General features: G+C 43.7%; 1 protein-coding gene across 5 annotated transcripts; it reads right to left on the bottom strand.

Moving 5' to 3' along the window:
• Positions 1–39,606: 39,606 nt before the first annotated feature.
• On the bottom strand, positions 39,607–190,054 carry R3HCC1L (R3H domain and coiled-coil containing 1 like). Of its 5 annotated transcripts, none has more exons than XM_030202905.1 (10): positions 189,975–190,054; positions 139,438–139,489; positions 135,811–135,915; positions 132,196–132,454; positions 95,459–97,270; positions 81,860–82,035; positions 77,486–77,556; positions 61,877–61,972; positions 44,286–44,426; positions 39,607–40,412 (listed from the first exon to the last, which is right to left on the bottom strand). In XM_030202905.1, the coding sequence occupies exons 4-10, from the start codon at positions 132,220–132,222 to the stop codon at positions 40,360–40,362; spliced, it is 2,376 nt and encodes a 791-aa protein (XP_030058765.1). In that variant the 5' UTR covers positions 132,223–132,454; positions 135,811–135,915; positions 139,438–139,489; positions 189,975–190,054; the 3' UTR covers positions 39,607–40,359. The 5 variants fall into 5 exon arrangements, with proteins under 5 accessions (XP_030058765.1, XP_030058764.1, XP_030058767.1 ...); XM_030202904.1 differs by lacking the exon at positions 135,811–135,915 and adding an exon at positions 161,426–161,753 and having other exon boundaries at positions 189,975–190,040; XM_030202907.1 differs by lacking the exon at positions 135,811–135,915 and having other exon boundaries at positions 95,459–97,275.
• Positions 190,055–281,832: the final 91,778 nt, after the last annotated feature.

Here is a 281,832-nt window from a genome sequence, read left to right as displayed (position 1 = left end):
TTTGTACTTTTGGAACGAGTAAAAAATCGATCCACATGCTGAGCTAACCCCAGGTATTCAATGCCGAAAAATGCGTGGCTCCCCAGCATTGAATCTGGGTATGATCACTGACCTGGAAGTTAACCAGGCACCAAACTAGAATCAGACCATTGCCTGGTTAATTTGTGCAGTTACTTAACCAGTTAGCTGACTGGCTAAGCTGATGCTCCACCCATGCTCTGCCCACAGCCTGCGCCTAACGTAGCTGGTTAGAGGATGGCCAGTTAATGGGAATAGTCAGCTGCATTACCGGGTTTGGTGCCACTGAAGATCCAGAACTGGCTAGCTCAGTGGAGTTTAACCAGGCAGGACCCTCGCCTGCCTAGTTACACCCTTTTGAACATTGACCGTTCTGTGTGTAAACATAGTTAGTATTACATAGAATTGAATAAGGGAGGTCTATCAGAAAAACTTATTGTGCCATTACAACTACAAGTATTTCAATTGTCTCCATGGGCCGTTAGTTTTCCATTACAGCTCTTTCCCAAATTTGTGCAGAACTTGTGCTGCTCAAACTAGTGCTTACTTACAACAGTCTTAACACATTAAGAGGCCCTTGTACAGAGTGGCGGTAAGCCCAATGCAGGCTTACCGCTCGCTCTTTTGGGACTGCCGCTGGTGGTAGTCCTGCCCCGAGCCTGTGCCATTTTCGGGGGAAAAAGAAAACACCCAGAAATGGCTTACATGGTCGTAACCTGGCGGTAATTGGGCATCGCCACACGCGGCCTGGTTACTGCTGGGTTAGCGCAGGAGCCCTTATCGCCACCTCAGTGGGTGGCAGTAAGGGCTCCCAGTCATAAGAGTTGTTACCCCATGGCCATGTTTGCTGTGGGCTTTTTTATCCACTGCGTTAAAAAGGGCCCTGGTGTGCGGGGAAAAATGGCCCCTGCCACCAGCGCAGGGCCCTTTTTCCCCGCAGCTTGGTAAAACGTCTCCTAGGGTCCTTAATTTAGAAGCTCTAGTCGTGTTTTGATGTCTGAAAACCAGGTTTAGACCTCCACATTGCTTGGATGTGCAAATCCCTGTTTTATAAAGCCTGAATATGAACCTCGAAAACAGCAGTATGTCTGTATCACAAGGGGACATGGTCTGGGTTTGTTTTGGGCAGGACTAGGGAGGGGCCAAAATATGGACTTCCAACTCCAACAGGGGAAGGGACATCCATATGCAAAAAGATGGATGTCTGTATCTAGACCCGGTACTTGGCAACTCCAGGTTACAGAAAGGTGGTCGAATTGAGCAGTTCTCTACTGGAGACAGTAAGAGAAGTCAGAGTAGGTATTTTCCTGTCCCTGGAGGGTCACATTAAAAAGAAGGTAAAATTATGTATAATCATACCTGATAATTTTCTTTCCATTAATCATAGCTGATCAATCCATAGACTGGTGGGTTGTGTCCATCTACCAGCAGGTGGAGATAGAGAGCAAACTTTTGCCTCCCTATATGTGGTCATGTGCTGCCGGAAACTCCTCAGTATGTCGATATCAAAGCTCCATCCGCAGGACTCAGCACTTAGAGAATTACACCCACGAAGGGACACTCTGCCCAGCTCACCACCGCCGAAACGGGGGAGGGGAATTAACCCAGCTCATCCCCACACAAGTGGGGGAGGGGAATCCGTCCAGCTCATCCCCGCGGAGCGGGGGAGGGACACCACACCCGCCGATGCGGGGGGATCTGGCTTATCCTGCAACCGCAACCGCGGGAGGAGCTGACTGACCCTAACACCGCCGAAGCGGGAGGGGTACAAAGCTGCCCTACAGCCGCACGAAGCGGGAGGGAGTGCCGGCAGAATTTATGTCTCAATCCAGCCCCGTAAAACGGGGGGGAGAGGAATGCAGCAGCTCACTGTAACACAAACTCGTCTCAACTCTTGAAGAATCCAAGTGAAAAAACTTGAACACGAAGTCTTTCTGAAGTAACTGAAGACTAAACTTGAACCTGAAATGCAACCAGAATAAAAACAGTACAGATATCTGGGAGGGGCTATGGATTGATCAGCTATGATTAATGGAAAGAAAATTATCAGGTATGATTATACATAATTTTACCTTCCATATCATCAAGCTGATCAATCCATAGACTGGTGGGATGTACCGAAGCAGTACTCACCCAGGGCGGGACATTGAAATCCCTGACCTCAACACTGAAGCTCCAAACCGGGCCTCCGCCCGTGCAGCCACCGTCAAACGGTAATGCTTGGAGAATGTATGAGCCGAAGCCCAAGTTGCCGCCTTGCATATCTCTTCCAAGGAGACGGATCCGGCCTCTGCCATCGAGGCCGCCTGAGCTCTCGTGGAGTGAACCTTCAGCTGGATAGGCGGCACCTTCCTTGCGGCCACATAAGCCGCTGCAATGGCTTCCTTGACCCATCTTGCCACTGTAGGCTTAGCAGCCTGCAGACCCTTACGAGGACCTGCAAACAGGACAAACAGATGATCCGATTTCCGGAAATCATTGGTCACTTCCAAGTATCTGATGATGACTCGCCTCACATCCAGAAACTTAAGAGCAGAGTACTCCTCTGGGTAGTCCTCCCTACGAAAGGAAGGGAGACAGAGCTGCTGATTCACATGGAAGCGAGAAACAATCTTGGGCAGAAAGGAAGGCACTGTGCGAATAGTCACTCCTGCCTCAGTGAACTGCAGAAAAGGCTCTCGACATGAGAGCGCCTGGAGCTCGGAAACTCTTCTGGCTGAAGTGATAGCCACCAAAAAGACTGCTTTCCACGTCAGGTCTTTCAGAGATGCCCTTGACAAGGGTTCAAAAGGCGGCTTCTGCAATGCTCTTAGCACCAGGTTGAGATTCCACGCAGGCACCACTGAGTGCAGAGGAGGGCGCAGGTGATTAACTCCCTTGAGAAAGCGCACCACATCTGGCTGCGAAGCCAGGGAAGCACCCTTCAGGCGGCCCCTGAAGCAAGCCAGAGCCGCTACCTGGACTTTAAGGGAACTGAGCGACAGGCCTTTCTCCAGACCTTCTTGCAGGAACGCCAACACTGAAGAAATTGGAGCAGTGAAGGGAGAAAGTGAGCCTGCTTCACACCACGCTGCAAAGATACGCCAAACCCTGGCGTAAGCAGTAGAAGTAGAGCGCTTCCTCGCTCTTAGCATAGTGGCGATGACCTTGTCTGAGAAGCCCTTCTTCCTCAGACGCTGCCGCTCAATAGCCAGGCCGTAAGACCAAAGGGGGAGGAATCCTCCATCACCACGGGACCCTGATGTAACAGGCCCTGCTCCACTGACAGCCGCAGAGGATCGTCGACTGAGAGCCTGATCAAGTCCGCATACCAGGGACGTCTGGGCCAATCCGGACCCACCAGGATTACCCTGCCGGGATGCTTTGCCACCCGGTCTAGCACCCTGCCCAACATGGGCCAGGGCGGGAACACATAGAGGAGCTCTTGTGTCGGCCACTGTTGGAGAAGAGCATCTACTCCCAGGGATCGAGGGTCCCGTCCTCTGCTGAAAAAGCGCGGCACTTGGCAATTGGCCGATGACGCCATCAGATCTAGGCTCGGCTGGCCCCAGCGCTTCGTGATGTCCAAGAACGCCTGAGCAGATAGTTGCCACTCTCCGGGCTCCAAGGTATGGCGACTGAGAAAGACCGCCTTGACATTCATGACTCCGGCAATGTGGGCCGCTGAAAGCTGCTCCAGGTTCGCTTCCGCCCACTGGCAAAGATTCATAGCCTCCTTGGCTAGAGGGGCGCTCTTGGTACCTCCCTGGCGGTTGACATAGGCCACAGCCGTGGCATTGTCTGACAGGACCCGTACAGGCTTCAACACCAGTACCGGGATGAACTCCAAAAGCGCCAACCGAATGGCTCTGAGTTCCAGGAGGTTGATAGACCACTTTGCCTCTGCAGGAGACCAGAGCCCCTGCGCTGTCTTTCCCAAGCAGTGGGCTCCCCAGCCCGACAAAGAGGCGTCCGTCGTGACGACAATCCACTCTGGGGTCACCAGAGGCATTCCCGCAGACAACTTGTCTGTCTGCATCCACCAGCTCAGCGCCTTGCGCACTGCTGGGTCCAAGGGAAGGCGCACAGCATAATCCTCCGATATCGGAGTCCAGCGCCGCAGCAAAGATTGTTGAAGTGGTCTCATATGAGCCCTGGCCCAGGGCACTACTTCCATCGTGGCCGTCATAGAGCCCAACAGCTGCACATAGTCCCAAGCCCGAGGAGGAGAGGCTACTAGGAACTGGTCCACTTGAGCCTGAAGTTTGACAATCCGATTGTCTGGCAGGAACACTCTGCCCACTTGGGTGTCGAATCGAACTCCCAGGTACTCCAGGGACTGAGTCGGGCGCAGCTGGCTCTTCTCCCAGTTGATGATCCATCCCAGGGAGTTCAAAAGAGCAACTACCCGGTTCACAGCTTTGCCGCACTCTGCATAAGAGGGGGCTCGGATCAACCAGTCGTCCAGATAAGGATGGACTTGTACTCCTTCCTTTCGCAGGAAGGCCGCTATGACCACCATTACTTTGGAAAAGGTCCGCGGAGCAGTAGCCAACCCGAAAGGGAGGGCTCTGAACTGGAAGTGTCGTCCCAGGACTGCAAAACGCAGAAAGCGTTGATGAGGAGGCCAGATGGGAATATGCAGGTACGCTTCCTTGATGTCCAAGGATGCCAGGAACTCTCCTGCCTTCACTGCCGCTATAACAGAGCGGAGAGTCTCCATGCGAAAGTGCCGCACTTTCAAGGCCCGATTGACCCCTTTGAGGTCGAGGATAGGCCGGACAGAACCTCCTTTCTTTGGTACCACAAAGTAAATGGAGTAACGTCCCTTGCCAAGCTGACTTTCTGGCACCGGAACGACCGCGCCCAGGCGGATCAGATTGTCCAAGGTCTGCTGCACTGCCACAGCTTTGACCGGAGACTTGCAGGGAGAGAGTACTAACCCGTCTTTTAAGGGTCGGCAGAACTCTAGCTTGTAGCCGTCTCTGATGACTTCCAGCACCCACGCGTCTGAAGTTATTGTGGTCCACTCGCCCAGAAACGAGGACAGCCGTCCTCCAATCTGCACTGGGGCGTGGACCAAGGCCCCGTCATTGGGTACGAGACCCTGGGGGAGGACCGGAGGGAGCACCTCCGGGACGGCGGTCTCTGCGAAAGGAATGCTGCTTGGGGGAGAAATTCCTCTTGAAGGAAGAAGGGGCAGAGGAGCCCGACTTGCCCGGGCGGTACCGACGGGCTTCCTGCAACCGTCCTCTGAAGGTACCGGGACGAGTACTAGCCCGAGCCCTGACCTCTGGTAATTTCTTGCCCTTAGACGTGCCGAGATCGGTCACGATTTTGTCCAGCTCGACCCCAAAGAGCAGCTTGCCTTTAAAAGGCAATCTAGCCAGGCGGGATTTAGAGGCGTGGTCAGCAGACCAATGTTTCAGCCAAAGCCACCGCCGCGCAGAGATTGTCTGAGCCATGCCTTTAGCTGAGGCCCTCAAGACATCATACAGCAAGTCTGCCAAATAGGCTAAGCCCGATTCCAGGGCCGGCCAATCAGCCCTCAAGGAATGATCCGAGAGGGAAGCCCGCTGCACCATAGTCAGGCACGCCCTGGCCACATAGGAGCCGCAAACTGAGGCCTGCAAACTTAAAGCAGCCGCCTCAAAGGACGACCTTAAGGCCGCCTCCAATCTTCTGTCTTGGGCGTCCTTCAGGGCCGTGCCACCTTCCACCGGCAAAGCCGTTTTCTTAGTCACCGCAGTGATTAAAGAATCCACGGTAGGCCACAGATAGGCCTCACGTTCACTCACAGCCAAAGGATAGAGGCGGGACATAGCCCTAGCCACTTTAAGGCTCGCTTCCGGGACATCCCATTGAGCCAAAATTAAGGTGTGCATGGCATCATGCACGTGGAAGGTTCTAGGCGGGCGCTTCGTCCCCAGCATAATGGCAGAGCCAACAGGGGCTGAGGGAGAGACGTCCTCCGGAGAGGAAATCTTCAAAGTGTCCATGGCCTGTAACAACAGGTTGGGCAAATCCTCTGGGCTAAAAAGCCGCGCTGCAGAGGGGTCATCCGCTCCATCCGAGCGGGGATCTATCTCCTCCAAGGAATCCGCAAAGGACCGTTGGGAGACCTCAGACACGCTGCCCTCATCTACATCGGAGGAGACAAAGTCCTCCAAGGCCTGGGAATCAACCCGAGGGCGTTACCTCTGGGAACCTCAACCTCTTTACCAGACGAGGGAGCAGGGGCAGCATTTTGCATGAGGAAAGCCTGATGCAGCAGCAAAACAAACTCGGGGGAGAAACCCCCCAGACTGTGCACTTCCGCAGCCTGGGCAACAGCCCTAGACGCACCCTCAACCGGCGCTCGCAAGAGCGGGGGAGAGACATGCTGCGCATCCAAAATGGCGTCCGGCGCGACACTCCGCGAAGGAGCCGCGCGGGAAGAACGGCGCTTAACTTTAGCCGCTTTTGTGCCGTCGCCCAAATTAAGGGCGTTCATGGCATTAATGTCTCCAACCTCAAGGGCGGCCCACGAAGAAGCCGGCCAAGATGGCGGAGGCGAGGAGCGGGGGATGGGCGTTTATGGCGGGAAAAACCGCCACGCTGGAGGAAGGACCGGGACATTCATCGGTCACTAAACTGTCACCCATCAAGGGCGAATCAGGCTGTAAAACCCCCGCATCCCCTCTAGAAGCGCTCCAGCGATCCGGGGAGCGACCCTTTGCGCCCTCGCCCTCCGACGCCATATGCCACGAGGAGAAGAATCGGGGAACCCCCTGCCCGCTATAAAAAGGTAAAATTACCTGCTTGCCGCTCCGAGCTGTAACGAACTGGTGTCCCAGTGAGTAGCTGCAATGAACGTTTAAATAAACGTCGAAATAAACGCCTTTAAGGACATTTAAAATTTTTAACGGAGCCAGCGGGAGGGGGGAGAAAAGGAGGGACCTGGCACCACCAGGTTTGCACTTGCTCAAAAGAGCCCTCAACCCCAGGCCTCAACAAAACCTAAGGATTAGGCTTGGAGGCCTAGCCAGAGCTGCTGCTGTGTGTGACCACCACCTGCTGAGATAGAGAACATACTGGGGAGTTTCCGGCAGCACATGACCACATATAGGGAGGCAAAAGTTTGCTCTCTATCTCCACCTGCTGGTAGATGGACACAACCCACCAGTCTATGGATTGATCAGCTTGATGATATGGAAAAGAACATTACAAAGAGCCACAGTGGGATTTGAATCAGTTTCCTCTGGTTCTCTGTGCTGGTTCTCAGTCAGCTGCTCTAACCACTAGGCTATTTCTCCACATGGATGTCTATGTGACTATATACAGATGTTCCTTTGCTCCCACAAAATCATCTATGTCCATTGTTGTGCCCTGTTCATAGTTTGGACATTTCGGTTTGTAAAAGAAATGTTCATTATGAACATAGCCAGCATTTGGATGTCTATTTCTCATGTATCCTGTTCCAAAATACATGAGAAATGGACATCCATATCTGTTGTTCAGACTTGTATGTCCGTATTCTGAGCTGGATGCTCTTTCTAAAATGCCCACTCTGAATCCTTCTAATGGGTGAAAAATAACTGTGATACAAATGTAAGTCTTATTTCCAGCTGCAAATTGCATTTTTAAACAAAATATAAAGCCCTTTAGTATGTTACTGATCTTAGGGGGTCTTTTATTTATTTATTTTAGTTACATTTGTACCCCCGCACTTTCCCACTCATGGCAAGCTCAATGCGGCTTACATATTGTATACAGGTACTTATTTGTACCTGGGGCAATGGAGGGTTAAGTGACTTGCCCAGAGTCACAAGGAGCTGCCTGTTCCTGAAGTGGGAATTAAACCCAGTTCCCCAGGACCAAAGTCCACCACCCTAACCACTAGACCACTCCTCCCAACGCAACGCGGGCTTACCACTCGCTAATCCAGAACCAATACCAGATTACCGCAGCAGCCTGGTGGTAGTTCCCACCCCCAGCATGCGCCATCTCCAGTGCTACAAAAATATTTTTTTATTTTTGTAGCGCCGGTGTTTACCCGGTGGTAAATGGGCAGTGCTGCGTGTTGCCCAGTTACTGCCAGGTTAGTGCAGAAGCCCTTACCACCATTTCAATGGGTGGCAATAAATGCTACCCCCTGAAATGTCCAAGTGGCAAGTGGTTCACTTACCGCATTGCCATTTAAAAAAAAAAGCCTTTTACCCGCTGCAATAAAAGGGGGCCTCAGCACATGTCAAAAACATATGATGTCAGCGTAGGCCAGTGGTGTACCAAGGGGGGGGGGGGGTGCCGCGGAGCACGCCTGCTCCGAATTCTCTAAACTTCGTTGCTTGTTCGCTGCAGCTCCCTCTGCCCTGGAACAGGTTACTTCCTGTTCCGGGGCAGAGGGAGCTGCAGCGAAGCAGAGTTTAGCGAACTCGGAGCAGGCGCGTGCCGCAGCACCCCCCCCCCCCAGCGGCGTGCACCCGGGGGGGGTGTCATTTTGCTGGGGGGGGGGGGGGAAGGTGTCATTTAGCCACTGGCGCAGGCCCCCTTTTACTGCAGCTTAGTAAAAGGGGGCCTTAAAGCGTTGTCTCCATAATACTCCTTGGGCCTCCCCCATAAACTCTCCATGCTGAATTTCGTAAGTTAACTACATCAGGGGTTCAAATGTATTATTTAATTGATGGTGCCAGTGCAGTCTGTCTCTAGAAATCATTGGCTACAATTAATTTGGTAATAAATCTTTTACAAAAGTTATTGCTGGAGGGCAAAGGCTAGTTGCATGTAAGTGGGGGATGGGGTAGCATAACTGAAAAGTTAATATGATTTCAAGAAACAAAATACTGACAAAACATTGTATCAAAAATAGTCACACACATTTGATATGACTGAACATTTCATAACCTAAAGTCTGTGCTTTTTCTTAACATTTTCTGTTTCTAAAGCTGATCAATCATAAATTATGACTGACACAGGCTTGAGTGAAAATAATTGGATGTTGCAGAAAAACATATTATGCAAATCAAAAATTAATGAAAATAAAACCTATACATTAGAAAACTGCTAAAAAAATAAATCCTGTTTGACGTAAACTATTATGGTAATGAAACTACCATGAAATCTATATTTTTTTCCTATAACTTCTGAACATTTCATAAATAAGTTATTTTTTTCTTTACTACATTGAATACTTGTATCCCTTGGGCATAACTATAAAGTTACAAATACACATGGCAGAATTTTTCATGGTTGGCACACATATGTTGACATATACAAGGTGTGTAACCTAGCTGTCCATCTAATTCTTCTCTTGCTTAACCTTGGACACATCCAGCATCTAAGCAATTGTTCAATGTATTCCTAAATGATCTAGATAAAGGAGCAAAGAGTGAAGTGTTCAAATTTGCAGATGACACAAAATTATTTAAAATCATCAAGAAGGCAGAAGATTGTGAATAATTATGGAATGATCTTGTGAGACTGGGCGACTGGGCACGTAAACGGCAGGTGAAATGTAATGTGGACAAGTGCAAAATGAGGCACACAGGAAAATACAATCAACAAGATGTACAAAATGCTGGGAGGCAAGTTAAGACTCACCAACTAAGGGAAAGATCTGAGTCATTGTGGATATGTTGAAATGTTCAGCCCAGTGTGCTGTGGCTGCAGAAAAAGTAAACAAAATGTTAGGGATTATTCAAAAGTAATAGGGAACAAAACAGAGAACATCATTATGCCATTTGCTTAAATCCATGGTGCACAGAAGCAAAAGGGCAGGAGAATCCTTCCACAGCAGTCAAATAAACAGCAAACAGGGTGGAGGGATGTTCCAAGAAATGAACAGAAGACAAGTTTCTTCCAAAAGGTTTATTCTCCACAAAAAGTCAAATGTATCACCTTGGCCCAACACAGTCCATGTTTCGGCTTTATGCCTTCTTCAGGGGTCACCGCTGCTGTGATTTACTGCCTCTAAGGATTATGCCAACATGTTTTGTCTTTGATGATGTGCTTTCTCCAAGTATCCATGGTCACATATTTTGAGCTGTGATCCCTGAAGAAGGCATAGTGCTGAAACACGAACTGTGTTGGGTCCAGGCGATACATGTGACCTTTTGTGGAGAATAAACCTTTTGGAAGAAACTTGTCTTCTGTTTATTCCTTGGAACATTCCTAAATCCATGGTGCAGCTGCAGAGTACTGTATTCAGTTCTGATTGCCCATAGAAAAAGTTCAGAGAATAGTAACCAGAATGATAAAAGGGATGGAAACCTCTCTTACAAAGAAAGACAGGCAGAGAAAGAGTAGTCTAATGGTTAATGCAGTGGGCTGAGAACCAGGGGCACTTGGTTTGATTCCCACTATGGCTTCTCGTGACACCAGGAAAGTGATTTAACTCTTCAATACCCCAGGAAAAAAGACTTAGATTATGAGCCCAGCAGGAAAAGAGAAAATACCTGTATGTTTTATGTAAACCACTTTGGTTGTATCACAGAAAAGTGGGATATCAAGAATTTAATCTAAAGGCTAAATATCTTAAGTTACTATCAGGCCCACACTGGGGACCAGAAGCCACAACCCATGCCAGATTCCATACTCCTAGGTACTGAAGCTAGGGCAAGATGAGGATAGACAGGGAGGGTAGAAGGAAATGTGCAAAGAAGGGGAAAGTGACCAGGGAAGGAGGGAGAGGAGGAGCTATGTTACCTTTGGCCCAGAGCCAGGACTTGGTCATTTTCTTAAATGGCCTTTTAACTCCTTCTTTCCTCCATATGCTCTGTCATTTCTGCTGCAGAAGTCAACATAGCACAGCTGTGTGAATGAGGAGTGCATCCTCTGCTTCTAGGGCCACAATGCTAGCATCTGTGCCCAGATAGAAAGGTTGGCTATGGGGCTATGAGGCCAACAAAGGGTGGTTTAAATGGACAGCATATCTGACTGCTGCATCTGGGATAAGACCTATAGGAGTCACAGATACAACTGCAAAAGGCCAACTGGGACTGCATTTGCTGTGGCCTCATTTGAGCTGGGATACTCCTAGGTGGCATGTGAAGCAGATGTGCCACCACTGGATAATTTATTTTATTTATTTTTATTTATTACATTTGAATCCCGCACAATTCCCACTCATCGCAAGCTCTATGCGGCTTACATAGTAACAAATCACAAAATCATTAACAAAATCTCAAAATTATGAAGTTAATAAAATCATGAAGTTAACAATGATTTAAAGTATTATATAAAAATAAAACTAAATTAGACTAAGGTAGGTAATAAGGAGTGGAGAGATAGTGAGGCAGGGAAGAAGAGGGGAGAGAAGCAGGGAAAAGGGGAGGAGGGAGGGGAGTAGGAAAGGGTACAGGGAAGAAGGAAGGGAAAAGAAAAGTAGGAAAATGGTATGGAATCAGCATTTGCCAACACTAACCCGGATCAGCATGGCTATAGAACAGCCCTTCCAAGCTCAACACTACCAGCAGTAAGACTGTTGTTCATCAGTTCTGACCAGTGGCATAGCAAAGGGTGGGCCTGGGTGGGCTCAGGCCCACCCAGTAACAGTATACCTATGATGTGGCTGGCAGGGATCCCCAAGCCCCACCAGCCGAAAACTCCTGTCCCTTCTACATACCTTGTAAATAGCAGATTTTCATCAGCAGTGAGCAGTGACTGATACATACTGCTTGCACTGACCCCACAGCCTTTCCTTTGATGTATTCCCGCCTATGCAGAAACAGGAAGTTGCATCAGAGGGAAGGCTGTGGGGCCAACATGAGCAGCATGTAGTTGCTGCTCGCTGACGGTGAAAATCTGCTATTTAAAAGGTATGTGTGTTTGGTGGGAGGGGGGATATTTGAGAGACAATATAGCATACAGGCAAGAAAGGGAGAGACCAAATCACTTGTGGGACAAGGCGGACTTCTTCTGTCCACCAATCTTGGGCCCAGGCCCATCCAAAATTGGGTGTCGGGCTACGCCCCTGGTTCTGACAGGGTGCAATAACTTGTGTAGCTGAAGGAGGATTGGTCATTTCCAGGCTTTCAATAGTATCCATGGCTTTCATGGGCAACGCTGGTAGTCCCTAAGGCAATAAGAGTTATGCTGTGTATGCCTCAGTGGTGCAGTTCATCTTTAGAGGTTTCAAGCCTGACAAGAATTACAGCACCAACTTCTTCATTGGCTCTGCAGCAAAAGATTTTTTAAGACTCAATTTCAATGTTTATCTAGTGATTCCCACAGTTTGTTTTTATAAATAACTTTTTTAGTAGAAAATATATTTAATACTCACCTAGGTATTATATCACTTCCAGGCTGGGGGCAGAATCTGACATGATTCATGTTTCGCTCAGAGAGCTGTTTCAAGGAAGTCCCCTACAGAGAGAGGGAAGTCAATAAAAACTTTATGCACTGCCCTAACTCACTTGTTCTCCATATGCATAAGTTATCGTGCAAGAATCGTGCAATTTCAGCACCAGCTTCACCGGTCAGTACTTTCCACTTGTGAAAATGGTGGTAGCTTTTTAAATCTAATTCGCTGTATACTGGCATGGATTAGGAAAACACACAAAGTGGGGGTGACACGAAAGATGATGCAGAAATAAATCCCAACGGACTGAAACAGTTCACATCAGAGACTTTATTCACTGTAAAACGGACTCGACACAAAATCGTGTTTCGGCCACAAGGCCTGCCTCAGGAGAACCATGCACAAATCAAAAAATATCATAATGCTTAAAAAATTATAAAAACGTACATACAATAAAAAAATTATTGATAAAAAGGTTAGAATATAAAACAAAAAATGTGTATATATATTCTGCTCCATTGGTTACACACTGGTATGACTTTAATCACACCATCGATGACATTAAGAGGGTCTTTTACTAAGGCATGCTCACGTTTTTGGCGCGTGCTAAAATTGTAGGTGTGCTAAATATTACAGACGCCAATGCATTCCTATAGGTGTCTCTAAAATATAGTGCATCCACAACTTTTGCGCGCACTAAAAATGTGAGCGTGCCTTAGTTAAAGATGCCCTTAGTTTTTAGTACTCAAACAAGTGCATCCAAAATGATGATGAGGGGATTTATTTCTGCATCATTTTTCGTGTCAGGCCCCCCCCCCCCCGCTCTGTGTGTTTTCCTGTGACTTTGCTACTACTACTACTATTTAGCATTTCTATAGCACTACAAGGCGCACGCAGCGCTGCACAAACATAGAAGAAAGACAGTCCCTGCTCAAAGAGCTTACAATCTAATAGACAAGAAATAAAGTAAGCAAATCAAATCAATTAATGTGTACAGGAAGGAGGAGAGGAGGGTAGGTGGAGGCGAGTGGTTACGAGTCAAAAGCAATGTTAAAGAGGTGGGCTTTGCTGCAGAGGATCTTTGTTCTTCTGTGTTTGGTATTGATTATCCAGTGTTAAGTCAGCCTGTAGCTGGAAGCAACTTGTTTATTTGGATTTTGCTACAACTTGTAAGCTGCTCACTGCCTTGGGTTAAATGTCAATCCTGAATGGCATACAATTTTTAAATAGGGTATAGTTGTCTAGCCTTTCATTCAAAACTTTAATCCAGATGGTATCTCATGAAACTAACAATGAGTACAATGAACACAAATCTTACAAAGTATTTTATTCATGCACCAAACAATGTAGCTTTAAAAGCTGTTGCCGGAGGATTTGGTCATGACTAACACAGAAGGGTTCAAAGGAAGTTTTGACAAATTCCTGGAGGAAAAGCTTATACATAATTAACCAGGTAGATCTTGGAAAGCCTGCTTATCCCTGAAAATGAGCTATAAGAAACTGATCTACTTTTTGGAATCTGTGGGTAACATGTGACCCAAACTGGCCACTGTCAGAGAAAGGTTGCTGGGCTCAATGGACCTTGCTGCATCTTGGCATGGCTCATTTTTATGCTATTATACTTGTTTGGCACATTCACAAATAGAAAAAAAAAAAAGCAACTTCCCTTTGAAACATTTCTCATCTCACCTCTTAGTTCTCACTGCCTTAATTCAAGTGTTGTGAACTGAATACAAAACCTGAATGATTATCAGCAGTAAGCATTCAGCAATGTTGTCTAGTAGAAAGGAGTAGAGGGAAGCAACATTATTTCCCATGGTTTTATTCTTTTTTTCTATTAATCCATTTTTATTGATTTTAAATACTACATCTTCTGGGAGTGAGCAAGGGGCAGGTGTTACTGTAGGTATTATGCCAGAATTCAGTACTGTTTATGAGGTGAGTGAATGGTGCTATGAAAAGAGTTAAATCTTTAACAACTGCATTACGTTGCGCCCAAGCCAACCTTTTTTTTTCTGTGTACTGTCCTCTCTCCAACATTATTTTTTAGGAACTAGAAAGTTCAAGGTTCTGAATCACTCTGTAAGCTGCAATATTATACAATGTTTGTATATTTTTATTGTTGTAATAAATTTGCTACATAAAGTGGTTGGTTGGACTAAATTGGGATACACCCACACCATTACAGTAATCCACTGATCAAAACAATGTTAACTAAGTTGATTTAATAAACATCATAGAAAATTCTCTGAGATTCCATTATTATGAAAATACCCAAATGTTACATAAAAATTTGTTAAGTTGGCATGACCCTAATTATGGCAGGACATAATTCAAGATCTCTAAATAGGTTCACTGTCTTTTTTTTGTTGGGCTAGTGTTTAGTCAAAGGCCTAAAGCTGTTGATGTTTTACGTTATGTTAATGTTTGGTCACATACATTTTTGTTGGTGATTCATTAACCTTTGAAATGAAGTGTTATGATGCAAACATGGATTTGGATACCAAAATACATTTATGTACTGCTCAGAAATATTGTTTTAAGTGTATGTGGCCATCAAGACATTCATTTTATTTGTAAGTATAAAAATACTTACTGCACCTCTAGCTACCAGTGATAGTTATTATTCAGCAAATGCAAATAATCCAAAATAGAAAGTATTTAATTTCTAATGGTTAGGTCATTTTCATCTTGAACGTTACTTGGAACTTCTGTAAATAGGCCGTATGCTGCTCAGCAAAATTGAAGTCCTCTGAGACTGCACAGTGACCTGCTTCAGAAAAGAATCTGCTTCAGAAGAGAATTTTATCATGAGACCGGTTATAAGTGAAGCTCTCCCACCCCACCCAAATCACTTCCCACATCACACAAACCAAGAAAATGAATGGAACGTTAAGAAGCCCAGCACCTCCTCAAGTTTGCATACTGACCTGAAGAACAGAACAACGACTATGTTGTTCTAGGCAGCTGCTCATTTTCAATTTTGGTACAAATGGGAGGGGCAGACATGGAACATGACTTCCTTGGCAAAAATAGGAGAATAAACAAGGTGCAAGCATAACAGCCTGAACAGTGAAAGATTTTCATCGAGTTCCCGAATTTTTTAAATGACCAACATTCCTGAAATATTATACAAGCCAGAGAAAAACAGCATGAAAAAGCTTTTACAGGAATTCTTCATAACAAATTTTTTTTAATTTAATTCCAGGACCACATTAAATTGCAAAACTATTACTGGATTTATAGTAAGAATTTCAGAATAATAAAGACATCTGAGATTGGGGAAGAGGCCTAGAAGTTACTTTTTGAATAAACAACATGGAAAATTTAAATTCTAGGTCCCATTAAACGTTTTCACTTTCAAAGGGCTTTTCAAGAGTAACGGTTTTTGTATTTGTCTAGTGGTAAGAGCTATGTCTAAGACAAAAGAGCATCTAACATTTTGGGAATACTATTTACAGAAATACAGGCATTTAGTAGAACTTTTACTGCAGTGGCTCACTGATTAAAAAGTCCCAGGTCCCTCATACAGTATTGCTGACAGGTCAGACCAAGAAAGAATGGACAGTTAGCTCAGGATGCTTCCTTATCAGAAATCTAACTTGTAGCCATTAGATCAATTTTCAGCCAATGGCGCTCAGCAGTGTTTTAAAGGCAGGCAAAATGAGGCCCAGATATTCAATGCCAGGCCACGTCCAGGTACAGTCATTGAATATCTGGGTCTGACATAGGTCCCTGCCAATATTCAGGCGGGACCCACAGAAGACATGTAGAAGCTGGTTGAATATCAGCTGGGATTCACATAAGAGTATTTGAACAGTTCACCTCCTTTTCCCTCCCCCCTGATTCTGCCCAGATGATAAGGAATCGATCCAAAAAGAACTCCCCAAAACCTATCTTTAATAGCCCTGGTGGTATAAAGGTTCTAAGGGCAGGAGCAATGTCCACTCATGGATCTACCCTCAAAATGGCTGCCACAAGCTCTGCCAGCAGTCTTGTGGCTGCTGCTAGAGGTTATGGTGGCCATTTTGAGGCCAGAGCCATGATGGGCAGAAGCAAGTGGGCATGGCTCCTAAACCACCAAGAGGGGGGGGGGCCTACATGCACTGCAGGGTGGGTTTCTTTTTGGACTATTCTTTCTCTTCAGGGGAGCGGGGTGGTGTCAGTATCTGGGGGCTTGGACATTGCTCGGGCAGAGGGTGTTATTGTTAGGGAGGGGGGAACAAATGATTCTTCACACCACCACCCAGAAGATATCCAGGCACTGGCTGATACTCAGTGTCAATGCCCGGATAGCTAAACAGACAAAGATAGAACTACATAAAAAACAGTCCTATTTGCCCAATTAGTTATGTAGCCAACTGCATTGAACATCCCTGGCGACTGGATGAATGCTGAAAATACCCAGACTCTGCCCTTGGAACACCCCTCCATTGCCCAGAATCAGGTAATGTGGTTAGTGCTGATATTCAGTAGCACTATCCAGCTAGTGTTGCTGAATACCAGTGGATAGCCCAACACAGTCAATTTAAATGGACAGGTGGCTTTCCTGCCCAAGTAAATCGCTCTGCATATTGACCCCTAAGTTTAAGAATAACCTTTGTTTTTTCATTCCTTTCAGCTATTGAAAACTTTGAAATAGTTTCAATTTTATTTCATGCTTCATACATTAAAACCCAAAGAGTTACAGGAATCAAAACGTAATACAATAAATAAATATACATCCACTCGCCAATCAACTAACACTCACTTAAAAGATGTCTCAGATCTTTTTCTTAAGTATAGGGGGTGAAGTGCTTCAGTGTACGAAGGAAGAGCGGGACCTACTACTACTACTGTCTGATGACTGATGACCTTAAAGCTTCCAAACAGGTAGAAAAAGCGATGGTCAAAGCCAGAAGGATGCTTGGATGCATAAAGAGAGGCATGACCAGCAGGAAAAAGGAGGTGATAGTGCCGTTGTATGTCTCTAGTGAGGCCCCATTTGGAGTACTGCGTGCAGTTCTGAAGACCGCACCTACGGAAAGATATAAACAGGATGGAGTCGGTCCAGAGGGCAGCTACGAAATTAGTAAGCGGTCTTGAATGCAAAAATTATAGGGACAGGCTTATGAACCTCAACATGTATACGCTGGAAGAGAGGAGGGAGAGAGGAGACATGATAGAAACGTTTAAATATCTCAAGGGCATTTATGTACAGGAAGAGAGTCTTTTTCAAGTGAAGGACAGCTCTGGAATGAGGGTGCATACGACAAAGTTAAGAGGGAATAGGTTTAGGAGTAACCTAAGGAAGTATTATTTCACAGAAAGGGTGGTGGAGGCGTGGAATGGCCTCCTGGTGGAGGTGGTGGAGTCTAGGACTGTTCCAGAATTTAAAAAGGAATGGGATAAGCAGGTGTGATCACTTAGGAACAGGAAGAATTAGGGGTTACAGAGGATGCGTAGACTGGATGGGTCATATGGCCTTTATCTGCCGTCATGTTTCTATGTTTCTAAATAATTTTTGGGAGCATAAAATACAAAAGCCCTTTGTCTAGTAATGGACAATCTATTCTGATGTGTGATAGAAACAGCTGATTGGAAGAATGAAGAGTTCTGCTCTTCATAAAAGAATGCATCAGATACCTGGTTCCTATTGAATTGAGATTCTTAACCAATGGGGCCTGCAAGAAGAGGTCAAATGAGGCATGGAGAAGAGTCTTGTAGCATTTTATTCAGCACTACTTCATACAATTTATGTAGAAGTGTAGATTTAAGTTTGACTTCTTTGGTAGTATAACTGTACTAGTGTAATTTTAGTGATGTGTTAGCCACCAACTGTCAATAGTCACTAGTGGACACATGGCTTAGGAAGAGGGTGCAAAGGTTTCTTGGATCAGTTAAAGGGGTACGGGAATCAGAAAAGGTTAAAACCCCCTGTAGTAGTTTAATAGTTAAAAAATTCTTGATATACCACCTTTCTCACACAATCAAAGTGTTTTACAATACATACAAGAAGCAAAAAGGAAAAACGACCTTTGCACAAGCAAAAGCAGCACACAAACAGCAAAGGTGACAACAAAAGTCCCAAAACAATGGTGTGGTGCAGAATTTTATTATTGGGTTAATTCAGACCAGCATTTATAGAATAGTGCATGGTGCGCATTTTTTCATTTACTGAATCTGGTCCTAAAATGATAAAAACAGCAAAAATTGCTGGTTCACTACTATTTTTATACTAGCCAGTATTCGATAGCATTTAACCGGCTAAGCGCTAATATTCAGTGTGAGATAGCCAGTTATCTCTTCAAAATATTAGTGATTAGCACGTACCCCAGGTTTCTATATAGCGTGACTTCAGTTGCATGCGCAAATCCGGTCATATTCTAGATTTGGTGTGCAACTTAATTAGTTAAGAAGCCAATCAGCGCTGATAATTGCTGATTAACAAGCAATTTACACTAATTGGCATTCATTAGAATTAACACACATTACAGAATATGCACAGACAGTTGTGTGTATAAATTCGAAATCACATAGTTGAAAAGGGGGTGTAGCCATGTGCGTGGAATGGGCGGGTCGTGAGCATTTCTAAAATCTATGCGCCTGGTTTAGAATACACCCTGTCCATGTCTAATTTAGGTGTTTGTCTGTGACTAAATTTAGTTGTGTGGATGGGCGCTCAGCATATTCCATAAACCATGCAGAAATTTAGGCTTACTTTATAGAATACACCTACGCTAACCAGCTATATCACTTGATGTAGCCAGCTAGCTGTGAATATTCAGTGCAACACCGGCTAAGTTTGTCGGCCAAATCAGGCCACCTAGTCACTGGTCGCTATAAACGTAACCAGCTAGTGCTGAATATTGACTTGGCCAGTTAAGTTTAAACTGGCCCCCCCAAAAAAAGGATATCCAATACCAGACACCGGAAACAGCCTGGCATTGACTATCTGGGTTCATTAACGATCGTGGGATTTAGCTGGCCTGCTTCCCGCAGGCTGAATATCGGCTGGATGGTGCCCAGGAGGAGTTAGGGTGCAGCATGGGCAGTAGTGCCTAGATATATGTATTGCAACAGTATTCAGCTACTCTATGTACATCCTACATGGTTAATTTAGACCTACTTTAGTTGCCTGTGGTCAGCACATTACATGTATATTCAGCGCTGCTGAAGATAATTATTTTTTAAAAAGTGTCTCCAAAGGATTAAAAAAAAAAAACAACAACCCACTGCTAACCTGGAATGACCCGACAGTTTTGCTTTTATTTTTTCTGCAAAACCCTGTGGGTTGACACGGTTGGCATTTTGATTATTGCTCCCTGAGTGAACAAATTCCTCCTTGTTTCTCTAGAAGGAGAAATTTGATAATTTGATGGAAGCAGCAGTTAACTAGCTAGTCACACACAGAAGGACTAACACTGACTGCACTTAAGACACATGCACCTTTGCGGACTCCGTGTGCATTTTTCCTTAGGTTAGTCACCTTATCTTCTATCTAAACTCCCGATGCTCTATCTTATCTATTTGTTCCATCTCTGCTTACCCCCTGTCCTATCTATTAAGATGTTTTATGTATGTTGTGTTGACATTGGATGTAAAATGCTATGTTATAGTGTGTACTGTTATTTGAATGTTTTTTTTTTTTTTACTGATGTATTTGCCTTATTGCCTCTGTCCAGGTTATTCTATCTGTAAATCGCCTTTGGTGAATTTCTTCATAAAGATTGTAAATAAATCCTGATAAATAAATAATACTATGCTTTCTGCAGAGTAGAATGCATCTACTCAACCATTTAGTTTTGGTGAGAAGTACTGAGGAGCCTAAGCATTCCATTCTCAAATACTTTACCATAAAGATTCAAGGTTCTGTGGAATGATCCTTTGGCTTTTCCATCTTTCAGTGTGCATTCATCTACTATGGATTAGTGCAGTAATTGGGGCTTGTTGAATTCAGAGCCTCTTGGACATGGTACCCCACATTTTTCTTACACAGAGGAAGCACAAAGTGGGGTATGTCACATATGTAGATGAATCTCCTGGAGGTGTTCTTTCTTTTCAGAAACGCTGAGGGGTCCTTTTACTAAGGTGCACTGAAAACTGGGCTGTGTAGGCACGTGTTTTGGGCATGCGCAGGTTCATTTTTCAGCGTGCCTGTAAAAAAGGCCTTTTTAAACATTTTTGCCGAAAATGGACGTGCGGCAAAATAAAAATTGGTGCGTGTCTATTTTGAGTCTGAGACCTTACCGTCACCCGTTGACTTAGTGGTAAGGTCTCACACAGTAACCGTGCGGTAATCATCTACGCATGTAGGGTGATGATTACTGCCCAGTTTCTGCCAATTATTTTCCGGTGCGCGTAGCGGATGCGCATAAAAAATGAAATTACCACCCAGACCACACAGTAGCCATGTGGCAATTCCAAATTGACGCATGTTGGGCGCATGTAGCCGCTTACACAGCTTAGTAAAAGGGCCCCTGGCGAGGAAACAACCAGAGTCTGCACTGCCAGCAACCCTACAGCCTGCTTCTCTCTCAGTGCCTGCTCTAATCTTACCCCGAGACATAGATTTGTTTTCTTCTTCTGTGTCTTCCCCCCCTTGCCTTTCCTTCACAATACCATCTTCTTAATTCCTAGCAACCAATGCTGTAGCTCCATACAAATCATTAAGGTAATGTGGGGGCAAAACAGATTGCAGTGGGAATGGTGCAATTAGGAAAGAGAACTCTTAGTATAAATTAGCACTCTGGGATTTAGAAAAACAATTATACGTTCCTTTACCTATGGATCCATGTCCACAGCCCCAATTATACTGACAGGTAACTGACACAAGGCCCAGATATTATATAAATAGAAAGCTTGTTCATTTAATTAGCAGTAGATAAAATAATATAAATAGGAGAATAATGCACAAACGCTAAATTACTTAGGGAAAAGCAATAAGTATCTATCAGATAGCTAAAAGAGAAAGCACACCTTATACCCTAGGCCCAATAATTATTTGCACTACCTATCTTCACTGGTACTACAAAAGCATTTACAATTACAACCTGGCCAGTACAGCATGGTCCTTCCTCAGATGCTGGAATAGGATTGCTGATAGAGGAGCTGGCAGGAGAGCTGTGCAGTGCGGCTTTCTCTCGGGACCTGGACATGCAGCAGGTGCAGATAAGCTGGCATGCTGTGAAGGGCCCTTCTCAGGGAACATGCAGGGCAGTGTCCTGGTTTTATGAGCTATGTAGATCTCTGAAGCATAGGCAGCTCAGATCTGGGAGTCCAGTTGTCATCTGGTCACCAGATTGACACCTCTCTAGATAACCTCTGGGGTCACTTTCTCACCCAAGAACTGAATCTAAGAAGACTCTTGGAAAGAAAGAGGTTATCACAACAGTCTTGGTTGTTTCAGAGGTTATGACTTGAAGACTCACAAGTCTGTCCCTTTTATATCATTCTGGAGGCTCCACTTGTTCCAATAAACAATATGCAGATGTTGGCACAACTGCCCACCTATTGCATCAGTCAAGTTTGCAGGGGACTTTCCTGCAGACCTTGACAACATCCTGCTAAGTCATTCTGACTCTTTCTAGGAAGTTCTAATTAAAGCCAGACTCTGTATTTTAGTTCTATATAGTGCTATGTAGGGGTGTTATCCGTAAAGTAAGATTCTGTTAGGGGTTCATTTAAGTTATGGTCAGGAAGCACCCTACCTCTTTTCTCTCGTTCTTTTTACAGCTCTGTGGGTGGTTGAGCACCCCCAGTGTTTTCTTCTATACTTCCCTAAATTTGGAGCTAAGAGATGCATGCTGTTGAGCTGCAGGGGAAGGAAGGAAGGCTTGTGTCTCCTATCCAGTGCTTCTCAACCCAGTCCTCGAGTCAGGGCAAACCTATTTATTTAGATTTTGCTCACACCTTTTTCAGTAGTAGCTCAAGGTGAGTTACATTCAAGTACACTGGATATTTCTCTGTCCCAGAAGGGCTCACAATCTACCTGAGGCAATGGAGGGTTAAGTGACTTGCCCAAGATCACAAGGAGCAGCAGTGGGATTTGAACTGGCCACCTCTGGATTGCAAGACCGGTGCTCTAGGCCACTCCTCCACTCCAAACCTAGTCAGGCATGCAGTGGCTCCTTGGTATGCAAACCTATTCATGCATATTCATTGTGGAAATCTTGAAAACCCAACTAGCTGGGTGAATCCCAAGGACTAGGTTGAGAACATGGAGGTTAGATTGAGACAGGAGACAGCACGAGCCTATCTAGCCCATTATGTGGGCTGAATCCAGTAGGCAGAGTTCACTCAAAACAATAACAAACACTATTGAAAACAATAGCAAAAGTTTATTAGTAACAATGGACTGTATATGGGTGGTCCATCTGTAAAAGCAAGATGGCCGCACAATCCGGCAAACGTGGAGTGGCCGGTTCGGCCGCCGTGAAGAAAAAAGAGGAGGAGGAGCAGCAGCTGCCGCTACAGGCTGTGCTCATCGCCGACAGCTTCAACCAGCGCTTCTTCCCCATCTCCAAGGACCAACCGCGGCTGTTTATCGTGGAAGATGTCAGGGAGCGAGCGGGTCGTTGTGCCAGATGCCATGGGAGCAGGAGTTGGCAGATAAAGGAGCGGATTTCAACTCCATTTCCATCATGCAAGGTCATCTTGGTGTGTCCGGTCCATTTACATCTCTTCCAGCCTAAAGAGGTTCAGCCTACTTCAAGGATTCAATATATAACCTGAAGTCCTTCCTAACCATTTTAGACTCTTATCCTTTCCCTATTTTGTTTTTTTTAAAAACTTATTTCCCTGTTTCTTCTATTCTATCTAATTGAATTGTAACCGTATCACCACTGATCTGGCGATAGCCTATCAGTTGTTGTAAGCCACTTTGAGCCTGCAAAACTGTGGGGAAAATGTGGGGTATAAATGTGCAAAATAAATAAATAAAAAGAATAAGTTGTTCCAGTTGGATAGGCAGTGCCTTAAATGGTGGTGGATACTAAAACAGCTTAAAAATTATTGCAGCTGGTAGAACAGAAGTAATAAACTTGCATTTTGTGCTCATTTTTCTACACGGTTCTATAAAGTACAGCAAATTTAAGTGATACGTTCATCTTAACTGTTGTTGTAATCTGCCTTTGGAACCCTGGTGTTATAAGGATGAAAAATATTGTAATTAAATGGAAGTAAAATTAAACTGTCCTTTCATTGGAGCACATGGAATCATACCTTCACCTCATCTGTTTTGTAGACGTTTACATTTTAGATACACAAATTGGTTATTCTGTTTTGAGCATGTTTCAGAGACAAGTGGTTTTATAAGTCAAAATAATAAAAATAAATATTTTGTTTCATGCAGATCTCTCATTTAAACATAACTAAAAGGGCTATAAGCCCCTAATACAGTCCACTGGTTTTTGTTCTTGTGGTGACTTATACTGTGCCAAAACTGAAAACTCTCATCTCCAGCTGGTCAATAATAAAAGGAGCTCATTGTGAACATTATCCACCCTAAAAGGTTGTTTTGTGGCTGTAAATGAGGAATTGTGATATTGAATAAATAAGTGTATGTTTGCGTTCCTAGTCATGCATCCACAGGATATATAGAGGTATATTTTCAAAGTATTTAGATTTACAAAGTTACAATCCTTTCAAGAAAGCCAGTTAATCGTTTAACTTATTAGTGGAACATAACCACAAATGCATAGTCGCATTTTCAATATGAGTCAGTCTTCAAACTTGCTCTCCTTGTGCCATCACCATCCAAGCTAGATAGGCAGTGTCTTAAAAGGTGAAGGATAAAGGATTTTATTTTTTGACATTTACCAAAAGTAAACAACCTCTAAGTACATTCAAAACAATTTGTATTTCCTCATTTCCATCTTCCAAAATTCTAGACAGCAGATGTACTTATCAGTACGACCCAAAGTAGTCCAAACCAAGTAAAGTTAGAAACAACACAATTTATACTTGATTGTTCAACCCAGTGGCATAGCTAGGGTAGTTGACACCCGGGGCCGGTCATTTTTTAACCCCCCCCCCCCACACACACACACACAAATCCAGTACTAGGCATACCGAGAATACAAAACACTCAGGGCCTATATATAGAGCAATTCTGCCATACTACCATGGCTGCCATTTTTTCTTGAGATGTAGAAGATATTATAGAAATGCTAGCCTCTTCCCTGACGAAGTGTAACGAAACCTGGCCATGTCGGCAGAGGTTTGAGCTGGAGGAAATCGCTGCTGCTATTTTCTACAAGATAAGTTAATTATAAGCATATAAGCATAAAGTTTGAATAAAACAAAAATTTTTTTTAGAAAAATAGAAAAAGCTAATGCAAGTAAAAGATATAATGAAAAATTGAAGGGTTGATCCATGAGGATACAAAGGACACCATTTACATTTTGTGGCAAAGTCCCATATGGTGGAAACTTTCGAACTGGAAATATTGGCACATTGAGACAGACTCTGGACAGAACTTCTGCCTGAAGGAAGCTCGTCCCTCGTTATTCAATAACTCTGTGAAATAGTAGTAATAAAAAAATACAAAAAGCAAGTGCATTTTTATAATATACCACTACATTCCACAGAACAAATGGAGCAAGTTCCCACATACTATCATTTTCTTTTGATGTACGCACAGGAAAAAAAAAGATATTAAATGCTCCCAAGTTTCAACCTAATTAATGTTTAAAAAATACCCTTGTACTTATAAATACTAACTCTGATTGTTGAGCACATGATTCTCATAACATGACTGCTTTTGTGTCCCTTTACTACAACCAGTCCCTACAAATAACACGATTACAATTTAGACCTAATTACTACTCTAACTGATGAAACCAATACTTCCTCTGTGTACATCTGTATGCTGCACAAGCCATCATGTTTGAAAATATAAGTGAAATCAAATAAAAATGCTACCAACAATAAAGAATGACAATATGGATGCAGCAGCTCATAGGTTTGTTTGCTTTGTTTTGGGTGTACAGGGATGATGGCTGCATGGGGGAGAAGGAAGGAGAGATTATCCTCCTTGGCTTCAGCTTTTTGACATTATGCTATCTCCTTTCTCAATCTGACCTCCTTAGTCTACTCTAGGTCCTAGAGTAGATTACTTCTTCCATCAACCCCTGCAGCCTATTAGCTGGCTAAGGAATATCTAACCAATGCAATGAGCTGCAGAAGTGGCAGAAAGTGGCTTCTACATTTTGCTCTGTCCTCAAGATGGAGAAGGGCAGAGGACTATTATTGTCAATGTGCAGTTTTTCATGTCCCAATTGGGCTACTTTTGAGTGCTGGCTGTGGGAAATTGTTTTGCCATTGTGGGTTTTTGGGCTCCTTTTTTGCATTGTCTGCATTTTTTTTTGGAGGTTGGTATTCCCTATTCAACTAATTGCATCAGTGGCATAGCCAGAAGGCAGTTTTTGGGTGGGCCAGTGGGCAGGTTGGCTGGACATGCATTTCCTCTTCCCTTCCCCCCTCCCCCAACCATGAACTTTAAAAAAATGAAATACTTTAGCTGGTGAAGATCTCTAGCCCACAGACCCCTGTTTAGAAAAGCACAGCAGTCAAAGGCACTACTCCATGCTAGTGACACTGGCTTCGGCACCATAGGCATACTCAGTTCTCATGCATGACATATTCCAATCATTAAATAGAAAATAACATTTTTTTCTACCTTTGTTGTCTGGTCATGCTATTTTTCTAATCATGTTGTCTCATTCTCTGGTTTCTGCATTCCTCTGTCTTCTCTTAACTTTTTTTCCAATATCCTCTGTCCATTTGACCTTTCTTCTCTCTCCATGTCCACCATCCATCTCCCTTCTGTGTCCATGTCTTTATCCTCCCCCATGTCCAGCACCTCACCTTTGTGACCCTGCTCTTATCCTTCCCTGTGGCCATAATCTCCCCCTATTCCTTACCTCATGTCCAACATGTCCTGCATCCTGTCCTTCCTTGTGTTCAGATTCTTCTCCCATTCTTTGACTCATGTCCATCAACCCCTCTCTGTGTCCAGTCCTTCCCTGCATCCATTCTTCCCCCCGCCGCCGTTCCTTCCCTCATTCCTTCACTTATCCAGCAACCCTTGTGAGCATTCATTCTAGGTATCCAAAATCTTCCACCATTCTTCCTTCATAACCAGTATGCCCTCTCTATGTCCTGTTCCTCCCTGTGTCCACCCCCCCATTCCTTCTCTTGTAAGCAGCATTCCTTCCCTATATCCCCGACCCCCAATTCAGCATCTCCTCTATTTTCTGTCCTCTTCTGTGTCCTTTTTCCTCACCCCCAATCCAGCATGTCTTCTATTTTTCAGTCCTCCTCGTGTCCTTCCTTATGCCCAATTTCCCCCCTTCTTGTCCTGCCCTCGCAGAAACAGGAAGTCCGTGTCGGGCGCTGCAGAGCCATCAGCGTAACGTGACTGGGAGCCTCGAAGATTTTTTTTTATTTCCAAACTAGTCCAGACTCGAGACGCGGTGACAGTTGTGTGTAGGATCATTTTTTTCTTCTCCTTTACAGTCCGTTTGTGAATAGTGCAGAATCGAATTTCCAACATAGCTAAAGCGTTTAATGGAATTGCCTTGTGGCTTTTCTGTCTTCCCGTTGTGCTTCTGCCCTCGGGAGTTTACTATTGGTGAGGTGAGGGGGGGGGGCATGCCGTTTTGATCTGGGAGGTCTGCCAAGCTGTTGGAGGTCCCGCGCTGCCTTCCACGGACTACATCATTGCCGCAGGCCCTCGCAGCTACATGGATACCATTCTTTTGCAGCGATCCTCTCCCACCCCTGCCGCAGCGCTTGCATTGCACTTTGTAGACGGCGCAGCGTCCTGCTCCAGAGCCCTCCCTCCGCCACACTGATGCAACTTCCTGTTTACACAGGGACACGGCAGAGAGAAAGCCCCAGAGCAGGAGTCTGGAATGGGTGACAGTTCATAGCAGCCACCGGCTCTGACCACCAGAGGGTGAGGTGAGCACAGACAAGGAAACAGTCACCATCGTGACAAAGAGGTACCAGATTCCACTGGAGATCCCAAATTGATCGACTATCCTAGAATTCCACTAGAAATGGCACATATGTGTCCATTGAGCCTTGAGCTGCAGATGGCATAAAGTTATTCTTGATCTTCCACTTCCCCATCATATATGGAACAAAGCCAATACTTAGTTTGCAAACAAGCTGCAAGACTCCAGTGGAAACCATATAAAATCATCCACAACTTAAGAAAACCCCTCTCTCTCCTTCCCCTCATTCCCTTTCCTCCTTTCCTGAAGTTACTATTGAGGAAACTACACTTCTCCTTTCTTCCTCAAAATGTACCACCTGTTCCTCTGATCCCATTCCCACCCACCTTCTTAATGCCATCTCTCCTACTCTTATTCCTTTTATCTGTCACATTCTCAACCTCTCACTTTCCACTGCGACTGTCCCTGCTGCCTTTAAACATGCTGTGGTCACACCTCTCCTTAAGAAGCCTTCACTTGACCCTACTTGTCCCTCTAATTACCGACCCATCTCCCTCCTTCCTTTTCTCTCCAAATTACTTGAGCGTGCTGTTCACCGCCGCTGCCTTGATTTTCTCTCCTCACATGCTATTCTTGACCCATTACAATCTGGTTTTCGCCCTCTCCACTCAACCGAAATCGCGCTTACTAAAGTCTCCAATGACCTATTACTGGCTAAATCCAGAGGTCAATATTCCATCCTCATTCTTCTTGATCTTTCCGCTGCTTTTGACACTGTCGATCACAGCATACTTCTCGATACCCTGTCCTCACTTGGATTCCAGGGCTCTGTCCTTTCCTGGTTCTCTTCCTACCTCTCCCTCCGCACCTTTAGTGTTCACTCTGGTGGATCCTCTTCTACTTCTATCCCTCTGCCTGTCGGCGTACCCCAGGGTTCTGTTCTTGGTCCCCTCCTCTTTTCTATCTACACTTCTTCCCTTGGTTCATTAATCTCATCCCATGGCTTTTCCTACCACCTCTATGCTGATGACTCCCAAATCTACCTTTCTACCCCTGATATCTCACCTTGCATCCAAACCAAGGTTTCAGCGTGCTTGTCTGACATTGCTGCCTGGATGTCTCAACGCCACCTGAAATTAAATATGACCAAAACCGAGCTTCTCATTTTCCCCCCCAAACCCACCTCCCCGCTCCCCCCGTTTTCTATTTCTGTTGATGGCTCTCTCATTCTCCCTGTCTCCTCAGCTCGAAACCTTGGGGTCATCTTTGACTCTTCTCTCTCCTTCTCTGCTCATATCCAGCAGACCGCCAAGACCTGTCGTTTCTTTCTTTACAACATCCGTAAAATCCGCCCCTTTCTTTCCGAGCACTCTACCAAAACCCTCATCCACACCCTTGTCACCTCTCGTTTAGACTACTGCAATCTGCTTCTTGCTGGCCTCCCACTTAGTCACCTCTCCCCTCTCCAGTCAGTTCAAAACTCTGCTGCCCGTCTCATCTTCCGCCAGGGTCGCTTTACTCATACTACCCCTCTCCTCAAGACCCTTCACTGGCTTCCTATCCGTTTTCGCATCCTGTTCAAACTTCTTCTACTAACCTATAAATGTACTCACTCTGCTGCTCCCCAGTATCTCTCCACACTCGTCCTTCCCTACACCCCTTCCCGTGCACTCCGCTCCATGGATAAATCCTTCTTATCTGTTCCCTTCTCCACTACTGCCAACTCCAGACTTCGCGCCTTCTGTCTCGCTGCACCCTACGCCTGGAATAAACTTCCTGAGCCCCTACGTCTTGCCCCATCCTTGACCACCTTTAAATCTAGACTGAAAACCCACCTCTTTAACATTGCTTTTGACTCGTAACCACTTGTAACCACTCGCCTCCACCTACCCTCCTCTCTTCCTTCCCGTTCACATTAATTGATTTGATTTGCTTACTTTATTTATTTTTTGTCTATTAGATTGTAAGCTCTTTGAGCAGGGACTGTCTTTCTTCTATGTTTGTACAGCTATAGAAATGCTAAATAGTAGTAGTAATGGTTCCAAAGGGGCAAGGGGTATACCCCCTCCCTCATATCTTCAAATGTCTCTGGTACAGATCGCTGGCAGTAGCAGGGCTTCATACCTGCCGCCTGCCCCAAAGCCTTCCCTTTGATGCATCCAGCCCATGTGGAAACAAGAAGTTGCATCACAAGAAGGTGGGTTTTATCAAGAAGGAAGGCCCCTGGGCAGGTCACAGGTGTGAACCCCTACTGCTGCTGGCAACCTTTACCAGAAAAATGTGAAAGTAGATGCGAGGGGCAAGGGGCTGAGAGAGATGACAGGTAGATATGGGAAGGGGTGGGGTGACTGTAGGCATTACATTTATTAAAAATCTTGATATACTGCCTGGACTGATGAACAGGTCACAGCAGTGAACATGGTAAAATTAATATAAAATATAGAAAGGAAGTCCAATAAATTAAAGATCAGATGGCCCTTACTATTTGGATAGCCCTGGCCATTTTTGCTAGGCTTGCTGAATGGGAGCTATATTCCCAGCCTACATTATGAGTTTATCTTGTTGGGCAGACTGGATGAACTGTAATCATCTATGTTACTGTGCACAAAGTACAAAGCCTCTGTCCTGTTGGGGGTATTCCTGGCATGTTCCCATACCGTTACTCAACAGAAAATTACCTGAAGTTCACAGTAAGGGTACTTACAGACAGCATGTATGAACTTACCTCCTCCTACAGCACAGTTCATACCCATTTCTGCCCCATAATATTGATATGCAGTTACTGTGTGAATTAGTGTATGGTGTCATGTCAGCATGGTAATAATTACTACTAGCGTGAGCTAGCTACCATGTGCTAATTCATACGTGTACTGCTTAGCACGCTTTAATGTAAGGCCCCATAACATTTTATTATGCATACTATGATTTGCTTAGAATCCAAGTGATATACTTGATAGTGCTGGTTTTGTTTTTAGCATTACAATTGGCAATCAAAACATTTTAAAGCTTGAGATTATGAATGAAAATATTCAGATTTTAGCATTGCAAAATTATAAAGTGTGCCAAAATGCAGCATACTGAGTGTGAATTCTATCATGGCATCTGGGTGTCCATTATCTTATACTGTCTAAGTCGTAAGAATAGAAAAGTAGCCATACTGGGTCAAATCAATGGTCCATCAAACCCAGTACCCTGTTTCCAACAATGGCCAAGCTAGGGCACAAGTACCTGGAAGAAACCCAAATCGTGGCAACACTCCATACTACAAATCCCAGGACTTTCCATATCTGTCTCAATAACAGACTATGGACTCTTGCTCTAGGAACTTGTCCAAACCTTTTTTTAAACCCAGATACGCTAACCGCTGTTACCACATTCTCCAGCAAAGAGTTGCAGCGCTTAACTATTCATTGAGTGAAAAAATATTTCCTCTGATTTGTTTTAAAAGTATTTCCATGTAACTTCTTCAAGTGTCCCCTAGTCTTTGTACTGCAACTCATAATGGCTTGCCACAGGACGTGCACAAGTGTCTTGAACTAATGTCCAAATCTGTGTGCAGTAACCACACACGAAAACATATTTAAAAATGTTTCTTGGAGGGGGCATATCTATGAAGATTTATACAGCGCCACAATATATGGGACACTGTTCCCAGATGGGATTTTCTGCTATTTATTCTGATGATACCCGTAAATATATAAAAAGAGAGTAAAAAAAAGAGAAAAATGTTAAGGTTGTCAGCTTGGACTGTATGAGATATATAATTTGTGAGTGTTTGGGATTACACGGATGGTTCAATCTTCTTAGTGGCCATGTGCCAATAGGAACATAAAAGCAAGGCCATTAATTAAAAAAAAAAAAAAAAAGGAAAATTAGCCACTTTTCTGCTACTTTAAAAATGGCTTTACAATACGCTAAGGCCACTTTTTACCATAGCTTAGTAAAAATCCTTTAATGTCTGACTACATTTCAATGACTGTAGGCAAGAAATATTTTATACAATATTCCTTTTTCACTAAAACGCAAGCCTAAAAATATTAGGCATGATCAGAGAGGCTTTCAAAAATAATATAAAGTTTGTTCACTACTAAATTTAAGGTAGTTGAGGTTGAGAATATTTAACTGTACAATATGCTGCTAATTTTCAAAGTAGACAGACATCTCAAAATGGCCAAACACGCATACATCTGCCAAAAACATCTAAAATCATGGTTTTCAAAAAAGCAGAATTTATAAGTTTACCACTGAGTTCGTCCAAATAACAAGGGTGTGTGTCGTGGGCGGGACTGGGGTGGGCCCAAAATTAAGACATCTTTCAGCAATACAGGAAGACACATCCAAGTCTAAAAAGAAGTACATTTTTATTTAAACTAGTTTCAATCATATCCAAGCTTTTAAAAAATACTCTGAAACACCAGATAAAGCTTTGACCCCTCCTTAATCCTCCAGTGGATGCTGTCCCCCCCCTTCACCCCCTAATAAGTGAAACTGAAAGGGGATACCAAGCTGACAGAATCAATTATGGACATACACAAAAGAGCAGTAAACAAGCCCCAGAAGTAGCCAAATGGTCAGTGCAGTGGACTGTGAACAGATGATCCAAGTCCTACGCTACCTGGTACAATTGTGGTGGAAATTCTGAGCCCTCCAAAACTACCAAATTACCTACTGTTCCTAAAGATAGGAGATACCTGCAGGGTGGAAGGAAATTGTAATGGTGTACAGTTAGGTACAGTAGGTTTTATTTTGTTCCTGGAGGGCTCAGAATACAAAATAAAGTAGTTTTAATGGGAATTGTATCTGGGTGCCATTGTTTAAAGTCCACTGACCTCTAGGCTGCCATGCTGATCTGCAGGGATATCTGCATGGCCATTTCTCTCAAAATGATGCCAGACATTCTAGTGCCTAGTTTTTTGGCATTCATAAGTTGGACACGTCACTTTGGAAAATGGCTCTTCTTTTTAGACATCTTCTGTGCAAATACGTCCATCTTAAAGCCATTTTTGAAAAGGAAACCCAGCTTCTTGAGTTCTGAGCATATCTGACAGAGCCTCACTCTAAACTTTTGGGGATCTAGGTATGTGCCTAGTTTGCCTATGCCTTAATCCGGCCTTGAAGTCCAATAAACCTATATGTCAAGGTTAAGATATAAAAATCTAGAGAAACGCAACAGACTTCTTCCCAAATTTTAATCAAAACAGTGTGCACAAAGAAAAAAAAATATGACAGTGAGTTATTAATCCTGCTTTCCCTCTCACAATCTTGGGACTGTGGTTCAGAACATGTAAGCCAGAGTAGACCTTTGGGGGGAATTCTGATGAAATTGTTGATAATGGTTGGGGAAGGGCTGACTTGTTTCTTCAAATTATAGTTAACAGAAAGTTTCTGCCAAGTACAAGAAATGTTACTACAATCTGCTTATATGCGGAATCATATAGCAGATGATCACATTTTAAATAAACCACACAAATTATCTTCTGCACCTTAAGAAGCTATAGGTGCTCAATTTCAAAGCAGACGGATGTCTCAAAAGGGCCAAAAAAGGTCCATATGCCAAAAATGTCAAAATAGCGATTTTGGAAAGCCAGAATTTAGACGTTTTACACTGCAGTGTGTTCAAATAGTAAAGGAGCATGTTGGAGGTGTGCTTGGGCAGGACTAGAGCAGGTCCACAATTAGGATATCTTTCGGCGATAATAGAATGGGAAGAAATGATCAAGTTGAAAAAGAAGGCCCCCATTTTTTTATCTAGACCCATTTCAATCACATCCAAGGTACAAAAAGGTGCTCTGATTGAGCAGCTGACCACTAGAGGGATTAAAGCATGACCCCTTAATGAATCCCCTAGTGGTTGCTGTCCCCTTCCCTGTCAGTGAAACTGAAAGAGGATACCAGGGATCTATGACATCAGGGATTATGGGCATTCTGAGCAGGGCAGAAAGTAGGTCTGAGGAGTAGCCTAGTAGTCAGTGTAGTGGACTCTAAACCAGGGGATCCAGGTTCAATTCCCACATCAGCTGTCTTTTTTAACTTTAAACTGTGAGCTCTCCTGAAACAGACATATACTTACTGTACCTAAATATTTATGACACCTGCACACCTGAAGGCTTTTAAGATGGTGCACCGTCAGATACAGTAGGTATTTCCCTGTTCCTGGAGGGATCACCATTTAAAATAACAGAGTTAGAGTGCCCTGGCTTAAAGCCCACCATACTGACCACTAGGTTACCCCTCTGTTCTGCAGGGACATCTGTGTGGCCACTTTCATACAAATGCTGCCAGACAGATGTCCTTGTACCTAGCTTTTTTGGTGTTCATAATTTGGATATTTTGGAAAATGGGCATTCATTTTGGACATTGTCATGTATTTTCAAACAGGAAATCCTGACATTTTTCCTGTTCAATAATGGCTGAGAGATGAACTTTTTTTGACACTTAGATATCATTTTGAAAATGCCCCTCAGTCACCCGGTAAATATTTTTCACTCTATAAATAACACAAAGTAAATATCTATTTGAGAAAAACACACAACCCTGAAATCATTTAGGGGGTATATTTCTAAGCCATGGTAGCGTTTTTAGCATGTGCTAAATGATTAGCACGCACTAAATGCTAGGGACGCCCATAGAAATATATGGGTTCTCTAGCGTTTAGCACACACTTATTTTCAGTGTGCGCAAAAACGCTACTGCAGCTTAGTAAAAGGCCTACTTAATGAATACCTTATCCAGAGAAGATATTAAAGAATCTTCAATGAAAGGAAGACAATATACATGACAGGGAAACTACAAATAGCGATGGTATAATCCCTGAAGATAGGATGGAGATTTTTGGCTTAAAGATTAAGATGCAAGATAAATATGAAATTGATATAGTCTATAACATTAATTAACCCAAGACAGTATCACATTAAGGGGCCTATTTACTTAGCTCCGTTTAGGCTTTTTTTTTAAACTTTATTTTATAGGCAAAATAAACTTACATGACAAATTTCAAGGTACCCAACATTAAAACGTAACAATTCCTAAATGAATAAAACCACAAACCAAAATTTAACACATCTTTCCCCTCCTCAGATACCCCTTCCACCCACCAATAACAATTCACAACAAGGATAGAGGTCACCTTCCTTCTTGGTGTTAAGTTTATTAATTGCGAAACAGTTTGCGGTAGCTGCAAAACCTTCATATTAACTGCTGTGGATGCTCCTGGCACTTGGAGAATGGTAAATGTGATAAGGACGCAGGGTAAAGCGAAGATACTTACCTGTAGCAGGTATTCTCCGAGGACAGCAGGCTGGTTGTTCTCACTGATGGGTCGGCGTCCACGGCGGCCCGGAACCGGCAATTTTTCTCAGTAAAATTAGGCAAAACTTTGCCAGATCCTTCCAGAACGCGGGGCACGCGCAGCATGCACGAGTCCCCACTCAGTTATGTCAAAAAGCAAAGAGAAGAAAACAACTCCAAAGGGGAGGAGGGCGGGTTTGTGAGAACAATCAGCCTGCTGTCCTCAGAGAATACCTGCTACAGGTAAGTATCTTCGCTTTCTCCGAGGCCAAGCAGGCTGCTTGTTCTCACTGATGGGGTATCCCTAGCACCCCAGGCTCACTCAAAACAAAAAAGGTCAACTGGGCCTCGCAACGGCGAGGACATAACAAAGATTGACCTACGAAGTAAACATCTAACTGAGAGTGCAGCCTGGAACAGAACAAAATTAGGTCTAGGGGGGTGGAGTTGGATTCTAAACCCCGAACAGATTCTGCAGCACCGACTGCCCAAACCGACTGTCGCGTCGGGAATCCTGTTGAAGGCAGTAATGAGATGTGAATGTGTGGACTGATGACCACGTCGCAGCCTTGCAAATCTCTTCTATGGTGGCTGACTTCAAGTGGGCCACCGACGCTGCCATGGCTCTAACACTATGAGCCGTGACATAACCCTCAAGAGTCAGCCCACCTTGGGCATAAGTGAAGGAAATGCAATCTGCTAGCCAATTAGAAATGGTGCGTTTCCCAACAGCAACTCCCCTTCTGTTGGGATCGAAAGAAACAAACATTTGGGCGGACTGTCTGAAGGGGCTTGTCCGCTCCACATAAAAGGCCAATGCTCTCTTGCAGTCCAATGTATGCAACTGACGTTCAGCAGGGCAGGTATGAGGACGGGGAACAAATGTTGGCAAGACAATTGACTGGTTCAGATGGAACTCCGACACCACCTTCGGCAAGAACCTAGGGTGAGTGCGGAGGACTACTCTGTTGTGATGAAACTTGAGATAAGGAGCAAGCACTACCAAGGCTTGAAGCTCACTGACTCTATGAGCTGAAGTAACAGCCACCAAGAAAATGACCTTCCAAGTCAAATACTTCAGATGGCAGGAATTAAGTGGCTCAAAAGGAGGTTTCATTAGTTGGGTGAGAACAACGTTGAGATCCCATGACATTGGAGGAGGTCTGACAGGGGGCTTTGACAAAAGCAAACCTCTCATGAATCGAACAACTAAAGGCAGTCCAGAGATAGGCTTACCCTCTACACGATAATGATAAGCACCAATTGCATTAAGATGCACAAAGCAACATCTGGACGGCTTCCCGACACAGGGGGCAAGATCTGGTGCCCCCTGCTTGTTGATGTAGTACATGGCAACCTGATTGTCTATCTGAATTTGAATAATTTGATTGGACAGCCGATCTCTGAAAGCCATTAGAGTGTTCCAGACCGCTCGCAACTCCAGGAGATTGATCTGAAGACCTGATTCCTGAAGGGACCAAGCTCCTTGAGTGTGAAGCCCATCTACATGCGCTCCCCACCCCAGGAGGGATGCATCCATTGTCAGCACTTTTTGAGGCTGAGGAATTTGGAAGGGACGTCCCAAGGTCAAATTGGATCGAATTGTCCACCACCGAAGGGAATTGTGAAAATCGGTGGACAGCAGGATTGCATTCTCTAGATTCCCTGCAGCCTGATAACACTGGGAAGCTAGGGTCCATTGAGCAGATCTCATTTAAAGGCAGGCCATGGGCGTCACAAGAACTGTGGAGGCCATATGGCCCAGAAGTCTCAACATCTGCCGAGCTGTGATCTGCTGAGACGCTCTGGCCAAGGAAACTAGGGACAGAAGATTGTCTGCCCTCGCTTCGGGAAGATAGACGCGAGCCATCTGTGAATCCAGCAGAGCTCCAATAAATTCCAGTTTTTAAACAGGGAAAAGATGGGAATTGGGGTAATATATAACAAACCCGAGTAGCTGCAGTAGTTGAATAGTCATCTGGATGGACTGTAAAGCTCCTGCCTCCGAGGTGTTCTTCACCAGCCAATCGTTGAGATAAGGGAACTACTGCCAGGCATTTTGTAAAGACCCTGGGCACAGACGCGAGACCAAAAGGCAGCACACAATACTGGAAGTGCTGTGTTCCCAGACGGAATCGAAGATACTTACTGTGAGCTGGAAGTATCAGGATGTTTGTATAAGCACCCTTTAAGTTCAGAAAGCATAGCCAATCGTTTTTCTGAATCATGGGAAGAAGGGTGCCCAGGGAAACCATCCTGAACTTTTCTCGGACCAGATATTTGTTCAGGGCCCTTAGGTCTAGGATGGGACGCATCCCCCCTGTTTTCTTTTGCACAAGGAAGTACCTGGAATAGAATCCCAGCCCTTCTTGCCCTGGTGGAACGGGCTCGACCGCATTGGCGCTGAGAAGGGCGGAGAGTTCCTCTGCAAGTACCTGCCTGTGCTGGAAGCTGAAGGACTGAGCTCCCGGTGGCCAATTTGGAGGTCTGGAGATCCAATTGAGGGAGTATCCTAACCGGACTATTTGAAGAACCCACCAATCGGAGGTTATGAGAGGCCACCTTTGGTGAAAAAATTTTAACCTCCCTCCGACCAGTAGATCGTCCGGCATGGACACTTTTATAGCGGCTATGCTCAGCTGGAGCCATCAAAAGCCCGTCCCTTGCTTTTGCTGGGGAGCTGCAGGGGCCTGTCTGGGCGCACATGTTGACAAGAACGAGTGCGCTGGGGCTGAGCCTGAGAAGGCTGTCAGGAAGGAGGATTGTACCTACGCTTATTGTAGGCATAGGGAGCATTCCTCCTTCCCCAGAAAAATCGTCTACCTGGTGACGTAGAAGCTGAAGGCGCCAGGCGGGAGAGATTATCCATAGCGGTTTCCCGCTGGTGGACCTCGACTTTCTCGCCAAAAATATTATCCCCCCCCCCCCCCCGGGAAGGGACATCCGCAATTCGCTGCTGGTCTCGACTGTCCAGGTCATAGGCACATAGCCATGAGAGTCTGAGCATCACTATATCCTGAGCAGCGGCTCTGGATGCAACATCAAAAGAGTCGTAAGCGCCCCTGGACAGGAATTTACGACACGCCTTCAGCTGCCTGGCCACCTCCTGAAAAGGCCTGGCGTGCTCCGGAGGGAGCTTATCCACCAAGTCTGCCAGTTGCTTCACGTTGTTCCGCATGTGTAGAGCTGGTATGACTGAATCTTGGATACGAGCATAGAGGACTGATAGGCCTTTCTCCCAAAAGAGTCCAGGGTCCTAGATTCTCTGCCTGGGGGCGCCGAGGCATAGTACTCTTGGCCCTTTTAAGAGCGGAGTCCACCACCATGGAATTGTGAGGTAGCTGAGACTTCATCAACCCAGGTTCCCCATGGATCCGATATTGGGATTCAGTTCTCTTTGGGATCACGGGGTTAGACAGAGGGAACGACCAGTTTCGCATAAGGACTTCCTTGAGTACATTATGCAAAGGAGCCGTTGCAGCCTCTCTAGGTGGAGAAGGATAATCCAGGACCTCGAGCATCTCAGCCCTGGGCTCATCTTCAACCTCCATAGGGAAGGGAATAGCCACAGCCCTTTCCCAGAAAAATGTGGTAAAGTATAGACTCTCCGGTGGAGACAGTCTCCTTTCTGGTGGAGGGGAATGTTCAGAAGGAATCCCAAGAGACTCGTCAGAAGAAAAGTACCTGGGATACTCCTCTTCCTCCCATAAGCACTCATCTTCAGTATCGGACAAGACATCTCTTAAAACAGTCCGAAACTGAGGCTGTCTTGACGCCGAGGAACGACGTCCTCCATGGCGATGCCGAGAAGTTGACGCCCACCTGGACTCTGGTGAAGCTTCCTCCACCAACATCGGAGACTCGACCTCGGTGGCAGCCGACATCGATGTCGCAGGCGGCACCAAGGTCGGGGACCTCACCACAGGCGAACGGCCAGAGACTGCTGTAGCCGAAGGTACAGAAGGCGCGAGCACCCCCGAAACCGACGCAGCCTGGCACAATAACCCTTCCAGAAACTCTGGAAGCACGGCCCTCGTACGCTCGTCGAGAGCCGCCGTCGGACAAGGCTGCAGGGTCGGAAAAGGAGCCGGTGGCAGAATCTGTCGAGGCTCGGGAGCAGGTACCGGGCTGCTAGACCGACGCATCAGCACCTCCTCAATAGAGGGGGAGTGATCCTCTCGGCACTGACGCTTCTCGGGTGCCGAATCCCTCGATGTCCCGGAGCTCCTGGCACCGTGTGTCGAAGGAGAACGATGACGGTGCTTCTTCGCCTTCGCTCGACGCCTGTCATCGAGACTCCTCGGTACCGATGAGGAAGACGTGGAATCCTCACGTCTACTTGGGGCTGGGTCCGACAAAGGTTGGGGTCCCGGGGGGCCTGAATAACAGGAGGCCTCGAGGCAGGTGGAGACCCACTCGATGTCTCACTGCTCCCAGTACGAGTTGGTCATTCTGCAGCTATTACCTTAGCTCCCGATGTCAATGCTGCCGACCTCGGTACCGATGTCGAAGGACCAGACTGAGCCTCAAAAAGCTTTTCTCGTTGGGCCTCTAGAGATGCTTGGGTCTGTTTCTTCATGCAAAGACACAGACTACAAGCGGCTGGGCTGTGGTCGGGCCCAAGGCACTGGATACACCAAGCATGGGTATTGGTACCCGAGATAGTCCGGTTGCACCGAGTACAACGTTTGAAGCCGCTGGGTGTCTTCGATGACATGGATGAAAAAACCGGCTTCGGCGAAATCAAAAGACGCGATTGTGCCTGAAGGGCACGAAGAAAAAAGGGCACGAAAAGAAGGGAGCAAGCCAGCTGCGTCAAAAAATAAAGGAAATTTAAAAAGGGGCAAAAAAGTAAAGAAAAACTACGGGAGTTTTTTTTTTCTTTTTAAAACTGTAAATTCTAATAAACAAGAAAGAAAAAAAAAAAAAAAAGACAACCAGAAAACTCTTTTCCGGGCCTGAGAGGAGTGGTGAAAACTCGACCGCACCTCACAGCGGAGAAAAAATAACTGAGCAGGAACACTCACGTGACGGGAAGACGGCCGTGCATGCGCGGTGCGCGCTAGAAGACTCTGGAAATGTTTTAAAATATTTTGCTGGCAAAATCGCCGGTTTCCCGAGCTGACGCGGACGTCGACCCACATGTGAGAACAAGCAGCCTGCTTGTCCTTTGAGAAAACCCATATCAAACACCTAATACAATTTAGTAGATAAGCCCCTAAATGTATATGCCAGAGCAGCATTTACAGTTGACCCAAGCTCTCACTTTGGCTAAGTACTGCAGAACTATTACTTTTACAACACAATTTATTTTGTTATTTCTTCTGCCTCTCTGCAGAAACCTGTGCACCAAAAAAAAGGAGTTAGGAAAAATAGGTTCCAAAGATTATTTCGTTTGGTATCATTAAAAATGCAGTCTCTGATCTTTTAAAACAAAATCAAACAGAGGCACATCTCTGTTTATGCAGTTAAAAAATGGAAAAAAAAAGTTAAAAGTCTTTGGAAGCAACCCTGCATCAATTATCATTTTATTAAAATAAAACTGCCAACTCACCAACTACAATTTTTAAAATCTTCTTAACTCACCACTTTAAAACCTCAAACCCTAAACAATTTTTTTTTTGGTGGGGGGCAGTAGAAGAAAAGGATGAGGGAAAAATGCTAGGCACATTTATTGTTCACTGTAAGTGAGGGGTGGTGCTCTTCCTCCATTTCCTCAGTTTTAATTATCTGCATAAGTGATAAGAGTTGGCTCCTCCAAATCCACAGTCAGGGTTGCAGAGCTGTCCAGCAAGGTCATAAATTCCTATGCAACTTTCTGTTCTTGCTGCTGAATTCAAAAGGCTGTTGTCATGTCACCTTCCTTCCCAGGCATCTTCACGCTGTTTGGCTTCCATGCGTCTTTTTTCTAGAAGGAATTGAAATATATCCTGTTATCACTGCATAGGTTTCTATACGGAAAATGACGCAACAACGAAATTGTACTTTTAACTCCTGTCACTACAGTAAACAGGATTATACCATTACAAAGGTTAACAAAGGTGTGTACGTTTATGCAATATTAAATACAATTTACCAGAGTTTAGCATACAGATCTTTAAACCCTTCTCTTATATGCTACAAGTAACTATGCTTCTTGTTTTATGAGCGCCACCTAGTGACAAATAAAATGAACAGCTGGCTAATACCACTGCTTCAGTATTACTATCAATTAGTGTAACCAGCAGCAAATATATAGTATAGAGCTTCCTAAACTGGGGGTAGTGACCCCAAATGGATTCAGGAAACCCACATTTGGGTCACAATCTGAGCAGACCAGCTACAGAGATATCAGCCTGGACCTCTAGGGTCTGCAACCACTTTCTATTCAAGGCCCAATTTAAAAGCTTTCCTTTTCCCTTTTTAGGTTCTGCATGGAATGGGTCCTGGATATTTGGCGTCCAAAGTAACTGTAAATGTTCCTTCTCATTCAGTTACACATCCCTTCTTCTAAAGATCACTACTTAGGGCCTGTTATCCAGCCGCACTAGCGGCTCCCGGTGCAGTAATGCCGACAAAGCCCCATTCACTTTGAATGGGCTCAGTCGGCATTGCCACACAGGAAGTGCTAGCGCGGCTTGATAAGAGGCCCTTAATTTGTGCCTATGTGAATTTTCTCATTCTGTTCTTTTTTTATGGAATCCACTGTCAAGGGATCTTGAGCTTGAAGATGACTATCTACGATTCAGACATTGCTTGAAAACAATATACTTTTTAAAGCTGACTTTTTGATAGATTTATGTGTTTCAGTACATAAGTATTGCCATACTGGGAAAGACCAAAGGTCCATCAAGCCCAGCATCCTGTTTCCAACAGTGGCCAATCCAGATCCCAAAAAAGTATAAAACATTTTATACTGCATATCCCCAGAAATAGTGGATTTTCCCTTAGTCCATTTAATAATGGTCTATGGACTTTTCCTTTAGGAAGCTATCCAAACCTTTTTAAAACTCCACTAAACTGCCTTTACCACATTCTCTGGCAACAAATTCCAGAGTTTAATTACACGCTGAGGGAAGAAAAATTTTCTCAGATTCGTTTTAAATTTACTACATTGTAGCTTCATCGCATGCCCCCTAGTCCTAGTATTTTTGGAAAGCGTAAACAGATGCTTCACATCTACCCGTTCAACTCCAATCATTATTTTATAGACCTCTATCATAGCTCCCCTCAGCCACCTTTTCTCCAAGCTGAAGAGCCCTAGCCCCTTTAGCTTTTCCTCATTGGCAAGTCGTCCCATCCCCTTTATCATTTTCGTCGCCCTTCTCTGCACCTTTTCTAATTCCACTATATCTTTTTTGAGATGCGGTGACCAGAATTGAACACAATATTCAAGCTAATATGAAATCCGATCATATTATCATCACTGTTATCAAGCGGCTCCAGCACCATTACCTCCCTAATCAGATCATGCACTCCACTAAGGACTAGGTCTAGAATTTTTCCTTCTCTCGTCGGTTCCTGTACCAGCTGCTCCATAAAGCTGTCTTTGATTTCAAGGAATTTTACCTCTCTAGCGTGCCCCGATGTTACATTTATAGGTTGCTGCTAATGTTATTATTTGACATTTATTATAATTTTATTTTAGAGTTTATTAATAGAATAGCCATTTACTTTACTGTATTTTGGATTTTATATGAACTGTGTTGAACATTGTCTCGCGTTCCAGTTTGGCGATTCATAAATTTAGAGCCTGCCAAAAATTTAATAAATCTAAAGAATTACTGTATATTATAGCAAAAACATCTAAAAGTCTGAGAGGCCAGGAATCATCTCAGTCTTCTGCTATCGGTTATTTTTTCACCTTCAGTACACACAGCAGACCTACCAAATTTCACCCCAAAGATAGATAATTTACAGCTTTAGTTGGCTCAGTGAGTCTATTTCATTTAGAAAATGTTTCACACCGCAAACAATATTAATCTCAAAAGACTTATACTATGGAACAATACTAAACATTAACTCTTGATATTTATTTTGTATTTATTGACTGTAAAATCACCCTCTTTAAGTTTATTGTTTAGAGTCTTAATGGGAAGCTACTGGGCTTAATTTCCAAAGAGAAAAACGTCCAAAAAGTGGCATAAATCTGCATTTGGACGTTTTTCTCACAAATACGTCCAAATTGGTATTTTCAAAACCAATTTTTAGACGTTTTTCTATGAAGTCCACCAGAAGTGCATTCAAATCACAAGGGGGCGTGTTAGGGGCGTGTTAAGGGTGGGCTTTGGGCATTCCTAACACTTAAGACGTTTTCCAGCCATAATAGAACAGAACAAAACCATCCAAGACTAACACTAAGATGTTTTTGAGCTAGACCTGTTTTATAATGAATACGGCACAAAAAGGTGCCCTAAATGACCAGATGACCACTGAAGGGAATTAGGGGTGACTTCCCCTTACTCCCTCAGTGGTCACTAACTCCCTCCCACCCCCAAAAAATGTGATTAAAAACATTACTTGCCAACCTCAGATGTCATACTCAGGTCCATTGGAACAGCATGCAGGTCCCTGGAATAGTCTAGTGGTGGGTGCAGTACACTGCAGACAGGTGGACCCAGGCCCATACCTTTCCCTACCTGTTACACTTGTGGAGGAAACTGTGAGCCCTCCAAAACTCACCAGAAACCCACTGTACCCACATATAGGTGCCCCCTTCACCCGTAAGGGCTATGGTAGTGGTGTTCATTTGGGGGGGGGGGGGGGGGGGTTGGGGGGCTCAGTAGACAAGATAAGGGAACAATGATGAGATGTGTATCGGGTGCATTTTATGAAGTCCACTGCAATGCTCCTAGGGTGCCCTACTGCTTTCCTGGGATGTCAGGGGGACCCAGTCTACTAAAAATGCTGGCTCCTCCTACATCTCGATGGCTTGATTTTGTGGGTTTTGCACTCGGGACGTTTTTTTGTTTGAAAATGGACCGAAAAACCAAACGTCCAAATCAGAAAACCTTGTATTTTTGAAAACAAAAGATAGACGTTTTTCTTTTTTGAAAATGACCTTCTTTCCTATTCAGATTTTGGACGTTCGGACTTAGGTGTCATATCGAAAATGCCCCTCCATGTGTAGCATATATTACCTTGTCATTCTGCCTATCTTCCCATCTCTCAAATTGCCACTTCATATACAGTTTTATCACCTCAGAAGCCTGTAGAGGCCAAGAGGAGAGTACCCCCTATTGAGACATCTTCAGCACTCTTTTGAGCAGGGACTGTCTCTCTTCGTGTTTGACTGTACAGCGCTGCGTAAGTCTGGTAGCGCTTTAGAAATGTTGAGTAGTAGTAGTAGTAGTTTATGCATTCACAACATATTAATATGCCAACATCCAGACTATATATTCTACTTTTCCCCTCTCCTAGTCTGGAACCAGACAGGTCACTCTACAGTACAAGATTCAGCAAACAGACGACAGGACTATTTTTCAAAAGTGAAGGAGAAAAGCTTTTAAAGTCCATGTCCATTTTATGTCTAGAAAAGTGGCAAATAAAGCTCTAGGTTGCAAGTGTGCTTCCTCTCTTTGATTTGGGTAACAGCCTTGTATAAAGATAGTTGAGGACATACACACATTAATTTCACCCATGGCATTTTATTGTCCGTTATTCTGGTAAAGGAAGTAACCAGAAATATATCCCCTGTTCCAACTTAGACTTTTCCCAGTTTGTCTACCAAACCCATACTGAAAAATTACTAACCAACATGAAGGGCTCTTGAAAAGGTCAGCTTAGGAGAAACACTTCTTACCTTTGGCTTCCTGCAGCTTTTTTCGTTCTGCCTCTCTCTCAGCTTTAGTCTGGTTACTTCGCACACCCAGCGCACCAATCACCAGCCTCCTTGCTAAAGCTGCAGATGTTTCTGGACGTTCTTTTGTTGGCTGAAGAAAATCTAAAAAAAAAAAAAAAAGTTCAGAACAGAGTTTGGTTCAATGTACCAGCATCTTATATTACAGAATAGTCCAAATTCTTATACTGGACTATTCTGTAAACTGCTTTGGGTTGAATTGGTTTAAGGAAAGAAGTATAAGAACAACCTAAAAAGATCATCTTTACTATTTCAACCAGGGCTGAAAAGATAGCATCACGCCCACCATGAGGCTACTGTTTCACTACTACTAGGCTCAATTCAAGAAGTTTGCGACCACTGTCTGGGACATTTCTGTACCTGTTCCTGCAGTCATCAATACATGCAGTGTATTAATGCACCCACCCTGAGGCAAACCATCTAAGGGGTGTGTAATACCCCTTACTGTGCCCCTTTGTGGGCCTCTGAATGGGCTCCTGAGAGGGCTATTTTAGAAATTTTTATCTTTGCTATTAGCGAGGTCAAATCCTTTTTATTTCCTAATGATGCATAGGTTATTTCTTTGCATTTTTCATATTTTAGGTTGAGTAAATCCTACTAATCCAGTTTTTTCTATTTCTGGACATGGCTCTGGTGTTGGGATCCTGAATGCTAATCTGTTATACGGTTCTGTCTAGGAATCTGGAGTAAAGTTCAGGAAAGGTTTGTGGAGTTTCTGCCTCTTCAATTACCTTTATTCACTTCTGTGGTATTAATGGAGTAAGTCAATTTGCATTTACAGGATAGCAGTGATTCTGATTTATATAGTTTAATACTATTCTAAATTCCCTGTGCTTATCAATATATTCGACTCACCCATTGCATTGAAAGGGCTACTGCCTGGTCTTCTTGGCTTCTACCCTTGATTCTACTTCTTGTACTTATTTTTTAGTCTGATGATACTTGGAAACCAGTTATATGGTTACATTTTCTGTCTGAATTTACGTTTTCCCTCAAGAATGTCTCGACTAGTTCCTATTCTCTTCCGTAATTTACAAGGAAGAGAATTATTGCTCACGACTTTTAGAATATTGTTTTATCTCTATTACCTTCAGCTTCTTCGAATCCACTTGATGTTCTTACCATGACTATGAATACTTTAGCACCGTTGGTTAGAAAAGAAATACCTTCTAATCACAATATAGGGTATGATACATACCTGTAGCAGGTGTTCTCCGAGGACAGCAGGCTGATTGTTCTCACGACTGGGTGACGTCCGCGGCAGCCCCCACCAACCGGAAAAAAGCTTCGCGGGACGGTCGGGACGCAGGGCACGCCCACCGCGCATGCGCGGCCGTCTTCCCGCCCGTGCGCGACCGCTCCCGCCAGTTGAATAACTAGCAAAAGATGAAACACACAACTCCAAAGGGGAGGAGGGAGGGTAGGTGAGAACAATCAGCCTGCTGTCCTCGGAGAACACCTGCTACAGGTATGTATCATACCCTTTCTCCGAGGACAAGCAGGCTGCTTGTTCTCACGACTGGGGTATCCCTAGCTCTCAGGCTCACTCAAAACAAGAACCCAGGTCAATGGAACCTCGCAACGGCGAGGAAACAACAGAAATTGACCTACGAAGAACAACTAACTGAGAGTGCAGCCTGACCAGAATAAATTCGGGTCCTGGAGGGTGGAGTTGGATTTACACCCCAAACAGATTCTGCAGCACCGACTGCCCGAACCGACTGTCGCGTCGGGTATCCTGCTGGAGGCAGTAATGTGATGTGAATGTGTGGACAGATGACCACGTCGCAGCCTTGCAAATCTCTTCAATAGTGGCTGACTTCAAGTGGGCCACTGACGCTGCCATGGCTCTAACACTATGAGCCGTGACATGACCCTCAAGAGTCAGCCCAGCCTGGGCGTAAGTGAAGGAAATGCAATCTGCTAGCCAATTAGAGATGGTGCGTTTCCCGACAGCGACCCCTAGCCTGTTAGGGTCGAAAGAAATAAACAATTGGGCGGACTGTCTGTTGGGCTGTGTCCGCTCCAAGTAGAAGGCCAATGCTCTCTTGCAGTCCAATGTGTGCAACTGACGTTCAGCAGGGCGGGTATGCGGCCTGGGGAAGAATGTTGGCAAGACAATTGACTGGTTAAGATGGAACTCCGACACCACCTTCGGCAGGAACTTTGGGTGGGTGCGGAGCACTACTCTGTTGTGATGAAATTTGGTATATGGAACATGAGCTACTAGGGCTTGAAGCTCACTGACCCTACGAGCTGAAGTAACTGCCACCAAGAAAATGACCTTCCAGGTCAAGTACTTCAGATGGCAGGTATTCAGTGGCTCAAAAGGAGGCTTCATCAGCTGGGTGAGGACGACGTTGAGATCCCATGACACTGTAGGAGGCTTGATAGGGGGCTTTGACAAGAGCAAGCCTCTCATGAATCGAACTACTAAAGGCTCTCCAGAGATGGCTTTACCTTCCACACGATAATGGTAAGCACTAATCGCACTAAGGTGATTCCTTACTGAGTTGGTCTTGAGGCCAGACTCTGATAAGTGCAGAAGGTATTCAAGCAGGTTCTGTGCAGGGCAAGAACGAGGTTCTAGGGCCTTGCTCTCACACCACACGACAAACCTCCTCCACTTGAAAAAGTAACTCTTCTTAGTGGAATCCTTCCTAGAGGCAAGTAAGACCCGGGAGACACCCTCAGACAGACCCAACGCAGTGAAGTCTACGCCCTCAACATCCAGGCCGTGAGAGCCAGAGACTGAAGGTTGGGGTGCAGCAACGCTCCGTCGTTCTGCGAAATGAGAGTCGGAAAACACTCCAATCTCCACGGTTCTTCGGAGGACAACTCCAGAAGAAGAGGGAACCAGATCTGACGGGGCCAAAAGGGCGCGATCAGAATCATGGTGCCGCGGTCTTGCTTGAGCTTCAGTAAGGTCTTCCCCACCAAAGGTATGGGAGGATAAGCATACAGGAGGCCGGTCCCCCAATGGAGGAGAAAGGCATCCGACGCTAGCCTGCCGTGTGCCTGAAGTCTGGAACAGAACAGAGGCAGCTTGTGGTTGGTCTGAGAGGCGAAAAGGTCCACCGAGGGGGTGCCCCACGCTCGGAAGATCTTGCGTACCACTCTGGCATGGAGCGACCACTCGTGCGGTTGCATGACTCTGCTCAGTCTGTCGGCCAGACTGTTGTTTACGCCTGCCAGGTACGTGGCTTGGAGGAGCATGCCGAACCGACACGCCCAACGCCACATCCCGACGGCCTCCTGGCACAGGGGGCGAGATCCGGTGCCCCCCTGCTTGTTGACGTAATACATTGCAACCTGATTGTCTGTCCGAATTTGGATAATTTGGCAGGACAGCCGATCTCTGAAAGCCTTCAGTGCGTTCCAGATCGCTCGGAGCTCCAGGAGGTTGATCTGCAGATCCTTTTCTTGGAGGGACCACAGACCCTGGGTGTGAAGCCCATCGACATGGGCTCCCCACCCCAGGCGAGATGCATCCGTCGTCAGCACTTTCGTGGGCTGCGGAATTTGGAATGGACGTCCCAGGGTCAAATTGGTCTGGATGGTCCACCAGAGCAGTGAAGTGCGGCAACTGGTGGAGAGGCGGATGACATCTTCTAGATTCCCGGTGGCTTGGAACCACTGGGAAGCTAGGGTCCATTGAGCAGATCTCATGTGAAGACGAGCCATGGGAGTCACATGAACTGTGGAGGCCATATGACCCAGAAGTCTCAACATCTGCCGAGCTGTGATCTGCTGAGACGCTCTGGTCTGCGAAGCCAGGGCCAAGAGATTGGTGGCCCTCGCTTCGGGAAGGTAGGCCTGAGCCGTCTGGGAATTCAGCAGCACTCCTATGAATTCCAGAGACTGAGTTGGCTGGAGATGGGACTTTGGGTAATTTATCACAAACCCCAGCAGCTCCAGAAGGTGAATAGTGCACTGCATGGACCGGAGGGCTCCTGCCTCCGAGGTGTTCTTGACCAGCCAATCGTCGAGATATGGGAACACGTGCACTCCCAGCTTGCGTAGGTAGGCCGCTACCACCACGAGGCACTTGGTAAACACTCGTGGGGCAGAGGCGAGCCCAAATGGCAGCACACAATACTGAAAGTGGCGTGCGCCCAGGCGGAATCTGAGATACTGTCTGTGAGCTGGCAGTATCGGTATGTGAGTATATGCGTCCTTTAAATCCAGGGAACATAGCCAATCGTTTTTCTGAATCATTGGCAGAAGGGTGCCCAAGGAAAGCATCCTGAACTTTTCTTTGACCAGGAATTTGTTCAGGCCTCTCAGGTCTAGGATGGGACGCATCCCCCCTGTTTTCTTTTCCACAAGGAAGTACCTGGAATAGAATCCCTGCCCTTCCTGCCCGGGTGGTACGGGCTCGACCGCATTGGCGCTGAGAAGGGCGGAGAGTTCCTCTGCAAGTACCTGCTTGTGATGGGAGCTGAAAGACTGAGCTCCCGGAGGACAATTTGGAGGCAGGGAGGCCAAATTCAGGGCGTATCCGCACCGCACTATTTGGAGAACCCACTGGTCGGAGGTTATGAGAGGCCACCTTTGGTGAAAAAATTTTAACCTCCCTCCGACCGGCAGATCGTCCGGTACGGACACTTGTAGGGCGGCTATGCCCGTGGATCCAGTCAAAAGCCCGTCCCCGGCTTTTGCTGTGGAGGCGCAGGGGGCTGCTTAGGCGCACGCTGTTGACGAGAACGAGCGCGCTGGGGCTGTCCCTGTGCCTGACGAGGCCTTCGGGCCGGCTGGTTGTACCTACGCTTCGCAAAAGAATAGGGTGCAGCCTGCCGGGCCCGGGAAAAACGTCCACCTGTGGAGGTGGATGCTGAAGGCGCCCGGTGGGAGAGCTTGTCGAGAGCGGTTTCCCGCTGATGCAGTTGGTCCACCATCTGCTCGACCTTCTCACCAAAAATGTTATCCCCCCGGCAAGGGGGCGTCGGCCAGTCTCTGCTGGGTACGGTTGTCCAGGTCAGAGGCACGCAGCCATGAGAGCCTGCGCATCACTATACCTTGGGCCGCAGCACGAGATGCCACGTCACAGGTGTCAAAAATACCCCTGGACAGGAACTTTCTGCACGCCTTCAGCTGCCTGACCACCTCCTGATAAGGCCTGGACTGCTCCGGCGGGAGCTTATCGACCAGGTCCGCCAGCTGTTGCACATTGGTCCGCATGTGGATGCTCATATAGAGCAGGTATGACTGGATGCGGGTCACGAGCATGGAGGATTGGTAGGCCTTCCTCCCAAATGAGTCCAGAGTGCGAGACTCCCGCCCCGGGGGCGCCGAGGCGGTATCCCTCGAACTCCGTGCCCTCTTGAGAGCAGAATCCACGACCGCTGAGTCATGGGGCAATTGGGGCCGCATGAGCTCTGGGTCAGAGTGGATCCTGTACTGGGACTCTGCTTTCTTGGGAATGGTGGGGTCAGTTAATGGTCGCACCCAGTTCCGAAGCAGCGTCTCTTTTAGGACATTGTGCAGCGGCACCGTGGAGGACTCTCTAGGTGGTGATGGATAGTCGAGGACCTCGAGCATCTCGGCCCTCGGCTCTTCCACAGAGACCACGGGGAAGGGAATGCTGATAGACATATCCCGCACAAAGGAGGCAAAAGAGAGACTCTCAGGAGGTGAGAGCTTCCTCTCCGGTGAAGGCGTGGGGTCCGAGGGAAGGCCCGTAGACTCCTCTGAGGAGAAATATCTAGGGTCCTCCTCTTCCCCCCACGAGTCCTCATCCTCGGTATCGGACATTAGCTCATGTAGCTGAGTCCTGAACCGGGCCCGGCTCGACGTCGAGGCACCGAGGTCTCGGTGTCGTCGAGCGGTGGACTCCCGCGCCGGCGGGGACGGAGCTCCCTCCATCGACGGGGACTCCACCTGCATGGCGGTCGAGACCGGCGCCGCAAGCGGCGGCGGTGTCGACGGCCCCGGCGCCGGGCTAGAGCTCGCCGGCGCCACAGTCATCGGCGCCGGGGGCCAATGCACCCGGCGGCACAGCCTGGCGCATCAGCCCTTCCAGGATCCCCGGAAGGATGGCTCTGAGGCACTCGTCCAGGCCCGCTGCCGGGAAAGGCGGTGGGGCCGGTAAGGGTGTCGGTGCCGGAAGCTGCTGGGGGCCAGGAGACGGCACCGAGGTGCCGGAACCCCGACGCGTCGGTACCTCCACAACCGACGGAGACCTCTCCTCTCGACGATGACGCTTCGGCGTCACCTCCTCTCCGACATCCGGATGCACCGAGGGTGACCGGTGACGGCGCTTCTTATCTTTCTTCCGATGCCCGTCACCGGCGCCGGAAGGCATGGAGGAGGAGGAGGTCGATCCCCCTCGGTCTCGAGGTACCGGGTCAGACAGGGTTCGGTCCCTTGGCCCACGAGCTGAGGGAGTGACCGGGGCCGATTGCCCACGCGGCCTCTCACCCCCACTCTCACCGGCGGACCGGCGGGCCGACGGGACCTGTTCTCCTGGGGTCGCTGCCATCGGTGCCGATGTCTCGGGCATCGATACCGGTACCGAAGGACCAGCCGTCGATACCGATGCCGTCGAGGTCGACGTCGAGGGGCCGGCGCAAGTTCCAAAAAGACGGTCCCGCAGAACTTGCCTCGCAACCTGAGTCCGTTTCCGGAGACCTAGACACAAAGAACACGACTTGAGATTGTGCTCCGGCCCGAGGCACTGGAGGCACCAAGCGTGGGTGTCGGTCTGCGAGATCGGCCGGCCGCAGCGACCACACTTTTTAAATCCACTCGGGACCTTCGAGGACATCGACGGAAAAATCGCGTCGGCGAAGTCAAAGTCGTCAATGGTGGCTGGAATCACACCACGAAAAAAGAAACGACCGAGCGACCACTAGGCCGCAACGTGGCGTCCCCGCTAGAAGCGAGGGAAAAGGGGAGCGCGTGCTCCACACGCGCAGGTTTTTTTTTTTTGTTTTGTTTTGAAACAAAAGGGAAACCGTACGGTAACCAGAAGCAAAGCGACGATCCGCGTAAACGCGATCGAGAAAATCCGGCGGCTGAAAACAGAGAGAGTGGCAAAAGCACAACTCTCTCCAGTCGCGGAAAAAAAGGAACTGGCGGGAGCGGTCGCGCACGGGCGGGAAGACGGCCGCGCATGCACGGTGGGCGTGCCCTGCGTCCCGACCGTCCCGCGAAGCTTTTTTCCGGTTGGTGGGGGCTGCCGCGGACGTCACCCAGTCGTGAGAACAAGCAGCCTGCTTGTCCTCGGAGAATAAATGATACACTAAGGAACTAGCACAACTTAAATCCAGGTGTCGCTGGCTTGAACACCACTGGAGCAGATCACAAGATTCTTCATTGAAATCTGCTTGGAAAAATGCTTTATAAAAACTTAAAAAACAGCAATCTGTGATGCTAAAAAGTCTTATTTCACTGCCTATATAGTTATCTTCGCCTTCTAAGCAACTTTTCAATATTTTTAACAATTTAAAATCTGTACCTAATAAATTTGATAATGATAGTTTTCCATCTGCTTCTGATTTGGCAACTTATTTTTCAGAAAATAGTGAAAATAAGGGGCCTTGTTCCACTAAAACTGGAGCTAGCAGTAGATTTGTCTAACTCGTTATCTCCATCTGATCTTCTTAGTATTCCTACTGATTGACTTTGACAGTCTATTTTTTTTTATGTGCAGAGTTAAAATAGAGACTTTATTACTCAGACTTTCCTCTTCATCTTGTTTACTGGATAGTTGTCCCTCTTATCTAATGAAGGATGCTCTACCTGTTATAATTGATTGGATCACATCATTGATAAATATATTCTTGAACTCAGGTCAATATTCATCAAAAATTGGAGGCATTATTCTTACTCCCATTCATAAGCATTCTTCTCTGGGCTCTAGTTTATCTTCTAATTTTAGACCAGTTGCCAGTATTCCCGTTTTTTCAAAGATTTCAGAAGCAATTGCAGAAGAGCAATTATCCAACTATTGAAATATTCATCGTTTTAGCTCATTACAATTCCGACCCTTTCATAGTACGGAGTCTGCTTTATTGGCACTTGTTTCTGATGCTCATTTACCATTGGCAAAAGGAAGAATTCTTACTTCAATTCAACCTTATGGTAGCCTTTGATACAGTGGATTTTGACATTCTCTTGTTTAAACTAAGCGCTATTGGAATTGCAGGAAATGTCTTCTCTTGGCTTAATCAGTTTCTTCGTAATAGAAGTTATATTGTTAAGATGAAAGATACTTTTTCAAGGATATGGACGTCACCTTGAGGGGTCCCCCAAGTTTCCCCACTCTCACCCATTTTATTTAACATTTATATGTCGGGTGCAGACTCTGGATGTTCTCCAATTGGGCTTAATTTTTACTCATAAGCAGACGCTATGCTCCTGTTGTTGCAAGCTAGTGAGCATTCAACTATAGTATTACTATATCTCAAACTAAAACATGCATTTTCATGGTTGAGTACTTTAGTTCTTCTCATGGGTTTAAACTAAATGTAGACAAAACTATGCTGCTTTAGCTCAAACATGATACCAGCCTGATTCCAGATTTATTAACTCTCTAGTCTGGGCTCTCTTTAAAGGCTGACTGAACCCTCCAAGGTTCTTGGGTTCATTTTAGACACCACACTCATTTGAACCACACATAAACCATATTGTTAAATCAGGTTTTTAAAAACTTTGTCAATTACATAATATCTGACACTATTTTGACAAAACAGACTTTACTACTTTAGCTCAGGCCTATGTCCGGTCTCATTTAAATTACTGTAACAGTCTTTATCTTTCTCTTTCAGTTAGACTATGAACTAGGCTTCAGCTTATTCAAAATACTCAAGCTAAACTTATATGGCAGCTGAGAAAATTTGATAGTGTTACTCCTGAGTTAATATCTCTTCATTGGCTTCTTGTATAAGTTCATGTTTCGTTTAAATTGGCCTGTATGCTTGTTAGGTTGTTTGATGGTTCTTCCCTAGATTACTTTTTAAAGTTGGTATCTTTTCCTTTAGATCGTGGACTCATTAGATCTAGAGATTCCTTTTGATTAATTCTTCCTTCTTTCTCAGAAATACGGTTTAGAGGACTTTAGCAGATTCAATTAACAAGCCGTGCATTTCTGGCTTTCATTACCTTTGGAGTTACGTGTTTCTCCATCCTATCTTACATTCCGTAAGGTTCTGAAAATGTATTCAAAAAATTCCCAACAAAAGATCTTAATTGGTAGAATTATTCACAGTTTACTTGTTCTGTATTAATCTATTGTTATCCGCTTTGAATCTTTATTTTATTGGGAGTTGGCAGGATACAAGAACCATATTGCATTACAGAGTTTGATAGCATGTATCTGGCACAGCACAAAAAACAGGCTTGTGGCACAGCACAAAAAACAGGCTTGTGTGACAGCTGAGATTTGAGTCTTAAAGCATAGATTTGGATCAACATAGCAACCCTGTATTTTCAGAGAAGAAACCAGAAAAATTGTATGAGCTAAAATGGTGGGAACCAAAGTTGGCTGAGAAGGCTTATTGCTGATTCATATTGCTTCATATAAGGATTTAACTTCAATTTGTCCTCATTATCAATGAGACAAAAATTTATCATAGTTAAATTAGAGTTGCAAGGTTCCATGCCCAGGAAAAGCTGGATGTCAATAGCAAAATAATAACCCAGTAGTTTATGGGATTGGATCAGAGTTGCTTAGGCTGAAAGCTGAGGAAAGCCTAAATAAATGCTGGGCAAGAACTGACCCATAGTGAATGCCACAGTCCAGAGGAAGAAAAGTGAGAACCACTGACTACTTGACAAGTCTAATCAGATAAAAATGAGGTAAGTTAGACTATGTCCCTACCATCAACTTAGGCAAGGTAGCCAAGTAGAAGGTGATAAACAACATCAAACACACTTCTTGCTTTGGACAAGGATGATTTAACATAGATCATTCAACACAGCAACAAGAATCATCTCTGTGCTGTGTCCACGATGATGCCCTGTTTACATATGGTGAAGGACCAAAAACTTGGTCGAGAAAATAATAAGTTGCACAGCTACCACTTTTTCCACAATGTTCAAAAGATATTTGAGACTGGGCAATCAGTCACTACAGCTAATGGGTCCAGAGGGCTCTTTCTGAGATTATACTGAATTGCAGCTTGTTTCCAAATGGATGACATATGATCAGAGGAAAGATCAGTATGAACCACAGCCAAATATGAGATGTGATAAACACCACAGCACAAATTTGAACAGCAATGGGTCAAGGTCTCAAGTGGCTGCAGGCATAGTTAAAATTGTTTCTCAAGTCCTAAACATGAAGGCCTAAATGACTTCCAGGAATGAGAATGTTCTACTGTTGAAAATCTGCCTCTCAAAACAAGACAGTCAGGGTCAGGGATAGATGTGTTTAAAGGGTCAGGGATAGATGTGTTTAAAAAAGTGTTATCATATATCCTTGATTTTGACATTAAAGGATCTGTAGTACTCAACTCCCTGCTATAATCTTAGAAGAGAAATAAGTAGCCATTGCATCTGCAGATGGAGTTTGGGAAAGTAAACTGGTAGCTCTATGTTGTACACATGATAGATTAAAGAGTATTTTTAAAACAATTGTGACTTGCGTGAAGTAAAAAAGAAAAAGTAGATTAGTGAGATCCAATGCAGGTATCATAGAAGTTAGAATGTATATTTCCATGTAAACCAACTATGTCAGATTTTCATACGGCAGATATAGAACATGTAACCCCAACAGCATGGCATCTTTTATAACAGGTCACTTAGATGTAAAGGCTATGTTTATTTTATGAATTCACATAGGCACCTGTGTGTCTTTAAAAAATACTAGCACAAATCCTACAGAAATAGCAGCTAGATTGAAGCTACAGACATTTATACTCAGGAACAGGCATAAGTGTTAATGTATGAAGTATATGCATATTTCATAAAATAAACACACCAACGGTGACTCCACCCATACTCCACTCAAACTTCTCCCTTGAACATGCCTACTTTAAAGCTGTGTACATATTTAATTCCATTCCATATTCTTTTATATGTGAGGTAATTTATAGCAGGTCTTTCACATGCATACACTGGCATATATTTGTGTAAAAATCCTTTATACAATTTTCTCCTATATGTGTAGTTGGGGGCATTTCTGGGGTGTATTTGAAAACAGTCTCCGACCGATATTCAAAATGATTTAACTGGCCAGAAACAGCCGCTGACCGGTTAAAAATGCTTGCGGTTAACCGTTCATTTTCAATGGATAACTGGTCACCTTTGCTGAAAATGACCAGTTAGCACTAAACTCAAAAGTTGCTAAGTAGTGGGTGTTCCAGGGGCAGAGTGGGGTTAAGTGCCAATAATTCAGCCCCTCACTGCATAAGTAAACCAATAAATAAATCGCTTAAATTGGGTCATATAAATAGAAGTCCTATCTTTAAGTGGTTTGGAATATGTGGTAAAGGGATGAATATTGACAAAGCCAAATATGTGTTAGCCAGCTCAAAAAAAGAAAAAAAAAAAAGAAACCACATATTCCATGGCAAAGCTTGGACAGGGCCCGGAAATGAATATCTGGGAAAAATGCAGACGGCGAGCAGCAGAACGTTCAATACCACTGGCTGAATATGGGGGGGGGGGGGGGGGGGGGGAGGGGGGGGGAGGGGGGGTGTCTGTGTATAGCAAACAATAATGGGTGATTTCAATTACCCCGAAATTGACTGGGTTAATGTAACATCGGGGCACGCTAGGGAGGTAAAATTCCTTGATGAAATTTTAGTTATAAATGACCTAGAGATGGGAGTAACTAGTGAGGTAATTAAATTTGCTGATGACACAAAGTTATTCAAAGTCGTTAAATCACAGCACGATTGTGAAAAATTACAAGAGGACCTTACGAGATTGGGAGACCGGGCATCTAAATGGCAGATGACGTTTATTTGTTACATTTGTATCCCACATTTTCCCACCTACTTGCAGGCTCAATGTGGCTTACATAGTACCGTAAAGGCAATCGCCAATTCCGGTATGAACAAATACAAAGTGATGTTGTGGTAGAATAAATATCATATGTAACAGACACATTAGAGAATCGCAGGGAGGAAGAGTTAAGTTATGTCGAGATTGGGTGGCAGAGCCGGTGGTGGGAGGCGGGGCTGGTGGTTGGGAGGCGGGGATAATGCTGGGCAGACTTATACGGTCTGTGCCAGAGCCGGTGGTGGGAGGTGGGACTGGTGGTTGGGAGGCGGGGATAGTGCTGGGCAGACTTATACGGTCTGTGCCCTGAAGAGGACAGGTACAAATCAAAGTAGGGTATACACAAAAAGTAGCACATATGAGTTTACCTTGTTGGGCAGACTGGATGGACCGTGCAGGTCTTTTTCTGCCGCCATCTACTATGTTACTATGTCTAGTACAAGCTTAGGTTTCGTTGTGCTGCATGGTTCAGTCATTTAAGTTGGATTGGTGGGGTATGCCTTTTTGAACAGGTTAGTTTTTAGTGATTTCCAGAAGTTTAGGTGATCATATGTTGTTTTCACGACGTTTGGTAATGCGTTCCATAGTTGTGTGCTTATATTGGAGAAGCTGGATGCATAAGTTGATTTGTATTTTTTTTTTTTTAATTTCTTTATTTATACTTTTAAATTACAATATTCAAGGATAACCTTGTGCAGAAATACAGGAGGAAATAAAATAATATCCAGTCAATCACATTTATCCAGCATTATGATTACTTATAAACACATTTGCATATACACGTATACATATACATATACATATATATACATACTTATATACTTAGACTGGTTAATTATCTTTAGGAACTATATAACTAATAAACCTTTCTTAGACCCCAATTTAAATGAGGGGGGAAAAGAGTAAGAGAAGTATTTACAAACTTATATTCAAATTAAGGAAAAAGCTGCTTTTTCTCCAGAAAAAAAACAATTTCATTTCACTTGTTTCAATTCTACAAATGATTTAAGTTGTTCCGGTGAAAAGAAGATATATTTAGTTTGACCCAATTTAACTACACACTTACACGGGTAAGCAAGAAAAAAGGAAGCACCAATATCTATTGTCTTTTGTTTTAAAGCAAGAAATAATTTCCTTTTTTGTTGGGTGGACTTGGTGACGTCTGGGTATATCCACACTTTTGAGCCATAGAATTGAGCTTTCAAATTTCTAAAATAAAGTCTTAGAATAGCATTGTAGTCCTGCTCAAAAACCATAGATACAATCAATGTAGCTCTGTTCATTATAAAGTCCGAGGATTGTTCCAAAATATCAGAAATATTTTGTAAGTCAGGAATACTTTTCTCAGAGCCTTGCACTCCTTCTCTAGTTTTAGGAATATAATATATTTTATTTAATGGGGGTATTGTCTCAGCAGAAAAATTCAAAATTTCTATCAGGTATTTCTTAAAGGTATCTATCAAAGTTACCCCCGCAATTATAGGAAAATTCAAGAGACGGAGATTTAGGCGTCTGTTAAAGTTCTCAATCTGTTCAATCTTACGTCTAAGGTCTGTAGAGTCCTTAGTGGAAACATTTTTAAAGGCTTTTAAAGTATCTACCTCTTGTTGTAAAGATTGGACTTTTGTTGTTAAATCATTTTTAACAGAGTCTACGGTGTTTTTCAAATCTTCAAACTTAGTATTAAGATTAAGCACATCACCTGAAGTCTTCTGCAACATGGTAGCAATCCGGTCTAACATCACCTTTAGTGTTTGTAGAGTCACCTCTGAGGTCTGCGTTACAGAAGACATGCTTCCTCCATCTCCCCGGGTCGTAGCCTGCATACCTGGGTCCTCACTGGAAGCCTCTATCGACACATCGTCAGAGTCGATGGGGTTTCCCTCCAGGGCTGCTCTCGACGCCGGGCTGAGAGGGATCTGTGAAAGAGATGGTGGAGACAGGGAGACTTCCTCTCCCGGCAGGAGGGCTGCTTCTCCAGTCCTTCCCGCAATGGGATCCTCTCCCCGTGTAATTCTGGGGGCACCGGAAAGGAAACGGTCCAGCGATATTTGAGCCGAGAAGGGGGTCGAGGTAGGTGGAGGCACTAGTCTCAACACTCCCTTACGTTTAGTATGAGGCATTTTACCGAGGAAAAAAGAATAAGTTCAGCTCATAACATCCAGAGCGTTTCAACAATCGTCCGGTGCGGCAGCCATCTTGAATTCCCCCCCAAACCCAGTTGATTTGTATTTGAGTGCTTTGCAGCTTGGGTAGTGAAGATTTAGATATGTTTGTGTTGATCTTGTTATGTTTCTGGTTGGTAGGTCTATGAGGTCTGTCATGTACCCCGGGGCTTCGCCGTAGATAATTTTGTGAACCAGGGTGCAGATTTTGAACGCAATGCGTTCTTTTATTGGAAGCCAGTGCAGTTTTTCTCATGGGGGTTTGGCACTTTCAAATCGTGTTTTTCCAAATATAAGCCTGGCTGCCGTATTTTGAGCAGTTTGAAGTTTCTTTATGATTTGTTCTTTGCATCCCGCATAGATTCCATTGAAGTAGTCTACATGGCTTAGTACCATTGATTGTAAGTTGCGAAATATTTCCCTCGGGAACAAAGGTTTCACTCGTTTGAGTTTCCACATTGCGTGGAACATTTTTTGTTGTTGTAGATTTCACTTGGCTCTCTAGCGTGAGGTTATGGTCGATTGTAACTCTGAGAATTTTCAGGCTGTCTGAGACAGGGAGGGTGTAGTCTGGGGTGTTTATATTGGTGGGTTTGTTCATGTTGTATTGGGATGAGAGGATGAGACAGTGTGTTTTTTCTGTTTTGAGTTTTAGTTGAAATGCATTTGCCCATGAGTTCATGATGTTCAAGCTGAGTTTGATTTCGTTGGTGATTTCTGTTGATCATGTTTGTAGGGGATGTATATTATTTATTTATTTGTTACATTTGTACCCCACATTTTCCCACCTATTTGCAGGCTCAATGTGGCTTACATAGCGCTGTGGGGCGAAAGCCTCCTCCGATTATAAACAAATATAGAGTGCTGTTATTAAATGAAATAGATATGTACAGACAAATTAGGAAACATAGAGTAAGGTTATGTACAGTTCATTAAGTTCATATCACATTTGGGTCTATTTGAGTTGTTGGATTCAGGTATTTAAGTTGGATCATTAGGATATGCTTTTTCGAACAGGAAAGTCTTTAGTGATTTCCGGAAGTTGTGGTGGTCATACATAGTTTTTACAGCCTTTGGGAGTGCATTCCAGAGTTGTGTACATATATATGAAAAGCTGGATCCATGAACTGATTTGTATTTGAGTCCTTTACAACTAGGGTGGCGGAGATTTAAAAAAGAACGTGATGATCTGATTGTGTTTCTCATCGCTAGGTCTATGAGGTCAGACATATGACGACATTGCCTGCATAAATGAAAGGGTTAAGGCCTTGGCTGGATAAGGACTTGGCTAGTGGGGTCATCATTAGGTTGAAAAGGATCGGTGATAGTGGTGACCCTTGAGGTACTCCACAGTCTGCTTTCCATGGTGGTGATATGTTCGAGTTTGATTTCACTTGATATGTTCTAGTGGTTAGGAAACCCTTGATCCAACTAAGTATGCTTCCACCAATCCTGAAATACTCTAGATTTAGTAGTATTTCATGGTTTACCATGTCGAATGCACTAGACATGTCGAATTGGAGGAGGAGTATACTTTTTCCTGTTGCTATTTCTTGTTTGAATTTGGCTAGGAGTAGCATTGTTTCAGTGCTGTGGATGGGGCGAAATCCTGACTGTGATTCATGTAGTATTGAGAATTTGTTCATGTGAGCAAGTGCAAAGTGATGCATGTGGGAAAGAGGAACCCGAATTAAAGCTACATGATGCAAGGTTCCACGTTAGGAGTCACAGACCAAGCAAGGGATCTAGGTGTTGTCGTTGATGATACATTGAAACCTTCTGCTCAGTGTGCTGCTGCGGCTAGGAAAATAAATAGAATATTAGGTATTATTAGGAAAGGGATGGAAAACAAAAATGAGGATGTTATAATGCCTTTGTATCACTCCATGGTGCGACCGCACCTCGAATATTATGTTCAATTCTGGTCGCCGCATCTCAAAAAAGATATAGTGGAATTAGAAAAGGTGCAGAGAAGGGTGATGAAAATGATAAAGGGGATGGGACGACTTCCCTATGAGGAAAGGCTAAAGCGGCTAGGGCTCTTCAGCTTGGAGAAAAGGCGGCTGAGGGGAGATATGATAGAGGTCTATAAAATAATGAGTGAAGTTGAACGGGTAGATGTGAAGGGTCTGTTCACGCTTTCCAAAAATACTAGGACTAGGGGGCATGCGATGAAGCCACAATGTAGTAAATTTAAAACGAATTGGAGAAAATTTTTCTTCACTCAACGTGTAATTAAACTCTGTAATTCGTTGCCAGAGAATGTGGTAAAGGTTAGCTTAGCGGAGTTCAAAAAAGGTTTGGACGGCTTCCTAAAGGAAAAGTCCATAGACCATTATTAAATGGACTTGGGGAAAATCCACTATTTCTGGGATAAGCAGTATAAAATGTTTTGTACATTTTTGGGATCTTGCCGGGTATTTGTGACCTGGATTGGCCACTGTTGGAAACAGGATGCTGGGCTCGATTGACCTTTGGTCTTGCCCAGTATGGCGATACTTATGTACTAGTTTTTGACGCCATCATATTAGGTGCCAAAACGCTAAGACTGTGATTAAAAAACCCCCCAAAATGTTGGCTGCTACGGGTCCGTTAATAACGAGGCTGGCAGGGAAAATAGCTTAAGCGTCCATGCCAGTTAGCGTCGTGTGCCGCTCTGGATTATTCTTTCTAATGTGCATCACCTATAACCACATGTTTATGCCTACTCCCCAAAAAGTCTCATTATATTTCTGTGGTAGATCAATTGCAACAGCTAAATCCGTTGACACACTTTAATTTAATTTATCCTTCCAACCCAACAGAATGTTAGAAATATACAAATAAAAATATACTTAGGGGCTCAAAATGGTCAGATATACCTACCCACAATCCCCCCTCCCAACATACACACACACATGTACATACTCACACATATAGACAGGAAGAGGAGTTAAAAAGAATTCCATGAGACATGGCCTGCATGTTTTCCCCACCTGTTTAGAACAAATTTTATTGCAGAGGTCCCTATGAGGCATAGTTTCAAAGCGCTTAGACTTATAAAATTGCTTTGAAACCCATGGAACTTTGTAAGTCTAAGTGCTTTGAAAATGAGCTCCTATGTGTTTTAAAAACAGCCAATGCTTTGCTGAAAATTATGATCTCCTTGTAACTCATTCAACTTACTGTGCATACATTTTCTTTGCATAAGCAAATCCTTTGAGTCGATATTGATCTCAGGATCTATTTGATCCTGTTTGATTTCCTTTGATTTTTAGTAGAGAGGTGTGGTAGCCGTGTTAGTCCACTTTTAAAGGTAATCAATAGAAATAAAACAAAATAAAACATTGGAAAAGAAAATAAGATGATATCTTTGTTTTATTTCTATTGATTACCTTTGATTTTTAGAGATACCATTTGAAGGGGGATCTCAGAACTCACCAGCACATGCTCTGGCTTTGGTCTTGCTGGCCCTTGTAGCCTGTGACAGAGGACGAACTTTCACCATCGGATGTTTAGTTTTCAGTGCATCCTGAGCTGCAATAAGGGAAAAGTCACAAGGCAGTTTAATCATAGAAATGAAGCTGCCATTTCCAGCTGTTAAACACAGCTCCTTTAACAGCTGGAAATGCATCCACGGTAAATCAGAACTTCACTCTCATCAATGCCCTGATTCTTAGAAACTATAAGTCTTAGACAGAAAAGACCTATAACATGTCAATGATATGTTCAATTTCTTTGTTGATTTAAGAAAAAGACTTTTCAATTCAAGATTAAAATATTTCCTGACCCAAACATCTTGGATTTGATAGCGTTTTCTTAAAAAGGCCAAACATTTGTGGAATGCACAAATGAAGGAACAGCATATATAAAAACTGGAATTTACCAAATTCTTGGTAAGTCTAAGCTGATCATTCTAATCCACCTTTCCCACAGAATGAGGATTTATTCCATTTGTTTTTATCCTTTGCAACCAAATGGAACATTCAAAAGAAATTGTACATTAGAAGTAAGAAGTAAAAAAAACAAACAAACAAACAAACAAAAAAAGTCTGTTAGGGGGCAAAATAACCCTCCAAAAATGTAACACAACACGACCAATTTGGCATGGAGGTAAAAACCAGTAAAGACAAATGGAGATCAATAATGAGTCAGATCAGACTGAGGGTTCCAGTGAGATAAAGCCCCCCCCCCCCCCCAATTGGTTCAATGCATTTTTTAAAAACTTATATCGCTTGATATACCTCCATTCTAATCATATATAATTAAAGCAGTTTACAAATGATCCACTGTACAAATACCAAATCTTTCATAAAATTCATTATACAATGTACTGCTATGGATTTATAGCCTGTCTCACTGACACAGACTACTCAATAATTACTGTGGATTCTTTTGGATTCGTATTAGGTAAATGAGACCTTAATTAGAGGTGCTGAAATCTACAATGATTAAGATATATATACAATGATTAAATCATCTAACTAAAAGAAAGCTATAAGACAGATATATACATATTATACATACAACATCACTGGTCAGGATTTCAGGCTCTTATCTCATCAGCTGGGAGGCCCGTTGCAGTGAAAGCCCGAGTCTCTTTATGACCAGGAACAAGTCCTCTGCGCGATACGTCTACTCACAGATGAGCCTCAAAACTCTGCTGCAACAAGCCCCCCGTTTTATAAGACTTAGAACTCATATTCAGAGCTAAAGAAAATTACAGAATGCTTCTCTGTTTAGGTAAACAAGCCATACTGTGGGAACATGGTCACATGTTTTCCAAGTCCAGGTGGCTGTTGAACTCCAAAAACAAGCACCATCCTCCTCTTCACATACCAAATTAATTAGAGCTGTGTCTTATCTTCTGCAATCCAACTTATTTTCACACAATCAAAGTTAAACAATCATTTTTAAACAGAATTACTTCTAAACAACAATACAGACCCCGAGTGCACTAGTCGGTCAAGACAGAGTTGAAAAACAATCTTTGAAATTCACTTTTATTACATACAACTAAATAAAATTACAAAAAATAGATCTTGCATAAACTTGTACCATACAACCATTTCTATAGGAGAAACAGTTCCAGCAGTTGCACATACAGACATTGCTTTTTTTCTGACACAGTGATTAGGGAATTGCACCTTTCATCTCCTCTTTCAGTCAAAAATACAGGAGAGGGCCAATTCAGCACCAGAACCCGGAACTAAGGGACGGCACCACCAATATGCCCCTCCATGCTCTCCAACCTCCCCCCCCCCCCCCAAAAAAAAATAAAACCCTATATAGCCCCTATTATCCTTTGACTCTCATCCCTCTTCTGTTCTCCATTCATATCCCTTCCAATTCATTTACATTCCATATCCCCTCCCACAAGCAATGAAGAGCACCCCCTTCAAACCCCTTAATCTCTCCCCTTTTCACATAGTAACATAGTAGATGACGGCAGAAAAAGACCTGCTCAGTCCATCCAGTCTGCCCAACAAGACAACTCATGTGTGCTACTTTTGTGTATACCCTACTTTGATTTGTACCTGTGCTCTTCAGGGCACAGACCGTATAAGTCTGCCCAGCACTAGCCCCGCCTCCCAACCACCAGCCCCGCCTCCCAACCACCGGCTCTGGCACAGACCGTATAAGTCTGCCCAGCACTATCCCCGCCTCCCACCACCGGCTCTGGCACAGACCATATAAGTCTGCCCAGCGCTATCCCTGCCTCCCAACCTCCAGTCCCGCCTCCCACCACTGGCTCTGGCACAGACCGTAAAAGTCTGCCCCGCACTATCCCCGCCTCCCAACCTCCAGCCCCGCCTCCCACTACCGGCTCTGCTATCCAATCTCGGTTAAGCTCCTGAGGATCCTTTCCTTCTGAACAGGATTCCTTTATGTTTATCCCACGCATGTTTGAATTCCGTTACCGTTTTCCTCTCCACCACCTCCCGCGGGAGGGCATTCCAAGCATCCACCACTCTCTCCGTGAAGAAATACTTCCTGACATTTTTCTTGAGTCTGCCCCCCTTCAATCTCATTTCATGTCCTCTCATTCTACCGCCTTCGTATCTCCGGAAAAGATTCGTTTGCGGATTAATACCTTTCAAATATTTGAACGTCTGTATCATATCACCCGTTTCTCCTTTCCTCCAGGGTATACATGTTCAGGTCAGCAAGTCTCTCCTCATACGTCTTGTTACGCAAATCCCATACCATTCTCGTAGCTTTTCTTTGCACCGCTTCGATTCTTTTTATATCCTTAGCAAGATACGGCCTCCAAAACTGAACACAATACTCCAGATGGGGCCTCACCAACGACTTATACAGGGGCATCAACACTCCCCTTTCTTCTGCTGGTCACACCTCTCTCTATATAGCCCAACAACCTTCTAGATACAGCCACCGCCTTGTCACACTGTTTCGTCGCCTTCAAATCCTCAGATACTATCACCCCAAGGTCCCTCTCCCCGTCCGTACCTATCAGACTCTCGCCACCTAATACATACGTCTCCCGTGGATTTCTATTCCCTAAGTGCATCACTTTGCATTTCTTCGCATTGAATTTTAATTGCCAGACCTTAGACCATTGTTCTAGCTTCTTCAGATCCTTTTTCATGTTTTCCACTCCCTCTGGGGTGTCCACTCTTTTCCTGATACCCCAAGCCCTTCCAATCCCCTCACTCACTTTTTGCTCCCTATGTATCTTCTAATCCCCTCACTCCCCTTCAGCTGCTTTCTCCCTTCACCCCTTAACTCTTCCTTCATGTCATTTGCTCCCCTCACACTCCCCCAAGCCTGCAACCTCATCATTCGCTCTCCTTCCCATGATATCTTACTGGAGGTCTGCTTCACCCTCTCCTAAGCAAGGCAAATTTCAAACCTCCTCTTTCAGACTTAATCCTGAGTCACATTGATTACAGAAATGTCTCTTCCACGAACTCTCTGTGTCCTTGAAGAGGCTTCAATAAATACATAATACAGCAAGTTTTGGGTCCAAGTGACATCTGGCCTTCCTTTTTGTGATGCCCACCCTCTGAAAGTCTACAGTGCAACTAAGAACTTGAATCTAACTATAAAATGTTCAAGTTAGGTTTAAAAGCCTATTTTTAAAAAAAAGCCTATTATAATTCATGCTAACACTATATCAGAACGATGGGCTTAACTGTTCGCTCAGTATGGGGTAAACGTTAAAGATTTTGAAATATTGGGCTTTTCCTGTATTTCTCTGATTGCACCTCTTCTCTCTTTGTGTAACCTTGTCTTATTTTCCTTTAGTTGCAGCAGATGAATCCAGAAACTGGTGGGTTGTACCCATCTACCAACAGGTGGAAATAGAGAACACAGTACTTAAGACAGTGATACCAGACGGCCAGCCCCATCAGTAAGTATATGTCTCATCACAAAACAGAACCAGAAGCAAACACCCTGGAAGCCTTCCTCATAAACACAGAATCCTCATCAAACAGGACAGGAACAAAATCGAGTCCCCGTGTCCCCTTTTTTCATTTTTTTGCAACTAAATCTGAAAAAAACACATACAACAGAGACCCCTGTCAAAGACCAGAACAAAACACAGATGAACGTGTGGGATCGGATTCATCTGCTGCAACTAAAGGATTAGCCTCTGCAGATGAAGAATCCAGGAACTGGTGAGATGTAAAAAGCAATCCCTAAACAGGGTAGGAAGCTGCCGCTCCCCTAGACAGCACTGCAGCACTAAAACTGGCATCTGCTCGTGTGGCCACATCCAATCTGTAATGCTTCAAAAAAGTATGCAAGGAGGCCCAAGTAGCTGCCCGACAAATTTCCTCCAAAGAAAGAACACATTTCCACCTATGCTCGCATGGAATGGGCCTGCAACGTCAGCGGTGGAGCCCAGCCCTTCAAAACATAGGCCCAGGAAACTACTTCTTTGATCCAAGTTTAATCGTCACCTTTGATGCTGCATTGCCCCACCGGGGTCCCAACAAGAGCACAAACAGATGATCCGAACACCAGAAATCATTAGACATCTGCAAACAATAGAGAAGCACCCTCCGAACATCCAAAAATCAAAGACTCGCAAAATCCTCCGGACAGTCCTCCCTCTTAAACGAAGAGAGAAAGAGAGGCTGACTGAGATGAAATGCCTGAGAGGACCTTTGGCAAAAAGGAAGGGAACGTACATAACGTAACTCCAGATTCTGAAAATTTAAGAAATGAATCCTGACACAACTTGTCAAGGCCATAGCCACCAAAAACACTGCCTTCAGAGTAGATCCTTGTCTGAAGCCTTGCGCAACAGTTCAAACAGTGCCCACTGTAGAGCTTTGAGCACCAGATTCAGGTTCCTGGTCAGGCATAGCCGGTGAAGCAGAGGACGTAGGTGTAGAGTTCCTCAAAAAAACAAACCACATCCGAATGAGATGCCAAAGAAGTACCTGACATGTGCCCCCGGTAACAGGCAAGCACTGTCACCTGAATCCATAGGGAATTATATGCCAAACCCTTCTGCAGACTCACCTGAAAAAAGGTTAACAACTATGGCACAGTCGCCAGAAATGGTGGCCAGGAGCGGGCCACACACCATTCCTCAAATGTATGCCAAACCCTAGCAAATGCTGTCGTAGTGGATTGCTTCCTGGACCTAACTGCATCTAAATACCTCTTCTTCCTCAGTCTCGACCTCTCAAGAGCCAGGTCATAAGACCTCCATCTGAACTGGACCCTGATGCAAACAGATCGGGAGAGCATGAAAGCCGAAGGATTGTAAACACTAGAAGATGGATCAAGTCCACATACCAAGGACATCATGGCCAATCTGGGATCACCAGAATGACTGCCCTCCCCCCAGTGATGTCCAATCCTGTGCAAGACTTCCCTATCAAGGGCCACAGTGGAAAGATATAGAGGAGTGCCAACTCCAGCCAGGGCTGCAGCAGTGCATCTAGCCCCATGGATCAGAACTCCCACCTTCTGCTGAAGAATCGGTCTACCTTGATGTTCAATCGTGTCACTATGAGATTGAACTCCAGCTTTCCTCAAGGCTGGTGTATCTGGAGAAATGCCTTCAGAAAATGGTTTACCTTCCTGAGGTGAAAAACAGAGCAGTAAGAGCCCCCTTTCCTGGGGACGAAGAAGTAAATGGAATACTGGCCATGTCATGCTTTGTAGAGGGGCACCAGCACCACTGTCCCCAGGTCCAGTAGGGACTGCAAAGTGGCATGGACCACTAATTTTTTGAATCTCGTGGTGCACCGCAACTCCAAGAAAAAATCAGCGATGAGAGATGAGAATTTGAGCCGCTAACCATCTCTGATAATATACATGGTGATCTTGGTCCACTCCTTGTAAAAGAGTTAGCCGACCCCCTAACTGGAGTACCGAAGGGTGGAGCGCCCTGAATTCCCCTGACGAGGCATGGGGCCCAAGGCCTGCTTTTCACCCAAAAGGAAGAGCGTTGCTGGAATCAAGGACCCTGGAAAGCTGTGGTTGCATGGCCCAGATGGCACCATCTCATATCTCAAAACAGAGGACCGCAAAGCAGATTTCAGCTTATTCTGCGGGAGCCACCAACATTTTGAATCAACCAAATTCTTCACCAGCTTTTCTAAATCCTCCCCAAAAGGTAGTTTGCCATGAAAAGGTAATTTAGCGAGTTGCTATTAGATGCCATATCAGCCGCCCAATGACGCAGCTACAACAGAGAGCGGGAAGTGACCGCCAAAGCCATTTCCTTGGCAGGCACGCACCAAATCATGCAGGAAGTCTGCTAAATATGCCAGCCCCAACTCCATCGGGGGTATAACGGCAGCCAAGGCAGAAGGAGAGTCCTGGATCATGCTCCAGCGCCTGCTGCAACAAGCTAAGGCACACTCTATCTGTGTAAGAACTACAGATAGAAGTCTTAAGGGCAAGAGCAGACATATCAAAAGAGCACTTCAAAGGAAGCCTCCAGCCGCCTATCCTGCATGTCCTTCAACGCCACTTCACCTTCCACTGGGACAGTGGTTTTCTTAGTGACTGCTGCTACCAAGGAGTCCACCTTAGGAAGTGAAAACTTATCCTCCAGACCGACATGATAGAGGCGAGACATAGCCTTTGCCATCTTCAACCCTCCATTGGGAGCAGTCCACTGAGCCATAAGCAGCTCCTGGATGGCCTCATGCACAGGAAATGCCCTGGATGGTGTCCGTGTGCTTGCTATCTTAATTATTCACCATAGCTGCGGCCTGCGCCTCTGGATCACAAATAATCAGCGCAAAACTCCTCTCTATGGAAAATACAGACAGTCGTGGGATCATCAGTTTCCTCCTGATGAATTTTCACCTTCTCCAATTCATCGAGCTGAGAGGGGCCTAAAGACTCCCCCGACGAAGCTACCAGGGAAGAGAGGGGGCAACGGAGTTCAACGAACTCACCTCAGATATGGAGGGCAGCAAGACTACGTTTTTTCGCTGGGTCCCCCAACAAAGGCTGCGAGGACTGTCCCAAGTCCCCCATAGGGCCAAACCCTACCTGAGCTGGCTGAGACAGTGGCAGGGCCCATTTTAACAAATCGGTCTGGTGTAAGAGCAGCATAAATTCAGGTGAAAAAAAATTCTCCAGAACTCAGAAGACCAGAAACAACAACTGGAGCTCCCACCATCGCAGAAATGGAAACAACAAAAGAGGAACTACCAAAGCCCAAGTCTGGAAGCGCTCCAGATCACAAAGGCTCCATATTCAGACAACCCCAGTATCGACTGCCCACTGGAAAGAGTGTTGGCGGGAGAAAACAAAATGGCGCGTGCACCTGATTAATAGAAAAATAGCTCCTGCATCTTACCCTAGCCAATAAAATCAAGATAAATACCTAGTCTGACCATGCCCCAGTGTAATTTGAGATGGCTGGGGGGGGGGGGGGGGGTACAGATGGCATCAAGACAGGAGGATAATAAAATTTGCACCCAGATTGAAGAGACCTTATAGCTAGTTTGGAAAAATAGCATTAAAAAGCAATAGGAAAAGGTTGGCGCTTAAGAGAGCTGGAAAAGGCATGGCTAGACCTAAAAGATCCTGAATTGGAGGCTATCTGGCCAATATTCAAAGTGATTTAAGCGGGCAGAAGAGGCTCCTGCCCACTTAAATCTCCTGGGGCCACCTCACTCCCGACATTCAATGATACTAAACCGGGCAATGTCTCTGAATATCGCCTCTGACTGCTGCCAAACAAAAATGGGTAAGTCAGGGGGCTGCGTTGGAAGAAGCCGGGGTTATGCATGTACTGGCAATATTTAGTGCTGGCACCCACATAGTTAAATGGATTACTTTAAGACCTGGCACTGATTACTGATGGGGACCCGCATAAAATTTAAACAAATCATTTTCCTCCAATCCACCCTTCCCCCCCCCCTCCCATGTTCTGCAGGCCCCTCTCATCCTCGTCAATGTGCTGCATAGCCCCCTCAACAACCCCCTCCCACAGATTTCCCCCCTAGCTCCTGCCCCTAGCGGTAGCTTCCTGAAAATGGCTGCCATGACATACTTCACTCTGGCAACCTGGTTTGCAGATAGGACAGAGTTGTTTCCCTATCTAATTTTGGCAGTTTTGTTGCTGAGATTGGATTCAGTTTACAAGAGATGGGCAGACAAAGGGATAAAGTATTCAGGGCAATTAGTGGAGGGTGACAGGACTGTGGAGTTTGGGGATTTGCAGGAGTATGAGCTAAAGGGAAGGGATGTTTTTCAGTATTATCAAGTCAAACACATCGGTGGTACGAAAAAAATATAGTCACTGCCAATTTACAGGGGCGTAAGCTGACCTGCCATTTTGGGTGGGCCCAGAGTTAACCTGGGTGGGCCCTTCCCACCCCAACTCCTACCCCTGTACATACAGTGGTGGAAATAAGTATTTGATCCCTTGCTGATTTTGTAAGTTTGCCCACTGACAAAGACATGAGCAGCCCATAATTGAAGGGTAGGTTATTGGTAACAGTGAGAGATAGCACATCACAAATTAAATCCGGAAAATCACATTGTGGAAAGTATATGAATTTATTTGCATTCTGCAGAGGGAAATAAGTATTTGATCCCCCACCAACCAGTAAGAGATCTGGCCCCTACAGACCAGGTAGATGCTCCAAATCAACTCGTTACCTGCATGACAGACAGCTGTCGGCAATGGTCACCTGTATGAAAGACACCTGTCCACAGACTCAGTGAATCAGTCAGACTCTAATCTCTACAAAATGGCCAAGAGCAAGGAGCTGTCTAAGGATGTCAGGGACAAGATCATACACCTGCACAAGGCTGGAATGGGCTACAAAACCATCAGTAAGACGCTGGGCGAGAAGGAGACAACTGTTGGTGCCATAGTAAGAAAATGGAAGAAGTACAAAATGACTGTCAATCGACAAAGATCTGGGGCTCCACGCAAAATCTCACCTCGTGGGGTATCCTTGATCATGAGGAAGGTTAGAAATCAGCCTACAACTACAAGGGGGGAACTTGTCAATGATCTCAAGGCAGCTGGGACCACTGTCACCACGAAAACCATTGGTAACACATTACGACATAACGGATTGCAATCCTGCAGTGCCCGCAAGGTCCCCCTGCTCCGGAAGGCACATGTGACGGCCCGTCTGAAGTTTGCCAGTGAACACCTGGATGATGCCGAGAGTGATTGGGAGAAGGTGCTGTGGTCAGATGAGACAAAAATTGAGCTCTTTGGCATGAACTCAACTCGCCGTGTTTGGAGGAAGAGAAATGCTGCCTATGACCCAAAGAACACCGTCCCCACTGTCAAGCATGGAGGTGGAAATGTTATGTTTTGGGGGTGTTTCTCTGCTAAGGGCACAGGACTACTTCACCGCATCAATGGGAGAATGGATGGGGCCATGTACCGTACAATTCTGAGTGACAACCTCCTTCCCTCCGCCAGGGCCTTAAAAATGGGTCGTGGCTGGGTCTTCCAGCACGACAATGACCCAAAACATACAGCCAAGGCAACAAAGGAGTGGCTCAGGAAGAAGCACATTAGGGTCATGGAGTGGCCTAGCCAGTCACCAGACCTTAATCCCATTGAAAACTTATGGAGGGAGCTGAAGCTGCGAGTTGCCAAGCGACAGCCCAGATCTCTTAATGATTTAGAGATGATCTGCAAAGAGGAGTGGACCAAAATTCCTCCTGACATGTGTGCAAACCTCATCATCAACTACAGAAGACGTCTGACCGCTGTGCTTGCCAACAAGGGTTTTGCCACCAAGTATTAGGTCTTGTTTGCCAGAGGGATTAAATACTTATTTCCCTCTGCAGAATGCAAATAAATTCATATACTTTCCACAATGTGATTTTCCGGATTTAATTTGTGATGTGCTATCTCTCACTGTTACCAATAACCTACCCTTCAATTATGGGCTGCTCATGTCTTTGTCAGTGGGCAAACTTACAAAATCAGCAAGGGATCAAATACTTATTTCCACCACTGTACATACAATATAGTTTTTTTTAATGAGCCAACATCTGCCCGTTTCTCTCTGAACCCCCTCCTCTGGTCCTAACTCAGAGCCGTTGACTGTTGCAATTCCTATAGGCAACCTGCACTGGCTCTGAAGTCTTCTCTCTACTACATTCCTGCCAAAGAAACAAAACGTGGCATCATTGAGGGCAGAACATGATAGAGAGAAGCCGAAGGAAAATATAGTTAACTTTCTAGAATCCAACAGGTTGCAAGATAAGAGGCCGGCAAACACAGAAGAAAGCGGACCTCTGCAATGGAAAAACCAAGAAAAGAACACAGCGGTGACAAGATGGATGACGCCAAGCAAACTTCTACTGGACTCAGAAAAAAGTTTACAGCAAGAGTTTATTCTTAAAAAACTGGACTCGACACGAGTCGTGTTTCGGCCATTCAGGCCTGCCTCAGGAGTCCCTGTATGGCAAAGTGCTATTGGTTCTCATAAGGAGAGTCTTGTGCAAACACTGGATTTCTCTAACAACACCTTAGGAGAATGGAGAAAGAAAACTTCTGAGCTTCTTGATGAGAGTGGCGCTCACACTCTCATCAAGAAGCTCAGAAGTTTTCTTTCTCCATTCTCCTAAGGTGTTGTTAGAGAAATCCAGTGTTTGCACAAGACTCTCCTTATGAGAACCAATAGCACTTTGCCATACAGGGACTACTGAGGCAGGCCTGAACGGCCGAAACACGACTCGTGTCAAGTCCAGTTTTTTAAGAATAAACTCTTGCTGTGAACGTTTTTCTGAGTCCAGTAGAAGTTTGTTTGGCTTCATCCATCTTGTCACCTTCGCTGTGTTCTTTTCTTGCAAGATAAGAGGCAACATAGACTGACCAAAGCAAAATTCTTGTCAAACGAATCTGATTGATTTCTTTGACTGGATGTGCAAAGAGCTGGATAAACGACATGTACTTGATGTAATCTACTTAAATTTCAGCAAAGCCTTTGATACGGTTTATCACAGAAGACTCATAAATAACCTGTAAGGGCTGGACTTAGGACTCAAAGTGGTGAACTTGATTGGAAACTGGTTGACTGACAAGCAACAGAGGGTGGTGGTAAATGGAATTCGCTTGGAGAAAGGAAGGTAAGTAGTGGAGTGCCTCAGGAGTCAGTACTGGTGCCGATTCTGTTAATTTGCGAGAGACATTGTTGAAGGGATAGAAGGAAAAGTTTGCAGATGACACGAAGATAGCCAGTAGTGTGGATATCCCAGAGGAAGTAGAAAGCATAAGAAGAGATCTCCAAAAAATAAAAGAATGGTTAAAGGTCTGGCAGTTAAAATGTAATGTGAAAAAGTGCAGAATGATGCACTTGGGGTGCAGATTTCCAAAGGAGATATATCAGATAGGAGGCGAGAGATTGCTAAGCACAGCTCAGGAGAGTGATGATGTCTGAGGATCTCAAGGTGACGAAACAACAAGCCAGTGGCCAAGGTTAGAAGAATGCTGGGGTGCACTGAGTGGGGTATAACCAGAAGAATAAAAGAGGTATTGACGTCCTTGTACAAGTCGTTGGTGAGGCCCCCCTTGAAGTGCTGTGTTCAGTTTTGGAGGCTGCATCTTGCTAAGGATGTAAAAAGACGAAGCAGTTCAGAGAAAAGTGATGAAAATGGTATGGGGTTTGCGCCACAAGATGTACAAGGATAGACTTGAGGACCTGAAGATGTATATCCTGGAGGAAAGGAGATACAGGGTGATATGATACAGACATTCAAATATTTGAAAGGTATTAATCTACAAACAATATATTTTCCAGATATGGAAAGGTGATAGAACTACAGGACATAAATTAAGGTTGGGTGGGGAGGGGGCAACTCAGGAATAATGTCAAGAAGTACTTTTTCATGGAGAGAGTGGTAGATGCCTGGAATACCCTCCACAGGAAGTGGTAGAGATCAAAATGGTAATGGAATTCAAAAATGCATGGAATAAACACAAAGGAATCCTATTAGGAAGGAATGGAATCAAACAAGCTTAGCAGTGATTAGATGGCAACACCAGGAATTGAGAAGCAAAGCCAGTGCTAGGCAGACTTCTACGGTCTGTGCCCCGATTGTGGTTGGACAGATTTGGGTGGGCTGGAGTAAGGTTTCAATGACAACTTCAGTGGTTGGATAACAAGACCAGTGTCAGGCAGACTTCTACAGTCTGTACATTGGAAGTGGCAGGGGCAGATCAGGGTAAAGTATGAGTTTATCTTGTTGGGCAGACTGGATGCACCATGCAGGTCTTTATCTCTGTCATCTACTATGTTACTTGTTGAGGAGCAGAGCTTTGCCAGACTTAGGTAAAGAAGAGTTACCAACAGAAAAAGTCCTAAGCATGGACCCACGAAAGGGGATTCTACATAAAGAGCTGCGTGGACCAGGGAAGCAGATTTCAAAATTCAGGCAGAGATGAGAAGATGTAGGCAGAATATTTCAAGATAAAGAATGGGAAACAACAACTGAGAGATTAACTAAAGTAGGCATTATGAGTAATTTGACTGAACATGGTTTTTAAAATGTTATACTGATGATATTACACATCTGTTAATTGAGATGAATATTTGGGGCAGTGACTATAGAAGTTGGAGGAAACAGACAGGTAGGGACATTTCAACATATAAAATATGAAAGTTCTGGGGCGAGATTATGGAGGCGGGGAGAATATTACTGAAAATAAATTTTGACCTGTGGATGGAAGAAGTGCTGCTGAACAGGCCAGGTAAAAACATGCATGGGGATAATAAGCAGATACTTGCATACTTGCTATGTGGATAACAGTGGCAGAGTATTGGAAACAAGAGAAAGTTCCAAAGATGGGCAGAGTTTTAAGAAGACTGGACCATATATACTTAATGCTGAAACTTACAGTCATCTGCAAGAAAAACCTGTACAATTTCTGACAGGTGTGGGAACCATTTAGAACAAGGAGGCAGCTGCAAAGATAAAAAAAAGTGTTGGCCCCTAGTGGGTGGAGAGAGTCCACTGACTGATAGGACTGAATTAGTTGAGAACCTGAGAACGGAGTGGAAGGGGGAATGAGAAAAGGGGTAGGAGGTGAGATGTTTATGGAATGATGTAATTGAAAGGCTTTATTTATTTATTTATAGCATTTGTATCCCACATTTTCCCACCAATTTGCAGGCTCAATGTGGCTTACATTTGCCGTAATGGCGATTGCCATTTCCGGGTAACAGAATTACAAATGGTACTGCGTTAAGGTGCATACATACATGGTAACATGCATGGAATGTAACATACATGGAATAGAGCATGGTATATATATATACCATGTGCATACATACATGGTAATGGAGATATCAGCTACATTGACTAGACCTAACATAATTAGTGTGCATTGAGTATATTGTATTATGTTTATGTTGTGGTTTGAAAACGGAATACAACACATTTTTAAAAAATTCACAGTCCTGAAAATTTTATACTATGGCCAACTAACACCTCTAAGATGTCAAAATTGGTACATATGAACAAAGAATTTATCACATTAAGGACAGTACCAGAAAAGGAAAATTGTAAACCACTTCGGTCTAGGCGGTACCTAAATATATCACTTGGAGGTGAATAAGGTTATTGTTCATTGTTTATAGACAATTTACTATAGTGCCTAATTTGGGAACCAAGTTTAGGCGGTGTACAACACTCAAATACTAACCAACTTATTTTCGAAAGAGAAAGACGCTCATATTTCGACCCAAATCGGGAGATGGGCGTCCATTTCCCATGGGCACCCAAAATCGATATAATTGAAACCCGATTTTTGGCGTCCTCAACTGCAGTCCGTCACAGAGACGAACAAAGATCACGGGGGCGTGTCGGAGGCGTGGCGAAGACGGGACTGGGGCTTGGTTATCGGCCGAGGAGAGATGGGCATCTTTAGCTGATAATCGAAACAAGGGCGTTTTTGACGAGAATTTGGTCAGTTTTATTTGGACCATTTTATTTCAGGTCCAAGTCCCAAAAATGTGCCCCAACTGACCAGATGACCACCGGAGGGAATCGGGGATGACCTTCCCTGGATTCCCCCAGTGGTCACTAACCCCCTCCCACCAAAAAAACCCCACTTTACAAACTTTTTCTCCCCAGCCTGTATGCCAACCTCAAATGCCGTACCCACCTCCATGACAGCAGAATGTGTTCTATCCTCTGACAGCCTTTTCCTGGTTCTGATGTGGGTCTTGGGTGAGTGTGACACCTTTTCTGTTAAGGGCACTGCAGAGTCACATCAGCAATGCATTGTGGTGGGTGTAGGGTATTGGGCTCCGTGATTCCACTAGCTTGTGTTAAATGCTCACGATGTTGGTAGTTGGTAGGCTCTACTCCCATGGTGCTTTTCCCTCTGCTTACTGGGTCAGAGTGTGCCCTGTTTTGTTTCCGGTAATCCATGAGGTAGTGACCATTTGTGTAAGACACTTTTAGATCCCTTTCATGTGTTAGCCACGTTACAGCACTTAGTTCTTACCTTGAATGTTACTGAAAGAGGGCATTGTACACCATACTGCCAGCTCGGACCTACTGCTAATCTCAGTACCAGCGAGACTCGTTGCCAGTGGGGCACAACCTCTGATCTGCAGTTAACTGTGAGTAAAGGTGCTTATTCAAATAAAGGACGTTTTCAGCGAGATTAGTCTTCAGGTGTGAACTGCTGTGCCAAGGTTATACACCAGCAACAAGTCCTGTCCCTGGAGCACTTTTAGTGGGTACTGCAGTGCACTTCAGGCAGGCAGACCCAGGCCCATCCCCCCCCACACCCGTAACACTTGTGTTGGTAAATGGGAGGCCTCTAAAACCCACTGTACCCACATGTAGTTGCCCTCTTCACCCCTACGAGCTATGGTAGTGTTGTACATTTGTCCCTCCCACGACCAAATGGCTTGGATTGGGACGTTTCTGAGCTGGGCGTTTTTAGTTTCCATTATCGCTAAAAAAAAAAAAACGCCCATCTCAGAAGGGACCAAATCCATGGCATTCGGTCCATCCAAACCGTATTTTCGAAATGAAAGATGGACACCCATCTTTTTCGATAATACGGTCTGTCCCGCCTCTTCACATACCTGTTTTCGGACATAGACGCCCATGGAGATGGGCGTTCTTAAGTTCTACATCTATCTCATGGTTCAGTGCAAATTCCAATTAATAATATTACAATATAAATTAACATGCTAAAATTTTGTTAAAAATAAAAGCTTTTAAAAGTTTACAAAATAGTACATAATTTCTCAAAATCCGAAGTTCCACAATTGAGCTGCCAAATAAGCAAAACTTTGACAAAAAACAAAACACAAATACCTTTTGGATTAGGAAATTGTAGCATAAAAATTTTGTAACTGATCCAGTCTCGTTCTTCCTTAAGAGGCCTGTCGAAGATGTCAGATATTGAGGTGACTAACAATGAATAATATTAAAAATGAAAGTACACAATTTAAAGTAAACCCGAGCCTCCACTGGTAGCCAATGCAATCTTATAAAGAGGATACACTAGCTTTAATATAGAAAAGAAAAGGAACTCATAGACAGGCACATTCAAGCAAGATTTTAATACTTAACACACACTCTACAGGGATAAATGTGTACCTGCTATGTGACTGGAGAACAATCCAAGAGCATGTGTATCATCTACCCATTTAATGTCAAATCCTTTCTTCCTGCAAAGAAAGAGTTAAACATATACATTTAATAGAAAAAATCAACAATTTTAAGACAAGAAAAATTATGCCAATAAAATGCAGTTGGTCATAACTACCTGACAGTAGGAACTGATTCAATACAGTGATGCTGAGAAAGGCCTAGCAATGGCCCCAACTCTGTCTGGACACTGTCATACAGGTAGTTTTTTTTTCCATAGCCACAGTCAAACAAGCAGATAAACTCAGATAAAATCAGTTTGTGTCTTTCGCCTACAGCTTTTCAATTCATATGATTCATTGTCAAGTATGGAATTTTCTTTGCCCAACTATGTCTATTTGTTGAACCATTTAGACATTTTTGGTCCATGAGTCTACCTTCTTGTTTGCATACGAATACCAATTAGACTTTGAATGGATTTGTATTGCTCTTAACTTCCCTTACTGTAGCTTAGCTACAGAAAACATGGCTTGTGATATATATTTTTTAAAATTTATATATTTCTTGATTCTCTATTCGATGCCTTTTGTTTGTATTTACATTTTTGAAGGGGGGGGGGGTGGGGGAGAATAACATCTGACTGAGTTTAGTTTAAATATCTAATCTAATAATTTGCTCCTCCAACGTTCCAGTGAGGCTACCTGCGTTCGTAACCATCTCCTGACATCAGTCGCCCACAGTAGAAGCCTGCGTGCCTGATGTCAGGAGATATTACTGTGGTCGCCTCTGTCTCGCTGTCTTCGGACTCTGCATCGCTGCTGCACGTCCCTTTCGTTTCCCGCTCAGGTATCGGTGCCAGTCGTTTTATCTTCACTTACCAAGTCAGGCTTACGGCGGCCGCCAGCAGCGGTAAAAGGCATGCCGCCTAGGCCCTTTTCTCTCTCTCAGCTGTGGTCCCGCCCTTGCGGAAACAGGAAATGAGGGCGGGACCACAGCTGAGAGAGAGAAAAGGGCCGAGCCTGCACGCCTTTTACCGCTGCTGGCGGCCGCCGTAACCCCAACGGGGTAAGTCAAGATGACTTTCAAACTTCTTAGGGAGGGGGGCCTGGAACTGGAAGGGAGGGACAACGACACTGGAACTGGGAGAGAGGAGGGAGGGAGGGGACGACGCTGGAACTCGAAGGGAGGGGGGTGGCACACACTCTCAATCTCACACACACACTCTCTCTCTCACAGACACACTCGCACCCAGTCTCACTCTCTCTCTGTCACACACAATCACACATTCACTCTCTCGCTCTCTCACACAGTCACTCTCATACATACTCCGAAGAAAACCTTGCTAGCGCCCGTTTCATTTCTTTCAGGAATGGGCCTTTTTTACTAGTACAATAATAATGTAATCAATTCCCTAAATCATCATAAGAGGTAAATATATTAATGATGGAAAAAAAAGGAAGGAAAGTGAGGCTGCAGGTTATGTGCTACCTTCAGAGCTGAAACTTTCATCACTGGCATAAAAATACCTTCCTTACACAAATCTTTAATGTCCATCAAACAATCCAAAAAAAAGTGTGATTGCTTCAATTTTTATCTAATGTTCCAAATAACACTTATAGCAGTCTTCTCTCATTGGAAACAGAGCCTCATGCATATCTCTGGTTCCACCATGGCAACCAACGATAACCAGCATTTCGCTATGCTGCTTTAGGGTATCACCAACTGGGACTAAAAATAAAAATATGTATGAGACTCTAGCACAACTACATACCAAAGTTTCAAGAAAAACAGTATTGCACACTTCTTAATTGTGCAAATACTGATTGAAAATGGCTCTCGTGGGACTGCAACCATGGTTCCTCTTCTTTATACCATGATGTAAGACGCCCAGATCATCAACATCCAAATCAGATGCCACAAAAGGATAAAACTCATCTTAACCATCTCGTCAAAAAAAGTGACACTATTCAATCCGCACATTTAAACTGAGCGGTTCCAGAGTTTTCAATCGAAAAATCCATTTTTGATCTTGTTGTAATGATATCTTCCTTCTGTCACTGCCTCTCCTCGGTGGTGCAATCCATTGTAAAACAAGACAACGCAAAGATTCAAATTCATGGGTAAACTAAACACAATGAGCTGCAAGAGGTAAAACAGTTTACCGCTAACAATTGTACTTTTATGCTCGGTCAGCCACATGGAAAGTTTGCGAGTCATTTGCCCAACATATAATTTTCCACGAGGGCAGATCAAACAACGGATCACATGATTTGTTCCACATGTATTGGATCTGAAGACGAAATTCTTTTTACTAACAGGATCTTGAAACACTGTACAACGTTTATGTCCTTTAATTGCACTTGGATTCCCCATTAATACTTCCTCATGTGTAGGCAGACATGAAGGGCTAAATACCTCCTTAAGGTTTTTGCCGCATCTGAAGGTACGATTAAGAAGCATGCAATACTGCTTTTCTTGAAACTTTGTTATATAGTTGCGCTAGAGTACAATACATATTTTTATTTGTACTCCCAGTTGGCGATACCCTGAAGCTGCATAGCGAAACGCTGGCCATCGCTAGTTACCGTGGTGGGACCAGAGATATGCATGAGGCTCTGTTTCCAGTTAGAGAAGACTGCTATAAGATAAGTGTTATCTGGAACATTAATTAAAAATTGAAGAAATCACACTTTTTTTGGATTGTGTAAAGAAGGTTTTTTTTATGCCAATGATGAAAGCTTCAGCTCTGAAGGTAGCACATAACCTGGAGCTCTTTGAGGCTTTTTTTCCTTCCTTTTTTCCATCATTAATACACTTACTTCTTATGATGTTTGAAGGAATTGATTAGGCTATTACTGTATATTTGTTTACACACTCCCTGCACTCCAAATATTGTTATAGTGAGTTTAGTTTAATACAGGATCTTATAGCCCACCACTTTTGGCCAAAGCTCAGACACAGTGAATTACAATGTACAATTTCCCTAAACAATCCTTAAAAATAAATACCATAATAGTCTTTAAAAATCTGAATTTTTATTTATAAAATACATATTCTTTAAGTCAAAGCTACACAATAGACCAATCCCCCCAAATCTCACAACTTTTTTCCCATCAGTCATTTAATCAGTTTCAAAGCAAAGAAAAAAGGCACAAAACTGCTTGCACAAAAGCATAAACAAACAGAAAAGCAGAACAAGGTCAAAAAGGTTTATTGGAACAATGCCCGACGTGGCCACGTTTCGCCCTCAGGCTGTGTCAGGGGTAAAACTATCAAAGGTGTATATAAATATATTATACACACTTATGGTAAAACCAAAAATTGTTCAAAAACCAAGTTCCAATCAATACCTTCTTCTTACTCCAACAAAACTGATCCTGGGATGTACTGGGCGGGGCGCCGCCATTTTGCGGCGTCGAAGGAACAGGAGGGAGGCAGGCTGCGTCCCTCCTCTAACTAAGGTAGGGGGGCCGGGAGGGGGTTCGGGGTTATTTTTACCAGGGATTCGGCGGCAGACAACTCTAGGAGTTGAGGTGGGCTGGAGGTCCGCCCACCCCTGTCGCTAGCTGGGAGGGAGAGGGTTGACCGGCGGCCACTGGACCAACAGGGAGTCTTTTTCTGCGGGTTTGGGGGGGCTGAAGACCCACTGGATCTCCAGCCCTTCCTGAACCTGGGGGGGTGGGATCGTCGGTAGCATTTGCATGCTACTTGGGCTAAGAGCCCTCGAGTGCGTTGTTTCACGTGCTCAAGAGCTTTAATCATGGGGCGGTAGCAAACTCCGGTGCTAGTATGCCGCTAACAGCCTCTAGCGCTGGCGTTTGCTTTTGATCATGAGGGAATCGGTGAGACAGGTACTTGTAAGAAAAAAAATTCACTAATACTGGCAGGGCTCAAGGATGAAAAATTTGGAAATCTTACCCGTTAACTATCTCTTTTCTTGTACACAATAAAACTAAATTATTTAACGAGACTTACAACAAGAATCCTTCATAAAAGACTCACTATTACATCTGTATTGAACTAATCAACATTGAATTCTTAATTTGGCTACTTAATCATACTATTATTTAACTCTATACTCTACCTTACATTTTGCATATCCGATAGGTATTATCTCTTTTATTTCTAATTTTCTTGATACCTAAAGTACCTTAATTGTAACAATACTTTGTTCTTCTCATACCATTTATGACGATTGTCATTGCAGAATAATGTAAGCCACATTGAGCCTGCAAAGAGGTGGGAAAATGTGGGATACAAATGCAACAAATAAATAAAATAATATTCTTAAAGATATAAGTAGCTGCAAATGTGTATCTTCTCAAGAAAAAAAATAAAGCACATTAATATTGTCTGATTTAATTATTTAACTCACATACTTACTGATAGCTAGAAAACGCTCGCAGCAAATCCTCAGTCTTAAATTCTGGAGGAAAATCATATATCTCTATGACATGTGGGAGGAAAGAATCACTCAGATCCAGCTCAGCTGGTTCATAGTTGTAATAATTGAACTGGGGTTCTTGAAAGTTTTTCTTGGTCTTTCGTCTATCTGTTAGCTAGAAAAATATGACACCAGTTATCAATAATATCTGGTATTTCTAACCAAGGTTATATTTTAAAGAGTTCATACTGTTTTGCACTTGTACAATATGTTGAAAAAATACACAAGGGAAAGTCTGTAATGGCAGTCACTTAACTTCTCTGTGCTTTTCCTTTTCTTTGAAAGAATGGCCGTTTTACCAGAGCTTATACAATGATTTCTAAATCTGTCCTCAAGACCCTTAAAGTAGGTTTAGTTTCCATTTACTGGGAAATTCATGAAATATATGTATATATTTGGTATAAGAATCAGACTAATTTGCATATTTTGGCTATCAAGTTTCAAGTTTATTGTAAACCTACTACCTCGCTTATCAACAACGCCAGCTAAGCATCTTACAGACTAAAAATAGATGAGAGAGAAAAAGAAGGGACAATACAGATTAGATGGGGAAGGGGAGAGAAATACAATAATTGTGATAGGAAAGAGGGAAAAAGGGAAACACATCAGGTGGGGGAGTCATTTAGAAGCCCATGGTGCAAGAAACTAGGGGTGAGATAACTGGGAGTGGAAGGCTTCTTCAAAGAGATGAGTTTTGAGGTCTGCCTTAAACCGTTCCAGTGAGGCTTGGGATCAGAGATGTTCCTGAAACTGGTTCCAGAGCTCTGGGCCATGTACTGAAAACACAAAACGTCAAACCCTAGCATGAATAACGGCTTTAACCATAGCAACAACCAAACGATGCTGAATGGCAGAATGCAGACATCGTGTTGGGACGTACTGAGAGAGCAAACAAGTAAGAAATGATGGATCTCTTAGTTATACCTTAAGAAATATGTAAAGATTTTCCTTAATTTTATCACTTTCTTTTCAAGAGGTTGTACTTGATTATAAATATTGTAAATTAATAAAAAATACAATAAAAAAAAAAAGAAATGATGGATCTCCTGTGGAGCTTATTCTAAAGACAAGCAAGATTTTATAGGTAACTAGATCTAGTTGCGTGTTTCACAGAAGTTTGAGAATCACTACTTTTGTATACTAGAGAATAGCAGTAAATGTTTCATATAATCACACCATTTTACTAGTTAGAATGTAAAACTAAGTTACTCAACTGTAGCGGGTTTTCTCCAAGGAAACTGAGCCATGACATGACCCTCTAGAATCAGTCCAGCCTGGATATAGTGACAAAATTGCAGTCTGCCAGCCAATTGGACAAATTGCATTTACTGATGGCTGCCCCGTCCCCTTCAGATAGAAGGCAAAGGCTCACTGGCAAGGTGTGCAGTGCATTTTAGCCAGGATGGCCATGAGATTTTGGGAAGAATGTTGGCAGGTTGACTAAGATGGAACTCCAACACCACTTAGGAAGGAACTTAGGGTGTACATGCAGAACTACTCTGCCATGATGAAACCTTGTACTACTAGAGTCTAAAGCTCACTAACCCTGTGTATTGAAGTGACCACCACCAAAAATAGTACCTTCCAGGTCAGGTACTTCAGATAACAGGAGTCAAGTAGTTCAAAGGGAGCTTTCATCAGCTGAGTGAGGACAACATTGAGGTCCCATGACACAGCTGGAGGCTTAGAACATAAGAATAGCCATACTGGATCAGACCAATCGTCCATCTAACCCAGAATCCTGCTTCCAACAGTGGCCAATCCAGGTCACAAGTAACTGGCAGAAACCCAATTAGTACCTCTATTCCATGCTACCAATCTCAGGGCAAGCAGTGGCTTCCCCCAGGTCCCTTCTCAATAACAGACTATGGACTTTTTCTCCAGGAACTTGTCCAAACCTTTTTTTTAAACCTAGATATGCTAATCGCCATTACCACAACCTCCAGCAACAAGTTCCAGAGCTTAACTATTCTTCGAGTGAAAAAATATTTCCTCCTATTTGTTTTAAAAGTATTTCCACGCAATTTCATTGAGTGTCCCCTGGTCTTTGTACATTTTGAATGAGTGACAAATCGATTCACTTACACCTGTTCCACACCATTCAGGATTTTGTAGACCTCAATCACATCCTCCATAAGCTGTTTCTTATCCAAGCTGCAGAGCCCTAACTTCTTTAGCCCTTCCTCACATGGGAAAGTTCCATCTCCACTATCATTTTGTTCACTCGTTTGAACCTTTTCTAATTCCACTATATCTTTTTGGGATATGGCGACCAGAACATTTTGGGCAAGTCGTTAAATCGCGGGAGGATTGCGAAAAATTACAAGAGGACTTTACAAGACTGGGAGTCTAAATGGCGGATGATGTTTAATGTGAGCAAGTGCAAAGTAATGCATGTGGGAAAGAGGAACCCGAATTATAGCTACGTTATGCAAGGTTCCACGTTAGGAGTTACGGACCAAGAAAGGGATCTAGGTGTCGTCATTGACAATACGTTCGAACCTTCTGCTCAGTGTGCTGCTGCGGCTAAGAAAGCAAATAGAATGTTAGATATTATTAGGAAAGGAATGGAAAACAAAAATGATGTTATAATGCCTTTGTATCACTCCATGGTGCGACCGCACCTCGAATATTGTGTTCAATTCTGGTCGCAGCATCTCAAAAAGGTATAGTGAAATTAGAAAAGGTGCAGAGAAGGGCGACAAAAATGATAAAGGGGATGGGGTGACTTCCCTATGAGGAAAGGCTAAAGCAGCTAGGGCACTTCAGCTTGGAGAAAAGGCGGTTGAGGGGAGATATGATAGAGGTCTATAAAATAATGAGTGGAGTTGAACAGGTAGATGTGAAGCGTCTGTTTACGCTTTCCAAAAATACTAGGACTAGGGGGCATGTGATGAAGCTACAATGTAGTAAATTTAAAACAAATCGGAGAAAATATTTCTTCACTCAACGTGTAATTAAACTCTGGAATTCATTGCCAGAGAATGTGGTAAAGGCAGTTAGCAGAGTTTAAAAAAAGGTTTGGACGGCTTCCTAAAGGAAAGTCCATAGACCATTATTAAATGGACTTGGGGAAAATCCACTATTTCTGGGATAATTAGTATAAAATGCTTTGTTCTTTTTGGGGGGGATCTTGCCAGGTATTTGTGACCTGGATTGGCCATTGTTGGAAACAGGATGCTGGGCTTGATGGACCTTTGGTCTTTCCCAGTATGGCAATACTTATGTACTCATGGTATTAGAGAAGGTACAGGGACAATCAAAATGATAAAGAGGAAGGAACAACTCCCCTATGAGGAAAGGCTAAAAAGACTATGATTCTTCAGCTTGAAGAAGAGATGGCTAAGGGAAATATTATACAAGTCTATAAAATCATGAGTGCAGGGGAATGGGTAGACATAAATCACTTGTTTACTCTTTCCAAAAGTACAAGGATTAGGGACACACACTGAAGTTACTAAGTAGTACATTTAAAATAAATCAGAGAAAATATTTCTTCATTCAACATGCAAGTAAGGTCTGGAATTCGTTGCCAGCGGATGTGGTAAATGCAGTTTGTGTAGCAGGGTTTAAAAAAAGGTTTGGCCAAGTTTCTAAAAGAAAAGTCCACAAACCATTAATAAGGTAGACTTGGGAGATCCATTGCTTATTTCTGGGATATGGAACATTAAAATCTATTTTACTCTTTTGGGATCTTGCCAGGCAGTGGTGACCTGGATTGGCCACTATTAAAAACAGGAAGCTGGGCTTGATGGACCTCTGGTTTGCCCCAGTATGGCAATGCTTTTGTAGCTATGTCCTAATGCAACTCCTAGTTATGTGGGACATATTGTGTGCTTGATCAATTCTGTCATCGAAGGAAAACAGCTGTTAACAGGTGAGAAAATATTTTCTCTGTTGACAAGCAGGATTGAGTCAGACACCCAAGTGGATTACTCCCCAAACTCAGAGCCATTCAATTTTATAGAAGGCTGTCCATTGTGGAGGAATAGCGCAATCTCAGCTACAGGTACAAAAGTTGCTAATTTTCTCAAGCACATGTTGGTCAGCATAGTTCAACCAAATGCACCGTCTCCAAATGAAAACTGGTTCCAGCAATATTAGGTATGAGGACAAAGCAGTTGCTTTTCATATGCTGTCCAATAAAACAGATTTCAGGAGAGCTGCATCTAATGATGTTTGAACTTACTGGCTAGAGGAATACAGACTATTTGTAACAGAATTGGTACATGATGTTAGTCAATTGACTAAGGTACATTTAATTACAGGAACACCAACTGCACTGGGATCAAAGGAGACAATTACAACTGATTGAGTCAGTTCCTTTAAGATAGTAGATGAAAGCCTTTCTGCAGTCTAGAAAAGGGGCATCAAATAGCAAACCTAGAGGAATGCAAACCAATCAGGATTTTAGGATATCCCTAAGAATATTCATTAGAGAATTTACATGCACTGCATCTACTATACACAAGTATATCTCATGCATATTCATTAGAAAAATCCTGAAAACCATACTGGTATACAGTCCTCCAGGACTGCACTGGAGTATGGAGGGACTTTTCATGCAGATGCTTGTGTGGTTTAAGTTAAAATATATGAAGCACTATTTCTTCATTGACATGGAAATATGTGACCACTTTTGGTAACTTAGGATAAATATGTAGAATGACTTTGTTATGATGAAATTGAGTATGCAGTTCATAGGTGACCAAGGCTTGAAGTCTGCTTGTCCTTCTAGCTGAAGAAACTACAACTAGAAAAGGCATTTGCCAAGCGAGATGCCTAAGTGATGCAAATTCCATGGGCTCAAAAGGTGGTTTCATAAGAAATGTTGGGTCCCACTGCACAGGCCACTTCTGAACTGGTGGTCTGACAAAAAGTTTTTATTCATCCTCACACATTATTTGAGGCAGTGAGTAATCAAGTATAATAAAATAAGTTCTTTCACAAATTTGAAAATGACTGCAAACTGTGAAAGCTGGAAAACTGTTAATGGTGACATGATAGGCTGAGAGTGTGCTAAGATGTGTTTTGATGGATGATTTTTGCAGGCTTAAGCAACGAAGACAGCAAAGGTAGTGGAGTATGGTTTTTGGAGGACACCAAATAAAGTTGTAGCTATGTGTGAAACACCAGATCGAAAATAACTTCCATGTAAAGGCATTGTATGACTGGTACAAGATTTTCCTTCTGTAAACAACATATCTTGAATTGGTATTGGTAGGCCAAGGCAGAAACTAAATGTGGTTCAGTTGCCAGGGTTAGCAATTAGAGATGTGGATGCAAAAGAGAGCTCTTGTTCTGTGTCACCAGAAATGGAAAAAACTGACACCTGCATGGAGGAAGAACTGAGAGTCTGTAGAGAAGAGGAAACCAATCGTGATGAGGCTAGTACTGTGCTATAAAAATCATCATGTCAGGCCTCTTTAGAAACTTGTATAAGGTTTTTGCTATGAAAGGGATTTTGCACTGAAAAATAGAGGGGTAGTTTTGAACTTTCATTGTTAGCAAACAAGTTTATTTAAATGAGTGCCCTGGGTCCAAAATTGTTTTGTAGAGCTTAACAGTCAAGAAACCACTAGTGAGACTGAAGAACTCTTCAGAGTCAGTTAGCTCTCTGGTTCTGAATGCCCAGGATTAAGTGGTCTAAATTTACGTATGACTGAAAATCATAAAGACCCATATTTGTCCTGCTTTCTGCATAAATGAAGGAATCCTATTCCTTTTTGCTCATTAACATAAAACATGGAAACTTGATTAAATTAATAATGAATGATGCTAAAAATGATGTGCAGACTATCAGAGGGAGTAAAATATTTCTCAGAGCGCCAGATCACTGATGTGGAGCAGTTCAGCTTGTGACAAGTTCCCTGAATAAGTTGACAGCTGAAGTGGGCTTCCTGACCAGTGTTGGAAGCATCTGTGATGAGAAGTAAAATTCTAGTAAGCCAAACACAATTAGGCAGGTTGAATTTTGATGCCTACCGCTGTTCTAGGACATTAAATGGTGAAGGACTAGCATAAAAAATGAGGTTGGGTGCACTGATTCCATTGTAATGAGGTCTTCTCATTTGTAGGTGGGCAAAATGAACAATGTGGATTGCAATGGCCAAATAGTCTAACATTTGGCCATGATTATCGTGGAACCTTTTAAGCATGATGAAAAATCTCATTTGTAGTTTGAAGATTTGACCTCTAGGTTGGTGATAACCCTAGATCCTGAAGGAGATGGGAAAACTAGGTTCTTACCTTGGTAATTTTCTTTCCTCTAGTCACAGCAGATGGGTTGTATCCGCCTACCAGCAGGTGGAGATAGAGAACACTGAAAGACCATAGTGCCTCTAGGACGGCTAGCCCCAACTGCCTTCAGTATTTGAGATTTCCAAAGCAGAGTGTATCATAAAGGTATAGTAACATAAACTTTCCTCACAGTGAACAAACGTCCCAGAACAGGAGCAACAAAGGAGGGACGATCTCAACCTCCTGTAGTAGCACATCATGTAGAAATTCTGATAACTGTTTTCCAACTTCTCCCAATGAGATTTATATCTGCATGAAAGATCTGAACAAAAAACGAAGTCAGACAGGGAGGGATCATGGATTCATCTGCTGTGACTAAAGGAAAGAAAATTACCAAGGTAAGAACCTAACTTTCCCTTCCTTGTCATCAGCAGCAGATGAATCCATTAACTGATGGGATGTACAAAAGCAATCCCTACTTAGGGTGGGAATAGGCCACACCACGAGCCAACACTTGAGCTCCAAAAATAGCATCTTGCTTCGCTGCAACATCCAGCCTGTAATGCCGGGCAAAAGAGAGCTGAGAAGCCCAAGTAGCCGCACTGCATATCTGTTGAAGAGAGCGGGCACCCGTTTCAGCCCACAAGGAGGAAATCGCTCTTGTACAATGCGCCTTAGACATTTCAGGCGGAGACCGACCTGAAAGCAGATAAGCAGAATAAATGACTTCCTTGAGCCAACGAGCTATAGTGGCCTTAGATGCTGGACCTCCATGCCGAGGACCCGACAACAGAACAAAAAGGTGATCAGAAGTCCTGAAGTCATCTGAAGATACTGCAACAGCGCACTGCGGACATCCAAAAGATGTAACTGCCCAAAGGAGTCCGGGAACTCTTCCCTAGAAAAGGAAGGAAAGAAAATAGGCTGGTTCAGGTGAAACGCTGAAACCACTTTAGGCAGGAAGGAACGCACTGTACGTACCGTCACTCCGGACTCCGAGAATTGCAGCAAAGGGTCCCCACAGGACAGCGCCTGCAGCTCAGACACACGACTAGTTGATGTGATGACCACCAAAAAGACTGTCTTAAGAGTCACATCCTTCTCAGAAGCTCGCCTAAGTGGCTTGAAGGGCGAACACTGACGAGCCTTCAACACTAGCCCCAGGTTCCAGGCCAAACAGGGCAACCAGACAGGAGGATGGAGCCTAAGCACCCCTCTGAGAAATCTGCCAATGTCCGGATGAGCAGCAAGGAACAAGCCAGCGACCTTCCCTCAATAGCATAATAATGCTGCCACTTGCACCTGCAGGGAATTGTAAGCCAGGCCTTTTTGTAAGCCCTCCTCCAAAAAGTCCAGCACAGTTGAGACTGTAGCTCGCGTGGGTGTGATCACCTTTGAAACACCCCACGCCTCCAATTTGCGCCAGATCTGAGCATAAGCTGCCGAGGAAGACTGCTTGCGGGCCTGCAAGAGAATGGAGATGACCTTATTAGAGTAGCCCTTGTCTCTCAATTGCGCCCTCTCAATAGCCAGGCCGTAAGACCAAATCGGCAGCGATCCTCCATAGTCACCGGACCCTGAACCAACAGGTTCGGCACCAGGGGCAAATGCACCAGTGCATCCACCAACATCCGGCGGAAATCCGCATACCACGGACATCTTGGCCAATCTGGACCTATGAGAATCACCAGACCTCGGTGCTGTCGAATCCGCAGTAGGAACACATACAGGAGGCCCGAGGGCCAGGGTTGAGCCAGAGCATCCAACCCCGCTGAGTGAGGATCTCTCCTTCTGCTGAAAAAGCGAGGTACTTTGGCGTTTGCACTTGACACCATTAGATCCATTCTGGGAGTCCCCCATTTGGCACAAATCTGAAGAAAAACTTCTTCTGCCAGTTCCCACTCCGCTGGGTCGATTTGATGCCTGCTGAGAAAATCAGCTTGCACGTTGCTCTGACCTGCTATGTGAGCTGCTGACAGAAGCTGCAGGTGGAGCTCGGCCCAGTGGCAAATCTGAGCAGCCTCCGCAGCCAGGGCCCTGAACTGAGTGCCGGCCTAGCAATTTATGTATGCCACCGCTGTCGTGTTGTCTGACAGAACCTGGACAGCAAGCCCCTTCAGAGTCTTTTGAAAGGCCATAAGAGCCTGGAATATCTCTCTCAGTTCCAAGCGATTGATGGACCACCCCGCTTCCACAAGTGTCCAGAGACCCTGAGCATAGCTTCCTTGGCAATGCGCTCCCCAGCCTAAAAGGCTGGCATCTGTTATCACCAGGCACCAGGAAGGAAGCGCCAGAGGCATTCCTTGGCGCAGTATCCTGTCGGAGAGCCACCACTCCAAACTGAGCCAGGCTGCAGGGAGCAACGTTAGTCTGCGTTGATATTCCTGGGACATCGGAGACCATTGTTGAAGCAGAGCAATCTGCAGAGGCCTCATATGTGCTCTCGCCCAAGGCACTACCTCCAAGATGGCCAACCCCAGCAGCTGGACAAAGTCCCAAGCTTGCGGGAGAGGCATCTGCAGGAGCAGACGGACCTGATTCTGAAGCTTGCACCGCCTTGGTCGGGGAGAAAGACCAACCCCACCGCCGTGTCGAACCAGACCCCCAAATACTTGAGAGACTGAGAGGGGGTCAGGTGACTTTTGGGTACATTGACCACCCAGCCTAGTGCCTGCAGGACCGCCACCACTCTGGCTGTGGCAAGACGACTCTCGGTTGCCGAGTCCGCTCTGATGAGCCAGTCGTCGAGATAAGGGTGAACTCTGATACCCTCTCGCCTGAGACAGGCAGCTACTACCACCATTACCTTGGAAAAGGTACGGGGAGATGTGTCTAGGCTGAAAGGCAAGGCCTGAAACTGGAAATGCTTTCCCAACACTGCAAAGCGGAGGAACCGCTGGTGTGGAGGCCAGATAGGAATGTGAAAATAAGCTTCTTTTAGGTCCAGAGACGTGAGAAACTCTCCTGGCTGAACCACTGCAATGACGGAGCGCAGGGTTTCCATGCGAAAATGTCATACTCTGAGAGCCTTGTTTACTCTTCGTGAGTCAAGGATCGGCCTGAAAGACCTGCCTTTTCGAGGCACGACAAAATTAATCGAATAGCGGCCACAGCCGCATTCGGCGGCAGGCACCGGGATCACCGCTCCGAGGTGCAGCAAGACTTGTAAGGTATCCTCTACCACCGCCCGTTTTACGGCAGTACCGCATCGGGACTCCACAAACACGTCTCTCACCGGGGCACCAAATTCCAGTCGGTAACCTTCTCTGATCAGGTTCAGGACCCATTGATCTGCAGTAATCTTGGTCCACTCCTCTAGAAAGAGGGAAAGATGTCCTCCTATTGCAGGCAAGGAGGAGTGGACCGGCATCCCATCATTGTGGAGGATGCCCCTGAACTCCTTGCCTTGAACCGGCCCCTGCGGAACGTTTGTCAGAGCGAAAGGAGTTCCTCTGCTGAAAACGGACACGTTGAGAAAACCCAGCAGAGCGCCCCGGGCGATACCTTTGAGCTTCACGGAAGCGAGGTCTGAAAGAGGAGGGAAACACAGAACCCTTGGAAGAAGGCCTCGGCCTATCCTCAGGTAACCTCTGGTGTTTAGATTCCCCCAGGTCTTTCACAATCTCTCCAAATAACAGAAGGCCCCGAAAGGGAAGCCTCACCAGTCTTTGCTTAGAAGCCATGTCAGCCGCCCAATGCCGCAGCCAAGGAAGGCAGCAGGCGGACACCGCCACAGACATCTGTTTAGCTAAAGCTCTGACCAGATCATACAGGGCATCAGCCAAAAATGACAGGGCTGACTCCATCCGCGGGGCAACCTGAAAAAGGGGGCCCGCACCATCGGCGGGCTGTTCCACCACCTGCTGTAGCCAGGAAAGACATGCCTGGGCTGCATAGGAACTGCAAATAGACGCCCTCAAGGCAAGGCCCGCAATTTCAAAGGGCCGCTTCAGTGTGGACTCAAGCCACCGGTTCTGCATGTCTTTCAAAGTGACTCCTCCTTCTACTGGGAAAGTGGTCTTTTTTGTCACTGCCGTGACCAGTGCATCCACTTTAGGCATCCCCAAAGGGGCCAAGTGCTCCTCACACAGAGGGTACAGCTGACCCATAGCCCTGGCCACTTTCAAAGGCCCATCGGGGTCAGACCATGTAGCAGAAATAAGCTCTTGGATGGAGTCATGCACAGGAAAGGCCCGAGTAGGCTTCTTAGTACTCGCCATCCTAAGATTAACAGAGGAGGCTTCGCCTTCAGCAGGATCATCAATCGAGAGGGCCTGCAAGGTGTCAGTAATGAGAGCTGGCAGCTCATCGCGGTGGAAAATCCGGACCGCATTGGGATCATCCAAATCCAGTGGCAAACAGGCACCCTCCTCCGGATCATCCGTCCCTGAGGGCCTGACAGATCCCTCAGATTCTCCACAGCCCGACCATGGGGGGGGGGGGGGGGGGGGGGGGGGGAGGATATGCGCCACTCTCAGACGGGAAATTTACCCGTCTATGCTTAGCGTATTTCCAACGCTCGGGGGAGGAAATAACCTCTGAAGTCATCCCCGGGGCATCAACACCCGGAGGGAAGCCAGGAGGCAACGCAGTGTCAGACACCTGCGGCAGAGCTCTTTTCAGCATAAAAGCCTTATGCATTAAAAGCACAAACTCAGGGGAGAAAAACTCACCCTGACCCTCGAAACGGATGTAGGAGCTCCTCTGGCAGCCTCTAAATGAGGCATCCCCTTGCACTCAGATTCCTCCACAATCGCGAGGGTCGAGGCATGCGGCGCTTCCAAAATGGCGCCCAATGCTAGCTCCATCGAGCGGGAAGAAACATTGCTCAGCATGCTCAAACTAGCGTGAGCGTCTAAGGAGCACGTTTTACACAGCCCCGCTGCTGATCTGCGTTTACCACAACGGGAGCAGTGCTTAACTCCTTCAGCAGCCATCGTCCATTTTTTTCACAGGACGGGAATATAGCAATAAAATGGCGGCTTCATGCCAAAACTTATCCCAATCGGAACGGCGTCCGCAGGTCCTCCCCGGAGGAGCTGGGCACCACTCTCACCTCAGGAGAACGAGTCAACGAGCTCCAGTCAAGCTGCACAGAACCAGGATCACTGGAAAAAACCTCAGAACAGCCACGCAGAAAAAGCGCGCTCTTTTTTTTTTTTTAATACTGTGAGGAAAGTTGGAGGCAGGCAGCAACATAGGGACTCCGGGAGGCGGGGGGGGGGGGGGGGGGGGGGGGGAAATGGGTAAGGCAGGGAAAGGGCGAACTTATATGCATTTAAAGTGGGCACCACCAGCCACAACACCCCTGCTCAACTGGCAAAGCACAGGAGCCACCCCAGGCAGTCTGAAATCCAGGAGCTGATCAAGCTATGTCCACACCTGCTGGGAGATAGAGAAATGCTGAAGGCAGTTGGGGCCAGCCGTCCTAGAGGCACTATGGTCTTTCAGTGTTCTCTATCTCCACTTGCTGGTAGGCGGATACAACCCATCAGTTAATGGATTCATCTGCTGCTGATGACAAGGAATTATTATTTTGTCTAAAGGAGAGAGCCAGATTTCATCATCATCAACTTTGAAATTCTGCAAAACCAACCCCCCCCCCCCCCCAAAAAAAAAAAAAAACTCTGTGGTTTACAGGATCAAAGAGAAAAAAAAGCATTAAATAAAGCTAAATTAAAAGACTTTGACTAGGGACCACAAAAAGGTTAAAGTTACAATTTATTCTAATGTGCTGTATTAGCAAAATGTGTATGGTTTTTTTTTTTTTTTGGGGGGGGGGGGGGGGGAGGGGTTGTAAATAAATGAGATCTGTGCCACAGTGGGGGTTGAGAAAGATGAAGATTGTGCCCAGAAAGGGTGTAGGCATAAAGAATGATTATGCTGGGGTGAAAGAGATGGTGATCATGAATGGTGCCAGGGAACTGGCACAGACAGATTCACCACGTGCCATGTACCCCTCAAATTCAGCCCTAAATGCTGGCAAGCCTTCAAAGGCTGATGCATAGATATGCTCTCAACTAAAATCTTGAAGTAGCATTCTGTGAAGACAGCAGCAATCTTTCCCTATTTGAAATTAGTCGAAGACTGGGTGGAAAGGTCCACTATAGGAGAAGGAAACGGAGCAGAACATACAGTGATGCAGCTTCTAGTTTGAAGAAGTTGCTCTTAAATTACAGAAGTCATGGCTGCAATGGAGTGTAATAGAATTTATTTTACCACTGTACAGATAAAGGTTTCTTAACCCTGAGAGTATGAGAGTACATGAGCCACAGGTAGGAGAGGTATGCCTTGGCATTCCCCTTCCCCCATCACTAATACACACTCTTCTGAGGGCACCAAAAGCAGTAGTGTAGAAGATGTGTTTGCTGCAGAATACAGGCAGTGTGTGCAGGGGGAGGAGCTGTTCTAGACACCTCTACCACCATTTTGTGCTTCCAAGTCCCTGCTGTCACTTCGCACCTGTCCTCTACTGCTACTGAAGTTATTGCTAGTCTTTCCTGCTGCTAATGAAGGCACAACTGACCTGCTTGGGAGACCCTCTCTGCTGAAGCCATCTGTCCCTTTCCTTGGTGTGCTTGGAAGGTATTTGTAGATAGGAAAAAAATATGAGGTATTCTTTATGTCAAGCAGCAACAGAGAGAAGTGATGGAGTAGTAGGCTGGGTATGGGGAACACGAAAAAAGGATAAACAAAAGATATGGTTGCTGGGTAGGGAGCATGGGAAGGGGAAAAAAAGATGGAATTCAAAGGAAGATGTTGGCTACAGTGTGCAGGGGAAAGAGGAACCCGGGGGGTGGGGGGGCTATAGTACTGGTAGGAGGCAGGAAGGTAAGAGGGAGAAGTGGGAGAAAGGGCAGTGGTCGACAGGAGGAAAGTGGAAGGCAGCAGGGAAAGGTGATGAAGAAAGAAATGGAATCTGTTGGGCACAGTGTGCAGTTTTGTAGAGGCTGGGGCAGAGTTTGGGGAGACAGTTCTGAAAAATCAGTGCTAACCCAGAAGAATTAGCTAGATAAAATCAAAAAATCAATCAATCTAGCCAGTTCAAATTTAGATTGAAGAAAATTTTCAGCTGTAAACCTAATTGCTTAGGTCCAGCTGAAAATTCATCTAAAAGATAACTGATTTTAGCCACTCAGCAGCTACTTGAAAATTACTCTTTGTGGATTTTTGGTCTCGCTGCACTTTAATATATTATATTCAGTGTGACATCAGAAAAATTATTTGTTCCTTTCCAATCAATATTTTAGTGGTTTTGAAAGATTTGGAGGTTTATTTTTCTGTAATTTAAAAAGTACCTCATTTAGAAGGTGCGGATCTAGGCAGTCCCCATCATCATTGAATAAAGAATCCCAGCTCTCCTCTACATCAGTGCTGCTTTCACGGCAGGTACTCTCATCGGGGCAGAATGCATCAGGCAGATGCTTGGGTTCTGCACAACTCTCTGAGCAGACTGTGCCAAATTCTTTTCTATAAGAGTCTTCTCCAGTAACTGATAAATGCTCACTACCATTTATACATTCTAATCTGTTTGCCATATTGCCTGAATGCTTGGATGTGGAGTCAATTACTTCACTGGCATATTTAAATTCACTGTCTCTGCTTTTGCTTTCGCACACAGACAGATTGTTTGGGACACAATCTAACACTCCATCCAAGATGTCACTTTTGGGGTCCAATACATTGTTGGTAATCGTGTTCAGTTGTCCAGATGTGATGCCCATTTTCTGACACATGTGCTCCAACATGCTGTTGGTCATGTAGGCATGATCATACATGGTGTCCATGATTCTGTCTCCATTGTCTGACTCACTGCTAGTGGAAAGATCTGTGCTATTTAATGAGCTATATATGCACCTATCCACATTCTCAGAATTACTGTTTATGAACTCTTCAGAACTCTGGGAGTTACTGCTAATTTCTTCATTATATTCACAGTTATTCAAATGTTCTACTAAATTGTCCCTTTTATATGAAGGCTCTGATGCTGATACATACCCGGTAGCCTCAGCTGTACCTTGTAGCACACCATCTGAAACTGTGCCTGCATTTATGAACAGATTGTCCATGATCCTATGTGGCAGAAATGATGTTCTACCCTTGACTTGATCTTTCAGTCCTGAAAAGTCAAATATTCTCTCCTCAGCAGTGCCCTGCATATTGCTTATTACATCCTCACTGCTGTCTGTGACCTCATCCATATGCACTGATGCACTGTCCAAAATGCTCTCTGAACATTCTAAAGTTTCATCCGTTAATGTATTTGTCTTCTTGGAAAAACTGCTTAACTGTACAGAAGAGATTGTGTACTGTGGCTTTGTTACACCACACAACCAATCACACATTGGGTCAAGCTCACAATAGAAGTCTTCACCCATGCCAACTCCTGAACTTGCATCAGAGTACACAGTTCTTTCAGTCACTTTATCAAGTCTTGGCCTCCATGGCTTAACTATTTTCAGCTCACTTTCTTCAAGTTCAGTTGCTGCTATTCCTGCTGCCATTTCGGTTGCTGAATTTCCTGGGGCCTCCACATCGGATTGTATAAGTTCATGAACCTCACTGATGTTTTGAATTCCTGACTCCAAGTGTTTCGCATTATTTGGCTTTTGTTTGTTTTCTAGAGACATGTCTGTAATACAGGGGTAATAATCAAATGTTTGACTATAGGTTTCCCATAATTCTCTTTCCTGTTTCTTGCTCACTGTATTACTGCAAATTTGCTGACCACAGTCCTCAGGTACAAGTTCCTCACCCACCCTCTGTTTATGATGAACTCTCTTCTGTGTCTGGGGCTCCTGCATTTCTTCCTGTTTAGCCTTGCATCCATGAACCTTAAAATTAGGGCTTGGTTTTCTACCATCAGAAATGCCTTTGAAGACACTCTTCTTAAGCTGAAAAGAGCTTCCCTCACTTCTCCTGTGCTCCGATTGTACCCCGACGCTGAAGCATGGAAACTGGTTTGAGGAATCTCCTGATTCTGCATTTCCTTCTATTCTTCTTGCCATTGCTTCCCTCCGAGCTTTGGGCACATACAGGACCATATCAGGCCTCCGGTTTCGAGGCCTACATTTGTCTGCCTCATGTTGCATCGTAGTTCCTTGTTCCCTCTATTCTGTAGAAAATTAAAAAGAGAAATAATGCACGTTATGGACAAAACCATAATTATAGTGAACTTCTATTTTGTCATATTTCTGTACACATCTCAGCACAGTACTTGAAGCAGGCTACAAATTCCATAATGTTATACATTAAAAATTTCTCCACCTCTGTCCATGGGGCAATAGAATGGTTTCAATACCCCCTTAGTAAACTTTGGATTGTGACAGAACAAGCTTTGGATGGCCTTGTCCCACTAAGCTAGCTTATGTGGTTGCCTGAAAGGTATCGGTCCTTGGGTGATGATGTGTGCCTGACCATGCAGCATAAAGCTACGGGTTTGGGACACTATCAGGCTCATTTTTGAAAGAGAAGGACGCCCATTGTTCGACACAAATCGGAAGATGGGCGTCCTTCTCCCAGGGTAGTCCAAATCGGTATAATCGAAAGCTGATTTTGGACATTCCCAACTGCTTTCCGTCGCAGGGACGGCCAAAGTTCAAGGGGGCGTATCGGAGGCGTAGCCAAGGCGGGACTTGGGTGTGCCTAACACATGGACGTCCTCGAGCCATAATGGAAAAAAAAGGGCATCCCTGACAAGCACTTGGAGGACTTTACCTGGTCCTGTTTTCTTACGACCAAGGCACAAAAAGGTGCCCGAACTGACCAGATGACCACCGGAGAGAAGCAGAGATGGCCTCCCCTTACTCCCCCAGTGGTCACTAATCCCCTCCCACCCACAAAAAATATCTTTAAAAATATTTTGTGCCAGCCTCTATTCCAGCCTCAAATGTCATACTCAGCTCCATCACAGCAGTATGCAGGTCCCAGTAGCAGTTTTAGTGGGTGCAGTGTACTTCAGGCAGGCGGACCCATGCCCATCCCCCCCCCCCCCCCCCCCCCCGTTACACTTGTGGTGGTAAATGTGAGCCTTCCAAAACCCACCACAAACCCATTGTACCCACATCTATGTGCCTCCCTTCAGTTGTGGGTAATTGGTTTTTTTTGGGGAGGGGGGGGGTTGGGGGGGCTCAACACACAAGGTAAGGGAGCTATGTACCTGAGAGCAATTTCTGAAGTCCACTACAATGCCCTCTAGGGTGCGTGGTTGGTATCCTGGCATGTCAGGGGGACCAGTGCACTATGAATGCTGGCTCCTCCAGTGACCAAAGGGCTTGCATTTGGTCGTTTCTGAGATGGGCGTCCTTGGTTTCCATTATCGCTGAAAATCAGAAACGACCAAGTCTAGGGACGACCATCTCTAAGGATGAGCTAAATTTCAAGATTTGGGCGTCCCCAACCGCATTATCGTAATGAAAGATGGAAGTCCATCTTGTTTTGATAATACAGGTTTCCCTGCCCCTCCATCGGGATTGTTTTGCGAGGACGTCCTCAGCAAAACTTGGGCGTCACTTTCGATTATGCCCCTCAATGAGTTCATCTCCAGATTTTCAGCTCTCAAAGCATACTCTATTAGAGACAACTCAATGTTTTTTGTTTTATTTGGTTTTTAACCAGGTCTAGTCTCTTCTGCACATCAATAATGAAAGGCCTCAGACTTTGCTAGGTGGGGCAGGTGGTGGAAGAATCCAGACTTCTTAATTCTGTAAACCACACAGAATTTGGTGGTTATTGCGGACTATAAGAATAAACTGTAAACTTTAAACTCTGTCCTTCTCCCATTTGAAGATCTAGTGAGTGATTATCACCCATCCAGGTTCCAGGTAGAACATTAAAACTCATTTGAGAAGTGAAGCTACTACACTAGAAGCTATCTATGATGATTTTATCTTCACTAAACACTCGGTAGCGGCCCTGTATAAATACTTACCATGCAGGTCTATCTGCCGACATGTACTATGCTAATCATGGGACTAGAGGACACCAGAGATGAAAGATAGGCAAAGATGGGAACAAGACCTTGGCCTTTGTTATGAAATGCCTGAACGAGAAGCCATGGAATTTGTCTTAGCTCACACTAGCTGTCCCCACTGGCGTTGCTCAGTGATAGGTTAGTACTTTGTAATTGAGAAAAGGTTTATTTGTGTGTTAATAACACTGTATAAGTATGTATTTTTAACTCATTTATGATGGTTGTTACATTTTGCTTGATGTCTTTAATGCAAGAAATGAAACAAAGAATAGGTATAGATATATGTACATAGATATTTTTATTTGTACAAATAGAAATAGAACACACAGGAGTAGGGGTGTTTTGGTTTTGCTGACGGGTGTGCGAGAACGGATGAGTGTGAGTGAGGGTGTACTGCTAAGGGGTGAGTGTGTGTGGAGGTGTGCTACTCTGGGGTGTGTGAGAACGGTTGAATGACAATGGGGGTGTGGTACTGAGGGCTGAGTGTGAGTGGGGTGTGCTATTCTGGGGTGTGTGATTGGGGGTGTTTTGCTGAGGGGTGTGTGAGAACGGGTGAGTGTGAGTGGGGTGTTCTGCTGAGTGCTGTAATAGAATGGGTGTGAGTGGGGGGGGGGGTTGAGAATGGCTGAGTGTGACTGGGGTGTTTTGCTGAGGGGTGTGTAAGAAAGGGCAACATTGATACTGAATTTAATACTCCCTTAAATTAGAAAATGTGGAGACTGGATCCCTATCTAGAACTAACTTTTCTTTTCCGATCAATCGTTTAGGTTATTGCCATACTGGGACAGACCAAAGGTCCATGAAGCCCAGTATCCTGTTTCCAACAGTGGCCAATCCAGGTCACAAATACTTGGCAAGATCCCAAAAAAGTATAAAACATTTTATGCTGATCCGAGAAATATTTTCTCCAAGTCCAATTTAATAATGATCTATGGACTTTTCCTTTAGGAAGCCATCCAAACCTTTTTTAAACTCTGCTAAGCTAACCACATTTACCACATTTTCTGGCAACGAATTCTAGAGTTGAATTACACGTTGAGAGAAGAAACGTTTTCTCTGATTCATTTTAAATTTACTACTTTGTAGCTTCATCGCATGCCCCCTAGTCCTAGTGTTTTTGGAAAGCGTAAATAGACGCTTCACGTCTACCTGTTCCACTCCACTCATTACTTTATAGACCTCTATCATATCTCCCCTCAGCCGTCTTTTCTCCAAGCTGAAGAGCCCCAGCCACTTTAGCTTTTCCCCATTGTTTTTTTCAATCTAGCAAGTGCCTGCCATTTGGCTTTCACCATTTTCCTGTCAAAACACAGCCTTCTTTACAAGGGCATATTGAAATTCAGTTTCCCGCCCTTTTCAAGGAGTGTTCCCCTGGAGGGGTAGTGAATTCATGCACACACTCTTCCCAATACTTTTTGCCCACCCTGCTCCCAGAGTCTCTGAACCCCCCTTATACTGAAATTGTTAGTGAAGGGGGTATTAGAGAATGAGAGAGGAACAACTGCACAGCTGCTGGCCGTGTTTCTCCTCACCAGTCTCTGAGCCCTCACCCTGTCCCAAGCTGTCTCCGTCAGTGATGCCAGATGGCGAAAATTTTTCCAACACAAAAGTAGCCCCAAAATAGCACAATATTAATATAAATACTAATAATGTCAATATGAAATTTAATAAGGTCAATATGAGTATTAATAAGGTAATTGTAATTAGAATCATCAAAATCATAATCAGCAGAATTATCATTTGAATCATAATCAGCATCAGCATAATTAGCACAAATTCATAATCCATCCATCCATAAACGAAAGGAGCAAGTTTCCACCACAATCTCTCTTTTGATCTACGCACAGGCAAAAAAGATTTTACATGCTTCCAGGTTTGAACCTAAATCATGTTTAATGTGGGATATAAATGCTATAAATAAGTAAATTAATAGATAGAAACTCTGAATGTTGAGCACCTGATTCCCATAACATAACGTCTGTTTTAGTGGCCCTTTAACAGGAGAAAAAAATCTCTTCATGATACAATGCGCGCTAGGTGCCCCATAACCAGCATCTCCAAATTATAACCAGAGCCAACACCATCCCAACTGACATCCGTCTCCTGCCTCCCTCGCAGTCGCCTCTCGTCTCTGGCTGAGCACGGCTGCCGGGCGGAGGCCAAGAGAGAAAAACAAAAAAGGTTCGTAGTGTGCGTGGGCAGCATTTTAAACAGGGCCAGATCCTGCCTCCTATTGGTCCAATTAGGACCAATCGGAAGGCGAGCAGTAAAGGGGCAGCTAACCCAAGGGCCGCAGCAATTAACAACAAAAAAAAAAAGCAAAACAATTGCCCAGACCAGAGGAAAAATAGCCCGAAAAACTGCGGACTGCAGGTGTTCACAAAAACCCACGGAGAAGAGTGGGGAAAAGCCCAATTATGCGGTTTTACCATGGAATTAGCAACCTTGGTCTCTGTCACAGTCTCACAACCCCTCAGTTTGTCACTTAGTAGTCTGTCTCATCTCTTGGACTTGGGAGGGGGTAGTGAATTCATGAACAAACACACACTTCCCAGCCTGACCCCAATACTTTCTCCCTACCCTGTTCCCACCAGTCTCTGAACCTCCCTTGTACTGAAATTGTTAGGGAAGAGGGTATTAGAGAATAAGTGAGAGACAACTGCACAGCTGCTGTCCCTGTTTCTCCCCACCAGTATCTGAGCCCTCACCCTGTCCCAAGCAGTTTGTCGCTTAGCAACAGCAAGAAACAACTTTCTGACCTGCAGCCTATTCATTTAATGGCTGGAGGTATTGCTCTCCCTCCCGAATGACCCCCATGAACCGTATTGCTCTCCCTCCCGAATGCCCCCCATGAACCGAATTGCTTCAAACTAAACAATAACCTCAGCAACGGCAGGTAGAGTCTGCAGGCCGGTTTTGTGGCCATAGCTCTTCAGGGGCTGGAGGAGTTCGGACACTGACAAACACCCGCATCTGCTTTAGCAGCTATTGCTATTTTACAGAGAACATTGTCAAAATAATATACCGCTGGTATCTTAGCCCAGACAGGCTATCACTGGCTTTTGCAAGCTTCCTCAGCTTGCAGGAAGCAATGTGGGGCCTGGGGTACAAAATAAGGCACATTTGGTGGCTCTGCCCTAAGGCTAAAGCATTTTGGAAGAGAATAGTTTCAAGTTGACTGGTTTTCAGGTCCCTTGGGATCCAGGAATCTTTTTATTGAATAGAGATACCTGGGTTGACGGTTTCACAAACTGCCTTAGTTCGACATTGCTTGCATATGGCTGTTGACCTGTGTAGTGGCTTGGAAGAAGTGGGAATTCCCTCAGTTCAAAAACGGAGATCTCAACTAAGCTAAATATACCAAATGGAGAGATTAACTCCTATTAGGAGGAAATCAGAAGCAAAGTGAAAGAAAGTCTGGGGACCCCTATGGGATACAACTTTTGTATAGTATTCCACTCTTATCTACTACCCTAGGCAGAATACAAAAACATACACAATCATTTAAAACACACAATTTAAGAAATAAAACAACATTCATAACCTTACATAAGAAAATAAAAATAGCCACACTAGGTGAGACAAATGGTCCATCTAGCCCAGTATCCTGCTTCCAACAGTGGCCAATCCAGGTCACAAGTATCTGACACAAACCCAAATAGTAGCAACATTCCATGCTACCAATCCCAGGGCAAGCAATGGACAGACTATGGACTTTTCCTCCAGGAACTTGTCCAAAGCTTTTTTAAACCCAGATACGCTAACCACCGTTACCACATCCTCCAGCAACAAGTTCAAGAGCTTAACTATTTTTTTGAGTGAAAAAATATCTCCTCCTACTTGTTTTAAAAGTATTTCCATGTAATTTCATTGAGTGTCACCTGGTCTTTGTACCTTCTCAAGGAGTGAAAAATCGATTCACTTTTACTCGTTCTACACCACTCGATTTTGTAGACAAAAAAAAAAAAATCAAATCATAGCACAGATTTAAAAGACAAGATCTAAAAATTACTGTTCCTCTCCAAAGGCACACTGAAACAAGGTGGTCTTCAAGCCCATTTTAAATTCTTCTACCTTTCTCAATACTCTAAGTTGTAATGGCAAAGCATCCCACAGTATAGGTCCAGCTATGTAAAAAATTGATGACCTATATTTGTCTAAGTACACAGACCAAAAAGAGATAGAACATCCAACAAATTAATTGCACCTGTGTTTCTCTGAGTGTGTGTGTGTTGGGGTGGGAGGGGGTTTGGGGGACGGTTGGGCTTTTCCTTTTCTCTTCATTTGGGGGGGGGGGGGCATGCGTGTGTGTTATGATATTTTTTAAGCTTCTGTAACAATAGGAGGTTATTTTGTATGATTACGTGATCAGTGTTTATATGGGATGTTGTGGATACTGTATTGTTCATCTTTGCTTCTAATAAAAGCTCATGAATCTAAAGCCCCAAATAAAGTGAAGTTACTCACCTGTAGCAAGTGTTCTCAGAGGACAGCAAACCAAGTATTCTCACAGCTGGGTGACGTCATCTGACGGAGCCTGGTGCGGATGCTGGCTAGCAGTATTAAGAGGACTTTCTAGTAGTGTCCCACCGCACACGCGCTGGTGCCTTCCTGCCCAACACATGAGCACTGGTCTCGCAGTCATTTCAAAAAGCTAAAGAGCGCAACTCCAAGGGGAGGTGGGAGAGTATGTGAGAATACTTTCCTGCTGTCCTCGGAGATCACCTGCTACAGGTGAGTAACTACTTATAGTAACATGGTAGGTGACGGCAGAAAAAGACCTGTACGGTCCATCCAGTCTGCCCAACAAGATAAACTCATATGCGCTACTTTATATGTATACCTGACCTTGATTTGTATCTACCATTTTCAGGGCACAGACTGTAGACGTCTGCCCAGTACTAGCCCCGCCTCCCAACCACTGGGTGCTGCCACCCAGTCTCCGCTAAGTTTCTGAGGATCCATCCTTCTGAACAGGATTCCTTTATGATTATCCCATGCATTTTTGAATTCCGTTACCGTTTTCATCTCCAAAACCTCCCGCGGGAGGGCATTCCAAGTATCCGCCACTCTCTCCGTGAAAAAATATTTTCTGACATTTTCTTGAGTCTGCCCCCCCTTCAACCTCATTTCATGTCCTCTAGTTCTACCGCCTTCCCATCTCCGGAACAGGTTCGTATGCGGATTAATACCTTTCAAATATTTGAACATCTGGAAGCAACTACAAAGAAAATACAAATATACTATCAGACAAACTAAAAGGACCTATTACAAAACCAAAATAGGACTAAATTACAAGGATACACACAAACTCTTCACACTCGTAAACAATCTTCTAAATACTACCACGGTCACCTCCAACAACTCAGATACCCCATCAGCAACCAACCTTGCAAAATACTTCAATGAAAAAATCAGAAAGCTCCGACTTATGATACCCACCAACACAACGGGCTACACAAGTATCCTTGAATGTCTAGACCCAAAACCCGAAGAATGCCCAGCAGATCAATCTTTGACCGACTTTGACACGATCACATTAAATTAAATTTCACATTGGCTCGGAAAATACGCCAAATCGCAGTGCAAATTAGACATCTGTCCTAACAATCTAATAAGATCTGCACCCAAACAATTCAAAATAGACCTCACGAACCATATTAATCACAGACTTCAAAATGGACTCTTCCCCACGGACAAAGGAAACATCCTACTCACCCCACTGCCGAAAGATGCTAAGAAAAGCACAATGGACCTAACCAACTATTGCCCAGTAGCATCTATTTCACTCATGACCAAACTCATGGAAGGCACAGTGACGAAACAACTCATGGAATACCTAAATAAGCATTCAATTCTGCATGAGTCTCAATCAGGATTTCAGTCGAACCATAGCACCGAAACTGTCCTAGTGTCCGCAATGAACTCATTCAAACAGGCAATTGCGACTGGCAACAACATTCTCCTCCTACAATTCGATATGTCCAGTGCCTTTGACATGGTCAATTAAGATATACTAATACATATACTAGAATACTTCGGAGTAGGAGGCACCGTGCTCAAATGGTTCAAAGGATTCCTGACCACAAGATCATACCAAGTCACAACAAACGAGGACAGATCACCCCCATGGATACCTGAATGTGGAGTTCCCCAAGGATCCCCCCTCTCACCAACCATATTCAACCTAATGATGATACCTCTAGCCAAACTACTAGCCAATCAAAACCTCAACCCCTACATATATGCAGATGACGTCACAATCTCCATCCCGTTCAAACAGGATTTAAACGAAATCACTAACGAGATCAACCAAAGCCTCCAAATAATGCACACTTGGGCAGATGCATTCCAACTAAAACTTAACGCAGAAAAAACAAAGTACATTGTACTCACCTCACAACATAACACAAAGAACTTCTCCACCATAATCACACCATACTGTTCCCTTCCTGTCTCACAAAACCTGAAAATCCTTGGAGTCACCATTGATCAAAATCTCACTCTTGATACCCACGTGAAAAACATGACGAAAAAGATGTTTCATGCCATGTGGAAACTCAAACGAGTAAAACATTTCTTCCCGAAACACATCTTCCGTACCCTGGTACAGTCAATGGTAATAAGTCACATGGATTACTGCAATGCACTGTACGCCGGATGCAAAGAACAGACAATCAAAAAACTCCAAACTGCCCAGAATACAGCCGCTAGACTCATCTTTAGGAAACCTAAATTTGAAAGTGCAAAACCCCTAAGAGAGAAACTTAATTGGCTACCACTTAAGGAACACATTGAGTTCAAGATATGCACGATTTGTTCACAAAATCATTTGCGCAGACGCCCCAATATACATGTTAAACCTGGTGGACCTACCTCCCAGAAACGCCACAAGATTATCCCGCAAATTTCTCAACCTGCATTATCCCAGCTGCAAAGGACTTAAATACAAGCAGATGCATGCCTCCACCTTCTCTTACATGGGCATGCAGATATGGAATGCATTGCCTAAAGACTTAAAAACAATCAACGAAACAAAAAAACTTTTGAAAATCTTTGAAAACATTTTTCTTCAACAAGGCTTACAATGAGAACCAATAGCCTTACCGAACTACCTCATCAATCCACACAATTATGAACTCCCACCTTACATAACTACCCTAACCACTCCCTTCTTTCCTTTACTTAATCGCCACACATCACTAACTGTACTCGTCAAACTGAAATGACAATGTTATTAAATCTATGCAAGCCACTAATCACACCCTTCTTTCCTTTCTATTCCTTTACCTAATCGCCACACATCACTAACTGTACTCGACAAACTGAAATAACAATGACATTAAAACTATGTAAGCCCCTAAGTAATCTAACAAAACTATGTAAGCCACATTGAGCCTGCAAATAGGTGGGAAAACGTGGGATACAAATGCAATAAATATAAATATAAGTATATATCACCCCTGTTTCTCCTTTCATCCAGGGTATACATGTTCAGGTCAGCAAGTTTCTCCTCATACGTTTTGAAACACAAATCCCATACCATTCTCGTAGCTTTTCTTTGCACCGCTTCAATTTTTTTTTACACCCTTAGCAAGATACGGCCTCCAAAACTGAACACAATACTCCAGGTGGAGCCTCACCAACAACTTGTACAGGGGCATCAACACCTGCTGGTCACACCTCTCTCTATACAGCCTAGCAATCTTCTGGGTAAGAATAGGGTGCAATGGTGCAGTGACCCGCTCCTTAGGAGGAGACTCGTAGTCTAGGGTATTCAATATCTCTGCCCTGGGCTCTTCCTCCGTTTCCAACTTAAATGGGATAACAGAAGCCATTTCCTTCATAAAACTGGTGAAAGATAGGCTCTTAGGTGGAGATTTTTGTCTCTCTTGAGGTGGTGAGAGATCAGAAAGTATCCAATAAGATCCCTCCTCCGAGAAGTAATGTGGGCCTTATCTGAATCCAATCAGCGGTCTCATTCAGACTATTCAGCATACTCAGGTTGTACTGAATGAGTCTGGCCAGTCTCGACTCATTGGATCTATGTTCATGCCTCAAAGAGTGTTGAGGTACAGCCCTACTCTCAGACTCCAAGGAAGCTTCCTCCCCCGATGTTGAGAGCAGTACTGTATGCGTCGAGGTCGACACAATGTGAGGTACCGGCATCAAGGATCTCTGCACTGGCATGAAAAGAGCCTCAGGAAGAATCTGGGCTAGATCCACAGTTGGTGCAAGTGCCCTCGAAGCCTGAGGATTTGCAACTGCAACATCTGAGCCAACTCTTCCATGAGTATGACTCTTAACTGTTCAAAGGAACGCATAGGCAAAGGCAGGGAAGCCAGCTGAGAGGCAGCCTAAGGCGATGTCACCATCAAACTGGTAGTGGTGCCCTGGCTGATAGGACACTCATGCACTGGCACCTCTTCCAAAGAGGGGGAGCACTCCTCCTGGTACCGGCAGTTCTTGGGTACTGGTTATGCCGATGCTCCAGCACGCAGCACCTTACATCAAGGAAGACTGATGCTTATGCTTCTCGGGCTTCCCCGATGTACATCATTGTGGTCCTTCAGTGTCCACAAGGACGTTGTTGAAGCCATACGTGCCCTCTGTGTCAGGTTGATGCTGATTGGGCGCTGAGAGTAGGCCTCAGGACCAATGTTGAGGGAGGTGGAGACCTCCTCGATGCTGGTGCACTACCTATGGATGCTGAAGTCTTGGCAGCCATCAAGGTTGATGCTTCGGGTGCCAGTGTCGATCTACCGGCCTTCAAGGAGCCAAAGCTTTTCCTGTTGAACCTGCTGTGTCTTCTGAGTACTCGGCTACATCTGCAAACAGAAAGAACAAGAGTTAGGCTCATGGTCAGGTCCAAGGCACCCAATGCACCAATTGTGCGAGTCCGTCACAGAAATCACCCGATTACATTGGGTATACCTTTTTAAGTCACTGGGGGTCTTCTTGGACATCAAAAAAAGGATCACGACCAAATTAAACGCCTCTATTTTGAACTGGAAAAGAGGGCAGTCCTAGCGACACCGAAAAATGAAGGAAATTTTAAGACACGAAAAACAAAAAGAAATTAAAAGCCCCAAGTAACAAGAAAAAAAAGGGTAAAATTAAAGGAAATAATGGTCCGAGGGGACTGAAAACCTGCATGAGAAGGCACAAGAGAAAAATATACTCACTTGAGAACACGAAGATGCAGCCTCTCTGCTCCACGGAAAAACAAATACAGAGACCCGTGCTCACACTTGAGGTGGGAAGGCTCCAGCGCATGTGCGGTGGAACGCTGCTAGAAAGTACTCTGCTAATACTGCTAGTCAGTGTCCGCACCGGGCTCTGTCGGATGATATCACCCAGCTGTGAGACTATGACGGCCTGCTTGTCCTCTGAGAAAGAACTTTCCTAAATTTAAAAAAAAAAAATCTCCACCCTTCCCAAAGTCTTTCTACCCGTGCTATACATCTTCTTGCTCTTCAGCCTACAGGGCCTGGGAAACCCTGCAAGCTTTTCTATTTTTACTGACATGGTGTACAGAGAAAAAAAAACATAATGTTCCTCTGTAGACTAAATCCAGCCAAGGGAATGGACAGTATAGCAGGGCTGGACAAACAAACTCCTTGGGCCTTAGTTCAGGGGCCCATGATTCAAAGGGGCCAATATTCAGAGTGATTTAAGCAGGCTAGAGAGGCTCTGGTCCGCTTAAATCACCTATCTCCGCCCAACCACCGATATTCAGCGGCACTAAACCAGGCAGTGAGACTGCATATCGCCTCTGACCAGCCCCCCTCCCCCCCCCCCCCAAAAAAAGTGGGCCGGTCAGGGGGCATGTTAGGAAGGAGCCGGGGCTTATGTGGGTGCCTGTGATATTCAGCTGAGGTCCGCATAAGATTAAGCGGGTGAATTCAGGAAAGCTTATAAGTTGTCCCCAGATCCCCCACTCCTTGGAGGCTCCAATGCTGTCTCACCAACTGGGGCTACCGACTAGCTGGGTGCCTGCCCCCCCCCCCCCCCCCACCAAAGTTGAGGCCATCGCAGCAGGCCTCCCTTGCTCCCAACCCCCAGGCAGGCTTCAGAGAGCTGGCAGTAGTAGTGGAGAAATCGAGCTCAGTGATGCGTCACTGGCCAGTAGCGAAGCAGTCTCCATGCCACCTTCCACAGTGGGAGTGCCAAAACTGGTTGAGATGCTGCTATACACTGTTCAATGGTACATTGCCCCACATATGTCAAGGGCAGCATCGAAGTCAGAGGGGGATTCTGCACTCTTCCCCGTCTCTTGGGCATCAGAATTAGGTAAAGGATCCGTAGGAAAAAAGCTAATAGGAGAGATACTCAGAGAGCAGTCACAGCTTGTCAGGGTAAACAGACCTATACATTTTTTAAATAAACAAACAAGTGATTACCTTTGTGCTATGTATACAAAAAGAAAAGATCACATATCAAGAGTTAATCAGAGACCAACTATATTATTAAGCGCCACTAGCTTGATCAAAAAAAGCTTCTAAGCACACCTTGACACGTTGCCTGTGTATATTATAGCTTAGGAATTTTAGAAGTTCTCTTCAGCACAATGTAAATAGCAGTAAGAGTGATTCAAATCACATCCATCATAGCATGGCTTAAGAGAAAGGTTAATTTCTGTCATGCTACATGGAAAAGTATATTCATTTTGAGACAAAGGTATTATATGAATAATTTTATCTGAATATTACCTTTATTTTAACTAGCCAAGGGGAGCTCAGTATAAGTCTATATGCAAATATATAAACATAACAGAGTTACAAATGTGGATCTTATCACTGCACTCCCCCAGCCAGAAGTGATGCTTTCTGGCACATTCTGAGCCAGCTTCTCTCAGGCTGAGTGTGTATAGCCAACAGGACATTGGCTACATAACCAATAGTATTTCCTGAGAGTAGTATCTCCCATGGCATCACATTACAATTTTACAGAAGACTAAAGAAAGTGACAGTCCAGTCTTCACTGTAAGTTCAAGGCAGAAGAGCTCTTCTCAGAGTAACTAGGAACTGCATACTGCTGGCTGCAGCAGTCAGGATCTTACCTTCATGTTAATTCAAGAACTTGCAAGGGCTTGAGGAGAGAATTCTCAATAGGCAGTAAGGTGTCCTTTGGAGTGATTTGGAGAAATGAGAGGTTACCTTCTAGTTACATAGTAACATAGTACATGACGGTAGAAAAAGACCTGCACGGTCCATCCAGTCTGCCCAACAGGTGCTACTTTCATCTTGTGTGTAAGAAGAGCTGGGTAAATGCAGGTTATGAGTAGTGGGGGGGGGGGGGGGGGGGGTTGTTTTTTTTTTTTAAGTTGAGACAGTGCCCTAGAGTTATCATGGAGTGCTGGAATTTTTACTGTATTTTTAATACTGGATTCTTATGTTGTCATTTTTATTATTTTATTTGCTATTGGATGACATTATCAATTGTTGAACAAAAATAGAAATAATGAAATTATAGTTATAGAAATATGTGTATGTGTAGTTGTGATGTTTATATTTTTATTGTAATTCACAGATGATAAATAAGTTAGATTTGCAGAATAAAGGTCTTGAATAAATAAATAAATAAATAAAATAGTTAATTGAAATCCAATTTGCTATACTAATGTGATTTCTAGTTAATTCACATTTTCTGCTTTTAAAATATGCCCCTTACATAATTTTATTCATTATTGTAAGAAATTCTTTCTAAAGGGAAAGGGAGGGAAATGGGACTTGATATACTGCCTTTCTGTGGTATTTTGCAACTACATTCAAAGCGGTTTACATATATACAGGTACTTATTTTGTACCTAAACAATGCTTGCTGTCCATCTGCTGGGAAAGCAAGTCAAGTCAAATACTTAGATCATTTTACCATGAGGAAAATTTGTATTTCATTTATAACAAATAATGTCCACACAGTTTTATAGCCTACAAAAATGTACAATCTCTTCATTGAGAGAAATATCAGCCATTTTGGCACGCAGAAACAAAAAATTTTAAAATTAATATTCAGTTTGTTTCCCCTTCACACTTATAAAGATTTATTGTTTGTACACTTTGGCAAAAAAAAAAAAGACAGCCATGCTGTCAGGCTCCATGTGCCTGTAAATATGAATCACGGAATCTTTAAGGAGACAGATGGTTTGGGGGTATCCCCTTGCTGAGCTCTGGCCACTACTGCTCAAATTAATCACTGCCCACTCTGGTAGGGGTACAGCCAGGAAGAAGTGGATTCATCATTGAACAGTGTGAAGTAAATCACTGGAAAACACTTCTTCAGTAATTAATGTGAAGTGACAGATGAATGGCCCCTGGGCGCATTAATCTGCAAGATCACTAGGCTGCTGAGATTATGAATGTCAGGATGCGTAAACTGTTGGTGGATCAATACACAAAGAATAAATCCAAGTTTCTCATTTCCGAGGCATCTGCACACATCTCCGGTCCATTAAACTGTATATATTGTATCACTCTTTTCCCTCTACTTTATTTTTTCACTTGCTCCGTCTATTTCAAACAGCCCTTTTGGAATCTGTACTTGGATTTATTTACTTATTTACCTATAAAGCTCAATCCACCCTACGGAAGTCCACAATCCTTTACTTTATTTGGATTTCTAGACCGCTTATACCAAAAAGTTCAAAGCGGTTTACAAAGTTTTAAGAGGTAACAACCGGGACAGTCCCTCTGGAATTACAAGCAATTACATATACAGCTCAAACTGGTCAAACAGAAGTAAAATTTCACAGTAGGAACACATAATCACTAAACAGAGAGAGCATTACTTACATAGAAATCTTTTGAATAGAGTTATCTTGAGTTGTTTTCTGAATAATTGCGCAGATGATCCAAGCTTAATGCCAGATCTTTCCATACTCTAGGGGCTTGATAAGCCAGTAATTGAGCACAGATACTAATTCTTTTATCTCTCTGGGTGACGGGAATACAAAAGGGGAATAGTTGTTTGTCCTTCTTAGCCTGGTGTTGGAATTATACGCCATATGTGAAATTAGGTAGCTTGGACATTCCCCTGTTAATATTTTAAACAGGATACAGGTGAGTTTAAATAAGGCCCTTGCCTCTATTGGCAGCCAGTATAGTTTTACATATAGGTGTGTCATGCAATCATGTTTATGTAATGAAAAAATTAAACAGATTGCCATGTTTTGGGCAGATTGCAGTTTTCATAACTGGTTTCTTGGAGCCCCAAGTAACAAGAGATTACAATAATCCAATTTTGATAATAATAATGCCTGTACGAGCAGTCTAAACTAAATAATCTCGAAAAATGTCTAATTTGTCATAATTTTCTCAACAGTGATAGAGCTTTTTACCAATTTTGATACATGCAGATTAAATGACAGTGTCTGGTCTAAATATACTCCCAGTAATTTGGTTGATGCCTGTAATGAAAATTGAGCAATCCCAGTTGTAATCCGACTATCTAGAGGATCTGGCTTATAATCAAAGAGTAAAAATTTAGGCACCTGTTTACAACGCCATGCTAGCAGCTGCAGATGCGGTAACACCATCACAGCCTATTCACTTTGAATGGGCTGTGTCGACAGTGCTGCGCGGATCTGTAAACACGGGGGTTAGTTTCTGAGTTGAACTTTAATTTATGACTCTTCATCCAAGAACTTATACAGTTCAAACAGTTTTCTACCAGGCTGACACCTATGATAGGGAAGAGAAAACAGGTATAACCAGGGCTTTTTTTGAGGGGGTACTAAGTACCGGTACCTTTTCCATTGTCTGATAAAATTGGTCCATGATCCCCAAGTTTTAATGAACGAGCTCAGGCTGTACACACCAATTCTGACTTGTCATAGATTCTGTGACTGGTTGCAGAGGGCCTGGCTACTGTGGGGTGGGTCTATCAGTGATCACCCCTGAAGGGTGGTCTGGCATTTGAGTACCAGCATCTTTTTTGCTAGAAAAAATGCACTGGGTATAACAACTGAGATGTCTGTAGAACTATATATAGAAAAGACTTCTTGGGAAAGTTCCATCCCCAATGTGCAAAGAAAGATATTGAATAGCGTTGGGGAAAGGAGTGATCCTTGAGGGACTCCACATGGGTTGCTCCAGCTCCCAGATAGGATTCTACCACAACAAATATAAACCTTTCCATTTATCAAGGTCCAACTGAACTTGAGTTAAGATGTTCCCATAGTTTGGACGATACAAAGATGATAACTGCCTTGGTAAACCTCCCCAAATACCTAATCCCCTCTTTAGCTCAAAGGGGAAGGACTCCTGAGACACTCTTCCTGATTCCTATCCAAAGTAACCCCCATTAATTCCGATTTACCAAACTTTACTTTAAAGCCAGTCACTTGACCATATTTCTGCAGTTCATGATTTTGCACTTAGCATGCAAATTGCGTGTAGAAGTCATGGTAATTGGAATTTTATAACCAATAATTGGCTTTAATTGGTGTTAACAGGTGCTACTTTGCATTAATTTGCATAACTGCAAGGGAAGGGGAGTGTGAGCCTGGGAGGAGTATGGATGGTCAGGAACATGCCTAGCACTTACATGTGTGTGTACCAGAATTAACAATTAGGCATAAGCATTTACACCAGCTACTGAACTAGCATAAGTACTCAAGCGTAAAATTAGAAGCATGTCTTACAACAGTATTCTATAATGACAATTATGCATGTAATTGCCAATAAAGAATTCATACTCACAGCAGATTATCCTGGTATCTACTTTTTTTTCAACTCTAAATTTTTATTAACAAATTATTTTGTTGGTGTTCCAACCATAAACAACAATACAAACAGCAATACCATAATGAGAACAAAATAGAAAATAAACAGAAATTACCCCTCTTCCCCACCTCCCCCCACCCCCCTCAGCCATGAAGCATAGACAAGTCATAAAGTCCACCAGCAGGGACTCTTCAGCAAAGGCCTGTTTCCAAAACCTGAGAGGAGAGGACAAAAGAAAGAACCCCCCCACCACCATCTCTCTTGTCCCATCAGAAAAAAAAACCCCACACAAGAAGCCATCAAATACTAGAAAACATAAAAGTCAGGTGTGCCCACTCTTTTTGATCTGGGGGAAAATGACCATGGGAACGATCTGTCAATTGTTCCAAATCTTGAAGAATCCACACTTGAGCTGCCCAGGTACAAAGTGTGGGTCTCAGTGTTTGTTTCCAGTATGCAGCTATGTCACACTTTGCAGCAACAAGACAAATACGTTTAAAGCAAGTCTGCCACTTATGTCCTGTAGAATTACCCAATCCCAGCAAGCTTAGGTTCACAGGGGAATTGTCGCCCCAGGGCCCATGAAATCACACTGGTGATTGCCTTCCAAAAGAATTGCAGAGAATCACAGGTCCACCAAATATGAAAGGAAGTGCCTTGTCCCTGAAAACAGCACCAACAAAGATCAGTAGTAAGGGTCAGGTTCATTTGCTTCAGTCTCACTGGTGTATAATACCACCTAGTGGCAACTTTATAAGCATTTTCTTTAATCAAGACATGCAAAGAGGCTTTCTTAACTTCATAAAACTCTCTCTTCCAAGTACACAATTCCATGGTCTCTCGCCAAGGTCCTGCTCCCAATCCAACATACACTTATACTTCTTAAAGGACTTCCCCAGAACAAATTTATAAAGGATGGAAATAGGACCGTTGAGTTTACTCAGTGCTGCCCACAAATTTTCCAAGTGCTCCATATACTCGGGATCTGCTCTCAACCAATTTTGAAAAATAACATAACATTTAACCTACAGATGAAAAAGATCCCTGGAAGGAAGATGGTATAGGCCCCAAAGATCCAGAAATGGAATAATTTACCCAAAACTCAATAACTGCCTAAAGCAAACCAATCTCGCTCGATCTCAATCAGTAAAAATGGAATATCCCCCTACCTGCCACAAAAAACAGTTTGTATAAGAATGGGGCTAAAGAAGAAACCCTAGCCCCTCCCCCATAACGTTTGCGCACCTTCTGCCAAATGCTCAATAAAAAGCTCATATAAAGATTAAGAATACGGGTACAAAGAAATTGCCTTCCATTAGAAATCTAAACAAGATGTCTTAAGGGAAAATCAGTGAAATGAGCTTGTTCCAACATAACTCCTGCTTTAGCAAGTCTAATTTCCCAGTCTAAAAGTTGGCAGAGCTGTGCTGTCCAATAAAAAAACCAAGAGATTAGGAACAATCCGTCCTCCCAACTACACTCATTGTCACAAGAGATTTCTGGGTAGTCAGGGGTTTAGGGATATCTAACCCCCCCTCCCCCCCCCCCCAAAAAAAAAGTTAGCAATAGCCCAATGAAGCTGATGTGATTTGTATGCAGGGACATCGATAGGCAAAGCCTGAAATAAAAAAAATTAATCTGGGCAAAACGTTCATTTTAACCACTGCAATACGGCCCCACCAGGACAAACACAAACCTTTCCATTTACCAACATCTGACTGAACTTGAGTGAAGATGTTCTCATAGATCTGACGACTCAAAGAAGATAACTGCCTTGATAAAACACCCCCAAATATCTAATCCCCTCTTTAGCCCACTTAAAGGGGAAGGACTCCTGAAGACACTCCTCCTGCATGCATTACAGAATGCGCTTAGTGAGTTGTGCACGCAAATTCTAATTATTGCCAATTAGTGCTCATTGTGGAGTGGAGGAGTAGCCTGGTGGTTTGTGCAACGGACTTCATCCTGGGCAGCACAGCCCTGCAGCTCCTTGTAACTCTGGGCAAGTCACTTAACCCTCCATTGCCCCAGGTACAAATAAGTATCTGTATATACTATCTAAACCGTTTTGAATGTAGTTGCAAAAACCACAGAAAGGCGGTATATCAAGTCCCATTCCCTTTCCCATTACTGCTTAAGAGCTGTTATCAAGGCTGATTAGCTTGTTAAGCCAATTAAGTTATGAACTTTGTTATAGACTACACTTGAATTTCGGCACACTATATAGAATCCAGGGGAAAACGGGCAACTCTATAGCCGGCAAATTGGTTTCAATCGCCTTATCCATCTCCCCCTTGACCCGCAGCATAAAGGGTCTGAAAAAAAATAGAGAAAGACCTCACTAATTTCTTGATCACTATAATATAAGCAATCCTTCGGCCCCTTGATTTTCTGAATTGTCTGAGATATCCTTCTATCTTGCAATTTCTGAGCTAAAATAGTACTTGATTTATTACCATATTCAAAAACATTTTGCTTAAGTTTCTGATGAATAAAATTTATCTGCTCAATTTGCAACCCACTCAAAGCTGCCCCAACTTGCTGTAACGCTTGCAATAGCCCTGGGGCTAACCTTTATGTTGCTTCTTCAAGTAACAAAGCTGCTCCTGCAAGAGCAGGCAGTCCTTAGCATAGCTACATTTTTTATGCGCCATCCCCCTCCCACATTTGATAAGATGACCCTTCACCACCGCTTTGAGTGTGTTCCATAAATAACTATCATTCACTGAGCCAGTATCATTATCCTACAAATTCTGTTGAATAACCCATCAAATATTGCCACAAACAATACTATCGCTAAGCAATGTTTCATTAAGTCTCCAAAAGTGACTAACGGGGATGCCTGCTCCTAAAGCAGCCTCCAGCCAAATGAGAGCATGATCATAAATTTGTATTGATTCGATATGACCATCATTCTATATCTCCCAAGCATTGTGATGTCACCACAACTGATTAATACGTGTATAAATATCCTTGGAATAAGAGAAAAAAAATTTGAGTGGGATGCAGAAGTCGCCATACATCAATTCAAGACTCTGAGTAAGGACCATCAAATCTTTTCTATGTGGAGTGGAGGAGTGGCCTAGTGGTTAGGGTGGTGGACTTTGGTCCTGGGGAACTAAGGAACTGAGTTCGATTCCCACTTCAGGCACAGGCAGCTCCTTGTGACTCTGGGCAAGTCACTTAACCCTCCATTGCCCCATGTAAGCCGCATTGAGCCTGCCATGAGTGGGAAAGTGCGGGGTACAAATGTAACAACAACATGGAATGTTGCTACTATTGGAGATTCTACATGGAATGTTGCTATTCCACTAGCAACATTCCATGTAGAAGGCTGCGCAGGCTTCTGTTTCTGTGAGTCTGACGTCCTCAGACTCACAGAACCAGAAGCCTGCGCGGCCACATTGATGATCTGCAAGGGCCAGGCACAGGCAGCTCCTTGTGACTCTGGGCAAGTCACTTAACCCTCCATTGCCCCATGTAAGCCGCATTGAGCCTGCCAAGAGTGGGAAAGCGTGGGGTACAAATGTAACAAAAAATAAAAAAAAATATGCCCCATATCTCCCCCACAATGATCCAAATCTACAACTTGGACCATATTAAAATCCCCACCCCCAGGAACACCACCCCATGGCAAAATTCAGCTAAAGGATGGAGACTGTTAAAAGAATGCACCCTGACCATTATTTGGGCCATAGGCTGCATATAGTGCAGCAAGATATGTTTATCCAGTCCTACCCTAGCTGAGATAATATTTAACCATTTCTCTGACCTCATGTGCAACTTTCTTTAAATCAATCACCTTACTTTCTAACTCCTCCTACTTTCTTACCCTTCTATATACTACATCTTTGCTTTACCTTTCGCTATCAATTATAATGTTCTATTACGTATTGTGTTGACATTGTAAGTAGTATACCATGCCATACTTTGTATTGTTTTTGAATATTTTTACTGCTGTAATTGTCTATTGCTCATATTTGATCTATTCTTACTGTACACCGCCTTGAGTGAATTCCTTCAAAAAGGTGGTAAATAAATCCTAATAAATAAATAAATAAATACTTGTCCCTTCAGAAGACCTTTAACTGTAAAACAACGGCTCAGCTCATCTACTTACGTATCCTGCAATACAAAAGAACACTTATTCCATATCAAAATAGCTAGCCCTACCACCCTGTCTACTAGAATAGACTCCCAAAGTCACATAATGTTATGGCTAAACAAATGTTGATCACTGGGGCGCAAATGCACTTCCTGAAGCAAGATAATATCCTATTGTGACTTAACTCTCAGAACACAATACTGCACTTACCCCCATCATCAAGACCATTCACATTCCAGGATCTCACCAACAGGCAATCCATCCCCCTTCTATATTCCCTGGGACACCTAATTCCCCTGCCAACCCCCTCCACTCCAGCTCCCTTTCTTCCCCAACCCCCCAATCTCCCCTCCCCCCCCATGCTGCTGGCTACCACTAGATCCCTTATCAAAAAATGGAGAAAAAAGACCTCATCAGTCCCAGCATGACGATGATATTATTCAATTTCTCAATCGATTTAATCGTCTGCTTGTTCTAGGACTCCATTATAATCCTCGGTCTTAAAAAACTCTACCTCTCTTTTAATGCTAATAAAGTTATTCAATTTCAATGCTCAATTTCAATATTATAATCGTGATTCTTTTCAACAACGAATTCAACACTAATGTTACTTAGCTTTTTACTCTGCCCTACGGGGCTCTCCGTTTCACTATATATTATGTTATGTGCTTCATCAGGGGGCCAAGTAACGAATGGCAAATCACAATTCACGATATCTATAATCAAACAAAAGGATATCACATCAATTTTCATATAAAAAGACTAGATGTTATACTTTTAAACAGATACAATATCTAACTACCAACCTTAGAACATGGCGTCTCCTACTCATATGACACCGGTAGTGAAAACTCTACCCGGAAGGAGTTGCTCTCATTTATAGTCTTGATTGACTTCAATCTAACCCTAATTGGGTCCATAATAACTCATTTCCCAATCTATTTACCTCAAAATTAGGATTTACAAAAATGTTTCAAAATTTGTTTCAAAGAATATCAAAAGATTCAAAGTGTATTTCAAAAAATTCAAAAAAATGCAGACCATTCTATTTGTGAATTCAACCCTCTTGGTTCTAAAGATTGTAGAATATATATCCACTTCTGTTCCCTTCTAATAAGTGTTTTGTTCCTATATCCTCCACATGAATTATATGGAACATGATCTAACACAAAACATCTCAGCGAATCAAAAGTATGTCCTTTTTCTTGACAGTGTCCTGTGCCCCTTCAATAGCCAATCTATTTATGGCACGGTATGAAGATAAGTGGCTCAAAGATTCTCCCTTTAAACAACATATAGTTTTGTGGAAACGCTTTATTGATGATGTTTTCCTAATATGGAAAGGAGATCAAGCAACACTGAGGCAATTTATAATATGGCTTAATTCGTGTCATCATAGTATTAAATTCACGTTCGAATGTTCAGCTGAAAATGTGCATTATTTAGATATTGACATTCATATAATTAATCAGAAATTCAATACTAAGATTTACAAAAAATCTACAGATAGAAATACATTTCTCCAATATCAAAGTTGTCACCCTAAAAAACTGAAAGACAGTCTTCCTCTGTCTCAGTTTTTAAGATTCAAGAGGGTGTGTAAAAATCATGATGATTTTAAAAGGTGCGCAAAGGTTTTTCAGGGAGACCTTAGAGATAGAGGTTACCCTGATAAAGTGATTAAAACCACATATAAAAGAGCGAAATACAACAATAGGGAGTTATTGTTATCTAACTCAATAAAACCACAAGTAGAAGATATAAATACCTTTGTGATACGATTCTTTAAGGGGGGAGACAGTATGAGGAATATAATACATCGGAATTGGTCTATAATGCAATCACATCCAATTTTACATAACCAGCAGATTAGAATTGCGTTTTCAAGAACACGTAACCTTAAAGAAATTGTGAGCCCTGCTAATTTACCTTCATTGGAACAAGATAACAAAATAGGTGAACATAAAAAATGTTTACAATGTAAAACTTGTAGTATTACAGAAGAACTAACTGAATTTAGGAATCCTGTGGACGGTAAAGTCTACAAATTACGGTTTCAGACTAATTGCCAATCGACATATGTCATATACATTTTGAAATGCCCTTGTCAAAAGATTTACGTTGGGAAAACGAAGCGTCGATTACACCAACGCATTACAGAACATCGTTCATGTATTAAATAAAAAAGGCGATCCATTAGTAGGACACTGTCAAGAAAAAGGACATACTTTTGATTCGCTGAGATGTTTTGTGTTAGATCATGTTCCATATAATTCATGTGGAGGAGATAGGAACAAAACACTTATTAGAAGGGAACAGAAGTGGATATATATTCTACAATCTTTAGAACCAAGAGGGTTGAATTCACAAATAGAATGGTCTGCATTTTTTTGAATTTTTTGAAATACACTTTGAATCTTTTGATATTCTTTGAAACAAATTTTGAAACATTTTTGTAAATCCTAATTTTGAGGTAAATAGATTGGGAAATGAGTTATTATGGACCCAATTAGGGTTAGATTGAAGTCAATCAAGACTATAAATGAGAGCAACTCCTTCCGGGTAGAGTTTTCACTACCGGTGTCATATGAGTAGGAGACGCCATGTTCTAAGGTTGGTAGTTAGATATTGTATCTGTTTAAAAGTATAACATCTAGTCTTTTTATATGAAAATTGATGTGATATCCTTTTGTTTGATTATAGATATCGTGAATTGTGATTTGCCATTCGTTACTTGGCCCCCTGATGAAGCACATGACATAATATATAGCGAAACGGAGAGCCCCGTAGGGCAGAGTAAAAAGCTAAGTAACATTAGTGTTGAATTCGTTGTTGAAAAGAATCACGATTATAATATTGAAATTGAGCATTGAAATTGAATAACTTTATTAGCATTAAAAGAGAGGTGGAGTTTTTTAAGACCGAGGATTATAATGGAGTCCTAGAACAAGCAGACGATTAAATCGATTGAGAAATTGAATAATATCATCGTCATGCTGGGACTGATGAGGTCTTTTTTCTCCATTTTTTGAAAAGAAAATAAAAATAAAAAATCAAATAAAAAATTAAGGAAAATAAGATATCGCATTATACATATATACAAGTCTACATATAGTTTATGAGTATTCAGCTTGTTATTTGACTATACAGTTTAGTTTTGTTGAAATCGAGTCCAGAGTTTTTTTGTACCACTAGATCCCGCCAGCCCCCAATACAAGAGAAAGGATCCCATCAGGGAGATAATACCCAGCTGATTTTAATAAACCATTCTCCCCCCCCCCCCCCCCCTTTATAAGCCATTAAAAAAAGAATCTCTTTCTGCAATTTAGGGAAAAGCAGAATATGCTCTAAAAATAAAAGAAGAGATTCTATCCCATAAATAATCCCTCACCCAAAGTCCCCCACCAAGGAGCAACAAACTCTACCCTCCATAAAGGGCTACAGAGAGCAAAAACATGTATCAAAAGCAAGCCGTATGAAATAAAATCTGATAGGATTTAAAACAGCCCACAGAAAATAAATTGTGTCGCTGTTGTAAAACGCTGCGAGCGACAGTCTGCTGCTCCTGGATCTCACCCTCCATGTTCTCTACATGCTCCTCCACGTGCTCCAAATGACTGCTCAGCTCCTTAACTTTGTTGCAAACCTCCACTTTCACAGCCTGTATCTCCTCCTTTAGCACTGTAAACCAGCACACCAAATCCTGTTTATTCACTATGTTGTCACCCATGAATGTTATCGAACAATTGAAGATTAAAAAAAAAGGAGTGAATCACGTTCACATATCATTTAGAATTGCAACGGATCCATAGTTAACACTATCAACAGCAACTGGAGCACTTACAGTCACTGGAAGGTTTACAGTCAAGTCATTCCAAGCTAAGTAATAAAATATTTGTCTGTGATCTTGGATTGAGTTTGTAATCAGAACGATGGAATGTAGGCAGGGACTGTAGTGCAATGATACTTGACGGGTGCTATCACAAACAGATGAATATGGCCGGTGTAATGCATCGAGACTGAGCATTATACACAATCATTTGCATATTAAAATTTTTTTTAAAATGTAATAGTAAATTGAAAGAATTATTAAAATTAAAAGGTTTCTAAAGGATGAAGTTGCATTAAATTTTAACTGCCAGACCCTCGACCATTCTTCTAGCTTTTGGAGATCCCTTCTCATTGTTTCTACTCCTTCCAGGGTATCCACTCTATTGGCTATCTTCGTGTCATCCGCAAAAAGGTGAACCTTTCCTTCCAACCCTTCTGCAATATCTCTCACAAATATATTAAACAGAATAGGTCCCAGCACTGATCCCTGAGAAACTCCACTGTTCACCTTTCTTTCCTCCGAGTGGATTCCATTTATCACCACCCTCTGTCACCTGTCAGCCAACCAGTTTCCTATCCACTTCACCACTTTTTGTCCTAAGTTCAGACCTTTCAGCTTATTTACGAGTCTTCTGTGGGGGACCGTATCAAAGACTTTGCTGAAATCCAAGTAGATTACATCTAGCGCATGTCCTTCATCCAGTTCTTTGGTCACCCAGTCAAAGAAGTAAATAAGATTCGTTTGGCAGGATTTTCCCTTGGGTCCTGTAACCCATTGGCTTCTAGAAAGTTAACTATCCTTTCTTTCAGCAGCGACTCCATTATTTTTCTACCACTGACTTGAGACTTACCGGTCTGTAATTTCCCACTTCTTCCCTAACTCCACTTTTGCAAAGAGGGACCACATCCGTTCATCTCCATAGCTCAAAACTATTTGAAATTCAAGCTCCTTACAGTTTCATCAATCACCTGCCTCCACAGCTTTAAACTGTAGTAAGATTACATCATTCACTTCACTATAAGATGTAGTGCAAACATAAAATAAGGCACAATAGCGACTACTTAGCTTAACCACTCCTGTGGACACAGTGCTTTAAAATTCATCAAAAGCTCCCAACAAAAAAATACTTCCTCCTATTTGTTTTAAAAGTATTTCCATGCAATTTCATTGCATGTTCCCTGATCTTACTTTTTGAATGAGTGAAAATTCACCTCCACCCACTTCATACCACTCAGGATTCTGCCGACTTCAATCAAATCCCCCCTCAGCCATCTCTTATGGGAGCAGTTCCATTTTGGTCGCTTGAGATACGGTGACCAGAACAGAATGCAATACTCAATGGAGTGATACAGAGGCATTATAATATCCTTGGCCTTATTTATCATCCGTTTCCTAATAATTCCTAGCATCCTGTTTGATTTTTTTTTTGGCTGCCACTGCTCACTAGGCAGAAGCTTTCAGCATATTGTCTACAATGACACTTAGATCTTTTTTCTTGGGTGCTAACTCCTAAGGTGGACCCTAGCATTAGGTAACCATTGGATTATTCTTCCCAATGGGCATTTCTTAGTGTTTGTCCACATTAAATTTTGTCTGCCATTTGGATGCCCACTCTTCCAGTTTCCTAAGGTCTTCTTGCAATTTTTAACAACTTTGAATAGCTTTGTGTCATCTGCAAATGTAATCATTTCACTTGTCCTTGTGATTTCCATACTACTGTGCTTTGTCTCTGCCCACAGATTCACACCTTTTTCTCTGCTTACAGATTTACACTTCTGCCTTCTTCCATTATCTTCTTGCTCTGCTTACTCATTTATATTTCATTTCACATATACTTTTTTTTCCCTTTACAGAAAGCAAGTGCTCTATACGCACTTCTTCACACTGAGGTGCATTTCTTTAAGTTTCATTGTTTCTTTATTACTTACATTCACATCTATGATAATACAAGCATGTTTTCAGTTTGGTAACATAACTTTTTTTCTTTTGTTTTCTTTTTAAGTGACTCTTTTGTATGCCATATTTCATATGTTCATACTTACTCTGTGTGTATCTTGTGTTTTTACATATTTTATGATCATACACATATTTTTTGATAACATGCCGGTTTTTCTTTTTTCAAGTGACTGTTATATACCATATATGTTCATACCTAATGTATGTATATTTTTGTTTCTTTATATTTATGCGTTGTTACATTATGCGTTTTTTACCTTGTATTTTTTATCTTATTCTATGTCTTACATTTGTATAAATTTATTCGATCATATTTATGTATCTAAGCATTTTTATGTTATTTATTCATTTAATTGTCTTACATTGGTTTTTTTTAAATTTACTTTAGGCCCCTGAGGCAGGCACTTGGCCGAAACATAGTGTCGTGTCGGGCATTATAAATAAAGGGTTTTTTTCCACTGTTATTTCGTCTTCCTGTTGTTATTGGAGGTGCCTTGCTGGTCACACTACTCCTTTGTTTAGTGAATTTTACTCAAGAGACACTACATTGAAAAAATGAACGATGCCTTTTCAGAGGGTTGGGTGCTCCCTTGCGGGATCCCGCAGGGTTCTCCACTGTTTCTCTACTCTCACCCATTCTGCTTAAATGTTCAATATGTCTTTTTTTGATTTGGGATTCTATGCATTAGGAGTGAATTTTTATTCTTATGTGGGATGACATGCTCTTGTGGATTCCATTAAGTGATGATCAATCCGTTACCTCATCTAAATGTCACCTGCATCTCTATGATTAAGCATTATCGCTCAATACACAGGTTTAAACTCATAGACTATTCATCTCTTACAGTTAGGCTACGCAGCAAGCTTCAGATCCTTCAGAACACTGCTGCTAAACAAAAGTTTGATAAAGTCACTCCTGTACTGATTTCTCTTCACTGGCTCCCTATACAGGGCCTGTATTCTCTTTAGTCTGTATAGTATTTAAGATGTTTGATGGGTCTACTCCAGAATATCTTCTTAGACTGTTTTCATTCCCCTCTACTCGTAGGACCTTCTAGGGCTAGAGATCCATATCTTAATTTTTCCATCTTCTTTGTAAAAATATGAAAACTTATTTATTCAAACAAATTTCTTGTTTAGCCACTTGTTGGAACTGCTTTTCTTTTCCCAATTTTTTTGTTATCCACTTTGAACCACTATTTTGTAGGAGTTAGCAGGTTATTCGCTGGTAGCTTTGCCCCTAACATTCACCCCCCCGTGTTATCCCATGTTCCAACCCTCCTGTCACAATCCGTAACCTGTGCCACCTCTGTACTGAATTGTATCCTCATGAATTAATGTAAGCCACATTGCGCCTGCTCTTGTGGGAAAATGTGGGGTAAAAATGCACCAAAATAAATACAAGAACCATATTACATTACATAACAATGTAGGAAGATTAAAGAGGGGGACTACTCTTCAACTATGGAGAACTTGTTTTTCTCATCTGTTCAGCAGAGGAAAAAAAGAAAAACTGGTGGTTCCTGAGATCACTTCATGTGGGTAGGGCTGCTCATGCTCAGAACCTTATAATAGTTCTGAGTTCTGGGAAAGCTGATCCGTTTTGGCACAGTGCAAGAATGTCATCAGTTTTGTGCATTTGACTGTATCCTGCTTGTCAATGAAATGCTGTATCCCTACAACGTATGCAAAGCACGAACGGAAATGAAGACCCCATAGCATGTTCAATGAAAAGTTGTTTAAGTTTTCCTATTAGGCGGGGTTCTTACTTTTTCAGTTGTATTTCTTATCCTTGAAGAACAGAGTACCCTTTTCCATATACGAATTAAAGGGGTCAATATTCAAAAACACTTATCCAGACAACAGCACCCGTTATCAGAATAAGTGCTGCTAACCAGAATATTCAAGAGGCACAATCTGGACAGTGCCTCTGAATATCCTTACAGCGTGCTTCTACATTATGTGAACACTGCCAACCACCAGGCAGAGCGAGGGCACTCCCAGAACTTCTCCAGATAGTGGCAATATTCAGTCAGCTATCTGGATAACAGGACAGAAGGCTGTCCTAAGTTATCCAGATAGCAGACTGAATACTTCTACTATCCAAGTAGTTTCAATACTGACTTCCTTACCCAGCTATTCAACGCCAGACACTATCCAGAGAGTGGTGATGCATGTCTGAAAATTTTGCTGTATCCAGCATTAAAACAACAAAACAAGGGAGGAAGTGACGTCACCGTCAGAGATGGCTGCTTGAAGTTTGAGCTCCGTCGGGGCAGCAGTGAAAACAGCGATTTTCCCCCAGCGAAACCGCGATCGCGAATTTAGGCGGTCTGAGTCCGGAGATCGATGGCGACCCGAAAGCGCCTGGAGAAATTTAAATATAGCGCTGATCAGCGGGACGGAGCGGCAACATCGAGCCGCACCCCGCGCAAGGCGCGAGACAAAATGGCGGACGCGGACTCGGGCTCGGATATGGAGGGGCTAATGGAGCAGCAGGAGAGCGATACTGAACTCACGAAGCAGGAGGTAACGCGCTGGTTTAAAGCGCTTAAAGCTGAAATGGCGGCAGTGAGGAAAACAATCAAGGATGCAGTGGTGGACATTCAGAAAGAGGTGAGGGAAATTGGCACCAGGGTGGAACAAGCTGAGGAAGCACTGGAGCACGTGGAGGGAGACATCTTGGAATTGAAAACAGAGATTGGCTCCCTGCGTGCAGAGAAAGATAAAATGCAGTTGGATCTTGAGGACTTAGAAAATAGATCCAGAAGAAATAATTTAAGATTCAAAGGGGTCCTAGAAACGGATCAAAATATGGACTGCACTAAGGTGGTGAAAGCAATTTGTGCCTTTATCCTGGCATCTGAAGGAGATGAACACATGCTTGGAGATGGGACTGAGATACAATTTGATAGGGTACACAGAAGCCTGGGACCCCGAAGAGATAAACAGCCCAGGGATATAGTGGCATGCTTTAAGGATTATAAGACTAAAGATCTGGTCTGGAATAAGGCACGATTGATGGGTGAAATACCCTGGGATAATCAAACAGTGCTAGTATTTCAAGACCTAGCCCTGGGCACGCTGCAACGAAGACGAGAGTTTCGAGATTTGACCAAGTTTCTACAGCAGGCCAATTACAGGTACAGATGGGTCTTCCCGTTTGGATTGCAGCTCACAGTAGAGGGCCACACGAGGCGGGTGACCTCGCTGGTTGAAGCATGGAAAGTGCTGAAGGAGCTTGGCTGTAACAATTTGCCTTCTGATGGAGATACAGGGAAACCAGGGAAAGCAGCAACCGAGAAGAGAGGATCGTCGTGGCAAAAGGCGGGCTCTCGCAAAGGACCGGGCTCACATAGGCCGGAAATGGACAGAGTACCCTGATGGAAAGTATGAGACACTACTGGTTTCAGTTCACCATAGTTATAGGTGGTTGAGTAGCCCGGGAGGGTTACCGGACAGGGTTTGCAATAGTTATTTTCTGTTATGAGTTCAGAGAATGGATGTTTACTACACTGTTATAATGTAATGAGTTTGGGGAAGGTGGAGCGGAGGGAGAGGGAATACGAATTTGGGGGGAGGGGGAAAAACAGAGGGGGAGAGGGGGGAGTCAGCTCTGGCGAGGGGTTATTTCCTTACAGTATTAGGCTGGCGGCAAATGGTACCGCTCAGCAACAGGGGGGCGGGAGGGGGGTACAGGGAGGGAAAGGGTTGAGGGTGGGAACTTGGAATGTGAATGGGTTAAATTCGCAGAGGAAGAGAAATATGGTATATCGGGAGTTACAGAGGAGTAGATGGGATATAGTCTTGCTGCAGGAGACACACATTAGACGCCGAGAGGCACATTTATTACAGCAGAGGGCCTACAGTGAATGTATTGCACACTTTGACAAAAGAGGGGGAAAGGTGGGTGGTTTGGCCATTTATATTCGGAAAGGGACTCCATTTGTAACTGATGACATTTATAGAGATGAATTGGGGCGCTGTTTAGCGGTCAGAGGGCTCTTATATGGGAAATCTGTGACAACTGTGAATATCTATGCACCTAATTCAGGTCAGGGAGAGTTTTTTGAGCATATAAGGGAGGAACTTTTTCAATTTCAAAGAGGTGGGATGATTATGGGGGGTGATTTTAATTTATGGAATACATCTATGGATCATTCTAAGGGACACATTACAGTACACAAGCCTTATACTCGGAGTTTGAAGGCACTGGCCTCAAGATTGGATCTCTTAGAGGTCTGGAGACTTAAACATCCGACCCAGAAGGCATATACATTCTTTTCTCACTCGCAGAACTCATATACACGTATTGATATGATTTGGTGTAGCCGGGTTTTATGGGAACACGTTGTGGATGCAGATGTGGGGTCTATCTCAGTCTCTGACCATGCCCCGGTAGAACTTGACTTGAAGGGGTTGGGAGAAGAGGATAAACAGAGATTTTGGAGGCTTAATGAGGGCATCTTGGGCGATAAACAGGTATGTGAGGATGTACGCAAGGTAATTCAAGATTACTGTAGTATGAATGACATAGGGGTGGTATCGGAGGGCACACTCTGGGATGCTTTAAAGGCGGTGGTACGGGGTCACCTAATTAAATGGGGCGCCAGGAAAAAACGGGACCGGGAGGCAAAAGAACTGGAAGCTAGGGAGAGGTTGGCCTACTGGGAGCGTAAGCATCAGGAAGGGGGGTTAGGAGAGGAGTTGCGCGAGGTACGTAAATGGAGGGCGGCCTTGGACCAAATACAGGTTGAACGAGTGGAGTTCCTGAGGAAACGTCTCCAGCATAAGTTTTTTGAATTTGGTAATAAGTCAGGGAGGATGCTGGCTAACTGTTTGAGACACCGTCAACGGGACTCGCTGATTACCAAAATTAAAGGGCAGGGGGATCAGATCCTTTACAAGGACAGAGATATTAGGGATCAATTTTTGAAATTTTATAGTACACTATATACTAGCACTATAGGAGTGGAGGAAGGTGAAATTAGAAAGGAATTGTGTTCTCTTAAGTTGCCCAAGTTATCTCGTGAGGATTGTGAAAAGCTAGAGGCCCCCTTTCATTTGGAGGAAATTAGGCAGGTCATAAAAGGACTTAAAGGAGGGAAGGCCCCAGGGGTGGATGGCTACTCTGCAAAGTTTTATAAAATCTTTGCTGGGGAGGTAGGGCCGTTGTTGGTAAGGGTGGGCAATGCTTGTTTTCAGGGCAGTTCCCTCCCATCTAGTATGCATGAAGCTGGTATATCGCTCATACTGAAACCAGGCAAAGACCCCTCTGCATGTGGGTCCTATAGACCAATTTCCTTAATTAATTTGGATGTTAAAATTCTCTCTAAGGTCCTTGCGAACAGATTAGGGGGGATATTGCCCAAATTAATCCACCCAGACCAATCAGGGTTTGTAGCGGGGAGACAAGTAGCCGATAATATACGCCGTACACTGCATATTATTTGGGAGGCTCAACAGAAGGGTCGACATATGGCCTTGCTAAGCACAGATGCTGAAAAAGCTTTTGACAGGGTGGAGTGGCCCTATTTATGGGAGGTTTTGAGGCATCTTGGTATGGGAGAGGGGTTGATAGGATGGTTGCAAAGGTTATATGAAGGACCCTCGGCGAGGATCAAGGTAAACGGGGGGTATTCTAATGCATTTAAGATAGGGAGAGGCACGAGGCAAGGTTGCCCATTATCTCCCTTGTTGTTTGCGATATCGATTGAACCGCTGGCGCAGAGGATAAGGGAGATGGGTGACATAAAAGGGATGGTGGTAGCGGGCAGGGAACACAAGATGGCATTATTTGCCGACGATATTCTGTTTTTTGTCACGAGTCCCCTGACGACTTTACCAAACTTGGTGAAAGAGCTTAATCAATTTGGTAGAATTTCAGGGTTTAAGATAAACTATGACAAGTCTGAAGTTCTGGGGGTGACTATCCCACAGGGTCGACTGGAAGAAATGCTCCAGGGGTTCTCATTTCGACTAAAGAAGGGCAATATCAAATATTTAGGGGTCCAGATACCCTCTGAGTTGAATCAGCTATATTCACTAAATTATGGCCCGTTGTTTCAACAAGTACATAGAGACATGGTGGGCTGGCAGGGTAAATGGCTATCTTGGTGGGGGAGAATAGCCACAGTACGAATGAATATCTTACCCAGGATTTTGTTCCTGTTTCAGACTTTGCCTGTGCAGGTACCTAAAAAGGAAATAAATAAGCTTCAGGGGGAGATTATGAAATTTATATGGGGGGGTAAAGCTCCGAGAATACATAGGAAATTGATGTGGAAGTCGGTAGACCTGGGGGGGAGGGGGTGCCCAATTTGGAATGGTACTTTTGGGCTGCACAGGTAAAGTTTGTGGTGGCATGGAGTCAGGAGCCTCCATCGGTGGTGGCTAGTTTAGACCAAGAGATGGTGCAGGGTTATAAGTTGAAGTCGGTTATATGGGCTTCACTAGAACCGAGGGTATATGGTCAAATGACAACGAATCCATTTGTGAACCATCTGTTGACCCTGTGGGCCTCTTTCAGAACCAGGTTCTGGATAAAGAGGAAAACTTCCACAATGGCAGGTATAGGTTGGGAACCGGCTTTTCAAGTGGGAATGGGCCACCAGGTTGCAGGGTGGTGGGAAGAGGAGGGGGTAATTTGTTTTAGGGATCTCCTGGATGATGGGGAGTTAAGACCCTTAGAGGAGATCCGGGAACAGTGTGGGGGAGGTGCGGGAGATACTTATTTTTATATACAAGTCAAGCATTATATGAGCCAACAAGGGTGGTTGAAAAGGGACCCGGAAGAATACGAGGAACTTGAAAATTTGTGGGGATCATTGGGGAAAATGAGAAGAGTTATATCTATGTTGTACAAATTGATTAGAGGTAGATCTTTTGAGAAATGTGCTTATATGATAAAATGGGAACAGGATCTGCAACGGGAGTTTACAGTAAATGAGTGGAAGGCTATAGTAGTAGAAGTCAAAAAAGCCTCGAATTGTGTGTTATTAAAAGAAAATGCCTTTAAGGTATTGTCGCGGTGGTATTACACCCCGCATCGACTACATGCTATGTTCTCCTCGGCATCCCCACTGTGTTGGAGGTGTGGAGATGAGGAGGGGACTTTCTTGCATATTTGGTGGTCGTGCCGGACTTTACAAACATTCTGGAAGACAGTAACGTCAAAAATTTCAGAAAGTACGAATAAGCCGTTTCAATGTACGCCGCATTGGTGTCTTTTGGGTCTCGGTAACAGAAGAGGAACTAAATGGCAGAGGCGCCTTAAGAGGATTTGTTTAACAGCGGCTAAGAGTGTCATTGCAATGCACTGGAAGAAACAGGTGGCTCCCTCAGAGCTGGACTGGACTCTGAAACTTTCCCTAGTCGGGGAATTGGAGCAACTAACGGACAAAAGAATGGGAAGGTACAGCCCATCTTCTGAACTGTGGTCTCGATTTAAGCGATTAACCCAATAAGGACAGTTGACATAGAGCTGGGAGGGGGAGGAGGGGGGGAGGGGGGGGAAATGTGGGAGAAAAATGAAGAAGTTTACATTGTTGTATTGTAATGATGCTCAATAAAATATTCAAACATTAAAAAAAAAAAAAAACAACAAAACAAAACACTTACAATGGTGACTGATATTCTAAACATATCTTTGTATTGGACAGCTGGGCTTATTTAACTGTTCAATGCCCATTATATGCTATATGTGAGTGTTTTATATTCCATTTATAGAATGTCAGAAAAATAAGAAAACAGCCACTAGATTTAGTAAGGAAAAACTGCTATGAATTTTGGTTAGTCAACAAACTGTGTTAACCCATTAGTGCCCAATGTTCCCATAATAAGTGCCCATATGGGAACATTGGCCACTAATGGGTTAAGGAGAAATCTTACGAGGACACATGTCTATTTTGACAATTTATTTGGCTACATCCTTATAAAGAGCTTCTTTGGAATGTGGAGCAAGATGGTCACTCTAATTACTGTTCTTAATGCACAAGTTTCACTACAATGCAATAACTATGAACAATCTTACCAAAATAAGTAATAAACACTAGGCCTTCATAATAGGGCATGATCTTGGAGTGGAGGAGTGGCCTAGTGGTTAGGGTGGTGGACTTTGATCCTGAGGAACTGAGTTCGATTCCCACTTCAGGCACAGGCAGCTCCTTGTGACTCTGGGCAACTCACTTAACCCTCCATTGCCCCAGGTACAAATAAGTACCTGTATACAATATGTAAGACGCACTGAGCCTGCCATGAGTGGGAAAGTGCGGGGTACAAATGTAACAAAAATAAAAAAAAATCTTATTATTAATTTTAAGATACACTCTTTTTGCCCTGTAACTGCTCCTATAAGAAAGCAACGCACAACTGAACTTGCAATGACAAGGAAAAGTAGAAATTGCAGTCAAGACATGAAGATATGTCTCTCAAATATGTGATCATACCTCCGTTAGGGTTGCAGTTAGTATCATAGAGAGAAGGTCTGAGGCTGTGTCCTGTCTGTTCCACTAAATGTCATTTTGTCCTCTCTGATTGATGGCTAGCTGGACAAATAAATGGCTACTCCGTGAAACTACAATGTCAGCTAGTTCCACTGGGTTGCTTGTAATTTCACATCCTTTGGATCCTTGCCATGATGGATAGAGCTCTCTCAGATTTCTCCAAAGCACCATTGATCCATGTTTTATTTCAATGGTCAGGATCCTAGTGATATTAAAACACAAACACGTTAAGATTCTTGGGATACAAACCTTACAAATACAAGAAAAGAAACATTTTCGTATGCCAGTTTTTGTGAATTACAATATTTTTAGAATACTATATATTGTTTGCAAACTTATATAGTTTCCAATAAAACATATTTCCATTACACACAAAGCATAAATGTCAAAGACATCTCCCATACTAGTTCCTTGATTCTATAAAAACAGAAGCATCTATCTAGATTTCTAAGTTATAAAGGGGCACATTTTCAAAGCACTTAGATTTACAAATTTCCTTAAGTTACTATCCACCTTATAATCGAAAGAGAAAAACGCCTAGATTTCGACCCAAATCGGGAGACAGACGTTTATCTCAGAAAAACGAATAAATCGGTATAATCGAAAGCCGATTTTGGACGTTTTCAACTGCACTCCGTCGCGGATGCGGACAAAGTTGATGGGGGCGTGTCAGAGGTGTGGCGAAGGTGGAACTGGGGCGTGGTTATCGGCCGAGGAGAGATGTACGCGTTAGGGTGATAATCGAAAAAATTAAGGCGTTTTTAGCGAACATTTAGGACACTTTTGTTGGACCCTTTTTTCACACGAACAGGTCCCAAAAAAGTGCTCTAAATGACCAGATGACCATCGGAGGGAATCGGGGATGACCTCCCCTGACTCCCCCAGTGGTCACTAACCCCCTCCCACCACAAAAAAATGATGTTTCACAACTTTTTATTTTCACCCTCAAATGTCATACCCACCTCCCTGGCAGCAGTATGCAGGTCCCTGGAGCAGTTGTTAGGGGGTGCAGTGGACTTCAGGCAGGTGGACCCAGGCCCATCCCCCCCCCCTACCTGTTACAACTGTGCTGCTTAATGCTTATTAGTCGTCCAACCCCCCCAAACCCACTGTACCCACATGTAGGTGCCCCCCTTCACCCCTTAGGGCTATAATAATGGTGTAGACTTGTGGGCAGTGGGTTTTGAGGGGGATTTGGGGGGCTCAACACACAAGGGAAGGGTGCTATGCACCTGGGAGCTCTTTTACCTTTTTTTTTTTTTTTTGTAAAAGTGCCCCATAGGGTGCCCGGTTGGTGTCCTGGCATGTGAGGGGGACCAGTGCACTACGACTCCTGGCCCCTCCCACGAACAAATGCCTTGGATTTATTCGTTTTTGAGCTGGGCGCTTTCATTTTCCATTATCACTGAAAAACAAAAACGCCCAGCTCACAAATTGTCGAATAAAACATGGACGTCTATTTTTTTTTCGAAAATACGGTTCGGTCTGCCCCTTCACGGACCCGTTCTCGGAGATAAACGCCCATGGAGATAGACGTTTTCGTTCAATTATGCCCATCCCTGTAACTTTGTAAGTCTAAGTGCTTTGAAAATACACCTAGAACACAAAACATGTAATTCATTACCTTTGAAAATTCCACACAACATTGTATAACTTTGGGCACATATAAAAAAAAAATAAGTAAGAAGTTCTTCATTAAAATTCTTTAATGTCCACTTTTCTCTATTTCTGTATGCCTCTTACCCATGGACATACAGGGTCATTATTAACAAACATCACATGCTAATACTGTTAATGCACATTATTTAGTGTAGGACCCACTGCAAAAAAATATTTTATATTTTCCCCATATTTTGTAACACGATGAATAGTGAGTTACAAGTGCAATGACATGACTCCCCACACCAAACAGGTGCGACCCGAGGGATGTATGAGCACTGCAACAACACAGGATGCAAGAAGACAGGGGTGCAAAAAATTGTTCCCTGCCCATTTTCTCCTCTGCAGTGACTGCAGTGCAGTGGGTGAGGTGAAGACGCTAGAGGGTGTGTCACATAGGCAGAGCTGTGGAGTTGGTACAGCAAACCTTCGACTCAGACTCCTACTGATATTAGGCTTCAAATTCTTTATTCTGGATCTAAAATACTGATAAATAAAACTTCTATTTATCTGATAAATATAACTTTAGATCCAGGATAAAGATATAAAATGATACAAAATTATAATATCAAAGCTAATGACCTGGAAGGCCTAGCAAGGCTATGTGGCAATAATGCAATTGTGTCAGAATGCTGGCTTGCAAAACTAGTTGTAATTGAAATGGATCCAGGAATAGTTTTATCATGTGCAATAGTTTTAAGCTGACAAAACTTCCTATGACTACATTTATATGTTTTTATGCATTTAAGTTGGAATTATCACTCTCAAAATCTTAATATCACACTAACGAGAATAGTTGCATCTCTTAATTTTATTTCCATTTTAGGTGGATTCTCCTCCTTACCGCCCAACCAAAGTATGTTATTGTTATCTGGGTTTATTTTCAAACCATGGACTACCACCTATACTGTATTCATTAGTCTAAAGGTCTCAAGTATATTGTTTTCCACTGGAAACAGGATAGAAATGTCATCTGCATAAGAGTAGGAAGAAATGTGGAAAGGTTTCAACATTTTTTTTCTATATCGTTCAGATAGAAAAAAAGAATGGGTTAGAGGGAAACCATGTGGGACCCTTTGTGGCATATGCCAGCTATTTGACAGCTTTTTTACTTCAAGAAACCTGTGAAGTTGTGGGGGGGGGGGGGGGGGGGGGGGGTTAAAGCCTGAAAACCAATTCAGAACCTCATCTGTAATGCCAATTTCATTTAAGGGTCCCTTTTACAAAGCAGTGGTAAGCCCAATGCAGGCTTCCTGCTCGCTAAAACGGAACTACTGCCGGGCTACCGCAGCAGCCCCACAGCGCTGTCATATCCAGCGCTGTATTTATTTTTGTAGCGCTGGCGTGTACCCGGCGATAATCGGGCAGTGCCCTGCGAGGCCTGATTACTGCAGCGCAGGAGCCCTGCCACCTTCAATGGGTGACGGTAAAGGATCCCCCCCCCAAATAGCCGCACTGCCATTTCCTGTAGAAAAGAAAGAATTCCCTTTTACCGCTGCGGTAAAGGGGAGCCTCAGTGCACGTCAAAAACAGCCCCCTTTTACCACAGCTTGGTAAAAGGGGCCCTTAATCTGTAAAGCAAAACACAAGGTCAAAAATTGTGACTGTTGGGCAGAATTACTATGTTACCACACCACTCTATGTTACTATGTAAAAGCAGCTGATAACTCTAGCTGCATGAACAAAGTTGGATTACTCTTGTCCAAGTTAGTCTTTAGATTGGTTACAAGAGCCAGCAGTATTGTCTCTGTGCTATAGTTGGTCCAAAAGCCAGATTGTGTTGGTGGTGTGTCAAATAATCCTGAAGATGAATCCCTACCACTGCTTCACAATTTTCCTAACAAGTGGTATGTTGGTTATAGGTATAATTCGACCAAGTGGAAAGATCAAATTTGGCACCTTTCAACAAAGGAGTAGACAGGATTTGTTCCATTTGAGCTGGAAATTTATCTTCCATCAGTAGTTGATTTACGATATTTCTACTTAGCCTTGAAGGACAAGGATCTAAAGGACAAAAGCGTTTAGCAAATTTTCTGATCAAATTTGAAACAATTTTTCTGTAACTATAGAGAAAGCATTCCAGATATTATCTGCTGGAAGCCCGTGAGTTTTGGTTTGAATGTGGGCTAGGCATATTGTATCTGGTTCAGGTCAAGTTTTAGATTCCTTAACAAGCTCAATCTGAATCTTATTTTATCTTGAAAATAAGATGTAAAATCATCTTGTGTAAGGGTTAAATTTAATGACTGAATTGAAAGTGCTATCAAGTTGTGCACTATGCTGAATAACATTTTTAAGGAATTACCATTTTTGAGGATTTTATAGAAACAATAATTCCTTTTTTGTTTCTGTGCTGCCTTTTTATATAAACAGATCTGTTTCTATACTTTTTTCCAGGGCCGTGCCAACACGGTAAGCGAGGTAAGCATGGCAGGAGGCCGCCATCCTCTGGGGGGGTGCCCCGCCGCACTATGCTTACCTCGCCCTCTTCTCCCCAGATCCTTTTCCTTTGTTTAAATTTACCTCTGTCCGGCGGCAGCGTAGTATTAGTGAGGAGGCGGCGCTCCCCCGCCCCGACGTGTCAGTCTTCCCTTCGCTCAGTTCCGCCTTCTTCTGACATCAGAAATGACGTCAGAAGAAGGCGGGACACTGAGCGAAGGGAAGACTGACACGTCGGGGCAGGGGAGCGCCGCCTCCTCACTAACGCTACGCTGCCGCCGGACAGAGGTAAATTCAAACAAAAAAAAAAGGAAAAGGATCTGGGGAGAAGAGGGCGGGTAGTGTAGCGATCATTTTCGGGGGGGCGGGGCCAACTGCAGGGGGGTGCCGGAGACCCTAGGCACGGCCCTGCTTTTTTCAGTTCCTCTGATGGAGAAAGCTTTCATGTTCTCTCTAATTTTCTACATTTCTGTTTTATCAACTGCAGTTTGTGCACCAAGGATCTATCTTAGATCTAGCCTGTGGTAACAATTTTAGAGGAGCTACCTCGCCCAGGACTATCTTAATAGACATATTCCAGTGTTTTTTCGGTATATTAAAAGCAGGAAGCCGGCAAAAGAATCGGTTGGGCCGCTGGATGACCGAGGGGTAAAAGGGGCGATCAAGGAAGACAAAGACGTAGCAGAGAGACTGAATGAATTCTTTGCTTCGGTCTTCACCGAGGAAGATTTGGGTGGGATACCGGTGTCGGAAATGGTATTTCAAGCGGACGAGTCGGAGAAACTTACTGACTTCACGGTAAACCTGGAGGACGTAATGGGGCAGTTCGGCAAACTGAAGAGTAGCAAATCTCCTGGACCGGATGGTATTCATCCTAGAGTACTGATAGAACTGAAAAACGAGCTTGCGGAGCTACTGCTAGTGATATGCAACTTATCCTTAAAATCGAGCGTGGTACCGGAAGATTGGAGGGTGGTCAATGTAACGCCCATTTTAAAAAAAGGCTCCAGGGGAGATCCGGGAAATTATAGACCGGTGAGTCTGACGTCGGTGCTGGGGAAAATGGTAGAGGCTATTATCAAAAACAAAATTACAGAGCACATCCGAGGACATGGATTACTGAGACCAAGTCAGCATGGCTTTTGTGTGGGGAAATCTTGCCTGACCAATTTACTTCAATTCTTTGAAGGAGTGAACAAACATGTGGACAAAGGGGAGTCGGTTGATATTGTGTATCTGGATTTTCAAAAGGCGTTTGACAAGGTACCTCATGAAAGGCTACAGAGGAAATTGGAGGGTCATGGGATAGGAGGAAATGTCCTATTGTGGATTAAAAACTGGTTGAAGGATAGGAAACAGAGAGTGGGGTTAAATGGGCAGTATTCACAATGGAGAAGGGTAGTTAGTGGGGTTCCTCAGGGGTCCGTGCTAGGACCGCTGCTTTTTAATATATTTATAAATGATTTAGAGATGGGAGTAACTAGCGAGGTAATTAAATTTGCTGATGACACAAAGTTATTCAAAGTCGTTAAATCACGACAGGATTGTGAAAAATTACAAGAGGACCTTACGAGACTGGGAGACTGGGCGACTGGGCGGCTAAATGGCAGATGATGTTTAATGTGAGCAAGTGCAAGGTGATGCATGTGGGAAAAAAGAACCCGAATTATAGCTACGTCATGCAAGGTTCCACGTTAGGAGTTACGGACCAAGAAAGGGATCTGGGTGTCGTCGTCGATATCACACTGAAACCTTCTGCTCAGTGTGCTGCTGCGGCTAAGAAAGCGAATAGAATGTTGGGTATTATCAGGAAAGGTATGGAAAACAGGTGTGAGGATGTTATAATGCCGTTGTATCGCTCCATGGTGCGACCGCACCTTGAGTATTGTGTTCAATTCTGGTCGCCGCATCTCAAGAAAGATATAGTAGAATTGGAAAAGGTGCAGCGAAGGGCGACTAAAATGATAGCGGGGATGGGACGACTTCCCTATGAAGAAAGATTAAGGAGGCTAGGGCTATACAGCTTGGAGAAGAGACGGCTGAGGGGAGACATGATAGAGGTATATAAAATAATGAGTGGAGTGGAACAGGTGGATGTGAAGCGTCTGTTCACGCTTTCCAAAAATACTAGGACTAGGGGGCATGCGATGAAACTACAGTGTAGTAAATTTAAAACAAATCGGAGAAATTTTTCTTCACCAAACGTGTAATTAAACTCTGGAATTCGTTGCCGGAGAAAGTGGTGAATGCGGTTAGCTTAGCAGAGTTTAAAAAGGGGTTGGACGGTTTCCTAAAGGACAAGTCCATAAACCGCTACTAAACGGACTTGGAAAACTCCAAAATCGCAAGAATAACATGTATAGAATGTTTGTACGTTTGGGAAGCTTGCCAGGTGCCCTTGGCCTGGATTGGCCGCTGTCGTGGACAGGATGCTGGGCTCGATGGACCCTTGGTCTTTTCCCAGTATGGCATTACTTATGTTCTAAAAGAGAAGACGAGGAAGATAGTTGAGAAGACTGTTTTCTCAACTCTGGACCATAACAATGTGGCATTAATCTTGCCCTTAGGTAATGTCTTATTTCTCTTATGTTCAAATTTGTCCAGTTCTAAATACAATGTAAAATTCAGAATATAATGATCAGACTGGAGAGATTTAGCTGATACCCAAATTGCCTGTGTTATCACCTTTTTGCTATGCACCTGAACATCCTTCTGGCTTTTGCTGTTGCCTTTTCTACTTGTTTGGCCACCCTAATATCATCAGATATGATCACCCCTGCCACAACTCTCTGTTTGTCGACTACTGGCAAACTTATAGAATCTAGTTTGTGTCCTGCATCACGAGTACAACCTTCATTAAGAATCTTAAAATTCAGATATAAAAATTGTATTAAAAAAAGTTGTAGCATTTTTGTCGTCTGATAAATCTTCGAGGTATAAGTTAAAAAGCCAAACTATTAAAACTGACTGAAAAGATGATGCAGTGGTCAAAATCATAGAACATAAAGCACCCATACTATTAACGCAAAATTCTGGGGGTCTATAATCAGAAGAAGCCCAATCACACAGACCTGTAGCAAGGCTTACCTCTTTTGAGTAGGCTGACAGAAATTGGTGTAGGTGGTATAGTCCTGTCTTGCTAAAATATAAAAAGATAGATATCAATATTAGAGCTTAATAGTATTTTACAATTCAGACAAATTTGAACAATGAAAAAATATTATTTGGCCAAATATGAATACGAATAATGAGCATTGAGCTTTAACATTACAAACCATAAAAGAAGCAACATGAAATCAGAGAAGTGTTTATTTCAGTAGGATTTAGCACAATAGAGTCCCTGATTATTCGTATTCAAATTGAAATCACTATATGGCCAAGAATAATGTAGTCAGGGCACTATTCGGGGCTGAATCGAATCCGTATATTCAGTACAGTCCTAACAATATGTAAGTTTAGATTCAGATGTATTTCAGCTCCAGCCCCTGGTATTTGGGGTTCCTCAAGGTGCTCTTCTATTACCATTGCTTTTTAACTTTTACTTGACCCCCTTGTTTGAGGCTCTTAGCTAAGCTTGGTGTTCATATCCAGCTTTTTTTGCTGATATTCAGTTATACACCCCTTTAAAATGAGCATCTTGCTTAGTGGTAGTAAAGGGACAAGTACATAAGCATCACCATACTGGGACAGACTAAAGATCCATCAAGCCCTGTGTCTCGTTTCCAACAGTGGTCAAAAAATACCTGGTAATCCCAACAAGAGTCAAACAGATTTTTATGCTGCTTACCCCAAGAATAAGCAGTGGATTTTCCCAAGTCCATCTTCATAATGGTTTATGGACTTCTAGGAACTTGTTCAAAACTTTTTAAAATCCTGCTAACTGTGTTTACTACATTCTCTGGCTCATTTTCTTTTTTGTTACATTTGTACCCCGCGCTTTCCCACTCATGGCAGGCTCAGTGCGGCTTACATGGGGCAATGGAGGGTTAAGTGACTTGCCCAGAGTCACAAGGAGCTGCCTGTGCCTGGCCCTTGCAGATCATCAATGTGGCCGCGCAGGCTTCTACATGGAATGTTGCTAGTGGAATAGCAACATTCCATGTAGAATCTCCAATAGTAGCAACATTCCATGTAGAATCTCCAATAGTAGCAACATTCCATGTTGTTGTTACATTTGTACCCCACGCTTTCCCACTCATGGCAGGCTCAATGCGGCTTACATGGGGCAATGGAGGGTTAAGTGACTTGCCCAGAGTCACAAGGAGCTGCCTGTGCCTGAAGTGGGAATCGAACTCAAGTTCCTCAGTTCCCCAGGACCAAAGTCCACCACTCTAACCACTAGGCCACTCCTAGGCCACTCCAGTTCCTCTGGACCAACTCCATCCTATTTATATCTTTTTGATGGTAAGGTCTCCAGAATTGTATACAGTACTCTAAATTAAATCTCACCAGACACTTATACAGTGTCTTCCTTTTTCCTATGCACCTGGGCATCCTTCTGGCATTTGTTGTTGCCTTTTCTATCTATCTGTTTGGCCATCCTAAGATCATCAGATATGATTGCCCCCCCCCCCCTAAGTATTACTCTTCTTTCATGCACAGATGTTCTTCACCCCCGTACTATACCACTCCCTTGGGTTTTTTGTAGCCCAAATGCATGACCCTGCATTTTTCAGCATTAAATCTTAGCTGCCAAATGCTACACTATTCTTCAAGCTTTGCTAGATACCTCCTCCTCTTATCTACACCATCCAGGGTGTCTATCCTATTGCAGATTTTGGTATCTTTAAATATATAAACCTTACAAGACAGCCATTCTGCAATATTTCTTAAACGTTTTATAAAGAACCGGAACAAGAACCAAACCCAGTGGCACAACACTGGTTAACACCCTTTTCCTCAGAGTGAACACCATTTACCATTACCCTATGTCCCTGATGGCGAACCTATGACACGTGTGTCAGCACTGACACGCGTAGCCATTTTCGGTGACACGCGGCGGCGCCGCAGTGTGGTCCGCCCTCCCGGAAACTAACCTTAAAGCCTCCTTTCACGTCGCAGCAAGCAGCAGCAGGGGAGGCCACTCCTTCCTTCCGTGTCCTGACCTCGCCTGACGTAACGTCCGTGAGGGCGGAGCACAGAAGGAAGGAGGAGAGGTCTGCCCTGCTGCTGCTTGCTGCAACGTGAAAGGAGGCTTTAAGGTTAGTTCCGGGCCCGGTAGCGGGTGGAGGGGGGGCCCGGCGACCTCGGGTGGGCAGCGATCTCGGGTAGGGGGGGGGGGCCCGGGGGCGGTCCTAGTAGCAGTGATTTTTCTTAAAGTGACACACCAGCCGAGTTATGCTCGGTTTTTTGGTGAATTTTGACACACCAAGCTCAAAAGGTTGCCCATCACTGCCCTATGTCATCTTCTACTCAACCTGCTTCTAACACAGTCACTTTAGGGCCCATACTGAGAGTGCTCAGTTTATAAGTCACCTATGCAGAACTGTGTAAACGGTTTTGATGAAATTTCAGTACACCACATCTAGTGCTCTCCCTTGATTCAACTCTCTGGTCACCCAGTCAAAGTATTTAATACATTTAGAAAAACAATGCTACTTCAGGTTCCAGAAGCTGCTCTATATTTTAGAAAGGTTTCCATTAAATTTATTCATCACAAAGGCCAGGCAAATCAGCCTGCAGTTCCCAACTTCCTTCTTACTTTTGTGGAGAGGGACACCTGCCCTTCTGCAGTCCTCCTCCACTACTGAAAAACACTGAAAAAGACAGCAGAACCGTCAGAATTTCTCCAAGTTCCTTCAGTACCTTTGGATGTATCCCATCCGGCCCCATCGCTTTGTCTACCTTTACTTTAGCTAGCTCCTCGTGAACACAGTCCTCTGAAAACTGTTCAAGGTCTATCTCATTTCCATTCCTATTTTTCTCTTCTATAGTCATATTCTCAGCCCTTCATCTGTGAAAATAGAACAGAAATATTCAAGCAGTTCTGCTTTTACATATTTCCCTATCCAACTCAACTGAGGTGGCCAGGTGGAGGCACTGCTTCTAATATGTGCAATCTTTTTTATTCTTTTTCTTTATTTTATCTCCTCTTCTATCCCATCATTACATTGAAGCTTCCTTTATAAACTATCCTTATATTGAGATTGTAAACCGCTTTGACTTTATCTTGAAAGGCGGTATAGCACGTATGAACTAAACAATATTCATTCCCCTTATCCTTGAGTCTCACAATGACACTTTTTGCACTTCTGCCCATTACTCATGTCTAAAAAAAAGTGTCTTGTCCCCATATTACAGTGAAACACTGCTTGTTCATGCACTGTTATTGCGCAGGTCCAGATGATGCACGACAGCAACATGCCTCCTGATGGAGCTGGGTTTGTACGAAAGACTCGTTTATACGTGGTACTGTAGTCTTTGATGCCTAGTTTGTTTTTGTTTTGTTTTTTTAAATCAGTAGCCTCCCACCTGCCTCAGAATTTGTCTTACAGAAGTCATCAAAAAAGCATGCACAATGGAGTTTTTTGGTGGCCTCCCGCCTGCCTCTGGAGTTGTGTGAATACTTCTTTGGTGACTTTTGTAAGAAAACTCCATAAAGATGCCCCTAAAGAACAACCCACTGAACTAAATTGTGGAAGTCACATTCACTACCCAGAGCAGTTTATCCGTGGGACTTCTTGAGTTCTCCACGTCTGTGGATTCTCTTTTGCTTCTGTTACCACAGTTGCCATTTATTCTGACACAAGATCATAAAACTAGAAAAGATTAAGTCAGATGTGGCCTAACTGCTTCTTCTTTAAATAAAGCAGTCTCCCCTGGCAGCTTACCTCCTAGGGTTTGCTAGATGTGCTTGGGCCACATAGCCACCACACACTACCGCCTACAGTGAAAGCCTAGCAAACTCAAAATTACTGCTTCAGCAAGGACCATCTTGATATCCTAAGGATCCCTTAGGGTGGTACCAATATGGTAGCCTTATAAGTGACAATCAACCAAAAAAAGGAGTGGAAAAATAACTCACTTTGAATGAACAAAAAACATGGCGCAATGGAGGAAAAAGACATAGTTGACTGTGGTAAATCAATTGAATAAACCCTTTATCAGGGTATCATAACATTCGAGCCACAGTTCCCACTTTCTATCATCGGTCTTAAAAAACCTCCATGAAAACACAATTCTCATTTTTTTGTTAAATTGTCATTGAATTTTGTTAAATTTTATTCATAAATAACTTTGTTCAAAACATGCTCCCACAAAAACAGCTTTTACTTAAAACATGAAAAATATATATGGAATGTTGCTAAACAGATAAACTTAGCTTAAGGCAGATGGATGTTTTTTTTTAAGACCTATGGTAGAAACTGAACTGTGGCTCGAATGTTATGATACCCTGATATAGGGTTTATTCGATTGATTTACCACAGTAAACCGAGATCTTTTTCCTCCATTGCCCTGATTTTTGCTCAAAGTGATTACTTTTCCACTCCTTTTTTCTTTGGTTGATTATGTTTATATTTTGGAGTGGTTTCTTTTTCCTAGCACATTGTAGCCTTATAAGTTATACATTTCACCACTCTGAACACCCTAAGAAGGCTATTCAACTTCTCCTTTGGCAGCTCCCACTCTGCTGCCACCATATCCATCAATGCCTGGTGAAGGGGGAACAACATAGCAGGTATACAAGTCCCTAGCAAGATCAGGTTCCCTGTGCTTGATCCTCTTGAGATTCCAGGACTTTTTTTTTTTAACTTGTCAGATAAGGGCTGCTAGCTCTTCCTTTCTGAAGAATCTCAGCATTGAGGTCTCATTCCCTTTGATGATTCAATATCTTCCTCCTCTATCCAATATCTCGCCACTGTTCTCTGCTCAAGGCTTCGCATTCTTTCATGACCTATCCTTCAGTCTCCCAGTCATTGGTACCTGACAGCTTCTAGCACTTCAAAACTGCTGTCTCAGCCACAGAAAGCCCAGATCCCTGTCCCAATAAGCGATATGCACAATGCATCATCAGAATTAAATCTGAGCAAGAAAAATCCAGACCTAGCTTTCAAAGTGCCCTCAGGACCTGCAATTACTGTGGTCTGCCTTCTGTATTGTAAGTGGGAGAGGCCCTAGAGACCCCCTCGCTTGCAATCTGTGTTGTTACTTCCAGTCTTCCTCAGAAAAAAAACTGACTCAGCACTAGAGGACTTCCTGCATTAGCTACAGAAAGAATTGGCAACAGAGTTCTGTCACCAGCCTCCATATACTGCAGGGTGCCACCTCTGTTCCATATCTTATCTATAAGTTCAGCTGGGGCCTGCAGTGCTCTTACTTTCCAGCAACCTTTCTCCCTCTGTCACCACCAAAGTTAGAGTAAGCTGCTGTTGTGATTTTTTTTTTAAACTTTAGTATCCACTGCTCATAATAAATTACTTCCACTGTCAATGGACCCCAAGGCAGGAGGTTTCTAAATTCTCTGGAGATGGGCAAAGAGCAGGCTCCTCAAAGGAAAAAGAGAATAGTCACATATACTGGCTGTTGCCTAGACTCCCTTGGCTCCCCGCTAGAGGCTCTAATATGGAAGCAGACTCTCATTCTGACACAGAAGTCTTCTTCTTTACCACACCAACTGAAGTCTATCTTTCCTGCAGGAGAGAGAAAATACTGACTTCCAAGCTGCTTCAGTCTACATACAGAGATCACTCGGTTTTACTTCATCTCTATTTGCTGGCAGGAGGGCCACACCAATTCATCTGGATTAGTCTAGCAAAGGCAAAAAGGAGGAGCATGTTTCATGAAAGACATCACTACATTTCACTCCCATGCTCTGACTCTTGCAATCCCTGTGCCCTCATCATGCTTCTGCATGCACAATTCTTCTTCCCTCCACCCTCAACACCCCACTCACACACCTGCCCCATTCCCCCCATTCTCTTTCTTCAGTTGCAAAGCCCTTCTACTCCACAATCTGGCATCCTCTTCAACAGCTCCCAGGTGTATCCGTATGGTTCAAATCCTGCTTCTCCCTCTTGATGCTCCTTCTGATCTTGGGCAAGTCATGTTGCCCCCTATTGTCTCATGTAGAACTTGGATTATAAACTATGTTGGCCAGAGACCTACCAACTTTATCTGAATATGTAGCTCACTATGCGCATGGATTTGGGAAAAAGTGGGTAATTAAATCTAAAAATCCACAAATGCGTAGAAAAAATTTTCTTCAATTAAAGTCTCATGTGCTTGCTATAGGGGCAACTTTTTTTTTCTTTAAGTTCCCATGCAAGGGTATAATAAAGGTCTCAGATTTAAGTTATATTTTCTGTGTTCCTTCTCAGTTAGAATGTTTTCTTATAAGTAAAGAAACTAAGTGATTTTTTATTTCATTTGTATCCCACATTATCCCACCTATTTGCAGGCTCAATTTTTGGAAAATAATGTTTGTATTTTCAGTTAAGTGAGATAATGCAAAAAAAATTGTTTAGGTGTTAATGTAGCAGGATGTTTTCTTGCTTTTATTATTTAGAATGTTTCCTTTTAGTCTTCAGCGCTCTCACTGCTGTGGACTTTTTGTTTTTCTTTGACATATGGGTATATGTATGAATAAAAATTTCAATAAAAAAACCTCAACTAAAACCCAAATTCAAAATCTGTTTAACCTCTTCCTCAGATGTTTCCTCACCTCCTTCAATTTATTTGCCTTCTTGCACCTGCTATGCTTAATTGTCAAAATACCTGAGCCACACAACTGGGGTTGGCAATTGAAAGCTCTGCTTCTAGCCTGCTGAGCTTGGAGTTGCCCTGTTGCACAGCTTCCCCACTAACTGCAGTCAGCTGCTTGGGGCCTCTTCGATTACCATGCTCTGGTGGCACTATTCAGACTAACGTGGTAGGCTTCACCAGGCTACCTGTGCAAAAATGTTTATAGTCCTGGTATGGTCATACATTTAATAATCCCACCTTTCTGTGATACAACCAAAGCTGCTTACATACACACACACAGCGGTCTCGCATGAGCCGGCTAAAGGTTTTTTATGACTTTTGTGAGCCAGTTGTTGAGCCTTCCAGGACAGCTTGTGGGGCAAGAGGAGGAAGTGACCCGCTGCACAGCAGGTCGCTTCTTCCTTCTGCGCCAGCTTAGAACCAACTGCTTATGTAACCTTCTGCTCAGTGTGGCTAAGAAAGCAAATAGAATGTTAGGTATTATTAGGAAAGGAATGGAAAACAAAAATGAGGATGTTATAATGCCTCTGCATCGCTCCATGGTGTGACCACACCTCGAATAGTGTGTTCAATTCTGGTCGCCGCATCTCAAAAAAGATATAGTGGAATTAGAAAAGGTGCAGAGAAGGGCGACGAAAATGATAAAGGGGATGGGACGACTTCCCTATGAGGAAAGGCTAAAGCGGCTACGGCTCTTCAACTTGGAGAAAAGGCTGCTGAGGGGAGATATGATAGAGGTCTATAAAATAATGAGTGGAGTTGAACGGGTAGATGTGAAGCGTCTGTTCACGCTTTCCAAAAATACTAGGACTGGGGGGCATGCGATGAAGCTACAATGTAGTAAATTTAAAACGAATCTGAGAAAATCTTTCTTCACTCAACGTGTAATTAAACTCTGGAATTCATTGCCAGAGAATGTGGTAAAGGCGGTTAGCTTAGCGAAGTTTTAAAAAGGTTTGGACAGCTTCCTAAAGAAAAAGTCCATAGACCGTTATTAAATGGACTTGGGGAAAATCCACTATTTCTGGGATAAGCAGTATAAAATGTTTTGTACATTTTTGGGATATTGCCGGGTATTTGTGACCTGGATTGGCCACTGTTGGAAACAGGATGCTGGGCTTGATGGACCTTTGGTCTTTCCCAGTATGGCAATACTTATGTAACTGCGATCCCACAGTTCACATAAACAATCAGATCTAAGTCGGCACAGGAGGAAGAAGTGACCTCCGCCCTTCCCCTCCAGTGTTTACTTGTAAAGGCATCTTTCTCCCCTCCAGAGATCGCCACTAGCAGTAGTGTTTCACACACCGCTGCCGGTACCGCTCCCAAAGCATTCTTAGCACCGCATTCAACCCCTGAGGCAACAGGAAGTTATGTCACAGGAACTGACTGCAGTGGCGGGAAGGTTTCGGGCCGCCAGCAGCCGCAGTGTGTGAAATGCTACCACTAGCAACAACCTCTGGAGAGGAGAAAGATGCTTTACAGGTAAACTCCACAGGGAGTGGGAGGGGAGCAGATGAGGCAAGCTTTTTTGGAGTCCTGAGGCAGTGCCTTGGACCGGCCCTGTGGTTTAACTTATTACTGTGTTTTAAGAGGAAGAAAGTGCTGACCTGCAGGATGGGAGATGGCAGGAGTTGGGCATGGCTGCAACAAACTCCTCAGAAGAAGTGCTAACGTCAACCACATGAAAGTATAATAAAAGCTTCGATACATTCTTAGACATAATTGATGGGAGACAGCAAAAGGGGCACTGTGTCATGAAAAGGGGGTTTGGGGGCAGACAAAAGGGCAAGTGTGGCATGGGGTGGGGGTAGGGGCAGAGTAAAAGAATGAATGTTTCATGGGGTGGGAGTGGGGTTCTCGGGGTTTGCTTCCTGCTAAGCAAGGTAAGGGAAAGGCAGCGACTCTCTAGGTGCATCAGTTTTTTTTTTAGGGGGGGGGGGTTGTTTTTTTTGGAGACAGAGCCCGTTGTTAAACATTTAACAGCACACCACTGCACACACACATATATATTATATTCCTCCATCTATCTGCTACTATTATATTATATATATATATATATATATATATATATATATATATATACATATACACACATACACACTGTTATTATTTCCCACCTGTGATTTCACCAGTCACAGATGAAGAGGCCTAACAAAAGCAGCATTATTTCATTAAAAATGAACTGAGAATCACATACAAGTGAGTTTGCTTCCACAATTTAGAATAGCTCAGCTTTTGGACAAACATTTAATTCTTTGCAACTGAAATACCAGATGAACAAACACAATGTGGCGCTCAACATTCTGACATAAAAAATTTGCCTTTTGACAACACTTAACTAAAGATAAAAGACTAAATCACCTTGTTCTGAATATATAAGTAGTACTTTGTAAAACTAAGCAATTATTTTCCCTTCATACATATCATTGCCAGGTTTTGTACTTCATTTTCAAAAATACATCATGCTTATCATGTTCCCATAAGTAGGCCTATCCTACCACAGAAAATGCCAGTGAAGCTACCCAACACATTGTCTACAGTGATTTTATCTAATCTTGATACTACATTCAGAATTTACAAGCCCAGCAACAAATCAGTCTTGATATGTCGTCAGAAGCACCTTCAGATCATCTTGAAAAATTAAACCTTAACACTATGTTTTATCATCTACCTTTGCTGCACCAAAGGTTTCAAAAAAGTGAGGTGAAATAAGTCATCAACATTCATAAACCACATTATTCAAGAGCGCAAGCTTTTCAGTCTCCAACTGTAAAATAACTCCAGCCTAGTTCATTTTACTTTCAGCAAGACAGAGAAGCTAACTGCGTGCGATGTATCTCCAACTTATTTTCTCCTCCATCGGACGTGATTGCCACGCATCATCACCATCTTATTTCACGCTGTAAGAGGCAAAGCAATGTCCGTTTGTTGAACTCCCTTTCACACTACACCAGGCAAGGCAACCCCGCAACTCATCAACTTTTTTTTTTCAAAAAGTTTTCTGTGGTCAAAGTGCATTTTAAAAATTACAGTGACCAAACTCAGCGTAAGCTTAATCCACCCAAAATATTTTTTATTTTATTTGTTTTATTTTTAACACATTTATACCCCACATTTTCCCACTAGTGGTAGGCTCAATGTGGCTTACACAAGACCGTAGGGCAAACTACAGTTCAGTAAAATACAATTAAACAGTGTAATAGTAAAATAGTAAACATATAGGTACCGTGTAGAAAAACAAAGATAATAAGAGTGAATAAAAAATGTTTTTTAGAAGTGAAGCAAAGAAAAGTAATCAAGTTTTCCATAATATCAACGTAAGCTCATTTCAGGGCTGGGATCCTTCCTAGTAATGCTTTATGGCGAGTCCTTGCAAACTCACTCCCTCTTAAATACAGAAACTCCTGGGACAATGGGGGGAGGAGCAACCTGCTTCTAGGGCCAAGGGGATTTATGACAGTGTCACTCAGTAACAGTCCTCATACTGAGAAATTCTCTCGCAATAAAGAAGTTTCATTTGGGGGGGGGGGGGGGGGGGGGGAAGATGGCAGGTACCAAAACTTCCACTTAGAGAATGGTACAAAATAAGGATTTACAGTCACTAAATAGCGGTCTATGGACTTGTCCTTTAGGAATCTATCTAACCCCTTTTTAAACTCCGTCATGTGGTACGGGCGGTTAGCTTGACGGAGTTTAAAAAGGGGTTAGATAGATTCCTAAAGGACAAGTCCATAGACCGCTATTAAATGGACTTGGAAAAATTCCGCATTTTTAGGTATAACTTGTCTGGAATGTTTTTACGTTTGGGGAGCGTGCCAGGTGCCCTTGACCTGGATTGGCCACTGTCGGTGACAGGATGCTGGGCTAGATGGACCTTTGGTCTTTCCCAGTATGGCACTACTTATGTACTTATGTACTTATGTACTTGGAGATTCTAAGTTCCTGGCAGCATTTTTTTTAACTACCAGGACTTCCATGAGAGTGATATGGAGGAGCATAATCGAACAGGGCGCCCAAGTTTTCATGAGGGCGTCCTCGCAGGACATCCCCGCGAAGGGGCGGGGAAACCCTTATTATCGAAACAAGATGGGCATCCATCTTTCGTTTCGATAATACGGTCGGGGATGCCCAAATCTCAACATTTAGGTTGAACTCAGAGATGGTCGACCCAAATGTTGAGATGGTTGACTTTCAGAGATGGTCTTCCCCAGTTTTCGGCCAAAATGGAAACCGAGGACGCCCATCTCAAAAACGACCAAATCCAAGCCCTCTGGTCGTGAGAGGAGCCAGAATTCGTAGTGCACTGGACCCCCCTGACATGCCAGGACACCAACCAGGCACCCTAGGGGACACTGCAGTGGACTTCAGAAAAAGCCCCCAAGATACATAGCTCCCTTACCTTGTGTGCTGAGCCCCCCAAAACCCACTACCTACAACTACACCACTACCATAGCCCTTATGGGTGAAGGGGGCACCCAGATGTAGGTACAGTAGGTTTCGGGTGGGTTTTGGAGGGCTCACATTTACCACCACAAGTGTAACAGGTAGGGGGGATGGGCATGGGTCCACCTGGCTGAAGTGCACTGCACTCACTAAAACTGCTCCAGGAACCTGCATATTGCTGTCATGGAGCAGGGTACGACATTTCAGGCTGGCATAGAGGCTGGCAAAAAAAAAAATAAGGTTTTTTTTTTTTTTTAGGGTGGGAGGAGGTTGGTGACCACTGGGGGAGTAAGGGGAGGTCATCCCCAATTCCCTCCGGTGGTCATCTGGTTAGTTCGGGCACCTTTTCACAGCCTGGTCACAAGAAAAAACGGACCAAATAAAGTCGGCCAAGGACGCCCATCTCTTGTTCACACCCCAGTCCCGCCTTCGCTACAGTGCTGACAGACCCTCGTGAACTTTGGTCGTCCCCGCGACGGGAAGCAGTTGAGGACACCCAAAATCGGCTTTCGATTATGCCGATTTGGACAACCCTGAGAGAAGGACGCCCATCTCCCAATTATTCAATTATGTGTGTTAAAGCACATAACTCCAGGTGCCATGTATAGGGGATAAAGGAAAAAAAATTATCCAGTTTGTGTTAAATAAGCCAGTTAAAAGTTTCGTGGCATGTTCCCTAGTCTTTGTATTTTAAGAAAAAGTAAACAATTGATTCACATTTACCCACTTCACTCTACTCAGTATATTATGGCCCTCTATCATTATCTCCCCTTGGTCATCTCTTCTCTAAGCTGAAAAAAGAATAGAGGTCATTTATTTATTTGTTTTGGACTGGGAGCTGCTTAAACTGCCTTAGAGAAGACTCACCAAGCACTGCCTGTCACAGACTCAGCAGGTAGCCCAAGGGGAAGCCATAACATACAGCAGCCTCAGGATAGCTCACCCAAGCAAATTAAGCACTACAGAAGCGAAAAGCTAAAAGCAGCAACTCCACTAGTGGCTTCCCGCCTCCAAAAGGTAGAGCCAACAGAAGCATTAACTTGCCGAATCTCTCGGGGAACAATTAGATCACATTTACTCACTTGAAAAAATATTATCTAAGCGCTTATTCTTAAATAAAACTACCTTTGAGTTTGCTAACAATTCTATGGCTACCAGAAACGTCAAAGAACAAAATTCTTATACTTTAGTAAACTTCAATCCGTCGTATTTCTTTTGATTTATTTTATCCATTATAAATCAGGTGGTGTACAATCAGGAACATACACAATAAAAGTCACAAAAAAACCATAGTAGAATACAGAAAAACTACAACAAAGAATCACCAAATGAACTCCCCTTACCATGACTAGAAACTTATGGCTGATGTAGAGAGCTTATTAGAAATTCTGATTTAAAAAAAAAAAAAAACTAATTATATCCGATTTCTGGTGGAATTGCCCTTAGCAAGGTCAGCAGTATCTCTAGTACACATAAAGGAAAGAAATCAGGTAAGATATTCACCGCCTTGGGTGAATTTCTTCATAAAGGTGGTTAATAAATCCAAATAAAGAAAAAAATAGCTAAAAATCTGGTAACAGAGTACAAAAAGGTATTATAGATATTTTATTATGGATCCAACTTCTCCTTCCTAGGCAGCCAACTCTGGAACGCCCTGCCTAGGCATATCCGATCAATCTATGACCACCTACCTTTCAGGAAAGCATTAAAAACCCATTTATTCAAGCAAGCCTACCCTAAAGAACCTGATTAAACTTATGAACCGACCTACCTAACGAACACCGAAGAAGCAACGACAACGACATTGACCCAGACTACATCTCCCACATCACCTATCCCTACCAACCCATCCATTCTTCCACTTATCCATCCAATCACTACCGACCCATCCAAGCTATTCCTATGCTACATTTAATTTTCCTACCTAACAAAATTCTGTATAACCTAATACTATGTAAGCCGCATTGAACCTGCTTTTAGTGGGAAAGCGCAGGATACAAATGTATTAAATAAATAAATAAAGTCAGAAAATGCTTAACTTTCAGGTATAGAAGACTTGAGCTACATAATAAGCCTCATGTAAAAAAAGAAAAAAAAAAGACGTCTATTTATGTTATATGATGCTCTATCAATTAAATTATAAACTAAATAAAATGAAAATGTTTTAAAAATAAATTTTGAAACCAACAAAGCAGTAAATAAGCAATAGAGAGCTAAGGACCCTGTTTACTAAGCCGCGCTGTAGACGTGCTAACGTTTTTAGCAAGCGCTAACACAAGAAACACCTATAGTAATATATGTGTGTCTCTAGCATTAGCGGGCGCTAAAAATGTCTGCGTATCTTAGTAAACAGGGCCCTTAGTTTTGTTTATGAAAACAATCTTAGCCCAATTAAATATCTAAGAACAGAATACCATAATACTGGCCCTCCCACTGAAAACGGCCATTGTCATTGTCCATCAGTTTCATTTCTTACCCTGCTGGTATTAAAAACCAACAACAACGAAGGGCCTCTAGGACTGAGAACAGGAAACAACATGTAGGAACATAAAAGCGTTTTGATCTTTCAGCTATGAAGGACCAGTATCAGCTAACAATTTATGAATCTGACAAATACCTTAAATAAGCCCAGGCTCCAATTGGAGCCAATGCAATTGTTTAAGTATTGGCGATGTATAGTTAGAAATGTTCAGTCTTAAGAATCTGAGCAGCAGTAGATTGGACACATTGCAGTTGAATCATCTATTTCTTCTTTATGCCTATAAATATTACAATAATCTAGGCAGCTCATGATAACAGAGTGCATTATGATGTTGTCAGGTGCTGGAACTCAAGGCATTAAATTATGAGCCAATCTGAGCTGTGAAAAGCATGGTCTTAATATGGACGTGCATAGATTTTAATTAATTGATTGATTGCTAAATCAATCATTTGTCATCCTGGCCATCATTACACAAACATCTAGGCAGTTTACAATGGTTTCCAGCAGGGGTAAAGCGAGAGAGACAAGACTAAGACAAATACTAGTAAAGAATAAAAGCAGAAGGGACAAAACAATCACAGCAATATATGTTGTTTAAGAATTAGCAAGTTGCTCACTGCATCTTTAAATGTGTTATTGGAATGTTTATATTGCAGCAGAGGCTAAGGAAAGGAAAGCTGGATGGCTCCCCGCCACGTGCCCCCCCTCCCCCGAGCCTTGGTGGACCCTCCCCAGGCCTACCTTATCACACCCTGGTAGTCTAGTGGCCTCTTCAGGGGCAGGAAAGAACCCCACTCTTTCCTCTCTGCTGCCACCGCTCTCTGTCTGGTACTGCTGCTTCTTCAAAATTGCCGCCACAGACTTAATGCGGTAATCTCATGAAGCTGCCGCAGGAAGTCTCGGTGGCCATTTGGAAGAAGCGGCGGTAAAGGTCCAAAAGCAGCTGCAGTGGGCAGGAAAGATAAGGGATCTTTGCTGCCCCGAAGAGGTACTCTCGATGCAGCTCCTCCTCATCTTAGTTCACTGGTGAGTGCGAGTGCGGGTGGATGCTATGTGTGAGTGCCGTGGGGTGTGAGGGGGTGCAGGAAAAAAATAATGGATGGTTGTGGAGGGGGGGCTATAAAAACAAGGTGGACGCTATGGGTGCTGGGAAAAATATGGATGGTATCTGTGTACAGGGAGAAGGGCTGTAATGTTTAAATTATGACAAATAAACTTGCAGAATTTGCAAATTTTGTGCGTAGAATTCCAGCAGGAGTAATATACAAAGTCTGTCATGTTCCTCCAACCTTTCCCACAATGCCACTCCATACAGCTCATTAAAGTGCAATGCAACAGGCATTCTACTATTTTACATAAAAGCAGGACAGGCTATCACCTTAAAACTCAATGCATAATCTCATAAATCAGCACTCCTTACAGTTCCATACGCATTTGTTTTTATTTTTACAATCATCTGTTCACATGAGCATATGCTAACTTACCTCTACAGTACACTGAAAAATCATTCTAAATGTTTTTTTCTATATGCAGTACATAAGCAGCAGCATAAAAACTATTCCAATTAACAGTTAAATATTATTCTAATATACTTTAAGGCTCTCTCCTCTACCCTTAGCCACTGCTGCTTTGGTTCTGCCTTTGCGACCATGTTTTTTTGACACATTATTTTAGCTGTCTAGGAGAAGAAAGGTGTGAAGGTGAATGAAGTTTAAGTAGTGGACTCTGAAGGTATGAATTTGTGGACGAATGATGGCAGTGGAGCAATGTATGTTCTAATGGAAAATTTCATTTTCCTGTTTCATGGTATGACAGAGCAGAAAGAGTTCAGAGTTAATACCTCACCAGACATACATATATTCTATCAACTCCATACTGATATCCTTATTTATACAGCTACAGATCATGTTAGCAGTTGATTCTATGAGAAAAAAAGAAAGGCATGGATAAAGAACTCCAGCAGCAGGGCCAGTCCTAGGGTCTCTGGAGCCCCCCTGCAGACTATCAGTTGGCGCCCCCCCCCCCCCCCCCCCCGCGGGACCATTACCTGGCTTAAAGAACTTGATTGAGAAGATTCTTCTTCTCTTCTGCTCTGCCGAGCGAATCCCGACTGGTGGCGTGGCCCGTGGACGGCAGGGGTGGATGAGGATTGCACTAGCCAGTGCAGGAAAGGCCAGGGCAGGGGCGGAAGCTTAGCAGTAAATCAGGAAGTTAGCTGGGAGCCTCAGAGCCTGGGACGGAGGAGCGAGTCGGCCGGAGGACACGAGACATGAGACGCTTAGGCAGTTAAGGTACTCACTTGCCACAACCGCAAGGCGCACTGGCGCGCACGCAGGGTGCCGCAGGGGGAGGAGGTGTCGTCTCGTGACGTCGAGAGCGGAGGAGCCGAAGCAGTGCTGCGGAGGTGTAAGGTGCGCCGCCACGTACAGCGTTATGGTGGGAACTGGAAGCGGGAAGGCCGAACAGCTGGGCGGGCCGCGGGAACCGGCGCCCTTGAAGGCAGGCGCCCTCCTGCAGTGCTTTGCCCGCTTACCGGGTTGGACTGGCCCTGTCTAGCAGTCTGTCTTAACTATAACGTGTTTTATACATATTTCCCCGGATTCTACAAATGGCGACTAAAGTTGTGTGCGCAAATCAGCATGCATAGCAGATTTGCATATGCAACTTAATGAGCCAATCAGCACCAATAATTGGCTCCTAACAACCAATTACTGGCATTAAGTAGCATTAATTGGGAGTTACACACACATCGTATTCTATAACGCTGTGCACATAACTCTTATAGCTCGTAATTTCAAGGGAGCATGGATGGGGCATTCCCAGAATTTTTGCACATTGTTACAGAATAGACTCGTTCAGCGCCTAACATAAGCGCCGGCACTTACACCTGCTTTCAGCAGGCGTAGCTGGTACCTAAAGTTAGGCGTCATTTATGCGCTTAGCACTACTCTATAAAGGACATGGATCCTTTACAGAATAGTAGTCAGCGCTTACATTTTTCATTGCAATTTATAGAATCTAGTCCACTGTACATATACAGATGTATGTTTGTCTATGTATCACTACATGAATATGCCACGTGCATAAACACTGGTTGGCAATTTACCATCATGCCAACCACACATAGGCAGTTAAATATGATAACAGACAGTTAAGCATAAGAATATACAGAAAATATACTTCACCCTTCCCCCAAAAAAAGGCCTGAATTTTGTCAGCAAAAAACTGTCTTACCCGACAATTTTCATTCCTTTAGTCGCAGCAAATGAATCCAGAGACCAGCAGGTGGAGATAGAGAATGCAGAACTGTCTTATAGGACAGAATGCTCCTTGGCTAGTCAGTATTTCTCATAACAAAGCAGAAGGAAACATAATTATAACATTTCTCCTTCCCCCAAGGGAAAATCAATTGAAATCCCGAACATCAATTAAACTATGACTATGAAACGTAAAAATGCAGCAACAAACAATAGAGAACCAACCAATCAGAATCGCCCAGAAATACAGGGTGGGCTTCTGGATTCATCTGCTGCGACTAAAGGAAAGAAAATTATCAGGCAAGACATAATTTTTCATTCCTTAGTGTCAGCAGCAGATGAATCCAAAGACTAGGGACTGCTTTGTTACATCCCATAAGCAGGGCTCCAGCGGAGAGCACAGAGATGCCAAAAGATGCATCTGTCCAAGCAGACACATCTAAACTGGAGAACGTACGTAGGGAAGACCATGTTGCCACCCTACAAGTCTCCTCCAAGGAAACCTGACAGATTTCTGCCCCAAGAAGTGGTGACTGCCCACGTAGAATGGGCCTGAAAATGTGCTGGAAGCGGTTTGCCCATATACGGATGCAATAACTTCCCTAACCCAGCGAGCAATCGTGATCTTGGCAGTCATTTCCCCTTTCCGGAGGCCTGAGAATACCACGAACAAATGATCCAACTGACAGAACTAGTTGGACATGTGGAGATAGTGTAACAGAATCCACCGTAAATCAAGTAAGTGCAGAGAGCAGAAGTCCTTGGAATAATCCACTTCTTGAAAGGCCGGAAGGAACAGAGAGGTTGGTTAAGATGAAAGGATGGAAGGCAGAAACTTGAAGAAAGGATAGCACTGTGCGTACCATGATCCCTTCCTGTGAGAGTTGGAAAAATGGATCCCGACAGGACAATGCCTGGTTCCGAAATCTGTTGTGCTGAAGCAATGGCAACCAGAAAAACTGACTTCAAAAGTGAGATCTTTCAAAGAGGAAAGACGCAAAGGCTTGAATGGAGCTTTCTGCAGAGCCCGGGGGTATATCTTTCGCAATTTAGCCCTCTCAATAGCCAGGCCATAAGACCAAAGTGGGAGAGATTGTCCATCCACATTGATCCCTGAACAAGCAAGACTGGACTGCTTGGTAGACTCAGCAGGTCGTCCACTTGAGATCCGCATACCATGGCCTCCATGGCCAATCCAGTGGGTGGGTTGTGTCCATCTACCAGCAGGTGGAGACAGAGGTAACAAACTGAAGTGAGTGATATTAAACGATCATCTCCTTTAGTAGCCAGTATATATGTCTCATCACAAAGCATGAAAGAAACAGAAAACCAAAACCTCTCTCACCAACAGTGCACCAAGAACAGGCACAAGAAAACAACAAACCTTAACCAAGGGCTGACTGACAACGAAGTCACACCGCAAACAATTTGTTCCATTGAGCACACGTTCCACTTTTCTGTTAAATATTCTTCAGAACAACCTAGATAGTCCAGGAAGAGAACAAACCAGAGACATGCTGCGCAACGAAAAACAGAAGGGAGGAATCCTGGATTCATCTGCTGCGGCTAAAGGAAAGAAAATTATCAGGTAAGACCTAATTTTACCTTCCTTAGCGAATGCAACAGATGAATCCAGTAACTGGTGGGATGTACCAAAGCAATCCCTAACTAGGGAGAGAAACCGTTGCCCCCCGCGCTAACACCGCCGCTCTAAAAGGCGCATCAGATCTAGCAGCCACATCCACTCTATAATGCTAAGAAAAAGAATACGACACCCAAGTAGCCGCCCGACAGATTTCATCCAAGGACATCACCGACATCTCTGCCCATGAAATGGACTGAGCCCTAGTAGAATGGGGCTTTCAACGCCACAGGAGGCACCCGACCAGTCAACACATATGCCGAGTAAATCGCTTCCTTAATCCACCGGGAAAAGTAGCCTTCAAAGCAGCATCACACCACTGAGCACCAGAGAGAAGAACAAACAAATGATCTGACCGTCGAAACTCATTGGACATCTGCAGATATCGGAGCAGAACGTGTCGGACATCCAAGAGTCGAAGCATCCTAAACTCTGCAGGGAAATCTTCTTTTTGAAAAGAAGGAAGAAACACGAGCTGATTCAAATACCAAGACAATCTTCAGCAAAAAGGAAGCACCGTCTGCAAAGTGACACCACACTCGGAAAACTGCAAAAACAGATCGTGACAAGACGGCGCCTGTAATTCTGAGACCCTCCTTGCCGAGGCCATAGCCACTAAAAATACCACCTTCAAAGTAAGATTTTTCTCAGAAGCCTTGCGCAAAAGCTCGAAAGGCGCTCCCTGCAAAGACTTAAGTACCAAATTCAAGTTCCAGGTCGGGAAAGGGTGGCATAGCCGAGGACAAAGCCATAGTGCTCCCTGCAAAAAAACAAACCACACCCAAGTAAGCGGACAGAGAAGAACCCGATACTCGACCCTGGAAACAGGCCAAAGCTGCCACTTGCACCCGCAGGGAATTATAAGCCAGCCCCTTCTGCAACCCATTCTACAAAATAACCAAGAGCTGAGCCATCGACGCCTTGAACAGAGACCAAGCTCGATCCTCACATCACGCCACAAACAGACACCATAGCAATAACCTCATTTGAATAGCCCTTCTTCGGCAGACGCAACCGCTCAAGAGCCAGGTCGTAAGACCAAAGCAATAAGGATCCTCCATTTGAATTGGCCCCCAATGCGGAAGACCGGGAATTACCGGAAGATGAAGTGGCGGCTCCACAAGGAGACGAACCACGTCCGCATACCATGGGCACTGTGGCCAATTCAGGGCTACCAAGATGACCTACCCTCAATGTCGCCCTATCCGGAGCAGCACCCTGCCTATCAATGGCCATGGAGGGAACACGTAGAAAAGGACTGACTCCGGCCACGGCTGAAGAAGCGTGTCCAGACCGGCGGACCCGGCTTCTTTGCTTTTGCTGAAAAAGACTGGTACCTTGGTACTGACCAGGGTCGCCTTCAGGTCCACCTCCAGAACGTTCTATGTTTGGCAAATCAGGCGAAACGTGTTCTCGGATAACGCCTTTCCAGGATATGCCGGCTAAGAAAATCCACCCACACGTTGTATTGCTCCGCGATGTGAGCTGCCGAGAGACACTGCAAGTGGGCTTCCGCCCACTCTAAGAGGCAGGCTGCCCCAACTGACAGAGTCTTGCTGTGTGTGCCCCCCTGGCGATTGATGTAAGCCACTGCCATTGTGTTGTCCGAAAAAAAACTCGAACCATTTTGTCCGCCAGCAGAGTCTGTAACTCCCATAAGGCATACATCACCGCCTGCAGTTCCAGCTGATTGCTCGGCCGTTGCCTCCAGCTTGGTCCAAGTGCCCTGTGCGTACCGATAGAGACAATGAGCACCCCAACTGGAAAGGCTGGCATCCGTCATCACGACTACCCACTGCGGAGATACCAGCAGCACCCCTTTCACTAAATTGTGGTCGAGAAGCCACCAAGTCATACTGCGGCGGCATGAGGGAGCCACAGAAACCGCAGCCGATCATTGGGAAGAACGTCCAGGGGCTCCTGGGCAAGCTGTTGCAGCAGCTGGTTTCCGGTCCCCCTGAAAGGAAGATTGTTGCTGAAATCTAGGGAACTGAAATGGAGTCGCAGGGCAACCCAGGCCATACCAGCCCAAGTGGCGGATCTGCATCTATCCTCCAGAAGATGTTGCCCCTTGGAGTCCCCCAAATCCTTCATGATCTTCTCCAGGTCCTCACCAAATAGAAGCTTGCCTCGAAAGGGTAACCTAGTGAGGTGCTGCTTTGAGGCCAAATCTGCCGACCAATGGCGAAGCCACAACTGTCGTCGAGAGGACGCCGCCAAAGCCATCTGCTTGGCTGAAGCAGACGAGATCATAAAGGGAATCAATCAAATAGGCCAACCCCGATTCCAGATGAGATCCTATGGAGCCCAAGGATGAGCTGCATCCACATCCTGCTCCAATGCCTGCTGGAACCAGCTAAGGCATGCCCTGGCTGTGTACAAACTACAAATAGAGGTCTGGAGGGCCAACGCCTGGAACCAGCTAAGGCACGCCCTGGCTGCGTACAAACGACAAATAGAGGTCTGGAGGGCCAACGCAGACCTCAAAAGCTTGTTTCAAGGAAGCCTCCAGATGCCTGTCCTGCATATTCTTGAGAGCTACACCACTCTCCACAGGGAAAGTAATCTTCTTGGTAACCGTCATCACCAGCGAGTCCACGGTAGGAAGACTAAATCTTTCGGTCTGGTCAGTGATGACAGGGTAAAGATAGGCCATAGCCTTCGCACCCTGAAGACCCCCATCAGGGTCTGAACACTGAGCTGTAATGAGCTCCTGAATGGCTTCATGCACAGGGAATGCCTTCACAGGCTTCCTGGTGCTGGCCATTTTAGGGTTGACCGAAGCGGATGTAGCCGCCTCAGGGTCAGCAATGTTCAACGTCGCCAAGGCGTTGGAGATCAGGGAAGGCAACTTATCTTTATGGAAAACGTGAACAGCAGTGGGATCATCAGGTTCCTCTTGAAACAATTTGCCCTCTTCCAATATTTCACGACGTGAAGGGCGGAGAGAATCACCAGAAAGGACTGCAATAGAAGGCGGGTGGGCAAAAGGGGGTGGGCATCTCAGACTCCACGTCCACCCGTCTTCTCTTCTGGGCAGAGAGCTCCAGAGGAGATCCCAAACCCTGAAAGGAGCACCCAAGTGTGGAGAAATCAGTAAGAAGCTGCGACTGAGGGAGGGTCCGCTTTAATAAGTAGGCCTGATAAAGCAGCAGAATAAATTTAGGTAAAAATCCCTCCTCCACCCCATCAGTTCCACTAGAAGGGCCAGAGGCAGGTGCAAGGGAAGAAAAAGAGGAGCCCCAGGCGAACAGGAGGCCAAATTAGCAGAACCGCAAAAGGGATCTGACACCACCGTCAGCTGATCAGCAGGAATCACAACTGGGTCTGCAGATAGAACGGCACACATGCCGGAAGGCTCAGCGCAGGAAACCAAGGAACCCGAAGTTGCAGCATTATCCTCTGCTCCAAGCAGCCCACTAAGCAGATGCCCACTGAGGATCGCCTTTTTTCGCAGCAAGAACATCGCTTTACAACTTCAGCCGCCACGCCACCACCGCGCCCGGCGCGAACAAGAGTGAGGGAAAACAAAAATTTGGTACTCACAGAAACGTGGCTTAGGGCATGGCAGCACCACCCAGTGCAGTCCTGCAGCCACAGAGGCTCCACGTGTCAAGGGGAAACACCATTCCAGTACAGTCAGCAGCTGTTCGTCTCTGTCTTATGGTTCTTTTTTTAGGATGGTGAGGAAGGCGAAGGCACACAGAACCCAAGGCTGGGATGTAGGGTAAGACGGGGTACAGCAGGGACCTGACTGATCAGGTATGATTCCAAAGAGAACCAACAATGGCCAAACACCCCCAACTCTCAACTGGCCAGCAGCCCAGAAGACCCCAGAATAGAATCCAAGAGCTGATGAGGAGTCATCCACCACCTGCAAGAGATAGAGATATACTGGTTACTGAAGGGGCTGGTCATATCCAGTATCACTCACTTCAGTTTACGTTATCTGTATCTCCATCTGCTGGTAGATGGACACAACCCACCAGTTACTGGATTCATCTGCTGCATGCACTAAGGAAATACTCAATCCTAATTGGGCGCTTGGCATATTCTATAAACTGTGCACAAATTTAGACATATTCTATAAAGTACACCTAAATTTAGGCATTTTTTTCTGTAACAATTTTTTTTAATTTTTTTTTTAGGCGTGATATATAGAATCTAGTCCACTGCCTGTAAATCAGTCTAATCTCACTCTTTGGGGCAGTCCACTCATGCATCTTTGGAGGCAACAGAGGATAAAAATGACTTGCCTAGCTTCCTGGGTTCTCAACCCAGGGCTCTAACCCAGGCCACTTCACTCAAAGCATGTGCTTGCAAAGACCCCAACCTGCTTTGCTGGCATATCCAGAACTAGGCCCTGCAGTTTTCCTTATTCTACTTCTGAAAAAAGGAGAAGTGTAGGGGAAGTTATGAATAAAGATCTTTGGGGGGGGGGGGGAGAAGGGAAAGAGCGAGTGTAACACTGCAGGACTGCAGGAGGGGGGACAGGTTTGAAAAAATAAGTGAGCATGGTAGAGGGCCACAAATATACATTTGCCTAGGGCTCAGTATAGTGTTAATCCAGATTTGAACATGTTACCTTGCGCCAAGCAGTGGGTATGCTATCTGTGTATGCTATCCATTTGATATGAGCTGTCCCCAACTTCTGACAGATTTCAAAGAACTTCTCCTTAAGTGTTAGATAGGAGCAACTAAAACATCTTATGTAGTGTTCAGGAAGAAACAAATAGCACTGTTGTTACCTCACACAATATCTGAGGCTTTCACTTGCCCTTTTTGAACATAATTATATAACAGGTTGCCTCAATTGAGAGGGCAAGAAGGTGCCTATTTGTAGTCTTTTATAAAGGCACATATGCATCTTTGAGGCAAGCATTAGCTTTTATTCAACTAATATATATATAACTGCCTTGAGTATACAGAGTGGTGGTTCTCCGTCTGTTTGCATTCATCCAAATGCAGACCACCCTACCTGCACGCACAATCAGAAGGGTGCATATAATTGAATGCAATCATCTATGCACCTAAAAGAGGCTGTGGGTATACCCAGATATGGACACATACTCTTCAAAATATCAGTGGAAGGTATCAACTAGTGCTATTATGTTATTCAACTAGGCTTCTATGAAGTAACATAGTAGATGACGGCAGAAAAAGACCTGCACAGTCCCATCCAGTCTGCCCAACAAGATAAACTCCTATGTGCTACTTTTTGTGTATACCCTACTTTGATTTGCACCTGTCCTCTTCAGGGCACAGACCGTATAAGTCTGCCCAGCACTATCCCCGCCTCCCAACCACCAGCCCCGCCTCCCACCACCGGCTCTGGCACAGACCATATAAGTCTGCCCAGCACTATCCCCGCCTCCCAACCACCAGCCCCGCCTCCCACCACCGGCTCTGGCACAGACCGTATAAGTCTGCCCAGCACTATCCCCGCCTCCCAACCACCAGCCCCGCCTCCCACCACCGGCTCTGCCACCCAATCTCGGCTAAGCTCCTGAGGATCCATTCCTTCTGAACAGGATTCCCTCATGTTTATCCCACGCATGTTTGAATTCCGTTACCGTTTTCATTTCCACCACCTCCCGCGGGAGGGCATTCCAAGCATCCACTACTCTCTCCGTGAAAAAAATACTTCCTGACATTTTTCTTGAGTACTGGAGATTATTTTGCTATATGATTCCTGATGAGGAATTTCTACCAGAACCCATGCTTTTGAGTACCAACACTCAATTATTATTCAGACCAGCGAGTACAAGTCTTGTATTTTGCACTGGGATAGCAACAGTCTAACACACCAAGGAGTAATCTTGTTTGGCACCATAAATACTGCATTATGATTTCCTACTACTAAACTGAAAAGAAAGGTGATGCTTGAGACAAGGAGCCATTCAGGGGCACACTTCAGTCATGCAACTCTGGGTCACTGTTCCTGGAATAATAGAACAAACAGATTCAGCCTGGGAGCTCATTTCCAGGCAACGTGCAGTATTTTTAGCCACTACAGGGTTTCTACTTCCCACAGATCCATACTTCTATCAATATAATGTTTAATCTTACACCTCTACGAAAGAAAAAAAAAATCTCAACACTCTGTAAGGAGGAATGTGATGAATACAGAGAAAAACTGAACATTTCCCAGAGATTATACCCATTGGTCTGCAACAATTTTATCCATCTGGTCACGTCCAAGATAAAATGTTGAGTATTAACCACAGTTCAAAATTTCATAAGAACTTTACAAAGCTCTCATGGGCCCTTATTTACTAAGCATTTTCTCTCCAGTCACAAAATGGGAGAAAATCTTTAGGGAGTCGATATCCAAAAGTGATTTAACCAGGCAGGAATCGCTTGTGTGGGGCTATCCGCTTATGTTCAGTGGAACTTAATTGGTTAGTGCTGCTGAACATCAGCAATAATTGCTAAAGCCATAGCCGGTGATTTTGTTGGTGGTCCAGGGGAGGAGACTGCGTTTATGCTGTTAAGTGCTAATGTTCTACACTTAACCGTAACCGGACAAATAAGACTGCATAAAACTCAAGTCTTATCTGCCCATTTTCACTTAAGCGAATGTCACACTTAATCACATAAAAGAAAGCCGGCAGCATATAACCAGATATGGTACTGAATATCTAGGCATGATGCTGGCAGCAGCAACAACAAAAAACGCTGACCACCACCAGCTGAATATTTACCCCTTAGTAAAGACGTCTCTACCTTTTACTCTTCTTAAAACAAGCCCTCTCTAATTAGAATGAGAAGAAGGAGGCACTTGTTCTCCACAGCTAGCACTAACATGCTCTAGATGAGGTATTTATATTCCAAAAAATACGAAGTGAATTAAGCCATTTACTTCCTATTTACCCTTTACTTCTTCCTCCTATGTAGCCCTCAACCATGCATACCACTACATTTCGCTCTCTCCTTCCTGCTCCTCTCATACCCTCTTCTTGTATGCTGTTTTGCATTTATGTTTATTATTAAACTTCTACACTCTTTCAATGAGTCTAGACATTTTACAAATTAGAACAGAAACAATACAGATCACTTGTTTTATTTCCCCTTCTCCCTTCCCTAGGTTTCACTACCTCCCTTCTAGTCATCCTTTACCTCTGCCTGTTATCTCCTTCCCTATAGCATGGTTTTCAGGAGCACTGTCACATCATAGTCCTAAATGTGGCTCACCCTTTGTGGTTCTTTTGGAGCTTGAAGAGCATTCTAGCAGTACAGTATCTTCACCAGCATGTTTTAACCTTCCAAGAACAACTACTAAAATAAGTATAAGGGATGTTAAATACTTAGGGCCCTGTATACTAACCTGTGTTATAGGCGCGTTAACATTTTTAATGCGCGTTAACTGTGTACACGCCTACAATATCCCTATAGGTGCCTACATGGTTAGCGCACGCGCTAATTGTAGGTGCATTAAAATCGCTAACGTGCCTTAGTAAACAGGGCCCTTAAGTTTAAAAGTCTGTTTGCTACTGTAGGTCATAATGCTAGTCACTATCTTTTTTCTCATATGAATAGCAGGTACCTGATATTATGTTAATGTTTACTTCTGAAGTGGGCAAAAACATTCAACAGTTGCTATTAGTGTGATATAAATCTGTATTCCCGCTTCAGAACATAATCTCGTCTGTTAAACCGGGGTGAAATCTTCATTGGCTAAAAAACCTCCATAAAAATTTTAAGCAAGAAAAAATCACATCAAACGAACACTTATCTTTAGTGCCGCCAGTGCAGTTGTAATTTGGTTTCATTCTTGTGCGCCCGACGGGGTCCCATTTTGCCGTCGCAGGCTTTGTCAAGGGAATAACCTCATACTGTGATGTGAATCTGTAAATAATGACACAAATTAGCCCCTGTGTCAGTGTCTTACTCATGTACTCGAGCTCACTCGTCTGACCTATTTACTGTGCTGTGTGGTTTTCCTTAACAAACTAGTACTGCTTGAAAAATGGCGTTTTGAACCTCCCGCCCTATGATGTCACTGCTATGTGATTGATTGACACATCGTCAGGAAAAACAAAGACAAGAGCTTAAAGGGCTCACTCTACAAAAAGGTGGCCCATTGAATTGTGGTGTTCAAACCTTTCAGCTCTAGAGATTTGAGTCTAAAAATCCATCGTTGTTCTGCTTGTAGAAGATGTTTAGCTCTGTTCCCACCTCTGGTGTCAGGTGTAATCTGATCAATTGCAACACAACAAAATTCTGTGAAATCATGCTTTACAGTGTTGCAATGAGCTACCAAGGGGGAACCTAATTGTTTCCTTTTCAGACAGGATTTATGTTCCAGTAGTTTGGTATGGAGCTATCTTGTGGTTTTACCATGTAAATTTTAGAACAAGGGCATTGTAATAGATAAACCACATAATCAGATTTACAATTGGTGTAAGAATTGATATGATATTTCTTCAAATCTACAGGATTAATGAATTCCTTACATTCCAACATCATGTTACAACTACTACAGCCATTACATTTAAAATGGCCCCTTAACTTTGTGGAACTAGATCTCTCTCTTAGCTTTGCTGGACTTAGATATTCTTTTAAATTCTTGCCCCTGGAGTACGCAATTCGCAGCTCGCTATGAGTAAACAACGGATGAGATTGTATTATATCCCAGTTTTTGCGTATTATGTTAGAGATTTCTTCCCCACCTCTGGTGAAATTCAAAGTGAAAATTTCTTGTGTGACTTTAGTGGCCATCTCTGGATCTTTGTCTAGTAGCAAATAGTCCCTCTCGCTATATTTGGCTCTTGTATATGCTTCTTTAATTATTTTGGCTGGATAGCCTCTCTCGGCTAGATCTTTAGAAAATTTCTTGGCTTGTATCTTGTAGTCCTGTTTAGTTGTGCAATTCCTCCGAAAACGCAAAAACTGTGAATAAGGAAGGCTATTCTTTAAAGATTTTGGATGACAACTGTGATAATGTAATAATGTGTTCCGATCAGTTGTTTTCTTGAAAACAGATGTTTTCCAACCTTCTTGTGTTCTCTGTATATCAACATCTAAGTAATGGATATTCTGTTTAGAACTTTCGGATGTGAATTGTATTGCTGGATTCAAAGTATTCAGCCAATCTAAAAACCGAGCTAGGCTAATATTATCACCTTGCCAAATCAAAAAAACATCGTCTATATATCTTAACCAAATGTTGATGTTGTCATCAAATGGACAATGCTGTAACCAATTTGCTTCATAGTGAGACGTATACAAATTTGCCTTTTTGTAGAGTGGGCCCTTTAAGCTCTTGTCTTTGTTTTTCCTGATGACGTGTCAACCAATCACATAGCAGTGACATCATAGGGCGGGAGGTTCAAAACGCCATTTTTCAAGCAGTACTGGTTTGTTAAGGAAAACCGCACAGCACAGTAAATAGGTCAGACGAGTGAGATTGAGATCGAGTACACGAGTAAGGCACTGACACAGGGGCTAATTTGTGTCTTTATTTACAGATTCACATCGCAGTATCAGGTTATTCCCTTGACAAAGCCTGCGACGGCGAAACGGGACCCCGTCGGGCACACAAGAGTGAAACCAAATTACAGCTGCACTGGCGGCACTAAAGATAAGTGTTCGTTTGATGTGATTTTTTTGTTGATTAAAGTTTTTATGGAGGTTTTTTAGCCAATGAAGATTTCACCCCGGTTTAACAGACGAGATTATGTTCTGAAGCGGGAATACAGATTTATATCACACTAATAGCAACTGTTGAATGTTTTTGCCCACTTCAGATGGTTAAATAAGATTTGTTTCAAATAACAGTGGCAGCATCCAATTCGTGTATATAATGTTTACTTCTGTACAGCATCGTTATGCCTATTCTGTCAAATTATGGTACATATCCTTGTAGGAAAAAATATCAATATATTAATAAAACAAAATACATAGACTTGAGTCTGTGACTAACCACTTTCTCATGTTTAAATGGTTTCACCATATAATCTCCAACCAAGACCATATAATCAATACCTTCTGTAGCACATCAAAAAGTTTTGCATTACAGAACAAAAAGATAAACATAACCTCAAGAAACTGTACTTCTTCTGATTCCTCCACCATCTCACACACCATATACTCCATTAGAATCTCTAAACTCTACCATTTGACTACATCTGTTCTGTTCCTAGAAGTAAGAAAATCATGTCTTTGCCCTATTACAGAAATAATTGCAATTCTATTTATATTCAAAATAAAAACGCTATTTCAGTTTACATGAAGGCATACAGGAGCTTCTAACTCCTGTATGAAGAGGAAAGACAAACGTCTGGGAGGCATTTCAGCATTTGGTCAGTAGTAAACCCATAAGACCTAGTTTGGCATCAGCCAGTCAGCCCACCCACATTAACTGGAAAATTGGAGAGTGGGAGAGGGAACAGGTAGTGGCTGTTGCTGGGAGGAGGCGGCCTAAATTGGTTCCTAATCTGATGAACCAGGAAAGGGGAGGGGGCAGACAGGAGTTGGACACAACAGCTACTTTGTTTGCCTTGCAGCTGACCCTTTGCTACTCCATTCTCATAACAACAAGTAATCCAAAGAAAAGCTGATAATCAGTTCTATATGTTTGCATGTTTTGGATTTATAGGATACTGGATCTCATAACTTTCCTTTCCCTTTGGAAAAAGATTTTCTTGCTTACTTTCATACTGTTGGTTGAAAAAATGTTCTTGTCTTGTATCTTGGAGGTGATACAGGGAAAGGTCCAACCGGTTGTATCAGTATGGGTTTAACATTTAGGAGTCCTTTTTCAAAACTGCGGTAAGAAGTGGCCTGAAGTAGTGTGGGCGTGTGAAATTGCCATGCACAGAGGTCACTTGTTACCGCAGCTGGAATTTCCATATTTTAAATGGAAGTCATAAATGGCCATGTGCTAAGAGAAATATTGGCGTGTGGCCATTTACTGCCTGAGCCCTTACAGCCACCTTTAGCAGGCAGTAAGGGCTCGCACGTTAATCTGGTTAATCGGACAGCACGCAGCGATGGCCAATTACTGCTGGGCATGCCTACACTGTACCAGAAAATAGAAAAATATTTTCTGGCACGCATAACTCCATGCGGCAAACACAAAAGTACCGCAGGGCGCCGGGGCACACCCATGGTAGTGCTGTTTTGCCACGCTTAGTAAGAGGGCTCCTTAGGTAGGCTTTTCCAGCATTTTCTTTTTTCCCTTCAGTATGGTCCTTAAGTTCAAAGGATGTCATCTACCTCCTAGTTCTCGAGTTACCACGTTTTGCTGCTTGTTTTGGTTTGTTTTATTAATTTATGGATGCACTGTTCTTTCTTGGCTTTTAGTCCTGGTATGTTAGCAAAGAGAGTTCCCTGCCATCATCATGAGCGCAGAAAGAGCAAATAAATAGCTCTTGATCAGATCAGTGCACTTTTCAATGAAGCAATGTAAGACTGTTGATTGAACAGCTTGTTTAATGTTTAATATATAAATTGGCAAGTTAGAAAAGAGGATTTAAGTAGTATTATGTTAATTTAGGAGGTAATAAAATTGTGACACATGCACATTTGATAGTTAAGTTAGTAAAATTGGCATGGTCTATTAAACAGCACTAAGCAAGCAAGAATTCAAAGGGTAGGAAAGGACTTACGTCAACTGACAATTTTGTAGAAAGAAAATTGGCAAAGCCCTTCAACTCACTGTCCATTACTCATATTTTGGGTTTTCAAATGGAAAGTCGGAAGTAGTTTAGAGTTATTACAGAATTTTATTAGTATTTTGTTTTCAAAGGTCAAATTAGAAAGGTGAGAAACAGTTTATAAACTAGAGCAAATATACCAGTTAACACAAAACAGAACAGATTACATGATTAATGAACTGATCTCTAAATCATCCGCAGTACCTGAAGATTGGAGGGTGGCCAATGTCATGGTGATTTTTAAAAATGTTCCGGGGTGACCTGGGAAATTACAGATCTGTAAGCCCGACTTCAGTGCCAAGCAAAATAGTAGAAATTATTATGGAACACATAGATAAACATGGTTTAATGGTACAGGGATCAGCATGGGTTCAGCCACGGGGAGTCTTGCCTCACTTCTCTGAAAGTGTCAAACATGTGGATAAAGGTGAGCTAGTTGATGTAGTGCATCCAGATTTTCAGAAAGCTTTTCACAAAACTTCATGAAAGACTCCTGAGAAAAATTTTAAAAGTCACTGGATAGGAGGCAATGTCCTTAGGAATTAGTTACTGGACAGAAAACAGAGGGTAGGGTTAAGTGGTCATTTTTCTCAATGGAGGAGGTTGATCAGTGGAGTGCCACAGGGATCTGTACTAGGACAGGTGCTACTTAACATATTTATGAATGATCTGGAAATCGGAACAATGAGTGAGGTGATTAAGTTTGCAGATGACAGAAAGCTACTCAAAGTTGTCAAAGCACACATGGACTGTGAAAAATTGCAGGAAGCCCTTAGGAAACTGGAAGGCCGGGCATCCAAATTGCCGATAAAATTTAATGTGGACAAATGCAAAGTGATGCACATTGGGAAGAATAATTTGAATCATAGTTACCTGATGCTAGGGTCCACCTTAGGAGTCAGCACTCAAGAAAAAGATCTAGGTGTCGTTGTAGACAATACGTTGAAATCTTCTGCCCAGTGAGTCGCGGCAGCCAAAAAAGCAAAACAGGATGCTAGGAATTATTAGGAAAGGGATTGGAAATAAGGCCAAGATTATTATAATACCTCTGTGTCACTCCATGGTGCAACCTCAAGTACTGTGTTCAATTCTGGTCACCATGTCACAAATTAAAAAAATAGCAGAATTAGAAAAGGTTCGAATAAGAGCTACTAAAATGATAAAGGCGATGGAACTCCTGTCATATGAGGAAAGGCAAAGAGGTTTGGGCTCTTCAGATTGGAAAAGAGACGGCTGAGGGGAGGGGATATGGCTGAGGTCTATGAAATCCTGACTGGTGAAGAACGGGTAAAAGTGAATCAATTTTTCACTCTTTCAGAAAGTACAAAGACCAGGGCTCACTCAATGAAATTACATGGAAATACTTTTAAAACAAATAGGAGGAAATATTTTTTCACTCAAAAGAATCGTTAAGCCCTGGAACTTGTTGCTGGAGGATGTGGTAACGGCAGTTAGTGTATCTGGGTTTAAAAAAGGGTTGGTCAAGTTCCTGGAGGAAAAGCCCATAGTCTGTTATTGAGATGGGCATGGAGAAGCCTCTGGTTGCCCCAGGATTGGTAGCATGGAATGTTGATACTAATTGGATTCCTGTCAGGTACTTATGACCTGGTTGACCACTGTTGGAAGCAGGATACTGGGCTAGATGAACCATTGGTCTGACCAAGTATTGCTATTCTTATGTTCTTATGAATGCATAAATATTGGTACAGGACTTCCAAAGTTTAATTTAACTCATCTCAAGCAACAATTGCCAATAACTTTCATGTGATATAATCAAGCATGAAATATTATGGGACTCTTTTACTAAGCTGTGCCCATAATATTCCTATAGGCATAAACAGTTACCGCACACTAAAAACGCTAGTGCCTTTTTAAACAGGGCACCGAAAATGAGGCAAATCTGAACAAGAACAGAAATTAATTAGGAAAGTTAGGCACCAGACAACTATTTTTGCTTTGCTTTTTTTTTTCTTAACAGCCAAGTACAATATAGCTCAAAATTATGAATTTGTTTTACAATATATTCTAAATGTACCCCTCTAATACAATATGCAACATATCAATGAAATAACCAATAATAAAGCAGAAGAAATCCCAACCCCTATATACCTACAACCCGCTCTCCCCCTTTTCCCAATCTCAATCCTACTTGAATCTGCTCCTGCAAATGAAGGAGGTTGGTACTCTTATAACCTTCCATGGAGTACACCGCTAACCCCTAGCCCTCCCCCTTTATTCAATCCATTATGATTAGGGTATCACATGAAAATTACATATCTAGATCATTTAGGATCCAACTCTGTCCTTTATGAGATAAAGTGTATGTGTGTGTGTACACCCCCCTCCCCCCAGACCCCCTCCACTTTTGCCTCTCTAGCTTCCAACATCAGGGAATGAAGATTTCTTTCCCTTTTTTTTTTTTTTTTTTCCTTTTCTGGCTTATTCTGCTCATTTGGTGGTGCTGGTGGTGGTGGTGGGGAGGGGTAATGAAGAGGAGACTTATTTTTCTGTTTTCTTTTATGCTTACTTTTCTCACTTAGCTTCCTCTTCTTTCATCTTCAGACTCTTTGTACAGTCTCACAGTTCCTTCTTCCTTTTGCTTTCCCTTTGCTACTTCTAACAGCATTGCTCCAGGCTCCATATATTTTACTCTCCCAAACACAGCACTTGGAGCAATTCTATAAATAAACACCTACTGGAGTCTACTCTATAAAGAAAAATAGGCACATACTTTTTATATCAGGTGTTCTTAGCCCACTCCTTGGGATACACCTAGGCAGTCAGGTTGTCAGCGTACCCACAATGAACACAAGATTGATTTGCATACAATGGAGGTATTGTACACAAACAATTCTCATGTATATTCACTGTGGATGTCCTGAAAACCTGACTGGCTGGGAGTGTCCCGAGGAATGGGTTGAGGACCCCTACTCTATAGAATAACTAGTAAAACAGGCCCGTTTCTGACACAAATGAAACGGAAACGGACGCTAGCAAGGTTTTCCTCAGAGTGTGTATGTTTGAGACAGTGGCGTTCCTAAGGAGCCTGACACCCGGGGCGGATCGCCGATGTGCCCCGCCCGCCCCGGAACAGCGCGACACCCCCCCCCCCGGCAACCCCCCCCCCCCCCCCCCCCGGGTGCCGTGCTTGCCGGCTCTTCGTTTTCATGCTCCTTCTGCCACGTAACAGGAAGTAACCTGTTCCGGGGCAGAGGGAGCATGAAAACGAAGAGCCGGCAGGCGCATGGCACCCCCCCCAGCGGCGTGCACCCGGGGCGGACCGCCCCCACCGCCCCCCCCACTTGGTACGCCACTGGTTTGAGAGAGTATGTGTGAGAGTGACTGTGTGAGAGAGAGAGAGAGTGAATGTGCGAGTGTGTGTGTGTGACAGAGAGAGATTGAGACTGGGTGGGAGTGTGTCTGTGAAAGAGAGAGTGTGTGTGTGAGAGAGAGAGTGTGTGCCAGGCCCCCCCTTCCTAGTTCCAGTGTCACCCCTTCCTCCGTGTTCCAGGGTCGACGTCACCACCCCTCCCTCCGAGTTCCAGGATCGTCCCCCCGCTTTTTTTTTTCTAGTTTTTGTACAGGTGGTGCATTCCCTCCCTCCTCCCCTCTCTTCCCCTCCCGAGTTCCAAACCCCTCTCCTCCACCGAGTTCCAGATAGGCCCCCTCCCTCCCTCCTTCCTTCCAGACCCCCCTTCCCCCTTGAGTTCCAGACCCCCCTCCCTCCGAGTTCCTGGCCCCTGGAACCCCCTGCCGCGACCCTCTCGAGCCCCCCTTCCCGCCGCGACCCCTCCTCCCGCCACCACCGCCGCGTACCTGTGCTGGTGGGGGACCCCAACCCCCGCCAGCCAAAGTCCTCTGCTCGGCCGCGCGGTGTGGACGAATGATCTGATCAAGTTTGAATCTGTTTGTGTGTGTGCATCTCACGTTCTGTGTGCAGGACGTCAGACGCACGCACACAGATTACAACTTGATCAGATCATTCGTCCATGCCATGCAGCCGAGAAGAGGACTTTGGCTGGCCGGGGTTGGGGTCCCCCACCAGCACAGGTATGCGACGGCGGCGGGGGAGGGTTGATGGCGGGAAGGGGGGCTCGAGAGGGTCGTAGCAGGGGGGTCCAGGGGTCAGGAACTCGGAGGGAGGGTCTGGAAATCGGAGGGAGGGAGGGAGGGATTCTTCTGACGTCGCGTTACCATGGGCAGAGCGATTATGAAGCCTACGAACACTACAGGGCTTCACGGCTTCACTGCCACGGAGTCAGCTTCAGAACGTTGGAGGTGCGAATTATTATAATAGATAGTATAATAGGTAAAATGAATGTGTATAACTTAGGCATAACCAACTACACCAGACAAAGAGCTGGTGTAACTGCTCACACTTAGATTTGTAAATTTAAGTGTGCTTTTTAGCATTCTAATTAGGGTTGCCAAAAGGATCCAGATTTGCCCAATAGGGTTGCTCCAGTCCTGGGCTTACCCCTTGGCATGCAGGGACTTGTGGTTCTGATTTCCCCAATGGACTCCTTAAGAAAAACAAGGCTACAAGTCCCTGCATGCCAGTCTGGATCAACCCTATCAAGTGAATCTGGATCTAGTTGGCAATCCGAATTCTAATTTATGTATGTAACACACTATCCAGACTCAGACTATGTGTACATCCATCTTCAAACTAGGTGATTTTATAGAATAGTGAGTAGTAAGAATATTAGCATGCCTGTATGTTAAGTGCATACATGCCAATTTTCTGGTCATTTATGCACATTTTTAGTGCCTTCTTTATAGAATTGTCCTTTACAGTGCTCTGCACTTAGCAGATACCAGGAATGAAAATTTGGTCACCTAGCCAACCAGGTGATTCATCCCCACCCCGGTCTTGTTAATTGATCAAAGAATAATTAAACAAAAAATTCAGCCAAACAACCTTATTTCATATCAGATTCATGGTATGCTGTTTTTAACCTCCTTGTCATCCGTCTTACTGGAGCCTAAGAGAAAAGAAAGGTGGCCAGAAACTGTCCATTCAGAGCAGCTGCTTGTTTTTATTCATTTCTAATCAATGAATTATTTACTACAAACTAATCAAATCTCTCAGTCTGCAAATCCCATTGCTCCTCCTCCTCCTATTAATAAACAAAGACTAATTTACATATTGGAGAGTTTCACCTTGTCTTAGGTATGTGCAGAAAAGCCTCCAGGTGCATGCCAAGTCCCCAAATCACTGAGCAAATAACATGAAAATGGTATTTGACTTCTCCTTTGAAATGTTTAGAGCACTATACATCTGCAGGGCAGCATTTCAAGACAGTTAACAGTGCAGTTGGCTATAGTGAAATGGTGTTTTACCTTAGAAATGGATATTAGATTGTACAACCCCAGGAAAAAGTCCTCTTTCAATTATTTTTCATTCTAAATCAGATGTCTCACCATATGTGCCTACAAAAGGATTGTCAGAGCAAGTTATGTACCTAGATCCACATCTTATGTGAAAATGAGTTTGTAGACTAGTCCAGAAATTCACATGAGCTGCAAGACTGAAAAGGGTCCATTTCATATTTCAACTTCATTAGGACATCAGCCACATCTCTTAGCTCATCTAAAAGGTAAACTGTATAGTTATCCACACTATCTCATGTTCCATTAACTACATATCTGACACTTGTTCCTTTAACTACGTATCGGACACTTGAGTGAATTCTTTTAAAAAGGCGGTAAATAAAACGGCAAATAAAACCTAAAAAATACAGTAAATACTCAGTGTACCTGAATGCAACTTACCTTCAGCTACTACTGAAAAAGGCGTGAGCAAAATCCAAATAAATAAGCAAATAAATAAATAAAATAAATATCTTAAGACAACCGGCTGCAAGTAAATTCCCTCTATCTCAAACATTTGAGTGACTCTTTGCTGATACTGTAGTACAAAGGGTTTTTATACCTGGATATACTAGAGAACATACATTGGCCAATGTCTGACAAAGGAGACCATGCATACTATTCCCTTCCACCCCCAAGCACATCCAGCCACACTACCCAGGGCCTAGAAAAAAATGCTGTATCACCTCTCTCACAGGTTGTCTAGGACCGAGAGGGAGGATAGAATTTTGTATAGGGTCTATGCCAGGGGACGTATGAGAGACAATTTGAATACGCACACTCTAGAGGAGAGGGGGAATAGGGAGATACGATATTAATATTTTTCACATATTTAAATATCTGTAACTAAAAAGTTACCAGATTTTTGGTTTGCAAATCTGTGACATCTGGGCAGGGCAGGGCAGGGTAACTGTCCACCATAAAAAATACTAAATAGTCTATTCCTTTACATCTTAAATAAAAACATTCAAGTTGCAGAATACAAAATATTTGGGGTCCAGCACCGAAGTCTTAGGCTACCAATACAACTTACACAGAAGAGAATTAAACAATGAAAAAGCCAAATCAGCTAACAAAACCCCGTGTTCAACATGTAAAACTTATGGTGTAAAAATTATGTGGGATGTATTCAGGTTCTGATAATTTGAACTAGGTCCCAACACACTCTACACTGATGCATTAACTATCAGACTATACAAATATCCAACCATGTCTCTGACTTGGTTTTATTGTTCTGCACATAGGCGCCAGCTCTATGGGTGCTACAGCATCTCCAATATTACAGCCAGCACTGCCCAGACATCAGAGCTGAAATCTTCATGATGTAGAGCTGCAAGGAAACCAGGAAGGAAGACTGTTTCCTGAGCTACTGCTCCCGCCTCCCCCTATAGTCTATTGGCTGGCTAAGGAATGTCTGACCAATGGGCTGCAAGAGAAAGCGGGACGGAAGGTTGGTGTCGCTGGTCCTGCCTCCCCTGCATCTTATTGGCTGGCTAAGGAATGTCTGAACAATGGGCTTCAGGGGAAAGCAGGACAGAAGGTTGGTGTCTCCCAAAGAGGTTTGATTGAGAACAGGGGGCAGCACAATGTAAAATCAAGCTGAAGCTGGCTCAAACCTGCATTCTCCGCACAAAAATCATCCCCACACACCTAATGCAAAGCAAGCAAACCTATCAACTGTTGCATCCATGTTGTCATTCTTTATTGTTGGTAGCATTTTTATTTGATCTCACTTATATTTTCAAACATGCAGGCTTGTGCAGCATACGGATGTACACAGAGGAAGTATCGGTTTCATCGGTTAGAGTACTAATTTGTACTAAATCGTAATCAGTGTGTCATTTGGAAGGGCTTGTTAGAGGGACTCCCTAGCACCCTAGCAGGCACTGTGTTCGTGCATAGATGCTTTCACCTATAAGGGCTACCAAAACAGACATCATGTTATGAGAATCAGGTGCTCAACATTCAGAGTTTCTATTTATTACAAAGAGTTTTTTTAACCTTAAGCTGAAACCTGGGAGCATTTAACATCTTTTTTTTTTTCCTGTGCGTACATCAAAAGAAAAAGATGGTATGTGGGAAGTTGCTCCTTTTGTTTTGTGAAATGCAGTGGTATATAATAAAAATGCACAAAATTTTTTTACTACTATTTTAAAGACAAATATTGAATAAATAGTAAAAAAGGCCCGTTTCTTAACGCAATGAAACAGGCGCTAGCAATGTAATGAGTTCCTGCCATTAATGTGTCCACGGTTGTATTCTGAATATAATTGCCTCAAGTTTCCGGCTGGAGGCTTCAATGAGAACGTTGGAGGTGCCTTTTATATATGATTTTAGTTTCTAAAAGAAAAAGGTTTTCCACTCAAGGGCTCTTTTAATAAAGGCAAGCTCCTAAGACTGTGGGAGGAGTTAATTGCTGTACTTGCAAGGAGCTGTGCACCCCAGCTGACCTTGTTAATCACCCAGGGCAACCACTCCAGGTGCCTGAGAAAACAATTATCTTCCTCAGCTATTTCTCTCTGCTTGTTTTACTACTCTCTTTTCCTTTGTGTACTTGCTGAGCGAGGGCGGGGCAGACAGTCTGTGGCAAACTGGATATCTATGCCACCTCAAGTTTCCGGCTGGAGGCTTCAATTAGAACGTTGGAGGTACCTTTTATATATAGAGATGATGGAAGAGCTTCCTTCATGCATAAGTTCTGTCCAGAATCAGTCTAATTCTGTTGTATATATTTCTTCTTCAAGTCTGTGTGGTTGTAAAAGGCATTTAAAAAAAATCTTGCTGTGTTTATATATAGATGACTGTGATTTTATTATGAAGGCAAACAATACACCACCAAAATACAGTAGCAAGCAGCACGCTATTAGCCATCAAGTTCATACAAAGTTAATTATGTTCAGTGGAAAATTAATCTGTTTTCTGCCTGCTCTGTGTATATTCTATCACTGTTTAATTATTGCTACCAAGTCTTACATATTATTGACATTTGCTTTAAACTTTGATTGTTTTAATTTTGCTTGTTAAATCCAAAGGTGAAACCTAAGGGTGGTTAGACAATTTGGAATAAACTGTGTTGTGTTACAGAAGTTGTTGTTTACTTTTTCAATGTGTGTATGGATGCCTGTTCTGTTGTGTGCATATGATGTTTGAATAACTGTCTATACTTACAGCTATAATTTTTGAACATGCACCAGAATTAAAAGGACAGACTTTTAAATGCCCAGCATTGTTTATGTGTTTCATACATATCGACTTGATCTCAGGATGTTACTGAATTCTATTATTCCATCTCATTGTATTTTCAAATGCAAGCTACATTGAACCCAAGTTTGCTTGGGGTAATGTGGGATATAAATGTCCAAAAATAAAATCTTTATCCTCCATTTTTTAAGGCAATGCCTATCCAACTGGATGGAGATGACACAAGGAAAGCAAGTTTGGTCCAGTGAAGACTCAAAATAACCTATTCCTTGGCTGGGCTCTAGTATCATTTTGAAAATGTGACCATACTATGCCTTTGTGGTTATATTCAACTAACAAAACATACATGCAATATCATAATTCCTCAAATACAGCCATAAAACATTTCAGGGTGGATTATTATTGACCAGATAGAAGAGTTAACATAAACTGTGTCAAAACTGAAAAGTCATCACAAGAACAAAATATAAGAAAACCAATGAACTGCGTTAGGGTCTTATGGCCCATTTGGTTATGTTTAAAATCTGCATGAAACCAAATATTGATTTTTTATTTTAACTTATAGAACCACTTGTCCCTGAAACATCTTCAAAATAGAATAATCCATTTGTGTATCTAAAATATAAACTTCTACAAAACAGATGAAGTGAAGATAGGATTCCATGTGCCCCAATAAAAGGAGAGTTTAAATTTTACTTTCATTTAAATTACAATATATTCCATCTTTATGCCAGACTTCCCAAGTCAGATTACAACAACCATTAAGATGAACCCATCTGGAAACGCGAAATCCTCACTTAAATTTGACCATGTATTACTGTATTCTATAGAACAGTGTAGAAAAATGAGCACAAAATACAGAGCTTATTACTGCTGTTTCTACTAGATAACATAATTTTAAGCTGTTTTAGTGATATTCAATTTTATCACATGAAAAATATCTAGATATGGGAAGCTTTCACAGAAAAATACAAAAGCTGTCAGAGTAAAAAAACAAAACAAAAAAAACAATCTTTTACAGCACTGCCTATCCAACTGGAACAAGCTTTACACTTTTTACAGATGGCCCACTCACAGGCAGTCCACTAGTTCCAATAATCTTTTGCTATTGTTTTCAATAGTGCTTGATATTGTTTTGTGTGAACTAAAATGCTAGCAAGTTCAGCCTACTGGCTTCAGTCCACATAATGGGCTGGATAGGCTCATGCCATCTCCCATCCCAAACTAACCTCCTTGGCCTACCATGGAAAGGCACTGAGAAATGAATGAGAAATTGATAGAGGGGCAGGGAAAGAGTTGACACAGACACTGAGAGCCAGGGAGACATAGGTTGTGAGAGGAAGAGATGCTAAGGGAACTGTGAAAGGGAGAAGAGAGCTGAAGTAAATTCAAGCTGGGGGGTATGGGCTGTGATACAAAGATAAGTGGGTGAAGGATGAGCTGAAACAAGAGAAACAGATGAGGACAGGGAGAGGAACTGTGTGGGATTCAAAGAGCAGGGGGCTGATAGGGGAGAGGCTGAGAAAAGGGTTCTGAGAATAGACAGGATCAGGTTGGACAGAAGAAGCACTAAGGGTGAAGAGAGGGATGGAAGTGGGAGGAGGGGTGAGTCTAGGAAGAGAATCAAGAACAAGCAAATAAATGATAGTTTTCAGATTTTTGTGCTCATGGTTTGAATCTATCAGCTGCTCCCCACAACTGAGCAAGCCCAGGAATCAATGGGCGGGAGACATAGTACTGTTAATTGGGCTGGGTCAATTTTGAGTAGCTGCTAGTATCTGCTCTTTTCTTCCAATCTTGTAGTCACTGGGGTAAATAATGTATTTCATTAGAAGGATGGGGAAAGGGGAGGAGGTTGTGGAAGCATGGAATACCATAAACTGAGAATTTGCTGGATGATGTGGTTAGCACGTTACGTTCCTCACCTGATTCCAGGCCTGCGCGTCTGATTCGCCGGCGAGGTGCGGTCCGGTCCGGCAGAGCTAGCCGGCTTTTTGATGTTTCTCCAGGATGGGTCGGTTTCAGTTTCCCAAGTCTGGCAGCCGTCATCCGGCTTACAGCACGGGCAGCGGCCATCTTGGCTAGCTCAGGAGGGGGCGGCCATCTTGTATAAAAGAGATCAGGAAGGAACTCCATATTTGGTCTGGGGAGGATCTCCTATGGGGGCAGCCATGTTGGCTTCACCTGAGTTTGGTTTGCACAGATTTCTTCACTGTTTAAAGCACTGCCTCCAGGCCTTCATTGCTTTGGCCTCATTTGTTCTGAGGAGTTGCTGTTCACCGACTTCCTTCTGTTCCTGTTTTTCCTGTGTATCAGACCTTGGCTAGTTATCTCGGATTTCGCTTGTTTGCTGCCTGCCTTGACTCTGGACTGATTTGACTATTTCTTTGCCTGTTGGAGTACTGGTTCTGGACTGTGTCTGTTTCCTGCTATCCTGGTCAGCGGCTGTGCAACCCCGCCGGTTCCTGAAGTCCTGGTGGCCGCCTGCAGCTGGGGGCTCAACTCCCGGTGAACGGTGGTCGCTTCCCAGGTGAAGCTAGGGGTTGTCTGGCTGCCTGATCGAGTGCGGTGTCACTCCATCTCTGCCGTGCTCAGTCGGGGCACAGGGGCTCACCACTACCGGGTCATAACAGCACATCAGAGTTTAAAAAAAGGTTCGGAAAAGTTCCTGGAGTAGAAGTCCATAGACTGCTATTGAGACAGACATGGGGAAGCAACTGCTTGCCCTAGGATTTGTAGCATGGAATGTTGCCATGATTTGGGTTTCTGCCACGTGACCTGGCTTGGCCACTGTTAGGATGCAGATGGATCATTGGTCTGACCCAGTATGACTACTCTTATGTTCCCTTTCAAAGCTTACTTTCTCTTGACAGCTCTGATATTGAGAGGGGCTATGGTCAGAGACTTAACTGAGTGGGATATGTAGTGTAACATTGTTCCCATTTCTCACAAAAATTAAAAATATTATTCCCCCATTGTATCCAACAGGAGATAGAAATGGTGGGCCTAATGGGGGCACTGATCTATGTAAGCCTAAAGAGCACAGCAGCAGGAAGAGGAGGCAAGAGACCTCTGGCAGAATTTGGGGCAGGCACATAGCCAAGGCCCACCCAGAAATAGTGGATCACATGCAACGTGCATCATCGTTTCCTTCCCTCATTCCCGCCACAATGCATCTACTTTAAATTAAGGGTGGAAACAGGATGTTGTCTCAGTGAGAGGGAAGGTCCCAGAGTGGGCCTGTATGAAGTCGCTGCCAGCCAGCGCCCTTTAAAACTGGAAGTAAAGCAACCGGCAGGAGGGGGGGAGGGGGGAGACAAAGTAATGCTGGATCTGTGGGGCAGGCTGAGAAAGAGTGGCTACACCTGCAAGAGGGGGGAGGGGTGCTGGAGGCCAAAGGAAAGGAAAGAGATTCTGGACCTGCAAGGGGGGGGGGGGGTTGGCTGGAGGAAAAAAAAAAAAAAAGATTCTGGACCTGCAGAGTGGGGCTGGCTGGCTGGAGGGAATGGAGAGAGGTTCTGGACCTGCAAGGGGGGAGGGGGTGGCTGGAGGGAAAGGAGAGAGGTTCTGGACCTGCAAAGGGAGGAGTGGTTAGCTGGAGGCAAGGGAGAGAGTTGCTGGACCTGTGGGCGTGGGGGGCAGCTGGTGCTGGGCCTGCAACGGGGGGGGGGGGGGGGGGGGGTTGAAGGCTGGAGGCAATGCTGGACACTGGGAGATACTAGACTTGGGGGAGAATAGGAACACAGAAGGGAGATGCTGAGCAGGGCACAGGGACACAAGGAGTGATGACGGACACAGGGGTAGGGGATAGAAGGGTGATGAAAGATGCAGGGATATGAACACAGCAGATATACTAGACAAGGAACTATCGGGACACAGAGAAGAAAATGGCTGAACATGAGGGAAGATAGGGAAACAGAGATGGGAAGGAGATGGATGGTGGACATGGAGAAAGAAGAAATGTCAAATAGACAGGAGACTCTGGTGAGTGAATTAAGAGAAGACAGAGGGAAGCAGAAACCAGAGACTAGGACCCAAGCTGATTTGAAAAATAAAATGACCAGACAACAAAAGGTAGAAAAAATAAATTTATTTTCTATTTTGTGATTAGAATGTGAGAGATTTGGAATGCACATCTTGCCAAAGCTGATGTTAGACATGGCTGGGGCCCAGGCCATAAATTTGGGAGGGAACCCCAAAGCCCATTACCAGGCTGCGCCGCCTTCAGCTTGCGGCTCTCTGGCCAGGGGGCCAAGGGCAATTGCTCTAGGTGCATTCCTTTAACACCCTGGCCTGTACTATCTTTATATTTTTCACAGGAGGAAATACATCTCTATTTCTCTGGTATTGTACTACATATGCAAGGTATGGCTTCTTGGGGCTTTGGTTATATTTGTTTATAGTTTGTAGTCAATTATTGTATATTTGGCATTTTTGTTCCGTGTGTGTGTGTGACTGAGGTATTCTGTTTGCACGAATTTTCTATGTAGCCTTCTGTAGTAATTTGGTCTACTCAGTTTTCCCAATAGATGTATTGATATTTTAGGGCCCCACTATAGTATTCAGGGCAATGCTTTTCATAGGTAGGATCCTTGTTTGGAAGTTAGTGCTGGCATCAGATTTGCTTCTGAGTGAATTTTTGTTTCAAAGATTTTTTTTAAATTTTGTATACAGCTATGGTATAGATTACGACGAATTCTATGAGGAAATGTCCTAGCTCTGCTCTGCACCCTTTGTCGGGGGAGGGCCAGGGGGTACTGTGGAAGCAGAATGTATTTGGCTTTAATACTAGACTATATTTTCTGGTGTCATTTTTATAGCGTGTAACTGCAGAGATGTTAAAGTGTTTGGTCTTGCTATATAGGCTAAAGTATGTGTATTAGGGGACAGAAGATCAGTGGGAGCTCAGGAGTGCAATCTCTCTTGTACTTCTTGCTAGCCCTCAATGTGGCCTACAGCCACTGAAGCCTGCACTGATACCCTAATTTAAGTTATTGGGAGTGGGATATAGCTGGAACATGGGGTGGGACAGGGTATGGGTGAGTTTTTCTCTTTCAAAAAGCTGGAAACCCTAGTGCCCACCCATTTGACCTGTTGACCCACCCAAAAATTGTCTTCTGCCTACGCCACAGTTTTGTTTTGTTTTTTTTTTTTGGGGGGGGGGGTTGGCGGGGGGAGGCAGGGAGGGAGAAGGGACAAATTCTGTGTGTTTCCTGGCTTTCATCCTGCTGAACTGCTGAATCCTTGCTGCCCTCTGCTCTTGGTAAAACTCTGCAGTCATCCTGAGCTGGATGCTTGTTCTTGGTCACTACATCAATGTCGCACAGGCAGGCCAGACACAGTGGCTTAAAATAAGTGCATGCTCCCATATCCTGGGCTGCTAGAGCATGTTCTCCCACTCTGCATATAATCTCTGCGGTTTCAAGCCATGATCCTTGTGAGCTTCCAGGGTCAGGGTGAGCTTCCAGGGTCAGGGTGAGCATGTGGCAAAGAATCTTAGCTGGATTCTGTAGACAGGGGATGGCCAATACCCTGGAATTGGAATGCCAGGAAAAGTGCTGAAGTGCAAAAGGGGCTGGGAAACCAGTCCCAGAAAACAGGAATGTGCCTGGAGCCAGGGAGAGCACAGCATGGAAATGATCCAGGTCTGTGGTCAATAGGGAGTCACAAATTGAAGACAAGTTAAAACCTATCAATGAAAGGAAGTCTCACCTGTAGAGCAGCGTGAGAAAAGGGAAGCAGGAAAAAGATGGGTGAGCCAAACTTGTATGGAACAGCAATTGGCTAGAGCAGTAGTTCCCAAACCTGGTCCTGGAAGTACCCCAGCCAGCCAGGTTTTCAGGATACCCACAATGAATATTCAAGAGAGAGATTTGTATGCAATACAGGCAGTGCATGCAAATCTCTCTCATGAATATTCATTGGGGTGCCTCCAGGACCAGGTTTGGGAACCACTGGGCTAGGGAAAAGTGCACTGGAGCTTGTTGGGGAGTGGAAGGAAATAGAAGGCTGGGTCAAGGGGGAACAAGAAGCAGAACAGGTTAAAAAGATGTAAGGAGTGGAGCAGACAGCCAGCCCTGCCCCTAAATATAAAACATTAAATTATGCCTGTGCAGGGGGAGAAAATTTTATGCAGAACATGTAGTAACATAGTAGATGACAACAGATAAAGACCTGTGTGGTCCCATCTAGTCTGCCTGAGTAGGTGAACTCATTACATAAAGGTATGAGGTGATACAACATATGTATACGTGATCTTGATTTGTTCATGCTAATTTCAGGGCATAGATTGTCGAGGTCTGCCCAGCACTGTCCTTGTTCTAAAACTTCTAAAGATGTCATTGAAGCCCTTGAAAGGCTCCATTCCAGGCCATCCATATCTATCCAGGCCACAGACTATAGAAGTCCGCCTAGTGCTGGCTTTGCTTCCCAATTACCAGTGTTGCCACCTAGCTTCCACTAAGCTTCTTTGGATCGATTCCTTCTAAGCAGGATTCCTGCATGTTTATCCCTGGTCCCACCTATTCCTTTTGGTCATTGCTCTGGTGTCTTCCTCCATTTTCTTTTCTTTTTCAACTCTGTCTCTTCCTTGTCGCTTTCCTTCACCTTTGGAATACTGATCCTTCTCTATGTGTATTTATACTCCTTTCACTTGATGCAATCTTCTTTCTCTATCCTTGATTTACTTCCCATTCCTCCTATCTCTTCCTCCAACATTATAGTCCCACATTTTCTCCATTCCTCCTACAGGTACTCTACTTCCTTTTCCGTCTCTCTTCCCATCCCAACACCACTCTCACTCTCTCCCCTCACCAGTGGCCCATGTCAATCCCTCTTCACTTTCCTCCGACCCCTTGTAGTCCAGCATCTCCACATGTCGCTCCACCTTCCTCTGACCAGTACAACACTCCACCTCTTTCCCCCTGTGGCACCACATCTTCCCTCAAAGCTTCCTCCTTAATGTTGCTTCTTTATCCAGCCAGGTCGCAGCAGCAAGAACAGTGATAACAGAAACATAAAAAGCACCCCATGAAGGTTTCCAGCGCCTGCCCCCAGCATGGTTCTGCTGGCACCCTAACTCCCACCTCCTGAGACATAATTCCTGTTGCCATGGATGCAGGATGCCGGCAAAGCTCTATTGAGCGCAGGTACTGGAAGCCTATGCGGGGCACTTTCTCTTAGTGCTATCCTTGCTGCCACAAATTGGCTAAATAAGAGCCACTACAGGGAGGGAGCTTTGAGGGAGGGGGAGATGTGGCACCACATGGGCCACAGTAGGGTTGCCAACTTTCTGAAAAAAAAAAAAAAAAAGCAACCTTTGTCACTGCAGCTGCTCATGCTCTGCTGTATTCTGCCCCAACAGCTGCAGCAAGGGTTGCAGTGCAGGCCACATCAAGGTAGGTAGGAGATTAAAAGATTACACTTTTCAGCCTCCATTGAGCCACAGTCCTCCACCACACATGTGCTTCATATGGTATGAAATGCAAGCATACCATATATTCTGCATCCCCAGAACCCCCTTCCCCCCAGCCCATTCTCCAACAATCTGCAAGTACAGAGTTAAAACTTGCCATGCAAAATATATTTATGATTCTAGTGTCATCTCAGTTAACAGACAAACACAAACCCTCTCTGTATCAGGCATATTGTGAAGTAATACAAAACTACATTGTAGGTCCTGAGTGACTTTTTTGTAATCTACCATACCAGCACTAACTTCAAAAACTCACACATCAAGGGCTCTACCTAGGTAACGGTAGCACCATAAACACATTGGATATTTTAGGGACCACTACAATATCTATTGAGAAAACTGAAAAGGCTAGGATTATTAGAAATCACTATGTAGAAAATTAATGAAAACAAAATACCTGGCCTTGGTCACACACACAACACAGAGATTCTTACCAAATACAGGATAAGTGACCACAAACTAAAAACACAAATAGGTGAACAAATGTAAATGAAGCCACAAGAATCCAAATAAATGAAATCTTGAACTGGCCTTTGTAAAGTATAAGAATTATTGAGGGATCGTAATCTGAATGCCAATGGACTGTTATTTTGCAACACTAAAGATAGCCCCAAAATGTCCTCAAACAAACAATCTGCAGAGGCAAAACAGGAGCCTTTGCAGATTGGACAGCTCAAATTATATTTAGAAAGTCAGCACTGTTGAAAGGAGACATACGTAGGTAAGTATTTTAGAAGCTATTTTATGCACAATTCAGCACTCTGGGATACGGACTAAGTTTCATTATGATGTCTGCAATGAAGATGACTATTAGTTTATATTATGAGGCCTTCTTGGACCTTTGATTGAGATACAGAGCCCGACACTCTGAGGTTTTTTTCCCCCTATTTACAAACAGAGATCAACAGTCCAAGCGATGTCCCAGCTGTTTTGATTATATATGTTGAGCAACATTTTAAAAAGAACACTAAATCGGAACTAAGACACACAGAGGGTCTTTTACTAAGGCGTGATCACATTGTGGGCACGCTAAACGTTAGAGACGCCAATGCATTCCTATGGGTGTCTCTAACGTTTTGTGCACCCACAATTTTAGCGCGTGCTAAAAACGTGAACGCACCTTAGTAAAGCACACCCACTGGTTGGGACATCCAAGGTTCCAATACTAGCCGAGAACAGGATCTGCTAATATAGAGGCTGTTCTAAAAAATATGGAGAAATAGATGTTTATGCACTGGTTATTTTTTAAAACTAGATATTCATGCCACACGTAAATGTCCAAAATTTCAGCTGGTCAAAATGGACACATTAACCTTAACATTGTAGAATAGCAACATATCTAAGCAACCACAGAGCTCAGAATCCCTTGCCGCTTTTGGGAGGGACAACTACTGGGGGATTAAGGGGGCAAACTCCCGCTACTCAGTACGAACAATTTTTCTGAAAACTAGAGGTCCCGGCTAACAGCTGTAAATACCAACATTGATCGGTCTAGCAGGACAGCTCTCAGAAAGACGTATGCAACTTTGCTAACCTACTTAATCCTGTGTGCTAGGGACTTAGCATATTAATTTAGGATCTGCATAATGCGGATGTTGCTGGACCTGTGGGTAAGTATCAGATCTTCAAAAGGAGCTCTACCAGTTAGCTGTTACCACCTGCTGGGGATAGAGAGTATGAAGTGAGCTAAAGGACAATGTGCAGCTGCACCAATCCACTACTTCTCATCTCCACCTGATGGTAGATGGGCATAACCTGCAAATTCTGGACTGATGTATTGGTGATGCGACCGCACCTCGAATATTGTGTACAATTCTGGTCGCCGCATCTCAAAAAAGATATAGGGGCTCATTTTCAAAGCACTTAGCCTCCCAAAGTTCCATAGAAACCTATGGAACTTAGCCTCCCAAAGTGCTTTGAAAATATGCCTCATAGTGGAATTAGAAAAGGTGCAGAGAAGGGCGACATAAATGATAAAGGGGATGGGATGACTTCCCTATGAGGAAAGGCTAAAGCGGCTAGGGCTCTTCAACTTGGAGAAAAGGCGGCTGAGGGGAGATATGATGTGACTAGTTTAACCTAGGTATGAATTAAATATTCAAGATAGCGTTCTTATTTTAAAAATTTATATAGTGCCTGCCCAAATTTAGGGGTCCTTTTACTAAGTTGCAGAATAAAGTGGCCTTATAACGTCCTTATGTAGGTTTTTGCCACAGTAATAAAATGGCTTATTTTCCATTTGTTCATATTAATGGCCATGTGCTAATGTTGTCATTAGCACAAAGCCATCAAAAACTATTACTGCATTAGCACTTACTGGCACATATTTTGCAAGGCAGTAAGGGCTCACGCAGTAATCCTGTGCTAATCAGTTAGCGTTGCTATATTACCACGCACTAACTGATTAACATAGAAACATCCACTCTCTGCTCCCAGACATGCCCCAAAATTAAAAGTATTTTTTGCACATGGTTACTGTATGCCAATTTCAAACTTACCACAGGACACCTGAGAATATCCTGCCGTAAGCTATTTTAAGCTGCGGTAAACACACACTAGCACTTACTGCAGTTTAGTAAAATGATAACAAGTGCTTTACTCTTCATATGAGAAATAGTTACAGCAAATTTTAATCAACTATAAGCTATACCACCAAGGATAACTGGCAGATCTAGGTGGTTTACAATAATCAAAAGAAAAAAGAACAAAGAGGAAAGGAACTACAATATTAATTGACAGGAAAAGAATAGCAATCACACCAGAATAATACACACCTAAAAAGCAGTGAACGGGAACAGAAATTGGACACACTATACAAAACGCATCAGAAACGCTCTTGAAAAAAAATCACAAAATAAAAATCAGATCAGCAAACTCTATAAAATATCATACTCTAGTAGCTTAAATAGCCACACTAGCCAATGAAGCCATTCCCTTTAGAAGTTAGATGTCGAAAAATTAGAAAATATGATTGCTTCATAATCCACTCTGGATGGTGAGCCTACAGACTACTTTCAGTTAAGGAAAAGGATTTAGCCATTATTTTATGTTTATTAAACTTGATATACCATCTTTCCTAATAACATTCAGATAGTTTACAACACTGGACAAATTAAAGGGCCCTTTTACTAAACCTTAGCCTGCACTAACAGAATTAGTAAGCCGATAGGTATTAAATGGGTTTTTTTTTTTTTTTTATTTGTATTTCAAATTTAAACACAAGCATTTACATCTTGTTACAGTAAATCAGAGCAAAACAGCAATGAAACACTAAAGGAAAAAATATAACTCTTTCTTAGACCACCTAATCAAAGAATACAATGAGGGCGTTAAGAAATCATGGTGGATTAGATATAACAAGAAAAGAAAAAAAAATCAAGGAAGGCCTGGAGAACACCTAAATGGGTTTCTTAATACACGCTAATTCTGTTAGCGTGCGCTAAACTTTAGTAAAAGGACCCCTAAGAAAAGAACACCAATATTCATGACAGGAAAGCAGATTACAATGTCCATTCTCTCTGAATCATAACCCCAAAAGACAAAGTAAATAGTTCTTTATTGCCACTTAGGTTTTGCAGAAGATGGCTCAGCACAAATTGGTAAAGAGTTCCAAACAATAATATAGAAAAAGGCTGAGTGTCTAGTGCATTCCACACAAGAATGAGCAACTGAATGCAAAACTAATCAAGCATAGCATAAAGACCACAAGTGGGCATATGAAAAAAAAATGGTACAGGATAAAGGAGAGAGAATTCCTATACACAGCACTTGATTAGCATGAGTCAATAGTTTATATTGGACTTGATCCTTAATCGGAAGTCAGTGATATTAATAAAACAAAGAAGCTAAATTTCCTGGCTCCAGTAAGACAGCAAATGGCTGCATTCTGGACAGTTTATAGGTGCTTCAGTTCTCAGAAGACAAGACCAGCATATACTGTATTAATCAATTCGAGGAAAGTACTTGCAAGTTAATAACATCTTTGGGATACATTTTCTGCACCGAACTGCCCGATAGCTCATCTGATCTATTTTATTCTTTGAAGTGGTTTTATCAAATGCAGGAGTACTTAAGGCTTAACCTAACCTGTTGCCTCATCCACCCATCTCTTGCTCTAGTTTTCTTAGAGGAAGTTTTCTACAAGAAAATTATAATACCCGCTCAACAATTAGGTCAATAGTAATGCTTGTAGCCTTGTACTGCTTTACACAGTTAAAGCAAAGATACGAAGTCACAGGCATTCGACTGTACTCACACCCCTCCTCACACGCATTCGGAAATCAGCCTCCCCTGTGCATGATCTGCCATCGCTTCCCTGTAATTTCCACTTTCCTCCTTGTCCGCGATACAGCACTTCTCTTCCCCCCCACCCCGATCAAACTCATACCTGAGGTCGCCCACAAACAAACCCAGAGCTTTCTTTCTCCGGAGCCCCGTCCCCTAAACACATCAGACAACTTTAGTTTTCTTTACATCACGTGACTCACGTCACGCCTTCCAAAAAAAAAAAAACAGGAAGTTGCGTCAGAGGACAACGCCGCATGTCCGAAATACTGAAACTGTCAAGGAGGCTTAATAGACAGGAATGGAAGTGAGCCTACCTAGTCCACTGTAAGCAAAGAAGCCAATTTGGTTAATCTCTGTTTCTACTCCCTCGCGCAGCTGTCATCTCTAGTACACTCAAAACAAAGAAAGCAAACTTATGAGGTGCTGCATCCACGTTGTCGTTCTTTATTGTTTTTCCATCTGTAACAAGTCTAAAGCTGTTTCAGTTGGATAGGCAGTGCCTTAAAAGGTGGAGGGAAAAAAATATATATATATTTTTTAACTTATTGGACAGCTTTTTAATTTATTTGAAAGCTTCCTGTATGTAGATATAAATATAATGAAATAAAAATGTCATAAAACAGCTTAAAATTATTATAGCTGGTAGAAACAGCAATTTTAAACTCTGTGCTCATTTTAATGTAGTAAAAACTAAATAAATAAATACACTGTGACTGTATACAATATAGATGGCCAAATTTCAGTGAGGATGGGTTCATCTTAATTGTTGTTGTAATCTGCCTTGGGAAGCCTGGTGTTATAAAGATGATGGAATATATTGAAATTAAATGGAATTAAGCTCTCCGTTGTTGGGGGCAGGGCCGCCGAGAGACTGGGCCAGGCCAGGTCCGGGACAAGGCCGACCCCGGGGATCCTCCCCACCCGAGGTCACCGGGCCAGGCCCTCTCTCCACCCCCGGGCCCTCTGCACTGACTTTAAACGCCTCACCTTCGAAGGTGCAGCAAGCAGCGACAGACCACTCCTTCCTTCCATGTCCCGCCCTCGCGGAAGTTACATCAGGCGAGGGTGGGACACGGGAGGAAGGAGTGGTCTGTCGCTGCTTGCTGCGCTTTCAAAGGTGAGGCGCTTAAGTTCAATGCCAGGGAGCTACGGAGGGCAGGCGGGCTGGACTGCAGCTGCGGCACAGCCCCCCCCCCCCCCCGGAGGCCCAGGCCCAGGGAATTTTGTCCCCCCCCCTCTCGGCGGCCCTGCATGGGGGTACATGGAATCACATCTTCATCTGTTTTGTAGAAGTTTATCTTTTAGGTACACAAATGGATTATTCTGTGTTGAACGTGTTTCAGGGGCAAATGGTTTTATAAGTGAAAATAAAAATAAATATACCTGGCAAGATCCCAAAAAAGTACAAAACATTTTATACTGCTTATCCCAGAAATAGTGGATTTTCCCCAAGTCCATTCAATAACGGTCTATGGACTTTTCCTTTAGGAAGCCGTCCAAACCTTTTTTAAACTCCGCTAAGCTAACCGCCTTTACCACATTCTCTGGCAACGAATTCCAAAGTTTAATTACATGTTGAGTAAAGAAAAAGTTTCTCCGATTCATTTTAAATTTGCTATATTGTAGCTTCATCGCATGTCCCCTAGTCCTAGTATTTTTGGAAAGCGTAAACAGACGCTTCACATCTACCCGTTCAACTCCACTCATTATTTTATAGACCTCTATCATATCTCCCCTCAGCTGCCTTTTCTCCAAGCTGAAGAGCCCTAGCCGCTTTAGCCTTTCCTCATAGGGAAGTCGTCCCATCCCCTTTATCATTTTCATCGCCCTTCTCTGCACCTTTTCTAATTCCATTATATCTTTTTTGAGATGTGGCGACCAGAATTGAACACAATATTCGAGGTGCGGTCGCACCATGGAGCGATACAAAGGCATTATAACATCCTCATTTTTGTTTTCCATTCCTTTCTTAATAATACCTAACATTCTATTTGCTTTCTTAGCTGCAGCAGCAGCACACTGAGCAGAAGGAACCTTGCATGACATAGCTATAATTCGGGTTCCTGTTTCCCACATGCATCACTTTGCACTTGCTCACATTAAACGTCATCTGCCATTTAGATGCCCAGTCTCCCAGTCTCGTAAGGTCCTCTTGTAATTTTTCACAATCCTCCCCCGATTTAACGACTTTGAATAACTTTGTGTCATCAGCAAATTTAATTACCTTGCTAGTTACTCCCATCTCTGGGTCATTTATAAATATGTTAAAAAGGAGTGGTCCCATCACAGACCCCTGGGGAACCCCACTAACTACCCTTCTCCATTCAGAATACTGACCATTTAACCCTACTCTCTGTTTTCTATCTTTTAACCAGTTTTTAATCCACAATAGAACACTACCTCCTATCCCATGACTCTCCAATTTCCTCTGGAGTCTTTCATGAGGTACTTTGTCAAATAGACTAGCAGGTAATTTCACCACTTTATCCATGTATAATGAGTATAGCAATTTAAATGAATGGAACCACTGAGACTTACACTGACGGTGTGCGCGAGTCTTGCACTGTATTATATCCGAAGGAACATATCATACAAAAGTTTGGAAAACATCAGACATTTGAAATTAGTCTGTTGAAACCTCCTATGTCATTGGTGTGACTCCTGACGCAGGTGCAGTAGCACCGAAACACGGCCTGGGTCGGGTCTTTCTTCAATCAAAGTTCAATATTAAAGGATTTTTCTAATGAAAGAACTGTGTTCCCTTTGTTTTTAAAGGCCCTTCGTGCTGTTTTTTTTTTTTTTTTAAATTTCTGGAAGATTTTATTGAACATTGACAAATGAACAAACATCAGCAAAAACCATCGAACAAAATCAGTGCATGAGATCCAACGACTTATCTCCTCAGCCAGAAGAAAATATTTGGCAACAAGTGTCAACAAGATACACTAAACAAACAGTATCTTCAACTTTTTCAACAGTTTTAGGAATATCCCCACAACCCTTACCCACAAAATCCACCCCCCCCCTCGACCCCCCACTCCCCCCAGAGCATCAGAACCTCACTGACCTAGTCATCTCCTCATTCCCCCACCTCCCCAACTCCACCCCGCCAGACCCGTTAACAAGAACAGTTCTTCAAGAAGGGCTCCCACAAGATCTCCCACTTCGCCACAGTACGACTTTTTTTTTTTTTGCTTGGACTTTTTTTGTACTTAGTTCCCTCTCTGTTACAGAAAGTGCAGAAAGAAATAACAAAATAATAATAGTAATAGTAAAATTAATTTATAAAGGGAAAGACAGTGTCAGGTTCTGTTGGAGGTAGTTAATGTTAATGCTCAGACCTATCCTGGTGGCAGGAGCGTGTGCTAACTGCAGTGATATGGCCTTAACGTGCATTAAGAGAATTAGCGTGTCCTAAAAGCCCATAAGTCATACGCTAATGTGTGTTAAGGCCATAACACTTCTTGATGAATTTCCCCCTTAGTTTTCTGGTAGTTCATTCTGGTCCAGGTATGTTCTCCTTGAGCAGTTATACTATGCAATGACTTAAATTTTCTTCTCTTTTAATTTTTTTCTCTTTATATTATGATCTGCCTTGCTGCATGAAGACTTCTATATTTTGATGTAGTGAAAAATGCAGTCAATTAGAGCAAGCACAAATTCAATATGTGGTTCAAACAAAGTAATGCAAACATTATTCTTCAGGGAGAATTAGATTGAACCTTTACATGTACAGAATACATTAGAGGCTCTGGTAGAGACTCCTTTTTTATGAGCTACAGTGGTGGAAATAAGTATTTGATCCCTTGCTGATTTTGTAAGTTTGCCCACTGACAAAGACATGAGCAGCCCATAATTGAAGGGTAGGTTATTGGTAACAGTGAGAGATAGCACATCACAAATTAAATCCGGAAAATCACATTGTGGAAAGTATATGAATTTATTTGCATTCTGCAGAGGGAAATAAGTATTTGATCCCCCACCAACCAGTAAGAGATCTGGCCCCTACAGACCAGGTAGATGCTCCAAATCAACTCGTTACCTGCATGACAGACAGCTGTCGGCAATGGTCACCTGTATGAAAGACACCTGTCCACAGACTCAGTGAATCAGTCAGACTCTAACCTCTACAAAATGGCCAAGAGCAAGGAGCTGTCTAAGGATGTCAGGGACAAGATCATACACCTGCACAAGGCTGGAATGGGCTACAAAACCATCAGTAAGACGCTGGGCGAGAAGGAGACAACTGTTGGTGCCATAGTAAGAAAATGGAAGAAGTACAAAATGACTGTCAATCGACAAAGATCTGGGGCTCCACGCAAAATCTCACCTCGTGGGGTATCCTTGATCATGAGGAAGGTTAGAAATCAGCCTACAACTACAAGGGGGGAACTTGTCAATGATCTCAAGGCAGCTGGGACCACTGTCACCACGAAAACCATTGGTAACACATTACGACATAACGGATTGTAATCCTGCAGTGCCCGCAAGGTCCCCCTGCTCCGGAAGGCACATGTGACGGCCCGTCTGAAGTTTGCCAGTGAACACCTGGATGATGCCGAGAGTGATTGGGAGAAGGTGCTGTGGTCAGATGAGACAAAAATTGAGCTCTTTGGCATGAACTCAACTCGCCGTGTTTGGAGGAAGAGAAATGCTGTCTATGACCCAAAGAACACCGTCCCCACTGTCAAGCATGGAGGTGGAAATGTTATGTTTTGGGGGTGTTTCTCTGCTAAGGGCACAGGACTACTTCACCGCATCAATGGGAGAATGGATGGGGCCATGTACCGTACAATTCTGAGTGACAACCTCCTTCCCTCCGCCAGGGCCTTAAAAATGGGTCGTGGCTGGGTCTTCCAGCACGACAATGACCCAAAACATACAGCCAAGGCAACAAAGGAGTGGCTCAGGAAGAAGCACATTAGGGTCATGGAGTGGCCTAGCCAGTCACCAGACCTTAATCCCATTGAAAACTTATGGAGGGAGCTGAAGCTGCGAGTTGCCAAGCGACAGCCCAGAACTCTTAATGATTTAGAGATGATCTGCAAAGAGGAGTGGACCAAAATTCCTCCTGACATGTGTGCAAACCTCATCATCAACTACAGAAGACGTCTGACCGCTGTGCTTGCCAACAAGGGTTTTGCCACCAAGTATTAGGTCTTGTTTGCCAGAGGGATTAAATACTTATTTCCCTCTGCAGAATGCAAATAAATTCATATACTTTCCACAATGTGATTTTCCGGATTTAATTTGTGATGTGCTATCTCTCACTGTTACCAATAACCTACCCTTCAATTATGGGCTGCTCATGTCTTTGTCAGTGGGCAAACTTACAAAATCAGCAAGGGATCAAATACTTATTTCCACCACTGTATGTATTCTTCCTAATTAATATTTCCAAATGAATAAAGTGCCTTTGCTTATTTGGAAATACCAATTGGGTGGAAAACATACTTCAGTAACATAATTAAATGAAATAACTACTTCTGAAGGTTATGGGTACAGGTGGGGATGAAGGAGTTTACTTGTGGGGACGGGTGGGGATGGGTGAAATTTCTATCCCTGCACAGCTCTCTATTTGGAAGGTGGGACGTGGGGGTGGGGAGTTTGAGAATGAGGGAGAGATGCTGTATTGGGGCTGGGGATTTGGGTTTGAGAGGGAGAGATACCAAATAAGGATGGGGGGGGGGGGGGTGGCGAGTGAGTTGTTGAGTGTCTGCTTCTTCTGGTTTGCCTCTTGCTGCACTAGGAGGCCGATGATCAAAGCTGGGCGCTAAAACTTGCAATGAAAAAGCCCATAGTATAACAGCTCAGAAAAATAGCAAAGCGACGCTCAAAAGAAATCTTATGCAAATGATATGTGCAGTTAATCGGCGCTAACAAACCAAAAGCAAGGAGAGGATTATGCTTGCAGTAAGTGTGGCTCTTATGTGCATGCCTAGATAAACCTGGAAGTGCAAGCACACATCATCGGCGCTGTTCATCTGCGCTTTTAGATGAGTCTTTCAAAAATTGTTTGTACTTTAAATTTTTGAAAGGCTCATGTGTAAGCGCAGAAAAACAGGCACCAATGCGTGCTTTCATTTTTGGTTTTGGTTGGGCTTTTGCACACACTTGGTTCTCATTAGCAGTGCTCAAACTTGAATGGGCAAGAAGATGAAAACTCAACAAGAAATCTTCTCCTGAAAATCTTTACACTGCCCCTGACCTGGCAGTACATTTTCAGCATTATTGGCCATTATTTCCTTCCGTGCATTGGGAAGGAATACTGACTGATCTCATTTGCATCCATTTAAATGCATTTGCAGTGATGTTTTTTAGTGTACATGTTAACACAGGTGCTTGAGCCCTTTAGCATTTTGCACACAATCATGTGCGTGAAGATTAGGCGCTAACAGCTTTTTAATGCTGGCATTAGTTTTGAGCATTGGCCCCTAGGAGACACTGATACTTCGAACCACCTTTAACCTCCTTGAATCCCTGTGTTGGGGTTGTCTGGGAGCTGCCTGAAGTAAAAGTGCAGGACCCGTCCTTGAATATCTCTAAGGAGACAGCTCCTGTCTCTTCTGGAGCTGCAGGTCTTGTGTGTGTCCAGTAAAGGGCATCTCCTAGACTCCTTTATTGCACTTGTTTATGCATGTATGCATGGACTTGTTGATGTATGTGTAAGTACATGTTTATTTATTTATTTGTTAAATTTGTACCCCCACATTTTCCCACCTCTTTGTAGGTTCAATGTGGCTTACATAGTGTCGGAAAGCAGTTGCAGACTCCGGTGTATACATATACAAGGTGAAGTTGTGATAGGGTAAGGTTCATGTGGTAGGACCACATAGAGGAATCGTTCAACGGAAGAGTTCGGTGAAGCCATTATGAACTTTTGCGTTGTTGTGTAGCAGAGATCAGGCATTTACGTTGGATCTATAGGGTATGCCTTTTTAAACAGGTGGGTCTTGAGTGTCTTTCTGAAGTGTAGATGATCGTAGATGGTTTTCAAGTCTTTTGGTAGAGCGTTCCATAGTTGTGTGCTGATGTAGGAAAAACTGGATGCGTAAGTTGATTTGTATTTGAGTCCTTTGCAGCTTGGGTAGTGTAGATTTAGGTACGTTCGTGTTGATACGGATGAGTTTCTGGCTGGTAGGTCAATTAGGTCTGTCATGTAATCCAGTGCTTCACCGTATATGATTTTAAGAACCATAGCACAGAATTTGAAGGCAATGCATTCTTTGATTGGGAGCCAGTGTAGTTTTTCGCAAAGGGGTTTTGCGCTTTCAAATCGTGTTTTTCCGAAGATGAGTCTTGCAGCCGAGTTTTGTGCGGTCTGAAGTTTCTTTAGGATTTGTTCTTTGCATCCTGCGTAGATTCCATTGCAGTAGTCAGCATGTTTTCTCGAAGTTGCGCAATCTTACACCTTCTCTGTGTTCCAGCTGTGTTCCAGTCCTGGCCTGCTGCACAGCAGTTGCACTGGAACCTGCCCCATCTCCCTCCTGCTGCCACTCTGGCTGCTGCTGCTGCCGCAACAGACCAGTGGCAAAACAAAGGATAGTCATCACTGGGCCGCACTGTGCATATTCTAGGCTGCCAGTCCCTGCCCCTCAAACATTGCTTCCTGCTCTGGGGCAGAGCTGACAGCTGCAAATCTGCACTGCAGTCTACAGCCTCTGTCCTTTGTTTTGCTGCTGCAGGTCTGGAGCAGTATAGCAGTGGTGGGGATGAGCTCAAATGCGGGAAGGAAAGGTCAGAGAGAAGGGACAGATGCTGGAATGAAGGGAGAGAGAGGGGACAGATGCTGGAAGGAAGGGGGGCAGCTTTGGGCTTTTAAATATTTATTTATTATTATTTTATGTGGGGAATAAAATTGGACTTTGATTTTCATCAATCTGTGATTTTGTTGTCCATTTTGGATTTCGAAGACTGTTTGCCCACTTGTTTTCTTGATAGTTTACATTATGCCTACTACTAGATTTTGGATTAAGCTCACACCTTTCTCAGTAATAGCTCAAAGAAAGTTACATTTAGGTACAGTAGGTATTTTCCTATCCCCTGGAAGGTTTACAATTTAAGTTTTGTACCTGAGACAATGGAGGATTAAGTGACTTGTCAAAGATCTCAAAGCAGCAGTGGGGTTTGAATTCTGGCTTCCCTGATTCTCAGCCTGCTGCTCTAACCATTAGGTACATATTAGCTGTACCTGAAGTGGTTAGTGCAGTGGACTTTGATCCTGGGGAACTGAGTTCAATTCCCACTGCAGCTCCTTGTGACTCTGGGCAAGTCACTTAACCCTCCATTGCCCCTGGTACAAAATAAGTACCTGAATATATGTAAACCACTTTGAATGTAGTTGCAAAAAACCTCAGAAAGGCAGTAGTGGAGGAGTGGCCTAGTGGTTAGGGTGGTGGACTTTGCTCCTGGGGAACTGAGTTCAATTCCCACCTCTGGCACAGGCAGCTCCTTGTGACTCTGGGCAAGTCACTTAACCCTTCATTGCCCCATGTAAGCCACATTGAGCCTGCCATGAGTGGGAAAGTGTGGGGTACAAATGTAACTAAAATAAAAAAATATATATATCAAGTCCCATTTCCCTTTCCCTAATATAGTAACATAGTAGATGACGGCAGAAAAAGACCTGCACGGTCCACCCAGTCTGCCCAACAAGATAAACTCACGTGTCATTTTTTGTGTATACCTTACCTTGATTTCTACCTGTCTTTTTCAGGGAACAGACTGTATAAGTCTGCCCAGCACTATCCCCGCCTCCCACCGCCGGCTAAGCCTCTGGGGATCCCTTCCTTCTGAACAGGATTCCTTTATGTTTATCCCACGCATGTTTGAATTCCGTTACCGTTTTCCTTTCCACCACCTCCCGTGGGAGGGCATTCCAAGCATCCACCACTCTCTCCGTGAAAAAATACTTCCTGACATTTTTCTTGAGTCTGCCCCCCTTCAATCTCATTTCATGTCCTCTCGTTCTACCGCCTTCCCCTCTCCGGAAAAGGTTTGTTTGCAGATTAATACCTTTCAAATATTTGAACGTCTGTATCATATCACCCCTGTTTCTCCTTTCCTAATGTTTGGTAACTCAACAGCAAACTAAAGGCTAGCAGAGCTGAAGCTTGGAGGCCCTTTGGCAACCTACCAAAAGCATTGATAGGTAACACAGGCCTCATCTGTCCCAGTATGTTCTTATTTTATGGATGCCAGTGACCTCAGGAGTTTTCTTAAAGTGCTGCTGAAAATCACTGTTCACATGGCCAACAGAAAGATGCTGGACTGGGGAGGTAGTGCTGACTGAGAGCCACGTGTTAAAGTACCTGCATATATTTCCAGAATAATGCAAATACTGTTCGGTATAATATGTTGTATTTTGCTGTGCATTGTTTTGATTTTTTTTTTGGTACAAAATTCCCCGGAGTGACTATAATGTGCATAATGCCATCAGTAATAAAGGTACTGGGGGGAGGCAACTGGTAGTCAGTGAAGGAGTCCTTTCCTGCTGTGTTCAAAGTACCCCTACTGTCCTTTTAGATTGTTGTTTTTTTTGTTTTTTGAGTGATGCTCCTTTAAGTTGTGCTAAACATCCAATAGGTGAGTAAAATTCAGATTAGCTATCAACACAGTTAAACTATAGGCGAACAAGTAGAGAAAGCATGTAGAGCATGGCTCACAAAATTCTTTCCAACTTCCCTGAGTGTTTATGTATATGTGTGGGCACATCTGTGTGCGTATCTGTAAGAAGTGCTCAGAAGGTAATGTAACAGAAAAGTTTTGCTCACGTCAACTCAATCCTTTGCTTGTGGAGCAAAAGTTTACTCATGTCAACTCAGTCCTTGGAGGGAACATTGGTACACATGCCAGCAGGTTTGCCTGTAGGTGTTCTGAAGTGGAGCTATTGTATTTTATAAAATAGATATGTGCCCACATTAGAGTTCATGCATATAGTTGCACTTTCCTTGAAATTTGAGAGCATTTGTCCACTATTAAGGATTATTGTAGTTAAGTGCGTAACTTGTCTTTATAAAATACAAGTGTGGGTTGATTTTTCTTTTTTTAATTAACCCTTTGTTGTAAAATTACTACATGCGTGTATTAATTTGGCAACACATGTTAGACCAGTAAGTTATCTGGAAAAGATATTCCTCCCTTCTTGATGAGAGAGGTACTCATAGTGGGTGAAGGGTCATGGTGAACTAGGCAAAGAAATGGAAAAGTTATGCATTTATTTAATAAATCTAGGTGAAATGTTTTATAAATAAATATTTCTTATCATCCAGTTAGACTAATCCACACAAATTGGTTGTGTCCCTTCCTGACTAGTAGATGGAGGTAGAGAATCTGAACTTTACAAGTGATATCACCAGTATGAGAGCTTGTGCTTGCTGGAATCCTTTAGTATTTCTTTACCTCCAGCAGATGATAAGGTAGGGTTGGTGCTGTAGGTTGGTGAGGTAGACCTGACCCCCCTGGGATGCAGTTCACAGCCTGCATCCCTGGGGATGGTATATGGGTTTTTTGCTCCTGGAGGTTCAGACCAAAGTCCTTTTCCCAGCAGTGCCAGGAGTACTGCTCAGTCTCTTGCCCTTCACTTCAGCTCACAGGTTCCAGCTTGCTGGACTATCTAGCGAGGGACCCTGCGGGGTCTTTGCCAGTGTGGAATAGGGGTTCATCAGGTCTGTTGCATTGGTGATAGTAATCCAAGGTGGCTGTACCTTTGTAACTTGGTAGGGGATACAGCCTCTGAGGTACAGCTCAGTAAATTTCCTTTTTAGGGATGCCTTTACTTCGAGGAGGAGATGCTGGTGAAGGGTCTGGGTGAAGTGAAGCCTCAGCAGCTGCCAGAGGACCAGCCGAAGTTGCTGGCTCATCCTGGGCCTGGCAAGTCATAATCTTCAGATTGGGAGAGATTTCTTCCGGGTAGGAGGCTGGGCTATGGCTCCGCTGCCCCCAAAGGGTGTTAAGGGGCAGTCCTTTACCAGGTGTAAGAAGGCCCAAGGATTCTGGGACTGCACTCTCCAGGCGTTCCCAGCAATGTTTAGGCCAGCCCCTCGATAAGAACATAAGAACAGCCATATGGGTCAAACCAATTGCTTCCAGCAATGGCCAATCCAGGTCACAAGTACTTGGGAGAAACACAGTAGCACCACCCCATGCTACAAATCTCAGGGCAAGCAGTGGCTTTCCCCATGTCCATCTCAATAGCAGGCTATGGACTTTTCCTCCAGGAACTGGTCCACACCTTTTTTAAACCCAGGTACACTAACCGTCATTACCACATTCTCTGGCAACAAGTTCCAGAGCTTAACTATTCTTTGAGGGAAAAAATAATTCCTCCTATTTGTGTGAAAAGTATTTCCATGCAGTTTCATTGAGTGTCCCCTGGTCTTTTTACATTTTGAATGAGAGAAAAACTGATTCACCTTCACCTGTTCCACTCCACTCCGGATTTTGTAGACTTCAATTAAAATCTCCCCTTTTGTTTGCTCTTCTTTGAACCCTTTCTAATTCCGCTATATAATTTTTGAGGTACTGTGACTAGAATATATAGCAATGTCATCTACTCCATAACATCATGTTTTGGGTTTTGGCTGTTTGGCTCTAAGGCACCTTATTCTGATTGACGTAGCAATAAAACTTGATACTATTTTTTTCTTGAATTATGCCCTTTCTGTTTAAATTATGGACTGTATATGGTGAGGTCTCCACTTAAAGTCTCAGTAGCCATTTTCAAGAAGTGGTGGTAGTGGGGAGGTCAGTATCAGTGGGCCAGAAAGAGTGGAGTTCTTTCCTGCCCTGAAGAGGTCACTAGACCACCAGGGTGCACTATGGTAGGCTGGTGGGGGGGGGGGGGGCTGAAAAGGCAAGCTTGTCCACCTGCCCACCCACCAATCTGCCCGCCAAAATGGGCTGACTGGAAAAAAACGTCTGGCGGACCCCCGACAGTCCTCGGAAATGGAGGACATGTCCAGGGAAATATGGTAACCCTAACCATGTGTGAGACCATCTAAACCTTACCACACCATTTTACAACCAGGGAAATCCCAGTCATTACACCCTTCAGGGTTCCTCTTCTTGCACATTCTCTTCCTAGCTCTGTCCCTTCCTAATCTTCTCCCTCACCCCCTACCTCTCTCCGCTACAGGAACTCACTTCCCATCCATTGACTTCATCACCTCACCTTCTCTCCTACCCTCTTCCTCCCTCTTGGCTTTTAATCTCCGTCTCTTTCTTCCCTCCATTTTGCCTTCCCCATTCCACCTAAATACCTCTCGCCTTCGCCGCCTTCGTGGCCACACCTCTCCTACTCTCCTCCGCTCTCTTTTACTCCTTCTCTTACTCTCAGCTGGTGACATCAATCCCAATCCTGGCCCTCCTCACCAACTATTATCCAAACTCTACAGATCTCACCGTGACCTCTCTAACCTCATCTCTATTCCTCTACTCCCCTCCTCTTCTCTGCCCTTCTCTTGCGCCCTATGGAATGCCCGCTCTATCTGTAACAAACTCCTCTATATCCAGGACCTCTTTATCTCACGTCACCTCCATCTGCTCGCCATAACAGAAACCTGGCTCTGCCCTGATGACTCTGCTTCAGTCGCAGCCCTGTGCCATGGCGGTTATCTATTTTCACATACTCCTCGCCCTGCTGGCCGTGGCGGCGGTGTTGGACTACTTCTCTCTCCCTCCTCCAGATTTCAACCCCTTCTTCCACCTCAATCTCACTGTTTTTCTTCCTTTGAAGTCCACTCTATCCGCCTTTTCTCTCCTCTGCCTCTTCGAATAGCGGTCATTTATCGTCCCCCTCATAAGTCCCTTTCATCCTTCTCAGTGACTTTGACGCCTGGCTTGCCTTCTTCCATGATCCTTCCTCCCCCTCTCTCATCCTTGGTGACTTTAATATTCCTGCTAATGATCCTTCCAACTCTTATATTTCCAAGTTACTCACTTTAACGTCCTCCTTTAATCTCCAACTATGCTCCACCTCCCCCACTCATCAAAACGGTCACTGTCTTGATCTCATTTTCTCCTCCAACTGTTCACCTTCTAGTTTCCTTGCCTCTGATCTTCCCTCCTCTGATCACCATCTTATAACTTTCACACTTAAATCTCCTCCCTCCCAGTTCCGTCCTATCTTATCTAATTTATCTAGGAATCTTCACGATATTGACCCTTCATCTCTATCCTCCCATGTTTCAAACCTCCTCTCTACTGTGGCACCATCCACGTCTGTCAACGAGGCTGTTTCTTCTTACAACAATACTCTATCCTCTGCCTTAGACACTCTTGCACCTTTGATGACCCGCCCTGTAAGGCATACAAAACCCCAACCTTGGCTGACTTCTAATATCTGCTACCTACGTTCCTGTACCCGCTCCGCCGAACGCCTCTGGTGGAAATCTCGGGCCCTTGCTGATTTCTCACACTTTAAGTTCATGCTGACCTCCTTCCAATCTGTTCTTTTACGTGCCAAACAGGATTATTATATCCAACTGACCAACTCTCTTGGCTCTAATCCTCGACTTCTCTTCACCACATTGAACTCTCTCCTCAAGGTGCCCCCTCCTCCAACTCCCCCTTCATTATCTCCTCAGACCCTTGCTGAATTCTTTCACAACAAGGTTCAAAAGATAAACCTTGCTTTCTCTACCTCACCAGCTCTCCCTCCACTAGTCCGTTCCCCTCTCTCTCCTTCCCCTCATTCCCTTTCCTCCTTTCCTGAAGTTACTATTGAGGAAACTACACTTCTCCTTTCTTCCTCAAAATGTACCACCTGTTCCTCTGATCCCATTCCCACCCACCTTCTTAATGCCATCTCTCCTGCTCTTATTCCTTTTATCTGTCACATTCTCAACCTCTCACTTTCCACTGCGACTGTCCCTGCTGCCTTTAAACATGCTGTGGTCACACCTCTCCTTAAGAAGCCTTCACTCGACCCTACTTGTCCCTCTAATTACCGACCCATCTCCCTCCTTCCTTTTCTCTCCAAATTACTTGAGCGTGCTGTTCACCGCCGCTGCCTTGATTTTCTTTCCTCACATGCTATTCTTGACCCACTACAATCTGGTTTTCACCCTCTCCACTCAACCGAAACTGCGCTTACTAAAGTCTCCAATGACCTATTACTGGCTAAATCCAGAGGTCAATATTCCATCCTCATTCTTCTTGATCTTTCCGCTGCTTTTGACACTGTCGATCACAGCATACTTCTCGATACCCTGTCCTCACTTGGATTCCAGGGCTCTGTCCTTTCCTGGTTCTCTTCCTACCTCTCCCTCCGCACCTTTAGTGTTCACTCTGGTGGATCCTCTTCTACTTCTATCCCTCTGCCTGTCGGCGTACCTCAGGGTTCTGTTCTTGGTCCCCTCCTCTTTTCTATCTACACTTCTTCCCTTGGTTCAGTAATCTCATCCCATGGCTTTTCCTACCATCTCTATGCTGATGACTCCCAAATCTACCTTTCTACCCCTGATATCTCACCTTGCATCAAAACCAAAGTTTCAGCGTGCTTGTCTGACATTGCTGTCTGGATGTCTCAACGCCACCTGAAATTAAATATGAACAAAACCGAGCTTCTCATTTTCCCCCCCAAACCCACCTCCCCGCTCCCCCGGTTTTCTATTTCTGTTGATGGCTCTCTCATTCTCCCTGTCTCCTCAGCTCGAAACCTTGGGGTCATCTTTGACTCTTCTCTCTCCTTCTCTGCTCATATCCAGAAGATTGCCAAGACCTGTCATTTCTTTCTTTACAACATCCGTAAAATCCGCCCCTTTCTTTCCGAGCACTCTACCAAAACCCTCATCCACACCCTTGTCACCTCTCGTTTAGACTACTGCAATCTGCTTCTTGCTGGCCTCCCACTTAGTCAACTCTCCCCTCTCCAGTCGGTTCAAAACTCTGCTGCCCGTCTCGTCTTCCGCCAGGGTCGCTTTACTCATACTAAACCTCTCCTCAAGACCCTTCACTGGCTCCCTATCCGTTTTCGCATCCTGTTCAAACTTCTTCTACTAACCTATAAATGTACTCACTCTGCTGCTCCCCAGTATCTCTCCACACTCGTCCATCCCTACACCCCTTCCCGTGCACTCCGCTCCATGGATAAATCCTTCTTATCTGTTCCCTTCTCCACTACTGCCAACTCCAGACTTCGCGCCTTTTGTCTCGCTGCACCCTACGCCTGGAATAAACTTCCTGAGCCCCTACGTCTTGCCCCATCCTTGGCCACCTTTAAATCTAGACTGAAAGCCCACCTCTTTAACATTGCTTTTGACTCGTAACCACTTGTAACCACTCGCCTCCACCTACCCTCCTCTCTTCCTTCCCGTTCACATTAATTGATTTGATTTGCTTACTTTATTTATTTTTTGTCTATTAGATTGTAAGCTCTTTGAGCAGGGACTGTCTTTCTTCTATGTTTGTGCAGCGCTGCGTATGCTTTGTAGCGCTATAGAAATGCTAAATAGTAGTAGTAGTAGTAGTAGAACAATGTATCCCTTCCCCCAGCTACAACACAGAAGCCTCTTCCTTGTCAGCACTGGTTACTAAGGCACCTTCCCCTCTTCTTTTAGGTAGCAGCACTCGGAACACAGATTCACCTGCTTCCTTCTCTTTTACCCCTGAGGAATTCCTATCCTGCTTTTAGGTGCTAAGCCTGGAAGCCCTATTCCCCCCCCCCCTCCCCATGAAGCCCTCAGTTACTCACAATATAGGCAGTTGTCTCCTGTGCTGGCCATTACAGCCCCATATGCCAGCTACGAGACACATAAGAGAGGAAAAGCCAACCACTTGGCTTCATCAGCTAAGCCCCACAGCTTTCCTACAGAGCACCTCTGCTCCATCCCTATTAGCTTTCTATTTGGGGGCTTTCCCCCCTTCCTCCAGCTAAAGCAGGAAGCATCTCAGCTTTCTGCATGTTAGCTTTCTCCCAGAGCTTTTCTCTCCCTTCCTCATTAACTCTCTGCCAGAACAGCAACTGTTTTAACCTGCTTACTCTGGCAGGCTGCACTGCTGCTGATTACTCCCAGCTGTGCCAGGTGCTGATTGACACCCCTGTCTAAGGCTTTGCTCTGCTCCCCTGTCTCAATGCCTTAAAGGGAATGTAGTTCTTCCAGACTTCAGGAACTATTTCTGCTATCTCCTAGATTCTAAAGTGAGTAATGTTTCACTATGCTTGACAGTCTCTTACTGTCCTGACAAGCAGTGCCTGCTTGCTTTGTCACTGTATATACCCAGTTCCCCCAGTATTGTACAAAGGAATGTAGGCACCTTTGTTCCTTTATAGAATAGACTCCTACCAGGTGCCCTCCAGGTTAGTGTTACCATACATCCAGATTTCCCAGGACATGTCCTCCTTTTCAAGGGACTGTCGAGGGTCCAGACATTTTTTTTTCCAGCCAGCCAGTTTGTCCATGTTTCTGGCTGGCTGGCTGGCGGGTTGATGGATGGACAGACAGATGGAGGGGCTGCCTTCCCCCCCCACACACTGTTTCCTGACTGCTGCCGCTGATCTCCCCTCTGCCGCTGACCTACTCGCTACCGCTGCTTCTTGAAAATGGCTGCTGAGACTTCAAGCAGCAGCCTCGCAAGGACACTGCTTGAAGTCGCAGCAGCCATTTTCAAGAAGCAGTGGCAGCAGGGAGGTCAGCAGCAGCAGACAGGAAAGAGTGGGATTTTTCCTGACCTGAAGAGGCCACTAGACCACTAGAGCTGCAAGGCAGGCTATGGAGGGCAGGGGAGGGGACAGGCTGCTCAAGGATGGAAGGGAAAGGAAAGGGGGACAAGCTGCTCATGGATATTTGCTTTTGTGGAAATGTACATCTTTTCTAATTTTGTATTTAGACTACGGAAGAAAATGCATTTCTGTTAATTTTACCAGTATTTTCACTGCTTATAGAATCTGGCTTTCTGGTGACTGAGCAGTGGGGGCGGGGCCAGGGACTGGCTGTGGTTTGGTGGGGCGGCATTTTATTTTTTGTGTCCTCTTTTTTGTCTCCGCAAATATAGTAACCCTATTCCGGGTGCCTGATTTTAGGGCCCCTTTTAATAGAGGTGCCCTGTTTATGTACTTGGCAAGATACACCTTCCAAAACTGAACACAGTACTCCAAGTGAAGCCTTACCAATATCTTGAATAGAGGCATTATCACCTACTCCTTCCTGCCGGTTATACCCTTTTTTATGTAGTCTATCATCCTTCTGGTTTTGTCATTGCTTATCATATTGTTTCACCACCTTAAAACCCTTAGACACCAACCCCCTAATTTGAGATAGTTACATGCCCAGATTTCTAACTAGCGCACAAATCTATATGTGCAGCTTATAGAATAAGGTCAGTTGCACATTAACAATAGATTAACTAGGTGCTAATTGGCCTTAACAAACAATATAGTGTTAATTGTTACAAATGGGCAGTTATGTGTGTAACAACCCTTAGTTGATATACTATAAGTTGCATGCTCAAATTCCAGAGTGTGCAACTCCATATGGGGGGGGGGGGGGGGGGGAGGGCATAGACCTGGGGGGGAGGGGCATGAGTGGGTCAGGAGCATGTCAGGCAGTTACTTGCACAGGTTAGAGAATACTAGCATTACACGCCTAACTGCCTACAATTAGACATGAGAATTTACACCAGCCAGCTGCCATTATAGAATCCACACTTTAAGACCCTCCACTAGAGTGCATCATCCCAGCACCTAACATTAGGGGGTCCTTTTACTAAGGTGCGCTGAAAAGTGGCTTGCGGTAGTGTAGGTGCAAGTTTTGAGTGCGCACCAATCCATTTTTCAGCACGCCTGTAAAAAAGGCTTTTTAAAACTTTTTGCTGAAAATGGATGTGTGGCAACATCAAAATTGTTGCGCGTCCATTTTGGGTCTGTGACCTTACCGCCAGCCATTGACCTAGCGGTAAAGAGTCACGCGGTAACTGGGCAGTAATGACCTACGTGCGTCAAATGCCACTTGGTGCACATCCGATGCGCATGTCCAAAAATAAAAATTATTTTTTTGGACACGCATATTGGACGTGCACCAAAAATGAAATTCCTGCAAGAGCCACATGGTAGCTTTGCGGTAACTCCATTTTGGCTCACATTAGGCACACGTAGATTCTTAAGCAGCTTAGTAAAAGGGCCCCTAGGTGATGCATTGAGAATTACCCTCTAAAGCCCAGGGTCTCTCTCCTAGTCTCTGCATATCAGCTTTTTCCCTCCTACTGCATACAGCTCTCTTGAGTTTCTCACCCTAAACGCATAACTCTGCACTTTTTTGCATTAAAAATGTGCTGCCAAGTATTCAACCGTTCTTCAGGCTTATATAGATCGCTTCTCATTTTGTGTACTCTCAACACTCTCTGTAGCAGATCTTCATGTCATCCACAAAAAGGCAAATTTTTCCTTCTAACCCTTCAGCAACTTTGCTCACAAACGGGCCCTGCGCTAAGAAATGGACTTAGCCCATCCTTACACAAGTCTAGAGCAGCTGTTCCAGTTGGACAGGATGTGCCTTAAAAAGATTTTTTTATAATTTTACAACTTTTATTTGAAAGCTTCTCGTTTCTAGATATATATCATGAAATAAAATTGAATATCACAAAAACAGCATAAAAAATTATTGTAGCTGGTAGAAACAGCAGTATAAACTCTGGGCCCTGTTTAGTAAAGCGTGCTAGTATTTTGAGTGCATGCAAAAAATTAGTGCACACTAATGTTAGAGACACCCATATATTTCCTATGGATGTCTCTAGCATTAGCATGCACTAAAAACGCTAGTGTGCCTTTAGGACGGCTTAGTAAACAGAGCTATTTGTATTTTGTGCTCTTTATTCTACACTGTTCTATTGAATGCATTAATACATGGACAAATTTAAGTGATGGGTTAAGTGTTTCCTGATGGGTTCATCTTATCTGTTGTAATCTGCTTTGGGAAGCCTGGTGTTATAAAAATGGAATATATCGTAATTTAAATAGAAGTAAAATTAAACTCTCCTTTCATTGCAGCACATGGAATCACATCTTCACCTTACCTATTTTGTAGAAGTTTACATTTTAGATACATAAATGGATTTTTCTGTTTTGAGCATGTTTCAGGTACAAAGGGTTTTATAAGTCAAAATAATAACAATAAATACTTTGTTTCATGCAGATCTCTCATTTGTTGAAACATAACCAAATGGGCTATAAGCCCCTAATACAGTCCATTAGTTTTCTTATATTTTGTTATTGTGATGACTTATACTGTGCCAAAATTGAAAATTCATATCTCTTCTATCTGGTTGATAATAAAAAGAGCTCACTGTGAACACTATCCACCCTAAAAGGTTGTTTTGTGGCTGTACATAAGGAATTGTGATATTGCATAAATAAGTGTGTATTTTTGTTCCTAGTAGTTAATTGTTTAACTTATTAGTTGAATATAACCACAAAGGCATGTTATGGTCACATTTTCAGTACTAGAGCCCAGCTTAGGAACAAGTTATTTTCAGTTAGTCTTCACTGGACCAAACTTGCTTTCCTTGTGCCATCACCATCCAGTTGGATAGAGTGCCTTACAAGGTGGAGGATAAAGGATTTTTTTTGTTTTTTAATTTGACATTTATATCTCACATTATCCCAAGCAAACTTAAGTCTAATGTGGTTTACATTTGGAAATACAGTGAGACAGAATAATAGAATTCATTAACATCATGGAAGCAAGTAGATAGATATGTCTGTCCTTTGAATGATGCTGCATGTTCAGAAATCATAGCCATAAGTATAGACAGCTATTCAAACATTATCACGTGCACACACCAGAACAAGCATCCGTACACACATTGCAAAAGTAAATAACAACTTCTGCAGAGTACATTCAAAAATTTCCCTCCTTTTTACTAAGCCACGAGTAGTCCATGCGCTAATGCTGACACAGCCCATTCACCTTGAATAGGCTGTGTCAGTATTGCCGTGTGGCAGCCACTAGTGCAACTTAGTAAACAGGGGGGGTTATGTTTATGTTTTTAAATCATCTTTATTCAAAGCACATGTTGGTCGATAAGCTTCACACAGAACAAAATGGCACAATATAAACTTTTACAGAGAACATGCCTCAAGAACACTTCCCTTCCTCCCTATAAGCTCACCCAACCACTTCCACCCACCAAAATAACAAAATAGATGTACAGATCAGTAGGCCCCAAAGCAGTACAAATAAAGTCATAAACAACACAGTTTATACTACTACTACTTAACATTTCTAGAGTGCTACTAGGGTTACGCAGCGCTGTACAGTTTAACAAAGAAGGACAGTCCCTGCTCGAAGGAGCTTACAATCTAAAGGATGAAATGTCAAGTTGGGGCAGTCAAGATTTCCTGAATAGAGGTGGAGTGGTTAAGTGCCAAAGGCGACATTGAAGAGGTGGGCTTTGAGCAAGGATTTGAAGATGGGCAGGGAGGGGGCCTGGCGTATGGGCTCAGGGAGTTTATTCCAAGCATGGGTTGAGGCGAGGCAGAAAGGGCGGAGCTTGGAGTTGGCAGTGGTGGAGAAGGGTACTGAGAGGAGGGATTTGTCTTGAGAGCAGAGGTTATGGGTAGGAACGTAAGGGGAGATGAGGGTAGAGAGGTAATGAGGGGCTGCAGATCGAGTGCATTTGTAGGTTAGTAGGAGAAGCTTGAACTGTATGCGGTACCTGATCGGAAGCCAGTGAAGTGACTTGAGGAGAGGAGTGACATGAGTATATCATATTGTTTATACCAAATTGTTTAGCTACACTTAGGTTTCACCTTTGGGTTTAACAAGCAATAACCATGTGCATGTAAGGTCTGGATAAACAAATTAAAACAATCAAAGTTTAAAGCAAATGCCCAAAATGTGTAATACTTGGTAGCAATAATGAAACAGAGATGGAATATTCACATAGCAGGCTGCCAACAGATTTATTTTCCACTGAACATAATTATCTTTATATTATACTTGGTGGCTAATAGTGTGCTACTTGCTACTGTATTTTGTATTTTGGTAGTGTATTGTTTACCTGCATAATAAAATCACACTCATCTATATACAAACACAAGAGGGGAGACAAAGATTTTTAAAAAATGCATTTTATAACCAAACAGACTTGAAGAAGAAATAAATATATATTTTTGTTACATTTGTACCCCGCGCTTTCCCACTCATGGCAGGCTCAATGCGACTTACACAACATAACTGGAAAATGTTGGCACATTTAGACTGACTCTGGATAGAACTTCTGCACGAAAGAAGCTCTTCCTACATTATTCAATACCTGTATTTGAAATAGTAGTAATAAACAAATAAATAAATAAATAAATAAATTATTTACCTTTATGAATTTTTGAATAATTTTGTAGAACAATGTTTTTTTTGTGTGCACACATAATTTTAACTTTGAACAGCTGAAACGGTAAAGGTACCTGTTGTTGTTTTGCCCTACCTGTGAAAGAAGATAAACAATTTTTTTTAAACCAAAGGAAAATCGCTATTAAAAAGTCCTGGACTGGTAATAATGATATGCTGAGGTTTGTTCTACTGGGTTCCGGTCTCCAAACATTTCTGAACTTAGTCTTCAGGAATCTTTGAGCTTGGGTCCTTGAAATCCGGAAAACCCTAAGAAGGGAGTAAATTCCTTTGCTAGTGCACAAATTAATGCTTTGTATTCTTGCATTTCTTTCAGTATAAGTTTTTAAAGGTTCTGTAAGGTTCTGAAGGTTGAAAAGTGTAAACAGAAATAGAAGCTACTTTGAGCTGTTCACATAATGCTTAAGTAAACGTAACTGTTAAACAAATGTGAGTTGCAGAATAAATGAAACATATTTGCTTGTTAAAGGTGGTGATATACATTTCTTTGCCAGCGTGAATGGGGTTCCTCACACTCTGAATTAATATTAACCCTGTTAATAAAAAATATTTTATTTTAGTACTTTTATTTTGGGGGGGTTAGTAGAAAAACAGTAGCGCTGGGTGGAAGTGTGCTCCACTTCAGGGGATACATCTTACCCCGGTGCCGTGACCAATAGCAGATTCTGTTATTGTAGCGAAGCGGGGCAGCACTGAAACCTAGGGGGCGCTACAGAGGTGTTTTCTGGCGTCACGGACAGGATAGAGTTTTGGGGTCTCAGAGTGTGGGTACACCTTCACGGGAGGGGGCAATAGAGTCTCAAACTACGCTTTGTCCTCTGGAAGAGTTGGGTGCTCCTGGAAGCTATGGAAGACTGGGCACAGGCTTTGAGAGAAGAGTGGTATGCCTACCGTGAGCAGCAGGAAGAAGAGTGGCGAGAACGACAGCATAGGCAAGAGGAGGAGCTGAGGCTTATGGATGAAGAACTTCATCGAATTCAGGAGGAGCGGAGGAGAGAGCAGCAAATATTTGACAGGTTCCTGGAAGGACCACGAACAGCTACAGCTATGTATATCCCAAGGGATAAAAAAAATTCCTGATTTCTCCGGAACTCCAAAGAAGCATGGTGACCTGACGGTGGTGGAATGGATAGAGAGGACCAGAGCGGCCCTCCAAGTCTTGCGTATTCCTCCCAAAGATCAACTAGAGATAGTGAAGGATCACTTGATTGGGCAAGCAAGAGATACAGCTCGTTTTGTGGCTCCCAGTTCACAAAAGACTGTGGAAGATCTCTTTGAAGTATTGAAAACTGTTTATTCAGCTTGGAGAAGAGACGGCTGAGGGGAGACATGATAGAGGTATATAAAATAATGAGTGGAGTGGAACAGGTGGATGTGAAGCGTCTGTTCACGCTTTCCAAAAATACTAGGACTAGGGGGCATGCGATTAAACTACAGTGTAGTAAATTTAAAACAAATCGGAGAAAATTTTTCTTCACCCAACGTGTAATTAAACTCTGGAATTCATTGCCGGAAAATGTGGTGAAGGCGGTTAGCTTAGCAGAGTTTAAAAAGGGGTTGGACAGTTTCCTAAAGGACAAGTCCATAAACCGCTACTAAACGGACTTGGAAAAATCCAAAATCCCAGGAATAACATATATAGAATGTTTGTACGTTTGGGAAGCTTGCCAGGTGCCCTTGGCCTGGATTGGCCGCTGTCGTGGACAAGATGCTGGGCTCGATGGACTCTTGGAGGCATATTTTCAAAGCACTTAGCCTTCCAAAGTTCCATAGGTTTCTATGGAACTTTGGAAGCCTAAGTGCTTTGAAAATATGCCTCTTGGTCTTTTCCCAGTATGGCATTACTTATGTACTTATGTAAGTACCGGTGACAGTCAGAGTAAAGGAATTCTATGATAAAAGACAAGATTTGGGCAAAGATATCCGGTCTTATGCCTATGGCCTGCAAGAGAAGTTATCACGGATTGAGGCGATAGATCCAAATTGTTTCAGTGATTCGCAAAAGATGCTGAAAGAGCGATTTGTGTTGGGAATCCGGGAGGATAGCTTACGCTGAGAAATGAAAAAAAGAATAGAGCGGGTTCCAGAGATGTCATTTGCCACTCTGCTACAAGAGGCAGTGAAGTGGGCTGAGGAAGATGTATGCCTGTCGATTGGGAGGAAAGGCCACCAAAGATTTTGTCTCGAGCCAGAAGTGAGGTGTCGCTTCAAAGCACCAGCATTGAGTCAAGAGTGGAAACCGAATTGAATGATTTAAAGCGAATGATGGCTGAACTTTTGAGCCAACAACAGTCTGCTAGAGAATACCCTGCTATGAGGCGGGGGGGGGGGGGGGGGGATTTTGGGTGTCAGCTGGTCAGAGAAAACTGTCAGCAGTGGGCTAATCTTGACGAAGATCCATATGAAAGACTCTTCAAGAAATTAAAAAACTGGGGTATAAGAAACAAGGCCCTAATCTAGATTGGAAACTGGTTAAAAGATAGCAAAGAGGGAGTAGGACCGATTTTGGTCAGTTTTACAAATGGAAAAAGGTCAATATTGTAGTACTCCAAACATCTGTACTGGAACGTATGCTGTTTAACACATTAATAGATAATCTGGAAAAACAAGAGATGTGATTAAATATGCAGATGAGACAAAATTATTCAAAGTTATTAAATCAGCAGCGGGATTATGAGGAATTGTAGAAGAATCTTGTGAGGGTAGGCGACTGAGTATCTTCAGTTCATCAGTATTCTCATACTGATGGAATCATGTGGCTTTAGAACACAGATGGGTGCTGCTCATTCATTTAATTTCACTATATTTTATATACTCCTTTGTCCAGTCACCAAGGGGTCATTTTACTAAGGTCCACCGAAAAGTGGCCTGCGCTGGTGTAGACGTGTATTGGACGCGCATAGGTCCATTTTTCAGCGCACCTGCAAAAAAGGCCTTTTTTTGGATGGGCTGAAAATGGATGTGCGGCAAAATGAAAATTGGAGCACATCCATTTTGGGCCTGAGACCTTACTGTCACCTATTTACTTAGCAGTAAGGTTTCATTTATTAACCGGGCGGTAATCATCAGCATGCGTACAATGCTGATTACCGCCCGGTTAGCACCGCACGCTGGAAATTTTCTGGTGTGTGTATAAAATGAAATTACCACCTGGCCACATGGTAGCCGGGTAGTAGTTCCAAACTGGTGTGCATTGGGCGCATGTAGGCGCCTACACGGCTTAGTAAAAGGGCCCCCAAAAGAGCAAGTCTATAAACTAGGTACTAACATATACATGCCCACTGTGCAGGTAAAAGTATAGAATATCAGCATTTACACACCTATGTGCACACATCAGCGTGTATATGCCAGTGTGTCACCTAAGCTCTATTCTGTACTAAATATGCAACTATTTTGAGGAGTCTATATTTACAAGAGGTTATACACATGGGCGGAGTATGGGCAGAATGTAGGCAGGTGTTGTGGTCGGTGAGTCTTTGTGCTGTGCAAAGCACCGGTGAGTAGCCTGTGCTCAGCTGGCGGCCGAACAATCCCAAAACTTCACCTATGACGACCGCCGTTCCCCGAGGGTTGAGCCCCCAGATGCAGGCGGCCGCCAGGACTTACAGACACGGCTGGGATCAGAGTCGGGCAGCGAGCAATCGGGCTGGTCAGGAGACTGGCAGTGGTCGAGGCAGGCAGCAAGCAGAGAAGAGTCCAAAGTCAGGCAGTGGTCAAGGCAGGCGGCAAGCAGAGAAGAGAAGAGTCCGGTGTTCCAGCAAAGGTCAGGGCAGGCAGCAGACAGAGCGAAGTCAGGAAACCAGCAGGGGTCAGATCAGGTCAGGCAGCAAACAATAGTAGACAGAGTCACAGGAGCTCAAGTAGTTCTACCAAAAGTAGAAGCAGAAGCAAAATGATGGCACTGTTCTGCTCTTAAGTAGGCCTCCCATCAAAGGATCCCTGCCCCAGCTGCTAGGCGAGGAATCTCATTGGGCACGCCCATGAGGAAGCTTCTCAAGATGGCTGCCTCTCCGATGAACCTCCCAAGATGGCTGCTTCTCAGATGAGCCACTCAAGATGGCTGCCTCTCAGATGAACCTCCCAAGATGGCTGCCCCTCAGGAACTGATACAGCTGAAACTCTCAAGATGGCCGCCAGGAGTAACAAGGTAGGAGTGTAACAGCAGGTCTCCCCTTACATGCAGAATTCTGTAAGTTATGTGCATCCCTGATCAATTTAGGCACCTGCACTTACGCCAGCTCTAGGCTAGCGTACGTGCGGGCACCGAAATGTTAGGGGGTACATTCTATATATGGCACCAAAAATAATGGTGCCGAAAAAAGTGCTATTCTACAAAACACAGTTAAAATTAGGTGCAGTTTGTAGAATAGTGCTTACGCCCTGGATCTGCACCTTACTTTAGGAGTGGCTATTTGCACCAACTAAAACATGGTGCACATAAATTTAGGCGCAGATGCCGTTATTCTCTAAATACGTATGTAACTTAAAGAAATGCCCCCGATCTGCCGCACATTTCCACACCACCTTTTTTGAGTTACGCACGGATCCCATGCCTAAATTTATGCATGTACATTTCAATTAAATCTAATTAATGTCAACAATTGCTTGTCAAAAAGCCAATTATCAGCACTAGCTAGCTCATTACTCAAATTGTGCATGCGCCCAAATTTGCGTGCATGATTTTCAGCAACTTTTATAGAATTAGGAGGTAGATGTGCTGATACCAGATTACGCTAGAATTCTATAACAAAACCTTGGTGACTAGATTCCATTATAGAATAGACTTCTATTGCTTGCCCTCAAGTGGTTTATAGCAATTATGTAAGGGCCCATTGACTAAGCTAACACATGGGTAATGCGTGCCAAATCGGCACTACCTCAGGGGTAGCACAGGCACCCTGAGGTAGTTTCAAAGTTGGTGCATGCTGTTTCCCACAGTAGAAAATAATTTTCTACCATGGGGGACTTTCCCGGAGGTAATCAACAGTGCAGCCACATTGTTGCATGCTACTACTACTACTTAACATTTCTAAAGTGCTACTAGATGTACGCAGCGCTGTACACTTGAACATGAAGAGACAGTCCCTGCTCGACAGAGCTTTGCTGCCTGAGTACCACATGAGTAGCGAGTAAGCCCTTACAACTAGGTCAATGGGTGGCGGTAAGGGCTCAGGCAATAAATAGCATTACGCCACTTTTAATTTTAGTGCACAGCCATTGACTGGTCCATTAAAAAATGCCTTTTTCCCAGCCGCAGTAAAAAAACAAACAAACTAACAAAAAAACGGCCCAGAACAGAACAACAGAAACAAGATGCTACCAAATAATACAAGCATAATAAATTGCTGACCATGTACAGAGGCGTAGCCAGACAACAGATTTTGGGTGGGCCTAGGCAAGAAGTGAGTGGGCACCAAGTGTTCTCCCCCCCCCCCCCCCCACCACCCCCACCAGCAAAAATATATCTCAGCTGGCAGGAAAATGCTTCTTTCCACCTTGGCAGTCTGCAGCAGGCATGCGCTGAAAACTGAGCATGCACAGGTGCTGGTATCATGGAGAGTAGCACTTTCGTTACCATCAGGGGGAAGTCTTCAGCTGGTGGAGCTTGGAATCCCCACCAGCTACTGCTAAACGTGTGCTACTGTTGGGTGGGCCTGAGCTCTAAGTGGGTGGGCCCCGGCCCACCCAGGCCCACCTGTGGCTACGCCACTGCATGCATATAAGATTATCCTATAGAAAAAATCATATTACAGGTCATAAGGCTACATCTGCACAAAAAGAGTCAAGTAAAGTCCGTTTTCTTGACTAAAGATATATTATGGAGTTTAAGGGCTGCAGCTGCTTCCTATGAGTGGAGGAGTGGCCTAGTGGTTAGGGTGGTGGACTTTGGTCCTGGGGAACTGAGGAACTGAGTTCAATTCCCAGCACAGGTAGCTCCTTGTGACTCTGGGCAAGTCACTTAACCCTCCTTTGCCTGCCGCATTGAGCCTGCCATGAGTGGGAAAGCGCAGGGTACAAATGTAACAAAAATAAATAATAAAAAAATATTTCCTTATAACACATAGATAACTCCACCATTGAGAAAAATGTAGTTCTGAGTTATCTTTCCATTTACAAATAATAAGGTGAGTAGCCAAAGAGATCATTATATTTTGAACAATTTAGTATGCGAGTCAGATTATTCTTAATGCTTTTTCTTTTATTTGTTTTCATAAATGAATTCAACAAATAACAACTTGCAACAATCAAGATTTTAGAAAACAGCCTTGTGGGTTACAAGAATACCACAAGCTGTTTATGCTTCTAAGGCTGTATAGTGCCACATTTGTACATTATGCACGTCTAGGTACTATTTCAATCTAGTTGACTCGCAGACGTGGCCAGGCTAAAAACATGGTCTTAGGAAACACATGACATCCTCTGATTCTGATGTCTTATAACTGGAACACACTGCTGTGGTGTTCAAACACTCGTCACAACACCTTTAACAGATTCTGATTAAAGAATTAAATGCTTGAAGAGGCAGAGGAGGGGCCAGTGGGGGCTGAGTATGGCAGTAGATCCGCTACTGTCTGGCTTCAAACTGTAACTCTGCCTTTCTGCTTCAGTGGCTGCAGATTTCACCGAAAAACCTGTATTTACACAGGTGCTGTCAAGTGATTTGATTGACGAAAGGCTTTTAACCATTCTGCCGGTGGACAAGCGTTGAGAATAAAAATGCTTTTTTATTTATCCTCCAGAAATGCCCTCAAAGTTGATCACTTTCCTCTTCAAGCATAAATAATAAGCATAGGCACTCGTCCCTCCAGAGTCCCTTCTGGAACCTGTTCTTCCATTATTTATGCATCAGTGTTGGTCTAATGCACAATCAGTTTGTATTTCGCATTTTATAAAGCTGGCTTGGTAGTTCTTTCAGTTTGATTTTTTTAACATTGGATTTGTTCTTTCGGCTATACACATTATTTGCATTCCTTGCAATTTCCTTTTTGTTTTGTTTTTTTTTTCTTTTACTTTAAGTTAATTTGAAATGTCAGAAAATAAATGGAAGAAGTGCCACATGTTCAGGGCTTTGCAGATTCTCAAACCAGCTGCCAGTATGATGCACTGTACTGAGCGGGATAACGATTTTCACTTGATCCAGTTCCAGGCTGGATTTTCAGTTTCCTATTGAACCTGACTGGCTTGATCTACTGTGAAACGCTAAATATTTTTGTAATCTCCAAACAAAAGTGGTCATTTAAAGCAGTGTTAGGTAGCAATATATTACTTTTAAAAGGAACGAATAACTGCAATGATTACTTTCAAAGTACTTTAAAGTTAGTGTTTGTTGGAAGGTGGGGTGAGTACATCTTTTTGATGTCTGAGGTTTTTTTTGGGGTTTTTTTGTCTTATAGGTTCCTCTACTTCTCTTGGGATACTTCCCCATTTCCCAATGTGGTTCTCATAGTGTAAGCCCTGTCTCTGGGCAGTGCTTATTGGAAGGATCATACTCACTATCAGGGCTGAGTCTTTCCCCTTTCTACAAGCTGATGTGAGTTCACTGGCCGGAAGTGTGGGGAGAGTTATCCTCCAGCATTCGGACATATGGAGGGTAACTGAATAAACCATTTTTGAACTTAAAAACACTGTTTTAGCCATGTAAATGGATTCATAAAATTAGGCACCTCGCCTGCTTATTTTCGAATGAGAAGGCCGGCCATCTTCCGACACAAATCGGGAGATGGCCGGCCATCTCCTAAACCCGGCCAAATCGGTATAATCGAAAGCCGATTTTGGCCGGCTTCAACTGCTTTCTGTCGCAGGGCCGGCCAAAGTTCAAGGGGGCGTGTCGGCAGGTTACCGAAGGCGGGACGGGGGCGTGGTTACGAGATGGCCGGCTTCAGCCGATAATGGAAAAAAGAAGGCCGGCTCTGACGAGCACTTGGCCAGCTTTACTTGGTCCATTTATTTTTAGGACCAAGCCTCAAAAAAGTGCCCCAACTGATCAGATGATCACCAGAGGGAATCGGGGATCACCTTCCCTTACTCCCCCAGTGGTCACCAACCCCCTCCCACCCCCCCAAAAAAGCGTAAAAACATTTTTGCCAGCCTCTATGCCAGCCTCAAATGTCATACCCAGCTCCATTACAGCAGTATGCAGGTCCCTGGAGCAGTTTTTACTGGGTACTGCAGTGGACTTCAGGCAGGCGGACCAAGGCCCATCCCCCACCCTACCTGTTACACTTGTGGTGGTAAATGGGAGCCCTCCGAAACCCACTGTACCCACATGTAGGTGCCCCCTTCACCCATAAGGGCTATGGTAGTGTTGTACAGTTGTGGGTAGTGGGTTTGGGAGGGTTTGGGGGGGGGGCTCAGCACCCAAGGTAAGGGAGCTATGCACCTGGGAGCAATTTGTGAAGTCCACTGCAGTGCCCCCTAGGGTGCCCGGTTGGTGTCCTGGCATGTGAGGGGGACCACTGCACTATAAATGCGGGCTCCTCCCATGGCCAAATGGCTTGGATTTGGCCGGGTTTGAGATGGCCACCATTAGTTTCCATTATCGGCGGAAACCAATGGCGGCGATCTCTAACGCCGGCCGAAATGTTGAGATTTGGCCGGCCCTGGCCGGCCCCGACCGTATTATTGAAACGCAAGATGGCCGGCCATCTTGTTTCGATAATATGGTCGGGTATGCCGCTTTACGGGGCCAGCCTTAGAGATGGCCGCCCATATAGATGGCCGGCCCCTTTCGATTATGCCCCTCCACGTGTCTAAAATAGGTGCTTTCCTGCTCACTTAACCTAAGCGCTCTGTCGCCCTGTTACAAAATTTCCCAGAGAATGTGTACCTTATACTTTTTAGTGAATAGAAGAAAGTGCTCAAGGGGTAGAGGTGTCCTGCGCCATCTGTTACTGTTGTGCTCTCCCCATCTTCCCTCCCTCCCCCCCTGCCAGCATCAGCACTACAAGCTCTTTTATAGCAGTAAGAGCATGTGGCTTTGCTCTCACTGCAGTGCTGTCCTCCACAGTTGGCCACAGGCACTGCCCCAGCTGTAAACAGGAAGTATCTGTTCTCGTCTTATGTTTAAACCTGCTGCAATGCCAGTGGTGTGTAGAAAAGAAAGCACAGTGGTCAGACTAAAAACATGCTCTCGCTGCTATGAAGGTGAAGCCGATGAGGCGCACCTAGCTTGCTTGCCACTCGGGGTGGCACATTGCACCCTCCCCCAAGGCATATCACACCCTCAAAGTGTGTTACACCCTCCAGAGGCACATCACCCCCACCACCCTTCCTCCTAGCAAGGGGGTGCATGGAGCAGTCGCTTGGCTGTCGACTTTGCCAGTCCCCTGCCCCGGAACAGGAAGTAACATCAGAGGGGCAGGGGACCAGCGGAACAGGCAGCCACACGACTGCTCTATGCACTCCCTTGCTGTCTGCACCTGGGGCGGACCACCCCTACTGCCCTTGACAGGCTACTGGGTGCCAATGAGCTTTGGCTTCCTGAGCCAGTGCCTCACCTAGCTCATGCCTTGAGCTGGCCCTGATAAAAGATTTATTTTAAAAAGAAAGAAAAGCAGCATTTCCACAGGCAAATCAAGCCGAAAACAAAAAGAAAGAATGGAAATGACCACAAGGGAAATATTCTAGGATGACAAATAACAAGTTTTATTCACAAATAAATATAGTCCATATCATGGTTTGGCTGAGACACAATTGTAGCAAAGGTGCAGTCACAACTGTATGCTACACAGGTGGACCCTACAAAGGCCGTGTTTCGGCAAACAAGCCTTCCTCAGGAGTCCTCACAGAAAATAAAATAAATAACTATGGAAATAAGGATTGAAAATAATAATTAAAAAATATAAAATAAAATGAACAACAGATATAAAATAATATGAAATACAGCAAACATGAAATAGTGTATGTGTATTTACTCATGCTGATGTGAGAACAAATGGTGTGGTGCATTGAAAAGAGATGATGTGTGCTATGAATGTGTAAAATGTTAATTGTGGCCTTCAAACATACATCAAAATTATGCAGAGAAAAGAGTGTGAGGAATGAGATTACAATAGTGCAAGACAAGGCTCCTGCAAGGGGATACGAAAGTGCATGGAAAAGATGGATACTGTGAGCTATCAAAATGTAAATCAAGCAGTGTAAACACCAATATAAATATGCCTCTGTGTTTATGCAGATACATACCTTCCCCTAAGTAACATGCACAGGCAAATCAGGCAGAAAAATAAGAGTGGAAATGACCCCAAGGGAAATGTTCAATGTCGCTTTCGGCACCTAACCATTATATTCTTATTCAAGAAATCTAGACGGCCCCAGATTGATTGACTGCACATTTTGTCCTTTAGATTGTAAGCTCCTTTGAGCAGGGACTGTACTTCTTTGTGAAATTGTACAGCGCTGCGTAACCCTGGTAGCACTTTAGAAATGTTAAGTAGTAGTAGTATGACAAATAACAAGTTTTATTCACAAATATATACAGTCCATATCATGGTTACATATAAGAATATAAGAACATAAAAATAGCCATACTGGGTCAGACTAATAGCCCATCTAGCACAGTAACCTGTTTCCAGCAGTGGCCAAGCCAGGTCACATGTACCTGGCAGAAACCCAAATAGTAGCAACACTCCATGCTACCAATTCCAGGACAAGCAGTGGCTTCCCCATGTCTATTTCAATAGTAGACTATGGACTTTTCCTCCAGGAAGTTGCCAAACCTTTTTTAAACCCAGATACGCTAACAGCCATTACTATATCCTCCGGCAAAGAGTTTCAGAGTTTAATTATTCATTGAATGTAAAAATATTTCCATGTAACATCATTGAGTGTTCCCCTAGTCTTTTCCAAGCTGAGGAGCCCTAACTTCTTTAGCCATTTCTCATATAGAGCCTGGAGCTTCATCCCATTTATCGTTTTGGTCGCTCTTCTTTGAACCTTTTCTAATTCCGCTATATCGTTTTTGAGATACTGCAAACAGAACTGAACACAGTACTCAAGGTAAGCTTGCACCAGTGGTTTAATTATATTCCTGCAGATCAATTTCTTGTTGTGATCTGCTTTTTCAGATCCTTCTGGTTACAAGTAACCTGGGTTCACCATTGTTGGAGACAGGTTGCTACACTAGATGGACCTTTGACCCAGTATGGTACTGCACTGTACACTTCCTTTGGTAGGATTAGTTGAAAAGGAAGAGATCTACCACAGAATCTTGTGGAACTGACTATAAGACTCAGAAGCCTTCTTCTAGATCTACAGTGACGCTTTGCTCCTGGTGGTAGGCCAATCAGTCCAATATTAACCTCCTTCATTAGAACATTCAAGAAGAGTTTTCAAAAAATGATAAACTTTGAAATAGGAATTTTTTTTAGGGCTATGTATCTGTTCCTTCTAGTCTGTTGTTAAGTGGTCACCTTCTCCTTCAATAAACCTTCATGGTATTGATTTCTCCAAATTCCAATGATATGGTTAATTTGCTTCTAATCTTAGTTTCATTTGGGCCCATACAGAGTACATTTCTGAGTTAAAAATTATCATGTTCACTGAGGATTTTATGTCATATGCATCCCGTAAAAGAAAACAATTTACTGAACGGGACTTAACCTGATAATTTATTTGTCAGTCTCTGCTTGCGATATTTCTGCCTCTACTGAAGGAACATTTTTCTCCCCTGGCTGTTCGTTTCATTAGAGATGCTAAGTTATCACCTAGCATGTTACTTGTGCCTGTAACATAACAGGCCTACCCTGTCTTACTGGCAGAAAAACCATCACAAGGCAGATGGATCAATAGGTTCCTGGGCTTCTGCCAGCACAGCCTTGTTAATCTCAAAGCAAATGTTTTCCATTTCATATAGGCCCAGAATTAGTTCCACTTTACCAATGTCAGAACTGAGAAAGAGCAGAAACTCATCTTGATCTGGGATTTGTAGTATGGAGTGTTGTCACAATTTGGGTTTCTGCCTGGTAATTGTGACCTGGCTTGGCCACTGTTAACAGGATACTGGGCTAGATGGATCACTGGTCTGGCCCAGTATGGCTACTGTTATGTTCTTATCTTTCACTGTAGCAGCCTCAGCAATAACATAGTAACATAGTAGATGACGGCAGAAAAAGACCTGCACGGTCCACCCAGTCTGCCCAATAAGATAAACTCACGTGTCATTTTTTATGTATACCTTACCTTGATTTGTACCTGTCTTTTTCAAGGCACAGACCGTATAAGTCTGCCCAGCACTATCCCCACCTCCCAACCACCCGCCCCGCCACCCACCACCGGCTCTGGCACAGACCGTATAAGTCTGCCCAGCATTATCCTCACCTCCCAACCACCAGCTCTGCCTCCCACCACCGGCTAAGCTGCTGGGGATCCCTTCCTTCTGAGGAGGATTCCTTTATGTTTATCCCACGCATGTTTGAATTCCGTTACCGTTTTCCTCTCCACCACCTCCCGCGGGAGGGCATTCCAAGTATCCACCACTTTCTCTGTGAAAAAATACTTCCTGACATTGAGTCTGCCCCCCTTCAATCTCATTTCATGTCCTCTAGTTCTACCGCCTTCCCTTCTCCGGAAAAGGTTCGTTTGCAGATGAATACCTTTCAAATATTTGAACGTCTGTATCATATCACCCCTGTTTCTCCTTTCCTTCAGGGTATACATGTTCAGGTCAGCAATAGGGGCATTGGAAAAAAAAAATACTATAAAGATTCTTGCATTGAACAGTCACAGTCACAGTCACAGTCTAAGTTATAGCAATACAGAGCTACCACAGCACAGGATTCAGGGTCAAAATGGCACAGTATGCAAGATTACAGGGCACAGTATTGCAAAGTCACAGATGTATACCAATGTGGGGTCAAAGAGGATTTCAGTGATTCAGTATTATCGTTTTACAGAGACACAAACTTTGAAGTCATGCCGGTAAAACACTAGGATCAAAGAAGTATAACACTGCTGCATTACAGAGGCCCAGTACTGTGCACTCTCAGAAATACAGGGGCCATTTTACTAAGCCGCATAAGCGCTTATGTGCACTCAACGCTCATCAATTCAGAGTTACCGCCTCGCTACCATGTGGCCCTGGCAGTAATTTCATTGGACGCGTGTCAGAAAATATTTTTATTTTCTGACACTTGGGCAGTAATCGGCATTTGAACGCGCATTGACCATTACCGTCTGGTTAACGTGTGAGACCTTACCGCTAAGTCAATGGCTGGCAGTAAAGTCTCAGACACAAAATGGACGAGCGTCAATTTTCATTTTGCCGCACGTCCATTTTCGCCCCCCCCCCCCAAATGGCATTTTTTACAGGTGCACTGAAAAATGATTCTGCGCGCAGCCAAAACACGCACCTACACTACCGCAGGCCATTTTTCAGCACACCTTAGTAAAAGGACCCCATAACCTGGTAGGGTCATAGAGGTACAGCCTTGTGGAGTTATAAATGTTACTGAGTTCGATTCAGGCACAGACAGCTCCTTGTGACTCTGGGCAAGTCACTTAACCCTCCATTGCCTCATGTGAGCCGCATTGAGCCTGCCATGAGTGGGAAAGCGCGGGGTACAAATGTAACAACAACATGGAATGTTGCTACTATTGGAGATTCTACATGGAATGTTGCTACTATTGGAGATTCTACATGGAATGTTGCTATTCCACTAGCAACATTCCATGTAGAAGGCTGCGCAGGCTTCTGTTTCTGTGAGTCTGACGTCCTGCACGTACGTGCAGGACGTCAGACTCACAGAAGCAGAAGCCTGCGCGGCCACATTGATGATCTGCAAGGGCCAGGCACAGGCAGCTCCTTGTGACTCTGGGCAAGTCACTTAACCCTCCATTGCCTCATGTGAGCCGCATTGAGCCTGCCATGAGTGGGAAAGTGCGGGGTACAAATGTAACAATAAAATAAATAAATGTTCAGTTTTGTGGGGCTGCAGTCAAATGCATGCAAGATTAGGCTGCAGTATTACATGAAGTTTCCCTGAAGATTGTATTTCTCTCTTACAGCCTAAGTGTCAGAGTTCAGATCTGTGCTTCAGTGCCACTTTACAATCTGCAGTTTCTTATTTTACTATTCAGCTCTTGAAACAGACAAACAGCTCTTGAACAAAGGAAATAGATGAATGCTTTGGTATAAGGAGCAGAAAAAACAGAGAAAAGCTATAATACAGGTACATGTTTATGTGCATAACACTCTTGAGTGACTTCAAATCAGAACTATTAATTTGACATGACAATGAGAACTGAACTGGCTTGTGGCAAATTGATGGAGCATGAATATATGCACAAGCAGAGGCAGGAAGAATAACCCATGATAGAATGGCCCTGGAATCGTAGCATTTCATCTCAGTCCAGACCCACTATTCCAGTTTCAGACCATTACAAAACCCAGCTAAGGCATGTAGCCAGTACCAAAACTTGGGAATTGTTCTGGTTATTATCCTTTCTGTACTTTGTGATTTTATTTTACTCTTACTGTTTCATTAACAAATTTTCCCTTTCTTTTATTTTAATCACTTCTAGGTCTATTCAAAATTTAATGTGGGTTTCCCTAACTTTACCACAGCTTAACGTGCATGGGCTAGTGAATTAGCCCTATTAAATATTGAATCTGAATCTTTTCACCACTGGACAGCGCTGAATATTTTCAGCAGTGCTGTAAAAACAATCAGGCCGGAGGTGGTGTCTTCAGCTGGCTGAATTATGCTCTGATAGTCAGTGAAGGCCCTTATCTGGGGAGTACTCAATGGCTTGCTTGGAGTTACCAGGGTACTTGAAGACAAGGCAAGGCTGGAACTTGGAGAGACAAGGCTGGAACTTGGAGATACGAGAGACAAGGCTGGAACTTGGAGACAATGCAACACTGGAACTTGGAAACAAGGCAAGGCTGGAACTTGGAGACACGGGAGGTAAGGCAGGAACTTGGAGACATGGCAAGGCTGGAACTTGACAAGGCAAAGTAGGAACTTGGAGACAAGGCATGGCAAGACAGGAGCAGGCAGACAAGGCAAGGAACTGGAGACACACGAGGCAAGACGAGGTACAGTTCATGGAGACCTGTTACAAAGGCAGTGGGTTGAAGACAGGCACTTCTTTAAAACCTGTGCAACAGGAAATGACACTCCCTTCAGGGATCCCGGCATTGTTACTGCTGGTGCTATGAGAGCTCCCCCTGCGCACGTACATGCTTTAGGAGACCAGTGCAGAGCGATAATACGCAGAAGTGGGCATGGGGCACGGAGGAGCCTTGATACAGAGAAGCAGTCCTGATTGGCAACCACCAAAGTTGAAGAATATGACACTGTGGTCCAGTGGCGTAGCCAGACTGCCAATTTTGGATGGGCCTGAACCTAAAGTGGGTGGGCACAAATTTTTCTGTCTACCCCCCTCCCCCAGCAACCTTTAGTCACACTAATCAGATGCATTTGTCACACAAGGGTAAAGTGCTGCTTTTCAGTGCATCAGGTTTCAGAAAATAAATTTAATAGCCTAACATCCTTTTCAATGAGCTTTCAGAGGCCAAAACCTCCTGCCTCAGGTCAGTATAATGCTGTTATCTCCTGACCTGAGGAAGGAAGTATTAGTCTCTGAAACTTTATTAACACAGGTACCATATTACTTTATCCTAAATTAAAAATAAAATTATTTTACCTTTGTTGTATGACCATTTACTTTTTGTCATTGTGTTGCTCCCAGTCTCTAGATTCTGCTTTCCTTCATTTTCGCTTAACTCTTCTGCTGGGGTTTCCTGGCCACTTGTCAATTTTCTCTCCTTTTTCTTTGCTTTCTTCAATATTTTTCTGCCCCTCTCTCTCTCTCTGTTCAGATTTAATTCATTCTTACTATCCATTCTTTAATTTCCTTCTTTTTACTTCATCTACCTATGGCTTTTCATCTTTTTCTCACCCTTGTTCTCCCCATGCCCTTTCCTCTTATTCTCCACTCTTTCAGTACTCTCCTTTTCCATCCAGCAGCTCCCCTCTTTCTCTCCCCATCCTTCCAGTGTCTCACCTTTTTCTTTCTGCATCCTTCCATCCAGTGTCTCCTCTTTCTTTCTTTCTCTCTCCCTACCCTTCCATCCTGCGTCTTCCCATCCTTCCACTCATCTCCCTCTCTCCTGATCCTTCCATCTAATGTCTCTCTCCCCCCTCCTTCTATTCAGTGTCTCTCTAGCTCTCTATCCTTTTCTGTTCAGTGTCCCTTCTCTCTCCACATCCTTCCAGTCTCTTCCCTTTCTCTCTGCATCCTTTCATCCATCTCCCCTCTTTCTCTCCCCATCCTTCCATCCAGTGTCTTTCTCTCCCCATCCTTCCATCTGTTTTCCCTCTTTCCCTCACCATCCTTCCATCCGTCTACCCCCTCTCCCGATTCTTCTATCCAGTGTCTATCTCTCTCTCTACCCTTTTACATTAATCATTTCCCCCTTTTTCTCCCAATCCTTCAATGTGTCTTCTGTTTCTCTCCCTACCCTTCCTTCCAGCGTCTTCCCTCTTTCTGATCTCAGCCAGGATCCCCCCCTTTCTCCCCATCCTTATCACCAGTAGCTTCTCTCTTTCTCCAGCCCTTCTCCATCTCCCCTCCTTCTCACCCCACTCTCTTTACCTCCTGCCTCCCGCTCCATCTCCCCTCCTTCTCTCCAGAGTCCCCACTCTCTCTCTCTTACTTCCTGCCTCCCGCTCCTCCCTCCAATCTTCGTTTCTTGGCCACTGCTGCAAGTAGCCGCTACAAAAAGAAAAAGAGCTAAACAAAGCAAAAATGTTTTTAAAAACTAAGAGGGCCGAGTGAGTGCGCATACTGGGAGTGAATGAATAAATTAATGGAGAGATGACAAGTGAGTCGGTAGACACTAGGGATTTGATTTACAGAGGGTGGCTGAGTAAGTGAATGGGGGATTATGAGTGGATGGGTGGGCTAAAAGTGGCAAGAAGACTGAGTGAATGGATGGGAATTCTATGTGACAGAGAGATGAGTGAGTTAATGGATAGGATAGGATTGAATGACAGGGGATTGGGTGAGTATAGGAAAAGCTGAATGTACTGGACAGTGTGAGTGAATATAGGGAGAGTAGTGATTCAACATTGCTAGAGGGAGGGTTGAGTGTTTGGTGAGATTTGTTATCCCCTCTTCCCTTTCTTCCTCTAGACAGCACTCCTAGTCTCTCCTCTTGATCAACAGGCAGAGCCTATACTCCCCTGTGGCCATATTGCTCACATCTTCTATTCTGGGCTCTCTTCTTGTTAATTCTGCAAGCATGGACTCCCTGCTTGCAGTGTGACTCACACTTTTGCTGTTGCCTGCAGTGCAGCTATTCTTTTTCGCTAGAGTCTCAGTCTGATGATGACGACGAGCCATTTGCTTCCCCCTCAGCCCGCCCAGCAGCGATTCCGGTCGCAGGCTCAGCTTTGGCTCGCACACGCTGCCTGCCCGCTGCCGCTCAATCTCCTTGCAGCTCCTAAGCGGCAGCGCGAACCCGGAAGTTTCTGGCTTCCGGGTTCGCGCTGCCGCTTAGGAGCTGCAAGGAGATTGTTGAGCGGCAGCGGGCAGGCAGCGTGTGCGAGCCGAAGCTGAGCCTGCGACCGGAATCGCTGCTCGGCGGGCCTGCAAGGAGGGTGAGGGAGGATGGGGTGAACCGTGAAAGCTGCTACACGCCACGGGGAAGGGAGCCACCGGAATCGCTCTGCTGCTGCTGCTGGGCGGGCCTGACCCCAAATTGGGTGGGCCCAGGCCCACCCGGGCCCGCCCGTGGCTACACCCCTGCTGTGGTCTGTTTGATCTCTGATGACATTATCTTCTGGATTCTATATAGCGCGACTTAACCACTATAGAAACTCAGGCAGGCGACAGCAAATGATGGCAAGGGTAAAAAGGCTGACAGAGACATGCAGACAGATTGACAGACAAAAGGCACTGAAAAGAAAATCACTGATGAACTAATACATTGAACCTGGCACACAGTCCCAGAATTTAGAGATGAAATTATGTGAGAAATTACAAATGCAAAAGAAGTACTGGAGAGTGGAAGTAGCAACAGATGGCAATTGGCAAAGTCAGAGAAAGAAATCTGATAAAATTTCCACATTAGGTCATACTGTCATTGGCAGGCAGATAGAGCAGCGATCAAATGAGTGACAAAGAATAGGCAAAGAGGCACAGTGATCTAGCTAGGTCCAGTTATCATGGCACTAAGGCAAGCAGGCAGGCCGAGAGAACAATAATTTTATGAATGACCGGTTGCTAAAGAACCAGTTGAACCAATGTACTGAACTAACGCATCAATAAAATAAAGAAAGTTTAAAACGTGACGTGGAAGAGAGGACCTTGATGATTCTTCTGATGATCTGTTACTGCTGACTTGTGGGCTGAAATGCTGGTGCAGGAGGGTAGCTTAGGGAAAGGTCTGTCACACAATGGAAGAGCATCTCTTCTGCCCAGTCGCAGCTCTATGTAGGACAGGAAAAAAGAATCCTTCCTGAACCTAAAGAAATGCTTTAATTTAGTATTTTCTCTATTAATTTGTCCCCTCTAATTCCTTGTGCATCAGGGGCTCAGGAAATTGAGGAGACAGAAAAAGGCTGCTCCTTGTGTGTTAACTTTTTCTTTACACTCTCTACATTCCTTCCTTCCTTCCTTCCTCTCTGTGTTCTTATCCGATTCATCTCTGTTGACAAGGTTCCCCTACACTGCCCTGCAAAGATTCATCTTGATAAAAAGTGCAGAAAATCTATTCTGGAGGCACTAGACTCCTGGTTGAAACCAAAAGCAGCGGAGGTGACCCAAACGGAGACACAATCAGAGGTCCAAATAAAAATCCTTTATTGGCTGACCCGACATGTCCATGTTTTGGCACAATGCCTGCATCTTGCTGGAAGAAAAATGTCTGTGCCAAATTTATGAAATCCAAAGAATGAGTGTTCAAAATACCAGTTGCAACTCTCTTTCCACACCAAACATAGCCGAATAGCAATAGCTTCTGAAATATATCAGCTCAGGAGAAAGTTGCTTACTGTTTAAGCTCCTGAAAGGGAAGTCCTTTTAGGTAGAAAAGGATATATTTCAGGTGAAACAATAATTGCATATTTACAAGAATCTAGTTGTCTGGCCATTTACGTTTTCTAATTGTTTTGGTCCCAGTCTCTGGGTTCTGTTTTCCATCATCTCTAAACTCTCTTGCCAGGGTTTCCTGTCCATGTATCATTTTCTCTCTCCTCCTTTTTCTTTCAGTTTTTTTCACTTTATTTTTCTTCCTCTTTGTCCAGATTCTAGCTATCCAGTCTTTAATTTCCCTCTTTTTACTTTGTCTACCTTCAGCTTTTCATTATTCTCCACTAACTCTATCCTCGTCCCCTTTTCTTCCAGCATCTCTCCTCTTCTCTCCCCACTCTTCCATCCAGCAACTCTCCTCTTTCTCTCCCCACCTCTCCACCCAGCATCTCCCCTCTTTTACTTCTCATCCTTCCATCCAGTGTCTACGCTCTCTTCCAATTCTTCCATCTAATGTCTCTCTCTCTCTCTCTCTCCCTGTCCTTCCACCCAGCACCTTCTCTTTCTCCACCCTTTTTCATTCAGCATGTCCCCTCTTTCTCCCTACCCTTCCATCCAGCATCTTCCCTCTTTCTCTCCCTCTCCTTCCAGCATCTCCCCCTTTCTCTCCCTCCTTCCACAGAGTCTCCCCTCTTGCTCTCTCTCTCTATCCTTCCTTCTAGCACCTCCCTTCTTTCCTTCCCCATCTTTCCTGCCAGTATTTCTCACTCTGCCTTTCCCCCTTCCATCATTTCTCTTCCCCCTTTCCATTCAGCATCTCCTGCCTCTCTTGCTCCCCTCCTCTCGTACCTTCCATCTGGTGTCTTTTTTCTTCCTTCTCAGATGCACCTTCAGTATCTTCTGTTTCTTGTGGCTGCTGCTGCTTTCCCCAATGGTCAATAGCAGTGACAAAATAACAAGAAGCAGGCACAGGGCCACAGTCTTCAGTTGCGCGCTGTTGGTGCTGCCGGTCCCCTGCCCTGGAACAGGAAGTTAACATCAGAGGGGGCAAGTGACCAGTAGAACCAACAGTGCGTGCCAGAAGACTGTGGCCCTGCCCTGGTTTCTTGTTGTTGTTGTGCAACCACTGATGCTCATCAGGAGAAGCAGCGGCAGTGCGATGGTGGCATTGGCAGCGAGAGGGAGGCAGAGAAGGTTACTGGGCACCTATGCCAGCTTCAACCATGACCGTGGCTCAGTGGGAGAATTTCTGTCTTTGGTGGGAGTGCAAGACATGACCTGCCAAAGCAGGAGTCTTCCACTGAATATGGGAGACTTGGCAGGTCTGATAGTGTATGAAGCTGAGCATCAGATAATTGAATATTATTTGGAGTTTGTTATTGATTGTCCTTGTATTATGTGATTTCTGGATATGTGGTAATGTAATGTTAATTTGATATTATGTAGGTTTTTTTGTGATCCGCCTAGAATTGTAGATTCTACAGAATATACATTTTATAAATAAATAAATTATGAAAATCTACTTGATAGATACTGGTACTTGTAGTATTGTTTTTAAATTAAAGAATCAGGACAGAAATACTACATTGCATTCTCGGATAAATATTCAGCTGTTGGTCAAATACATAAAAATACATAGATAATGTTTCTGTATATTTTTATATATATTTGCAGCCACTCATAGCATCTATTTTAAAAGCATCTCTACATGTAAATAGCAGCATTTGCATGCTATTTACATGTGGAGATCCACACCATGCAGAGAATTCAAGAGGGTATGATGGGAACATATTTTGGGGCAAAACGTGTCCCCATTTCACAAAGAGAATATATGTCTATAGGGGGAAAAATCCCTGCCAGCTTTTGCACCAGACCAGAGCTATACACAGATTTTTTAAAAGTGCTTATTTGGGCCAGGGCTTTCCAAGAGGAATTAAGGGTATCATTCTCCTTAATCCCCCATTGTATATTTATGTTTATCTTCATGTTTATTGCAAAATGTAACATAGTGACATTTGTAAATGCATTAAAGAGATTTAAATACATACACTGTGATTAAAAGAAAACATCAAAGGTATAAAAAACAGGAGAGAGCTTCAAGAAAACAAGGAAAGGAGATCAGCTGTGAGTCCACCATCACCACCCACTGCACCTGAAGTCCTTCAGACATCAAGGGGTCCTTTTACTAAGGTGCGCTGAAAAATGGCCTGCGGAAGTATAGGCGCGTGTTTTGTGTGTGCACAGAATCATTTTTCAGCGCACCGACAAAAAATGCCTTTTTTAAACTTTTGGCGAAAATGGACGTGCGGCAAAATGAAAATTGCTGCACATCCATTTTGGGTCTGAGACCTTACTTCCAGCTGCTGACCTAGTGGTAAAGTCTCACGTGGTAACCGGTCGGTAATGACCTACGCGCATCAAATGCCACTTGGTGCATGCCCAATACGCGTGTCCAAAAATAAAAATTATTTTTCAGACGCGTGTATTGGATGCGTGTCAGAAATGAAATTACCGCAAGAGCCACGCGGTAGCTGGGCAGGAGCTCCATTTTGGAATGCGTTGGGTGCGCGTAGACGCTTACGCGGCTTAGTAAAAGGGCTTCCAAAAGCCTGATAGAAAAAGTAGGCTTTAACCTAAGCCTGGCAAAGAAGCCTCAGTACGATGTTTTCTATAGAATTCTACAGCAATGGGGCTGAAATGTAAAAGGCAAATGAGTGAGATTTCTAAAGGCCAGCTTGGGATAGAAGTGTTATGGCAAGAGGAGTGGCCTAGTGGTTAGGGTGGTGGATTTGGTCCTGGGGAACTGAGGAACTGAGTTTGATTCACACTTCAGGCATAGGCAGCTCCTTGTGACTCTGGGCAAGTCACTTAACCCTCCATTGCCCCAAGCCGCATTGAGCCTGCCATGAGTGGGAAAGCGCGGGGTACAAATGTAACAGAAAAAATATAATACTAGATTATGAACCCATTAGGGACAGTACGTGAAAAAGAAAATTGTAAAATGCTTAAGTCTAAGCGGTATATAAATATTAAATAAAAATAAAATATTTGTTGCCTTAAAATTGCAAAAGATGAGAAGGAGCTTATGGAATTTGTGCATTAAAAAATGGAGCTGGCAATGTGGAGTATGTAGCTTTAAATGCAAGAACAAGAACTTTAAATTTTATTCTATGGGCCACAGTTAAGCGGTGATTTTCCCTCAAATGAGGGGACATATGATCAGTCCTTTTGCATGATGAATTAATCTAACTACAGTGTTCTGGGTGGTCTGAAGTTGTCTGAATGTCTAACTCTCTATTATAAAGAGTGTTGAAGTCATCAATGCAATTGATTATTAATGCATGTATAAGAACACTAATTGCATCTTTATCCAGTAAAGTCCTGATGGCCCTGATTCAACAGAGAGCAAAGAAACAAGATTTCACTACCAAGCGTGAATAAGGTTACCCAAAATAAGGAGTTATGAGGTTAGAGTGATGATCTGTCCATCCAAAATTGGTGTAAGAGAAGGGTCAAAATCTTGCCTTGTCATCCTGAAGATTAACTTTTGAGACAATTGAATGTTTAGTCGTACCCTGCCAAGACTAGTAGATTGAGCAGATTATAAATTGTTACATAAATAAATAATTCTATATGGATATCTCCATTTAGGTGTCCCAAGCTGCATGGTAGGTGCTTATTCTGTAATGGAGCCTAGGCACCTAGATTTAGTTCTAGAACTCAAACAAAACCTAACAATGGTGCACCTAACATTTAAAATACAGCACAGAAAGTGGGGCAGCGACCAAGGATGCCAGAAGCTGGAGGATGTTCTTTGATTAAAAGTTTATTGAAGGTTTGAAGACTCAATAAACTTTTAATCAAAGAACATCCTCCAATTTCTGGTATCCTTGGTCGCTCTCCCACTTTCTGTGCTCTATTGTCTTTACCGTGGGGCGTTTGAGTTCTCCGCTTGCTGGCGGATTTCCTCGCACCTAACATTTATCCACATGTAGTTATCAGTCATAGAGCTGGTGTAAATGTGGGTGTCTAAATGGAGCAGAGATGTGCATAATTCTATAAGTTATCTGCATTAGAAAAGGCTCTGCCTATATCCTGCCCATGTGTATGCCCCCCCTTGCAAATACCCACTCCTTTGCAGAATATTTATTTTAAAAATTTCTAGACTGCACCATCCTAAGTTTTAGGTACTATACAATTAAACACACGTAATAAAATCTAAATAAAGCAGTACATATATAAAATGCATTTCAAATAAGCAATAAAAAAGATAAAAAAACAAAAAACAAATTATAAACCAGTGCTCATATCAAACGCTTCTGAGAAGAAAATGCTTTAAGAAGCTTTCAAAATTTCTGGTAACGCTTGACACTACATAATTCACAAGGAAGAGAATTCTAGAAACGAAAACCTTCCACGTAAAACATAGTTAATTGATATTTCTCTAACTGGATATGCCAGAAAGGGAGGATATCTAATAATAATTTGTCTGCTGAACATATTGGTTCAGGTGGACAACAGATACATAATGTAGTGACTAATGGTAGAGAAACATCATTTAGCTGGTAGTGAATCTAATCCACATAAAACCGGGTAATAATATGCTGAAACCTTGATATTCCTGTTACCAGTCAAGCTGCAGCATTCTGTGCTATTTGTAAAGATCTGATTAAATGGTTTGATAAACCCAAATATAGGGAATTACAGTAATCAAAAAAGGGTAATAATGCTTGAACCACAGTCCTAAAAGTTTCTAATGACAACAAATCCTTCAATCATCTGATCATTTTTAACTTGTAAAAAAATATTCTTCACCACTGCTTGAGGATGTGGATAAAAAGAGATGAATCTAAAATTACCCCTAAATAGTATACTTCCTGTAAAATAGGGATCTTTATGTCACCTACTACAACTTCCAAAGGACATGAAATGTTAGCTTGACCTGATAGAAACTTGATTTGAGTCTTTGGCATATTTAATTTAAGCTTATTAGCTTTCATCTAGGTATTGATAGCAGAGAGGCATAATTAAAAAAAAAAAATCAAAATAAGGTACAAGTGGTAGCCATTTTTTCTCTTTCTTAATGTGATTCTAGATGTGGATAGTTACTCCTTAAATGTGAGCTCCAGTATTGCCATGATTTGTAAAATGTTGCTTGTTGTTATGTTGTGAGCTCTTGCTTATATTGTATTGTATTGAAAACCAATAAAAGAAATTAAACTTAAAAACAAAATCAAATGAATCTGATAATGAACCTTGAATAGGGGAGCGGACCTGAACATTATCAGCATAAAAGCTGTTCAAAACTCCCATAAGCAGGTGACAAATAGATCCCATATATATATTAAACAGAACAGGAGAAAGTGCTGAAGCCTGCGGAACTCCCAAATCCAAGCTTTGTCCAGGTGGAATAATCCTGCTCTAATTGTACACAAATACTCTATGTCAATGAGATAAAAAGGAAAAGAATCATTCTAGAACTTTACATCTGATCCTTAATGAATACAGATGGTCCAGAAGTAAACCATGATGAACTATGTCAAAAGCTGCAGTTATATCCAAACAGATTATGAAGTAATTAACTCCCTGATCAAAACTAGCTCTGAAGCTGCCACAAACTGATACTAACAATGTTTCAGTAGAGAATTTAGTTTGAAAACCAAACTATACTGTAAATCATGCAAAATATGATATTCTTCTAAAAAGTCTGGTAACTGATTAAGCACTGATTTTTCAAAACTCTTAGCCACAAAAAGAACAGAGGAAATAGAATGATCATTTTCTGGATGTGTTTTATCAAGCTTTTTCCATTTATTAATAAAGGTTTTACCACAGTTAAATATATATATATAATCCCTCAGATAATGATTTAAGAAAATACAATCCCTCAGACAATGGGTTTTTTTTTTTTACCAGATTAGAAAAATAATATCTTTTTCAAACCTTTCATCAATAAAGGAGAACAAACATCTAATACATTAATGGATAGATTTAAACATCTTATTACTGCCTCAACTTGTTCAGGAGTCACTGAATCAAATTCATTCTAACTATAAGAGACTTCAGTCTGAGAAATCTGTCTTAAGGGAATATCTATCCGAACAAATGACTCCAATATAATTTTCACTTTATCACCAAAAAATTAGCAAATTTTTGACTTGAGACTTCTCCAACAGCAGACATAGTCATTGATTTAAGCACAGACAGTTTCTCCACACAGCAAAGAACTCCTTAGGGGCAGATCCTACTTTCATTATTACTTGATTATGGCATTCTTTCTTTGCATGTATTGTAAAGTCGCCTTTGGTAAGATTCTAAGCAACTCTGATAATCTGCTAAAGTAAATGAGTCAGGGTAGTTCTGCCATTCACATTCCTTTTTTGCACGTGACTTATGATTTTAGAAGCCCTGCTAGCACTGATGTGGGTATGTATGCACATATATGAGAAAAGTACTAGCATTCTAAACATTTATATGCACAATGGGCATATAAATGTTGGTGCCCAGTTTACAGAAATGCCCTTTTAGGGTCAGATTCTATAAATGATGCTCAAAAGTGGGTGCTAGAAAAGATCATCGTTAAGGGCCAAATTCTATATTTGGCGCTGAAAAAATCAGCACGATGGAAAACACGCCTATATGTATTCTATAAACCATGCCTAAAGTTAAGCGCGGTTTACAAAATATGCATAGTGCCATCCAAGTGACTAAAATGTATGTGCAGTGATTTACACCAATGAAAAGCTGGTATAAATGCCCACGCCTAACTTCAGGCATGGAACGGATTATTCTATAACACTGCGTGTAAATTATAGGACCGCACATGACCCACCCATGCTCCTCCCATAGCCACGCCCCCTTTTGAGGTCCGCATGGTAGAATTTACACCAGGGGCGTAGCTATGTGGGGTCACGGGGGCATGGGCCCCCACAGATTTGGACCCCCGCCGCCGACCCTTTCGACCCCCCTCCCACCGCCGTCAGGTACCTTTGCTGATCTGAAAGGATTCTTCTGTTTCTGTGAGTCCTGACATCCTGCTCGTTCCTACGTCAGGCAGGACCCCCGTAGCAAAGGTACCTGAGGACGGTGGCAGGGACGGGTTGGCGGCAGGGGGAAGGGGAGTCGAAAGGGGAGGGGCGGCTGCACCGGGGGGGGGGGGGGGGGGGGGTCAAAAGTGGCAAGGGGGTCAGCAGCGCCGGGGGGGGGGGGGTAAAATGTGCCCCCTCACCTCGGGCTCTGGACCCCCCTCTTGCTGAAGTCTGGCTATGCCCCTGATTTACGCAGACTACTTTAGAGAATACATTTAGCCATTTAGTGCCAATAATTGCTTATCATCCAATTATCGGCACTGATTGGCTTGTTAACCAATTGAGTTGTGCGCACAAATCAGAATGCATCCAGATTTGCACATGGTACTCAAGTCAGTCTATATAGAATTTGTGAGTAAGCATGTATCATCTATAAAAGGCGAGTGCCATTTATAGAATCATACCTAGCGCCGATGCTCGCATCCTAACTTTGGGCACCAGACTAATATCTCCTGAAGCCCGATGTAAATGCTGGCACCCAAGTTGAGTACGCTAACCCTATTATTCACGGTGTCAAGAGTTTGTCAATTTGATACTGATGCAAATTTACCTTCATTATGTATTCTTTTTTTTTTTTTTTTGCACAGGTTCTCTTCGATGGTGCAGCGATGAGGGATTTAGATTTGATAGGAACTGGGCGACATTCTGGGAAAGGGGGAAGACTGTTCTGAAAGGATGGGCTCCACCTTAACTAGGATAGAACCAGGCTGTTGGCGCTAACTTTTAAAAAGGATATAGAGCAACTTCTAAACTAGAATTGGGGGGGGGGGGGGGGCGGAGAAAAGCCGTCAGTCGCCCCAGAGTGCATGGTTCAGTGTGGATTATCCTTGAAGGATACTATTGAAAAGGACATTTAGGGAATCCCAGTAGAGAGGTTTCAACAATGCTGAAAGTAAGCCAGGTGTGCTTAATGAAAGAGCAGGATAAAGGATGCACATTATTCCCTTCAACTTCTAAGCAGCTTGTAGATCAAAGCAAAAAGCACAATTTGAAGTGCCTATATAGAAATGCTAGAAGCCTAAAAAATAAGATGGGAGAGTTAGAATATATAGCACTAAATGATGAGGTAGATATAATAGGCATCTCACAGACTTAGTGGAAAGAGGACAATCAATGGGACACTGTGTTAATAGGGTACAATTTGTATCACAATGATAGAGAGGATCAAATTGGAGGGAGGGTTGTACTATGTGTTAAAGAGGGAACTGAGTCAAATAAAATAAACATTCCACATGACACAGATAGCAGTGTGGAATCATTATGGATAGTGTCATGGTTGTGGCCATGCCCTTATGTCCAGACCTACTGTTTCTCTGTATCTAGCTCTGTGACCTCTCCAGTGTGCCTTTTTTCCTGTTGTTCTTCCTGTTAGCCAAGCCTCGCTTTGGTGTCCCTGAAGCCAAACCTCGCTTTGGTCTCCCTGCTTCTGCTCCATTTCCTACTTGTGACATCATCAGCCTACTCCTTTATAAGGACCCAGGGAGCTTTCCTGCGTTGCCTTTGCAACAGGTCTATTTTCCTTTTTCATGTTGCACTGTTGTGTGATTCTGAGGGAACTGGTCTTGTTATGCTGTGTCTTGGGCACAGCCCTGAGCCCTGTGTGAGTGGTTTTGGTTTGAATCTGTATGGATTATTTCCCTGTTAGGTTTGCTGTCAAGCAAAGCCCTCGTCTGTTTCTCTGTGTGTGTTGTTCTCCTTTAAACCTGTATGGATTACTAGCCTGTTAAATCTGCTTCCAAGCAAAGCCCTGTTCTGTTTTTACTACTTACTACTACTACTACTTATCATTTCTAAAGCGCTACTAGACGTATGCAGCGCTGTACACTTGAACATGAAGAGACAGTCCCTGCTCGACAGAGCTTACAATCTAATTAGGACAGACAGACAGAACAAACAAGAGATAAGGTGTATGCGGTTCTAGTTTGAGTCTGAATAGATTCCTTCCTTGTTATCTAGGCTCTCCAGCAAAAGCCTGTTCTGTTTCCTTATGTGGTTTCCCTTGTTACCTTTCCCTGTTCAGAAAGCCGGTTGTTGCCAGCCCAGCTGCTTTCCTTGATTACTTTGCTTTCCTAGCCTAGCTGCTTTCTTTAATTACCTTGCTTCCATGCAGCTGGGTGTGCTTTGTCTCTGCCTGTCTTTCCTTTCCCTTCCTAGCTGACTCAGTTCTGGTAATAACATTGTTTGTTTTTCCCTTTGTTTGCTTTATACCTTTGACTGCAGTGTAAGCCCTGCTTCTCTCTGATATGTTTTAGAAGCAGCAATTCCCTTTAGCCTGCTTTAACCCTTTGTCTGCTGTGTATGTCTCCTGATTCTTGTGAGCATTCCTCCTTATCTGATTTGTGTATGTAAAAGCAGCTTTCCCTGTTTGCTTACTTTTCCCTTTGTCTCTAGTGTCTGTCATTTGACTCTGTGGCACAGCCTTGTGTATTCCTATAAGTGGCTTCCCTTTTCCCCTTGAATGCTGTGTGGCACAGCCTAGTGTATTCCTATGAGTGGCTTCCCTTTTCCCTTGAATGCTGTGTGGCACAGCCTAGTGTATTCCTATGAGTGGCTTCCTTTTTCCCTGAGTGCTATGTGGTACAGCCTAGAGTGTATTCCTATAGTTGGCTCCCCTTTTCCCTTGAATGCTGTGTGGCACAGCCTAGTGTATTTCTATGAGTGGCTTCCTTTTTCCCTGAGTGCTATGTGGTACAGCCTAGAGTATATTCCTATAGTTGGCTCCCCTTTACCCTTGAGTGCTGTGTGACCAGCCTTGTATATTCCTATGAGTGGCTTCCCTTTTCCATGAGTGCTGTATGGTACAGCCTAGAGTGTATTCCTATAGTTGGCTCCCCTTTACCCTTGAGTGCTGCGTGGCCAGCCTTGTGTATTTTTATGAGTGGCTTCCCTTTTCCCTTGAGTGCTGTGTGGCACAGCCTAGTGTATTCCTATGAGTGGATTCCCTTTTTCCTTGAGTGCCAAATGGCACACCCTTGAGTATTCCTTTGAATGGCTTCCCTTTTCCCTGAGTGCTGTATGGTAGAGATTAGAGTGTTCCCTCATGAGTGACTTCCCTTATCCTTGAGTTCTGTATGGCATTGCCTTGAGTGTTCCTCTCTGTGGTCTTGTCTTGAGTTTTTCCTGTGCATCCTCTCTGTTTGATTCTGTTTGAGTGGGTGGTTTTTCTGTTTGCTGGGACTACTAGCTCAGCCTTGAGCTACCTCTCTGTGTGATTTCTGTTTGACTTGGTTAGGATTATTCGTTTATAGCTGTGGATCTAGCACAGCCCTGAGTGTGTTCCCTGTTTGGTTCTGTTTGTGCTTGAGTGGGTGGTTCTTCTGTTTAGCTGGGACTACTAGCCCAGCCCTGTGCTACCTATCTATGTGATGTCTGTTTGACTTGGTTAGGACTATTCATTTATAGCTAGGGTTCAAAGCCCAGTCTGGTGCTGCCTTCTTGTGTGTTTTTAAAATTTTTTACTTGTGGTTTCCACTATGTGAGTCTAAGTGGGGTTGTCTTTTCCCCTTCAGTTCCTTTGCGTCTGTGGGTAGGGTCTTTTGACCCCTTGTTTGTGGCTCTGTTCGGTGCAGTGCGTGTGCACTGCTTGAGTAGTACTTGCTCAAGAGATTCTGTTCTGTTTCTTTTCCCTTCCCTCTGGTATAATTTGGTTCCAGTTTGGCAGTGGGGCTCGTATGCTTGGACTCTGTATGAGTGGGTTCCGGATCGGCCCATCTGAGTGGTCTATCTCCCTTTTCTGGTGGTGCTTGTTGCTTGTCTTGAGTGTGCGCTGTCTATTTGCCATGTCTGGTATCCTGTTTGTATTCAGTGCCTGGTTGCCTCTGCTCTGTGCCTTCCCAGAGGAGTTGTCTGCTGATGCCTGGCTGCAGCCCAAGGGCTCACCATCCCGGGTTTCATGACAGATAGAAATTCCATGTGTGAAGAGAAGGAATATTCTTGTAGGGCTGTATAGGACAGAATGAACAGACAGATGAAGAAATGTTTACAGAGATTAAGAAATCTAGCAAATTGGGCAATGCTACAATAATAATGGGTGATTTCAATTACCCTGATATTGACTGGATAAATGCTACATTAGGGAGTGCCAGTGAGATAAAATTTCCAGATGTAATAAATGACTGCTTGTTGGAGCAGCAGGTCCAGGAACCAACGAGAGGGAGAACCATTTTGGATCTGGTCATTGGTGGCGTGCAAGTCATAGTGCAAGAGGTGGCGATGTTGGGTCCCCTGGGAAACAGTGATCATAACATGATCAAGTTTGAGCTACTATCTGGCATGAACCCGCAAGGAAATCTACTGTAGCTGCATTTAATTTTCAAAAGAGCGACTATAAAAAAATGAGGAAAATGGTAAAAAAAAAGAAACTAAAAGGATTGGCTGCAAAGGTTAGGACACTAAATCAGGCATGGATGTTATTGAAAAATACCAACTTGGAAGCCCAGTCCAGATTCATTTCACGTATTTGTAAAGGTGGAAAGAAGAGAAAACGTCAGCCAGCATGGAGACGTCCCTATTATTTGAACAGCAGAATGTGCCCCTATTCTGTAGGCTAAGGTACTGGCAGAAAATTACTAAATAGCAATTACTCTGGACACGTTTCTAGTGAATGAGTGTACCTCTTATTTGGCCTTAGGTTTCTGTCAGACTGACTACCAATGAAAGGAAAAATACCACAAATGGGAATATATTATTTATTATAGATATAAAAATAACAATATGGCAAATGCAAAGCAAGTTACAAAAATATACTTGTGCACTACAAAAATATAGATTATCACCAATATATTATATATCTAGTTATATATAATCTATATATATAATTAGCTAAATAAAACTATATGTATGAGAGGTTATACAACCAATCACACCACTAATATCCTATGGAAATTATGAGAAATTACACAACTAAAATATATTGTGTAAATTATCCCTTAGCAGCTGGTTATTCTACTAGACCACAAATCCTGAGACAAACCAGTCTTTCACAGAAAAAATCATGGACTAACTATACTATGAACTATAGGTAATAAATCCTGATTCTTCTTACCCTGCAGTCCATATTTTGAAGACTTCCATTGGGGTGAAGAATTGGATTCTGTAGGTGGTTATATATATATTTTGTAAGAGGCCAATTCCTACCTATGTACTCGCTTATGTCTAGGGGGCGTGGCCTCTGCCCAACCTTAGCTGCATGGAAAATAACGGACAGACCAATGGAATATATTAGTTTATTTATACAGCGTTATATACAAAAATATAGAAAACTCTTATCAGCCTATAGCATCAGCAATTCCTTATTGCATGCACAATGATACCAAAATATAGAGAATAACTATGATTATCCTATGGGCTAAAATCTGTAATAACAGATAAACACAATACCAAGATCCTAATGATTACCACACAAATCTTATACTAGGCTAACAGCAACTAGATCATAAATCCTGACGTCACACATCTGATGGGTCCGAGCACAGACTAATTATCTAACCCAGCCTGAAGGAAGTAAACTATGATCTCACCGTCCCGGTCACCAGATCAGATTCCTTCCGATTCCTCAGCCGAATGTCTCAGCGAGGTCCCACAAGCTCAGGTGATGCACTTGTCTTGATCAGCCACAGATGATACAGACGCAGTATAGATCCTGTAGACAGCTGTAACCTGGGGAAAAGCTTTGCCAGGTATTATCAGTAAGTCTCTCAGGTAAATCAGGTGCTTGCAGAAATGCAAGTGTTCTCCTCTTCTGTTCTTCTGTTCGGTTCTTCAGCAACTAACTTCTTCTGTTCCCGCTTCTCAGACCAATCAGTTTTCTGGGAGCCAATCAGAAATAATCCCACCATGTACTCCCAGCATCTGTATGAAGCTTCCTTTGTCCGTCTTATCTCGTACGCTCTCTCTCTCTCCCTCAGGGACATGCATTCTCCCCCGATACAGAGTGACCTTGGAGGTGGTGCAGGCTTCAGTAAATCTATTACAAGCTGAAATGCTGACTTCTGCACAGTTGGTAGTCAGACATATAGGTGAAAGGTTGCAGCGTCCATTTTGGCTGTAAAGGTGCTCTCATATGCACACAGGGTGGGTGAGATCACAGCAAATACTCCTACAGATTCCCCCCCTTGGAGATGGAAATTACTGCAAAGGAGTAAAGGCCTTCTCCAACCTAACTACAAAAATAAGCCAGACAGTTCAGTCAGGATTCAGGTACAAACTTCATGGTCAAAACTACAAAAAGTTTCAAAGTAAATCTCAACTAATGCAAACTAACGCTCTTCAAACAGTTCAATTAAGCAAAATAATGTTCACAAGGAAATCACAAATGCTAATACAGCAAAATACTGAATAATAGAACCCGCATGTGCAGTTAGTTAAAAGTCTTAACACATGAAAATTAATCAAACAAATCATGAACCATAATCACATAGATCATGAAAATCACATCATGCAAAGCAAAGCATATTAGTACAGAAAAGTGAAAATGGAATAAATTGTTGGCCAAACTCTGGTCAGATGTAACTACATAAAGTCTTGCAATCTCATCGCCGTAGGAGACAAAGTGTTTACGCGATGGCGTAAATGACGAAGGTCTCTCCAAAACACTACAGCACACAGGAGCATGATGACCCACGAGATGGTCAAAAGTGAGATGACAACATGAGTGGACATGTGGAACTGGGTGACATCAGATGAACGACGTTTGTAATCTGCAACCTCGAGAGTCTCATGGTCAACAGATAATTCAACAGTGTGAGAGTCTTTGGACTGTAAAAATGGTATAAGGTCCATAGCAAAGTCAATAGGATGTCCACGAAATACATCAAGCACTTCCAACTCAGAAACAACCAGGTCTGTGTCAAGATAAAACAGGGAAACTCCTCCTACATGGGCAACAGCATACTTGGGTACAGCGATTACACCAACATTGCAAGGAAGAGTGTAACGGTTGATTACATCATGCTTCTGAAAGGTGACAGTAAGTTCCGTACTAGGTGTGCTAACTAACCATACCGTATCCAGTACAGCTACAGTGGTATCAGAAAAATCGTCATATTTTGATACGGTAACCTTACACTTCTCTTGGACATTCTCTGTGGACAATCCACAAAGAGCTTCTGTTGTGTCTTTCAGGAAAGGTTTACCAGGGCATAGCCAATTAACATCTTTAGTTTTGTGGCAAAGGTCTAAGTTAGGGACCAAATAATGTTGCGGAGCATCCTGTTGGTAAGCAACATACTTAGGTGTATCAACATTAAGGTACAAATTCTCATGCCAAGTACCTACATTTACAACTTGTTTAAGCTGGTATACATTCTCAGGCATAATAAATGGCAAATTAAGGATGAAGGCAATTTCCATACGCTCCATATCCAAATAAAGGGGAAAGGCAGTACCTAAATGAAATGCGATTTGAATTTGAAAAGGTTCAATAGACAAACGGGTAACTTTGGCAAAGGCATCTTTAACAACATCAGATGGTATCAGGTACGTTGGTATCTGTCCCTGCATTAGCTTACTAACACTGGTATCTACTTCCCTAAATAAATCCTGGATAAGGTCCTTAACAGGTTGTATAAACACACGGTCTTCATTCATGGTACCCTTAATTGTCAACAAATCAGCTGTGTTGGCACTAATTTTATGTGTATGTAAATTCACAAGAGTGACCGTATCAGCAATAGTTTTACCCTGGGCCACAAGTTGGCTCTGTTGGACTACCAATTTGGTCTCGATGGCTTTCAAGTCTGCTTGGATGGCTTGTATATTGGCCTGCAGCTTTTGGACAGAAACTACATTGGCAACAGACATGGAAATACCAAAAAGTGAACCAATGGCCGAGAAAATCAAACCACCGGCCAGACCAAGAAAACGCTTAGATCTGGACCTGGAATTATAAGGTTGCATAGGTTGTACCATGACTTTGTCCAGTTGATGCAAAATGTTCTTCACTTGTGCACGGGCATTTTGCATATAATTGAAAAACCAGGAATGGGTAACAGCAGACAGAGATAAGTTACTCATATTGAAATGTTTCAGTAGCACATGCATTGGGTCAAGGGACACAACTACTTTCTGTGGAACAATCTGGGACTGGGTAATCAGGAAGCCAGGGGTATCTTGCAGAACAACTCCAGACATGGGACCAGGTTCGATCATCTTGGACCACGATCCCAGCAGCACGGAGATCCAGAACACGATCATCAGGGTTCTTTTCTGCATCTGCAAGGTACAAAGAAAACAGACTATGCTGTTGGGGTGTTAGTACAGTTCGTGTCATCAACACATACGTCTGGAATCAAATGACTGGGATGACGTGGTCTCAACTGATTGATGTGGACCCATTTAAGGGTGTCTTCACCGTTAGTATTTTTCTTGAGGCAAATTTGGTAAGCCACAGGTGAAGCTTTTTCCACTATTGGGAATGGACCACGCCAACTAGGCAGAAACTTCCTTTCTTTAACCTTGTTTCTGGCAAAATTGAAGTAGAATACCTTGTCGCCAATTTGGTATTCTTTAGAGGTAGTCCCTTGATCATAATAGGCTTTTCTACCTCTAGCGCTACTTTCCAAATTTTTCTGAGCAAAGGCAAAGGCACTTTGCAAATGCTTACGCAAATGGGTGACATATTCATGAGTGGAGGTAGCACTGGACAAGTTCACATCATTAGTCCTATACAACAAATGAATTGGTAATGTCATTTCCCTACCTGTCATCATCTCAAAAGGAGACACTCCGGTGGAACGGTGGGGTGTGGAACGAATCGCCATAAGGACCAATGGTAAGACAAGGTCCCAATTCTTACCTGAGGATGACACATACTTCTTCAGAATGGTCACGATGGTGCGATTAGCTCTTTCCACCTGTCCCGAAGATTGAGGTCGGTAAGCTATGTGCAACTTACTCTTTACTCCAAGCATCTTCCACATCTGTTGAATCACCTCTGCCGTGAACTGAGAACCTTGGTCTGAATCCACTCGCATAGGCAAACCCCACCGGCTGAACACATGATTCAGTAGTAAGGTAGCCGTGGTTTCTGCCGTGCAGTTGGGTGCAGGCAGACACTCCAACCACTTGGTGAACAAGCAGGTGACTGTGAGCAAGTACTTGTTACCACGAGTGGATCGAACTACAGGACCAACCCAATCAATCTGGATATCCGACCAGGGCATGGCGATACCCTTCTTCCTAAGTGGTGCTCGGTGAGATGGTGAAGATGGCTGGAAACGACAACAGGTCAAACACCCTCGCGTGTACAACTGTACATCCTGTCGCATGTGAGGCCAATAAGCTACTTGCTTTAGGGTCTCATAGGTGATATTCTCCCCTCGATGTCCAGCACATGGTTCGTCATGGGCATGCTGCAACATAATGCCTCGATATTCTTTAGGCACCACCCATTGCTCAATGCCATGCTTACTCGTCCGAATAAGCAGGTCCTTGTGAAGTTTGAACTTCTCTCGGGAGGCGTAGAGTATCCTCATTTCCTCATCTTGCTTGTCTTCTTCCGTCAGGGGACAGTCTTGCGGATTCCATATGTACTCATAAAATCTACCGATCACCGGGTCGGATTTCTGTGCCATGACAAGATCAAAGGATGGGACTTCACTGCACCACTGGACCACTGGCGTGTCGTTGGACTGCTTCGCCTGTCGTCGGGTGACAGCATGGACAGCCGCAGTCTCCACTTCTGGGGGTCGCCATAATTCTCCTGTAAGCGCACCCTCCTTGGCCAGGTGATCGGCCAAGTCGTTTCCCAGCTTGTCGGGACTGTCAACTTTTGCATGACCCTTGACCTTCTTCCAATAGATGGTCATGTCATGGTCCCTTACCAGTTGATCTAAAATCTGGATCAAGTTTCCATGATGTACTGGTTTTCCTTTGGAATTTAACATATTTTTCTGCTTCCAGATGGGCAAATGGGGCACAAAATTCTGTCTCACATAGTCCGAATCCGTACATATGACCAACTGTCGGACTCCTTTCTGAATTGCAGACTGTACCGCCACCAGAACTGCCACAATCTCAGCGTACTGATTAGTTCGCGAGCCCAAGCTGTGCTTCAGGGTCTCTTCAAGATTGGTTGGATCCCATACCACTCCTACTCCTGCAACCAATTCCTTGACTGTATCACGACGGTAAGCACAACCATCTACATAGACCTTAGGCATGGTAGCACAAGTCTGTTCATCATACAGATGGTGTCGATGAGGTTCTTTCTCTAGCGGGGGAACATCTGCTTCGGGAATACCTGCAATGGAATCCTGTTCTGCACAATCATGTAGGTCAGCCATACCTTGGGCTACTGCGTTACGATGTTTCTGAGCATACCTTACCTCCAGAGGCCAGCCTTGAAGAGCCAATGTCCAGGAGACTATTTTGCTGTTTGACACTCGACCGGTCTTAATTCGGTCACTACCCAAGAAACTGATGGGCTGGTGGCAAGTCTCCACAATTAGCTTCTCACCTTGGATGTAACTTCTGAAGTGTTGCAAAGCCCAAACGGTAGACAGGAGTGCTTTCTCACAGTCGGAATACTTCCTCTCCACATCCGTTAGTCCTTTACTGGCATACGCCACTACCCTCTTATCCGTGTCATACTTCTGATATAGGACAGCACTCATAGAGTGTTGGGAATATCCCAAGTCCACGTAGAACTCACGACCTCCCTCGGGGTATGCGAGGCATGGGAAGCAGCTAAGCTTGTCTTTCAGCTCCTGCATAGCAGATTTCTGTTCTGGCCCCCAGACCCAAGGTGTATCTTTCTTCAACAACTTGACCAACGGTCGGGTGATCTCCGCATACTCATCTATGAACTGTCTGGAGTAGTTGCAAATTCCTAGAAAGGAACGAAGTTCAGTGATATTGGTGGGCTGTTTCAACTGTTGTAAAGACTGCACTCGCTTCTTCTGGGGTCGCAGACCCTCAGCAGAAATTTCATACCCTAAGTAATTCAGTGATTTCCTGCACCATTGTCCTTTGGCAAGAGTCAGTTTAGCTCCAGCATCTGCCAACTGTGTGAAGACATGCTCCATCTCCTCCAGGTGTTCCTGAAAGGTAGGACTCTTGATCAGAATGTCATCCACATAGACCACTGTTCCTCGAGCTTCAGCATCTGGTAGGGCTTTGTGTAGGAAAATGTTGAATTCAGCAGGTGAATTGAGAAACCCAAAGGGTGTCCTGTTCCACGTATACTGCTTCTTCCCAAACGTAAAAGCCAGTTTATGCTGATCGTGGGGATGGACTGGTACTGTCCAAAACCCTGATGCCAAATCCAGGCTGGTGAAATACTTAGCCCCCCTGATGGTTGCAAGGTTCTGATCCAGTGGAGCCATAGGCCACCGGGACAAGGGTACTCGCTTATTCAACTGACGGTAATCCAGAGCGATTCTCCAGCTGTTATTCTTTTTCAAGATGGGCCACAGAGGGGAGTTGTACGTGCTGTTGCATTGTCTGATGATACCCCTGGTCTCCAAAGTGTTGAGAATCTCTTGTACAGACTCATAGGAAGCCAATGGAATCTTATACTGACGCACAAAGACAGGCTTGCTACCAGGTTCCGTAGGCACTCTGGTGACATGTAGGTTCGTAAGTCCACAGTCATACGAATCTACAGCAAAAAGGTCCTTGTAATTGTACAACAACTGAGTCAACTTCCTCTTCTCTGTGTGAGTAGTACAAGCATCAGCCTGTTCCACTTGCTCTTTCACCATAGCATCAAACTCTGAGAAAGGTTGGTTGGATGAAATTTCCACCTGTTCTTCAATGTCCTCCTGCAAGGTTGAGGTTTCCACAGCATTCACCCTTCGAGGCTTCTGAGGTACAGACATTTCCCTGGACAGCAACAAGAAGTCATCTTCCACCTGTACCTGGGCACACGTCGCATCATAGGGCCAAACAAACTCGAGAGATATGAGGCCCCTGGGAGAGGTAAACCAACTGTCAGTCGTCTCCCCCCCCTGGCAGGTGTCCCAAGAAGAAGGCAGCCTGCCAAGGATAGGCAAACATACCTCGACATCATGGAAGGACTGGCCAACCAGAAAGCCAACAGAATCTCCAGCAGATAGCTCCACTTCAGCAGACTGTGGATTGGTGACCAACAGGTATAAGGTGGTACCGGTGACCTCCAAACATGGCAGAACACCAATTGCCAATCCAAGATCTCGAAAGTGGGCATGTGGGTTAAAGAACACTACATCATCCAGCAGACGTTGTCCTTGAGCGAGGCGAAGCTTGAGGGAAAAATCCCGAACTCTTCCTGGAATGGTTACATCCTTGTCACAGACTACCTCACAGACCTGGGGAATGGTCTGTCCAGACTTCAAACAAACAGCCGTAGGTTCAAGTTCCACTGGGTTGTTCTGCATTCTACTCCACAGGACAAGATTCACCAGGTCCACATAAACTCCCAGTCGTGCAAGGCAATCTGACCCCAAACATAAGGGTTCCCTCAAGCCCCGGACAATAGAGAAGTGGTGGGTGAATGTCTTCTTTCCCACAGTCAAGGGAAGGCCACATATTCCGTCAAGCGGCTTGGAGCCTTGTCCCGGTACCTGTACCGAAGTAGAGGAACATCTGCTGAAGGGAAGTTGTACAGACTTACGAATTTGGCTGTACAAAGAGTCACTGATGTAGGAGAGATCACTAGTGAACAGTAAAGTAGCTTGAAGCAATGGGGTGTTAGCCACTTGAACTGGTATGGTGAATTCATCACCTTTCTGGGTGAGGACAGTCACCTTGCAAGGATGAGCAAAATCAGGACCAGAGATAGGAGATGATTTTTCAAGTAATGCTGGAGACACAGTATCTGTTAAGTCATCCGTCTTGGCTGAGTCCTGTGAAACAATCTCTAGTTGGTCCGCTTGTTGCACCAGCTCTTCATGCTTCTGACCCCCTTTTGGTGCCTCTGTCAACGGAGGCTCCCGCATGGGCGGATCCGCGGAACACCGGGGATCAGTCCGCAGGGGAGTGTCCTGTAGCTCCACAGAGTTGGCATCACCGACTGTACGCCAGTATCTCCCTCGCACATATTTAAGGGGTCGAGTGACTTTAGACCAGATCGTTTCCTCGTCATAATCCAAAACAGGCCGAAATCTCTTCAAAAGGTCATTTCCAATCAGAAATTCTTCACCCTCGCTGGTAGTGATGATGGCTGGGTGCCTGACGGTCATCTGTCCAAGCTGTAAAGATAGCCAAACCTGTCCCACAGTTCCAATACTTTGATTGCCATAGGCCACCAGTGACAAGTCGCACGGTGTGACACGCAGCACATCCTGACCCCCCCCTAGAGATGCCTCTAGTTTCTGAAACAGGCCCTGGGTGACCAAAGTCACCTCTGAGGCTGTATCCAGGAGACCTTCACAGGAAAGTACTTGTTGAATTAACAACTCCACGGTATATCTGTAACCTTTAGATATAAGCTTACCTAGAAAATACCTGACTTCCTGGGATGAGTCTTTTGAAAGAGGCCCTTCCGGGTTCGAGGACTGCGACGCAGCATGGTTCACGGGGGACTCTTCACTGATGGACGACAACGCATCCACGTGGACCGCGGGGACGCTTGCGGTAACAGGTGTTGTGGCCACGTCTAGTCATGCTTGTTCTTCCTCCGAAGAGGATGGCTGTTCCACCTCAACAGATTTAACACTAAGCCCCGGAGGGGTCGGCGGTCTAGAAGACTGGTCCTTCTGCTTCTGGAATTTGACCTTTTTATGAGATGGAGGTGTCTTAGGTACACTGCTAGACTCCGTGATTGAACATCTTGCCATCAATTGGTCCAGCTGAGCTTGCATAGCACGGATCTTCTCTGCATTCCACTTCTTCTGATTAAACCGCTTCTTTTTAGGTTGTTGCTGTCCCTCCTGCGCAATAGGAGGCGCTGCATCCCGCGGCAGGGCCTGAGAGCCCGGCGGCGTAGTTGGTCTCGGCGCTTTGTTTTCCAGAGAAAGCGTGGAAGTGACCGCACAAACAGCGGGTGGTATCACCCTGTTGCGACTCTTGGATGCCGGTTTCGGAGTCTCTGCGATGGGCTTGGCGCGGCAGATTTCAAAAATTCCTTCAGCCTGCTTGAGAAGGCTGGAATAGGGTTCTGCGTTTTTTCCTGCCAAGGGAATCTTTATCGGATCAGGCAGACCCTGTATAAAAAGTTCCCTGAAATCACCAAATTCAAGATCTTTAGAATCAGGCGGCACCCCCCCTTGGTAAAATGCACGCTTCAAGCGATGGGCCCACTCCCGCGGACTCTCCTCCGGATTACAACTAATAGTATACGCTGCACGCTTAGCTTCCAGAGAGTTGGCAAAGAGACCGTAGCGCTTCGCTAAGGCTTGCTCCACTGACCGTAAATCAGGGTTATCGGACATGATCAAATCTAGAACTTCATGGCACTCGGTACTAAAGGTCCATTTGAGGAGGGCTCTGATGTCATCCTCAGAAGAGACGTGCATGGTCTGCAGGAGTTCATGCACTGCCTTAAGATGGGTTTCTATGGATACCGAGGCAGACGCTTTAAAAGGCGCTATTACGGTGCGTAGCATCTTTATAACATATGCCTGCCTCTCCATAGACATTCCTTTCTTGGGTTCCGGCTTGAAGTGCCGCTGATCACTACCAGGTGTAGAGAACCTCGGGGCAGGTGTATCGCTAAAACTGGGTGGATCTGCCGAAGGCTGAGGCCCTGAGCTAGGCACCTGACCAAGTGAGCTGATGATTTCAGCAGGCAGTCCCTGGACCCGTGCCCCCAGTGGGTGTGTCACTGTCTCGGGTCTGCTGCTTCGTTCACCAGCCACTATGGGGCTGGATTGTACAGAGGGGCGGGAAAGAGCCGAAGCCATGCCCCCAATGGGTGTGTTTAACTCGGGTCCCTCCCGGCTCACGTAACGGTTCATTTCAGGAGCTGGGCTTGGGTGACCCGCAGCAAAACTGTCGGGGAACTCTAAGGTATACGGTACTTCTTCCTGCGCCATGTGCGTAAGCTCTTGCTGCATTGTGGAAATCTTTACAGTGCACTCCTCTAATGCTTTAGACAATGAATCTCTGTCCTTCACTGTACATTCTAATTGTAGTGAGACTGTCTCCTGCTTCTCTTTTAACTCCGCCAACTCTAGCTTGGCTGCGTGCCAATCTTGAAACACAGACACAGATTGTTCTTGAGTGGCCACTAGCTCCCTGCGCAACTCACTCTGAACACCTTCTGAGACCTGTTTTAGCTCCCGATTTAATGTCTGCAACTTATCTGTTTCCCTAATCTGGTTGTGTAATGCATCAGTCAAACGAGAAAATTTCTCTTGCAACGAATCAAAAGACACGAGGTACTGGGCAATTTCTTGCTTTAATGTGTAATTAAGTGCTTCACAATCAGTTAGGTCACACTGCAAAGTTTTACACTTATCATCCAGTGTCTGGCACTGCGTACAAATCTCTTCAGAGGAATGAGGTGGGGCGGGGCTTACATTGGTCCCTGCTAAAGCAGATTTGGCAGTCTGTAAATCAACTCGTAATGCAGCTAACTCACTGTCTCGCTCCTGGACAGTTTCCCTAGTCTGGGACAAATCTAACTGCAACTCCGCTATGCGATCTGTTAGAGGTACAGATACCTGTCTTATCTCATTCATCAAAGAGTCTTTAACTGCCAAAAGAGACACGCCCAGTTCACAAAGCATCCATTGTGACAAATGCTGTTTCTCTTTTATAATTGTATTTAAAACCGTAGCATATGCTTCTGAGCTATTCGGTGAACTGCTACTAAATAAAGCACGTACAGACTCTACTGTAGGAGGAGTTGGTTTCGTCTTACTATGAGAGAGTGGCAGTAATATTTTAAGCACGCCCTTCTCCTGTTCACTCAGGAGAATTTCAGGCAATGTGCCAACCGTGCCGGTCGCCATGTTAAAGACTAAACACACCCTGTTTTCCTTCCTTACAGAGTTAGAGAAACCGTTTCTTTCTCTTTTGGAGCTCAGAGTAATAAATCTGTCAACCAATTACAGCAATAAAACACAGCTGTATAAACAAGGGTCTGCCGTCAGCTAGGGTAACTGCAGTTCGTGCAAAGAGAGACAGAAGCTCAAACCAGCCTTCTGAAAAGACCCAGAAAAAGTTTTAACTTCTGCTAATCCTGCACCAACCGTCCCGGACGAGAGCCCCAATTTGTAGGTGGTTATATATATATTTTGTAAGAGGCCAATTCCTACCTATGTACTCGCTTATGTCTAGGGGGCGTGGCCTCTGCCCAACCTTAGCTGCATGGAAAATAACGGACAGACCAATGGAATATATTAGTTTATTTATACAGCGTTATATACAAAAATATAGAAAACTCTTATCAGCCTATAGCATCAGCAATTCCTTATTGCATGCACAATGATACCAAAATATAGAGAATAACTATGATTATCCTATGGGCTAAAATCTGTAATAACAGATAAACACAATACCAAGATCCTAATGATTACCACACAAATCTTATACTAGGCTAACAGCAACTAGATCATAAATCCTGACGTCACACATCTGATGGGTCCGAGCACAGACTAATTATCTAACCCAGCCTGAAGGAAGTAAACTATGATCTCACCGTCCCGGTCACCAGATCAGATTCCTTCCGATTCCTCAGCCGAATGTCTCAGCGAGGTCCCACAAGCTCAGGTGATGCACTTGTCTTGATCAGCCACAGATGATACAGACGCAGTATAGATCCTGTAGACAGCTGTAACCTGGGGAAAAGCTTTGCCAGGTATTATCAGTAAGTCTCTCAGGTAAATCAGGTGCTTGCAGAAATGCAAGTGTTCTCCTCTTCTGTTCTTCTGTTCGGTTCTTCAGCAACTAACTTCTTCTGTTCCCGCTTCTCAGACCAATCAGTTTTCTGGGAGCCAATCAGAAATAATCCCACCATGTACTCCCAGCATCTGTATGAAGCTTCCTTTGTCCGTCTTATCTCGTACGCTCTCTCTCTCTCCCTCAGGGACATGCATTCTCCCCCGATACAGAGTGACCTTGGAGGTGGTGCAGGCTTCAGTAAATCTATTACAAGCTGAAATGCTGACTTCTGCACAGTTGGTAGTCAGACATATAGGTGAAAGGTTGCAGCGTCCATTTTGGCTGTAAAGGTGCTCTCATATGCACACAGGGTGGGTGAGATCACAGCAAATACTCCTACAATTCCTCCATTGAGACTCCAGAAATTCTCTGTGAGTCTATTCCAGTCCAAGAATAAAATCCAAGGTCTTTACTCTGTATACTGATTACACAGTCTTTCGGGTAAGCCCTTAGTGCTGCAGTGGAACTGATTTGTCAGCTTAATCACAAGGAATTCAGTTCACTGGGGTGTTTAGAAAATCAGTCTCTCTCTAGCACCTCTCAGAGCAATCTATCCACCAACACGTCTTCTCTTCTTCTCCCCTCTCTTCTTCCTCTTCAGTCCAACATTGGCATCTTTCTGGGTCAGGTGATACCTATGGACCAATCACAAACTGTGTACTTCTGTCTAGCAGAATCCATGGTGGGCAATGCAAGGCCTTGTGATAGCAGCAAAGAAAGTCTTTTCAGTCATGAGGCTGATGGTAGCAACCTCCCTCTTGATTCACATATACTACCGGAAACATTTGTCTTATGTGAGGTAGGTTCCTCCACTCTTCCCAGGAGATAACTGGAGGCTAGTTAGCAGTAAACAATGTATCCTTGGATGAATTCATCATGGGTATGGCAAGCAGTAATTTTCCTTTGTAGAAAGTTGGTTTCTAATGGTTTCAGATGTATTCAGGGCACAGGCTGTAGAATCCATATTAGTTGGTTGAGGCTTGGATAGGCCGCAGACCAGCAAAGGTGAAATAGCAGGAAAATACCCCTATAAAACCTTTTTTAATAGCTTGATACATCAGCACACTTTAAATAGTCTTTGTTATAGCCACCACCGTTTTTTTTCTGTTATGGGAACTGTATGGGTACCTGTTTGGCCCACTTGGTCCGCACGATCACAGGACAACATTTTTTTGCGTGATCCAGCAGGAACTCTTTTGAAAGACCATCCTGGAATTACCAAGCTTTTTTAGAATTAGTACCTTGTACATGGCTTCCTCTGCTCCGGGACCTTTAGATTTTCATTTTTTGGATAATCTCCCCTTTTCACGAGTGACGGTGGAGGACCTGGAAGCCTTAAATGCACCCTTTCACTTGGGAGAGGTGCAATATGCCATCAAAACATTTTCAATGAAAAAAGCTCCAGGTCCAGATGGGCTGCCATCAGAATTCTTCAAGATTTTGAGTCCTGCACTTTTCCCTCTTGGCAGTATATAATGAGGCTCTCAGGATATTTTCCACAGACTCTGAGGGGGCGGTGATTCTCCATATTTTGAAACTGGGATGGGACCCACAGCTTACCATCTCTTACAGACCTATCTCCCTCTTGAATGTAAATGTCAAGCTTTATGCGAAAATGGTAGCAAATCATCTAGACAATAATTCAATCAACAGTATGAGCTGTAAATCCTGCTTAGGTGATCTAATACTATAAGGACTGGAAAACAGCCAAACACAATCTCAAAGGGTTGTGCAAAAATTAAATATCAGTAATGATAAACAAATGGGAAATACCCTCAGAAACCAAGGTCACTGCCAAGGTCTGACCAACAGAGCACTGATATCTATGCAAGATTTATGTGCCTATGATCTTTTTTTTTTTTTAATTTTTATTTATCATTTTCACATTTTTACAAGCATTTACTACTTGAATAGGTAATACATTTAAGAAATCAGCACATAATTAGGCAAAATAGAACAGGAAAATATTACAAACTTATATTAGACCACCAAATTGGAGGGGCTAAGAGCCGTTGTCTTAGGAGAAAGAAATTTAGTAGATCATATCACAAGATTGAAATAAAGCAATAGCAGATTAAACAAACCCCAAGTTTATATATAATTACTCTCCCCACATCCTAGTCTTAAGGCAAAACATAACGGTTTAGATTCAAAAAGCATTATAGTAATTTTTTCTGTGAAATAAATTGTTTTAAGTGTTCGGGTTCAAAGAAAACATATTTTACCCCTAAGTATTTAATGTTGCATTTACAAGGATAGTTCAGGTGGAATGAGGCTCCTAGAGACAAAGTTTCAACTCGAAGTGCTAAGAAGTCTTTCCTTCTGTTTTGAGTTTGTTTGGTGACATCTGGGAATACCCAGATTTTCCCCCCATAAAATGGGGTTTGCAAGTTCTTCAAAGCCATCTTTCTAACAGATTCTAAATCTTGAGGAAATATGAATGAAACCAGCAAGGTTTGCCGGTCAGTTATATCAGTTAACGAAGTTTCTAGTAAGTCTGATACATTTAAATCCGGTTGTTCCAACTCTTGTATTGGTTTCTTTGTAGGAAGATAATAAATTTTATTCACTGGAGGTATATTTTCTAAGGTAAATTTCAAATTTTCCATCAAATACCTTTTAAAAATTTCTAATGGGAAATATATAGAAGTCCGTGGAAAATTCAAAAATCGTAAATTTAACCTCCTATTATGATTTTCAAAATGTTCCAACTTTTTATGTATCAGCATGTTATCTTGTATTAATTTAACTGAAATTTCCTTCAATTTAGAAGTTTCATTAGACAGATTTTGAATCTTTTCAGTTACCTCTTCTTTCATAGAGGAAAATGCAGTAGTTAATTCATTTACTTTACCCAGAAGCGGTTCAATCTTGCTAGTTGATTCCATCACCGTCTGTAGAGTCTCCCATATCGCCTCAAGAGTCACCGCCGGCGAGGAGACTAAAGATTTTCCTGGCCTCTGTGCCATCTGACTCTCAGCCTTTGCTATAATACAGGCCTCAGCTGTATCGTCGAAGTGGGGACCTGGTAGTAGCTCTCCTCTCTCGTTTCCACGATTAGGGGCTACTCGCCCATCATCGACGTCAGCTGGTTGCGGTGGTGGTGGGCGCACCGGGGGGGACAATGAAACGTCCTGCCCCTGGAGCTCAGCCTCTCCTCGGGCATCATGCTCAGCAGGGCTTCCCGGCGTCGTAGCAGGGGTTCTCGTGAGGAATCCTTGGATAGAAAGCTGCGTTGGAGTCGAAGTTCGAACCGGCAGGGTTCCGGTTCTCAAAACCCCTTTCCTCTTGGTATGCGGCATCAGCGAGAAAGAATAAGGTAAAATTTTTGGAAGTAAATTCAACCAGGAGGTATGGGTTTAATACAGCACTATCCAAAGGCTCTCTCGTGGAATGGTGTTACTGCCACCATCTTGCTCCCGTGCCTATGATCTTTATCTCTTTCATAGGGTATATTTTCCCGCAGATTTTCAAAATAGAACTAATTGCTCAAAACGTTACTGAGTACAATAAACTTTCCAAGCTACAGCATGGCTTAAGTAAAGAAACTTAGCTTTCTCTTGGCTGGCTTGATACCCCACACTCCAACTGGTGACTTTCAATCTTATTCAATGGGGCCCAGATCGTTTCACCCACTTCAGGGCTTCATCAGGAACCACTCAACTTGAGCATGATTGTTGTAGGGTTAAAGATCTAAAAACAGCAAAAATTTCTGTACCTCAAGTAATTCTAAAACAACATCACAACCCTTTATTTTTTGCACAACCCTTTGAGATTGTGTTTGGCTGTTTTCCAGTCCTTATAGCAAATCATCTAGCCCACCTAGTGCCAAAATGAGTCACTTCTCATCAGGCAGGTTTTGTGAAAGGGAGAGATGCGGTGGCCAATGTCTTGAAGCTTCTTATGACCATAGAACATGTACAGGAGCATAAACTGGATGCCTTATTTGATCAATTTTGATCTGGAAAAAGCCTTTGATCATGTCTCATCACCATATTTGAGGGAAGTGTTAGATAGCTATGGTTTTAGTGGTCCTATAATATCCATGATCCGCCTGCTTTATTTTGATCCCTGGGCATGGGTCTTACTTAATGGTGTGCTTTCTGCTCCATTTGCTACACAACGGGGCAACCAGCAAAGCTGCCCCTTGTTCCCCACCCTGTTCATTCTTTGTATGGAACCTCTTCCCTGAAATTTGCGGGTCAACCCAGTGATTCAAGAGATACCGTGGGCGTGAAGGGACTTAAATTGGCACTGTTTTCAGAAGATCTGCTGTTTGCTACTACAATCCCCCAGATGTCCCTGCCTAGAGCTCTTGCACTTTTGATAGACTTTGGCCTCATTGTTGGCTTATGGATTAATATGGATAAATCTGAAGCCTTGATTCTGGGGATAGGGTTGGAGGCCTGCTGGAAGGGGCATTTTCCTCTCCTTTGGGCCCGCACTACTTTAAAATATTTAGATTTGATATTGCGTAGAAATCTCACGAACCTGTATAATAGCAATGTTGCTCCCTTGTTACGTGAGACACAGATGCTTTTTCGGTGCTAGTCTGTGTTTCTGCTCTCTCTCTCTTCAGTCAAATCCATTTGATTGAAATGGTCTATGCTTTCCAACCTCAAGACTGGTATGCCTACCCACAAGTTCATCATTATGTCTCAACCATGTTGAGGGATAATCGATTCGTGCAGCTTTTGAGGGCTCACTCTTTGATGATGCCTTGCCTTTAGCAGCGGTCAAGAAAGGTCTGCTGGGTTGCTTTTATGAAATCTTGAAATGACCCCTTGGACTCCACCCATTATATCGAGTGGTACTGTGAGTAAAAGAAAAGGGGGCAAGGAAATGGAAGGTCATGGGTTGAACGGGGGCGTTCCTAGGATTTACATGCATTGTTATAGAATAAGGGGGGATATATGCCTAATTTAGGTGCATACCTTTGCACCATGTTTCTGTTGGTGCAAATGGATGTACCTAAAATTAGGCACGATTTCCATTGTGTAAGCACTATTCTATAAACCATGCCTAAGTTTAAGCATGGCTTATAAATAGTACTTTTTTATGTGCTATATATAGAGTTCAGCCTCAAATCAGTTCAAATCTAAATGCATAACTTTATATGGATAGCCTATCTGTATAAAGTTATCCCTACTATTTTTGCTTCCAGACTGAAAACATGGGGATAATTTGATTAAGCTATTTCTGCATGTAAAGCCAGTTTTATATAGAGCAGTGGGCTGAGATTCAGGGGACCCTGGTTCAAATTCCAATGCACAAATACAGTACGCAATTTGAAAGATTTTCTTTAAGATTGATCAGAAGACTAAAATATTTTCTGTCTCCAGCCAACTTTAGATCTGTTGTACAATCATTTACTGGATTACTGTCATTTCTTATATTTGGGGTTACCAAATTCTATGTTGCATGCTCTTCAGATTGCACAAAATGCTGCTGCCCGAATGTTATTCGGGTTACCGAAATGGTCTCATATTTCTCCAATGCTGAAAGAATTGCATTGGTTACCAATCTTTTGGAGAGTGCAATTTAAAATTTTATCATTAATCCATACAGCTTTAAATAATGAAGCCCTGTTAGTTAGCCAATTGGTTGAAAATGTATCGTCCCAATTGAAGTTTGTGCTCTGCTGATAGATTACTACTGGACATGCCCTCTTGTAAGATTATTACGTTAAACACTTATGTAGGGAGTGCGATACTGTGGAATGCACTGCCAGTCAAAATCTGAAAAACTAACTCTGCTGCACAGTTTAGAAAACACTTGAAAGCTTTTCTTTTTGCTAAAGTTTTTGAAAGTTTGATTTGAAAATGTATTACTGTTACAGTATTAAATATGTTGTGGTTTTAATGTTTTAGTTTGTGCTGTTTTGTTTAGTAAATGATACATAATTTTTTGTGCATGTTAGTATTAACCCGCCTAGAATTGTCAGATAGTGCGGGATAGAAATGTTTAAATAAATAAATAAAATAAAGAACTTGCCAACCTGTGCCTGAGGTATTCTGAACACCTATCATCAATTTGGCGGTTTCTGGTGCTTCACAAACAGAGACCTTTGCTATAAATTGGAACTCTGCTGAGTCATGCTTGTTCTAATTAAAGACATTTAGATGTCCGAACATGCCCAAAACCTTATCCCCGTTGAGCAATTGAGCTGATGCAAAATTATGAAATGTTGTCACATTGACCCTCAAGACTGTTTGGAGCCAGAGTTTCGAGAAAAACATCCAGAATAACGTCAAAAGACATTCTTGTGGTTTTGGCAGCCATAACAAAAAGGGCACAGCCAATCATCTTCTGCGGAGCTATCAATCATCAAAATCATTGCTGATGGCACATTTCATATAAAAGAATGCACATCTGGACCTTGGGACTGATCTCTGGTATCAAGCCTCTTGAGACCCTGCCTATCTCAACTCATCGCATCAACTGTTTTCTCTCCGCCATCCACTGACTGATCAGCATTGGACCGTCCCCCAGGCACTGCCAGCTGTCCCCGCTATTCCCAAAGGAGTGATTGGCTCTTCAATTCAGGTCATAAACCAAGCTTGGTATCACTTTGGAGTAACAAGCAGAGGATGTAATTGTGTCCAGGGAGTTGCGCATTTGTTTAGCCAATGTCTGATTAGTGCACATTCTACCAGTTAGAAAATTGACATCTGACTTTTGTTCTGTGATTTTATTTATTTATTTGTTGCATTTGTATCCCACATTTTCCCACCTAATTGCAGGCTCAATGTGGCTTACAATGTTCCATCATGTCATTCGCCATTCTGGAGTAAAAGATACAATTGGTATTACATAAAGAACATAGATAACATAATAGAATTAAGCAATCAGGTATAGAAAGAAAACATTCAGAATATCAGGTAAGTGGTGATGCATTATAGTTCTTATTATTGATCACTGTGGTATGCCTTGTTGAAGAGAAGTCTTTCTAAACGTATCATGTTATTGCTATTATTTCTGACTTCATTCATATGTTTACGCTTTTCTTCACGTAAATAATTTTTATGTAAATAAAATCTTTATTATTTCTAGTAGTTTCATGGTTTCAGTTTAGTAGTAAATATAGGTAAGGAGTTAGAATTTAGGATTGCTTATAAAAGGCATGACTTTATTGTACAATTTCAAGAGTGCTACCAAAACATAGTATTGCACATCTCTACCTACACTGTTCGGGCCGGTGTGAATTATTGTCCAACTCATACACTTCAAAAAGGCGGTAAATAAATCCCAACAATTAAATAAATTTAGGCCTCCATTGTCTCAGCTACAAACTTAGATTATGAGCCCTCCATGGACAGAAAAACTACCTACTGTACTTGAATGTACACTGCTTTGATATCTTTCAGGCTTTCAGGTGATATATAAGTAAAATAAATGATCTTTTTAAAAAAAACTGCATGACCACACACATAAAAAATATGTTCATGGAAAGTATACAACTACTTTTATGTGGGAGCATAGTTGAGGTAGAGTAGAGGCAGTGTTGCAATATACAAGTATATTTTATAAAATCTCCAAGTACGCATATAAGAGAGAATAGCAATAATAACTATAATAATTATTGAAAGAATATATCATAATTACAACAATGAATATAAAAACTACACCTTATTAGCAGATTCTAAAATCATTAATGTAAATTAACAATATTGCTAACTCACTCTTATCTCCACATAATATTAAACATATGAATATGTCAATTCCTATATATCAGAAATGTGAACCCGCTGTTCTGTATATCCATAGACTTTTCTTAACACCCTAGCTTGAGGACATTTATACCACTATGCTGTACAATTATATCCATATCCCTCACTGTTGTCTCAAAAGACTAAATGGTTCAAATGCACTTAAACAACATGTTCAGCTCTACATAAATTGTGATATGAAGAGATAACTCTTATCTCAAATTTCAAAGTTTAATCCACTAATTCTCACACTGTCATGTTTCCATCAATTAATGCAGATATTGCTTACAAATGTCCAGTGGTGTGGTTGTAAATGTTTAACAACAGGCTCTCTCTCTCTCTCAAAAAAAAATCAAACCCTGGTGCACCCAGAGCGTCACTGCCCTTCCCTTACTATGCTCAGCAGGAAGGAGACCCCATGAACCCCCCCCCCCCATGGCACACTCACTCCTTTTGTCTGCCCCAAACACCCCCCCACTCTGCCCTCAGTTCTACTCCCCTGCTCATGATTCATCCCTTTAGTCTGCCCCCAGTCCCCCACTGCCTGTTTGCCCATGAAACCAGTGACTCATGTCTCATCAATTACGTGACTCGTTATCCATGGCTCACCTACAATATATTGAATATAATCAATGACAATTAATTCTACTACTACTACTACTATTAATTCTATAACTGTTTAACAAGGAGAATGCTATTCCCAAGCATTCTGCTACCTTGCTAAACATGGGAAAGCCATTCCCAAATGTTACCACCTAGAAATGATTACTGTAATACATAATTGTGAGGTAATATTTGAAATTGAGTTTCAATATATGTCTTTAATTTTAAAAGATGGATCACATTTTTAATACACAGACTCATGACCCATCTAACCAGCACATTCTCCACTCATTTGACCCATTGATCCATTACTTGCTCTGAACATTCCTTTGCTGCAGCCACTTCCACCCTCTACACAGACAGTTCAAGAGAGCTTTTAACTACCAAAAAATATCTGTTGTGGAATGAAAACATATCATTATTATCTGCAAAACTGACCAGTTTTAAAGTGATGATGATGATGATGAAGTGAAGATGTGGAACTATTTACAGTAGATGCTTTCCTCAAGCTTCCTCAGCACCTGAAGAAGAGACCTGAGCAGACCCAAAAATGTACAACTTTACATCATCTCAACCCTAATACTTATTCTTTACCAACATACATTGTATTTTAAATCTTTTATGCCTGATTCCCTGCCACTTTCCTGAATCCCTAAGAGAGCAGTCATGTTTGGAACCATGGGATGTGTTTGAAATGTTTCATGCCGTGTGTGTGTGATGTCATTGGTGATCTCATAATCAAAACTGAAGCCAAGTGGAATCTGTAAATGTAACACAATTTAAGAATCTGAATAATATGGCTGTTTTTGGCAGTTTAGAGGAACTGTAAGAGAAGACACTCACCTTTTCTCTGCCTCTTCTCGTTTTCAGCCACAGCAGAAGCTCTGCTTCATTATCTCTTCCTCTCCCCTGCTGAGCTCCTCCATCAAGAAGGAAGTGAACTGTGGCACAGCGGATCACTTCCGCCTCATAGGCAAGCTTAGACCTGACTGTTTATGTGAACCGCAGGATCTCAATTACTCAATTCCCAGCAAATTTACAACCACCACAGAGATTAAAGCAACAGATGGATCACAGCAGGCTCTGGTAGATTACGACCTGTAACACAGAAGTATTCACCCTCACAAATGTTTCCCTTTTATAATTCCTTTGCTGCATTTGGAGTATTATGATGCTCAGAAAAATACTGATGTGGAACTAGAGGCAAAGAATGTAACACAATCCAAGAGACATCCCCGAAACAATGAGAGACTGGTGCAAAGCACAAAATTATTACTGCTAGGAGACTCCAATATCAGAGGCATTAACTTAGGAACACAGTTCAAAGGACCCAACCTAGTGAAGTGCCTTCCAGGATCCTCAGCTACCAGAAGTACTGACAAAATACTGAACTTGATCCGAGAGGAGAGTAAGGATTCTAATACTGATGTTGCAATCCACCTGGGGACAAATGACCTGGCCAACAATAACAAGTTTAGAACACAGACAGCATTCCAGAAGCTTGGGGAGGGACTTAAGTCTTCAGTTCGCACTGCGGCTTTTTCTGAAGCTATTCCTACATGTGGGAAGGAAGAAGAGAGACTACATAAAACAGAGGAATTCAATAGGTGGCTCATAGTTTGGTGTAAGGAATAAGGTTTCAGATACATGGGAAGATGGGGCAGTACATGGCAAAATCTTAGGCTGTACTGTAAAGATAGGCTCCATCTTTTGGTGAAGGGAAAAAGGATCCTAGGGGAGAAATTTTGGCAGTATGTTTCTAGGCATTTAAACTAGAGGGTGGGGTTCACAAAAGGAAACAAAAGAATTCAGAAAGCCACCAGCAGAAATAGCCTGATGGCAGAGGGAAAGGTAATGTAAATTAAAAAAAAAAAAAAAAACCCACCCCATCTTAACTCAATTAGTACATGGAAAGCAATGAGCACAAATGCTTGTAGTCTAAGTAGAAAGGTTCAAGATCTGCAAGCATTGATGTTTGAGGAAAACTTGGATATTGTTGCTATTACAGAGACATGGTTCAATGATTCCCATGAATGGGATGCGACCATACCGGGCTATAATCTTTATAGAAGGGATAGGGAGGGCCGAAGAGGTAGAGGAGTAGCATTGTATGTGAAAAATAATATCAGACCAGCTGAAATGTGGGGTACCTGGGGAAAAGAAGAAGCTATATGGATTGTCCTGGAAAGAGAAGATGGAACCTGTATCCACATGGGTGTTATCCAGCACAAATGGAGAAGCTGGACAAGGACCTGATAGAAGATATTCATAAGCTTGGTATGAAAGGGGAGGTGCTATTGTTGGGAGATTTCAACTTGCCTGATGTGGATTGGAATTGGAAAGAAGTAGAGAGATTGTGGATGCCTATCAAAGTGCCTTGCTCAGACAAATGGTGACGGAACACAACGAGGGAAGGGTCAACATTGGATCTAGTGCTTACAAATGGAGGAAGTGTTTCCAATGTCTGTGTGGATGCCAACCTAGGTAATCTTCAAAAAACATACATACATTTGTCATATGTATGTTTTTTGAAGATTAATAATTGAATGTATCAACATACTGAATGTACAATATTTTTAAGCTTATGTTGTAAATAAACATATGTCTGTACTTGTTTTTCAGTTAGTTTTTATTTGAATTACTTACTTTTATCTGGATTAGCAATTTATGATATTACTATTTAATTAATATGTTTTTTATTATTTATTTTTTATGTGTATTTTTATAATGGAATGATAAGCTCCTGACGCAGCCTCTGGGAGGCAAAACATATTGATTTTAATAAAGAGTATATTTCTACTTTTACTCTGGTCTGCATTGTTCTCTTGTGGATTATCTGCATGTAGATCACAGCCTCTATTGTTTCACATTTTACTATATTTATAGCCTGTCTATCACATAGGCAGGGTACATAAAATATACATAATATAAAATACATATATAAAGAGGCGTATTTTCAAAGCATTTAGACTTACAATAGTTACATAGAGAGGCATTTTCAACATGGTGTCTAAGTCGGACTTTTGATGTTTTGTGCTAAACGCCCCAAATCTGACTAGGAAATAAGTCCACTTTTGAAAAAAGAAAAACATCTACCTTTTTTTTTTTTTTCAAAAATACCATCTCGAACAAGGTTTTGTGCCTTGTACTTTTATTTCTTGGCCATTTTCGAAAAAAAAAAAAAAAAAAAAGAAACATACAAGTGCAAAACATATAGAATCAAGTTATTGGGATGTAGAAGGGGCCAGCATTCTTAGTAAACTGGTCCCCGAGACATCTCACCATTGCTCCCTTATCTTTTCTGCTAAGCCCTCCAAAACCTACCACCCCTAACTGTACACCACTACAATAGCCCATATCGGTGAAGGGGGCACCTACATGTGGGTACAGTAGGGTTTGGGTGAGTTTGGGGGGAGTCACAGTTTCCATTACAAGTGTAACAGGTAGAGGGAGATAGGGGTCTGAATCTTCCAATCCATAGTGCACTGCACTGACTACTAGACTACTTCAGGGACCTGCATGCTTATAACATCTGAGGCTGTCATAGAGGCTGGTAATATTTTTTTCACGTTATTGGTTGGGTGGGAAGGGGTCAGTAACCACTGAGGAAGTATTAGGAGATCATTCCTGATTCCCTCCAGTGGCAATCCGGTCATTTAGGGCATCTTTTTGTGTTTTATTCATTCTCAAAACAGATCTAGCCCAAACAATTTAGATTTTTGCTCTGGATATTTTTGTTTTGTTCCATTATGGCTATAAAACATCCAAGTTTTAGGCACGTCCTAAACCTGCCCTAATCCCACCTCTGCAATCCCCACATCACTCCCTCTTGTGATTCGGACGCATTGTAGATGGAATGCATAGATAAACATTTGCAAAACAGGTTTTGAAAATACCAATTTGGATCTTTGAGAAGAAATTTGTCCAAATGGTGCTTTATGACACTTTTTAAATGTTTTTCTCTTTCATAAATGACTCCTATAGTAACCTATAGAACACTGTAAGTCTATGGGCTTTGAAAATGAGCCCCATGGTGTCATATCATTTCTTCATCAGTATATCACATGTAAGCATATCCAACAATTGAGCCTTTAGTTTTCTCCAAAATTCAGATATAGATGATGACATGCAAACCAGTCCAGATAATTTGTTCTATAAATATGGAATGGCTATAGAAAAAGTCTTATCAAATGTCTCCACATAATGCAGCTTAGCCATAGAGGGTTAAGCCAGCTATCGAGTCCCTGTAGACCTTAGAGCACGACTTAAATCAAAACATTTTATAACTTCCTTAAAATATCCAAGCACATTATCAGTCAAGATCTTAAACATTAACATCAGTACTTTATATTGTATCCTGTATTTCACTGGGAGCCAGTTTAAGGACTTCATTGCCGAGGATACATGATCAAATTTATGCACCACCTACAATCAGCCTAACAGCAGCATTTTGCATTACTTGAAGAGCTTTTAAGCTTATCTATGATAACCCAAGGTAAAGGCTGTTACAATAATCTATTCTCATCTGTTCTGCCCCCATATTCATGGAGGCAGATTATGTTGTGATGTATATTTAATATGAGTATTATTTGTATTTAATTGCATTGTCTGTGTAATAGATAGCACTGTGTACTGGGGTTCCCCCCATAGTTTGCAGTATGCTGTGATTGACTCCTTGTGAGCTTTCCCAATTGGCTGTTAGCTCTGAGTTAGGGCCAGCCCTCCCTCTCTGTCCCTGAGTCTTCCCAGCATGCCTTTGTGATCAGCAGCTATTCTACAATAAAGAGGATTTGCTTAAGAATTAAGGTTATCAATAGAAATCAAACAAAATAAAACATGGAAAAGAAAATAAGATGATACCTTTTTTATTGGACATAACTTAATACATTTCTTGATTAGCTTTCGAAGGTTGCCCTTCTTCGTCAGATCGAAAATAAGCAAATGTGCTAGCTGACAGTGTATATAAGTGAAAACATTCAAGCATTACTATGACAGTCTGACAGGGTGGGAGGATGGGGGTGGGTAGGAGGTATGCATGGGGACATCAAAGCATATCATTGATATTCTAACAGGATGGGTGTGGATAGGTGAGGGGTGGGGTGATCAACAGAGAAATACAGCTTTATGGTTTATAATGGGCTAGGAAACCCAGATCCACCAGTGATTTCACAGTGAGAATCCTGAAAGGTAACTTTAAAACCATACAAGAACATAAGACCTTTGAAGTCAGAATGATTGAATATTTTAACACCCAACAGAAAGGACTTAACAAGGATCTGGGTTTCCTAGCCCATTATAAACCATAAAGCTGTAACAGGGACCTTTTATGTGAAGTCCACTGCAGTGCCCCCTAGGGTGTCCCACTGCTCTGCTGAGATGTTTGTGTTGACAGTCTTCTAAGAATGTTGCCCCCCCCCCCTACTTCCCAATGGCTTGTTGTTGTGCGTTTTTCTCATGGATGGTTTTTTTAATCAAAAATGGTCACAAAAGAAAAAATCCACTGAGTGCAAAGTATCTTAGAAATAGACATTTTCAAAAGAAAAAGACATTTTTTCTGGTTTGAAAATGGCCATGTTCTTCACTTGAGTTTTGGCCATTTTCTGCAAAACATCCAAAATCAGATTTAAAAATCATATTGAAAATGCCCCTCCACGTGTCCTTATAGATTAGGCTTACTACCAACATAATTAAGGTGCCTAAATGGTTGCACCCTGAGGCCGATGCAGAAAGGCTTGCAGTAGAGCCACATGCAGATGTCTGAGCATGTGGCTTCTACAACAAGTATAATACTGTGCCATGCAAAAAGCTGATGGCATGTGCATTTTATACACAAAAAAACTTCTGGCTAATGGGAGAGGGGGTGGCATACTGGACACAAGTGCAAAAAGGTTTTGCAGTAAGCCTGGCTTTTGTGCACATGTCCAAACAAACACTGAAAATTTCAGCTCACATTGGCACCTGTTTATCTGCGCCTAAGCATGAGCCTAGTAAAAACTATTCTCAGAAAATTTTTTTGCAAGGCTCATAATAGGTGCTTTCACTTTCATTTTGGTTTAGACACGTGCACATGTCTGTTACCTTGCAGGGACTTCCTTCCAGTTGCAAAAAGAGACAAAACAGTCTCAGCAACTGGCATGAAAGCCTCTCCACAAACCCTTGTGCACTGCCCCAAACCTGGCAACAAAAATGTAAAAGCCTCCATTTGCCTCTCTGCATTGCCGTGGAATAGTCAATGGCCTCAGTGGCGTTCATTTTAATTCAGTGTGCACCCAATCCCTCTCTGCATTGCTTGTCATGAACAACCCCTGTTCATCCCACAGTAACTGCATGGTTAGGCCCCTGGTAGCTTTCTGCATTGCCTCCCCCATCCCTCATTATAGAATTGCTTCCATACTGTACAGAAAATCCTAACATCACCATCACCTCACCTCTCAGTCCAGTATTTACTAGGGTTCAGCAACACAATTTTCCACATACATTCTAGTGGTTTTCAGGACCATTTGTCAGCAAGTTCTCTGAAGTTCGGCACTGGCTCCCACAGTTCTAGTTCTTTCAACTTCTCATTGTCTTGAGGCATATACAGGACTACACCTGTGTTGCATCCCTTCAGTTATTTTCTGCTGTGCCTGCATACTGCTGCTGTTTTTTTTTTTTCATATGGTACATAATTAACACAGAGGTGATGATTTATTGAAAAGTGTTTATTCTAATCTGAAGTACGTGTTAATTTGTCAGCTCCACCATGTTTAGAACTATCTCCTGGTGACTGTGAAGTTGACAAGGCAAAAGTTTTCACTGGGCTTCTATTAGTAAAGTACTGCAACTAAATTGAAGGCATGGCTTTGTGATTAGTGCAATCGGCTGAGGACCAATGACCCCAGCATTCAAATCCCAGCTCTCCCGTTGGCATTCCTTGAGTAAGGGCACTTTGGGCTGAGAGGTGCAATGTCCACGGCTATTTTTTTTAAAATCTATTGATCTTTTACTAATGTTTAAAGGAAAAGTATGCATGAACTTTCACTTTCAAAATTTCCTAATATTTATTTATTAGGATTTATTTACTGCCTTTATGAAGGAATTCACTCAAGGCGGTGTACAGTAAGAATAGATCAAGCATGAGCAATAGACAATTACAGCAGTAAAAATATTCAAAAACAATACAAAGTATGGCATGGTATACTATTTACAATGTCAACACAATATGTAATAGAACATTATAGGTGATAGCGAAGGGTAAAGCAAAGATGTAACATGTAGAAGGGCAAGAAAGTAGGAAGAGTTAGAAAGTAAGGTGACTGATTTAAAGAAAGTTGCACATGAGGTCAGAGAAATGGTTAAATGTTATCTCAGCTAGAGTAGGAGTGGATAAACATGTCCTGCTGTATAGCTGCACACACTTACACTTACTAAGTTGTATGATACTTTTGTTTATGTATAGAGATTACTTAGATTCCAGGTACACTAGGCAGCTACCTACCAAACAACTAAAACCCAGGTTACACTATAAAGAAACACAGATTCCTATTTTTTTTTATAGAATACTAACTTAACAATGAAGAGCTGGCACAAGTGGGTGTGCCTAAGTTTTGGTAATACATAAGTATCATAGTATATTTATTTATTTGTTGCATTTGTATCCCACATTTTTCCACCTATTTGCAGGCTCAATGTGGCTTACATAATGCCGTAATGGCGATTGCCATTTCCGAATTGAGAAATACAAAATGGCTCTTAAGTGACAGAGTAGATTAAGCAATCAAGTGTAGCGAGTTCATTTCTGGCATGAGAAGTAGAGTGGTATAACGATAAAGTTCATTAGTGCCAAAGTACAGTTAAACAATCCAGTGTCGAGAGTTCAGTTTTGTCCCGTTCTGGTATGGGTTTCATTGTCTGGTATTTAGGATGGATCATTGTGGTAAGCCTTTTCGAACAAGTTGGTTTTTAATAACTTTCGGAAGTTTGTTAGGTCATGTATTGTTTTGATGGCAGTTGGCAGGGCATTCCATAGTTGCACGCTTATGTAGGAGAAGCTGGATGCATATGCATACGTAATAAGTGTGAGTCTTGCTCATGCTTCAGCAAGACTCTGCCTATGTATATGTCTACCTGTCAAATACACATTGTGTATTGTCATTAACATGCGAATGTGCACACATACATGTGTATATGCCATTAGTCTAATGATTTCTGCATATAATCAGTGCATAACCTTTAGCACATTCTTTATAGAGTTACCATCCACATGACTTCAGGTGTTAATTATAGTTCTGCTTGTATCAATCCCCACCCCCCTTGTAGGCCTAGCTTCAAAAAGGATGTATGGTCATTATGCTCTTCTCCTAGAGATCAGGGGTTAAGTTTGATTAGGTTTCTTTAGTTCCAGAAGTACACATCAGATCAAGCAGGTACTTCAGTTATATTGTATTAGATGCTTTATTAATGGTGATAAGAAAGATACTGTAAAGAAACCTCCATATATTGACTATAAGCTGAAATTTTGGGGCTTAAAAAAAAAAGCCCAAAAATTGGGATCTCGGTTTATAGTCGAGTCAGCACACCATTTCTGGTCTTCCTCCCTCCCCCAGCAATGACTACTAGTATTCAGGCCCTGAGTCTCCCTTCCAAGAACACATTATCACCCGCTTTCCTATCAAGCAGGCCTTACACATTAAAAGATGGGCTCCCCTTCGACCCAGATCTGTTTAGATCTATTAGTCTGTCCCTATGAACTATTGTGTAATCATATGTACTATGCTGTCCTAATTTGATTGTCTCTGTTGTTATGTCCTTTAGATTGTAAGCTCTTTTGAGCAGGGACTGTCTTTCTCTTCATGTTTGACTGTACAGCGCTGCGTAAGTCTGGTAGTGCTTTAGAAATGTTGAGTAGTAGTACTACTACTACTACTTATCATTTCTATAGCACTACAAGGCATACACAGCGCTGTACACCATACACAAAAAGACAGTCTCTGCTCAAAGAGCTTACAATCTAGATAAGACAGGCAGACAGACGGAACAATTAAGGGTAAGGGAATAAACAGGTGAGCATAAAAGGACAGGGCAAGTGGGGGTTAGGAGTCAAAAGCAGTGGTAAAGAGGTGGGCTTAAAGTTTGGACTTGAAAACGGCCAAAGTTACCAGTACATCTGCACGCTGCCTCTGAAGCTAGTGCTGTCACAGAAACTGCAAGCTGGTCCGGTGTGGAGCCTTGAGCATGTGCATATACAGGATCAGACGGGCCTTGAGCATGTGCATATACTCAAGGCTCCTCACTGACCCAGCTTACAATTTCTGTGTTAGCGGTAGCTTCAGATGCAGTGTGCAGGTGAACCAGTAAGAAGAATCTCAGTCACTGTGGGGGGAGGGAGGGGAGGGAGGGGAGGGGAAGAGAGAAAGACTGCTATGCCTGTCATCGCGGGGCGGGGGGTGGAGAGAATACTGCCATGCCGGTCATTGCTGCCATTCCCTGCAAAACCACAAACGTAATGTCCTTGTAGTTTATATCATGTAGCACAGTGTACCAGCAGAATGCCTTACAACTTATCTGAAATCATCACCGCAGATAAATGCCATTGCCTGGATGTTCTTTGTAAATTGATTCTTCACCGAGATTTATCAAAAATTAATTTAGTAAACCAGACAACAGGTACTAATGTTTCTGGGTAATTATTCATAATTTTAACAGTGAGCATTTATTTTAAAGAAGCTTTGGTTTAACTATTTGCTGCTTAACAGAACTTATATAGGTGATATTCAATGTCTGAACAACTCAAATGTTGAGGAGACAATTTGCATGGGATCTTTTTAGAGATTTCATTTACTAAAGCCATCTTTTTAAAATTTAGTTTTAACAGTGCAAAGTTGTTCAACATTTTTTTTTAGAGCAAATTGATTAAGCTAACAAATTAAAACTGTTTTTGAGTGATTTTCAAACTTTTTTTCAATCTTTCTGATTTATTTTCTTTTTAATAGGATCTTTGCTGGTCCAGAGATAAATAATGAAAGATATAAACATGTATTGATGACTAAAAGTGACATTGTGAAGTTATTAAAACTTTTGGCAACTCAAGTCCCTCTTGGAACATAAAATACATTAGTCGAAACAATAGAGTCAGATCAGATCTAGATATTTTCGGTGTTAGAGGCTACAGGCGTTAAAAGAGTTTAAGTTGATGTGCCTTCTTTGCTCTTTATTTCTTTGAGTACTGGTAATTTTGGAAGTTGGTGTTTATTACCATTGTAATGTCCTTACATTCTAAATTGCAAAATTAAAACATTTTTTTAAAAAACCTTATGACAAGAATGTCTAGTATTGGTAGTCTTTGTAGATTGTGATGAGCCAATCTCCCAAATTTCTATCCTCGGCTTTTATTCAAGCCAACCATTCCCCCTTTTTAAGGGGGGGGGGGGGTAGGTGTGCCTCGGCTTATATTCGGATGGGCATATATTTGAGTATATACGATAATGCTAGGAATTTGCTTTATGCTTTTATTTATGTTGCTTTTTTGTAGATTTCTACCCATTTAAATACTCTCAGTAAATTTTGTTGGCGTGTGACTGAAGCCAGGTATTTTGTTAGGCTTTCCTAGATTGTACTTTGAGTTTGCAGATTCGTCAAGTGAATGATCCCAGGGCCAATGGCCTCCCAGCCTTAGGTGGTAGACCTACACAGAGCAGTGCTGCCTCCCTTGAATTGTGTGCTCCGTGTCTCCTCAGAAAGAAGCTGGCACTCCTTGAGGAACCACAGATCCAAGGACTACAGGACCTATTCCTTTCCAGCTGGCACCACCACAGTTTGAGGAATGAGGTTTGAACTAGTGGCTGAGGCTGATGCTATGTTAGGACAATGTTTTATACTTAAGTCAAGGAGGATGAATGAAAAGTCAGCAATCCCTGACCTACCTCTTATAAAACCATGCTACCTTGAATCCTGTAATCCTCTAGCAAATAACTCAGGTAAAACATTTTCCTGCTTATAATCGAAAGAGAAAAACGCCTATATTGTGACCCAAATTGGGAGATAGACGTTTATCTCCCAAAAACGAATAAAGCGGTATAATCAAAAGCCGAATTTGGACGTTTTCAACTGCATTCCGTCGCGGATGCGGACAACGTTGATGGGGGCGTGTCGAAGGCGTGGTGAAGGCGGAACTGGGGCGTGGTTATCTGCCGATCACAGATGGGTGCCTTTCGCCGATAATGGAAAAAAAATATGCGTTTTTAGCGAGAATTTAGGGCACTTTCCCTGGACCCTGTTTTTCCACGAATAAGGCCCCAAAAAGTGCCCTAAATGACCAGATGACCACTGGAGGGAATCGGGGATGACCTCCCCTGACTCCCCCAGTGGTCACGAACCCCCTCCCACCACAAAATATGCCATTTCACAACTTTTTATTTTCACCCTCAATGTCATACCCACCTCCCTGGCAGCAGTATGCAGGTCACTGGAGCAGTGGACTTCAGGCAGGTGGACCCAGGCTCACCCCCCCCCCCCCACCTGTTACACTTGTGCTGGTAAATGGGAGCCCTCCAAACCGCCCCCCAAACCCACTGTACCCACGTGTAGGTGCCCCCCTTCACCCCTTAGGGCTATAGTAATGGTGTAGACTTGTGGGCAGTGGGTTTTGAGGGGGATTTGGGGGGCTCAACACCCAAGGGAAGGGTGCTATGCACCTGGGAGCTGTTTTACCTTTTTTTTTTTTTTTTGTAAAAGTGCCCCCTAGGGTGCCCGGTTGGTGTCCTGGCATGTGAGGTGGACCGGTGCAGTATGAATCCTGGCCCCTCCCACGAATAAATGTCTTGGAGTTATTCGTTTTTGAGCTGGGCGTTTTCGGTTTCCATTATCGCTGAAAAACAAAAACGCCCAGCTCAAAAAAAGATAAACGTCCATGTTTTTTCGAAAATACGATTCGGTCCGCCCCTTCACGGACCCGTTCTCGGAGATAAACGCCCATGGAGATAGGCGTTTCTGTTCGATTATGCCCCTCTTTGTGTTTGTGTGCTGGGGTAGGGAGCTGCACAAAGAGGGCAGAAGCCAGAATATAGTTATCTTCTAGGCAGCAGAAATGTAGACACGCCTCTGGAAAATTCCATTGAGTGTGCATTGATTAAGGGTTGAATATAAGAAAGGCCAGGAAGACACACCTGTGCTGGAAATGGAATTAGCCCTTTGGACATGCAGTCTGTTTGATCTTTATTCTCACTTCAGGCCTATCTCTTCACTGCTGTCCTAGTTCCTGTTTTATACCTGATTGTAGTCAATGACTTCCTGTTTCCTGATGCATATCTGGCTCTATATCATCATGTGATGAACAACTCCAGGTATGCTGCCATTCTAGAGTACAAGTAACCCCTTGCTGGGGTGCCCCCTGATCCTGTGTAAATCACTTTGAAAAATTGCCTTCCAAACTGAAATCATTAAGAATCAATTAAATTCCTGCATGGGTAAATAAAATAAGACTTGTAAAACTGAAGAGGACCTCGTGGATGTCATGGTATGCTGGGAATCAACAGTGGCAAAAATAGGGCTAATAAAAGGACCATTGGGATGATACAGTCACAGATGTCCATTGATTTCTCCATTATATTTTAATGTTGTTGTTATGAAATGCCTAGCCACCTGCCTGGGGTCACCCCACGGTCACTTAGAGGGTCTATCCCTAGCACAGCTTAGGTCTTCCAGCATCTGCCACTCGTGCTGTACACTAGCACCCTCCTCCCACCAACTGGGTCACAACCACCTCTGGGCAAGTCTCCCGCTCTCCAGTTATCCCCAGTCTATTGTACTTCCCTTAGCTCTCAATTGGCCTGCAGCCACTAAAGCCTGCACTGCAACCCTCATTAAAGTTATGGGGAGTGAGGTAGAGGTCGAGCATGGAGTGGGGTAGGGACAACCTCCTCTTCCCAAAAATAAATAACACCCTGGTGGTCAAGTGGTGGCCCCCTCCTACCTGATACATCCTGGGATGCACTGGGTGGGGCTTAACTACCATATAAGGGGTCCCTTATATGGTAGTTAAGCCCCATTCAGTGCATCCCAGGATGCACAGGGCAGGGCACCACCATTTTGAGGAGGCACCCAGCAGGAGGAGGGAGTCCTAGTCCCTCCTCATTCTTCCAAGATAGGAGGGGGTTGAGGGTCCACTGCTAGACCACCAGGACTAGCCCAGGGGAGGTCAGGGTCCCACTGGACCACCAAGGTGTTATTTATTTGGGGGGGGGGGGATCTGAGGTCCACTGGACCACAAGGGATGGAAGTCTTTGGGGGGGTCTGGGGTCCACTCGACCATCAGGGCTGTGATGACCGGTCTCCCTATTCCTCCCCTGCTTGGCAGAACCCTTACGTCAGCTCCAAGGTGGCATAGGGTTTGCCACAGAAGGAGTGTGGGGGACAAGATGAGGTAAGTGGACAGAAGGATGAGGGACAGGAGATTGTGGGTGAAGAAATGGGAGACAAGAGTGAGGGGAAAGGAAGAAGTTGATGGGTACAGTTTACAGGAGGAAATGAAGATTGGAAAGGAATATGGGTGTTTTTTTGTGGGGGTGGAAGGTGTTTTATTGGGGTCACTAAGTCCCACTGTCTCCGTTGGGAGTAGGGAGTGTTATACTGGGGGCCACCAAACCCCTCTTGCTATTTTTGTGAGGGTGGAAAGTAATGTGTAGGGGCTGCTGAGCCCCTTATTGTTTTTGCCTTGGTGGGAGGTGCTATATTGGTGCCATTTAGCCCCTTTGTTCAGTATATTTATCAAATCCCCTATTGTAAATGTCAATGCTTGACACTGTCAATAATAAAAATCTTTTAAATACAAAGGGAACACTTTTGAACTATGATAATAAATAAATTCACTACTGAAGCTCTGAAGATACAAGAAGAATTTATACAGTGCGCCTGAAGATTTTTAAACAGGGTGAGGAGAAACAAAATGCAAAGTATGTAGGTTTGAAAAAATATTAAAGTTAAAACCAGTGATAGAATAATTATGGCTGCTGGAAATACAGCTCACAAAAAGGACAGTCTGTGGCCCCAGATAACTCTTTCTGAGCACAATGAGAGCTTACAAGCAGTATGCAAACATGCCACACACCAGTGCGAATTATAGGCAGCAGGCATGCCAGTTGCAAAATAAATTTGAAGTCGGTTACTGCATAATCCAGTCATGAAGTAAGTTAAATTAATTGTTCACAAAATTATTTTGTGAAAAAATTGATCTCTAGGTAGATTATGTTCATTGTAGTTGATTGATTGCTGGAATACTGCCCATTCATTATGATCAAAGATAAAATATATCTAGAATAACAGAATACAGCTCTGAAAATAGATCACGTTGATTCATCATAAACATGATTAAAATATATTTATGATGGTTTGGCAAATTCTGATCAGCATGGTGTTGGTCTTGCACTATTTCTGGCAGCAAATTTTCTAGAAGTAGTGTTTTCTATCCAAAAATTTGGGTTCAAAAGAAAATTCATCTTGCAAACAGTCATACCTACAAATAGTTTGCTTACGTAAAGGAGTACCTCGAGGCAGCCACATGTTTTTCCCATTGAGTTCATAGGAGTGGACATGATACTTCTGTCTGGGTAGATGTGCCATGCTAACATTCTGACATCGGTACCAGGATGTCCTAACACTATCTTAAACTTAACAGCGTCAATACTCGGCCAGTGGCGGTCAGCATTTCTTTAACCACTGACGGTTGCTAGCTAACCCCCTCTGTTTACAAAACCGCGCTTGCGGCTGCCGGTGGACTAATGTTGACACAGCTCATTATCTTTGAATGGGCTGTGTCGGCATTGCTGCGTGGCTTTGTAAACAGGGGGGTAAATTAGGCTTAGATATTCAGCATCAGACCCTATCTGGGCACTAAGTTTGACTGGACTAGTGTAATGCCCTGTACGTTGGTTAAACCAAAAAGAGTTTGGACTAGTTCCTATTAATTCAGAATGCTGCAGCATGACTGATAGAGATCTGGTCACAGCGTGACCACATCTCCCTTTCTGCAAAAACTGCAGTGGTTACACAGGTACCTTACAGGGCCAACCAGTGGCGTTCCTAGGGAAGCTGACACCCGGGGTGGATCGCCCACCCCCAGCGAAAGGACCCCCCCCCCCCGGGTGCAGCACGACCTCCCCCACCCCCGGCGAAAGGCCACCTCCCCCCGGTGAAAGGCCACCCCCCCCCGGGTGCATTTTTACCTGCTGGGGGGGGGGGGTGCCGCGCGCCTGTCGGCTTCGCTCGTTCCATGCTCCCTCTGCCCTGGAACAGGAAGTAACCTGTTCTGGGGCAGAGGGAGCACGGAACGAGCGGAGCAGACAGGCGCGCGGCACCCCCCCCCCCCAGCTGCATGCACCCGGGGCGGACCGCCCCACCGCCTCTCCTTGATACGCCACTGATACCAACAACTGAGTCTTTTCAGGAGTAGCTCCTACACTCTGGAATTTATTCCTAGAGGGGCTCAGTAAACTCAAGACAACCTCCAATTCAGGAATTAGGCAAAAGCTTATCTTTTCTCCTAGGCTTTTAATACATATGGCAACCAAATATCCTGGCCCAGCTTGCTGCACACTCTGTAACTTAGACCAGTTCCTCATATCTTATTCAACTGTACATATAATTTGCCTCCAGTTTAGCCATCCATTTATCCCAATTGACTGAGTCTGTACTACCCATCTTGTCCTGTCTATATCAGTGGCATAGCCACAGGTGGGCCTGGGTGGGCCAGGGCCCACCTACTTTGGACTTAGGCCCACCCAAAATTGTGACACTCTTGCTCTAGCTGGTGGGGATTTTCTCTCCTTGGCCAGCCAGCGCTCTTTCAAATGTCAGCCAGCAGCACTTGCCTTGAGCTGACGCCGAGCCTGCCCCTTCTGCATATGCTCAGTTTTTGTACATGCAAAAGCAATGAGCGTGCACAGCCTGCAGGCAACAGCATCATTTTGAGGCAAGTGCTGCTGGCTGCTGTTTGGAAGAGTGCTGGCTGCTTGAGGAGGAGGAGGAGGAGGAGGAGGAGGAGTCGGAGGAAATCTTCAGTTGGCAGGGTTTGAGGATCCTCACCAGCTAAAGAATTTAATATTTGGGGTTTGTGGGCATGGAGGAGTGGAGAGAGGAGCAAACTGGAGGGCAGTGGCGTAGCCAGAAGTCAATTTTTGGGTGGGCCAACAGGTTGGATGGGTGGGCACTAGACAGTGGTGTGCTGGTAAATGTTTAACAACAGGCTCTCTCCCCAGTCCACCTCTGCACCCCCCCCCCCCATCCACCTGTGCACCTCCCCTCAAAATTGCAGAGCTGGCTATAGCCGGGGAGAGAGCCTGGGGGGGGGGGGGGCAATGCATTACTGTCTCCAGGAAAAAAAAATTAAATGATCCCAGGTTCCAATTTAATTCATGTTTAATGTGGGATAAAATGCCATAAATAAGTAAATAAATATAAACTTTTAATGTTGAGCACCTGATTCTCAAAGTGGACATATTCCAAACACTATAATGAAAATAAAATGAATTTTTTTCTACCTTTGTTGTCTGGTGACTGTTTTTCTGATCATGCTGGCCCAGTATCCGATTCTGCTGCTATCTGTCCTCTTAACTCCGTTTCCAGGGCTTCCTTTCCATTTATTTGTTTACTTTCCGCCTTTCTTCTTCATTTCTTGTCCTATATCCGTATGTAAAAGCTGGGTCCTCCGCAAACTTGACTGTCCAGTGGATCCAGCTTTTGCCTATTTTCTTCATCCATGTGCAGTTTTTCTACTCTCTTCCTTTTCTGTTATCTCATCTCCTTCCTCACTCCTCCCTCCCCCTCCATGTCCGGCAACCCTCCTCTCCCCCCTACCCTCCCCTCCATCCACCCATGTCCAGCAACTCTCCTCTCCCCTGCCCTCTCCCCTTCTTCCACCATGTCCAGCAACCCTCCTCTCCCCTTCCCTCCATCCAGCAACCCTCCTCTCCCCTTCTTCCACCATGTCCAGCAACCCTCCTCTCCCCTTCCCTCTGTCCAGCAACCCTCCTCTCCCCTTCCCTCCATCCAGCAACCCTCCTCTCCCCTTCTTCCACCATATCCAGCAACCCTCCTCTCCCCTTCTTCCACCATGTGCAGCAACCCTCCTCTCCCCTTCTTCCACCATATCCAGCAACCCTCCTCTCCCCTTCTTCCACCATGCCCAGCAACCCTCCTCTCCCCTTCCCTCCATCCAGCAACCCTCCTCTCCCCTTCCCTCCATCCAGCAACCCTCCTCTCCCGTCTGCCCTGTTTCCTTCCTGCCCCCCGTACCTTTAAATATTACAGTTTTGCTGGAGTCGCGGGCGGCCGGCATTGAAGACATCGGCAGGCTTACGCCGGTTCCAGCAGCCTTCCCTCTTCCCTCGTTGCAAGTCGGATGATGGCTCCGCCCTCTTCTGACGTATTTCCTGTATCTACGAGGGCGGAGCCATCATCCGACTTGCAACGAGGGAAGAGGGAAGGCTGCTGGAACCGGCGTAAGCCTGCCGATGTCTTCAATGCCGGCCGCCCGCGACTCCAGCAAAACTGTAATATTTAAAGGTACGGCGGGCGGCGGCGGGGCAGTGGCGGGCTGGGGAGGCAGATGCGGGATCGGAGCTCAGCCTGCTCCCTCCGCTCTGCTGCCTCCACTGCTGGGTGGGCCTGAACCAAAACTGGGTGGGCCTGGGCCCACCCAGGCCCACCCGTGGCTACGCCCCTGCTGGAGGGGGCCCGTGGGAGGAACAAATTCTATGCCCGCCCACCTTGGACTCAGGCCCACCCAAAATTGGCCATCTGGCTACGCCCCTGGTCTATATATCTCAACTTCACTTGCTCCATTGGCTACTTCTTAAGATATTGTACAGCGCTGCGTAACCCTAGTAGCGCTTTAGAAATGTCAAATAGTAGTAGTAGTAGTAGTAGTAGTATGTTTCATTGTATTATATGAACAGCATTAGCATAATATCTATGTTAGTTGACTGTTCGCATGTGTGTCAGTAGAGGGAGTCTCATTTGTATTGTGTTAACATTGTAAGTAATATATCTATGTTATATGAATGTTCTTCTATGCTCCCCTAGAGCCTGCAGTGGATCATTGGGAGGAAGGGGGAAGACGGTGAATCAGGGGTATAGCCAGACCTCGAGGTGGGAGGGGGCCAGAGTCCAAGTTGGGGGGGGGCACATTTTGGTTGCTGCCGCCGCCCCCTCTGTCACTGTACATCTTGGCTGGCAGGGGTCCCCAACCCCTGCCAGCTGAAGCACCGCCGCCGCACATACCTTGGCTGGTGGAGGTCCCCAACCCCAGCCAGCTGAAGATTTCATCCAGCTCTGGTCTCCGGCACCTCCACATTGCCTGCCCTTTTCTCTCTCTTCCCCTTATGTCCAGCATGCTCAATTTCACTACATAAGTACATAAGTACATAAGTAGTGCCATACTGGGAAAGACCAAAGGTCCATCTAGCCCAGCATCCTGTCACCGACAGTGGCCAATCCAGGTCAAGGGCACCTGGCACGCTCCCCAAACGTAAAAACATTCCAGACAAGTTATACCTAAAAATGAGGAATTTTTCCAGTCCATTTAATAGCGGTCTATGGACTTGTCCTTTAGGAATCTATCTAACCCCTTTTTAAACTCCGTCAAGCTAACCGCCCGTACCACGTTCTCCGGCAATGAATTCCAGAGTCTAATTACACGTTGGGTGAAGAAAAATTTTCTCCGATTCGTTTTAAATTTACCACACTGTAGCTTCAACTCATGCCCTCTAGTCCTAGTATTTTTGGATAGCGTGAACAGTCGCTTCACATCCACCCGATCCATTCCACTCATTATTTTATACACTTCTATCATATCTCCCCTCAGCCGTCTCTTCTCCAAGCTGAAAAGCCCTAGCCTTCTCAGCCTCTCTTCATAGGAAAGTCGTCCCATCCCCACTATCATTTTCGTCGGGGTGGGTTGTTGGTGGCAGTGAGAGATGGCACATCGCGGATTGGATCCGGAGGATCGCATTGTGGAGGGTGTATGGGTTTGTTTGCGTTCTGCAGAGGGAAATGGGTATTTGATCCCCCACCAACCAGTGAGAGATCTGGCCCCTGCAGACCGGGTGGATGCTCCAGGTCAGCTCGTTGCCTGCATGGCAGACAGCTGTCGGCGGTGGTCACCTGTATGAAGGACACCTGTCCACAGACTCAGTGAGTCAGTCAGACTCTAACCTCTACAGAATGGCCAGGAGCGGGGAGCTGTCTGGGGATGTCAGGGACAGGATCGTGCACCTGCGCGGGGCTGGAGTGGGCTGCAGGGCCATCGGTGGGACGCTGGGCGAGAGGGAGACAACTGTTGGTGCCATGGTGGGAAGATGGAGGAAGTACAGGATGACTGTCAGTCGACAAGGATCTGGGGCTCCACGCAAGGTCTCGCCTCGTGGGGTATCCTTGATCATGGGGGGGGTTGGAGGTCA

The sequence above is a fragment of the Microcaecilia unicolor genome, chromosome 5, assembly GCF_901765095.1.
Source record: "Microcaecilia unicolor chromosome 5, aMicUni1.1, whole genome shotgun sequence".
NCBI lineage: Eukaryota > Metazoa > Chordata > Amphibia > Gymnophiona > Siphonopidae > Microcaecilia > Microcaecilia unicolor.
Note: the sequence above shows the minus strand (reverse complement) of the source record. Positions and strands in the feature narration are given on the sequence as shown.

Coding starts and splice junctions, on each gene's coding strand:
- R3HCC1L (XM_030202905.1), bottom strand. CDS start 132,222: ATGATACTAACTGCAACCCTAACGGAG. Junction 44,427..61,876: donor CAAAGCCAGAGCATGTGCTG/GTGAGTTCTGAG, acceptor TTTTTTTTTTAG/ATTTTCTTCAGCCAACAAAA. Junction 40,413..44,285: donor AAAGCTGCAGGAAGCCAAAG/GTAAGAAGTGTT, acceptor AATTCCTTCTAG/AAAAAAGACGCATGGAAGCC.